Raw genomic sequence first — 288358 nt, forward strand, 5'->3', positions numbered from 1 at the left:
AGTTCATTTGAGATTCCCTCTTTGCAAGCATATGCCGAGCATAGAGTCCATCATCTTATAGTCCAGTCAAGTCCAACTACTTAGCTGTTGTTACTGTCTTAAAGCAGTGACAGTAGATTGGGGAAGAAGAGACGTGGCACAAAAGGAGGAGAGAGAATACATAATAGAGGCATCTTTCATTTATGAGTGCACTCCCCAGATGCTTATAAAAGCCGGAGCTGGGCCTATCCAAAGTTATGAGCCAGTATTGATATGAAGGCATCTCAAGTGAGTGGCGGCAACCTGCGCACTGGGGGCATCACCTGCTGCTTCCCAGGTGTGGTAGCTGGAAGCTGGATTTGAAGTTGAGGCAGAATTTGATCCTAGCTGAGCTACATCACCCTCCTTGAGACAGCTCACACTTTGTTTATAAGGTATCAATTGTGACAGTACATACACAAATATAGAAACTGAACTGCACTAACCCTATTTTTATAACATCAGTTAATGTGAAGTGTGGGGAGACATGCATTTGGGTCGGATGGCATGAGTTTGTGATAAGCACCACTCCTCGGTTAGCAAGGCTACGAGGAGTTTCTGGCTGCATGGCAAGGCCTGGCAGAATGTCTCTGGTCACCTCATTGCTGCCTCACCCCATTGTATGGACACTCAATCACCTCTCTGATGTTTCATAGAATTCTCCTGAGAGTGTTATTGTTTTTCTGCAAATGTGAAGTGATTCCTGTAACTGGTATAACACCTCAAACTGATCAATCATGTTATGATAAAAACATCTTTAGCAACGTAAGGCAATGAATGACACAAAGCTAAAAGCATACAATAGTATAATTGAGCCCACAATGTCTCCAGATATCCTGTTGCATGCCCACCTTTGTCCTGCAGTTTGCCCTAATATAAGTTATGTTTTCCTTAAGAAATGGCTTGATAATATCTTGGAACAGATGGCAATCATGGAGTTACAAAGAGTTTGTTTACCATGTGCCTCAAACTGTTACAACACATGATTTGACACATTTTGGTTTCTCACCACTGAAAGCAGAAAGTATGTGGGGCATCTTCTAAAGGAAAACAAATGTGAACTCCCCAAAAATGGCTTAAAATCTCAACCTTATACTGGCACTTATATTTAGGGGAAGAAAAGTTTATAAAACCTTCTACCTTATGTTGGCACTCATATTTAGGGAAAGAAAATAGTTTATAAAGATAAAAGGAAGTTTCTTATAAAGGCCCTGTCTGTAGATTGGCTGAGTTGCCTTGATCCCTTTCACTGCCCTTTAACAAAAGAACAAAAAACAATTAAATCAACACTAAGAGCAAAAAACAACTGAATCAGCACTAGGTGAAGGTGACGATAATTAATGCATGATTTGATTATAAGATTTAGCAAAGAATCTGTTATATGCTTTTATAAATTCTTTTCATTTATGATCTTTTCTTTTAACTTTGTACTCTTAATATTTTAAGCAATATTAGTTTGTGTTTAGTAAAAATTGATTTTGAATATAAGTAAACCACTTGTCACTATGTAACCGCATGTGCTACCAACCATGGAGTTCCTGGCTTCTGCCAGGTCATTGCAGGTTTGAATGAGTAATAGCTTGCTGAAAATATTTTCTCTAAAGTAAAATAATAATAATGTTTTTTAGGATTGATTCTGTAATCATTCTTTTGTAATGAAGTAAAAATGAAACAATTGGATGTTGTGCAAAAGCTTGTGATGATTTGTGTATAAATAAAAAAGGCAACTTTTCTGAGTTGTCCATTATGAGCATCATGCCATAATGGTCCATGCCTCCTCTGCCTCTCCTCCTTATCATCTCTTCTTATCGTCTCGCCAATCCACGCATCCTTTGCAAGCTCTCGAGTCAGCCGGAGCTGGCCTCTGGCAGTGAAAGGACTCCCTATAGTTTATTTCAGGGGATTTTCATATATATTAGAAAGATAAATGTTGAAATCATTGGAGTATTTAATAAATACAGGATTTATTTTTTAATAATCCCCATTTTTCAATCTGGCTGAATCTGAAATACTTATATGAACAAATTCTTAGCAATTTCCCTGTAATTATGTTAAATTTTCCATTGCCCTTCAAATTACACAACATTATCATCTGTAGATAAGTCTGCCACAGTTTATTCAATTTGTGTTTCATGACTTGTATAACCCAATGTAATCCAGTGTTTCTCACACAGATCTTTTAAAAGATTTGCAAGCTTATATTCAGTTTTCTTGTGACTTACTTTTATTTAAATATGTTAACATAAAAGTAATTATATCACTCCATATGTTTATAGCTCTTATATAAATACAAAACAAAAAAATAGAGATCAAATGAAAATACAACAGACAATATATTCAAATTTACAATCCTAATTTAATATAACAGAAGATGTTAATTGTGGAAATTAAATCCTATCTCAGATTTGTTTATAAATGTTTGCATGTCAGTAATGATCCTACCATGCATGACTTTTATGATTTCCATGCATGCTCCATGGTGATTCCATTCTTTCCCCAACATTCGTCTCTCATTTAACTGTTCAAAACCTTTGCTCTAGGTATCTGGGAGGAAACAAATCATTTTCAGGTTAAATTACAAGATTCATTCTCATTAGCATAAAATAATAAAAGTAGTATACTTGGCACCAATGAGATCATTAACATAAATGTAGAGTGAATATGCAGACTGGTACCACACACTTGCAAATTATTAAGTTATATGGTTATAAAGATGATTTTAAAATATACTTATTTACAGGTTATTGCAGTAGTGAAAAGGAAATTTCCATTCCCAGTAATATGCTCAGTAATGACTCAGAATATTCACAGTTTTGAATACCATTGGTAGATGCATTCAAAAGTTTGTTATTCCAGGGTGACATAAAAATAAAAGCTTGGTTTAGTAAGGTTGAATTGTTGGACTATAGATGTCAGTATAATTTGTGCAGTACTCAATTGACTGATGGAAAGTTATTCAGGTAAGAACAATAAAAACATCTGGAGATTCTTATGGCAGACACTAGAAAGTCAAGACATGTAAAAATTGTAACGTATGGCTTAAAATAGCAGAAGGGAAACTCACAGAAGTTTTATCTCATTCTGGAAAAATCAGGCTGAGTGAGTATGAATATGAATTCAGGTCCCAGGAAGCTAGCTGCTAGACTAGCAGTGGAGCCAAGACCTAGTGTCTCTATACAAAAGGAACAAAGTTGTGCTGACATTTGTGTGAGGCAGGAGCACATCAAAAACAATGCTAAGTTGTCGAGCAGAAACCTGGTATAGATTCGGGTTGAGGAAAGCAAGACAGGAAGCAGCGAACAGAGTAAATGAGTGGAAATGCAAAGGATAGGACACCATGCAGCTGAACATGGGACAAAACTGACGAGAGGTGGTGGGAAAACTTACTTTTTTTATACTAATGGTGCTTTGTATAGAGTTTTAATTATATTTTTAGCTACGGAGAAGTAAATTGAGCACAAGTAATTATAATTATAACAAAAATATTTAAAATACTTTTTAAGAAATACTGAGTCTGTTGTAATAAGTGGATGCATATTTAGCATTCACTCCCTGTGCACGCACTGATGAGACCTACAACCAGTAATGCAGAATTGAATCTAGTTCTCCCGTGTGTCAGAAAGCCAATTACTTAAGCCACCATTGCTGCCTCCTAAATCTACATAAGCAGGCAGTTGGAGTCAAGATATTGAATGCAAATACTCCAAGTTAAGACCCAAGAGTCCCAACAATTTAACAGCTATCAACTAATGTCTAAATTACTAAAAAATGTCTTTTTTAAAATTAGATTGATGTGATTTGACAGAAATGATTTTTGTCAAAATGGTTACCAAGGGTCTTGAGCATTCAAAACTGTTCTAACTGGAAAAAAATAGACCATGGCTATTCCAAAAGCTAATGACACAATAGGATATTTAAAGCTGCTGTTGATTTATGTGCTTAATTTCTTTATAGCACAACAAAATAGACTGGAGCAACAAGATGGAAATACACAATATTTTGTCACTGATGACTTATTTGAACTTATTGCCACAGAAAGGTGTGCTGCTTGTCCTAGATAATAAGACAAGTATTCATTTCTGACTTCTCCAGATCTAGCAGAATTCACTCAAGGGTCCTTCCCAGATTTTGATAAGAATTCCATTCCAGCCAGTGATTGTTAGTTGTAGTTACAAAGCAGATATCACATAATAGTTGTCACTGTATTTTGGACACTAAGATTGATGTGAATAAAGTGTCTATTAGTATCTTATTTTATTAGTAACAGGGTAAAGAGTATTATGCATGTGATTAGAGATTAAACTTAGATACACAGAATAACTGAACAGTCTCAGAAAGACATGCCTTTCTTTATGGATTAGAGAATCTTGCTGTTCACAGTTCATTTTGAAATAAGCTTGTGTGCAGAAAATGGTGAATATTCCTTTTTTCCCCCAAACTTTTTCATTTCTTTAGCTGTATTATTCATGGAACAGATTATTGGTGTGTTTGTTACCATTCAAATCGATTCAGATGTGACAGTCAAAAACTCTAGTATCATATCATCAAAAATGCAAATGGTGAAGGTAGATTATTCTGCAAGTCGTTCTTTGGATATAACTAAGGAAATATTACATATGTATTTCTATATATGTGTATATGTGGATATATATGTAGTTATATACAAAGATATTTCATTAAGTTCATGGAATAGAGAACTTAAATATAAACCTCTTTTCTGTTTTGTGAACATCTTGGCATATTTTTGTGTATTTATAAATGCATGCATATATTTATATAAACTTTGCCACTAGAGATATAGTGTGACATTTCACTTTTTGATACTGTTTTTGGGACAATTCATGTGACTTCTATTTACTGAACTATAAATTGAACCTCACACATGAAACATAAAATCAAATATTTAATCAGAAGTATTTTGAGCAGAATATACTTCAAAAAACCTAACTCAGACTATGATGATCTATACACTCACCAACAAATTTACAATCTCTCTGTTTCCTGTGTGGGTTTTTTTTTTCAATTTCCTTAGAAAATGGAAAAACCTTACTTGGTGTGGGTTAGTAATAGTGGAGATGTTATCTCCGATCTTATAACTGCCAATTTCCTGAGCTTCAAAGGACATTGTAGATATGTATAAGGTTTCCCAGCATGATCTCAGAAAATGCTTGCACATTCATAATGTAAATAAAATACTTCTGTAAACAACAGAAGCTAAAAATCAGCTGGATTTGCAAACAACATTTAATAGAGGTCAATTGAATATTTTCTTTTCCTAAATAAGATTATGTTCACATTGCAGTCTAACAAACCATTGGGTGATCTCTTCTACAGAGTATACAAGTTCTGTTAAATTCTGTTTCTCACAAGACGTCCAGACTCCCCCAAGTGGATATCTGAGAAATTCAGCCAAGTGCTTTAAAATAGCTCTTACAGTTCCTAATGAGTTTTGCTCAGTCTGTACCAAGTTTTCCCCCCTTTGGTTGAGTTTCAGCATGAAACGTGGGAAAATTGTCTGTAGAAGAAATTTAGCACTCTGGTCTACCCTCCAAAATTTACAATGTATTCAAACAACTATTTTCTGTCTCACGAAGATGGTCTCTTTTTTCCCTTCTTTTTACAAAACAAAATGAAATGGACAGATTTATTGAAGGGCTGCATTATGGTTTGTAGGGTCACTGCTACACAAAGTCCTACATATGTGGGTTGAATATAAAGGATCCCACAGCACTGGCGATCCTCCCAAAGACACAAGGTAAACATTTCATATCCCAGAGCAGTGTGCTCAGACACTGGGGCATCAAGATGTTTGGGATCGGTTTAAGCCAACTAAGCCTTTCCAAGCAGAAGGAAAATAAAGCCTTCAGTGAATTCATTGTAGACATCATCTCCAGCCTCACTGCCTGTTATCGATCTTTTTAAGTGCCAGCTAATGAGTCGTAGAGTAGTAGCAAGATCTATGGTGTGTTTCTACCTGATGGGATGCTCTAACTCCACCATCTCAGAGGAGCTAAACTTACACAAAGAGAAGCAGCTGGGCAAGAGGGCACAACCCACTGATGCTTGCCTTGACCCCTCCAAAACCAAGGCTAGCAGTCGTCTCCAGGGAACGCGTTAGACCCCGTTGCTGGTATGCCATGATCGATTTAGCAGTTCCTCCACAGGAGACTTTTCCATGCAGGTCGCTTCTAGGGCGAACGCTTTTGTTAGCTCCCACTCTCGGGAGCAGCAGAAGAAACCAAAGAGAAATGCAAGGCAAGCTCCAGGCAGCGGCTTTGTGCTGCAAAGCATGCCTTTCCACTCAGCTTTAGACAATTTAGGAAGAATTAATGCTCTCCAGGGAGGTGGGTGAGGGGAGCGCAGACAGGACAGGACAGGAACGCAGACGCTGGGAACCTCTGGTTTTGCCTTCTCCCCACTTCCACCTGCGCCAGTAAAGCCCTCTCCACCTGCACAATCATCCACAGGAGGCGATTTACGGTGCTTATAATGGGAGCCCTGGAGGGGTGCGGGGGTGACATTGTTCTCTCCTCGCCTTTCTCTTAAGATTCTGAGCCGGATGCCAGCCTCCGTATACCCCAAAACACATGAAAACAACAACAACAAAAAACAAATAAAACCCACTGGGCTCAGCCCAAAGAGCAGCAGCACTCGAGAAGGAAGATGCTGTAGATTCGCTGCAGTTGGAAGTGGTTGGCTCTCTGGGTACTGAATTATTAATTTACCCCACCCGACTGCCCCGGCCAGAAATCGGCCAGAAATTGCGGGTTCTTTCGTTCCCTTCCACCACTCCACCTTGGAGGAGTCTCCCACATCCCGGCGGCGGCCGCCCGCCGCCCGCCATCGGTGGCCGTCCACGCGCCCCTGGCCCTCTGCGGTCGCGGTGGCCGCACGGCGCGGGGCGCTCGGGCTCGTCGCCCGGCTGGCGCGGTCCGCGGGTCCCGGTGGCGGCGCGGGAGGGCGCAGGGTGGGGGGAGGCAGCGGGTGACAGATGTACTCTTCTGACAGCTCTCGGTATCAGCCCAGTGGCTCCCTGCCATTGGCTCAGTGCAATGGACCGGCAACGCCGCTCACTATAATAACACTCATGCCTGCCAGCAGCCGCAACTCCGAGAGCGGGCGCCGAGAGCGGGGGATGCTGCTGCTGCTGCTGCTGCCGCCACCACCACCGCCGCTGCCGCTGCTGTCGCTGCTGCCGCTGCTGCCGCCGCGCAGGCGGCTCCCACAGCCCGGCTCGGCTCCGCTCCCGCGCCGACCCAGACTGGCGCTCGGCTCGGTCTGTCTGGCCGGCCCCCTCCTGGCCGGGCTGTTCCCGCGGGGCTTCTAGTCCCAACGCGAATTGGAAGAGAAGCGCACGCACTCTAGAGAGGAAGAGCGACTGGGCATGCGGAGGCGCGGGCGCCTGGGCGCGCTCGGCCGCCGGGCGTAGCGAGGCTGCCTCCCCGGGACGAACGGAGGGCCCTCCCGGCGGGTCCCCGCGCACCCTGGCCGGCCCCTGCGCGCTGCGGCTGCGGGCGCGGGGTGCATGGACGCGGCGGCTGCGCTGGAGGAGGCGGCGGCTGCCCCATGGAGTGTTACTACATTGTCATCAGCTCCGCGCACCTCAGCAACGGACACTTTCGCAACATCAAGGGAGTTTTCCGGGGCCCTCTCAGCAAGAACGGGAACAAAACTCTGGTAATCATTCATTCATATTCTCTCTCTCTCTCTCTCGACAAGGGTTACTGTGAGGTTTGGACTGCTGTGATTCAAATTGGGTTTCTAGTGTACTGGATTCTGGCTTTGCAGGCGTGTGTGGAGAATTAGGTGAGGAAAAAGGAAGGTGCCTTAGGCACGCTGTGATCCGTGGCTTTGCTTCACACTTCCTCAGCCCTCCGGTCGCCCTCCCCCTCGCTCCCTAATGCCCGATATCAACCGCAGCTTCTTGTCTGAGGTAAATGGTGCCAGCAGGACCTCCTCAGAAGGGAAGGGAAGGACCCGAACCCCCAGGTGTCTGGGCTTAGGGACCCGAGATGAATGAGGAGCAGGTGGGCGTCTCCGAGGAAGGCTGGGAGCCCCGTGGCCCGCGGGTCTGGGGAAGTGGCGGGATGGAGCGAGTTTGTGCGACTGTCTCGGCTCTTCCTGAAGGAAGGTCTGGCAACAAACTTCGTCCGTGAGAAGTTGTCAGCCCGGAGCAGTACAGAGCCCCGCGCTGTCCATTTAGCGTTCGTCAGCCTACCGGGGTTGAGGGGAAGTGTGAAGGGCAACCACCACGTCCTGGTGAGGGCCTTTAGTAAGCCTCGGAGGCATCCGGGACGCGGGCAGTTGCTGGAAGGTTCTTGATGGACCACAGGGCAGGATCCTTCAGTGTTCTCCCAGGGAAAGCACTCCTGCTGGGCAGGGGCGGATGTACAGAGCCTTGAGATAGCGCCTGGTGAGAGCGGCCACTTTTCTTTCCCTTCTCCTCTTAGCTTCACCTCTCTGCAGTACTGACCTGTGCTGGTGTCCCTGGATAAACACCTCTTTACTGGGGAGAGGAAGTAGAACGAAGTCTTATGGCGCTAAGTACTGCCAAAAGTGGAGCCCAAGCAAGGTGTTTTGTTCCAGCACAAATGTGTGATTCAGAAAACCTGGTCCATTAGCAAGCAGGCTCACTTCCCATTCTTACAGGCATGGCTTACTCAGACTAAACCTGTGAAGTGGAAGTTTAAGGGCAGACTTGGAAAGTACAAGCCTAAATAGATATTCTTAATCTAAAGTCCTTGATACACGTTGAAGTGTATTTCTATGTAAATAAATATAATGTGATTGGAAAATAAGTATTTTCCAATCGTGAAAAGCTCTCGTCTGCAGTCTTAAGTGAACGTTGGAATTGAAGTGTGGTACATTTAATTGTTCTTTCAGTCTATTGGCCGCCTACTTTTGGCTCTTAATTTAAGATTCTAAAAAGCAGGGCTATGGGCCAGGCGGCGTGGCCTAGCGGCTAAAAAGCAGGGCTAGCTTATTGCTCTTCTTATTCTAAGTATGGTTGGTTGTTGTTGTAGAATTAAAGAAAAAAATTGTTTGCAGTCTTCTTTAGTGACCTACTGAATTGAGTAATAAGCAGTTAATAAGTAATCAGTAATATCTAATAAAGGAATTATTGAAGTTATAACTTACAAAACTCAACTCGACGCAAAGGTAAACTGGGGGAGGGAAATAATAGACAAATTAAAAGAGCTATACTTTATTTCCACGATTACTATTTGAAAAAAATAGTTGCTTAATTTCAACTTGTTAGACTCTGAAGTGAACTTTACTTTTTTAATAATTGAGTTTTTTCATGCTGATTTGTTTGTTGTGTTTGAAGTCGATTATTCTTAATTAAAAAATGTTAAACTTTTGATTTATCTATGTAAACTTATGATTAAAACATGATAGAAAGCAGCTACAAAAAGAGGTGAATACATCTAGACAAGTGTCAGAAGCTACAAATAAGGACCGGCCTTTGAGATCATTCCTGTTGTGTTTACTGTAATCATCACAAAAGTGAGTTAGAGGGCCCTTCACGGTTGTCCTGGTAGGTCGGAAACTAATCATGGTTGCATTGTTACTGGCAGAAATGCTGTGAAGTTTTATTTGTCATCCAAGCTATGCTGTATATGAATGTTCTAGATTTTTTTTTTTTGGATGGGTTTTGCTATTGCCAAGAGTGAGGTTGGAAGAGATTCTGGACAGATCCGTATGTGTCTGATATTAATTTTAAAAGGCTGTCTTATTTATCAAAGTGTTTTCTTCAAAGTACATAGATACTCTGAGGAATTCCTATGAAGTACAACTTAGTATCAACCAAAAATAGAGATATCAAACTTCTGTGAATTAACAATGTAAATAAGAAACACAAATGTTGTCTTAAAAATATATATATATAATATGCCACATTTTGAAAGATTTTAAGTAAGAATTTGGATATTTCATTACTATTTTCCATTTCGTTTTTCAAATTATTTCTAAATAATCTACTTTGGTGGAGAAAAATTGTAGATCTTTCCTACTTTGTTTTTCAATTTGATTTTGATATATTTGACTTTTGCCCTCTAAAACAATACATTTTAGTATTTTGAAATATGCACTAATCTTAAATAATTTTTAAAACACTTAAGTGTTCTTTCCTCTTATTTCAGAAAAGAATAATAACTTATAAAACCATTCTGGGAAAGGTACTTTCATTTTTTTTTAAAGCAGTTCGAGTATTTCAATCACTAGATAATAGGTGTTTGGGAATTCTTTTAAAATTCTCATTAAAAAAAGAATTGTAGAATCTTAAAAAAAAAATCAGCACACCCAGAAAGCCTACAACAATCAGTACAGTATCCAATCATGAATTAGAAGTTGCCTTTGAATAAGCAGTGTAACTCAGGTTCTTGTGACACTACTTAAATGCTTTAGTCGTCAATACAGGAAGTAATCCTGACACTCACATTCATTTCATTAACCTATACAGTCCTTTCAGTGGCCTTATTTTGTCACTCAAACATAAAATTCTGAAAAAAAAAAAAAAAACCTTAAAGATCAAAGTTGCTGTTAGTTGTGACACTATTTATGAGCTTTTTAATCTATTTCACCTGACAACTCTAACTGGAAACGTACAGAACTGCACTTTGTAATGTCATTCAGAAACAACCCAGGACAGTGTATTTGTCCTCATTTCTGTTACACATGGCATCACATCTGTAATACAGATTTAGTCACATGGAACAAGAAATACATTGGAATTTTAGTATTTATCCTAATGATGCAGGATATGCTATAGAATTTAATTGCAATAAATAGAATTTTTTTTATATTGCTGTTTCTCTTTGCAGTTACTTAAGGTACAATTTTATAAGGAATTGCTTATTGGATAGACATTAAATTGTGCTAAATTATGCTCTTTTTTTACCATTGATTTATAATTGACCCCAAAATGCATTTGCCCTAATTATCTGCTTTACAATCTTTAGTACAAAATACGTATATGTGATGTGTATGAGTCTCTGTGTCTCTATGTGTGTGCAGATTTTAATATGGAATTTAATTCTACCCTTTGACCTTTGGGATTATTGCTAATTTGTTTATTAAATACTGCTTGTTGGTCAACTTCTGATTATCTCATGGTAGTCTTATGTCTATTTCGCAGAAAATGGAATTGAACTAAAAGTGACTTTTAGGCTGTGTGATGAATCAATATTGTGATGCTGATCTCCTTACTATAAGTGACATCCTTCCATACATTTTACATATTCTGTTATGGTGTAATAGGAATCAATGTAACAAGATTAAGCATCTAGATCACGTCTTTGGTTTGGTTGAAGGTACTTTACTTTTCCATTTTTCTCCAGATATAGAAAACTTATGTTAAATTCACAGAGTAACTTGAATTTTAAATTATTTTCTTTCTATATTTTCATTTAGCCCAAAATCATCACTGGTTTTTGTACAGCCTAGATCCTGTTTCTATAAGCTGTTTTCCTATTTCAAGACATGAAGTTCCTGGTTTCATAGAAAAAAAAAAAAAGAAGAAGAACTAATTAATGGGCTCTGGGCATATTTATTATTGAATTCATTGAATTTATTGAGAAGACTTTATTGCAACACACAATTCTAGATACCCCAGGCTTTGTGTGTATTATGTTCTAAATATCACAGGCTGAGAAGTTTTCAGGAGTGTTCCTGTTCATTCCAAATCTGTTGAAAATTCATCCATGTCTTTTTTTTTTTTGCATGTTTGTAAGTTTCTTGTCTCTCAAGATAGGCTCATGTACCTTATCTTCAAAAAATATGGAAAATTTATTTTCAAAGCCTTTCTGTATCCATGGCCTCACTAAAATTGGATAGGTCAATGAACTATGCTATATCATCTTTTGTTTTCATTGTTATTATAGAATATAATTTATTCATAGCATGTCTTTACACATCTTCATTTTCTCCAAAAGGAATAAAACTGAAAAATATCTACTCACTAAAACTTATTTGATAGTACTTTAAGGCTATGCATAATACTAATCAGAACAGTTTCTTAAACTGATACTGTTGAAAGAACAACCATGTTAGATGAATAACCTCAAAAGAGCTTAAGGGTGAGGAATGATTAAAACAATATAATAAGGGTTTGTGCTGTGGCTCAACTGGCTAATCCTCGACCTTCAAGCTCTGACCTCCCATATGGGCACTAGTTTGTGCTCTAGCTGCTAGACTTCTAATTCAGCTCTCTACTAATGGCCTAGGAAAGCAGATGAAGATGGCCCAAGTCCTTAGGCCCCTACAAGAAGCCCCTGGCTTATGGTTTTGGCTGTGGCCATTGCCGCAATTTGGGGAGTGAACCAGCAAATGGAAGATCCTTCCCTCTTTGTTTTTCCTTCTTTGTAAATCTGCCTTTCCAATAAAAAGAAAGAAACCATTAAAATAAGAGAACAATATCTCATACTTTTTCTACTTTATTAAAAAGTAGTCTGTTTATTCTTTCAGCTTTGTTTTAAACTTGCATATATTCAGTATTAAAGTCTGTTTCTTATTTTTTCTGAAATTAAAGTGTCATCTGTTAAGTTCTGTGTTTTTGTAATCTACTAAAACTTTCCAGTGTATGCATTTCCATAGTACATTACTCAAGGAAGATAATTGATAACTGAATTATTGTTATGATTCAACATTATATGCAATGTTGTTCTAAAGTTGAATATAACAATCATAATTCCTGCATACTTTGTGAGCTGATTAAGCATAGCAGAAATGTAGATAGTGATAGTGATGGAATAACTTATGCCTCAGTGTTTTCCAACGTATCATTACATTTTTAGGTCAGGGATAAATTCAAGATGCAGACATATTTTGTTAGTGTGTACACTATTTTTGGAATATTTGAATGTAACTGGCATTCCAAGAAGAATGGGCTTCACAGCTTGACAGTCTATTCTATTTTTCCTACTGTGTAGGCTTTTTAAAATTTACATTGCCTTTCTCACCCTTAAGGCACTTGCATTTTTCACTTTTTTTTTTTTTTACCAAAAATTTATCTATGGAGAAATAGAAATGCTTTTATTATTCAACATGTGTGCTTTGTCTTATAAACTATTAGATAACTATTTTTAAGAACTTTTGAACAGTTTGCTATTTTTTTTGTCATATCTATATACTATATGTCTGTTAACAGTGCTCTCCAGATCAAACATCTAGAGATATTATCACAAAAATCAGCATAGGGATTTGAGGGTAATGTATTAAAAAAAAAGATTTATGTATTTGAAAGGCAGATTTACAGATAAAGAGAGGGAGACATGGAACTATCCCATCTGCTAATTCACTCCACAGGTTGAGGTGACTGGGCAGAGCTGAGTCAGGCCTAAGCCAGGGTCCAGGCACTTCCTGTTCTCTCAGGTTGGGCCATCTTCTACTGGATTTCTAGGCTGTTAACATGAAGCTGAATTGGAAATGGAGCAGCAGGAATGTAAACTAGTGCCCCTGTAGTATGCAGGGGCCACAGTTGATGGCTCTACCCCCTCAGGGAACAGCATAGCCCCATCAGGGAAATTTATTTTTGCGTTTTAAAACTTCCAACTTTACTCAGGCCCCAGACTAATGGTTAATGTCTTTTCTGAGCTTTGTAATTGTGTATATAATATTATTCTTTAATCTATAAATAAACATGTTTAACTCCCACTGCAATTTGAAAATGGTTTACAAAAACAGTTATGGTTAGAAGAAATCATATTTTTTAGCAATTGAACTAATAAGGTAATGTGGAAATAATTTCCTCCAGTGATCCTGTTTAAATGAGAGGGTACTGTTGCAGGGGAATGCTGAATGCTAGGAGTTTGAATAATCCTTTGACAAAAAAATGTAAACATTATTATCTGTTTTTACCACAACCACAACTTCTGAAGAAATTGCCTGTTTGTATTCATCACGTTATATTGCTTGCCAGAAAAAAATGCAAGCATAATTTTGTTAGTTACTGTTAACCTTGAATCACTTAATTGGTTTAATTCCATTCTAAATTATCTGTTGCAGTAGAGAAGGCCTTACATTTGCACTATTTTATGATGTGTTCAGCTAGGAAGACTTTATAAAGTTTTATAAATGTATTACGGTCCTTTTTCTAGCTCGGTGTAAGATAAAATGAGGGCAGGTAACAATTAGAACTCAGTCCTACTGTCAAAATAAACACAGTCCTTTCTGTGATCTGTTACCCTAGACTTTTCCCAAATGCCTTGACACTGTTAGAAGAAAGTTACATGATTTTATGTGTGAAAGTACATTTAATATTTTTAATGTTTATGATAACATTGCTATGTTCAATTTAAGGGATTTTTTTTTTCTCTACAAAAACTTTGAAAGATTAAGCGATGTTGATTTTGGCCCTTAGTTTTATGTGTTAACTAGAATAGCTTCTAGTTACTTAAGAAATGCTAATCTAGGTATTGTTGGGAAGGCATTCTCTAAGCTTAGTTACTATAGACAATCTGGTTTGGCTTCATGCAATCAGTTCAAATTTCTTAATAGTAAAAACTGAGATTTCCTGGATTACAAGGGATTCTACTTAAAGAATGACACATCAGCCCGTTCTTGATCTTTTAGCCTGCCTGTCTGCCCTTCACATTTTATATTTATCAGTTCTTAGAAACAATGAATTCAATTCCTCAAAATAAAGTTTGAATATACATGTATCCATTTTTTGTATATTTAAAAACATTGATGAAACAGGGAAGATAATATAAACAAGCTTATAATAACTAAATTGAAATGTTTGTCTGGATTATAGGTTATTTTTGCAAACAACCTCTGGCCAACAAAGGAAATATGCCTTATGCTACTTATAAATATGTGAGACGTAGTTATTCTTATCCGTTACACTCCCCATAGCTAGTCACACATATGTACATTATACTTGAAGTTGAAGTCAACCTATCTCTAAATGGGAGAAAATATTTGTAAACTTGATTTTAAAAGTGTAAGCTTTGTAGCTCTTTGTATATTCTGGAGATTAGCCCTCTATCACCTATGTCGTGTGCGAAGATCTTCTCCCATTCTGTGGGTTGCCTTTTTACTTTGTTGATTGTTTCCTTTGCTGTACAGAAGCTTCTTAGTTTGATGAGGTCCCAATTGTTTATTTTGGTCTCGGTTTCTACTGCTTTTGGAGTCTTTTTTAGGAAGTGAGGGCCTACCCCTAAGCGTTGCAGTGTGTTTCCAACATTTTCTTCCAAAAGTTTAAAGGTTTCTGGATGTAGGTTTAGATCTGTTATCCATTTAGATCTGATCTTAGTGTATGGTGAGAGATGTGGATCTATCTTTTTGTTTCTGCAGGCCAAACTGGAAACCATAATGCTAAGGGAAGTGAGCCAATCCCAAAAAGTTAAATACCACATGTTTGCCTTAATTTAAGATGATATGATGTTATGTATAACATGTTATGTTATGAATGTTATATGTTGTGTATAAACTAAAATTGAAATGTAAGTGAGGTGGTCACAGAAGGTGGCTAGGAACTTGCATTTACTTTTAACATATTGGTTACTCATTACTATGTCAATTAATTCCATAATGATGTAAATTTTTGCTGATGGTATGTTGGAGCTTTCAATTGACTGGGATGATACTCTGCTGGCTCTGTCTTCAGACCAGAGAGGGTATACCTAAGAAGCTGTTGAACTTGACTGAACAATAAGATGCTGGACTCTATGTTTGGTATACGCTTGCAATGTGGGAATCTCAACTGAACTTGAGCTGTGGTTATGCAACAAGGTGGAGGAATCCACCATGGTGGGAGGGTTTGGGGAGGGGTGGGGAGAATCCCAAGTACCTATGAAACTGTGTCACATAATACAATGTAATTAATGAATTAAAAATAATAAATAAAAAAGTGCAAGCTTTAAGTGGAACTAAGTAAAATGAAGAATTTTAATTTTACAAACAAGAATGTCTTCATATTTAAAAAGCTTAAAGAATATACAGAATTATTTTCAGTGTCCACCAGACAAAATCAGCAGAAACTCTAATTGAACCAAGTTGGACATATTAATATTTGTTGGAACAAGATGAAGTACAGGCCTTGGGGAAGCATGCGGGTATGAAGTGTAGTTTTACAGGATTTGGGGGTTATAGGGATAATTTGGAGGATAATTGATTAAACCACTGAGAAATAGTGTCTGCTGAAGCTGTAATTGGTAATGAGACTTTTCCCCCCTCAACTGGCTAGCATATCATGTTAGATAACAAAACCAATGCTTTTGATTTTGTCAATGTTCAACTATGATTATGGAGTGGTCTTGTTTTTACATTACGGTCACAGATTGACCTTGTCTGATGTTAGTGAACTGGTAAAATATTCTGTGCTTCATTCAAGGAACCACACCTCCCTCTGAGATCCAGCAAAGCTCCTAGACCATGATTTTCAGCTTTTTTTTTTTTTTTTTCTCAGAAATGACTGTGGGAATGCATGGTTGGCTAACGGGAGGAAGGCAGGACAACCTGTTCAATGATGAGGATTGCAGGGAAATGAGATATAAAGCTGAGAACTTTTAGAAATGAGGAAGGGCTAAGGAGCATTAAGGGTGAATGAACAGACATGTGGCTTTCTTTCTAGAGTAGTGTGAGAACATTCCCATCTTGAGACAGAGACAGGGGAACAATGTTTTCAGGGCAAATAGACTTCACTTGGACCAAAAGCTGAAGTTTAACTTCTGAAAAAAATTAAAGCTACAGACAATTATTAATAACAAATATTTGTGAGCTTAAGACAGTTCCAGAGGTTTTAGGACATGTGAAAACTGCATTAAGAAAACACATACAACATTGCATATAGAGATTTAGGTTTCAAAATTGAGGTTGAATTTGGAATCCTGGACCAGCAGTGATCAGTGTCACTGAAGATACAATGCAAGACAACCTTGGCTCTAATAAACTTCATGTAGGCAGTGGTGGCAATAACTGCAGATGACAAAGGGAGGAGTCCTGAGGGGAGGACTCAGAATCCTTGGGCTCACCTTGGACACTTCCTGTGAGATTGAATTATGCGTAGTTCTACTCTCTTTTGACCTGTGCTCATGTGTTATGTCAGAAGGGCAGGTTATTCTTAGTGCAAAAATTTTTCCCAAGGTTAGTTCCTAAGGAGTCAGATTACTAACAACAATGCAAAATGCAATTCAATCATTGCTTGAGTCAGATTGAAATGTTATAATAAATGACTAGAGCCTGGGTGGCTTAACACCAAATGCTTATTTTTCATATTTCTGTAGTCTGTAAAACCCAACATCAAAGGTGCCAGCAGGTGACTGCCTGCTTTCTGGTGGCCAGATGGCTGTCTTATTTTACCCATATTGGTGGAATAAATTCATCTCACTCATGAGGGTTCCAGCCCCATGACCTAATATCCTCAGAGAGGCCTAGCTTTCTGATATCCACCCACTGTGGGTTGGGATCTCAGCATTTGCACTAAAGAGATATGAGCATTCAGTCCATACCATCCATCCTGTTTGCCTTACTTGTGTCTCTCAGAGAGGAGACGCTGTCAGAATGCAGTATAGACTGAACAAGTTTGTATGGATTTTACAAAAATTCTGGTACTCTTGGAGTCGCCAGTGAGTTTGGGTAAGTTAGAGAAAGCAGGAGATTTTTGGAGAAGTTTCTGGGAAAGAATTGAAGTCAGTTGCAGAAAAGGAAATAGTTTAGTAGTGAGAGGTATGTAATTAAGATTTTTTTTCTTAACAGACTGAGAGGTGAAAGGTGGGATTAAATGTCGATTTAATCTTTGTTTCGTGGACTTTTTTGCAGTAGCATAATCCAGTTACTGCAAGGAAGTGTCAGTGGAAAACTGATTTTTCACTTGGGGTATCTTTCAAACTTGATTTTTAGCAAACCACCAACCCTTGTTGAAGACAATTTCTGGACAAAAAAACCCCTCATAATTTGGAAGAGAAAGACTGTGCTTACATTAGAAAATTGTGTTCTTTCATACAAATGTGTATCCATCATATTTTTTTTCATACAAATATGTATCCATCATATTATTTAAAGTACAGTGTACAAAAGTAGATATATCAATCTGTTTCTGTAAGTAGTGAATATAAGTATTTATAAGCCAAACCCTAAACATAAACTGTATAGCAAAGCAGTGCTTCATATAAATTTTCATTTTTTAGGGACCAACACAATGGTGTTGTAGGCTAATCCTGCACCTGCAGCACCCATATCCCATATGGGCACTATAATCCTAGCTGATCGACTTCCTATCCAGCTCCCTGCTAGTGGCCTGGGAAAGTAGTGGAGGATGGTCCAAGGCCTTGGAACCCTGAATCTATGTGGGAGACACAGAGGAGGCTCCTATTTCCCAACTTTGGACTAGCCTGTCTGGCCATTGCAGCCATTTGAGGAATGAACCAGATGGTGGAATATCTCTCTGTTTCTCTCACATCTCCCCTTTTCAGCTTTTTCAAGTATAAAAAAAAAGCTTTACAAAATTTCATTTTCATGTTGGAAGAATCTATAAATAGGGAAAATGCACAATTTTCCACCACTCCTCAAAATGGCTGCAGCATGCCAGATTTGGGCCAGACAATAGCCGGAAGTTCACTGGTTTTCTCATGTGGGTGGCAAAGGTGCAAGTATTTGTTTATCATCTCTCTGTTGCTTCCCAAGATGCATCATTGGGATTCTAGTGGCTGCAGCTCAGACCAACATTGAGATAAGTGATTTGAGTGTCCCAAAAGGCCGCTTACCCACTATACCATAAATCCTGTCCACCATAAATCCTGATGTCTATGTTCTAAGCTTGGCAAAGTGCAGGAGGTTCTTTCTTCCACAGAACTTCCCAGAACTGTGCTGCAGAATCATTCTAAATTTCATAGAAGGATGAAAACATAAAAGAATTAAACTGGCACATTACTAATCTCATTTAAATTCACCAGACAAGGGAAGTGTGCCACAGCTTGTCATTAATTTCAAGACATTTGGTGAAGTTCAACTCTCTCATTGTTAGTTGTATTGACTTTAAAAGGAGACAAGAGTATCTGACTAGAAGCTGATTTTCAGATTACATGAGATAAGTAATGTATTCCAACTTCTGCACAAAGTTTGACACATCATCCTTCAATCAGTGATGACAGCTGTTGACAGAACCATATTGCTGGAGCATCTGCATCTCTATTAAAAATCGTATGCGTTGGATACATATGGAATTACCTAATTTGGACACATTTTCTTTTCTAACTCATACAAATTTGTTCCATTTTTGTCTCAGTGATCTTGTCTGTTTGGACTACTACAACATTATACTACTGACTGGTTGGTTACATACAATATAGAAATTTATTTCTGATGGCTCTAGAGGAAGAGAAGCCTAGCAGCAAGGAGCCAGCAGATTTAGTGCTTGGTGAGAGCTATTTCCTGCTAGATGAACAGCCATTCTAGCCTTAACATGGTGAAAAGGGACAAGACTCTCTTTTGTAGCAGGACAGCCATTTATCCATGAGGATAAGAGTCTCATGAGCAAATCATATCCCAAGGCCCATCTTACAATAGTGTTAGATTTAGATTTCAGTATTTCCATTTTGAATTCACACAGACATTCAGGCCATATTTTGTACTTTATGAATGGCACCTATTACTTAGACTGACACCAAACAATGTAAAATTTCTTGCCTTTATTATTTATATGATGCCACATCCTTTAGGAATTAAAGAAATGAAAAATCTTAAGGGAACCTTGGAATAGCAGTCATTCTTTTGCCTCAAAAAGGTGGTGAAACCATAGAACCATTGCTTAGGAAAGCTTAGAATTTCCTTTCTCTTTTTTTCGAAAGTAATTTCCATAACTGTGATCCCCATTGCAGTATCTTCTTGTATCATTCCATTTTGATGTCACAACTTTAGTATTTACACTAGGGGGCGCCATAACATTTTATCTTGCTATTATATGGACAAGCATAGTAAACAACCACAGATAAAAAATTTGGCAAATATGGTAACCAGAATTAAGTTAAAAATCACTCGAAAATGTAGTTATTCTGGAAGTCACTATGCAAATTAATCACACATGCATGATATGTTTGCTGTTGATTATATTTGTGTAATTTGTTAGGTAATAATTTTTTAGTATCCTATAACTCATTCCCATTTAATGTTATGTAGCAAGATGAGGTTGACATGAAACTGATGACTATACCAACCATACTTTCATAGACTATTATTGTTGCTTGTAAAAATATCAATTTTCTGGCCCGGCATGGTAACCTAGTGGCTAAAGTCCTTGCCTTGCATGTGCTGGGACCTTAAATGGGTACTATTGTGTATCCCAGCTGCTCCAGTCAACATCCAGCTCCATACTTGTGGCCTTGGAAAGCAGCAGAGAACAGCTCAAAGCCTTGGGACCCTGCACCCACATGGGAGACCCAGAAAAACCTTCTGGCTTTGGATCAGCTCAGCTCTGGCCATTGTGACGACTTGTGGAGTGAACCAGTGGATGAAAGATTTTTTTCTTTGTATCTCCTTCTTTTTGTATATCTTACTTTCCAATAATAAGTAAATATTTTGTAAAATATCCATTTTACTATTGCAGCTTGTGTTTCTAGATTCTTCATATTACTTCCAATCTAAAGTTACATGATTCTTTGTTTCTGCTTGCTTATGTCACAATTAATTTGTAATACAAATTCGTTAACATTTTCAGCAATCATTATTTAGCAAAATAATAGTAATTTTGATGGCCATGATTTATTGCATGAATAGGTAAAATAGGAAATAAAAATATGTGGAAATTTTGAAATTGATCCATTATTTTTTTGATTGCTACACATGTTGTTATGCTAAAATGGTTAAAAACATCAGGGGTTAAAATTTCCAAGTCTTATAAAATTCTATTTGGAATTTCCTTCATGAAAATTAAGGTTACATTTCTTAGGAAACTGTGTAGATTTTTAGAAATTTATTATTTATTTTTATTGGAAAAGCAAATTTACAGAGAGAAGGGAAAGATCTTCCATCTGCTGGTTCACTCCCCAAGTGGCTACAATGACCAGAGCTGAGCTGATCTGAAGCCTGGAGCCAGGAGCTTCTTGCTGGTCTTCTATGTTCTATCAGGGTTCAAGGCTTTGAGCCATCCTCCACTGCTTTCCCAGGCCACAAGCAGGAAGCTGGATGTGAAATGGAGCAGCCGGGACTGGAACTGGCGCTCACATGGGATCCTGGTGTTTCCAAGATGCAGATTTAGCCACTGAGCATTGCACTGGACCCAAGCGTATGGATTTTATAAAACAGCACTGGTTGTTCTAGTTGTGTCATGAATCACTGTGAAATTATTGATTCACTAAGAAGGATGCAAATTTTATGGATCAAAACTTAAAAGAATTGATATTATGCTGCTATAAAAAACAAATGAGGTTATTTTTCATGTTGATCAATATTAATAGAATTCCACATGTAGCATTTTATATATGGCTGTGCCAGAGAGATATAGTAAAGACCCTCAATTGCGATATTGTTAAGTCTGTGTAAGTTTAGTGAAGTAAAGAATAATAATTGATCGGGCCTGGCAGTGTGGCCTAGCGGCTAAAGTCCTCACCCGGAATGCACCGGGATCCCATATGGGTGCTGGTTCTAATCCAGGCAGCTCCACTTCCCATCCAGCTCCCTGCTTGTGGCTTTGGAAAGCAGTTGAGGACAGCCCAAAGCTTTGGGACCCTGCACCCACGTGGGAGACCTGGAAGAGGTTCCAGGTTCCCGGCATCGGATCGGCGCAGCACCGGCCATTGTGCTCATGGAACAGAAGATCTTGCTCTTTGTCTCTCCTCTCTGTATATCTGACTTTGTAATAAAAATAAAAATAAATAAATAAATCTTTAAAAAATAATAATTGATCCTCTTGTAAGGTAGTTAATACAATAGAATCATAATTTGCTGGTATAAGAAGAATTAGGATCTTGTTTACTTATGTTGCTTTAATTAAAACACCACAATAATAACTCAATTCACAAATAACAGTTGTTTGACTTTCAAGCAATAAATATGCAACAATTGTGATGGCTTCATAAATTGATGGAAGTTATTTTTGATAATAATTATTTATTTAATAAATGGAAAGAGAGAAACAGATCAAGATCTCCCATTCACTGGTTCAGTCCCCCATCACCTGCAAGAGTAAGTGCTTGAAGAAACTTGGAACTCAAACTGGATTTCCCGGGTGGGATGCAGGGACCCAAGTACTTGAACAATCTGTATTGCATTTCAAGATGTACAATAGCAGAAAGCAGGAATCTGGAGAGAAGCTTGGTGTGGATGCAGCCATCCCAAATGACTCCTTCAGAGAGACCCCACATGCCTTGCGTGATGACAGAGATTCTTCTGTTTCAGTGATCTTTCTAAAACAAAGGCAATATCCATTCACAGACTCAAGGCACATTAGGAGAAGTAAAGTCACTCCCTCTCCATCACACACACACACCTCTGGCGACTTTCTTTTCTTATTGAATGCCTCACGTTAATAGGAGATATTGAGATTAAAATTTCACTTTGAGTGTTTGTTTCTCTTGGAGTACAAAGATTTCTACTCCCAACTTTGACCAAGACCAAAGGCTATATCAATTGTTCTTTTGAAGAACAATTATGGATTTTTTCCCCATAGCTGGTAAGATTTGGGGGAATCTGAAGTATCTTAATGGCAGCACAACTAAAAATTAAAACAAGGAGAGAAGAGGGATGGAGAAGGAGAGAAAGAGTGCTAAAGGGGTTATCAATTAATGAGAATGTAATTTAATATAATTTAAGTAATTGGGGTATACGTGCACCCAGATTTGTGTGGGACAGACCCAGTTTAAGCTGTTATCTGGCATAGTTAATAATGGCACTGCCTTTAATGTAAACAGTTATTCTAATATGAAAGTTAGCTTATGTGGTCACCCTGCTACATAGAGAAATATTGACTGTGAACCTGTCTGTTGTTGCACGTAGTTTCACCTGCCTTGCATTCTGCATCTGTCAGGATTGATTCTTGATTCTTTAAATAGATGTGCACAAGAATGCTATTTACTGATGACTTTAGTGGAATTCCAGTGTCTGCAAACTGTATCATAAACAGTGAAACAAGGAATGTGGTCATCCTTTCTCCCACAGTTAGCAGGTGCAGCTTGGTCATACAATGAAGAGCTGGATACTATCCAAGACGGGGACCAAGTGCAGATTGTTAGAGGTCATCACCGCATTTAGGAGAAGCAAGTAGCCACAGTGTCCAACAGTCACATGCTAGCCCCAGATTTGGGGATGAACAGTTAACTCTCTTTTTCTAAGTTGAGTGTTTCAGTGGCAGAATTTTCCCCATGCATTGGTTCTTCAGCAAGCCTCTTTACACAGTGTCATCTTTGCACCTGTTGACCACCTAAAACCTTTCCAATAAATATATTTTATGCTTCACTTAATTGAACTCATGTTCATTATTTTTAGCTGAGAAACTTGCCTAGAAGGAAGATAACTGCAGAATTTTTTCAGTATTTTCAGAGTTTCATTGCTCACTTTGGCAGCACATATATTAAAATGTTTATTTATTTTCTGCTCTTTTACTTTCAATTTTCCTTTAATAAAAGATAACGTGACTAGGAACTAGACAGGCTTATGTCTGATTTCAAGACATTTAAAGTTATCTAACTTTTTATGTATAGCCTATGAGTAGATTCTATGCAGGAAAACTGAAGTTCTGTGGAGCACGGATTCCCAAACTGTTGACCTACTTATCACTTGCAAACGAAGAGTCACAGCATCTTGAACTTACTCTAGAAGCAGCAGTGTTTACATATCTGTAGTTCGTACCCAGGCTTTCCTGAGATCTTGAAGTCATTGTTTACATGAACAGAGTTGTCTTTCATTATTTTTAGTTTTTCCTCATATTGTGAATGCTGTTTCATATTAATTGTACATGAATGTGTGGTGGACTTAGTTATGTAACACAGTTCTTTATATGCTATAAATGCTTTTGATTCATTTTTTCAAACTCCATGATAACTCAGTAGTTTAGGTAGTTTTGATACTTATTCTGTGTCAGGGCAGTTAGAAATGTTCCCTAATTTTCATGTAAAAACTTGAATATTTAATTAAAATTGGCATTATTTTTTTCATTTTTTTATCCAATTAATGTTCCATGAAGACATTTTCATGTTTCTCTTTTCCTAAGACTATAAAGGAGAATATTGTCAACTGGATTAAATAAGTTCCTAAGGGATATGTTTCATGGACATTATATACATTACCAAGATAGAAAAGGAGATATTATTTAGTAAAATACAGCATGATTTTTACTAAAATTAAGGTCTTAGATGTTTCATAATGCTGTAATATTTTATAGTACTTTACATGTTTTATAGTAGTTGCATTTCACTTTTCAATTTTTCCCGAACAGTTTTTTTCCTAGTGTTTGCAATCTTGTTTTTAATAACTGTAAATAGTAACAAAAGTTCTCTCACTAGAGGAGATAATTATTCACAATCCCTTTGTACCTGAAAATGCACCATCATTTTAGAGGATATATCCTTGAGTTTTCCTTTTATAGGAACACGATTAAAGAAACCTCCCATTTTCTCATCACTGGGCTTTGCAGCACTTATTAGTAGATGATTGGCTTCCAGGTTTAGTTAGTCCTTAAGGTGCAAATTAAGGTCCATCCCTCTCAGATTATTTCAGCAAAGGCAAGAAAATAAAAAGGTCCAAAGCCTTTTAATGTATATCTTAGTAAGATACTGGTGTTTCTAAATTCATTTTCTTCTAATTTTATGCAGTGGAGAGGATCAAGGATCGGGAGTGGCAAAGAGAAAAGTATTTTTCCATGTGTGAATAAACATATAAGACAAACAAGATCAGGAGGGCACCTTTCAGTGACTTTTAAAACATCACAAGTAAAGAGTTTTTATTATTCTCTCTCTCCTCATCAATTTAGGGTAGGACTAAATAGCTGTAAATCAATTATTGAATCAAAATAAAGTTTTAAATATTGACAGAAAATCTTTTTTGTTTGTTTGGTTTAAGTAAAACTTCCATGGTGCACCGGTTAAGCTGCAAAATTGTGGTGATAGCATTCCACATTGAGTTGCAGTTCCAGTTGTGGCTACTCTGTTCCCAATCCAGCTTCCAGAGAATGTGAGTGGGAGACAAAGACAAAATTTAAGCACTAAGAACCTTTCCAACCATGTGGGAGACCTGAGTGGAGTTCTTGATTCCAGCACTCATCCTAGTCAGGCTGTTGAGAGTATTTGGGGGAGTGAAACAATGGGCAGGAATATTCTGTCTGCCTCAATCTCAGCCTCTCTCACTATTACTCATACTTTCAAAAAAATAATTTTTAAAACAATATATATTTGTGATTTTATTTAAGATATTGTATAATCTAGAATACCTCCAGCTATTCTGGATGAATAGGATCATTTGCAAAATTAAATATGATTTGTACTTAAAGGTATTGTGGTAATTTTTGAAATGTAAAATAGAGAGCATCAATGCAGTTCATTGCAAAAGAGTAGTTAGAATCAGTTACTAGTTATTTTAAGTAAAACAGATGATAAATATGCTGCCAGTAGAAGTTCACTAGGTAATATGTTACTTTTGCCTCTTACTTCTTGTAGGTTCATATTCATATATAAATATGTGTTCATAATACCAAAAAAACATGATTTTTACTCTGGCTATTACCATTATTACCTTCATTTTACTGATGAACAGAAGAGAATCTAAGTGTTTGTTAGTGACTCAGTCCAATTTGGACTTAGGTGCATTGAAATCATAACTGTAATAAGTGGCTAGCCACTTCTAACAGCACTTAGAATTCACATCTTTTCATTTGTTTATTATATAAAGCCACTACTGTATTCACGTTGAACTATGACATTTTTTACTTTTTACTTGGTGAATTCTTTGTTAAGTGGTGCATTAGGCCTCTGAATGTAATGTAAATTAGAAATATTACCCCAAAAAGCAAAAGGAAAAATACGATAAAAAAGTTGTAAGTTCTTTCATTTTGCAAAGATAATCATACAACACAAATGTCATATATTATAGCAAAGATATTATATATTCTAGATATAAGAAAAACTTATAATTGAACTACACATAACAATAAAAATATGTCAAATGATAATGAAGCATACGTTTCCCCCAGTAAGTGTACAGGTATAGCTAGGTGAGAATGATTGTTCTACTGAATTAAAAATACAAATTATTTTTGTATGAGCCAGTGCCATAGCTCAACATACTAATTCTCTACCTTCCACCACGAGCATCCCATGGATGCCAGTTCATTTCCTGGTTGCTTCACTTCTGATCCAGCTACCTGCCTATTGCCTTAAAAAGCAGTGGAGGGGGCCCAGCGGCGTGGCCCAGCAGCTAAAGTCCTCACCCTGAACGCACCAGGATCCCATATGGGCGCCGGTTCTAATCCCAGCAGCTCCACTTCCCATCCAGCTCCCTGCTTGTGGCCTGGGAAAGCAGTCGAGGACGGCCCAAAGCATTGGGTCACTGTACCTGCGTGGGAGACCTGGAAGAGGTTCCTGGCTCCTGGCTTCAGATCGGCACAGCACCGGCCATTGCGGTCACTGGGGGAGTGAATCCTCGGACAGAAGATCTTCCTCTCTGTCTCTCTTCCTCTATGTATATTTGACTTTCCAATAAAAATAAATAAATCTTAAAAAAAAAAAACAGTGGAGGATGGCTCAAGTCCTCAAGCATTGAAGATCCGGAAGAAGTTCCTGGCTTTGAATAGCCTCAGCTCTGGCCATTGTGGCCATCAAGGCAGTGAACCACCAATGGAAGATCTTTTGTCTTTGTTACTCCTCTCTGCAAATCTTTCTTTCAAATAAAAATAAATAAACATATCTTTAAAAATATAAAAACTGTTGATAGTTTATATGGAAAGCTAAAAATTAGAACAATATGACTCTTAATGATTACTTGTCAAGTTTGCCTTTGAGTCATGCTAGTCCTTATCCAAAATTTGTGTTATAATCTACCACTTTCATTAATTAAAATGAACAAATGATAGGGTGCTTTAAACAAAATAATCACTTAATTTTCAACAAAATTTACATGTTCTGAAAATTGTTTCACAAAGTGGGGAAGTTTATGTTTTGTGGTTTTATGCCACGAAAATTGTTTCTGTGAAGATGAGTTTACATTTTTAGTAGCAAAGAGAAAGTTGATAAGTGATTTCATTTTTACTTTAACACTCATCTCCCAATAAAATTTGGCAAAAGACTCATTTATTTACTCATCAGCATGAGGTAAATAGGCCAATAACGTGATCATGTGATCCTATCTCCCCTGATCATTGCCTAGTCATCAGGGTGTGGAATAATGGATTTATTGTTTGTATGATTTTCTCAAAATTTATTTCAGTATGATATTGCAATTTGTGGGGAGAAATATGAAGAATGAATTTCAGGGACTGGTCTAGTCATAACAGGCTAATGCCCTGCCTGCTAGGACTGGGATCCCATGTTTGGAAGTCCAGGCTGCTCCACTTCTGGTCAGATTCTCTACTGATAGTCTGGGAAAGCAGCAGAGGATGGCTGAAGTTCTTGGTCCCTTGCACCCATGTGGGAGATCCAGAAGACACTCCCAGCTCCATCTTTGGATCAGCTTAGCTCTGGGCATTGGAGCTATGTGGGGAGTGAACCAGCAAACGAAAGATTTTCTGTCTCTCCTCTCTCCATAAATTTTTTTAAAGAAAAATAAATAAATCTTTAAAAAAGGAATAAACTTCAAATGAAGCAAACATGTAATAACAATTCTGTAGAAAGGTGTTCTGATTATTAATACAATTAAAAATATGTTACAGTATTTACTTGATCAATTCCATCAGTTGTGAACATGAACGTCTTACTATTATTTTCCGTTTTCATTATCTAAAGGATAATTCAACTTTTTCATTTCATATGAGAGGCAGAGAAACTAAGAGTAAGAAATAGATAAAAGAAGGAATTAGAGGAGGGGAAAAAATCTTCCATATTCTCTTTCACTCCCGAAATGCCTGAAATCACTAGGAACTCAAATCAAGGACTCCTGTGCAAATGATAGGATGCACGCGTTCTTGAGTCATTGCCTGTTGCTCCCATAGGTGCACATGAGCAAAAACCTGGGATTGAGAGCAGATGGGATTGAAGCCAGATTCTACAATGGGACACACAGCTGTCTTGAGTGGCATGCTGACCAGATGAACACCCCTGATATCTTTAACAGCACTAAATATTGTGTTAGAAGACAGATACCATGTACTAACAATTAGCTGTTTGGATTTTTAGTGTATTTTAGGTTTCTGTGTGATTAATTTTAGTATCAAGAATAATTAATAGATGACAAGTGTATAAATGGATCACATCGGGTAGGCAAAACTAAGAAATGTAAGCATATGTACACTTCTGTTAGATGACAGGTACTAATAGAATTAACAGGAATTAGCAAAGTATGCTTCTGTGAATTCTGTGTAGTTTCAGGAACTTAGAGAAAAAATATACTATACTCAGAATTTTAGAAAGTTCCTGCAAACATTTTTTTCATGTCTATTTTTATATTGATAATGATTAGGAAAGAAACTTTCTTGTTAAAAAATACTTTTTCTTTCTAGTGTTAACAACCTTGACATTTCATTTAAAAATATGTATTTATGTGTTTAGGATGAGCAATTTTATGAAAAAATTCCTAATAAAATACATTATAAATTTGTTTATTCATATCAGTAAGACGCTAATATTAGCATTTATATTAATAGTTACATGTGCTCATATATTTGGATGTACTTGAATATCTTTCATCTGGTTTTCTGCATGGGCAAGTTTCATGATTTGAGTATAAACAATCTCTCTATGTTAATAATAAATTGTATGAGCTAGGGAAATTATATTTTTGCTTTGCAGTGCCTATATATTTTTTATTTCTATATTGTAAAAATACTTATTTACTAATCACCTCTATGTACCAAAGATTGCAGTAGGTGCTGTAAATGCCATGTGAAACAGTAAGGCTTGATTGCTTCTTTAAATGGTGAATATCTAGTACAGGGATCTCCTAAGTGGGATGTGTGCACCTACAAAGTGTGTGATACTGATATAAATGACTAAGCCAAGGTAGAAATAAAAGAATTAGTGTGTTTATGATTATTTCACTTTATTTTTTATTATTTCATAATATATGAAATGTGCCTATTAGCTTTAAAATCTTTGTTAATAGGATTATTGTCTAATAAATTGACATTGCATTAGCATGAGAATTAAATGGATGCAATGAAAAATGTTATGGATAAAGACAGGAATTTCTAAGTGTGGACTGAATTTTGAACCATTGCAATTAGCATTGATTTGCAGATTGTATGTTGTAGACAAATCCCCAGTCATTTTCTCTGCAGCAGAGAATTTTATTCTAGCAAACCTTATCTGGAAGATACTCTAATTATATCTTATTTATATGTGTCATGCTCATCCAAGTAATCTATCTCTTGGGCAGAGCTCATAAACAGTGTGTACTTGGCCCTTCATATGTCACCTCTTTTGGAAGGGTGTAGTGATAAGGGAGTAAGTAGTAATAGTTTTAATCTGCTTTTCATTATCTGCGTATTTATGTTATGTTATGAAATAGGATGTTTTTCCATTCTTTGAAATGCTATTTCCAGATAGTATTTAAGTGGTTTGGATTGCGTTTTCACAATATGCTATTTAAATTGTCATCACATATTGAATCAAATTTGATCCTTACAATTTCCGGAGCTCTATGCTGAAACCTGAGAAAATAGGATCTATTGCTGTAAGTTCTCTGCCGCAAGTGGAACCTCAACATTGTTCTGGATATTATGTGTTAAATTACATATACAATGATGAATAAAAAACTTGCCTGACCCTTTAATAAGACTTAATTTAATTGAAACCAGTTCACATTACATAATTTTATGATGTGTCAAGTTATTATTTCAGTTTTTTATTAATTTAAATAATACACAAGTTTTGTCACTTAATTTTTAATTTGATTTCAGAAAGCAGTATGACAGATAGTATAGAAAAACCACAAAATGCCACAAATGAGAAGATATGACTGAGTGTGTGCTTATGACACTCATATGTTAAATTGAGAATCACATTATTTTTAAGATAGTATTTAAATAAATAAGCATAAAATCAAACTAAGGGAGGGAAATAATTTGAATCACAAAATAGATTTTTAATAAAATCTTCTTTGCTATTTGATTGCTGACTATAAAGGAAATTGCAGAAAACTGTTTGATTATTGCCTATAAAGTAAACTAAAGAAAATGGTGTTTGGAGAACAAGTGCTAGCATGATAAAAATGTGATATTGCACTGAGAATTCAGGACTTAGAACAATCTGTCCTCCATATCAACAGCCATACTACACAACAGAGAACCCATATGCTGTGAGGCAGAGAGGAACATCATTCTGTCTTCTAGAAAAGTGAGCAGTTGATATTTCAGCAACAATAATTTTGCAGTACATTTTCTTTAGCTGTATTCATGGAAAAACTACCAAAACATCTCAGTATTATCAGCTGTTTTCTAATTGAAATCAATAACAATAATACATAAGGTTTCATCCTCAACTCTCCAAAGATGAAGTTATTATATATATGATCTTACAAAATGAAACATGTATATATATATAATATCAGAAGAAAAATTTTTCTAAAAAAATCAATACTTGGTATGAAATCACAGATGATCATTTTAAAACAGTTTCATAGCATTTAAAAAATTGATTAAATAGTAAACAGAAACACCCTGTAAAGATTATTTTTTGGGGGGGAGGACCCTTATTTTAAAACATTTAATAGCATTGAGAATAAATCCAGAAATTATTGAGTAATTTTCAAGTATATTATGCCACTGTATTAAATTAATGTAAATTCCAAACAAGAGGTCACATTTTTATATTTTCTTATTAATAATACCAAGAAATGTTCTATTGACTTTTGTACACTGCTGTGTATCAGATTAATGATCATTAAATCCATGCCAAGTTCTCATAGGTGACACTCTGAATATCACCAAAATACACATTTATTGAAAATGACATCTTTGTCTGAGCCTGAGATAATACCAGTAGATGGTCACTATAATTAAAATATGTTTTTCGTTACACTGTCCACAGTTTTATACCAAAATAACATTCCAATCATATGCATAAACATAGACTTCAATTAGATTGTGTCAAATGTTAACAGTATGATTATGGATAAAGTTTGTAATTCATGTTAAATACAATATATGTTACATACATCTTACTTAGACTACTCTACATCTAGGACCCAATGTTTGGTCAGATTATGTGATTTTAAGGGGAAGGCAGACCCAATTATTCTTAGGAAATAATATCAAGGAACTGGATGCTTAATTTGAACAAGAAGTCAAATGGACTGAGAATTCTTTGATACCTTTGATTCTTCCTAGAGTCTTACCAGCATGTCACGACCCCTTGCAGCTGACTGACAAAGTTGGCTAAAATATTGCTGATTCATTGATCCATTTAGAACTACTAATAATTTGAAGTGACATTGGTCCCTTTGTTATTCAGGTGGGCTTTCATTTAGTTTTGAATTAAAATGCTATAGAAATGGTTGGGTAACAAAAGTACTTAGTTTCAACTGAATTTTCTCCTAAAATGGTTATGATGATAAATTTAATGTTATGTATGTTTTATCACAATGATGAGTACCTACAAAAAGTACACCTGAAATAAATGCAATGCTTTTAGTCTTTTAAAATCATCAACCTCACTTTGATACAAAGATAATTTTAAATACCTCGGTATCATTGTTTCCATGAGAATGCACACAGAGCTTTAGGCGAGGGATACAGAGGGTTTCACTTATAGATCGGAAGATTAAACCTGTGATGGTGAGATGAGAGACTATGCTATTTAATAACTTGGGGACAAATAACTTGGGAAAGAGAGTTTGGAAATAGTAGTCATATCTATCTATCTATCATCTATTTATCTATCTGTATCAGGGAAGAAATCTTCATGTTTTTCAAAAAATAATGAGTCCTAGATGATAATTTTTAATGTACAAGCAATGATTATATGGACTTCGTGTGCCAACTGGGATTACTTATAATATATGGAAAGGACACTTATTTTCATAAGTTGTGAATTATTCATAATGCAGGTTCCAGGTTGTAACTAAAACCTGGGGTTCCATCTGTACTATTCTGACTTCTACAATACTAAAGAAAATCTACCTTCAATAAGGGATGGTGATACATTTTATTTCATACACTTTTAATCAGTTATTTCAATTTTGTTTTAATTTGCAGCATTTTTCATGTAAAGCTGATTGTCAGTCCAGACTGATATCTGCAGTTTTGATATGCATGGCCAGGAAGCATAATAACTGATTAAATTAATAAATAATTCTGCATTGCCGAATGTATTTTGGTGAATTGAGGTTGGATGAGTGTCATATAAACTGCTTCTGCATATTGAATTTCAATAAGTGATTGTCCATGATGGGCATGTTCTCTTCTTCCAGCCATTCAAATAAGCAGGATGTTTTTGTTATATTGAAAAGGCACTTCTGACATTACACAAATATTTCACACTTGCAGAATCATATCTGAAATTTTAAATGAAAATTGCAGTAATTAGGAGTACAGAAATATTCATAAGTAAATATGGTATTTTCTCTAATAGAAATCAATTTCAAAAGTGTAGTATATGATATCATGTTAAAATTTAAAACTGAAATTTATAAATCATTAACCATTAGGTTATAAAAATTGCTAAGCACTTTAATATCCCTCACCTATGTTTTTTCTTCAAACTCATATATGTTAAATTTATTGGATTATTAAAGTCAAACTGAATCTTTCAAATAGTTGTATAGGGGTACAGCCAGTGCAACCCCTTGGGTTGCTCACATCTCAGAGTAGCTGGATTCATGTCCCAGCTTGATTCTTGGTTTAACATTCTGCTACTGGGTACCCTGAGTGGGACGAAGTAATAACTCAAGTAGTTGTTCCCTGGCATTTGTGTGGGACACTAGACTTTGCTCTAGATCCCTGTCTTCAGCCTCATCCATCCCCCATTGTTGTAAGCATTTTTAGAGTTGATCTGCACAAGTCATATCTCTCACTGTCTATCTCTCTGTGTCTTTCAAAATAAATCAGTAAATATAAGTTTCAAGGAATAATTACACAATATTTTGCATCAGGATTGACAAAGCACAGGCACGGTTGGGATCTGTGTTATTAAAATAATCTAGTGAAATCAGTATTTTTTGTTCTTTATTCAGAAATGAATACTCCTAGAGTATGAATTTGTTGTTTTTAAAATTTCACACAGCTAAATAGCCCCAGATACTTACAAATGACTGGTGATTTATTGATATATAATTCTTGAATTGCAAGCTTTATTTCAAGTTGTTATATTCTCCTGGCATCAGTTCTTATGATTGTGTATGTTGAGTGAAATCTAAATGATCTATTTTTTTTTTAAAGATTTATTCATCTTATTACAGCCGGATATTCACAGAGGAGGAGAGACAGAGAGGAAGATCTTCTGTCCAATGATTCACTCCCCAAGTGAGCTGCAACGGGCCGGTGCATGCCAATCTGAAGCCGGGAACCTGGAACCTCTTCCAGGTCTCCCACGCGGGTGCAGGGTCCCAAAGCGTTGGGCCGTCCTCGACTGCTTTCCCAGGCCACAAGCAGGGAGCTGGTTGGGAAGTGGAGCTTCTGGGATTAGAACCGGCGCCCATATGGGATCCCGGGGCTTTCAAGGCGAGGACTTTAGCCGCTAGACCACGCCGCCGGGCCCCTAATTGATCTATTTTCAGCATTAGGAATTCAGTTAATATATCTGTGCAATAAATTTAAAAATTTTACACTTCTGTTCAAAACTCTATTATATAATATATTACATAAAATTATTGAAGTAATTTATCCCTCTGGAATACTTAAAGTCATTTTTGAATAAAACTTTATTCTCAAGTTTAATAAACTTAAAAAATCATAATTTCTTAACCATATAAGCATATGCATTTTACTATCTACGCTTGGGGAGTGAAACATTGGATGGAAGATCTTCCTCTCTGTCTCTCCTCCTCTCTGTATATCCGGCTTTCCAATAACAATAAAATCTTTAAAAAAAATAAACAGCGTAGAAATACTATGATTTTATGAGATGTGGCTGACAAATAATAAGTTTGCTTATTTGCTTTCCACTCAGTAGTTTCCAGGTGATTACAAATCCAGAAATGATATATATGTATGACTGGAAAGGAGAAATTAACTCCTTGTTTCTGTTCACATTTACTGGAATGCTGTGTTTTGGTTCTTCTGTTTGTGTGTGTGTGTGTGTGTGTGTGTGTATGTGTGTGTGTGTGTGTGTGTGTGCATGTGTGTGTGTTATTTATTTCTTTGGAAGAAAACGTAACACATAGACACACACACATGCACACAGAATCTTCCATCTACTTGCTCATTGCTCAAAAGTCATCAACAACTAAGGCCAATCCAAATGAAATCCAAGAGTCAGAGTTGCCATCTGCATCTTCCACATGGTTGGTAAGTATCCAAGAACTTGAGACATCATTTAAAGATTTCCAAACACATTTTCAGGAAGCTGGATGGGAGGCAGAGTGTGAATCCATCACAGACACTCAGATGTAGGATGCTGGCACCCCAAGTGAGAGTCCCACAGTACCTGTCCAAAATGTGTTTTAAAGGACAAAACTGAATAATTATGCAGAGCACCATTATGGAGAATAGTATTAATCCTAATAATTTATTTTCCTTTCTGTTTGTCAGCATGAGAACTTAAAAATGTGACATTTGAGAGGTCTTAAATCTGCTTGCTGATACACACTTGTCTCAAAAGCATTTGTTGAAAAGACCAAACTTTTCCCTGGGTTGTTTTCAGTTCTCTTGTCAAAGATTAGTTGGCTGTACATTTGTGGAGTCACTTCTGAGGTTTTTATTCTGTTTCATTGATCTCTGTTTCTCTGCCAGTACCAGCCTATTCTGATGACCTCTTTCCTGTAATATGTCTTGATGTCAGGAATTGTGATTCCTTCAGCTTCATTTTTATATCTTCAGGATAGCTTTGGCTATCCGGGGTCTCTTGTGTTTCCAGATGAATTTTTTCTACCATCTTTCCTAATTCTGAGAATGTTATAGAGATTTTGATTGGGATTGCACTGAAACTGAATACTACTTTTGGTAATATAGACATTTTGATGATGTTGATCCTGCCTATCCAGAAACATGAGAAGTTTCTTCATCTTTTAATGTCTTCTTCTAATTCTTTTTTTTTTTTTTTTTAACATTCTGTAAGTTTCCTAATAGAGATCTTTCACACCTTCATCCACGACTCCCATGTGAAAGACTGGCCCAAATGTTTGGGCCATCTTGTACTTGCTTAATCAAGACCAATAGCAGGGAATTGGATTGGAAGTGAAATAACTCCAATGCAAACTGTTACCCATACGGGATGATGGTGCTGTTGGTGATGGCTTTGAATTGCTACACCACAATGCCAGTGCCAGCACCTTGAATTTTTATGGAAAACTTTCATACCTAGGTTCTATTTTTCCCTCATTGAATTATATCGTTTTTTAAAGATCTTTCCTTAAAGTCAATTGCATCTACAATATGCCCACAGTGAACCCATCTAATAAAACGTATTGGCAACATTGCTGGATATTCAGAGGTTTATGAGCACATATATTATCAATTTAAATGTATATCACATATGTATAATGTAAGAGGAAACTGTGTTCTGTAAGTAATTTATCTATAAGTAATATAGGCATTATAATGACACAGATATTTCAATGACATTTCATTCCAGTCCATGAGCAAGGAATGTCTCCATTTTTATGTCTTTGATAATTTCTTTCATAATTTTTCATGATTTTAATAACTTTGTTAATAAATTTAAGATGTTTTATTTCTCTGGTTAAATTTATTACTAAGCATTTGTGTTTATTGTGACTTTTATGAATTTTTTGTGACTATTATGAATGAATAAGATTTATTTCTTAATTTTCCTGCATTTTTCAGTTTGTCATTAACATGTAGAAAAGCTGATGTGTTTTAAATTTATTGTTGTAAGTATATGTTTATTCATTTATTTCAAAGACAGAGTTACAGAGAGGAAGCGGGGGATAGGGAGGCTTTTAATCTGCTGGTTTATTTCCCACATTTCCACAATGGCTAAATTTGCCTGTGCCAGGAGCTTTTTCAGAGTCACCCAGGTGGGTTCAGAGGCTCAAGCACTAGGGCCGTCTGCTGCTTTCTCATTTATGTTAGTAGGGAATTCACTAGGGAAGGGAGCAGCTGGGACTCATACCAGAGCTCACCTGGTAAAGAATTTAGTTTTTTTCCATATATAATTAAACATCCTCTTTCACAATTTTTATACCCTTCATTTCTTTCTCTTGCCTAATTGCTTTTACTAATTCCTACAGTGCTATATTGAAAAAGAGTGGTGAAAATGAACATCTTTAAGATCTGAGGAAAATACTTTAGCTTTAGCTATCCATCATTGCCTGTTGGTGTGTCATAGATAGCTTTTATAATCATGAAGTATGTTCATTCTGTACCTTTCTTGTGAAGAATTTTTATCCTAAAGAGTTATGGAATCTTATAAAATGCTTTGTCTATTGAGATGACCATGTGGTTTTTGTTCATTCTGTTGATGTGATTTATAACCTTATTGGTTGGTGAATGTTGAACCACTCTTAGACTGTGATATATCCCACCTGATCATGATGTATGATCTCTTGATTTGGTTTTGGATTCAGTTTACTAATACTTTGTTGAGAATCATTACATCTTATGTCATTAAGGATACTGGTATGTTCTTTTCTTTTGTTTTGTATTAGTTTAGATATGTTATGAAAGCGACGTCATCCAGTAAAGAGTTTAGTAGAGTTCCTTCCTGTTCACTACTTTGGGGTAGTTTGAAAGTATTTGAATTTCATCTTTTTAAAATGTTCTGTAAGGCCTGATGTGGTAGCCTAGTTGTTAAAGTCCTCACCTTGCACACGCAAGGATCTCATATGGGTGCAGTTCTGTGCTGGCGGTCTGCTTCCCATCTGGCTCCCTGCTTGAGGCCTGGGAAAGTAGTTGAGGACGGTCCAAAGCATTGGGACCCTGCACTCACAGGGGAGACCCGGAAGAGGCTCTGGGCTCCTGGCTTCGAAATGGCACAGCTCCGGTCATTGCAGCAGCTCGGGGAGTGAATTAATGGACGGAGGATCTTCCTCTCTGTCTCTCCTCTTCTGTGTATATCTGACTTTACAATAAAGAAATGTTTTGAGGAGTTCATTAGTGAAGACTATCTTAAAAAAATAATTTGTCTTTATGCGTTGTGGTTTCAACATTCTACCGAATTATTAATTATGATTTATATTGTATAAATGGCAAGGCAAAATTAGAACTGGATTTGTCATATAAAGAGCTTCAAGTTAATGTTTCAGCTACTTTCAGTACTGCTGAGAACTATCATTCTTGAGAACTATCAGTGTTAGGACTCTCAGTTCCCTAAACCAGTGAGGTAATGAACTGATCTTCAGCTTCTCAGGAGAGTTTACAGGGATTAAGGTAGAGAAAGGAGCATGAGTCTAGTTAACATTTATGAAGTATGCAGCTCTTCGTGTAGCACTATATCAGGCTATGGAGACAAAATAAAGAACACCAAGAGCCCATGTGCCGACCTGTTGAGCTTGCGTTTGCTGAATTAGACAGTCATGCATGGAAACAATTATAGAAACAAATCTAGCATTGCTCCTGTTAGACGAGCTGAAGAAGAGATGAGATTTGTGCAATTAAAGTTTGTAATAGGATTTACTACAGAAATAATCAATTTATGTTGTAGATGCATTTTAGGTAATAGCAGAGGATAAGTAGGAGTTAATTTAAGGTGAAGCGGAGCACACATAGACTAAGAGCTGGATGGGATGGGGCATCACTGAAAAATCTCACATCGAAGTAGTAATGAGAATAATTTGGATTCTAAAAGTACTGTTTGATTTTGAGAAAAGACTGAACTCAGCATAATCGTGGGAGTCATTATGACTTGGGGATTCAAATTGGGAAAAGTGTCAAGGATGATTTTTAGCAGTAGAAAATTGGGGTAACCAAATTGTAAGTTTTTAATTTTTGTGCAGTAGTAGTTTTTATTTTATCATAGCATTTGAAAGTAGCAAAAACAATTAATTGTATAGAAAGATCACAAAAAGTTTTTTACAAATACTTGATATTAATTCATGTTTTCATACAAATCTCTCTAGTAGATTTCAAGGAAAAATTTTTCTTTTTTTAACATTTATTTTATTTATTTTTATTGTAAAGTCAAATATACAGAGAGGAGGAGAGACAAAGAGGAAGATCTTACATCTGCTGATTCACTCCCCAAGCGGCCACAAAGGCCAGAGCTGAAAATGAGCTGATCTGAAATCAGTAGCCAGGAGCCTCTTCTGGGTCTCCCACACGGGTGCAGGGTCCCAGTGCTATGGGCTGTCCTTGACTGCTTTCCCAGGCTACAGGCAGGGAGCTAGATGAGAAATGGAGTCACCAGGATTAGAACTGGCCCCATGTTGGATTCTGGCTACTAGTCTACCTCTCAGGGCCCTCAATGAAGAATTTTAACTCTTAGTTGTAAATGGGGGCACATGGTAAAAATAGTGGATTGAAGAACTAGAATATAAAAGCAAATCTAAAAAATAGTAAATAGAATAAGAATAATTATAAACTTATAGACAAAGGCAAGTGAATTTTAAATTTAGTTGAAGTGAATCAAGCTTAATTATTGCATAGCACTAAAAACAAAATGTGGAAAATAAATCATATTGCATCTGTAATCCTGTTAACTATAAAATTATTTTCAAATGCTTTCCCATTACGAGTGTTAATTTTAACTATAATCATTTAATTTTTTTAATTCATGTTTTATTGGAAAGACAAATTTGTAGAGAGAAGAAGAGACAGAGAAAGATCTTCCTTCTGCTGATTCACTCCCCAAATGGCTTCAGTGGCCAGAGCTCAGCCAATCAGAAGTTTCTTTTAGGTCTCCTGTGTGAGTGCAGGGTCCCAAGGCTTTGGGCCATCCTCCACTGCTTTCCCAGGCCACAGAAAGCTAGATGGAAAGTAGGGCATCCAGTACAAGAAGCAGCACCTATATGGGATGCTGGTGATTGCAGGCAGACGATTAGCCAATTGAATCACTTTGTTGTTGGTACCAATCATTGTTACAGCACACATCAAGTAATGTAAAGGAAAATATTGTAAATGAAGAAAAAACATATTCTGCAAAACTTAAAAAGTAACAGCAATCTCTCTGTATTGACAGAAAATGCATTGAATACTCTGAGTTGTCTTTTATACTAATGACTGTGCATGTTCTTGTGAGCACAGAAAAAATAATATAAGATACATAGCATAATTAAAATTATTTCCTTTGGTTTGCTCACTACTTATGATATTGACTTCAAGTTTTTGCCTCAAATAAGCTTCCCCTTTTTAATTTAATTTTTCATATCATTTTAAGTTACAATTATAATAATTAGTTCTGAGGGGTTTACATTTTGAAAGAAGAATCACAAATAGGCCCTGAATTATGTTTTTGATCTGAAACCAAAATATTAAAATAGATTTTGAAGCCATCTCTGGTTAGAACAATGACTTAAAAGCAGTGTTTATATTCTAGAGTCTATTAAATCATTTTCTCTGGAGAGGTCACTACTTTGCTACACTGTAGCAGTTTGCAATGAGCATCTTATAAAAATGGATTGACTAATAATGATTGATATATTAAACCCCAATGGAATTTTTCTACTTTTCCTAGATTGAACGCCTTTATAGGCACAAGAGATATTAGAAATAACTTACTCAGCCCTGCTTCCCAGCTAGCTTCTTACTTGTGGCCTGGGAAAGCAGTCGACGATGGCTCAAAACCTTGGGACTCTGCAACCATGTGGGAGACCCAGAAGAGGCTCTGGGCTCCTGGTTTAGGATCGGTGCAGCTCCCATCATTGCGGTCACTTGGGGAGTGAATCAATGGATGGAAGGTTTTCTCTGTCTTCCTCTGTATGTATCTGACTTTATAATAAATCTTTGAAAAATATGAATATTGGGATCCGGGGAGAGGTTACTGCTGTCCAAGCCTAATAACTTATAGTCTGGGAGACTTCTCACTCCAGTCTGTTTTAACTAAATATTTACTTTGGCTTCTTACAAAAATCTATTAAAGCCCAACTCTTTTCTCCAATGTCATACTTTCTCACAGGAATATTTTATAGAAATACAAAAAGGTATAATGGAATGGTTTGCACAGTTGAACATTTTAAAAAATACATGCTCCAAAATTATTTCATTTATAAAATAATTGGTTTTTAATATCATGCAACACAGAAGGAACATTGAAGAAAGTTTCAAAGACATAAAAACTCGGTTTGGTCTACTCATCTGTCACTTACAATAGAAGCAATGCGTCATTTTGAAATTCTGTATCTAATGTATTAGGTTGATAAATACCTGGTGATCCTCAAGATTAGAGAGAAGATATTGTATAAAAAAATATACTACTTTAATGTTTTGAATGACAAATTATAATCTTTAAATGTGGTAAGAACCATTGAGGAACTTGGTAGTTTAGTTTAAAATATCCAATCCATTTTTTTTCAAAATAATTTTAAGCTGTTTAGTTATTAAAATTGATCAAATTTTGAAAGATATGGTATTTTCCAGAGATTAAACTAAATATGTGATTTAAATTTGAGAATATATATTTTTCTTATCTGAAGACAGTCTAAAAACTGCATTACCTGTACCAAAATGTATTAAAATTTGGTATGCTTTTGGATACTTTTTGAAGTATCTTAATATGTTATTTAAATATTTTATGAACACCTATCATATTCAAGCATCCCAAAGCCAGCTTGAAACACATGTGTATTTGCAGACTTCTTTGGATTTATTGTGTCTCCACCCTGTGAAAAAGTCTCTCAATATTTACCTAAGAAAATTATGGGTAGGAAATCTGGGCCTCCTTCAACTCCACTACAACCCACCAAAGACAAAAACAGATTTAATAACAAGCATCAAGAACCAATTCAAAAGCTTAAAAATTTGGGCTTTGCAAATCTCATTGTTGTGCTAAATTGCCATGCTTATAAGTGTCTTAAAAATCAGAATGTTACACCTACCTACATATACTTAGTGAATACAATAAGGCTTATGACAGCACTTTTAACTAAAAGTGACTTTGCATGTTTAATTAGGTAATTTAATTACAAAGTTGTTATATTTTAAAATATATTGAACAAAAGCCATCGATAACACTGGAACTCACAAAATGAAATGGCTGCAGACAGATTAGAGATGCTTTCATGTAGTAGATATGTTGATATTAGGACTGAATCGGTAGAAAGAAACTACTTGGTAGCTTTACTTTATGATTCTTCTTTCCTGAAATGTTTGTCCTATTCTACGCACTTCTGCTGATGTTATCAGGAGTCTTTTACAAAACATCTTGGTTCTGGTAGCCTTTTGTCCTTTTCCAGTAGGGTGTAAGGAAGATGGACCATGGGTCACTTCCTTGATGTTTACTAACAGGAAGCTTAACTGGCATTGTCCATCCTGATAGTGAGCTCGCCCCCTCCCCATACCCTTAATTCTAGCTTCAAGAGTCAGAGGCAGATAATGTATCTACTGCTTAATCAGAACACACCTTTGGAAGCATAATAAGCTGGACAATGAGAAAGAGGACTATCTGACAATAAATGTATTTAATGCAAATAGTAGCCTTGAATGGAGGAAATTGACTCAAATGTGGTTCAGTACTTTGACTATGACATTCTTATATTACTAGTCTTGAGAAAAAAGAAAATGGCCCACTTAACACACCCATGGAAATCTTTCAGGGCAAGGTAATAAATATTATTAAATAGAAACTCAACTTAACTTATACATTTGGGCATTTTATATTAACAAATGGAGTCAAATAAAGTGAAATGTTTATATGACCACATATTTTTGGAAAAGTCTGCAAAAGTAAGCTTGTTTAGCTGCAATTGATTAAACCTTCTTTTCTTTTCCAATTTCTTCAAAATATACTCTTTTAGTAGTATATTCCAAGTTATTTTGCTTATACAATTTGATGGTTCCAGACAAAGCAGCACGGTTATGATGGTTAGTCAAAAAAAAAGCTTTATAAAACAGGAAAAGCAAAGAGATTGTATGGTTCTTTCCATAGAAGAGTGGTTACATTTTATAGCAATTTTGAGAGAGTTTTATATATTTGTCTTCATTTATTTAAATTGGCAGAAAATTTCAATTCTCCTATCGGATCTTTGAGCCTGGAACTCATACTCCCATGTGTGTAGCAGGGATTTAAGTACTTGAGTCAACACATGTCATTTCCCAGGTGCACATAAACAGAAAGTGAAACAGTTGATAGATAATGATGTATTAAGAAGTATTATAATATTAAGAAGTATCTTTGTTATATCTGATCAGAAATTGAAGAAAAAAGACTTTCTTAAATGTCACTGCATTTAAAATCATTACAATTATTATATCTGTATTTTAAACCATTTTTATTTACACTGAAAATTTTAAGAGACAATAATATTTATATATAATTTATCATATCATATCATGAATTTGATTAGTTATGTTCTCTTTTCCTAATAAGCTATTCCAATTTATGTACAACTGATGTTGGCATTATCAAAGCAATAATTATTCAGAACATTTGTATGCAATCATCTTTTATTTTGAGGGAAGATGGAGAGAAGTGAGGAGAAAAGTTTTTCCATGAGCGGACAGGTGTAATAGAAGAAGATGTTTAGGATTTCAGGGAACACCCTGTGCCACCCTGGCCTTCAGATTGCCTGCCACCTAGAAGCCAAAGCACACCTATTCTGACCAGATCCTGGTTTCTGATACTGTTTCCTCATGACATAATGGATGCCCCAGAGAGCTGGATCAGGAGAGGTATAAGATGATTCTGAAATACCCACATTTTATTGTGAAAGAAAACACCAAAGTGTTTTTTGATGATGGAGGTACAAGACAAGAATTCAGGGGTCAGTTTTCAGTTTGAAGGGCATCATACTGACCAAACTTGTGATAAATTGAATCTTAGTACAAAGGCAAGTATTGACAAAAATGAATTTCAAATCATTTTTTTAAGAGTGATGTCACTGAATTTCATGGTTTTCAAAATTCACCTCACATTAGAATTACCTGGAAATCTGTGGAAAAGCAAGGATGTTTGGCTCAATGCCACAGACATTGTGTCACTTTGTGTTTAGCAGACTTTATCTTAGAGCAGTTTTCATTTCACAGCAAAATTTACTGGAAAGTGCACTGGGCTGCCTAATATGCCCTGCCCTTACACATTCCCCATTAGCAAAGTCTCCCGCCAGAATGGTGCATTTGTTACAACTGATAAACCTACATTGACACGTCAATATCACCCAGAGTTCGTAATTCCCTTTAGGGTTCACTCTTGGTGTACATTTTTGGGGTTTGCATAAATATATAATGACGTGGATCTATAATTATTCTATGATCCAGGGCTTTTCACTGTCCTCAAAGTCCTCTGTGTTCTACCCTTCTATCTCAGCGACTTCTCCCTGCCCCTGGCAAGAACTGATCTTTTTTAATATCTACACACTTTTTACTTTTTCCAGAATGTTATAGATGAAATCTTGTAGCATGTAGAGGTCCAAAATTAACTCTTTTATTTAATCATGCATTTAAATTTTCTCCATGTCTTTTCTTGATCATTCTACTTTCATTGATGAAGTGAATGTTCTAGGCATCAGAATTACATTGTTTAATTTTTTTCCATCAAATTATAAGTAATTTGAAAAGGCATAATTATTTTTTCTGATGTGAATGTTATTTTTCTTTTCATTTTAAGTATTATTGGTTCTTTTAATAAAGGAGATGTGGCCTTTTCTCCTAGGTTTCCATTAAAAAAGGAAGTTGATTCAGGCAACGCTTGCTTGATGCGAGCAATGGAAAACATTTGGGGATAATAGGAATGATTTCCTAATTTTGAACTGTGGCGTTTTCCACTCACCAAGGACTCACCCAGGTTTTGCAAGCAGGCATAGTTTACCTTGTTTAAGATGATATGTTTTTTTTTTTTTTTTTTTTTTTTTTTTTTTTTTTTTTTTAATTATTTATTATTTAACTTCAGTAATTACATTGTATTATGTGACACAGTTACATAGATACTTGGGTTCTCCCCACCCCTCCCCAAACCCTCCCACCATGGTGGATTCCTCCACCTTATTGCATAACCACAGCTCAAGTTCAGTTGAGATTTCCCCATTGCAAGCGTATACCAAACATAGAGTCCAGCATCTTAAGATGATATGTTTTAAAGTGCCAGCAGTTTACAGTATGTCAGCTACACACATCAGGACAACACTGGACATTAAATAGTGATTTTCTTTTGCAATTCTTTATTTGTCCTCATTTGTCCTACTCTTCCAGCTCACAAGAGACTTGAACTTTTAGTGTGTTTTTGAAACAATCCATTTCAGTGGCATTAGTTTGGCACTTAAAGGTCAATTGTATCAAGATGATTCAATTTTTGTTCTGTTTTTACTTATCTTATTTTTTAAGATTGCTAGTTTGCTGTCATTCTGATTTGAAATTATATCACTTCAATTTTAGTTCTTAATTGCAAAGTGCAATTGTCATATGACTAAGAAAGTATCAGAAAGCTAGAAAAGTTTTGAGGTATAAATAGGATAACTTTTTTCAACCTTTTAACTACGTTCTTGGGCTAGAGCATGGTTTTAAGATAAACTCTGGGTCGTTTGTGTCTTGTCAATTGTGTGTGTGTGTGTGTGTGTGTGTGTGCGCACGTGCCTGTTTTAACATGGTGATAACTATTCCCAATAAATCTTTCATTTTCCCTACATTTTTCTGTTGGTTTCTCTCTTTTCCTATTTTCAACTTACCTTAGGTTTCTAATTATGACTGCAATTGACAAACGTATATTGATGCATAATCACAACCCAGAGTCCATAATTTGAGTTTACACTATTGTATTGTCCTGCATTGTATGATGATGGCACATATGCTGAGAAATGTGTCATTAGGTGATTGTCTCACGTGAGCATCTTGGAATGCATTTCCTCTAACCTAGTTACTATAGGTCAGTCACTCACTGTAACTTCTTGATAAATGAAACAGATGTGCCAAACATGAGTTGTATATATTGCTGCTGCCAAAAATAGTTATCTTCTTTTACAGTAAATGTTTGTTTAAAAATGAAAGGAGCACACTTTCTAAGATAATGATGAAAATTAGTGTAGCAATATAGCAAGTAAGTATATAAAGCAATATATTCTTTCATCCTTATCAGGTATTATGTGTGCTTTGCAAAACCCTATGTCTTACATTTTAATGAGATTCACCATAAACAAATGCGTAATGCATTGTGCTGTGACATTGTGAAAGTTACGACCTCACTAGGTGATAGACATTTCTCAATTCCAATATGATTGTACAAGCTCAGTTTCATATGTGAAGTCTGTCATGACTAAAATGTCATTGTCCAGTACATGCATATGGAATGACACATATCCTCCCTTGTATTTTTATGCAGAGTTTTTCCCTGTCCTTAAAAAAATGTCTGTGTGCCACGTATTTGCTCTAGGTTTTCTGTTTTAATAAATTATGAGCTGTCAGATCAGAAACTTTGTCTCTTTCATTTATGGTATGGCTTCTTGGATTCAGTGGTATTTTAAATGATGTGCAGGATACTTTAACTCTGCTTACATTATTTGTGATTTCAACATGTTCTGAGGTATCAATTTATAGCTAACATATTACTCAAACATGTCTTATTTTATTCTTACTTACAGTGGAGTTTAAAATTAAGATCTTTTAGGACCGGGGTAGTTTTCATTTAAGAGATCAGTTAGGTAGTTCTTTCAGAACTGATAATCATATAGTAAATGAGTAGTGAATAAGGTGTGTATTATTTTTGTGACGTTTTTATTTTCTAACCATGGTGGATTTTTTTACACAGAAACACAACACTATACTGAAAAATGTATAATGTTTGCATTGACAACACCATATCTCTGGGGAAAGACTTGGGAGAACATTTCAAGTAAAATCTGAATGATTAAACCTAAGACTTTCCACATTTTTTTTTGTTTTTACTAATGCTTTCTAAATTTAAAAATATCAAGTAGTATATCATTTAGGATGCATTATGGTCAGATTCACAATGTGAGTATCTCTGATTTAAAAAGAAATTGGAATAATGTAGTAACTTTGAGCAGATTTATGTTGTGTACATTGATATTCATAACTAATACATAATAAATTCTCTTGTGACAATCCATCTATTGGCTTACTCTTAGAAAGCAGCATTTTATGCCTTAATTAAAGCACTCAGTTTGAGGTATTTGAAGTTTTACAAGTTGTACACAGTGTTTCTTTGGGTCACAGTCTATTGAGAGTGCAAAAAAATTCATAAATACAGTGGAAAAATTCCCTAGTCAAGTTTCACATGAAAAATTTTAATACACTAAGCTGCATGCTGCTTGATTCCTAGGAAACTTAAAAATCATGTCCTGCTTCTCTATCGCTTTCAACAACTGCTGTGTTCATTCCCAGCCAGTTAATCTTGTGACCGTTGAATCTTCCCTTTGTCTAGCATTCACTGTAGGTGTAGATATTCTATTATCATGTTCAAGTTTCTATTCACATTGGTGTGTGTTAATTATCATCCTCCCTGCTGTGAGATATTCTCTGATCCATCTTTCTCTGCAACAATATAAAAACTGAGATACGAAGACTGTTTTTATGAATATAAAGAGAAAAAATTTCATGTGTTTCATTTAACTTTAAGCCCACTGTCTTCCTCCCCTTCCTTTCTTTGTAATTTTTGCAGTAAAAGGTTACAACTTATCCATTTTATCTTTTACTACATTTTGTTTAGCTGAAATATAGATTTGTTGGTTAAGAAAGAGTTCAAATAAAGATTTGTAACTTCAAAAATCACTGCTCTTTGATGACATGTGATTCTAAATTTGGATCAACTGTACATCAAGACTCATTGATCTACCCATGACTAGCATCACAGATATAGAAGCACAGAATCCAGTGCTTCCTTGGTACCCAAACTAAACAAACCAATATAAGAAAACTACAACAATCTCTCTGAAACATAAATAATCCATTATTTACAAATTACAATCAATTGAATATTTACAAGCAATGACCAAGTCTTGACTAAGCAGAGTTATGCCAAGAAGAGGAATAGTGAAAGGAAGATAGCACATACATATATGTTTCCTATGCTGTTTTATTCCCCCCCCTCTTTGTGGGCAAATAGCAAGCAGTTTACTCACTAATCCAAGTTGCGGTACTGGTTCTGGCAATATCTTTAACTCTTCCTCCTACTTCATCATCATATGCCAACATTTGAGGCATGGAAATTAAAGTTTTTTGTGTCAAGTGTGGAGTGGGTCTGAGGAACATACACCTGAGTCCATGCTTTCAATGCCTCAGTGTCAAACACTGAAAACAACAGTTAAACCAAGAGCTCTGAAAAGGAGAACTGTACAATTTGCTTGATAGTTGCAGGATGAAGAAGGGAGTATGCATTATCTGATATAAAATTTTCAAAAAAATGTAACAAACAAACAAACAAAAATTCTAGAATAGATAGAGAACAACAAAGAAAGGTTAGAATCAGACAGGAAACGGTCAGCGTGGATTCACTTATACCTTACTAGGTGGGACACAAAGATTAGTTACTCCTCATTAAGGTATTGCAGATTTCTCTGCACAGCCCTCCTAAAACTGTTCTGCACCTAAATTGTTGACACATGTCTTGTTAGAGTTATAAGCCAGTTTAGACTACCCGAAAAACTGCCAGGTTCAGCAAATCATGCTTCAACGCTATAAACTGCTAAATACTAAAATGAAAATAGACAAAGTTTCTGATCTGACTTATAACATAATGAAATCTACAGCTATATGTTTGGCAACTTAAAAGAATTTTCAAGATAACCTTTATTTGGGTTTCATGTCCTGTAATGAAGTTCTTTGTATTATTTAATATTTTCATTTGAGGTTTTTTCTTTTTTATTGTTTCTATGTAAATGAAAGCTAAAGCATTGTTATATGAAAGACTTTCTGTGTTGTAAAAACAATACACAAGTTGCAGATACTATTTTAGCTTTAAAACTTGATTTCCTAACTCCCTTTTCATTTCTTAAGTTACACAGTGGAACCAGATTGTGGAAAGGAGGTGAGGCAGATAATTTTCTTTTACTATTCAAGGCTATGATATTTGATGTTGTACCACACTGAGGCAACAGTAAGCAGTATTAGTTTTCTAAAGTAAAGGCCTATCATAAGCACACAGTCTTTGGCTTTTATTAAGTTTAACAGTAAGTTTACATTTCATTTCCCCATACTTCTGACCTCCGAATTATCACTTATTTTTGTTTAACTGTGAGAAACTAGTGAATAAAAATTTTTAGATAAAAAAGCAGATTTCTGATCAGCTTCTAAAACTGTGTAAATGATAAAAGCATATTAGTATGAAATATCTTTAGTAATGAAATATAACACATTGACTTTTATAGCACCATTTGTACTACTTTCTGCATTTGCATTTCTGTGAAACAATTTATTACTTTTTATGGTATATGAAGTTGCAAGTTTACCTTTACAGTTCCTGGGGAGGAGATGCGACCTGAAGAAATGGGGGGACAGTGCTCTTTTGGCAACTGACAAAGGTTATTTTCAGGGTCTCAGTTTTTATACATTTCATGAAACAGTGATTCAGATATAACTCAGAATTAGATCATGTCTAAGAACACAGAGACAACAAAGAAGCTAACAAGGCAACTTAGAATTATTCAAACAGGGAATAGATAATACTGTCTATCCTCGATTGACTAGACAGAGCACAGATGTCCGCCTATCTTCAAGAAGAGCACGAAAGCACATCCAAGGACTCACTGGGGGCAAGAGCACACTGTGGGGGAGAGGCCTTCCGCCTTCTCTTTCCTGGAGCCTCTTCTCAACAGGGTCCCACAGGCCTCCCAGCTTTCCTATGGGCTGTATTCCGACAGAAGTATTCTTCCTTTTTAAAATAAAATAGTAACTCTATGTGCCATGAATTATTTGTAAGCAAAATAAAAATAAAATCCCTAAAGGCGCAATTATAGTGCCACAATTTTATTAACCATGTGTTTTTTTTCTTGCCTCCTGTATGTTGGAGATTTATTTATAACCAAATGTCACCCATATGTGTAGAAAGTCCTTCAAAGATACTTTTCCTTTACACTAATGATACTTATTAACATACTTTTTTATTTTGCACTGAAAACATTGAGTATGTATATAGTGCAGGTATTGAAAATGTGAAAGGTTCTGTCTTGGTATATTCTAAAAGACATGGTAACCAAACAAGGCCATTTTATTAGCAAATAGTTAAATTGTTTGATTTTTTTCCTGTGGAGAGAATAATGATTGTTTTAAATAATAATTTCTTAGCTTTATCTTTTTGTAATTTTTTTAAAAGTAACACTCTTGGGAAGAGATGTGAAAAAAATATTTGGAATTTTAAATAATGTTTGCTACATTAAGGTAATGTAACGGCTAGAAATACAGTCTATGATTGAAAGTCACTAACATCATATAATAAACTGTTACAAAATTGTTAATGTTTAATTCCTTATGACTTGATAACATGGACCTTTGGGGACTGATCTGTGATTATTTTATAAACTGGTTAAAAGATAAAGATTATGAAAAGAGACTGTTGTGTTCTTTTCCAAGTACTTCCCCTCCTGCCATTGTTTAGTGCTGTGTCTGCCTTTTGATCTCATTTTACAGCCTGTCTCTTTTGTTCTTTTATGCTTCCTCATTATGAATTTGTGAATCAATGTATTAGGGTTTAGAATTATTTTGCTTTGTTGGAGAATCATACAAGAGTCATGCATTCTTGTTTAATTGTCTCTAAATAATGTGAACATTGAATTTCTTGAACACCTGAATGTGTGTATTTTTTTTTTCAGGGACATTTTATTTTCCTGTTTTATTTTTTTAAATTTTTCACAATACAGACTTAGAAACTTAGGAGAGCCTCTTTCTCCTTCATTCTCCTCCCACACTAAATCCTCCACTTATTACTTATCTCCAAATTATTACAACAACATAGTCATTCATTTCACTGTTGCTAGTTTAATTTTCTGATGTCTAAGTGTATCGTGGCATGGCAAGTAAAGGAAAAGAAAGAAAATAAAGTTAACACAATGGGGAAATTAAAAGTAAAACCAGAAAACGTACTATTACTTGGCAGTAAAGACATGTGCTAAATACATCCTTTTTTCTCAGTGTGCTAATCTTCTGTGGAGTTTATATGTTTATTCTTTGTGTATTACTTATCAAATATCAGAATATTTGTCATTTTTGTCTCTTGGGAACTGGATTTTTTCACCAATCATAAAGGTTTCCAGCTGAGTCCATTTTGTTTCAAATGATAAGAGTTTACTTTGTTTATGGCTGAGTAGTATTTTACTTGCATAATGCAACATCGTTATGGATATTCTCAAAGATAAATAAAATGTCAACAAAGACCATTGTTTATGCACTGCTATTAAGTCACTGCCTATCATTTGTGTTTGATAAAGGTGTAAAGTCAGGCAAAGAAACTTTAGAGTGGGAAATTTTGTAGTATTAAGAAGGCAAAGGCTTGAAGATTTCTGATTAAAGGTTGGGAACAGATGAACTAGAAGTAGCACATACTGCATTATTTGTTTTGGAAGCATATGTGTGTTTTTTTTTTTTCTAATTGGTCTTGGGTTGAAAACAATAGATAGCTATTTTCCTGAAAATTGTGACTTGCTCGCTGCAGAGTTTATGATCAGATTTGTATTGTTATGGATGGCCCAGCTACTGCATGTTTGTGTATGCAGTATCTTAGTGCCCTCTTTTAACCATTTTCTCAGTCAATTCTGGGAATTCTAGAAGTTCAGCTCTCTGTCGCCACAAATGCCTCATGATTATTTGTTTTAAATTAGTAAAACCATATCACAAAATGATGGGTAGACTGCAATGGAACAGCACTGTAAGTGCCAGGACAAGAGGAGTAAAACTGATCATCTGTGTAAGCTACTTTTTTTTTTTACCTGGGACTCAGATTTCCCAACCTATGCCAAAAGAATAAAATAGGAATATCAATTTCAGAGTGCCAAGTAAAGTTATCTTAAAGGTGATATACTTTGCAGGTTTCATGTTTTCCACATACTCATACACCAAGATGTGTTAGCAGTGGTGTAGATGCCACTATGATTAGCACCAGCAACCAGGGACTATGTGGTTTTGTATTTCTATACATTACAGCTAGTTCGTGTGATCACTGGCGGCCTCATTTTGGTGCCCATTTCTGTGTCTCAGGTGTTAACCTTGTCAATTTATAGAATTATTGGTTCTGTGTGTAACAAAGACACATTTGATATTTTAGTAATTATACACAACTAGATGATGTATAAATTAAAAACAAAACTTCGACAGCTTTACATTTCAATGTTTTCCTAAAAGGAGTGATCTGTATATGGGTGGTCTTTAAAAAGAGCTGCCAATGCCAACTTATCCATAATTTTCATTTTCATCTTCCCCATTTTCCTCTTTCTTCTCTCCTGCTCTTAAGCCTAGCTGACTCCTCTCTCCCTTTCTCTCTTTCTTTCTCTCTTTCTCTCTCTCTTTCTCTCTTTCTCTCTCTCTCCCTTTCTCTCTTTCTCTCTCTCTCTCTTTCTCTCTTTCTCTCTTTCTTTCTTTCTTTCTTTCTTTCTTTCCACAAGATGCTTTCGTTAGTTCAGCATTCAGCGGTACTGTTTTCATATTTTTCCTTGAGGCTAGAATACTTTTCAAAACTACTTGTTTTCTGCAGCAGTTTTACCTGTCTTTTTCCTAGTTCTTTACAACATCACCAGTGGATCAAATAAGCCTTTTTTAGCCTTTTGCTGTTCTATTCTGAGTAACATCGTCAAATTGAAAGACGATATCCTGCCCTATCTACTAATCTAGATTTAAATGTTTAACTCATCTACTATAAGGATTTGGTTTCATGTTCATGTTGAGAACAATACCTTTTTCTAGAACTTTGTGTTCCCCTCTGGTACTTATTGTATTGAAATCTAATTTTGTTTCAGACTAATAACTCACATTTTAGAAATAATGTTCTGAGAATTTGTTACACACAGAACCAATCTCTCGTTAATCAACAAATTTGTCTCTTTGTCTCATTCCCCAGAAATGTAATTTTTTTCAAGTGTTTTTTATTTATTTATTTGAAAGGAATAATGATGGGAAGAGCGCCTTCTTTTACTTCTTTCCCAGGAACATTATTAGGGAGCAAGATCAGAGGGGGCAGTTGGGACTAGAACTGGTACTCCATTATAGATCCTGGTATTCATGCAAGTAATGGTTTGACCTACTATTCCACAAATACCAGCTCCCATGAATCCTTTCACAGAGCAACTATTTTAAATATTTGAATAAATGTCCCATTCATCCTGACATTCACTATCCTCCCTGATGAACTCCTGAAGTCCAGACACTTAGGTAACTAGAGAAAGGACTAGGACCCAAGCATATGTCTGCTTCTTAAAAGATCCACTTATGAGTCTCTTGTAGCATGACAGATATGCTTTTATTACTACAATGAAGTTGTGTTTGTGTTCTCAAAACATGAAGCATCTTGTGAACAAACACAAAGAAAAATAAAAAGGAATTAATGCCCTCAAGTGACCTGTAGTCCTGTCAAAAAATGCTTGAGTAGATTCAGCAAGTATGACGCATTGCACTAAGCAAGCTCTCAATAGATATTGATTTTAAAACTGTAGTCTCACCTGACATGAATTCCAAAACAATCTCTTTGATCATTTTCAGTAATATTTACTATGTTAATGTCCTTGCCACAAATAGTTTGAATAGTGCCTTTCTTTAGCATGTATCTCAAAGAAAGGTCATCATGTAGATAACCAGGAGTAAACACACTAAGATATTTAACATTTCTGTATTATTAGTCTATTACATATTTACACATCTTTGCTCAGTGGTCCCTAGTCATGTTTTGAATGTTTTTTTTTCTGTGTTATTTGCCTTTTCAAGTCTTAGTCATACTTACATATGTGCACACTGAGTCTAGGAAATGATCTCGTCTTCATTAGGTTGCGCCTACTAAATGTTCATTTGTTTCCCTGTATTCACTTTTTTCTTTTTAGGATTTATTTTAACTTTATTGGAAAGTCTTTTCCTGAGTTTCTATAGGATACTTTTCCCTATCCTTTCCCTGTGTGAAAGAGCTTACTATGCCCTGGGAGTGGTCTCTGGCCTAGGCTACTTTTTTTCACCCATAACCACTTCAGTAGAATCTGTTGGGAAAAAAACAATGTAATCCCATTAGGTCTGTGTCTTCTAAAACCCTAGGGAATTTGCCCTGCTGTTTGCATAAGCAACCAATCATGTTTTATGTTTATTTGTTGCTACTAATGTTTTGCTCTCTCCAGAGAGTGTGCTGACTCACGAACTATCGGTTCCTCCTGCATGTAAAGTTCATGTCTCTCTCAACTGGACTTCAGAGTGGTTTCCCTGGAGTTAGTGAACATTATGCTTTAGTTCTTTCAGCATTCTGTGGCATGACTGTGTCAGAGACATTATTGTTTCAAAAGAATTATACTGTTTCTATTGCTTCCATCATCCTAATGATTCATTAAAGTAAGTGAATCTGGGGTAGGGTTTTAGGTGTGCGCAGTTTTGATCAAACTGTAATGTTTATGAATGGGGGATTACTTCGCAATGTTTGAGGGGAGATGAAAATGTGCAGCTTTCCTGCTTATACCATAAAAAACGTTTCTAAAGCATTTATTTGAAGAATTATAACAGCGGATTAAACATGACTTTATAAATATGATCCTGACCAAAAAATACTATTAAATAATGATTACTAAGAGGTGAAAGTAGTTTAGAAAAAATGAAAGTACACCAATCAAGAGCAAAGGTCATGATAATAGTTGTTTTGTTTTTTTAAGATTTTTTTGAGGGGGGGAAGGGTTGCTTTTGGCTTCAATGATATAATTTAATTCCCAAGACACTCAATTCTTTAGTGATGGACCAAATGGCTAATATCACTTCTGCAAGTGTCTTAAATTTGATGGTTTCAGATTGAGAAGTTATTAACTTTTTAATTTTTATTTTCTATTTATATTTTTGAAGTTCTGTTTTTTTGTTTTAATCAATAGCATATCTTCTCAGATACTTTTTTCCATAAAAACATGAAAGTTCTAATTTAGTTTTTAACACACACTCTACAGCATGTTTTCTGGTAGATATAAATTCACTCTTAGGCTTTTGTTACTGTCTATATACTTCTTAGGGGGAGAATGATAAAGGACTGTCTCCTCAAATTCAGTGTGTATTCTTTGTGTATTCCTGTTTGATGTTGCCAAAAAATTTCTAAAGCCCTAAGTTTTCTATGAATCCTTACCAGATAGTACTGGGTGAGGGGAGAGAGTGTGTATTAACTTACCCTTATTCTGCCACATTCACATCCACAGAAAAGTTCTTTAGTAAAGGAAAGTAGGATTTGCATGCAGTCTTAACAAATAACCTTTGGTTGATTGAATGCATGTAGTTCTTGGTGCAGGGTGGCAAGCCATACACATTGCCTACCATTGTTCTGTGGAAGTAGACATACCAATTATAACATTAAACTGAAAAAAAAAAAGGTTTTCCTGGGAGGCTAGTATGAATCTCAGTGTTTTTCAGGGCACACAGCTTGTTTCAACAATTTTTAAAATGAAGGGAGAATAGTTATGAAATGAAAAAGAAAAAAGAGAAAATAACTTCTCTAGAGGAAGTAAAAATTACTATGTTAAGTCATGAAGTTCTTATTTGAGTGATGAACTTCAGCTTGAGGAAATGTAGCTGTCTCTACTGGATTCATAAAACATTTAAATATCTATGAGTGGAGGATGTTTCCTTTATCCTTTATTTCTGTTGCCTACCTAGTTTGTGAAACTATCCATTTATGTTTCTGTGAATGATAATGAAACAAAAGATATTATTTGCATCTGTATCAGTGTTTAATCTTTAGAATTATTTCATAAAGTAAAAATAAATGAGTGGAAATAATACTTAACTAGACTTATTCAAATTAAAACCACTGAACCACCTGGAGAGTGCATAATCTGGGAGTGGGAGTGGCCTGGAAGGGAAATGGTGGGCTCCTCCTTCATGGGTTACCACCCCCCACGGGAGGGCAGGAAAACTAGGACAGGGGCTGGGGTAGCTAGACAGAGAGACACCCAACAACATCCGTGAAGGCTGGATAGTTGAGCTGGTTAGCTGGAACAAGGTTTTAATACCCATTGACATGTATGAGAGCAGAAGGGGATGTGGAACAGACTGGACTAGTCTGCCACACATACTGGCAAACCAGGGTAGGGGGTGGACCTGCTGGGGGTTATTGTGCGTTGCTCTGACTAGGTTGCAGCTCTCACTGGATTATGCGAGGGCCGAGTTTGTGCTGGGCAGAACCAGACTGGACTGCAACACCCATTGGTTCCAGTGGAAGACAGGAATGGAAACAGAACCAACCCAGCAATTGCAACCACCAGCTCATTGGGGCGATGGACTGTGCTGGGCCCTGTGCTTGCTAGTACATATAAGAATCTGGTCTGGGAACACCTCAGACAAAGTTTCTTTGGGGATCCCCCCAATCGAGGCTTGGACTCAGAACGCTGACCATCAAAAGACAGAGGACAGAACAAGTCAGTCAACCACCTCAGCTATATGTTGGCAATGAAAATACTGGGCAAACAAAAACTATGGTGGACTATGTCAATCAGTGGAATCTCCAACAACTTCATCGTGCTTGGAGTGGTGAGAGTGGCAGCAATTCAGAACTGTTGAACTATCAAAACCACTTGAGCAAGACCCTCGGAGCATGCCCCACATCTGGGACCTGGGATGGGTGGGAAACTGGTTGGGGCTTCTCCCTTAAAATGTCCTTTGACATCAGATATATTAAGGAAACAATACGGAACTAATTGTCATGCCCACCTTCCTGTAGTGCTTGAACCTTTTTATCCTAATTATGTCAAGATTGTAAAAAAAGTAATAATTTTTAAAAAGATAAAATAATCAGGGCCTGACGCAATAGCATAGTAGTTAAAGTGCTCGCCTTGCATGCACCAGGATCCCATATGGCCACCGGTTCTAATCCTGGCTGCCTTGCTTCCCATCCAACTCTCTGCTTGTGGCCTGGGAAAGCAGTGGAGGACAGCCCAAGGCGTTGAGAACCTGCACCCGCACGGGAGACATGAAGGAGGTTCCTGGCTCCCGGCTTTGGGTCAGCACAGCACCGGCCGTTGCGGTCATTTGGGGAGTGAAACATTGGACGGAAGATCTTCCTCTCTGTCTCTCCTCCTCTCTGTGTATCTGACTTTGGAATAAAAATAAATACATCTTTAAAAAAATCAAATAATCAATTTATAAATATAAATAATGAATATTTCCTTATAATAATTCTGGTGCTATATTATTAGGCAGATTAATAAGTTATTACCAACTTTTTAGTTATACATCTCATTCCTTATTAACTTCATTTATCTTTTTTTTTTTAAAGATTTATTTATTTTTTATTGCAAAGTCAGATACATAGAATGAAGGAGAGACTGAGAGGACGATCTCCCATGCAATGATTTACTCCCCAAGTGACCACAATAGCCGGAGATGCGCCAATCCAAAGGCAGGAGCCAGGAACTTCCTCCAGGTCTCCCACATAGGTGCAGGGTCCCAAGGCGTTAGGCTGTCCTCAACTGCTTTCCGAGGCTACAAGCAGGGAGTTGGATGGGAAGTGGAGCTGCCGGGATTAGAACAGGCGCCCATATGGGATACCGATGTGCACAAGGCAGACTTTAGCGCTAGGCCCCATTAACCCCATTTCTTGACTGGTATCTTTGAAGATAATATTTTTACAATTATTGAGGACAGGATCTTTATACTTTATAGGCAGCTGTTATTTTTTTATTTGGTAATTCATTATGTAAATGCTTTTAAATCTTAACTTTTTTGAATTTAAAATGTGTTTTATCAGAACGTTCAAATATATCTATACCAATAGCATAATAAATTTTTAAAATTATTTTTTAAATATTTATTTTTTGAAAGGTAGTCACAGAGAGAGCGATAGAATCTTCCATCTGCTGCTTCACTCTACAAATGACCACAAGGGGGCTGAAGTTGAGTCTGTCTGAAGCCAGGAGCCTGGAGTTTCTGTCAGGTTTCTTACACAAGGATAAATGCCCAGCACTTGGGCTATCCTCGGCTGCTTTCCTAGATTCATTAGCAGGGAGTTAGTTGAGAAGTGGACCAACTGGGATTTAAATTGGCACGATATTCCTGCTAACACCATAGTGCCAAATATATACATAGGGTCATCGTTGCTTATGAAGTTGGCATCCCAGCTGCCCATTATTACTAAATTGTGGAGGAAAAATTCTGCCTGGTTTAATTCCATTTCAAAGAAAATCCACTTATAAAATAATCTAACTATTTAGTTTAATACATTTCTATTACTCAGTAATGAACTTGTGTAGCTTCACTTTACTATATATGGAAACATCATTTAATACATATGTATATTTCTCTATAGATTTCAATATTGCACATCACAATTTATGTTCTGAGAATTAACTAATTAGCATCAAAATATGTTTTTTCCCAAAACATAAGCATAAAAGCTAAGAAACATGTTAAACTTATAAGTTCAGTGGTGAACCAGATTCAAAATCTTTATGTACTCTCAATTTTTAGCTAAACATATGTACTAGAAACATCAATGAAAAATAACCAGCTAATCAATAACTAAGATGAAAAATTGAAAAAATGCTACTTTCCATTTTAATTATTCACTGCAATACTACTAAACATTATGTTAAATGATTTTGTATTGTATCAGTTATATGAATGTTTTCTCATAATCAGCAGATATTCTAAATTTGTAAATTTTGTGTTATCATCCTAGAGATATTAACATAAAATTGAATTTCTGTTAATTAGAGGAAAGCAAGGCATATTAACATGACACATTAATTTTGCAATTACAGTTGTCTCACTATAATGTTCCTGCGCATGGGGAATTTGTTACTCGATTGGCATTAGTATCAGAATTTACTTCTTGAGATCTCTTAATTGCAGAAAGTATTTATTTCTAAAATTAGTTGCTATAAAAATGGAATTGTAGAAAACTGACCATCAAGAAAATAGTTCCAGAACATAATTTCACAGAACCCATTTTTTGTTATCTGTGTATGTACTCTTGTTTCTAATAATGAAGATGCATTTAGCATTAAAAGAGCAGCAGTTCAAAAAGTTCATGGAATGGTGGAGTTCACAGACAAGCCTATGTTTTGCCTTCTAATTTCAAATGACAAAATATGTTATTTGATCCCTCCCTGTTATGAAGGATAGGATGTGGGGAAACTCATTAGTAATATGAAAAATGAAGTGGTGAAGCCATCCAAAGGCAGAAGTTGCATTATGTGAGGCTTTTTCTAAAATCCCTCTTAGTCTTAAACATCTGGTTGGGGTGATCTGAGAAGCAAATATAAAATTTTCTTTCCTTGTTCTGGGGTCTCAGGAACTACCAGCGAGAGAGTAAAACTTTGTGAGCAATATAACATAGTGCAACTACTGAGGACTTGCTGTGTGAGTCTGTTGTATTAAATCACTGACCAACTGTGAGTGATGGGCCTATACTGCAACTGCTAAGGCGCTGCTGTCAAAACACCTGTATCCTGCATTACAATACCTGGTTTCAGTTCTAGGAACTGTGCAGCCAACTTCTTGATAAGTTGTATCATGGCAGGCAGCAGGTGACCATCCAAATATTTCAGCCTCTGTCACCCACATGGGAAACGCAGAGGAATTCTAGGCTCCAAGCTTCCACTTGGCCTTCCAAATAGTGTGAACATTTGGAGAGTGAGCCAGCAAATGGAATATTGTTTTCCATTTGTCTGATTCATTCCTGTCCCAACCTGCAGGACATGACGCTCAAACCCTGAGGGTGGACTGGAAATGCTGGTCTGCTAGCCCCCAGGCTGCTGGCCCAAGAAACACACGGACACATATACTTGGTCAAAAAGAGTGCCCATGCCCTTTATTTTACTATTTATATGTATATATGCATATATATATGCATATATATATATATATATATATATATATATATATATATATCTTCTCTAAGGGAAGAGGGAAAGGGGAGGGGTTTCCTTGAACTAATTATCTTCATTGAAACGGGAGGAACTAATCATCTATATTGAAACAGGGGAGGAGCTAAGTATTTGAGCAGGAACAAGGGTGGAAGTTCTGTTCGACTTGCTTTGCACAGGATGTTCTAGCCATAATATCCTGCTTGCTGTGGTCCTGTTTGCCCAAGGCAGGCTTTGCAATGCAGCAGGCTGTCAGGTAGGCCAACAAGTCTAAGTCTGTAGCTTTGAACATATTCCATCACACTGACATTCAAATAAGGAGAAAATAAGTATTTTTTGTTCCAACCTGCAGGACATGACACTCAAACCCTGAGGGTGGACTGGGTATGCCAGGCTGCTAGCCCCTGGGCTGCTGGCCCAAGAAACACACGGACATACATACTTGGTGGAAAAGGGTGCCTCTTGCTCTTTTACTCCTTGTACATATATACCTTCTTCTCTAGGGGAGGAGGGAGAGGTGAGGGGTTTCCTAGAACTACTTATCTTCATTGAAGCAGGGAAGGAACTAATCATCTATATTGAAACGGGAGGAACTAATCATCTCAACAGGAACAAGGGTGGAGGTTCTGGCCTAACATCCTGCTTGCTGTGGCCCTGCTTGCCCAAGGCAGGCTTTGCAGTGCAACAGGTTGTCAGGCATGCCAAGTCTAAGGCACATAAGTCTGTGGCTCCTAACAATTTTAAAAAAGGAAAATGGTGTTTGTGTTGGAGAAAAAAGATTTAAATCATGATATATTTTTTCATAATATAGTTTCCATAAACTTTCTGAAGTTGCCTTAATTTAAAAGGCACTGTCCTAGGTACAATATGAATAACATAAAGGATTGCATAGGAACATTGTTTCATAAGAACATTACATAAGAGCCTTCAACCATTAAATATGGGGAAAAACAGGAAAAGCAGCTTAAGAGATAATGTCTGATTTATTTGAGTTGTTACTTTAGCTTTTAGCTACAATTTGCTGCAATTTGAAATTCATGTAGTTCTCATTTTATTTTTTAGTCTAATGAAAACATTTTAGTTTTCGCATCACCTTATTCTTGAAAAGTTGAAAATGAAGTGTCTGGTGTGTAAATTCCCCATTATCCAAGAATTGCGCCAATAATTCATTACCTCTGCTTCAATGATACACAATTCATCTTTTACACTAGTGCCTAAACTTACTGTTCTAAAAAAAAAAATAGCTGGTGCTAACTGTGGTCATTGTCCACTTTAAAGAGATAATATTTGTTGGCCTTCAGTTCACAACTGAAAAGATTGTTCTGGGACCTTGGGGCTCATGTCCATGTCCACTGAATTTCCACCGTGTGTGGGAAATAGAGGTAAGATAAACACTGCTACAAAGAGCAGCTGCACAAGATGGAATCACACCAGGGTTCATCTAACTTTCGTAAAGAATTTTATAAGACAATCCTGTTAGTAAGTGACAGCTTGTGAATTCATACACCCACAAACATGCATGCATTATGAAAAAACTTTTACTTTCAGTGTTTTAGTACAAACATCAACTCTGGTGACATTAGCTATATTAAAATTCTATGACAAATATTAATATTCGGAAGTCCACCTTTTTAATTGCCTTTTCTAACTAATAGCGTATGCTGTTAGTTGTTTTGCTGATGGCCTGTGACTCCCATACTTCCTACTGTTTATTTGTTTGAGAATTCACTTATTTTCTCCTAATGATAGTTTGGCAGAATTTAACATTTAGTTTTGTGTGATATCTTGAAGATTCTATAATGTAATCTTGATAATATTTGTATGGCCTGAGCAGTCTATTGTCAATCTAATTGCTGTTGTTTTCTTGATGAATGTGTTCTGTTGATCTGATAGCTTTATTCCCTTTTTCTTTTGAATGTTGCCTATAATCAGCTAAACACATTTGGTTGGTGATTTGTTGCATTTTACACTCTCAGTACATAGCATGAATCTTTAATCAGTGTAATCCAATTTCCATATTTCTAGAAAATTCTCAGCGTTTTTCCTCATAAGAAGGGATTTGTGTAACCCCCTTTATTTTCTTTTTATGAGACTTAATTATGTATGTTAGCTGTACCTAACATTGTGTCTCACATGATTTTATTCCTTTTTTTCTTTAGATCATTCTGTGATAGCATGTTTAATTTCCCAATTATAGTGCCTATTGAGTTATTTATACAAATATGGATTTTTTTGCTAAATTTAAAAATTGCCGTGTTTGTAAGTACAATTCCACCCTCTCTTATTAGTATGGAGTCTATACTCTTTGCGCATTTTGATTTACTTATTTGAAATCATTATGCATCATATTGCAAAATATTCTAGAATAATTGCGTTTCTTCTACTTATTTGATGATTGTATTCCTTAAGTTTTAATTATTCCTACTCTATTTTAGAATGTTTTAGATTCACATTAAGCACATGTACTTGTTTTTGCACACACCAATATGTGTGTGTCTGCTTCCCCACTTGTTCTCACAATTCTTCTGTCCTGTCTGGTGATTCTACATTTGCCTTCTTTTGACATCAACCAAGATTTACAGTAAATCAGATTGTACTGTTTACTTCAGCTTCTGTCTTGTGGTAATATTAGAAATATTATGCTATTTCTTCAGTTTCTTTAGATATTATGAACTTAGGACTAGTTCTCCTGCTTCCCTAAAATGTCACCCCAAGTGAGCAGTCTGGGCTTCCTTGGTGATTTCAGTATGGATGGTAGGAGTCACCTAGGAATTTGTTTCAAGTTAGCAAGCTCAGTGGTCCATTCTTACTCAGTGTCTATGCAGATACTTTTCTAGCCTCCTTTCTTCCATTCATAGCCATGATTCTTCTCTTTCTCAAGGAAACTAGGTTTTTAGAGCTTATCAGTGATCTTTATGCTTTGACCTCTGACTAGGTTCAGTCATGGAAAACTCCAGCAAAGGATCGGAGAGTATAGGAAGACCATGGCATTTTCATTACTCTATATTCTTGAGTTTTTAGAAGATATTGAAGTGATCCTGCAGAGAAATAAGATCTATGTCTCAGCTAAAGTGTCTCAGTGTGTCATGATCCTATTCCTCAGGTTCTCATTGCCTTTTTGTCCTTCCTTCCAAGTAGTATATGGTGACCAACAGCCTATTTGGGAGTGCAATAAAAACTGAAGTACATCCTCTTTCCTGGTATACTTTGAAATCCAGCCTCATTATTAAACCTTCCTGAATAAATGTGATATCAGTAATTGAAATCAATTTCTATCAATTGAGGAGCCATCTCTGTAGAACTTCAATGATCTCCCTTGCTGCATACTGAATCCATTTTCTACATATTGTTTTCTTTAGATCCATTCATGTCTTCACTCTGATTTTCCATATTGATCCAATGAAATGTTTAATTCAGCTTAGCAGATTTACTGAGTTGTGCTATTGTTCTTTTTCTAATTTGTCTATCATTGCTATATGCTTTGAGCAGGGGTAAAGTATGTTACCGTCTCTTAGGACATACTTTTAAAGTTATATCGATTCATGTCTTAGCTTCCGTATATGCTTATTAAAATTTCTGAAGCAGTGAAATCTTGAGATACTGTTATGTGTATAAGAAAAATTATGCTCAACTAATCCAAGAATCTATTAATAAGGAAGAAAGCTAAACTAGTATCCCCCAAAGTGGTCTCATTAATGATAATCCTGTGATGTCACTGGAAGTGCTTAGTTACAATAATAAATGTAAATGACTTTTTCAAAATCCTTTCTTTATGCCTGTATTTTATGTCCTATAGACAACCTACATATAGAATACAAAGGATAAATGTATGATAAATTGGAGATGAACTTAATCATTTTCCATAATAGACCAAAAGAAGCTGAAAAAGCTAAAAGGTCCTGCAAAGGGTTCACCAAACAGCAACTGATAGTATATATATATAAATAAATATATATCTATATATAATGCTATAAATTTATGATAAAAATTTATATATTGCTGTGGTTATGTTGTTCCCAAAGATCTTTACATTTGATTACTTACAATATGGATAAGCTACGCCAAGATATATAAACACCCTTAAAATATCAATAACCTTTACTTAACTGAGGAAATTATAAATGTGTTAGTATTCATAAAAACCTCTGATTTTTGGTTGGCTGGATATTTTAACTTTAAACTTAAATTTATTGCTTAATTTCAATATAGTAGTAGTAATATTAGAAAACAGCTTATTAAAATAGTGACACTAAAGTCAGTTATTGCAACTGGGTGGATGGACAAAGAAAAAAAGTTTATGTGGGTGTTTACAAATACTATCACAGGAATAAAATACCAAAAAATAATGAGTAAGGAAAAGGAATGAAAATATGGGAAAGCAAGAAAGGAATGAGGGGAGAGAGAAGGAGAGGGTGAAAAATGATAGCTGTGTTGATTCTTATGTTTTTAAATGTCCCCAGAAATAAAAACATTTCTGGTTTTAATATTCAAATGCACTTGTGTGTATGCCCTGTACAATCCCTTTTTCTAATATTTTGAACTTCCATGACATTAATAAAACTTTGGTTCAGACACATTTGTCACAAATCAACATACACATTTACCATAGATGGATTATTTAATTGCCAAATGTTTTAGTCAGATTCAGCAGTAGTAAAACCTGAATGGGATAAATCCTATGTGTAAGAGCCAGTAGATTTCTGAAGCCTATGACTTGTGACAGTATCCTGTTTATTGAAGCATTTCAGGAAAGATATTACAGTAAATATTGATTTCTTTTGTGCATAGAACTCATTTTGGTAAAGCCTGTGAGCTGTTTTCTGAACGAACAATCCATTAGGTATTACTTCATGTGTTGTTTTCATCAATATCATTCTGTTAGTGCTTTGCACTTTGCTACTTTTGAAACAGACAATCCTGAATTGTTGCCATTACCTCTAAGAATGGACTTGAAATAAAACAACATAAATAAATGTGTTGAAATATCTCAGGAAAATAGATAATGATTGAAGAATGTAATTCTAAAATTAGTGGTTTTGCTTTGGCATTTATGTTAGAACTAACAAATGTCTTACCTACTGGGTATAATGCTATGTTTTTTTTTTTCATTTCTCCATGTTGAGTATAAAAATAGCACATGGAAATGCATGTAAAAATGCAAAAAAAAAGAGGAGACATCTTAAGAGGATACTGACACTATTCTCAAGTGTCAAGTGATTTCTGTTATAAAGTTGAGCATTAGGATAATTATGACTATGTTGTGTCTATCAGTTAAATTCTCTATATTAGCTCAGCTCTGACTGCCAGCTCAACAATGTAGCAAAGCATTATGTTGAAAAATCTGAGATATCTGTGTATTATCACCCCTTTATTAGCTGGCTAAAGTTTCAACTTGACGTTTAGTGATATAAGCACAATAATCTTGAGGCTTAATAGAAACAAGTGTTCACCTCAAACTTACTTTTAACAACCAAAAGAAAATATAACAATGTGTACAAATGCTTGAGAAATGAAGTAACTTAAACATAAAAGCATAAATAACAAGGGAATTTTAATCTTTTATGATGAAAAAATGATGACATAAGAAGCAAAGAGGCTGAAGTGAAAAATCTGCATTGAAAGCAATAGAATTGAGATCACGTAGAATTAGTTTTAGAGTATCAATGAGTGAAGAGAAGATAATGCTATAAATTTATGATAAAAAGATAAACGGGAAGCAGGAAGACAATATGGACTGTAGGATGTGAAAATACTATGTGAAGGAAAAAGAAAATTGATTCAGTTTTAGAATTGCATGATTTCCTGAGTTAGATAGCAGAAAATAGGAATGTGTGCAACTTAAAACATAGCTATAGAAACCAAATGTAAGGAAGCTAAGTATTTTAAAAATTCAGCTTTTAAGAGACCAACACTGGCCTCTTAAAGACTAAGCCTACCCTACTACTGCACCAGCATCCCGTGTGAGCTCCTGGTTTTACACTTGCAACCCAGCTCCCTACCCTGGTCTCTGAGGGAAGCAGGGGATGGCTCAGGTTCTTGGGCTTCTTCACTCATGTGCCAGACCTGGAGGAAGCACCTGGCTTTGGATAAGCCCGGCTCAGGATGATGTGGACATCTTGGGAGTGAACCAGCAGATGGGAGGTCTCTTTCCATCTCTCATTTGCTCTGTGACTCCGCCTTTTAATTAAAAACAGCTGGCTAACTAACTACCTAACTAAATAAATAAATCTTTAAGAATTTTAAATTTTAAATTTTGTGATTAAGTATATACATTTTTGACTACCTGGTTTATTATGTCAATCATGAGCATCATAAAATAACTCTATAGTTTATACCTACCCACTGTCTAGTCACACACTAACCTGTAAGATATTCTATATCTTTAAAATATTTATATTCTTTCGTGTACACACTTCACTTACATAAAATCTGTACTGAGGTACACATTATGAAAATCACATATAAATAGAGTATTCATTTAAGATGTATTTTTCTACATTATAAATGATTATTTTAATTAAATGTAATAAAGTATGATTTGCCTAGGTCAGCCACACAACTCTAATTTTGTTATTCCAAAACATATTTGTAGTTTTTTTATGTATATGAATTACAGAAAGGTACAGGAGGGAGTGTACCTATGCACTCACTGGTTTATTTCCCAACACCTTCAGTAACTGGTACCAGGCCAGATAAAATTTGGGAACCTGAAATTCAGTCCCAGTCTTACCGTGGGGTGGCAGGCATACACCTGCTGATTTCCAGCATCCACATTCACAGAAAACTGGAGTCCGGAGCAGATTCAGGACACAGTGCAAGGCACCCAGCTATGGAATGTGGGCAGTGCGCACTTGGCAACTGTGCTAGAAATATTAAACAGAAAACATTTAAGTTGTATGAAAACTTGTAAGTAAATATGAAATTAACTCCCCCCAAAAAAGTTTAGAAATAATGGGTTTAGGTTACTTGATTGACTATGAAATCTCAATAGCCAAATTAAAATCTTGGTGATTACTCTGAGCTGTGTGGCAACTGACCATGCAATGTGCCTCAGGTTTTATTGCTTCAATTTTTCTCATCTCTAGATTAGGAATTATTATTATGCTTTGCTAATATAATTGTTGAGAGAAAAATATGCAAAGTTTTGATATTAAAAACTGAATATGTTATACAATGGTTAATGTTGCTATTATTAAATTGTACCACTCTTTAAACTCTGTTTATTAGTATCATTGCCATTGCCCTGCCTCCTCAAGATATGACAATCAATTTGATTTATTTTGTATAGACAAACAGAAAGGCATACACATTGTGAAGTCACGTGCATCAAATTCTAGCATTGTTAATGCAGTTTCTTCTATTTTTTTTGTTTTGATAATCTGTTTTTGATTTATAGAGCAAACCTTAGGTACCTACTACGTTTATGTTACTTATAAATCTGAGTTTGAAAGTTAAATGTTGCCAGACACATACAAGGATTATTTTTAGCTTAACAATAACCCTATTATATAAGTATTTCTAAAATTTTCATTTTAATAGTGTGCACTTGGTCACTCACACAACAAAAATATGAAAATTTTAGGTCTTAAGGCAACACTTTGTTTTTAGCATCTGTATTCTACTTTATTATTCCTATCAATTCATTTTTTAAGAAATAAGATTATTACCTCACTAAAAAATGGGAAAAGTAAGATACAATTATGAACTGTTGAAGCAATTTTCTAAGTATTTTAATATATATGCTAAACATAGTTTATTGATGTTGTAACCATCAATAAATTAAGTGCATTTTGAAATAAAAGCAGGTATTAAATCTTTTAGTAGAACAAACTCTAGAATGACTGATACGTTGTGCATATGAGCTATGCTCATATTACCTCTACAGTTATCTTCCTATTTACATGAGAATAACCATAGCTTGTTAGCTGTAACCATTATAAATATTTCTTATAAATAATTTAGTTGGTTAGATTAAATTTTATAATATACTATCCCTTGAGATTGTTTGGAATTTCCACTTTAATGAAAATATGCTGAGAAAAATATGCTAAATAAATTTCACAGTTACTTTAACAATTCCATGATGATTATTGCATAATTTTTTTAGAAACAAAGGATATCCTGCCTCATTTTCTTCCAAATTTTGTCATTCATTAGAAGTGTTTTTTGCAAAAAGTGAAAAAACATTAATCATACACACACAATCTAGATTCTCAGAAAAAGAATCTTAAATAAACAATTGAGCATGTTGTCTAGTTATAAAAATCTCCACTTTATCATGTTAGAATTTAAAGTTAATATGTGAATAAATTAAGCGATTAAAACAATGAAACAGGCTAACAATTTTAAAAAATTGTTTTTTATTGGAAATAACTATAGAAAGAGAGGGGGGAAAAGGTAGAAAGATGCACTGACTGGAGCCAGGCAAGTCCAAAGCAAGAGCAGGAGATTTTTCTGGGCTTCCCACGTGAGTACAGGGGCCTAAGATTTTGGGCCATCTTCCATTGCTTTCCGAAGCACCTTAGTGTGGAACTGGATTGGAAGTAGAGCAGCTGAGACATGAACCAGCAGCCATATGGGATTCCTGCACCACAGATGGTAGGCTCACCTAAAACACTACAGTGCCAGTTCCCCAAATTTTAAAATATGCAGTATTAGATACAACATACAATGACTATTTTTGTGTCATTCTAAGTGGCAGTGTAAATATGTTTGTTTTGAAAGTAGTTAGTGACTTTTTAAATTTTATGTAAATGAATTGATTCTGTCATCTTTAAGGTAGAAAATGCTATGTATTATAAAATAACCATATGTTATTTATAAACCTACAATAAAAAATTTCTAGAAGACTGTGTAAAATCTTTACTGGAATGCAGTTGGAAAAATGTTTTGGGTTTGTAGAATTCTGAAGTTAATATGGGATCAACTCTAAATATTGTAAATCTTACATAAAAGTACTACTAATTATGGTCTATTTCTACTAAAAATATGTTTTAGTAGCATCAACAATATAGTAATTTCACTGGTAAACATGTAGTTTTTCTCAGCAGCTATTTTGATAATGTTACTCAGCAATTAATAAATCTATAAAAATTTCTGTTAAATAGCATTTTACTTCTCATGGTTTATAGCAATCTTGCATTGTTATAATTATGCTAACTAATTTTGCCCAAATATTATAAACAGGAATAAAAATGACAAATGAAGCAGAAAAGACAACACTCAACAAATCTAATTCTCATTTTTTTCAGGTATATTTTCTTGTGATTTGGGTGACAAATAATTGAGATATACAATTAATATGGCTAAAGCTGTACAGTGTTTTATCATATGACAGAAAGCTCAGAGTTTAGAAGGGCTTTACAGATTGATTCTAGAGATCAAATCTACATTGTAAGTTGTCTAGTTTGTCATTGTTATTACCTATGGAGAACATACTACTGAGTATACTCAAAGCTAGGTGAAAAGGATATAAAACACTAACTGATTTTATTGAAAGTAAATTGTTATAAGGCATCACAAAAAAATTTAAAAATAAGACACTACAATTTTTATATGCAACAAAATCATATATGTTTTTAACAATTCATTTTGTAACTAAGTCAAAGATTCACTACCATTATTCAGTTCTATTACTAAAATGGTGTTCAAAAATGAGTTAAAAGAAAAGACTATGCTAAGGAGAAGGAATTTCGCAAATATAAGGATCTCTAAATTCTTTTTTTTAAACATTTATTTTTATTGCAAAGTCAGATATATATATATATATAGAGAGAGAGAGAGACAGAGACAGAGAGAGGAGAGACAGAGAGGAAAACCTTCCATCTGACGATTCACTCCCCAAGTGACCGCAAGGGCCTTTGTTGCACCAATCTGAAGCCAGGAGCCAGGAGCCAAGAGCTCTTCCAGCTCTCCCAGTCCGGTGCAGGGTCCCCAGGCTTTGGGCCGTCCTCAACTGCTTTCCCAGGTCACAAACAGGGAGCTGGATGGGAAACGGAGCTGCCAGGATTGAAACCAGTGCCCATATGGGATCCCAGCACTTGCAAAGCGAGGACTTTAGCCGCTAGGCTGCTGAGCCGGGCCCTAAATTCTTTACATATTACTATTATGCTGGTAAACTCCACTTTAAGATTTTGCGATTCTCTGTCCTCAAGTTAGAATACTGTCACTTTCATTAGTTCACATGCTAGTGACTGATCCATATTGTAAAACAGACTGTTTTTCTGTGTGTAGCCCCTAATCATTTTGACCAAGTATGTTTTCAATTGATACCTTATAAGTTGTACATACAGAGTTTTAAAAAATCAGATACACATTAATAAGTAAATAAAAATTTGCCCCTTTTTCTGGTTATATATATATATATATATATATATATATATATATATATATATATATATATAACCATCTCCATGAATTGTGTACATATATTTCATACATTCCTAGACAATAATTTTCTGAAGAATGTAAGTAATTTAAATTATGTACCACACTACTTAAAAGCATGCTTTTATGTGGTTTAATATAATTTTAAGATAAATTTGGAGTGATTTTGACTTGCCAGCATTCTGAAAACCATAATATGTGCTGTGCTGGCATTTCTAGAATTGGTATTCAAAGCTTAACAAAGTTCAGCATAAAAGTGGTTTGCTTTAAATAGCACACTTTCGTATCACAAATCCTTTTTCAACTATCTATTTTTCTGATTGACATTTTTTTTCTACTGAAAAGTCACTATAGCAACTTCAAAATCTTTGTAGCTAAGTATTTGAAAGATAGAAGACAACAGAGAACACTTGCATGGCCTCTTAAAGGTAAAAATTCTGGTTTGGAAACAGAATAAAATGAATAAGCAAAAAAGATGCATGCATGGTGCTGGAGAAAAATAAGCATCATTTTTCGAGATCAAAACCTGCAATTACCAAATAATGATCTTCCACTAAAGGATAAGCTAACCTCACAAAGTCAGGGGGAAAATGTGTTGTCAGTATAAAAACAAGCACAACCTTAGTAATATGAGTTTAATCGGTGGGTAAATGCTGCAGACAGACCAATATAAATTTATAATACTAGATATTGAAGATGAGTGAGTTGAGAACCATTTAGGAAGATCTTAGTCATAAACCCAGCAGGATCCTAATGTGTTATTTTAAATCCAAAAATCAATGTGCAGACATATGATAGACACACAGTAACTGAACATAATACATGTAATTAGAAACATATATTGAGGCTTTTTCCTAAAAATTCTGACTGTGTTAATTGAAAATTATCATAATCAAAGATACATGTCTAGCAATAATAAGAAGCAGTAGAAATTTTTACTCCCAGTTGGTGGTCTGTTACCATTGTGGAATTTTCTGTGGGTTAAGATGTTGATTTTATTAAATTTTAAAATTTTACATGTCAAAGTAAATATTAAAATTATTTTTTAAAATTTAATAAAATATGTTTATTTGAAGGAGTCTGGTATAGATCACCTAATGGGAATACACTGTTATACATCACCTAGCGGGAATAGTCATATAGCACTTAGTATGATCTACTAATTGTGCCATTAGTCAGTTATTATTATTGGTGCTATATTGTGTAGGGATTTGCACAAACATATTGCATAACTTGGCTCTGTGTATATACTGTTGCTCTCTCAGGGTTTTTGCCTCATTGCTTTAAGTTTCTCCACCTGATTCTTGCCATGTTTGCTCTGGTGAGCCCTGTTCCCCAGGATCAGTTTCTGTAGATTCCCCAAACTCTCCAACTGCCCCTTGTCAGCAGCACTCTCCCCCTCTCCTCCTCCCATGCTGCCTTACTCCATCTCCCTTCCACTCTGCCTCTCACCTCTCTCCCATTCTCTCTCCCACTCTCCCTCTATACCTCCCTGTTCTCTCCCTCATCACTCTCTCCTTTTCTCCTTCTCTACCTCGAACCATCTCTCTTATCCCTCCCACCCTTTTTCCCAATCCCTTCCACTCTCTCTCAATCCCCTCCCTCTCTCCCTCCTCTCCCTTAGAGCTACTGTCCCTCCCTACGTGCCTGCTATCCCACGTCCCTTCCCTCCTTTGCTTTCTCCCTTTTCTCTCCCTCCCCTACCTCCTCTCCCTCTCTCCTCCTCTCTCTCACTCCCACTACTTCCCTCCACCACCTTTCCCTCCCTCCTTCTCTCCCACCTTCCCTCCCTTGCTCCCCTATCCACTCCTTTTCTCCCCTTTCCCTTCCTCCATGCTTCCCACCTTCCTCTCTCCCTATTTCCCATTCTCCCTGTCTCCCACTCCCCAACTCAGCCCCACCTCTCTCCCACTCTTCCTCTCTCTCTCCATCTTTCCCTCCCACTCTGCTTCCCTCTGTCTCTCTTCCTCTCTTCCTCTGTCCCACCCTTCCTCCCTTTTTCCCTGCCTCTCTCTCCCTTTCTCTCTCCCTCCTTCACTCCGTTCCTTTCCCTTCCTCCCCCTCACTCCCTCTCAAGGAGTGCATATTTTTTACATAGAGTAAGTGCTTCATTTTGGGAAAATTTGAAATGCATTAGTTTCTTTACTTCAGTATTCAAACACATGAGTTGTGTTTTATGCCGTCATATGATGATACTAACAGTATTATTACAAGATTGCAGGAGTTTTTAACCTCCAGTAGAAACCTTGCTATTTTATGTACATGTAATTAGGTAAAGCATCATTATGCTACAGATGTTAGAAGACAAAAGAAACTCATAATCAAGTTATGTGGGTCTTAAGGGACTTGAATTATTTACTGTTTTCCACACAGAAAATACATTTTTTAAAAAAACCTTTGGGGAATATATTAATTTTATACTTCATTGTGGAAATTAGATATCTCAGATCAGAAGGAATTTGAACTGAATCCTGCACAATAAGAAAGAGCCTTTATCAAAGTGTCATTTTTTTTTTTTACAGTTATTCATTTGGTTAATAGGGAGAGTGAAGGAAGAAGAGGGATATAAAACTTCCATCCAGCCGTTCATTCTCCATGATTTTAACATTCAAGAATGTGCCGGGCTGAGATAAGGAGTCAGGGCCAAGTATTTGTGCAATTTTCTGCTGTCTTCCTGTGTACATTAATAGGAAACTACATTAGAAATGGAGCAGCTGTGATTCAAGTTACGCTTCAAAATGGTATGTGGGTGTCACAATCAGTGGTTTAACTCACAATACCACTATGCCATACCACAAATGCCATTACTCTTGTCCAGCATCTGTGTCCTACAGGTATATCTGGAAATGGACAGCCTTCAACACAGAAGTCAAATAGGCATGATTTACATAGGACTTTGAAATAATGAAATCACTAAAATATAACCACATATTAATACTACCATTTAACAGAAGTTCTGAGTAGAATTAATCGTGAATTACTTTATTTCAAACATCTTTATTGGTTTTAGTTTTAATCAGTAGTTGTGGTGATTGAGTATTGCTAGTATTTGTTTAAGCTTTAAGGTCATACATCAATTGTTTATCTTTCAAGAAAAATTATGTATGAGTGCAATTTGAAGAACCCTTCATAAATAGTACTTGTTTTACTTTGAACTCTAATGTATGTAACTTGCTGTCAACTTCCAGTTTCTCTTGCATATAATGTAGTACATGTATTTCATGTATTCTACTTGCAGTAGAATATAATGAAAAGAGCAATTTCTGTACATTGTCATTAATATTATTTGTATTACTTTGTAATTACTACTGGAAATAATTATTAATGTGGGGAGATTAAAGTGAGTGTTCTTAGTATACCACCTAATTGATTGTTGCTCTGTGCAGTTCGCAGCTAAAATCATTCACTAAGACTTTCATTCAGTATTTCAATACATTTTTATACATATATCATGTACAATTCATGTTGGAGGTCAAATGAATGACAATGCAAAGTGCATGTTTATTTCACTAACTGGGAATACCTTTTCACAATGTGCTGTACTTATTATTTCTTTGAATCACTACCATAAAGGAATTTTTACTTTTAATAGTGAATTGCAGTGTTTGCTCTCTCAGCTTTAGTAATGATTTCTAAACCAGAGTTGCTAATTGGAAAAGTGCACATGAAATGGAGCAGTGTAGAAATACATTTTAGTCAGAAGGCTGAGAAGCAATTGCAATACAGAAATAAAACACAACTTTTAAATTTGTAAAATGGTAGAATCAAGAGCATATGTATATTAGCATATGAGATAAAAATATTTTAGTAATCATTTTAGGAAAAATACCAGGATTTTTATCCTTACTCTCGAACTTATAAATATTAATAATAATAAAAATATATAAATCTGTCAAGAAGCAACTACAAACAGGTAGCTGTGTCTATAGAGGGATTGTTTTATGATTAAAGAACTGATTTCCTCTGGGATTGAGTTTCTGAAGTCATTGTAGCCCAACACATCGTAAAATGGGTTTTGAGCTTGGTCAGAATACTCTGTAGCTCTATGAAGATGTTAGTTAGGACAGAGTCTTAGTTTCAGTACTTAGAACATTAATACTTCAGTACTTAGAACAGTTAGAAACACAGTCTTAGTTTCAATGCAAACATTGTGCTTACTGGCAGTGGGGCTTCTTAGATGAATGTTTATGCACAGAAAAGTGAGTTTAAGGGAAGAAATATGTGTTTGTTAATAACTATTTAATCAGCACAGCTATGAAAAATGAGGTTATAAAGCTAAATATGTTGCAGAGTTGATGGAGCTCTCTGCTCCTGTTGTGGAACCTCACTCTTTGCATATAGATTCTCTAGTATTTTGTGTACATGAAATCTAATTTTTGGAGAACATATTTTGTATTTACATGCAAAGGAATGTTAGGTATTATATTGTTTTAAGTTGTGATTGGTTAATATTTCTTACTTTTTAGTCTGCATTTGTGTTCATTTTAAAAGATTTGTTGAATGTCATCCTGACAAGTAAGATAATATGAATCCTGAAATGTCAGTACGTTGTGAATTTTGAAAAATGTAGAATGATTGATAAACATGTGTAATAGTTACAACAGAAGAATTAATATCTGCTGTTTAAAAGTAAATTTGTAAAAAATTAGTTGGTTAGATTATCAATAGTTGAAAAAGCAAAGAAGTGGGAAATTATTGCTTTATGGTAAACAGCATTTACATTTATGGTTTGGTTTCATGAAAATATTTTAGAACTAGATACTATTTACGCTTGGGAAAGATTTTAAATGTATTTAATGCTACTGAATGTTGCATTTAAAATTATTTTAATGATATATTTTGGTTTGCATATTTTACAACATTAAATTAGCAAAAATATTGGAATGTGAGGATAATTTTGTCAGCACATAATAAATAAATACTTTTGATGCACATCATAAATCATAAACACAGATACATATTCTGTGTAATGGTGGAATAAATTTTGTACCTATCCCTGTTGTTCCCTGCTGAGGTCACTAGACAGCATTTGTGTTCAAAATTCATGTGCCAGTGAAAAAATATTGCCCTTCTACCTTCTCCTCATTCCATTCCCAAATTATAATATGTGTTGACATGTGAGATACATGATTTCCTTGTATTTTAAAGAACAAACTAAAAAAAATTCTATCAAGAATGTTTTAAGGTACTAAATCCTATTCTTTCTTCAGATATTCTCCTAAGCCAAAATGGGTCTTGAAGCTAAAAGGCAGGCATTCCTTGTAATACCTATTTTAGTATTTTAAATGTTTCTCTCAGTTTTATGCTTTAAAATTTCCTCAATGTATGGTGCTTAAAAGTAATGTCTAAGACTTGCTTGCCTAAAGGAATAACATTATTTTTACTCTCTGAAGAAACTCCTTTTTAAAACATTGTGAATAATTAAAAAGCTATGTATCTTCTGCTAAAGGAATCCATTTTAGATGTTAAAAAGTAAAACACAGTTAATTATATTTAAGCCAATTTTAAAAATATCTATTTAAAATATCCCAGGAAAAGTATAAAGATAAATGAATTGTACATTGTAGTGTGTTTCTGCTACCATTAAAATACTTTAATTTGTGTGGAAATAAGGTTGGGTTTTTGTCTCTAATTACCAACACATTTATTGAAATGTACACAGATCCAGAATATTAGTCTCCATTGCATAGAGTGTAAGTCATTTAATGGCAGTTACTATCCTTTTCACACATTTTGAAAGATAAAGACTAAGACATCCATCACATTCTTTGTTAACTGAGGAGTTGCTTCATTCTGTTATTTATTCTGAGAGTTAAAATGCCGGTCTTTGGTTCATCTCTGTTTCACCTCTCCAAATATAGATAAGTAATCTCAAAATATTTATATATTGAACATTCTTGCATATATGAGACTTATGAAACAATTGTGCACCACATTGCTCACTTTCAGGGGACATTACCTAAAATTTCCCTCTACAAAAAAGAAATAAACTTGCCATTAGCAGTCTGGTGTTCAACTTTTAGACTTACTGTGTAATAACAATGTGACCACTGGAAATACATTGTCTATTCTGTAGAAAGTTCAGCTGCTATATGTGTATGCCACTGGTCATAAATCTGGCATCCCATATTGGAATGCCAGTTAGAGTTCTCAGAAGGGTTCCGTCTATCCATTTCCAAACTAGCTCTTTTTTTTTTTTTTAAAGATTTTATTATTACTGAAAAGCCGGATATACAGAGAGGAGGAGAGACAGAGAGGAAGATCTTCCATCCGATGTTTCACTCCCCAAGTGAGCCGCAACGGGCCGGTACTCGCCAAACCAATGCCGGGGACCTGGAACCTCCTCCAGGTCTCCCACGCGGGTGCAGGGTACCAAAGCTTTGGGCCGTCCTCGACTGCTTTCCCAGGCCACAAGCAGGGAGCTGGATGGGAAGCTGAGCTGCCGGGATTAGAACCGGCGCCCATATGTGATCCCGGCGCGTTCAGGGTGAGGACTTTAGCCGCTAGGCCACGCCGCCGGGCCCCAAACTAGCTCTTTGCTAATCCACCTAGAAAGACAATGTAAGATGGCACAAGTACTTGAGCCCCGAGACGTCCATAAAACCTAATTTTATGTACTACAGAGTTCCCTGCTCTTGGCTTGGACCTTCCTAGGCACACCTTCTATTGCCATTTAGAGAGCAAACCAATAGATGAAAGATATTCATTCCCATTTAATTTCTCAACCCAATTCCCTGTTCCCCCAATATCACTCTGTTTTTTTTAAGTCTTTAGAAAAAAAAATACACCAATAATATGGCTTGATTTTCCTAAACAATTTAGTAAATATATGTGGCAGGTATTAGTGAACAATGTATTTCAGGGAGATACAAAGCAATTTAATTTCTCAACATAACTTTAGGGCCATCTTCTAAGACATCAGGATAGCTTTGAGTTTTCTGGATAGTTGGTAGATTCTTCTGTGTCTGAGGATTTTATATAACAGATAGATTTAAGAAGTCTTTATAAATATAAAATCTTCAGCTTTTTGAAGATCATGCTGAGAATTAAAATTCTACCCTCGATTGTGAACATTTTAACAGAAACTGGGTATTTGGAAAATTTCCATAGGATTTGATTTGTTTCTCTCATATCCCATATAGCTTTGGAATGTACTCTGGTGTAAAAGTCGTAACTGAAGATAAATTGACATGTAATGAATAAGTGTAAGTGCTAAAAGCAGTTAGATATTGTATTTTATTTTCTTGTACAAATGCCCAATATCTGTATTAATAGAATGATTTCAATAAAAATTTAGCTCAAAGAAAACGACCTTTAAGATACTAACAACTGGAGAATGTGTACATTTTTTCATTAACAGTATAAATTCTGAGATGTTCAAAATTTCCTATGCCACAAGGTTGTATAAGGAAACTGGAATAAATATTTGTTTACCTATACTGTAATAAGCAATCTTGAGTTTATGACAGCCTCAGTGGAAATATATGTTAAAATAAAAATACTAAAACTCTGTAAAACTGTGAGGTGCAAATGGATATAACATTTTCCATTAATTTTTCAAGTCCCTCATATACCCTAAATGAAGATATTTATTATACTTAGATAACATTTATTTTGCATTTCATTTATCATATAATTTCTGTACAAGTATAAATCTATACAAAAAACAGAATTGTAGATGGACTTAAATAGAAACAGATAATATTTTTATAAAATATTTAACACTCAAAACCAATTCAGAAACACTTATTAAAACATAATCACAACATAAATGCTCATTTTAATCTGGTTATATTGTTTTCAAGTAGTATTTATCCTTTTCCAATATGGGAATGCTTAATTGTTAAGAAACTATTTCCCTATTTCTACTATGAAGTATTTTATTTTATATTGTAATTATTTACACTTTGAGTATTTTTTTAGTTACGTATTTTCATTGTATTTATCTGTATATCCTTAAAAAAACTATCACTGGAGCAGAGTGACCACTGTACTCACTAATAGCCAATGAGGATAGAACAGAACACAGAGAATGATTCACATTTTCCTTTCCCTTTTCACATTTTAATTTATACTCATGTATTTAAACTCAGAGACAGAAAAAGGGATAGTGAGGTGGAAAATAGGAAGAAAAAGGGATAGAGAGAGAGAGACGCTCAGAAAGAGCTCATGTCTTCCTTCCTCTGGTTCAGTCCTCAAACTCCTACATTGGCAGAGATTGGGCCAGCTTAAGTCCGGAACCTGAACTTTAAGTTAAGTCTCGCTTTAAGGTGACAGTCACTCTAGTGATGGGCCACTACCTTTATCTGCTGCTTTGCAGGGTGTGCACTAGCAGGAAAGTGCAGTTTAAAGTAGACACAGGATGCAATCCCAGTCACTCTGATATGGGATGCTAGCATCCCAGGCAGAATCTTGGCTGCTGTGTCAAACACCTACCATAATCATGGTTTCTGGGAAAAAAATAATAACAACAAACACTTCACAATGTTTTCCCTGGAGAACTTGGAGATAAACCACTTTGTCAAGGAAAGAGTTGGCAAATGTAAACATTAGCTTTAATTTGACATGTAACTCCCCAAAAAGAGAGTTGAATTAAATAGTCTTATAAAGTTTTGATATTACATTAAATATAGCTTTGTTTAGGAAAACATTGGATGCAGCATTGTATTTTAAAGGACAAAGGATCAGTAATAGTTATTATACTGTGTGTGTGTTTAAAGATTTATTTGTTTTTATTGTAAAGGCAGATCAGACTTAGGAAGAGAGGAGAGACAAAAAGATCTTCCATCTTCTGCTTCATTCCCCAAATGGCCACAGAGGCCATAGCTGAGCCAGGAGCTGCGTTTAGGTCTCCCAGGTGAGTGTAGGGTCCCAATGCTTTGGGCCATCACCTGCAGCTTTCCCACACTACAAACTGGAAGCTAAATGAGAAATAGAGGGATACCAGCAGCATACATTTGGGATTCTGATGCTTTCAAGATGAGATTAAGCCGTTGAGCCATTCTGCCATCCCAGTATGTGTATTTTTTAACCTTAACCAGAGTGTGTGTGTGTGTTCAAACCCAGGCTGTAGCACCAATAACAAACACTTCACACACCGATTCAGCACCTAATTTTTATTACCAAAAACTGACTGATGTTACGGTGTGAATATGTCTTCCCCCAGGAGTAGCACCATGTGTTGAATTCATTAGTCTTCCATTAGATCGCAGGAGAATTTATTCATCAATGAAGATTTAATGCAGACTGCCCGTAACTATCTGTATGGCCTTCATCATGAGCACAAAGGCAAGAAATTGTTAGTTTGAAGTAATTCATAGCAGTGTATTAAAAATAAGAAGTGCTAGCCCTAGTCAGTGGTGCTGGAGGTTAATAGTTTCTGACACATGACCCTGGTTTTGTGGTAGCCCCCAGGATTTGTGTCCTTTCAGTGTCTCAGAATACACCCTGAATTTCACAGCTTCAAAGACAGTGGAATGATGCTGGCACCAGAAATCTGTCCATTTTATCGATTTTCTTATAAGTGTATTTAATTATTCATTGAAAGATCCATTTAACAATTCCATCTATTTTTAACCAATTAAGTTCACATTAAAGATTTACCAATACTGTTCTAATAATAAGTGATGTTTTGTGGACTTCAGCCAGTAAGCATTCAATACCAGGATTTTTAAAATTATTTTAAATATAAAGATCCAATGTACTTACACCCTCACAGAAAAAAAATGAAAATTACATAGTTACCACCTGCTACAGGAAGAAAGGCTTGATTATTGAAAAATGCACAACATTCTCCATTAAAAATATTTTAGCGAATATTTTTCTCTAGAAGTAGAATCCTTCAGATGTGATACCACAGGCTTTGGAATAGTTAGGATTATGTAAGACTAAAGAATGAAATGCAGTAATTCATTAGGGATTTAGAATTAGTTGTTTATGTTAATCATTGAAGATGCTCATTAAAATGCAAGGTTTTCTTTTTCATAATATACTTTGTATTACTAAAGAAAATTTTAAAATTAAAATAAAATATTCTTAGCTATCAATCCTCAAAGGTCAGAATTTATGACTTGGAGGGCCTTGTAAAAACATATTATATATAAATGAATCACTGTTTGTAAGAGTTATCCAAGGTCATGCAGTGTTAATAATGAGCCCTGTCAGTCCAGGATTATTACTACTTATGTCATACCTTTTTCCTTTTCTTCCGTGTATTTTAATTCGATTGTCTTTTAATTCCTCTGAGGTCCATTTTCAAAAAAAAATTCATATATGGAACATCAGTCAGAATTACTGTACGTTATTTGTCTTCTCAATTGAAAAATTCAATGTTAATTGCTTAATATTGCATTTCAGTACATTTATCCCTTAGCTCTGACATATGCTTAAATTTGAATTTAGTTAAATAGTAATTTGCATCTATACATGCCTGCAACTAACTTTTCTCTGTTGCTGTTGTTTGTTGGGGGGGGTCTCTCAATTCTGACATATAGTGTTAACTTGGAGTCAGTAAATATCAGTGTGATATAACAAAAGAAAAAACTCTCATTAGTATTAGCGAATTTTATTGGCAAAATCAGAGATAAAACTAACTTCATTGGAAATGCTCAGATAATGTATTTGTTTAAAACTGAAAATGATGAGTATAAAATGGAGATTACCTCCATGAATTCTCTCACAAATCCTACACCTTTGTTTCTGTATTTTTAACAACTTCATGTTAAACATTCCAGAACTAATGTTTTATATAATGCAGGTGTGCCTTTATCTTCCTTTTATCATTTGGTATTAGAATATACCAACACATTTAAAAAATAAATGTAGCAGTTTGCATTCAGTTGCATAGTTTGAAACTTGTTTTTAATGACTTAATATTGTATAATGGCATTATGTGAAACTGAGTTTTCTGGAAGTTCAGCAGTAGGCAAGAATTCAAGTGTTTGTAATCCTTTGAAGAACTGCTATCAGGAATAAGTATAGCAGATTTAACAGTAATATATTACTAGTGAAATTTGAACTTCAGATAAAGTGTGAATAATTACTTGAAATGTTTTACTCATAGTTATGCTATAATAATATGCATACTTTTTCTGAAATTTGAATTAATCTTAATGCCTTTTATTTTATCTTACAAATCTTACTCAAGGAAATTGAAAGGTGGGCAGGAGAAGGAATCAGGAAAGGGCAGATAGCCAGGTGTAATCTAACTTCACCATGATCCAGTTGGGAGTTCTGTTTCTATGGAAAATGATAAGTGTACAGTTGGTGAGCAGTGATCACATAAAACCCAGACATGTTTATGTGTTCATGCATGCAAACCTGCAAAGCCATTTAATCATAATTCCCATGAAAATATTGTGGCTTCCTATCTAAATGAACAGAGAAATACAGAATGACTGTTTATGGCAGGCAGATAGGACATCCTGTAATCAAAGTATTTTAGTTATTAGTGTTTTTCATGGTGCTGCCTTTTCCTTTTTTAGGATATTTATATTATTATTTAGAATTGGGAAAGTTATTTTCTAAATTTGTTATTATAAAAATAAATTCTATTGTTTGAGGAACCAATTGAGGTTCCTATTTTCTATTTGCAGTTTTTATATCTTCTCTAAAACAGTTGCAAAATTACATGTATGACAGGAGATCCAACTAAACTAGTCAACTACAATATGATACCAATTGAGTAGTTATATTACTGTTAATGAAGAAGTCTGATTTCTTCTCTTCTAAGAGAATAATAATTTCATAGATACCCTGCTTAAACCTACATGGTTTCCCAATGCAAGATGATACCTTCCTGTTCAAATAGTAAAATAATTATCTTCTAAGGACCTAAAAAGCAGGTTAAAAAAATATAGTCCAGTAAAGACAAGCGTGGGTTAATAAAACCAAAAGAAGAAAACCTGTTGAAATATATACCAAGAAAAATTATGAATTTAAAATATGCAGAAATCCAGGTAACATAACCAAAGGCATATTAGTATCACAGCATCAGATAAGTAAAATTAGTGTTTGTCTTAGTGAAACAAAGAACAATCACTCATGAACCTTGAAATAAATGGAAATGTATCAGCTGATTGTTGGACAATTCAGAAGTGTTTAGGACTTCTCTATACTGGATGTGGAGTTTTTAAGATTAATCTAAAGGATCAGAAGTCCTGTGAATATACCCGGATATAAATAGATACAAAATGTTGTATATTTCAATACCTATCAATGTATTTCTCATCGAAATGACATACTATTCAAAAAATGAATTAACATTTTAAAATTTTGTTGTAAATTAATTATGCTTTTACATAGAAATGTGGAAATATAAAATGTTATGTACAAGGAGATGTAAAGAAATCTGTTGGTAAAAATATATCGGTAAGATTTATCCTTAATGATTCTACAATATTTTTCAAGCTCTTTGCATTCCCTTTTCCTATCTTCTTGCTGTGCACAAAGTTTTTATGTAATTATAATCATGTAGCTTATGTGAAAGTAGTTATGCTGATTAAACCATTCTTTTTTATTATAAATAATTACCTGAAAGAAAATTTTAAAAATGTACAAACATTGTAAAGTTTGCTCAGAGCTCAACAACCTAGAAATAACTATTGAAATTTTAATATTTTAAGTTGTTTATTCCTATCAGATATTTTAAAATGAATCTAGTAATTTCACATAAAACCATTGTGCTAAATTTATAATAAAAATAAATACCATGTATAAAAGAGAATCTGCAAGTTACCTCACAGGTCCTGAGGAGGAAAGCGATCAAAAAGAGGTGGGGGTGGCAGTGCTCTCATGGGCTACTGACCAAGTTTATTTTCAGGGTTCCAGGTTTTACACAGTCAGCAAAGCTATAGTTCAAACACAACTCAGTCTTAGATCATGTCTGTAAACAGGGAGTTCAAAGAATGCTAACAAGGCACCTTCTTCAAAGCACTATTGAAATGGGGACTAGATAAGGAGCACTGTCTGTCCTTGGCTAGCTGACTAGACAGAGCACAAATGTTTGCTCTTTATGAAGGAAACTATGAAAACACCTCCAAGATGCACTGGTGGTAGCATGCACACTGGATGAGGGGCCCTTCATCTCTTCCTGGAGCCTCTTCTCAACAGGTTCCCAGTCTTGCATCTGTCATTCAGCTTATCTCTCTTTTTAAATTAATTACATTGCATTATGTAACACAGTTTTATAGGTACTGGGATTCTTCCCACCCCTCCCCAAACCCTCCCCCCAATGGTGGATTCCTCCACCTTGTTGCATTACCACAGTTCAAGATCAGTTGAGATTCTTTCATTGCAAGCATCTACCAAGCATAAAGTCCGGCATCTTATTGTCTAGATAAGTTCAACGGTTTCTTGGGGAGACCATCTCTGGTCTGAAGGTAGAGCTGGCAGAGTATTATCCCTATGAATTAAAAGCCCTGACATAACATCAGCAACAATTTATAACGTCATGGAATTAATTGACATAGTACTGAGTAAACAGCATGTTAAAAAAAAATGCAAGTTCTTTACCACATCCTGTGACTCCTTCGTTGACATTTCAATTTTAGTTTATACACGATGGGTTCTATACACCTTAAAATGACTATAGGGTACTATTCAGCTGTCTCGTTTCTATTTTCATTATATTATTTAGCATTATATAGTGTTAAAGCATAATTTTGCTGAAGTTGGCTTTTTTTTCCCTCTCTTTTTTTTTTCGGGTAGTCTAGACTGGCTTATAACTCTAACAAGACATATGTCGACAATTGAGGTGCAGAACAGTTTTAGGAGGGGTGTGCAGAGAAATCTGCAATACCTTTGTGAGGAGTAACCAATCTTTGTGTCCCACCTAGTAAGGTATAAGTGAATCCACGCTGACTGTTCCCTGTCTGATTCCAAGTTTTCCTTGTTGTTCTCTATCTATTCTAAAGTTTGTTTGTCTTGAGGGGTTTCTGGAGTGATCCTGATGGTCATTGCCAGAGAGGGTGGGGACCCAAAATTGGAACCAAGTGAGGACCAGAGAAAGCTCCCCTCCCTAGTCCCGAAGGAAGTTTACTGTTCTGTTTCTGCGGACGGCTCAGGGCTTCTGGCTGTTGTTCTGATGCCCTTGGATCCTGCGAGGAAGGATTTGGATTTCTTTCATCCCGTGTGGTGGATCCAAGCGAGAGTGGATGACCTCAGAGTTCTTGGCCTCTGAGGGCACTCCAATTCCCCGTGGTCTCCTTGGCAGTTGGGATGTAGTCCTTGGTGCTCATACTCATGGTCCTTGGTGAGAATCCATGAGTCTTCAGGGTTGGGATACAAGCCTCCTCCTGTCCCCTGCTCCACTCTGGGGTCCTCCCCTGCTCTGTGCATATGACCTCCTGTTATATGGCTGTCAGGTCTGCGCTTAATTCCCCTTATTTGTCTTTGTAGTTTAAGTATTGTCTAATGCTAATTCAAATCTGTTGTCTATGAGTTACCAATTATGATCCTGGTAGGTTATATTTTGCGTCTTCCTCACACATTCTAAGGAGATGGAAGATTTCTCTGCTCTCCCTCCCCAATATGGGATAACACAGGGTATTAAAAGTATATTAGCTTTTACAGTTCTTTGATATAGATCATAAGCAGTCTGACTTACATTGATTGTTGGTTCACTGATTACTTCATAATATCTTATTGCATGTGAGATACGCTGTTTGAGGTTGAGATAATATTACATTTTACATATACTGTTTTTCATATTGACATCATATCATCTTAAATTAAGGCAAACATTTGGTATCTAACCTTTTGAGATTGGCTCATTTCCCTTAGCATTATGATTTCCAGTTGGGCCCATTTGGCCACAAAAGACTGCATTTTATTTTTTAATAGCTGGGTAGGGCCTGGCGGTGTGGCCTAGCGGCTAAAGTCCTCGCCTTGAACACCCCGGGATCCCATATGGGCGCCGGTTCTAATCCCGGCAGCTCCACTTCCCATCCAGCTCCCAGCTTGTGGCCTGGGAAAGCAGTCAAGGCCGGCCCGGAGCTTTGGGACCCTGCTCCTGCATGGGAGACCCAGAAGAGGTTCCTGGTTCCCGGCTTCAGATTGGCACAGCACCGGCCGTTGCAGCTCACTTGGGGAGTGAATCATCGGACAGAAGATCTTCCTCTCTGTCTCTCCTCCTCTCTGTATATCTGACTTTGTAATGAAAAATAAATAAATCTTTAAAAATAAAATAGCTGGGTAGTATTCCATGGAGTAAATGAACCATAGCTTTCTTATCCAGTCTTTCGCTGATGGGCATTTCTGTTGCTTGCATGTTTTTACAATTACTGATTGTGCTGCTATGAACATAGATATGGATGTTGGTTTCTCATGAAACAGGTATTTTGGATATATTCCTAGGATTGCTATTGCTGGATCATATGGTATACAGATTTTGAGTTGTTTGAGTGTTCTCCATACTGATTTCCAAAGAGGCCGTACCAACCTGCAGCCCCACCAGCAGTGGAGTAGGGTTCCCTTTTCCCCGCAACCTCACCAGCAAGTGTTGTTGGTGTTTTTTTGTATGTGGGCCAATCTTATTGGCATTAGGTGGTATCTCATTGATGTTTTAATTTGGATTTCGCTTATTGCTAAAGAACTTGAGCATTTTTTTATGTGCTTGTTTGCCATTTGGGTTTGTTCCTTTGTGAAATGTCTGCCCATTTCCCGTGCCCATTTCTTGAGTGGCTTGTTTGTTTTGGTGTTTTGGCTGTTTTGTAGTTCTTTGTATATTCTGGAGATTAGCCCTCTATTACCTACATAGTGTGCAAAGATCTTCTCCCAGTCTTTGGGTTGCTTTTTTACTTTGTTGATTGTTTCCCTTGCTGTGCAGAAGCTTTTTAGTTTGATGAAGTCCCATTTGTTTATTTTGGTCTTGATTGCTAGTGCTTTTGGAGTCCTTTTTAGAAAGTCAGGGCCAACACCTAAGTCTTGCAGTGTGTTTCCAACATTTTCTTCCAAAAGTTTGTAGGTTTCTGGATGTAGGTTTAGGCCTTTCATCCATTTAGATTTGATCTTAGTATATGGTGAGAGATGTGGGTCTATCTTTTTGATTCTGCAGGCTATCAACCAGTTGTCCCAGCAGCATTTTTTGAAAAGACATTCCCATTTGCCTACATTGTCGTATGTCTTTTTGTCAAAGATTATTTGGTTGTATCTGTGTGGGTTCCCTTCTGTTGTTTCTATTCTGCTCCATTGATCTTCCTCTCTATCTTTGTGCCAGTACCAGACTGTTTTGAATACCACTGCCCTATAGTATGTCCAGAGGTCCAGAACTGTGATTCCCCCATCAACTTCCTATTCTTTAGGATGGTTCTAGCTATTCGTGTTTTTTTTGTGTTTCCAGATGAACCTTTGTATCATTGTTTCCAGTTCCATGAAGAATGTTTTGGGCAATTTGATTGGGATTGCGTTGAATGTATATATTGCTTTTGGCAGTATAGACAGTTTAATGATATTGATTTTACCTATCCAGGAGCATGGGATGTTATTCCATCTTTTGAGGTCTTGTTCAATTTCTTTTTTAAGTAGTTTGTAGTTTTCTTCAAAAAGGTCTCCTACATTTTTGGTTAGATTTATTCCTAGATACTTCATACTTTTCTCTGTTATTTTGAATGGCACTTTGCTGGTTAGATCTTTTTCCATCTTGGGGCTGTTTGCATACACTATGGCTGTTGATTTTTGCTCATTTATTTTGTACCCTGCCACTCTATCAAACTCTCATATAAGTTAGAGGTGGTTCCAGTAAAGTTCTGATAGTGGCAGCAACAAAAGGAAGACCAGAACCAAACTTTTCTAAAATGGTAGAAAGCTATTCTTCCTAATAAAACACCATCATGTTGCATGTGTTGTTCCTTTTGGTGCATGAAGAACACAAGCCTTTTAAAGATTCATTCATTTTTATTGGAAAGTCAAATTTACAGAGAAAAGGAGAAACAGAGAAAGAACTTCCATTCTCTCGTTCACTCCCCAAGTGGCCACAACAGCTGGAGCTGAGCTGATCCTAACCCAGGAGCCAGGTGCCTCTTCTGTGTGCTTCACATGGTTTCAGGGTCCCAAGATTTTGGACCATCCTCAACTGCTTTTCCAGGCCATAAGCAGGGAGCTGGATGAGAAATGTAGTAAGAGGGAAATGAACTGGCACCCATATGGGATTCCAGCATGTGCAAGGTGATGCTTTAGCCACTGAGCCATCATGCTGGTTCCCAAGAACATGAACTTTTAACAGATTGGAAAAGATGAACATTCATAAAGGTGTATAATTTTAATACCCAAAATTCTTTTATGTAGATCATGGAAATTATAAATTTCGGTAATTGCTCCTAATACAATAAGAAATTTTTCATCATATTATTAACAAATGTAAATATATTACTGCTATCACTTAACTTGTATAATCTTTCATAACCTAAAATAAAGCTTCTGTATGGCTCTGTTAATTTATTCCCCTTGAATCTAAATCTGTTTAATGAGAGAAGGCCTACTCTATCTTTAATATCCTTCTCATCTTATTATACTTGGGATTCACTTTAAATGACAAGGAACATTCATTTAAATTTACTTACTACTTGCTTACTTACTACTTGGTGTCAATTATGTATGACCAAAATTACTTTCATTTCCTGGTCTGCCAATTTTGTGGTTGAAAATATTCTTGGCTGATAATAAGGTCTCTGAAGAAGTTGTAGATGTCATATCCAGAATCAATTATATCCATAGGTAGCGGAGGATATATACGTTCTTATGACTTTCTTTTGGAAGCCCAAAATAGTTACACAGTTAAATTGGCTGACCTGCTGCCATGTGTGGGTTGAGGCAGGCTCAGATGTGTTTAGTTACACCAAACAATGACAATCAATATTAATTAGTTAGAAAAACCATCCCAACCCTTGGCACTCATTTTTGGCTCACAATAACATGAAGCATTTAGTTATAATAATAAAATGACAGGACAGACATATGTCTATAGCACTAATCTAAGTGTTTTCAGCAGATTCAATATTAATATTATATTGATTAGAGAGAAAATTACATGCTGAACCTAAACACATGAATGACCGCAGGATATTTGGTGCAGAAGATGATCAGCATTGTCACCAAAATGCATGCCTTGATGTCAGAGCAACCAAAAGTGTAGTGCTAAAATCAAGTGAATGTTGTGATTATCATACCAAATGATTTTACCAAAAGGATTAATGAGAGTGGCTAAAATATAAAATAAACAGTTATAAATGGTGGTAGATGACATCTACTGAAACCTTACAGAATGTGTTCAAAGGAGCAGAGGAGGTGCTGGATCCCAGGATGCTGGTATAAGTTGTTGGACTGCCTGCAATTACTTAGGACTTGTCTTGCTGGATCCAAAACTTCCATTGACAATAGATCGCTGAAACCACCTATGAGACCCAATTTGCTAACACCTAAACAGTATCTGATGGCCCTTTGCCCTGGACCTGTGGTATGCTTAACTAGTTCTTCTCTAACTTGTGACAGATAATGATCTCTTCTGCCACAGCTGAAGAGTGTGTGAAAGAGAGTGAGAGAAAGAGGGAAAGAGAACCAAGATCTGAAATAATAAAGGAGACAATAATTAGTGAAGGAATGAAGGAGGGAAAGAAGAAGTGAGTGGAGAAACCAATTCTATCAGGGGAACTGTGAGTTTCATCCTCAATATTCTCTGGAAGGCAACATTGAATTACACAGGCAGTCTGAAAACAGCACTTTGTAGGAAACAAAACCAAAAATAGACTGCTAGTAACTGCCTTCAATTGCATATTGTATGTAGGGGACCAGGGAAAGTCTCACTTGACATACAGGATTGTTATCTGAAACTAGTTAAAACTTGCATTAGTAAGAACCTGTAAAATTCTAAGCAATAGGTATGCCTTGTGTGTATAATTTGTTAAAGACCTTTGGTCACAGCTAAGTTAAAAGGGTGACAAAGAGAATGCTTTTTCAATATTTGCCTTTTTGTAATTGCGTATATGTTAGTGTAAAATAGTGATTAAACCTTTCCGAAATCACTACTTCTATAATTCATGGAATACCAAACATCAAAAAATAACTTTACAGCAAAACTAAGCCAAAGAAATGAAGCATTTATTGGATATAATTTTGGATGTACTTTTAGGGAACATTCTATCTCTATTTGGAAACACAGATGCAAATAAAGGCAATGGAGCTCTTTGTACTAGATTAAAATAACTTTCCCATTTCTTTATATCACAAAGCTATTTCACAGTAATTTGAATGTATGTATTTTTCTCTTCAAAATTATGTTTTAGTCACTTTGTACTGTTGCTCAAAATCACTGGTAAAAAGACAGATTAACATCTGGCTTGATTCAAATATGATTAATCCCTTTGCCTATTAGTCCTTTCAGTTATTTTATTGTACCTTAGAAACATTTCATTTGAAGGAAAAAATAGATTTTTTTATTGCCAGTAGACTTTTAAAAGAATCAAATGGACATTAACAGCTTGATTTTCTTAGAAATCAGGTTCTTTTCTTCCTCCTTCAACTTAATATAAAAATCTGAAGGCAAATGAAATGTTATAATTCATAGAATAGTCTCCCTGGGAAAATGCTATTAGTGCAGAATTGCTAACCACGAACAAATCACTGCAATTAGAGTTACCTGAGTGGCATCACAAGGCCACTTTTCTTCACTAAAGTTATGTATCTAGAATGTGTGTTGTTCACATTAATATTAAGACTGTGCAAAGAGAGATACTTAATGGTAAAGCACTTTGGTGCCATAAGGAGTTCTTCAGAGTTTAAATTCTTGCAAATATGGAATAATTATAGGTCTTCTTGACAATCCATAGATTATACCTTCGGAACTACAAAGAAAATCATTCCTTATAAGTCTGTTTCAAATAAAAGTAAAGTTTACTTGTATTAGGTTAACCTTGCAATCTTCACTATTGTTAATGAATTGAAAGGCCACATGTACTAATATACTTATGGATGTAACATTTAATTTTTCACAATCCCTTTTCATAGTATGTCAAATTTTGGTTTACTGGGATAATTGGAACAAAAGAACACAGAATTTCTTTTTTTTTGTGGCAAAACAGGAATTTACTTGTAAGAAACTAAAGTGGTGCACAAAAACAAGTGAAAAATACCACAGAACTCAAAGTACTTTCGACTCAAAGATAAAATGCATAATAATAATCAGGCATTTTTCTCTATTTACAAACTTATGTGCATACATTAAATATGAATCATGTATTGGGATGATGTTAGATACTAAAGATTTGGACTAATATTGTGGTATAGTGGGCAAAGTCATTACTTGGGGTGCCTCACCCCATGCTGGAGTGCTGCTTCCAGTTACTGCTTCTTGGCTTCTGATAAAGCTCCTGCTAATGCACATAAAATATAGTGGATGAAAAAAATATATATAGTGGATGGGGTTTCTGGCTCCTGGCTTCAAATAATATTTTGAAGAGTAAATCAAATAATTTTGAGAGTGAATCAGCAGAGGATAGAAAATACTGTCTCTCACGTTCTAACTCCCACTTTTAAAGTAAATAAAACCAATCAAGTCTAGAGACAAAACATAGAAACTAATGGGATTTGTGTGGGGTGAAGTGTGTGTGTGTGTGATGAACAGTTATGATGCCTTTTGAGAGCCACATATCCATATTTGTGGTGTCCAGCTTTGAATCCAAGCTCCACTTCTGCTTCAGGCTTTCTGCTAATGCACGTCATGGGAGGCAACAGTAGTGATGGCTCAAATGATTAGATTTCTACTATCTGTTTGGGAGATCCAGACTGAACTTCTGGCTCTTAGTTTTGGCCCAGCGGAGTCTCATATGCTGCAATCATTTGGTGGCTGAATCAGGTGATGGTAGATCTCTTTATCTTGTTGTATCTGCCTTTAAAATAAGTAAAAAGTATATTTCCAATATCATGTAAATTTAAGAAAAATCAATACATTTTGTACATTATGCTGTAATCAGTTTTAAGACTGATATGATGTTTTCATAAGCAAAAACAGAATACTGGCTATTTTTCCACTTTGAGGATATTATCAAACTGTATATGAAGTAATCTAATAATCATCCAGTGAATGGATTTAATAATTTTAACATATGGGCCCGGCGACGTAGCATAGTGGCTAAAGTCCTCGCCTTGAATGCCCCGGGATCCCATGTGGGCGCCGGTTCTAGTCCCGGCAGCTGCACTTCCCATCCAGCTCCCTGCTTGTGGCCTGGGAAAGCAGTTGAGGACGGCCCAAGGATTTGGGACCCTGTACCCGCGTGGGAGACCCGGGAGAGGTTCCTGGTTCCCTGCTTCGGATTGGCGTGCACCGGCCGTTGCAGCTCACTTGGGGAGTGAATCATCGGACAGAGGATCTTCCTCTCTGTCTCTCCTCCTCTCTGTATATCTGACTTTGTGATAGAAATAAGTAAATCTTTAAAAATATAATTTTAACATATGAAGCAGCTACATATATAAATAAGATAAAAATATTAACCCCGTAGTTGGCTTAACATCTATATGTAGAAACAGACATATATATGTTAAGATACATTAACATACATATAATAAAAATACAGTGTAATGCCCAAGGTTTAATAAGATGTGGATTTGAATTAAAGAAGGGGTGCCTACACTGCTTAGCAGGAAGTGCCACATGGGAGTGATGCTGCCTAAGCCATGTTTTAAAGGTAATTTACTGAAGTACATGGTAGAAAGTAAGAGTAACATTTGGGAAAGTAGAGGTTATTGATCATCACAGTTCCAATATGGAATACTATAAATGTTGGCCTTTATCTTGTGAATGATGAAATAAAACCACTGTGATATTCATGGTGCAGAATGTCAAACAAATATTTTGGAAAGATCACGTTGGAAACAGACTATGAAACACAGTTTAGAGAAGTACAGAGATTGTTAAGGAGATCACTAGTAAATCAGAATGGCAATGAGGCTTTTAGTTTTATTTCATCCAAATATTAGATTTCCAGGTTTTTGTGTTGTAATCAAACATTGATTCATGTCACTTGTATTTCAATGGCCTAATCTTAAAGACTTCAACCAGTGCTTGCAAAACATATAGTAAGTAGGTTCTTCCTAATTCTACTTATAGAAAATGAAGAGGCTGAGCAGTACCCTTTTGGGGTTCTATAGCTCATAAAAAAACTTTTAACTAATTTCAATATATTTGTGAGTATATGCAGTACCACACTGAGTTTCAGTTCAAACATAAAAAGACCTTTAACAGCTCTGTATTGTGTTTACAAACTTAGGGAATTTGTGTTTCTAGAAAATGTGAACTATCGTTCTGTTGTAACTTTACCACATAATAGTAATAAGAAAATGCAGCAAAACTTTCGAATGGGGTTTTATTTATCATCATTAGCAGTATTTTATGTGTGTGTGTTTTAATTTATTGCATATATGTACACATATAAATATATAGATATTTATGTACACAAAATCATCCATTGCCTTACATCTGTTTGATCCATGGTAGACTACATAAGCAATAATTGTCCTACAAAATTATATTACCTACTATCACCATACCTGCTTTAGATTAAGTATGTACATGTTATGAAGTTCTCACAACAAAATCGCAAGATATGATTGTCTATGTGTAAGCATATATAAAGAAGTTAACAAAACCTTAAATCTCTTGAAAAAATAGGATGTACAATGCTTTATTCTAGTTTTCAGCTCCAACTAAATATACATAGATCCTGCTGTGGTGGAAAAATACAACATACCAATATAAATCAAAATCTAAATAAAACTTGAGTATATGATAGTCAGAAGTCTATGCTCATTTCAAAATGACAAAACTTTCAATATAAGCTACCTTGTTTTCTATCAAAATGTGTAAAATGTGAAGCATAATTCCTCACATTAAGAATCTTCAGAAAAAAAGACGTAGGATTAACATATGCAAAATGTTAACACATTCAAGATATATTCATAGCTGTTAAGTGAATCAACATTGAGTATTGGGTTGGAGAAGGAGGGAAATACTTCCAAACTGAATTTCAGAAGGACTTGCAGAAAGACTAGATAGAAATTCCAGAAGAAGAAAAGTGAAGGTCACTGGGAAGGTAGATCAATAATACTGTGTAGAAAAGAAGTTGAAAATATCAACTTAGGCTAAATTCATGTGCAAGAGTAGTGGCAAACTGCGTGACATTACTTTGGAAAGCTCAAAGAAAATTAAGTTTATGTTGATACAGAAGCATTTGAAAACCTATCCCTGGGAGGGCTCTCAAAAAATTCATGAAAACATATCAGGAAAACTATGCATGAATTTTCAAGTTTGGAGCTTTCATTTTAAGTTTTATTAAAAGTCAGGAGTAGCAATAGAGATAGCACAGACAGAATTGTTACATAATAGTCCTCTCCCCCAAATTGTGTACAATGGCTAGTTCTGGGCCAGGCGAAAATTTGGAGCTGGAAAGGCATTGCAAGTCTCCCGTGTTTATATTAGGAATCTAATTATTTTACACATTACTCATCTCATACTGTGCACATTTGCAGGAAAGCAGATACTGGAACTAATTTCAGTATTGAGCTCATGTACTCCCGTATGGAATATTACCATTTTAGTAACCAATCAGTCACTTTCCCTACCTATTCTTATCATTAATTCTGGAGCTTCTGTAAAAAGTGACCGTCAGCTAAATGATGGCTATTTCTGTAATCAGTTGATTGCCTGGGTAAATTTTGTTCAGTGACAAGGATAGGTAGGGAAAATGAATGATTGGTTTTCATATAACAGATTGTTCTGTCTTCTTGATTCTTACAACCCTCTATATTGAAATCACCCTTTGATCACACAGCATGAAAATTTTTCCTGTTTTCATTTTTGTTGTTGTTTATTTTGTTTTGTTTTGTTTTTGTTTCCCTTCAGCAGAACGATGGTTGTATATACCTCTTCTCTAGATATTCATGTCCCCAGTTTTCAAACAGATTCATTTTTAAGGGCCTCAACAAGCAGCCAAACAATTTGATAAACTGGTTCATCATTACATTTTCAGGTGGTGTCTTCATATTGTGAATAATCATGTCACTATCAAACCTTTGTCTCCTGAACCTTTTTCAGTTGATCTTTGGAAACTGACTGTGGGGTTGCAGGTACACACAAGTTCCCAGAGGGAAGTTAGAATACAGGCAGTGAAATTTTTGGGTATTTATGCTATATTGGTTTGTGCAGTTTTCTTATTTGTTCCTGACCTCATCTTGCACAGTCCTTAGTATGGTACTTCCATTTAGTGAGGGGATGCTGCTGTTCCTGCCAACATGATGAATCAAATAACTAAGAATCTGGCATTAATATTATGCAGCTGATTGAAAGTTGTCTGGCCTGACAACTTAGGATAATTTCAGATGATCAGTTTTATGTTTTATAATGTCTTTCCTGCCACAGAAGTATATGCTTTTGGAGTAGAAATTTGATTAAAGACATTTTTTTGCACTCTGTGATCAAATATCCATTGGCAAACTGAATTCTACACTATTCAACTTTATGTGGAGCAATATATCATGTGTGTTAAGATTTGGAACTCTGATGGGAAGTGAATTTCATACTGTACATACTTACTATTTTCCTTTATGAAACACAGCTAGAAACATGTTTCTGTATGTGTATATATATTCTATATATACATTTATAAAACATATATATGTTTTATATATTAAAGAAACAGCTTGAAACATACGTGTGTGTATCTATGTATGTATGACTGTCTTTTTTGGCAACAAGCTAGGCAAAATCTATGTGATAGTTTTAGTAAACTGTTTATCAAGTCATTGTATGCTACCTCTTCTATTTAAATTTCCTGACTAGAAATACAAGATTAACTTCCTATGAATAAAGCAGATTAGGACTGTCTAGTGCTTTAAAACTTATAATGCCTCATTAGATTGATCTTGAAAATCCAAATTTAATTTGTAACATCATATTGGAAGAATTTAAATTTTTATGATGGATGATATCTTGTCTTTTCCCAAAATTATACATCTAGAAGTTCATATTATATATATAATACCAAATATATATGTGTGTGTGTGTGTGCGCACACACACACATAATTTGAAAGGTGGAAGTACACAGAGGGAGAAGGGAGAGAGAAAGAGTAAGAAGTGTGGAGAGAGAGTTTCTTTCTCTGGGTTCATTCCCCAAATGTCCGCAACATCCAAGACTAGGTGAGGCCTAAGTCAGGAACCAAGAACTTCATCTTGGTCTCTCATGTGTATGGAAGAGACCCAAGTACTTGGGCCGTCATCCACTGCCTTTTCAGGTTCATGAGTAAGCAGCTGAATCAGAAGTGGAACAGTCAGTTCCTGAATTGGCACTCCAACATTGTGTGTTGGCCTTCTAAGTACCAACTTTACATCCTGCAGAATTTTGTACACAGTATCACCTCAAACAATATTTTGCCTTATGACTTGTAAGTGATTGTACACCTGAATGAATACATAAACTAGATGTAATTAATCCCTAATCATTCAGTGAAAAGACTCTAGAGATGTTTAACATGCAACCACCTCAGGCTTTCACCTTTAAACAGCTCAAGGATGAAAATAGCATTTGAATTCTGTTTGAATCACTTACGTGTTTAATACTCCTATTGGTGTACCACTACATCTCATTTCACACTTAACTATGTCATAGGCTGAATGCTTTCACATAGCTGATCCCTTTTGTCATTCAGTTCTCTACTCATAGTAAGACATCTCCCAGAGGGAAATGTTAAGGCCATGGGTTCTAACCAGTTTCTATTACTCAACTCACTCTATTCTCCTAAGGATTGTAACACCTCCTGAACTTTTATCTTGTGAGTATGTTTGCTGTTTTGAAGAAGAATTTGAAGAGGCTTTTAACTTTTTGTTGATGTCAGCCACATTTTCCACTTTGTCTGGAATTTGGCCTGAGACTATTTATCACAACAAGAAGCAAATACTCTCAGGATCCCAGAAGAGGCTCCGGGCTCCTGGCTTCGCGTTGTCTAAGCTCCAGCTATTGCAGCTGCTTGAGGAGTGAATCATTAGATGGAAGATCTTCCTGTCTGTCTCTCCTCCTCGCTGTATATCTGACTTTCAATAAAACTTAAAAAAATATATAAATTTTCGTTTACCTTCATAGATAGGAACACATATTGGGAATGCATTTGCTATATTCTGAATATTAATGCTTTTTCAAATAAACACATTGTAAATATTTCTCATATCCATTCAACATTCTTTTAGCTATCTCTTTTTAAGTTTATTTTTACACAGTTGAGAGGGATGCATGCACACATGGGTCTCTGATTAGATGGAGATGGTCAAGGCATGAAAGTAGGTAAGGCGAACAGATGTTTCAATCATTTTAAATTCTGTGTACACAGGGAAAGAAGAGGAGGGAGTATTCTTTGCTGTCAAACTACAATTCTGTCCCTAACCCCATTTTCCACATGAACCAATGGGTGCTGCAGCCTAGCCCAACCCAGCCTGCCACAAAACTGGTTTGCACATACACCATTGGGTGCCATGGCCTAGTTGTGGTGGCCCTCCAAACCCTCTAATAGTCCTGCCCCCAGCTCTGGTGTTTGCGTATGCCAGGATGTGCTGCAGCCTGGACAGGTTGTCCTGTATCCCCTCTGGCTCTCATGCACATCCACCTGTGGGTGGTATAGCCTAGCTCAACCTGACCTCCACTTAATCCCAGTCCATATGCACATGATCGGGTGGTACTGACTTGACCAACATGGCCCTCCCCCAGCCCTGATTCTCACATTCACCAGCAGGAGCTACAAGCCAGCAGGAGAGTACCTATGGTTCCTCTACCAGGACTATTCATGGCTCTGGATCCTGCACCCACCATTGAGTACTGTGATCCAGCCTGACATGGATTGCAGGACATCCTGGCATTTCCAGTGGTTGCTATAAACTAATCTGGCTGCCCTGCACCCATTCTGGCTCTTGCCAGCTTGTGTGGCATCCTACCCCACCCTGGTCTGCCCCCAGATTGACCTACTCACAGTTGCAGTTCTAATACTCACTAGCCTGGTCCTCCCAGCCCTCAAGCCAACTGGCAGATATTGCAGTCCATTCAGTCTGACATGCATCCTATCCTGGATTTTGCTTACGCCAGTGTGTGCTACATATTAGCCCAGAGTAGCCTGCACCCAGACCCAGTTCACATATATGCCAGTGGATGATGTAGCTCAACCTGGTCTGGCCTGTCCCAGCCTCTGTTCTCATGCTTACTAGTGGGAGCTGCAGCCTAACAGGGGAGTTCTCTTTATTCTACTACCAGGTCTGCTCCCAGCCCTGAATTTTGAGGCAGGTGCTTTGGCCCAGACTGATTTATGGTTCCCAGTCCTAACACACATTTGCGGGGATTGCAGCCTAGTACGACTGGCCTGCACTCATTCTGCCTCTCAGGAATACCAGCGGATACTGAAGCCGAACCCATCCTGGCCACCCCTATTCTTTGCCCACAGATGCTGACATGTGCTGTAGATTTGCCCATCCCAGTTTTCCTACAGCCCCAACTCTCACATTCAGTAGTGGGTGCTGCAGCTTGGCATGCGAGTCTCCAAAGTTTCTCTACAGGGCTTGATCCCAGTCCTGAATCTTGCTTGTGCTAGTGGGTGCTTCAGCCCAGCCTGGCAAGGCCTATCTACAGTTTCAGCTCTTTCTGGCAGTGTTGCAGCTTAGTCCACCTGGGCACAGCACACATCTTGTCCTGGCTCTCATGCATGTCACTGGGTGCTGTGGTCTGGCCCAGCCTGGTCTGCTTACCAACTTGGGCCACACAACTACTGAGGATTCCTGCGTCCTTGCATGGCTTGGTCCACTTCAGACCCACCTATTGTGCTCTCCAGTGGGAGCTGCAGCCTATTAGAGGACTTTCCAAATGTCGCTTCCAGGCCCGCTTACAGCCCTATATCTCATGCATAACAGTGAGTGCCATGGTCCTACTTGGCATGGTCTGCTCTCTCTCCTGACCTTTGCATGTGCTGGCAGGTGCGACAGCCTGGCCAAGCCCTGTCACCTGGCTTTAGGGTTTCCTTTGGTGTACATGTGCTTCTGAGTTTCACAATCACTTTTGTCTAATTTTGTTTTTTTACAGTGCTGCATGATCTTAGCCAAAAAGTCATCAACTGAACAATCTTGAAGTGTTTCCCTTGTGTTTTCTTTTAGTGATTTCATATTTTCTCATATTTAGGTCTTTCATTCATCTTGAGTTGATTTTTGTATATGATGAGAGGTATGGATCCTATTTCATTCTCTCTATATATTCATTTTTACAGATTTATATATACAGTTTACCAGTACCATCACTTTTACCAGTACCATTTTTCAGAAAGACTATCGTTAATTCAGGCAACACCTTTGTTAAAAAATCAGACAGCTGTGTGCATGTGGTTTAATTTCTGTATGCTCTTATCTGTTTTATTCACTTATATACAGGGTTTATGTAAATGCCATGATTTAATTTCTATGTAGTTACTAGAGCTTGTGCTATGCTTTAAAAAAGCATATTATTATGTTTTCTTCAGCTTGATATATATATGTATACACACATGCATAAATAAATATATGTATATGTGCATACATAGAAAAAGAGGGAGAGGGAAAGAGCGTGCCTTGGATTTCTTTATCTATTAAGAGTCTTTCAAAATTTTATAAGAGTTTTAGGATTACATTTTGTAGTTCTGTAGAGAGTGGCATTGATATTTGACAGGGATTGCATTGAAACTGTATATTGCTTTAGATAGCACATACCAATGTTAATCCTTTCTGCCCATGAGCAAAGAGCATATTTCCATTTTCTGAATGTCCTTGATGTGTTCTTTCATCAAGAAATTCAGGATAAACTCAATTATTTTATTCAGTGTAGAAAGTCAAATAAATTTGAAGTTGCAGCATATTTGATTTTCCTGTAATGTTTTTTCAGTATTAAAAGTGTTATTTTGAGGACAGCCATAGAAAAGAAATAATATTTAAGGAGCCTGACATCTGCTTAATATAAAGAATACTTTTACCCATTTGAAATAGTTAAAAATAATAAAAATTCACTCTAATTAACATTTTAAAAAGGAAGCAGATTATCTTTCGTTGAATTTCAAAATAGGAAATATTTAAACATACGAGAAGTATAATAAATAATCCCTCTAAAGGCAGCTTCCAAAATGGAAAAAGTTTGTGCTGCTGAAATTCACTTGTAAAAATATATTCTTGTCTCTAAATAAACACTTTATTGAAAGTGGCTCTCTCTTTTTTAGGTTTTCCATAGTTTGCTCATATATTTTTACCAAGAACCTACCCAGTACTACCCAAATAACATCCTTAAAAAGTATGAATTATAATATTTTCTTCAATGATGTAATATTAATATGTAATGTACTTTATGTATATACATAATACTTATATTGCTTTTTGAGCTTTGTCATTAATAGTTTCAGTGAAATCCATTAGATGGAATAATGTATCTGTGCCTTTCTTATATTTTTAATTTCATCTTTTCCTGTGAAAGTATTTATTTGTTATGCAGAGAGAAATAGAGATACAGATAAAGAAATATGTGTATGCTGACATACAAGGAGATTTTCCATCCACAGGTTTCATTTTCCAAATTCCCATGAGGGTTACGTCTGGACTGAAGTAACAAGCCTGAAATTCTTTCCAGGCCTTTGTTATGGGTAGCAGGGCCCATATCTTCTGCTTTGCTGTCATCTGCTTCCTCCTAAGGGAAACATTATCAAGAACTGAATTGGAAGTGTAGTAACCACGACTCCAATACAGGCTCTGTGTTATGGGGTGCAGACTTCCCAAGCAGCATCTTCACTGCTGCACCAACTGTCCACCCATCCATCATTTTTTTTCTGAATAGAGTGGAATAATCCCCATGTGATGACATTCGAAGTGCTCTAATTTTTAAAGCCAGTTTTTGATTCAGATATAATTGCCATGCAGTAAACTATATATCTCTGATTTTTACAAATGTGTAAATTTTGAAAATCTGTACGTAAATGAAACCATCTCTGTGATCATGATAATGAACACGTACGAGACAAATTTAAGCTATTTTGTAGCTGCCACAATGAATGTTTCCCTACCATTCCTAACCCCAAATTCCTTTTTTAAAAATTATTTTTCATGATATGGTTCCATAAACAATTGTATTCCCCCTTCTTCCTCCCATTCTCCCTCTTAATATTTCCCATCTTATTATGATAGTATAATCCTTCAGCAACATTCTGCTATTTTAGTTTATCATGGCATTGTAGGTATAGACAATGGTAGATAACTCTAGTGTCCAATTGTCAACCTCAAATTTTTATAAAACCGTTGACTTACTTTAACACTGGATTTATTTGTCCATTTTTGTCTAATTTTTTTTCTTTTCTATCTTCATATTAATGAAAACAGTAGACATGAGTTCTACCCTCTTCCTAAATTGTAATTTGTGCCATACAATATTGTGAAGTATCCTTGCAGTTTAATAGAGCACCTATGTGCAACTCTTTCATTTTATGTAACTGAGGACTTACGCACGTTATATGACAACTCACCTTTTCCTCCTTTCTCCAGCCCTTGGAAAGCACCATTCTAATTTGTGTTTCTACAAATCTGACTTTCTTAAATTTCTCACTGTTGTGGAATAATGTTCTGTATATCTTCCTGTGACATGCTAATTTTGTTTAGCATAATCTCCTTTTTATTTACCATACTGTAGCTTATGGCAGGCAGGGTTTCTTTTTTTCTTTTTTTTTTATCTTAGTGATTTTTTTTAAAGTTTATTTTATTTTTTTATATTTATTTATTTTTTTAATTCATTAATTACATTGTATTATGGACACAGTTTCATAGGTACTTGGATTTTCCCCACCCCTCCCCGGCAGGGTTTCTTTTTTTGTTTAAGGTGGTTAGAATTCTATCACATGTACATACTAAATTTTCTTTACAAATTTATTTTGTTTCCATAGTTTGACCATTTTGAATAATTATGCAATAGAGAATACAGATATCTTTTCTTGAGATTTTTTTTCTTTAATTTTGTTTTTACATAACTGGAAGTGGGTTTGTCTGATCATATGGTAGTTTCATTTTCTACTTTTTGAGGTGCTTCCATATTTTATTGCACATGACAGTTAAATTCTATAACACTCAACACACAATTGCAAGTTCTTTATTTTATTGCAGTATTTGTTATTTTCTATTTATTTGGTATTTATCTTATGGGATTTTTGTTTGTTGTTGTTAATAACCATCCAAACACCAAGTGTGAGCTGATATTGTGGTTTTAGTTTATGTTTCAAAATGTCATTTCTAGCCTCTGATTTTGTATTGACCACTTGTAGGTCTTCTTTGGAGTATTATTTTTAACTTTTTTTTTTTGCCTATTTTTCAACTAGCTTACTTGGAGATTCCTTAATTGATATTACTGTTATATTGTAGGTATTCCTTCCTTATCTTGATACTATGCTATTTCAGGTATATGGCTTGCAAATATTTTATTCCATGTTATAGTTTGGCCTTTTGCTCAGCTGATTATTGTTTTGAAATGTTTCAGTTTCATATTGTTCAACTTGTATATGCTTCTGTCTACTGTGAGTTTTTTGTGTGTGTCACAGTTACAAAATCATAGCCTAGAATAAGGCCATGGATTTTTGCCATACTTTCCTTTTAGGAGTTTTATAGTTAAGTCTTGTATTTCAATTTTTAATTCACTTTGAGTGTAATTTTCATAAGTAATATGAAGGCTCAACAGTATTCTTTCATGTGTAGATCCAAAAACAGTGTAATTCTCCAACACTATTTTGTTGAAGGTACTGACCTTTCCACTTTTTATCTTCTTTTTAATTTATTCATCAGCCATGTAATTTTCAGCATACCAGTGTTTCACCTTTTTAACTTCACTTGTAAATAATCATTCCCATGATACTATGTTAAATGTAGTGTTTAATAATTTTGACATGTAGTTTTATGTCTTATGGTACCTTTGTCAGCCTTTGTTACTGTAGCATTACTGAGCTCATACAATTGATTTGAAATTTTGCCTTCTCATTTGGGAAGAGTTTAAGGATTGACATAAACACTTTTCTGATGTACCTATTTAATTTTTATTTAGAAATGGATTGCTTATTTTAAAAATTTTACTGATACAAAGAGAGTAGATTTTGCATGTACACTTATTTAAATGTTTGTTTAAATTTGACAATGAAACCATCTGTTCCCTAACTTTCTGTGTGCGAGGTCTGTGAATTATAAATTCAATTTTTTTTTCATTTCTAGTGTCTTTCAGTTGTGTGTAACTACAGATTTTGGTCTTATGGATTACAAATTCACAAAATTCACAAAATTATGATTTTTTTCTCTTGGGGGATGCATAGTTCATTATATTAGTTTGTGAGATATTTCACCTTCTAAAATATCAATTATAATATCGTTTATCATTTCTTATGTTTTCTGTTTTCCTTCTTATTTTCTTCTCCAGTGAAACCAAGCATTTCTTTCACTACCTTTTGTATACTTTTCTATTCTCTGTAAGTATCTGCTCTAATATTCTTTCTTTCTTATAGCCTGCAAATATCACTGCCTTTTTCTGATTTCTTGAGATGCAAAATGTGATTCTTTTATTGCAGATATTTCCTTTTTTATAATACCTGTTTGCCAATATAGATTTTCTTCCTGGGAAGTGTTTGATCAAAAGGTTACTGAGACATTTGCGATGCTTGCATCCCAGTGCACTTGATTCTGGTTTAGTTCCTCTGCTGCGTATATGCACACTGGGACTAAACAAATGAGAGTTTAGTGTGTAGTTCCTTCCCACCTTCTATAGAAGACAGGAGTTGAGTTTGGGCTTCTGACTTTGGACACACCATCTCTGGCTCCTGTGGTCATTTCAAGAAAAAATCAGTGTGTGAAACAACTCTCATTCTTTGTCTCTTTTTCTGTTTCTCTTATAGTGCCTCTGGTTGCCATTCACATAAAGTGAAGATAAATAATCTTAAATTTTAAAATCCTAATTTCTTAATCCTACTGCTTTTTTGCCGAATACCCATAAATGTTAATATTTCATTAATTTATCTTTACTTTAGACATTACATTTTTGTTAAGTGTTTATTTTAACCGATGTGTTGTATATATTTTATGGCTTTTTGTTGCTGAGTAACACTCTTAACACTCTTTCACCTCAAGTTGAAGAATTCCCCATATGGCTTCATATTTACATATACGTATAAGCATATAGAAATTATTTAGAGGTGATTAATTATTATAGCTTTTCTTTATCATAAACTGTCTTTGCCTTTCACCTTTGAATGACAACTTTTCTAGAAAGAAAATTTCTTGTTTGCAACTTTTGTTTTATTTAGCCTATGGAATATTTCATATTATCATTTCCTTGTTCACAAGATTTACTGAGAAATCTTGTATTCTTGTAAAATTCCTCCAATATATGATGTCTTATGCATCTCTTGAGGTTTTCGAAATGTCCTACTTAGCATTGGTATTGATAATGTGATTGCATGTCTTAGTCTCAATTTCTTTAGGATTATCTTGTTCACAGAGCTTCAGATTTCTTGAGTCTGAATGTCCATTTCACTCTCAGGACTTGGAAATCTTCTGACTACTATTCTGTTATAATAAGTTATGTAGTGATTTTATTTTTTCTTTTTCTTGTATTGTTGTTCCAAGATTGGTGGCTTGATGGTACTTCATAATTCCCCGAGGCTTCATTTATTATTATTCATTCTCTCTTTTTTTTCTCTTTGCTCATCTGAAGGAAAATTTTATATTGCCTCTCTTTAGATTCTTTTGCTTTTCCTACTGCTTGAGGAACTCTACTACTGTAGTGCATTCATAAAATTTTCTGTTTAGTTGTGTTTCTCAGCTTCAGAATGTGTGTGTGTGTGTGGTTTTTCTTGACAATCTGAATACTTTGTGTGTTCCTTAATATTTCTCCTTATTTCTTCTAATTTTACTTTTCTGTCCTGTCATAATTTAGGACTTCTCTAAGACATTTATCTTGATTTCTTTGCTTGGCAGTGCATATATTTCCCAGTCTTTAGGTTTGCTACTAGACTTTATTTTGTTCTGATTCAATCAAATGTCTACATAACCTTATTCTTTGTGTACCTTTACAGGTTTTCATTGATATCTATGTAATTGGAGAAAGCATCATTTTTTTATGGTCCTTAAAGATGGAATTCAACAGAGAAAATCCTTCAGAAATTACCAGAGCAAGTGATTACAAGATTCTTGCATCTTGTCATTCACTATTTTCCTTGGGCTTGTTCATGAACTTGCTACATATGATTTCCTAGATTATTTTTTTCAGGAGTCTGTAAATATATTACTCTCTTTGTTATTTAGCTGCTCTATGACAGAATGTGCTGTTGGAGTGCATGCACCACTGCTTTCATGTGGAAAAGCCTCAGATAGAATACCTTCTACCATAGTTGCCGAGCTGTCCTTGCTGTACTTGCTAAACTGTTGCGATTCCATTCGCTGTTTGGTTAAGGAGATGATCAACCAGTATTTCGAAAAGAGTGCTGAAACAACAGAGGATGTTGGAGGCACACTCAGCTTTTCTCCCTCCTTTCTCATGAACAAACCTCATGCTTTGTACATTTTCTAAATCTTGCATAACCACGCTTTCTGGAAAAAGATTCCTGCTCCTTCCCGTTGATTCTTAACTGCCTCTAGGAGTTTGGTATATCCCTGTTTCATCAGTGTTCTACGAGAAGAGATAGAAACAAACCTAAGAAACAAGTCAGTCCTCTGTTCTCTCCATTGATTTTAAATGCTCTTAGCTCACTCTATTTCACATTTGTGTAATATGGGCTAGATTGAATTGATTTCTGCAGTTGAGAATGTTTTACAAAATAACAAACCCACCACCAATATAACATTTTTAGTCTTATTAGACCTAAAGAGACTAACTTTCTTCTATGAATTACAGTAGATTATGTGTGGCACCCTACAGATCTTCCTTCATGTATTTTTTTTTAATATCATAAGCTCCTCAAAGCAATAGCTCTAGGCTGTATAAAATTTTATACCTTACAGTAGTTAATGCTCATATTGATAATGTTTTGAGAAGAAATATAAATCTAGGTTATATTACAAAACTTATTGCTAAAAACCCTAGACAATGTAAATATTAAAGATGCATTCATTCATCTTTGATATTTCATTATGAGCACATTATATCTAAGAATAAACCATTAAAATGCTTTTAATAGTGTTATTTTTCATGTCCCATTTATATAAAATGCATATTCTTTACAAGGAAATGAAAAGTGCTTTTAATGCAAAAGAGGAAATAATGTGTTTTTTCAAATGGAAATTAAATTTCTATTTGGGTTATTGCATATTCAAGCTAAAACACATGAGGAATTAAATAAGGTCATTTGGAGAGACTTAGAGCAATACATAGACACTTACTTAAGAATTGGCTAAATAGTACATTTTGTTTAGAACTAGGAGAGCAGACATTAAATGGATTAAATCTTAAAAATTTATAAAAATCACTCCACTGTGTTTTAATGTCTTAACCTCAAACACCTCTGATTAGTAAAACTCACTTGTATTCTAAGATGTTTAGTTACTAAATCATGTTGGGATATGAAGTAATCTGCTTTGAATGGTTGCCTAGTCTGAATTAAGATGTAAAAACATCTGGAAAAATTTGTATTTGTTCCTCCTGTGTGAACTACATTACTGTTCGTCATATTCCTTGTAACAATCTAAATCAGGGATCACATGCAAACAGTGTTCCCTTGAAGTTGCTAAGTATCTCTATTTATTTTAATGTTATTAAATTATTAAATATGCTCACCATTTGTACATCTAAAATTCACAATTCTGAAGTTATTACCATATTTTGGTTTTTTAATGTTAAAACATTTAAATTTATTCATTGCTAATTTTCAAAGATAGCTTCTACAATCAATTTACTATTCCAAATTACTGAAAAGTCAATTCATTAAACCCACATGTCTCCCTAAAATGTAATAAAAATGTCATTCATAGGAAAGTGGTTGTGAAGAGTAAATTGAGGGCTGTAGTGTTGAAGATCTGAACTAAAAGAAGTAGGGTACATCCTATCTTAACTCTTATGAATATATGCTAGGTGAGTGAACTAAGTTTGGATTAACTTTACAAATGACAAAGAGATATGAGATTGTCCATTATTTATTTATACTTTTCTTCTCACATAAATGAAGAGGAAGGTTCAGTTTTTGAAGGCATCAGTTATTAAATGTTTCTCTCTGGCCTTAGATTACTTCCTTGTAAGTCACATAAACACAAAAGAACATATTTGGCCCAGCGTTATAGCCTAGTAGTTAAAGCCCTGGCCTCTTACACACCAGGATCCCATATGGCCACCTGTTCTAATCCCGGTAGCCCCGTTTCCCATCCAACTCCCTGCTTGAGGTCTTGGAAAGCAGTTGAGGGTGACCCAAAGCCTTGGGACCCTGAACCCATGTGGGAGACCCAGAAGAAGTGCCTGGCTCCTGGCTTCAGATTGGCTCAGTTTTGGCAATTGCAGCCACTTGGGGAGTGAATCATTGAAAAGAAGAGGTTCCTCTCTGTCTCTCCTCCTCTTTGTATATCTGATTTTCCAATAAAAATTCTAAAAAATCCAGTGTCTGAAATGGTTAGAAAAAGGAAAACATTGGAGAATTTCAGCAAATTACAAGTCTGCCAAAAAACCTTTTTTTAGTCCTTCAAAATTCAAAATAACTTCAGACCTTTGTGAATGCTCTTCAAGAATTCCTGTTTGTACCAAACAATGAGTGTAACCTATAGTGTGTTTTATTTTTTTGGTAATAGAAGCAAGTGACAGAGATATAAGTTGATGGATACATATGATGCTTTACTGAAGTATAGTTAAGAGTTCACCTCTAAAAATATGCCTAAATATTTGCCTCTGATTTTGTAATAGGAGTAAATTATGTGTAAGTATAGCACTTTAAAGAAGGTAACTATTGGGCCCGGTGGCGTAGCCTAGCGGCTAAGTCCTCATCTTGAATGCCCCGGGATCCCATATGGGCACCGGTTCTATTCCCAGCAGCTCCACTTCCCATCCAGCTCCCTGCTTGTGGCCTGGGAAAGCAGTTGAGGACAACCCAATGCATTGGGACCCTGCACCCGCGTGGGAGACCCGGAAGAGGTTCCAGGTTCCCGGCTTCGGATCAGCACGCACCGGCCCGTTGCGGCTTACTTGGGGAGTGAATCATCGGATAGAAAATCTTCCTCTCTGTCTCTCCTCCTCTGTGTATATCTGGCTGTAATAAAATGAATAAATGTTTGAAAAAAAAAAAAGAAGGTAACTATTGTATCATGTCCTGAAATAATGCTATCAACTTAAATTTTGCAAGTGTTTTGATGGATTTCAATGTATTAAAATGTTTATTGAATTTGAACCAATCTGTCACAAGATTTTATAAAATCTGCTGAAAAAAACCATCACAATGGATCCCTGAATCGGCTTTGCCTCTCCAGGCCCCTACATATAGCAGGCTTTGAAAAAACACATGTTTACAGAGTAACTAGATACAAGCACATTTTCAAATATTGCTTCACTCCAACAGAACTAATGCCTTTAAAATTTCTGTGAAAAAAACATTCAGAAATTCCATGATTTCGGGGTTAATATGATGGTGTAATAGGCTAATCGCGTGCCTGTGGTGTTGTTATCCTGTATCGACTCCAGTTGAATCCCATCTGTTCTACTTCCAGTACAACTCGCTGCTGTTGGCCTAGGAAAGCAGCAGAGGATGGCCGAAGGCCTTAGACTTCTGCGCTTATGCGGGAAACCTGCAGAGTTCCTGTCTCTCAGCTTAGTTCTAGTCATGAAGACCATTGCTTTTGGGATTGAACCAGCAAATGGAACATCTCTCTCTGGCTGTCTGACTCTCCTCTCTATAACTCTGACTTCTAGTAAAATAAATCAGTCTTTAAAAAGAAAAGAGCAATCCTCTGATCTCATCAGTTTTTAGCTTGAAAATGTTATGTTGTATTTAATTTAGTCACATTATTTGGCAAAAATATTGGCAAATATTATTTACCTCTTAATATCAGTACATGGAATAACCTTGTAAAAGTGTTTAGCAAACCAATGAATTATTATTACCCTTAAACAACTTCACATTAACTGAATAAATAACTGTAATCATGTAGGAGTACTTCATTATTGCTCATGAGTATTCAAATATGGTAGTAATTCTTTCATGTGTTTCTCCAAGACAGTACTTTTTGTTTTTGTGATGGTAATGAAAATATTATTTTACATTCTCTTTCGCCCAACTAATAATTTAATATGAGTTATAATCACCACATATTCTGATAAAACTCTATTTCAGTAATTGATGTACTTCATAATTCTTTTTATTTTTGTACCACCAAAACCATTAGAAATTGCACTCAGCAAAAAGACCATATAATGGGAAAATTATTCAGTGTTGTAAGAGTTTAAGAAGTTGTCTTTTTGTAATTTATGATGGTTGTACTTGTTTTCAACATTGAGGATTGAATAAGTAGGCAGAACAGAATAAATATTTCAATGTATAGTAACACTTTCATATAATTTAAAAACAGAAAAGATAGAACACTTAAATGACATGAAGACTAAGTTTCAATTATTGGTATTTTATACTTCAAAAACTAAATGTTCATCCAGTAGAAGCAGATTTAAGAAAAAATGTGGAGCACCTCTGTGTATTTGTGTAAGTGTGCATGTATGTGCTTGCATATAGCTGTAAAACTGTTTAGTTATGTGAATCATATGTGCTACACCATAGTTTGTATTAGTAGATTTTATAAAATTCTGCCTGGACTTATGATGACTTAACATTTATTTTTTGTTGTTTTCTTTATAATGATGTGAAAGTGATAATGGATTCACTAGAACTACACTTGAAATTGTGCTCTTTTCATGTGCTAACAAGATTTAGAATGCTACTTTTATAATATTAGGTAGAAATATGGGTGGGTTAGTCACAACTGTGAGACAGTCTGCAGAACACTGACTTGTTAATTAAAAGCATTTTCAACCTATACTCCTTAGAATGAAATATAACCACTGCCTAGTGGTTAATAGTACAAAGTAAATAAATCCACAGAGATGTATAAAATTCTTCCTGAACATTTAAAATGACTAAAAAATAAATGAAGCATATAGAATTTTTCCACCGAAAATATTTAATTATTTTGCATTCATTTTAAATGTTCACAAAATGTGAATACATAATCATAACTACTGTGAATATTTGCAAAAATATTTTGATAAGGAAGTATCATATAAATAACTAAACACAGTAAACCTAGCAGGTGAATTATGACTATAACAGTATTATATAACATTACTCTCAGATTGCTTAAGACAATGAGAATATTTGTGCTGAATACTGAGCTGTAAGATAGTTAAATACATACCTTGAAAGAAAAAAAATGACATTGCAGAATATCCATCAATGACAATGATCCATTTTCCTTTGTATATCTGTAACTTTTAGGATAAAAATAGCCCTACATAGAATTAATGTAAAGTTCTCCTTTTTCTTTCTTTCCTAGACAGAATAAGAATTGTTTTGTTTTTGTTTTTGTTTTTTTTTTTTTTATTCTCACAGTGAAGTTTATTAGTGTGAACTGACATTCCTGGAACTTGCATTTTCAGAATAAGAATTTTTAAGTGAAGTTTATCAAGAGTTTCCCTACAAGGAAAATTGTTTCATCAGGGTGTGAAAATCTAGAATTCAAAGAGCTAGAAGAATATTTAATTTTATCAAAGAATGATTTTTAAGCTTACAAAAGATTGTGAGGTTGACAAGGAGATTCCAGATATTTCTCATCCCATTATTTCCTATTAATACCTAATATTAGTATTTTTATTACAATTAATGAGCCATGTTCAGCTTCTCTGATTTTGTTTTATCCAAACTCCTTTTATCACTTCTACCCTTTGTAATTATGAACATTCTTTTCTGACGATTGAGTTTGTTTGCTTGTTTAATTTTATTCCTCACATATAAGGAAAAATATACAGTATTTGTTGTTTTATAATTACCTTATTCGACTCAACTTTTCTCCTGGGCCCATCTGTTTTGGTGCAAATGATGATTTCATTCTTTACTATATAAAGAATATATATATATATATATATGCATATATATGTGCACATATATATAAATGAAAACACATTTTCTTTATTCATCTAATGGGCACTTTAGTTGATTCCATGTTGTTTCTGTTGTGAGCAGTGCTTCTATAAACATGATGGAGCAGGCATTTGCTTTATACAATGAAACCACGTCTTTTTGTACATAACCAATAGTGAGGTCGTGACTCGTGGGATTTCCAGTTTTAGCAAGTGTACAGATCTCAAATGAGGAAATACATTCAATACATAAGTGCAAAACTACTCAGTATCACCAATATCAGGTCAATGCAAATAATAAACACTTTACCCTTGCTTGCATAGTTATTATGTGAAAGGCAGAAAACAAATGCTGGAGAAGATGTGGGAAAGGGGGACCTCTCATTTACTGTGTGCCAATGTGAATTAGTGGAGCCTCGGGGGAAAACAAAATGGAGATTTCTTAAAACCCTGTTCTAATCTGGATTTTTCTTTTGTTTGATTTATGTTGTTGCTGAGTTTTTAAAGTTGCTGGTACCTTCTTGGTATTAAACCTTTATAAGATTACTAGAACACACACATTTTGTCCCATTATATAGGGTGCCTCTTCAATGTATTATTGTTTCCTTTGCTTTGTAGAAGCATGTGAATTTGTTATATTCTGATTTGTCTAGTTTTGCTTTGGATTCCTGTACTCTTGGGGTTCTTTAGAACTATTTCATATTAGTAATGTTTACTCTACAGAGAAGCTTAGACTTAATGTGATGTGTGCAGCCATTCAGAACAAGGTTATTTTGCCTAGGCTATTAAAATAATTATCCAATTGAAGAACATATAACTGTGAAGATGCCATCTGGCACATTACAGAACTTGAAGGCAGAATTCATTTGGCCATGTATTAGTACAAAAAGCATACAATAACAGATAATCCCTTATGTACCCTTATAATATTTAGACTTATCAGAAGGCCTGACTTGATGGCTCAAAGGCTAAATCCTCATCTTGGCAATGCCAGCCCACCATACAGGCACCAGTTCATGTCCCAGCTGATTTGTTGCCTGTCTAGCTCTCTGCTTATGGCCTGGAAAAGCATAGAGGACAGCGGAAAGCTTTAGGACCCTGCCTCCACATGGAGGATCTGGAGGAAATTCCTGGTTCCGGGCTTTGGATCAGCTCAGCTTTGGCCTTTAAGGCCATTTGGGGAATGAACCAATGGATGGAGCTTTCTCTCCTTCTCTTTGTAAATCTGACTTTTCAATAAAAACAACTAACTAAATAAAAAAGACTTATCAGGGATCTCAGAGGAAAAGTGGATCTATAAGCATATTACAAAATCTTTTTGTTATTTAATATAAATTTTTTGTAATAGAAGCAATGGAACATTAAGATGTCAAAAGTTTACATTTTAAGATATTCAAAATACTGAATTGACAGACATGTAACACATACTTAACATCATAGTTGATGGGAATTTTGAACATGAAATAATTACTGATGCTGTTACTATCTTGTTCCAGTACCAGTCTGATTATTTTATAAACATACTTTTTAAAAATAATGTGTTAGTGTTTCAATTCTAAATGGCAAAAACATACATCATCTTTAAGGAAAATATTTTTAAGTAATTTATTTACTTCAAATACTTCTTGTTTAATATTTTCTATCCATATTTGGAACTAGCAAATGCCCATTTTAGCCCCTATGAAAACAGCAAATGCTTGTCATACAGTTAATAACAATATTATATAAACAATCACAAAACTACAATGGTTAATCATGACATTTACATGTTTTCAGTAATATTTCTTTTCGTAAGTTGTCATGAAATAATCGAAGCATTTGGGTGTTCCTCTATTCAATCCATTGGTATTTTGTCTTTGTTCAGAAACTTGTAGATGGCAGATAATTTTTCTAACAAAATCTTATTTTTCGAAAAAATTTTTTTGACTTACTGATTTGAAAGTCAATATAGAGGCAAGTTTTCGTTGATTTATTTATTTACATTGGAAAGGCAGATGTGCAGAGAGAAGGAGGGATAGAGAAGGATCTTCTGTTCACAGGTTTATTCCCCAAATAGCTGCAATGGCCAGACCCAATCCAAAGCCAAGAGCCAGGAGCCAGGAGCCAGGAACTGCCTCCGGGTCTCCCACATAGGTGCAGAATTCCAAGGCCATGGCCCATTCTCCCCTCCTTTCCAGGTCACCAGCAGGGAGCTGGGTGGGAAGAGGAGCAGCTGGGACACAAACCTGCACCAGTGTGGGATCCCTGGCATGCAAGGTGAGGATTTAGCCACTGGGATACTGTGCCAGACCCAAGGCTGATTTTTTTTTTTTTTATCTGACAGAGAGTCATTGCCTTTGGTGCCAACATCCCATAAGAATGCTGGTTCCTTTTCCTGGTTGATCATTTATCATCCAACTGTAATGCATCTTTTAGAGCAGCAGAGTATCTCGATGCTTGCTCCCTTAAATCATATTGGAGACCCTTGAAAATGTCTTTGCCTCCTAGGTTTGGCCTTGATCCAGCTCCAGCTATTGTGGTCATTTGGGGAATGAACCAGCAGGTGGAAGACCTCTCTGTCTCTGGCTCTCAGTAACTCTACCTTTCAAATAAATAAATTTCTCAGCCAAAAAATGAACATAAAAATACTATGCAGAATTTGACATAAAGATCCTTGAATAATATGGAACTTGTAAGATTCAACATAATTTTAGCAGTTATATCACCATCATGTTTTATTTCCTTTTACTTTGACTTCTTTTCCACAAAATCTGAACCCTTGTGTATGTATTTTTGGCAAGCTGTGTATTGGAAGAGAACAGTACGTTCTAGATTCAGGAAATTTATAGCATAACAAGTATGTTAATAGAGCCTGAAGAGATGGGTTAAATTGGTTTTCAGTTACATTAATATCACATGTAACAAATAATAAATAAACATATGTGTTTAATGCTATATATACATTTAATATGTCATATGTGAAGAGGAAATTATGTTTGCTACAATTTAAAATATGGCTTTAAACCCATATATAACATAGAACTTGGGACCTTATGAATGTAATATGATTATAAAACAGTGAAGTCAGATAAATAATCAGAGTCAGGAATACAAGGAATCATTAAAAAGATTAGGAGGAGGTATAATATATGAAATTACCTGGGAAAAACCCAACTCAGAAAAGATACTACTATTTATGACAACAGATAAAAGAGTTTTAATAATCCATTTGTTATTCTGAATACTCTTGGTAAAAATATGCTTTATACTAATTTCACATTCTGCAAATATGAACACAAAGTTATTACAGCAGTAAGAGTTTATACTCTAAACACAGGAAAAACATAAATAAATGAATTATTGTGTAAAAATTAAGTAATATTGGTAGTATGTATCTCATACAGCTGCAGAAGAATACATGGAAGGAAGTATAGAAGGTCACCAGATAAGTAAGAGTACTTGTGCGCATGGTAGTAAAAAAATATTTGAAAAGATTTAAGGAAGTGTAATAATGTAGGAATAGGGCACACGACTAATTGTGAGGTAAGAATAATAGAAACCATTCCACTTCTCTTTTACGTGTAATAGTTCACATTTTATTGAAAATATAGTTATCCCCAAGGACTTGGGGAAAGTTTTAAGAAGTGAAACACTAATCTGGCCTTGTGGCATGTCAAGTAAAAGCTACCATATGAAGTGCCTACATCCCAGGTTCGTGTCCTGGATGCTCCACTTCCATCTTCCTACTAAATGATCTGAGAAAAGCAGTTGAAAGTGGTCCAGGTCCTTGGTCCCCTGCTACTGAGTGGGAGACCTGGAGGATACAAAAGCCTTTATCATCAAATGTAAGAGTAGCACATAAAAATTAGCTAATTGGACTTTGGAGTCATTGTATATTTTGACTTTAACTTGCCTGTTTAAAAACAGAATGACATTTGGCCATAACTTAGATTGCCTAAATTCATTTTTACCTTTTGTTTTGTGACAAGAGCAATATGCACATTTAAGTATATTTAGAGAAGGCTGACTATTGACATATTGATGCTAATGTTTAAATGTTATTGTGAAAAGTATATTGAAATAATTTTGTATCTGGAAGCATCAGTATTAAAAAATTTAAATATACTGATACATTACATACACCGATTCATTTTCCAAATGTCCACCATAGCTGTAGTTGAGCCAGGCTAAAGCAAAGAGCAAGGGTTGCATTTGGGTCTTCTTTGTGAGTGGAAGAAAATCAAGTATTATGGCCATCACCTACTGCCTACCAGGCCCATTGGCATGAAATGGAATGAGATAGAGAAATAAGACTTGATCCTAGGCACTCCAGCATGGGATACTCGGTTCCTAAGTTGCATCTCAACAATTATTCTTAGTGCTTTCTGCAGTCATCATCATAATATATTATTTGAGTAAGTACAGAGTGATACCTCATTGTGACCTTAATACACTTTTTATCATAAGATAGAAGTTATTCTGCAAGGTATTGAGAGTTAAATAAATAGGAAGAAAAATATTTCATGTTAGATGAGATTGAAGCAAAAATGTTGGAGTATAGTTAAAAAACATTCTGAATTCATCAGTGTAATTCAAACATAACAGTAATTGACATTTTTAAATGTTGAACTAAGGAATAACCTCCTGTGTATTTAACCACGTCTTACCCATTTTACTGCACCCGAAAAAGTTATACTGCTTATCTAAATAGAACACTTAAAAGGTGTGTGTTAAAAATCCACAGTTCTATCCAGTGGGTGAATGTCTTACGTCTTCAGAAAGTTTACACTTGGTAACTAAATTCAGAAGAATCATGTATTCATGTTCTGTAAGCTTAAAACAAGGTCTATCTATAAAAATATTAAAAGAAAAATTTTGCATAAAATGCATAACATAAATAACAGTAAAATTGTAGAAGCTGAGTTCTCTAGCATTACCAAAATTGAGGAATTATGTGAAACTGAAAAATAGTTCCCTTGGTAATTTAACCAAAGTAAATCTAACCACAGCTGAAATAACATGAAAAACATAACATTTCTTTTGCATTTTCTGAAAAGGAACTTTATTTTTTTTTCAGAACATATGTTAGCATTTCATGTAGGGTCTTATTAAAAATGCCCTGGCATTTCTGTTTGCCTGAAAAGAATTTCACTACCTCACACATCTTGAGCATTATAAAATACCACATTAACCTTTCTAACAGAGCTTGAAATGACACAGAAAATATATTTTTCCAGGAAATGTATTATTCATTAAGTAAATAGTAAAAGCGATATGAAAGAATTGTCTGAGCACTAAAATTTTATCAAGCCAATTAAAGTCAAAAGTGTTAATATATTGCTAGACATATTGGAGTCATTAAATACTGTTGAACTCTTCCTTCAGGAATGAAATAGACTTCTACTTCAAGTACTCCTGTGAATCTCTATTATGTCTCATCATTTTTCTACTAACTCATTGTGTCTAATTTATTCTCGATGTATATAAGATATATATAAGATGCTTTCAGGTTTTATGGTTTTTATATTTATACTTTATGTCACAACAATTTTTATTTTGGTCTTTACAATAACAATGTCTCCAAGGAAAGGTATTTTAAATGTATAAATCACATGGTATGCTACGATAGCAATAATTTTCAACATGAGGGTTTCATTGAAGTTTTTTTTTTTATTTTAAGGGTGTTTAAATGCCAAATACTGTTTATATAAATAGTATTTATAAAGTCATACTAAAGTGTTTTTTTTAATAGTTAAATAGAGTGACAGGAGTTACCCTTTTTGGACATGTAAAATTTGTTCAATGCTATCTTAAATACATTATGCTTAGAATCTCATTTAGTATTTTTGTTATTGGCATTTGCAAATGAGATTTGAAAATAACTTGCTCAAGAAGATTTCAACTAGTAAATGGCAAACATGATGCTATAGCATGTACACAAAACTCAAAATTGATTCTCCATTTTGAGCTATGACATATTTTGATACTTTTAATTACAGTGAGTGGGATAACTCAAAATTTTAAATGCTAGAGCTCAACCATGCATATTATTCCTTGTTTCACAGAGAAGTTTCTAACAGAAAATAACTGTGTTGTTTTAAGCATGTAGTTGGTGCCATCAAAGTGGGAAATAAGGAAGATGCTAATATTTTGCACCTGGAATTTTTTTCTCATCTCACAATTGTGTCTCCAAAAATAGTGTTCAGTTCCATAATATATAAAAATCTGATGCATAATTATTATGATTTTCTTAATGTGACACTAAGGGAAATGCTTCTATTCTGCTGTAGAGATCTGAAAAATAACTACACAATTTCCAAAAAGAGATCTTGATGTAATTTTTCTATGAAAAAAGGAAAATAATTGTACTATGCTAATCTCATTTGCTTCTCTTTAAAAGCAAAATGATCAAAGTGACTTTTTAGCCTAATCATGAACACACTTACTCCTAAAACATATTTACTTTTACAAACTGGTAATTTATCAACTTTAGTTGATAAATTGGGTATATTTATAGCCTAGACACATGATGATATTTATTAAGGTGTGTATGTTCCACCTTGCACTACCTGGGATGGATTCCCAGCTCTGGGTACTAATTCCAGCTTCTAACCAATCAATGCATATCCTGGGAGGCAGCAGAGGCAGATCAAATAATTGTATTTTTGTTACCCGTGTGAGAGACCCATCCCATTCCTGACCATTGCAGGCATCTGGGAAGTTAAACTCAGATGTGAGTTCTCTCTCCCTTCAAGTCAAATAAAGATAATTTCTTTCTATACAACAAAACAATATGCAGTTCTTAAAAGGAAGAAAATTATTTCATTGGTAGCAACATGAGTGAACCCGGAGGATATTATGTTAAGTGAAAGTGTAGATAAAAATACAAATAATTCATTATCTCAGTTACTCCTGGGATCTAAAAATGTTCGACTTTTTTAAAAAGTCAGATATATAGAGAGAAGAGGAGAGACAGAGAGGAAAATCCTTTGTCCGGTGACTCACTCCCCAAGCGGCTGCAATGACTGGATTGAGCCAATCTGAAGCCAGGAGCCAGGAGGTTCTCAAGGCTTTGAATCATCCCTGACTCTTCCCAGTCCACAAGCAGAGAGCTGAATTGGAAGCAGGGCTGCTGGGATTAGAATCAGCGCCAGTATGGGATCCCAGTGAGTGCAAGGTGAGGATTTTAGTCGAAAGGCTACTGCACCAGGCTCTAAAAATGTTCAACTTTTGTAAAGAGAGAATACAGTAATGATCAAGAGGACCCTGCTAGACAGAAAAATTAGGACAATACTGGTTAAAATGACATTCACTGAGACAGGAGAAATAAATTCAAGGAAGTCTACTTGTCAGTCATGGTGACTACAATTCACACCAATTTATTGCATATATTAAAATTGCTAAGAGTAATGTTTTCATCTTTCACCAAAAAATTAATTATGAAAGCTAATGTGTATTTCAAACAGCTTGATGCAGCCATTTCAGAGTGGAAACATATAAAAAATGTTACATTTTGTGGGCCAGTGTTGTTATGCTATGGGTTAATCTGCCGCCTGCAAAGCCAGCATTTGATATGAGCACAATTTCATACATGGCTGCTCTGCTTTGGATCCAGCTCCCTGCTAATGCACCTGGGAAAGCACAGAATGGCCCAGATACTCAGACCTGTACTCCACTAGGAGGGAGACACAAATGAATCTACTGATTTCTGCCTGAGCTAGGACCAGCAGTTGCAGTAATTGAGGGAATGAGCCAACTGATGGAAGATCTCTTTCTCTGTCTATTCTGGTCTCTCTGTTACTCATTCAAATAAATAATTAGGTCTTTCAAATAAAATATTATATCTCTTCTCTAAATATACACAAGTTTTCAATTAAATATATAAACTATACATTTTAAAAGTAAACTATTATTTCATTGAATTAGAAAATCTTCTCAGAAGGGAATAGCTTATGCTCTCCCATAAAATATATGAATATATTCCAGAAGTGAAATAATTAAAAATAGTCCACTTGAAATGTATTCCATTATTTCAAATCACTCAGTGTATTCAATTTCATTTTTATATTTAAAAATTAAACATTTAATATGTTCAATGTTATGTCTTGCTAGCCAATTTTCTAATCCTAATTAATCTAAAAATTATGTTGCCATAAAAATCATTAAACATAAAATATTTATTCTGCTGATGGAAATGATATGCTTAATCAAATGTTGGAATATAGATTGTAGAAATCATTTTGTTACTAACACATTTTTCCTCAGCTCTCTATATTTATGTGGCACTTATTACTATAGTGTCGAGATATCTTTAAAAATGTGTCATGCCAACATAAAGCAGTATAATCTCTGGCCAAGCCTATAGAAAACCATATGGTAAACTGAGCTATTCAAAAGCAAACACAAAAAATAAATCACTTCACTTGATTAGATATGATTTGATTTTATCTCTGCCTGACAGTTCTGTATGCCCAAGTGTTTACTCTGTTATGGAAATTGGTAGCATTGGCCCTGACTCTTTATAAGAAATCAATACATAATAGCTATTATTAACATAAACTCTAATATGATTATCATTACCTATTAAATTATTAAAGAGTTTAGTTTAATAAAAAGGTTCAGCTAAATTTAGGCAATTAGTTCATGATTTGTCTCATTACTGCCTATAGATGCATTTTTCTTTAACGCATTTATAATATTTTAGCACTCTTCCTAGTTTTGTAGATTCGTAGCAACATTAAACAAAGGCATATTTTCTCTATATTCCCATCCATATACATGGGTAGTTTTTTCAGTATTAGCAACCCACTCCAGAGTGGTGCATTTGTGACAATTAATGACCAAAAACATACATCATTGTCACTTGGAACCCTTCTTTTGTAGGGATCACTTTTGGTGTCATGTATTATGTAGGTTTGGATGCATTTATAATGGCAGATTTTCACCATTGGAGTATCATATGGAGTTGTTACATTGCCCTAAAACTCTTCTATACTGTACCCATTCTTCACATCCTCTGAACTCCTTTATAATCACTATCTTTATTTTTTTTTAATTTGAGAGACAGATTTTACATAGAGATAAGGAGAAATAGAGAGGTCTTCCATCTGCTGGTTCACTCCCTAAATGGCACAATGGCTGGAGCTGAGCTGATCTGAAGTTGGGAGCCAGGAGCTTCTTTCAGGTCTCCCACACTGGTGCAGGGTCCCAAGGTTTTGGGTTGTCCTCGACTATTTTCCCAGGTCAAAAGAGGGAGCTGGATGTGAAGTGGAGCAGATAGGACATTAGCTGTCAACCATTTTGGATGCTGGCATCATAAGGTAGAGAATTAGCCTGAAGTACCACTGAAGCAACCCCATAATCACTAATCTTTTTTTACCACCTATAGAGGATAGACTCTTTAGAATGCCTTATGGTTGGAATCATGTAGTGTTTAGCCTTTTCAGATTGGCTTCTGTCACATGTCCGTTTTTACCTTGGCATCATTTTGCTAACACCTAATATTATTTTCTACATGTGTGGCAATTTGTCGGTTCACTTTCTGAAAGAGATATTATTATTTCCACTTCTGAACAAATATTAATAAAGATGATATTAGTATGGTGTTCAGATATTTGTGTGGACATAATTTTTTATTATTTTTAGGTAACTGCCAAGGATTGGATCAGAGGTAGACAATGTTTAATAAGAAACTACTAAAATATCTTACGAAGTGTTAGCACAATTTTGCACTCCGATCAGAAATTAATGAGAATTTCCATTTTTATGTGCTCCTGTCAGAACTTAGTGTTGTCAGTATTCTGGATTTCAGCCCATTCTAGTAGTAGTATAGCGATTATAAAGAGAGACATAGAATAGTGTATTTAGAATCTGTTTTCTTGACAACTTGTCATTTGGAGCATCCTTTTTAAGTCTAATGTCATGCTATTTGTTTTTCTCCTTAATTAGCTGCCTCTTAAGGTTTGTCCCATTTTAGGGGGTTGTGTTATTGGTTTTCACATTGCTCAGTTAAAGGAAATATGTGTCATTGCTTGTTTTACTGTCCTTTGTCAATCATGTTATTTTGAAGCAATTTATCCCCACTATACATTATGTTTCAAATGGTCTGTCAATTTGTTTTATAGATCAGAAATATTTACTTTTGGAGAAGTTCAGATTATTAGTTCTTTCCTGCATGGACTGTGCTTATGGTGCTTTATCTAAAATATAGTGCCAAATCCAATGTCATTTAAATTTCCCCCTATGTTTCTTTTGTTAGTTCTGTAACTTTGTGGTGTATGTGTAGATTTTTGATACGTTTTGTTGTTTTCCTAAAAGCATGTAAGTTCTGTATCCATGTTCATTTTTTGGCATGTGCCTTCAGTTATATCAACATCATTTGCTGAAAAGGCTCTGCTTTTTGTTCTTTGTCAGAGATTGGGTTACTGAAGGTATGTCTTCTGCTTTCAGAATATTTCCTTTATCTATTTACATATTCTTTCAGTAATACCACACTATCATTGTTGTAGCTTTCCAAAAAGTTGCATTTTCGGTTGTGTATTTTCCCGATTTTGTTCTCTCTTATTATGTTGACAGTTGGATTCATGCCTCTCCTTATAAACTTCAGGGTATTGTTATGCTAAAGACAGTTTATAAGATATTCACTGGGATTTTTATTAGGCATATGGATCATATTCAAAAGAGATGACATCTTCATAATACTGAGTTCCAGTATATAGGTATGGAATATCTCATGTATTAATTCTATGATTTCTTTCATCAGTATCATGTAGTTTTCATAATATAAATCTTCAGCATATTTTTGCAGATTTATTCATCAGTGTATTCTTCTGGAAGTAATATTATAAACTTTTTAAATGTCAGTATCTATTTTTTATTGCTAATATGAAGCAAATGAAGTGAATTTATTAAATTGACCTTGTTTACTGCAAACTTATTATAACTGCTTATTTGTTCTAAGAGGTTTCTTAGTGTTAGTATCCATTAACTATTTTATGTTTTCCAAGTAGATGACCAAATCAATTTGCAAGAAATAATTTTATTTCTGTTTTCAAAAATAATTTCCTTTTACATTAGCTAGGACTTCAAGTACCAACTAATGGAGTAGGGATGATAAGGTGACATCTTTGACTTCTTCCTAATGTTAGGAAAAAGCTTTCAATTTCAAATTGTTAAGTATAATGATAGTCATAGGTTTATTGTGAACATATTTTATCTAATTGAGGAAGTTTTCCCCCTATTCCTAAATTTTTGAGATGGTTTTACAGGAAGAGGGGTCAAATTTTATTAAGTGTTTTCATGTGATTCTATTGTTATTTTCATGTAATCTTCCTTCTTTAATCTGATGATGTAATGAATTATATTAGCTGGCTTTCAAGTAGATCAACCTTGCATACATGGTGCAAATGACAATTAGATGTGCTATACATTTATTTTTATTTGGTTCATTTGGTATTAATTTTGCTGAGTTTTTTGCATCCATGCTCATACAAGTTAACAGTTTGAAGCTTTATCTTATTTTTTTTGGAATTTATTTATAAGGCTGTGTTATAAAAAGAGAGAGAGAGAGATGTCATCTGTACATTGGTTAATTTCCCAAATGGCCACAATGTCTGGGTGTGAGACACAGAAACAAGGGCTTGTATCTCCAGCCAGATCTCACACATGGGGGGCAGGGACCCTGGCACTTGGGCCATTTTCTGTTTTCCCAAGCACATTAGCCAAAACCTGGATCTGAAGTAGAGCACCTGAGTCTCAAAGTGGTGCTCATATAGGATGCTGCCATTTCAGGTGGCGATTTAAGCTCTACACCAAACACCAGTTACACTCTGAAGTTTTATTGAGTTGTAATATCTTCAGATTTGGTCTCTTAGAATTAGGTAGTTAATACCCGCCCCTTCTTCTGTTGTCTATAAAGGATTGTAGAGAATAAATCATTTTTTCCCCTTAAGTGTTGTTGGGTAAAATTGAAAAGAAGCAAACATGGGCCTGGTTCTTTTTTTCTGGAGAAGTTATGGAGCATTGTTTAATTTCCTTGAGAAATACAGTCCCATTTATATTAATCTTGTGTGAAATTTAATAGATTTTATTAGCCAAAAAGTTTGATTGTTTTTTTACAAAATCTGTAAGCCTATGGTGTTCATAGCATTTCTTTATTATCCTTTTACTATATTAGATTCATAATGGTGTATCTTTGCTGATTTATTTTTTCTTTATTATTAATTATTATGTTCTTATTGCAGTTTTTAGGTATAAGGATTCCTTACCACCCCCATTTCCTCTCCTGCCATTTCCCCTAATGTTATCACAGTAATGTAGTCCTTTACTGACACTGAAAAATTTGACATTCTGATATTTAAGTGTACCATGGCATTGTAGGTACAGGCAAAACTTAAAAATCTATTATCATTCTGTCAAGGTATATTTAACCATTTGTTTGGAACCCATCCTTTTATTTTGGAGAAGAGATACATGTTACAACATATCTTTACTTTCTAGTGTACTAGTCTCCATTATGCAATTCATTTGTGGGAGTATATGTATAGATTTAGTTACCTATATATCCATTTGTTTCATATTTTGTATGTAGGTTGTGTTATATACTCTAATTAGGTCTATTTCATTCTTTATTTTCTCTTTCATTTGTGAAATTTATATATTCAGTCTCTTTTTCCATTGTTAACTGGTAGGAAGCTTATCAATTTTACTGACATCTCAGGCAGTCAGATTTTTTTCTATTTAATTCTCTCTAATTTCCTGCTTCTATTTCATTTGTTTCAGCTCTAAATTTGTTTCATTTCTTCTCTTTATTTGAAGTCAATTTATTCTTCTTTCAGTGTTTTTCTAAGGTAGAAACTGAGATGGCTTATCTTATTTATTTATTTATTTATTTTTATAAGGTTTATTTATTTTATTACAAAGTCAGATATACAGAGAGGAGGAGAGACAGAGAGGAAGATCTTCCAAATGATGATTCACTCCCCAAGTGAGCGCAATGGCCGCTGCTGTGCCGATCCAAAGCCGGGAACCAGGAACCTCTTCCGGGTCTCCCACGCAGGTGCAGGGTCCCAAAGCTTTGGGTCATCCTGGACTGCTTTCCCAGGCCACAAGCAGGGAGCTGGATGGGAAGCTGAGCTGCCGGGATTAGAACCGGCGCCCACATGGGATCCCGGGGCATTCAAGGCAAGGACTTTAGCCGCTAGGCCACGTGCTGGGCTCGAGATGGCTTATTTTAGTTTTATTTGTAATATTGTGAGTTTAATATAATAAATTTTAAATAACACTTCTTTCATTGTAACCAACAAATTGTATGTTATTATTTTTTAATTTTAAATAAAAATGTGTTTGATGTTTGCCCTGACTTGTTTAGTTGATGTGATATTTAGAACTTTGTTTTTTAATCTGTATGTATTGTTGTGTTTTCCAGTTAACTTGTGTTACCCAGCTAATCTAAAAGTAGACATTTTAAGGTTCCTCTTCTGATAATCTTGGTAAGGGTGTGTTTTGTTGCCCATACTACCTCATGTGCGATGGGGAAGAATGTGTGTTCTTTGATTTTTATACAAAGTAGTTTATAGATACTTATTGTGTTCATTTGAAAAATGATTCTGTTGAATTCAGTAATGTCCTGATAATTTCATACTTGCCAGATGTGTCTTTCTCACAGGATGATCTTGAATTCTCTAACTACTATCGTATATTCACCCATTTGTTCTTAAACTTCTGTAAGTTACTGTGTTATGTAGTTTAATTCTTTAATATCAGGTGCATTCAAAGATTGTTAAGTCATTTGCAAAAATTAATTCCTTTATCATCTGCAATGTTGTCTTTATCCCAGATGAATTTCCTTTCTCTGCAGTTTGCTCAATCTGAGGAAAAAATAGATAGATAAATAAATAAATGAATATGTATGTATATACACACATAAAATAAATATTCTTTTAAATTAACTTAGTAGTCACATTAATTAGAATAAGAAAATATCTTCTTAGATATCTCTTGTTATTTTTTGATCATTATGCAGTAATCTATATTTTTGATGATTTTGAAATGAATTCTATTACTCATTCAATAATTATTAGAACTCAGTATTTTGAGGGACATAAACTCAAACTGTGGCACATGTGTCTCGGATAAATCATAAGTGAAATTTCATTTTATATATTTTTTTCTTAAAATTGTAACTAATACATAAATGCTGTTCAGATGTTTATAAAGGATCATTACATGTGCATTGAGAAGTGTTCAGTTGGAATTGGGATAAGAATACCCATCTATTGTGTCATCTATCATTTCTTTGTGGTAAAAATATTCAAGTATTTTCTAATACTTTTAATTTTTCTCCAAGTTTTTTTTTTTATCGAAAAGACAGGGAAAGACATAAAAACCTTCCATCTGTTGGTTCACTCACCAAGTGGACAAAAGGGCTGGAGCTGAGCTGATCTGAAATCAGGAGCCTGTTCCACATCTCCCACGCAGGTGCAGGGTCCCAAGGCATTGGGCTGTCCTCCACTGCCTTTCCAGGCCACAAGCAGGGAGGTGGAAAGGAATAAGAACAGATGGGACATATATCGGGGCCCATATGGGATTCCAGTGCATGCAAGGAGAGGAATTTAGCCACTAATTTCCACGCTGGCCCATCTAATAACTTTTATTTTTATTCACTGAACATTGTTATACTAGCAGTTAACAGCCGATTTCATAATATAAAATTGACCTAGAAAATTTTGTATATGATGGAGTCCAAGGAAAAGTAACATACAAATGGATATTCCAGTTGCTCTTTCTCTATAGAGTTGTGGTCATGACTGAATTTCAAATGTTTGATAATTGAATTAAGTATTGCCCATCAGGGTAGTTCACCTGAGGATTGATTATATACTCCCTTTTTCGGCCCCCATCTGAGGACTGATTATATACTTCCTTTATTCAGGCCCCATCCTATGAACATGATACATTATTCACACAACAAACCTCATTCTCTGATCCTTCAGATGCTGGAGCTGGTTGTGTGATCCAAACCTCTGACCAAAAAAAACATTACTAGATTGTATAACATATCTCCCAATTGAAAAAAGATATTCCTACGAGGTATGAAATCTCAAAGCTTAAAAAGTTATTTCAGGTACTGAGGACAAAAACAAGATGCCTCTTGGGGCAAAAATAATTCTTTACACTACTGAAGTATTAAATGCAGATATAAATATTTCTAAATGGAAATTAAAAGCCACATGAAAAAATAGGCAATAATTGATGCTGCCTTCTGTGTTAAATTGTTAATAGTGTAAAGTCTATGACTGGTTCTACATTGTGGTAAACAAACCATTTTCTAAAAACAGTATGTTTATGAATGCATTAATAGTTTCTGTTTTGCTATTCACCTAATCAGAATTCAGTTGCCCTCTGGATAGCAAGCAACATTTTAAGAACTGTAGAGAAGCAGTATAGCTGGCATTTTGTAATTGTTTCTGATAAACGTTTTTAGATTTGTGATTTTCATGTTCACTTTAATCTCTATTGTTTATGCCATTTATGTTAAGACTTGGGTATTGATTTTTATCAGTAATTTATAAAGTGTGCTTTTTTAAAAAAGTACAACTGTTTGCACAAATGCAAAGTATTAATTTACATATCATTTAGAAATAAGTAACCTTTATTTTTAATCATTTAGTCTCAGATATCATGTGTAACTATACAGACAAGTATTTTTGCACATTCATTTCAATCATTATGATAATAAGCTTAAAGAGATAAAAGCTGTTCTGTTTCTTATTCTGCATTGTTAAACCTGTGCAAGTGTTTCAATTACCATAATTTTGAAAAAATTTTATGGCTTAAAATTCTAAGGTAATGCATTCCTTTTTTTGTGTTCAATTTCATTTTTTGTTGTATTCAGACTAGAGTACCTGACAGCTGCCTTTGAATATGTTTAGTAGGCATTTGAAAAGAGTAAAATATAGGGTAGAGATGAAAAAAACACTAGAACAAAGTTGATGCTGACAGCCTATCATGTGATAAGAAAGAATGAGATATTCTGTGTGTTTCAGGTAAAAATAGCATGAACCTGTGGGAGCTACTTTATTTTTCATGTTTTTTTTAAATATTGCATTTAATTTAACTGTTTCTCTGCTTGCTTGGTAGATGTGTGGCTAATAAATATTTAAAAACAATTATGGACTACTCACTAGTTCTTCGGATTCTAGTTGGAAAAGGCTTATACTTATCAGGTTCTGATGTTAAGTGTTTAGAAGGAGCAGATCTCAGATAGTAAGTATATTGAAAGTGAACCACACTATAAACACAAAATAGTTCCTATCATTCCTAAATTTTGATTAATGAGGTGTTACTCTGCTAATATGTCAATGATTGATTTTGAAGACTTTCTGTTTCAGTCCTTGGAATTTTTCAGTATGTATCTGCCAGCTTCTGTGTCACTATGAACTGTGGTTGACATTATATGTTTTAGTCTCATTCATTATCACCCAGGCTTGTTATGCCATATACAGAACATTCTCGCTGTGCCTCTTTCCTCTATTCAAATAAGTAAATGTAAATCTTTTCAGTCCTCCCTTATTCTGTTCACAGCATTTTAACCTACCCAGTTGTTCATGGCTACAGTCTCTTAATTATCCGTGATTCTGCTCATTAAATGTGCCCAATGATTCAGCAAGTTATATCCATTGTAATATCAGGAGATATCTGTCCCAAAAAGAAACATTGTTTTTAACTCACTTCATCATATTTAGTTATAACCCATGCTTCATTGAACCTTGATTACTTTAACATTTGTTTGATGTAAATTTGCACCACTTTGAGGGGTTTCCAATGACAGGTCTAACTATGCCTAACTGGAATTAGTTTGATTTTGTAGAAATATAATATTTTAAAGAAAGTAAAATTGAAGGTTATTAAGATGAACTCAAGTAAAGAAACTTTAACTTTTGCAGAATATCATCAGAATACATTGCATGACCTCATCGCAAAGAGTTTCCATAAATATTTTTCAAGAAAATGTTTTACAATTTTTAATTTACCTACATAAATGTAAAATATCCAAATGGAAGGGAAAATATGGGAGAATTAGAGACTTCCAAACCTCACACCCTTTAATGATTGCATTCTATGTTGTCTGTCTTCACTTACTCTTGCCATTTCTTCTGCTTATAAAATGGAAATATTGCAAACTGAAAAGAAGGTTTTGAGAAGAAATGTGACTGATTAGGCAGGGATTACAAAGGAATAACATGAAGAGAGAAGTTCAGTAATAAAAGTAGTATGTATCTACTTGGGTCTTCCTATAAATAGTGTCTGTCAATTATATACATATGCAAACACTAGTTCTGGAATAATATGATAATATTTACTATAAATAAGTATTAACATAAAACCATTAGTGCTGTAGGCATAAATACTAAAGAAAACATTTTTTTTAAATTCTAACTCATCTCCCTAGGCAGGTAAACCTGGACAAGTGGCTGTACCTTTCTGGTCTTCACATTTTTCATCTGCTGTTGGAGATTCACAGATTGTTGAAAGTACCATGGCAGTTACATCACTGTGTACTAAGTAGAGTACCATTACAAATTTAAATATTTAAAAACAATAATGAATGTTTGTGGCTCATTCTAATTCAGATGTTGCAATTCTCACTAGCAGGTAATGATTTTAGAAGGTGAGGCCTGTGCACTAATGGCTGAAAGACCTTATATCCCCTCATGAGTAGATTTAATGACCTTGTAAGAGGCAGTCTGTTCGCGTGGGACCCTGAGTAAGCAGCAAGGATGGATCTAGCAATTGAGTTTCAACAGCGATGGATCAAGAATAGAGTGGATGCAACTCGTACGGAAAACCTGCATTGAGTTTCCCACTGTCCTTGTAGGAACTGAGGGAGCTCAAGTTTTCAAATTCACAAATTGGTTAATTGAAAACATTTAAAAATACTGAATTTTCATGTAACACTCTGTATTACATATTACTATACTTGATGCATGAAAGCATCCCTAGGGTATTTTGGTTAGTTTTATATCAATATAAAACAAAATGGCATATTTAATGCCTAGCGTTTGCTCAGTATAATAGGTATGTTATACTAATGTTGATTGTACAACTATTAAATCTAATACTATAATCCTGATCTAAATCTTATGACTGGAATCATCACATGGATATATTCTCAAAAAAATTAATTTTGCTGCACTATTTGCTATGCTTATCAGCTAATGTATGCAGTATTGGAGAACCAATTACAAGATTCGTAACTATTCCAGAAACAATTACTTGTTTTAACATTTCTTTTTAAGTCAATATTCTACTGACATGTTTTTTCAAGAATTTAATTATCACTGTACCTTGGGAATCACTGAAGTTATTTTTGTGAGTTATTAAAAACAAAAGCCTAAAGTCTTATTTATATGAAAAAAGGCGTTAACCAAAGTATAAATATGACATACATTCAGACGTATTTAATTTTTCCTCTTCTTTAGGCATTACCAAATATCTAATTTTAGAATATTTAATTTACTTGGCACAGATGTGCAGCTAATGTCAGAAACAAAAATAATTACTTGGATTATAATATTTCCTGGGCAGGAATCATGTCTTACCCATATTTACTAGACTTATGCTTTGGGCAGAGTAGATAATGGAAGGTTTTATTCGATGAATATATTATACCAAGGCATGTAACACAATTATAGCATATAAAATATCAATGATATACGAATCATTCAAAACATATATTTTGTCATCTTTGTCATAAATATAAGAACCCGGACGTTATCAAATGAAAGTTTTGTTTCACTTATTTTCCTAATCAGGATTTGTTCTATTCCACAGTACAGGCTTATGAATCCCAAAGTATGTATTTTTGGTGAATTAAGCAGAAGTTTTCAGTTCATTTCAATCACAACAATGATAACTTGTGTTGCTGAAAGCTTGTCTATACAGATTCAAATCCTTCTTCTCGAATTGTGCAGAAATATGTTTTCTGAAAGCTTCAAGTTGTTTTTAAGTAACTTTCTTTAATAGGTAGTGTTTTTGAACCAGTTCGGCAATAGTATTTGTAAAGCGTTCATTTAGACTTTCAAGGAGTAGGAAAGTTCCACTGCTCAATCTTTTCTACTTGAATCTCTGAAGCATTAAATACATAGCAAACAAAGTAAAAAGGCAATTTAGGAAATAACTGATACATTTAAAATGTGTGAATATTCTCCCAATAGAAAAAAGAGCTTTCTAACACTTTTGAAACATATTTAAAATTTTTATATTTAACTTTCTGATATGAAATAACTGGATCACACTTTTATGTTGATAACCTAATATTTCTTTATCAAAAGTAAGCAGAAAAGGGAATATAAATAAATTCAAATTTAATATTTTTTCACTGTAATATTAAGCAAAACACATTTTTGCAGATAGTGTGAAGCAGTACAGATTCTGCATTTGTGTCTTGCAGTCCTGTAAGAATTCCTCAGCACAACTTGTTCTGTGACCCAAGAATGCTTCCTTAATTCACATAATCAAACTTGGGTTCCCCTTCTTTTCTACACACTGGCAAAAGCTCAGCTTTGGTAGAATCCATAGTTTCATTATAATGTTCCGACAGCACTTTTATGCTAGTCCATAAACTTAATTCACTAGAAAAATTTGTGGGTTTCATAAAAATTTATGGAATGTTTATGATTAAATAATGTGTATGATTTATGTTTCTTAAACTTTTACCTATTTATTTAGTCAAAAACCAGGGTCGTAAAGAGAGAAGAAGAAATAGATACTGACCACCCACTGGTTCACTCCCCAATGGTTGCAAAGGTCAAGGTGGATCCAGGAACTCACATGCTTTGGCAACTCTTTGCTGCTTTCCTAGGTTGATTAGCAGGGAAAAGGATTGAAAATGGAGCAGCTGAAATCTGAACCTGAGTCCATGTGGATTCAGAGGCTAAACTTGCAGCAGCACAACTTTGACTCCTGTATAATTCTGAACTAACTTATGTAACTTTTAATCATTTTTTTATCTTATATCTGACCCATGGCCATTGTTTCCATTCACATTTGTGTTAACTGTGGTTATTTATTCATAATTTCTAGGCATTCCCTGTTTCAGATATGCATTTGTAATTTTAAAATTATTTTAATGAAAGATAAAAATATTTATTCAATACCTGAAGATCAATATTTTGGGTTGAAAACCATGAGGTAAATTTTTTTTTTGCCCCTGAATTCACTTTGAAACGTATCTTATTATTCCATTTTGTATGCAATGCTGTCTTTATTTTTATATTTTACTGAGAGAATGTAGCTTCTTAATTTGAGATGTTTATCTATTTCTATTTGCTTAATTTCATCCTTCTTTCTTATGATAGAAATACATCCATAAAAAAATCCTGATACCAGCAAAAGAGAATATAATAATCTCAATGTTAAAGTAAACTGCCAATTTAATAAAGATTTAGAAAAGTTTTGAAAGATAAGGCAGTCTTAGTCTGGGAGGTTGTCTTCAAATACAAACACACACACACACACAAATTCCACGGGCCTGTGTGTTTACTTTTCTTATTCACTACACATTTAAGTTCTTCAGTTTCATATATACATATAAATCCAAGTTTGCTCTCACCATTCCCTGCTTAAATTATTACAGATACCTCAATACCAATCTTTCTGGATCCTTGAAAGATCTGTTCCTCTCAAATCAATATTCTATTCAATCAGCATTTTTTTTAACATTTATTTATTTTTACTGCAAAGTTGGATATACAGAGAGGAGGAGAGACAGAGAGGAAGATCTTCCGTCCGATGATTCACTCCCCAAGTGACCACAATGGCTGGTGCTACGTCAATCCAAGCCAGGAGCCTGGAATTTCCCCCAGGTCACCCACACGGATGCAGGGTCCCAAGGCTTTGGGCCGTCCTCAACTGCTTTCCCAGGCCACAAGCAGGGAGCTGGATGGGAAGTGGAGCTGCCGGGATTAGAACCAGCAACCATATGGGATCCCGGCAAGACAAGGAGTTTAGCAACTAGGCCACGCCCCCGGCCCAACCAGTATTTTGTAGTTGTTGTTACTGTGGTAATCTATTAAGTTAACACACATTGTTTATTTTAGCTTTTTTGTGCTGTTTTTTTCTTTTTAAAATTTTATACATAATTGGAAGATATTTTGGAAAATGACGATACTGTGTAATTAAATATTTTTTATTAAATTTATTCATTAATTACATTGTGTTGTAATTTCATAGGAACTGGGATTCTCCCCACACCCTCCCCACACCCTCCCCCCATGGTGGGTTCCACCACCCTGTTGCGTAACCATAGTTCAAGTTCAGTTGAGATTCCCCCATTGCAAGCATATGCCAAGCATAGAGTCCAGCATCTTATAGTCCAGTCAAGTCCAACTACTTATTGGGGAGACCCTCTCTGGTCTGAGGGCAGAGCCAGCAGAGTATCATCCCGGTCAAATAAAAGCACTAACATATTATTAGCAACAATTAACATTGGTATGGAATTAATTGACATAGTATTGAGCAGCCAACATGTTAAAAATAAATGCGATTTCTTAACCACATTCTGTGACCACCCCATTCACATTTCCATTTTAGTTTATATATGACATATGACATAACATCCATAACATAACATGTTATGCATAACATCATATCTTCTTAAATTAAGGCAAACATGTGGTATCTAACCCTTTGGATTGGCTCGTTTCCCTTAGCATTATGGTTTCCAGTTTGGCCCATTTGGCCACAAAGAACTGCATTTTGTTTTTTTTAATAGTTGAGTAGTATTCCATGGAGTAGATGAACCACAGCTTTCTTATCCAATCCTCTATTGATGGGCATTTTGGTTGTTTCCATGTTTTTGCAATTACTGATTGTGTGGCTATGAACATAGGAGTGCATGTTGGTTTCTCGTAAAACAGGTGTTTTGGATATATTCCTAAAAATCGACATACCGTATGATCCAGCAATTAAATATTTTTTTTAAAAAAAGATTTATTTATTTTCACTGGAAAGGCAGATTTACAGAGAGAAGGTGAGACAGAAAAAGATCTTCCATCTGCTGGTTTGCTCTCCAAATGGCCATAATGCCCAGAGCTGAGCCATTGTTAACCAGGATCCAGGAGCGCTTCTGTGTCTCCCATGTGGGTGCAGGGTCCCATGGCACTAAGGCATGTTCTGTTGTATTTCTGTCCCACAAGCAGGCAGTTGGATGGAAAGTGGAGCAACTGGGACACAAACCGGTGCCCCTATTGTATCCCAACAATTGAAAGGAAGGATTAGCCAACTGAACCATCCTGTTGGGCCCACAATCAAATGATTTTTTAAAATATTTATTTATTTTTATTGCAAAGTCAGCTAGGCTATCGCGCCGGTCCCACAATCAATTAATTTTTAAGTTGCTACTTAATGACGTTTGTTATGATTTGAAGAGTAGAATATTAAACTGCAAAACCAACTTGCTCTCAAAATAGTTTTTTTTTTAAGATTTATTCATTTTATTACAGCCAGATATACACAGAGGAGGAGAGACAGAGAGGAAGATCTTCCATCCGATGATTCACTCCCCAAGTGAACCTCAACGGCTGGTGTGCGCCGATCCGAAGCCAGGAACCTGGAACCTCTTCCGGGTCTCCCACATGGGTGCAGTGTCCCAATGCATTGGGCCGTCCTCGATTGCCTTCCCAGGCCACAAGCAGGGAGCTGGATGGGAAGTGGAACCGCCGGGATTAGAACCGGCACCCATATGGGATCCCGGGGCTTTCAAGGCAAGGACTTTAGCCGCTAGGCCACGCTGCTGGGCCCTCTCAAAATGGTTTTAAATTGGGCCCAGCAGCGTGGCCTAACGGCTTAAGACTTCACCTTGAACGCGCCAGGATCCCATATGGTCGCCGGTTCTAATCCTGGCCGACCCGCTTCCCATCCAGCACCCTGCTTGTGGCCTGGGAAAGCAGTTGAGGACGCCCCAGAGTACTGGGATCCTGCACCCACGTGGGAGACCTGGAAGAAGTTCCAGGCTCCTTGCTCCGGATCGACATAGCACTGGCCGTTGCGTCTCACTTGGGGAGTGAATCATCGGATGGAAGATCTTCCTCTCTGTCTCTCCTCCTCTCTGTATATCTGACTTTGTAATGAAAATAAAATAAATCTTTAAAATAGTCTTAAATTGTGTAAGAAAATGATCTTTGCATGCATGCTTGTATTTGTCATGAGTTTCACAGTGATTATGTGTAGGAGTGGAAAAAAGAACCAGATAAATCTAACAAATCTGCCACAAGGAGAATGAATTTGAAAATCCCTATACAGTATGAGTTTTATGTAAGCCTTTTTCTCTTGAGGTTTTCCTCACATTCTTAAATAAAAATACAAGAACTTGGGAAACTTTTGGAATATTCTTCCTGAGTATCTTTTTCTTATTGCTTGGCTCTATTTCAAACATTATAAAACCTGGAAGCTTAATTAACAAATTTCAAAAATCACCATGGGGCCCAGCGCAGCAGCCTAGCAGCTCAAGTCCTTGCCTTGAATGCACCGGGATTCTAATTGGCCATCAGTTCTAATCCCGGCTGCCCCACTTCGATCCAGCTTGCTGCTTGTGGCCAGGGAAAACAGTCAAGGACAGCCCAAGGCCTTGTGACCCTGCACCTACATGAGAGACCCAGACGAGGGTCCAAGCTCCTGGCTTCAGGTTGGCCCAGCTCTGGCTGTTTTGGCCGCTTGGGGAGTGAACCATCAGGCGAAAGATCATCCTCTCTGTCTCTCCTACTCTCTGTATGTCTGACTCTCCAATAAAAATAAATAAATCTTTAAAAATCACCATGATTCACTTTAGTAAGACTATGGGAAATTTTGATATATATATTTTTCATATTACCACATATTTCTGAGAATTCTTAAAGAAGCAATTACATCAGTCAAGCATTTCACTTTCATTTATGATTGGTTTTATGATATGAGGGATGAAATTAACATGAATTGAATAAACAATTACAATAATGTTTAAACATTTTGAGTACTGGAAAAATATCATTGTTTACAAAAACCATTTAAAAGTATTTTAAAGTAAATTTGGCATATATAAATCATCACCAATAGTACTTATTATGCATACATTACTGTTAAGTCTTCTAATACAAATATACTGTTTAATTATTCCAACATTCATATAAAATAGATACTACTACTAATGAAATATTTCAAAGGAAATAATGCATAAAAATCTGATATAAATTCCCAAAGTTTCTCAATTTGTAAATGTAATACTTGATTTTCAAACATGTTATACCCCTATAAATTTAATCTTACAAATTATGGTTATTTATGAAATATTAAACATGATCATATTATTCACATAAACTGAATTTTGAAAAATTTTACATTCAACTATATATCTGTGTTAATAAATATATATGGGTTATTCAATGTGTTTTATATATATAATATATAACTTAAATATTATCTACCCATTGTGTTTATGAGCCAAAAGTCAGAGTGATTATATTCATAAATTAAAAAATACAATTATGTAATATCCAGATTTATAAACATCAGAAAATAAAAATTGTTTACTTTTCTGCATCTCTTCTTTGTATTTTCATTGAATTTCTAACATATGCAATCTTCTCAAACTTATTTACATTTTTTAATATTTTTGTTGTTAAATGATACAGTTCTATAGGTTGTGGAATTTCGCTTCTTCCCCTCCCCAAGTCTCCCACCCCCCCATCCCCTATGCTATTACAATAGTATAGTTCTTCATCAACCGTCACAGGTCCATCGTTGTGGGCATGGAAATTGGCGGAGTCCAGCATCCTCTTGTCAATATATATTGAACAGTTTCATCGGGTTCTGTCTTTGATCTGGATGTAGAGATGTATACTGTATTGTGTGTTGACATCTGGATATGATAGTCTCCATTACACAGTTACTATGTCTCCTCTGCAATGTAAAGCCACAAAAATAAAATCAGCAACAGGAATAAAAATAGAAATTTACAACTCCGTGAAGTTAAATAACATACTATTGAATGACTAATATGTCACTGAAGAAACAAAGAATAGAATCAAGAACATTTTTAAAGAAAATGATTCTACTAAGATCTAAGAGTCAGTGACAAATTTAATATGAGAAAAAATAGTTTAGAAGAATTGAAAATAGAAGCAAATAGATCAAAATCCATGAGATATAGTTTCCATTGATCTTTGTGGTTGAGATCTGTCTTCTGTAGGCAGCAGATAAATGTTTTTTAATCCAGTCTACTAATCCAAGATGTTTGGTTGATGGGTTTAAGTCATTTACATTCAGGGTTAGTATGAATAGATGGTTATTTGGTCCTGTCATTTTAGCAATGATTTATTCATTGATTTAGTCTTCTGTTATTATTTTCCTGGGATGTTATTCACATGTGCCTTTGGTTTTGTTTGGTGCTATTCTTGTCTCCTTCAAAAGAACATCTTTAAGTATCACTTGCGGGGCAGGTCTCAGTTTTTCTTTATTGTGGAAGAGTTGTATTTCCTTTTCAAAGACAAAGGAGTGCTTTGCTGGGTACATTATTCTGGACCGAAACGTTTTTCTTCTCAGAATCTGGAATATGCCACTCAATTCTCTTCTGGCCTGTAGAGTTTCCTTTGAGAGGTCAGCTGTGAGTCTAATTGCCATTCTTCTATATGTCAATTGATTTTTTTCACATGCACATTTAAGGATATTTTCCTTGTGTTCAATTGAAGAGAGCTTGATTATCACGTGTCGTGGTGAAGATCACTTTTGGTCAACCCTGTTGGGAGTTCTGTGCCCCTCCTGGATGTTGTTTCCCAATTTTTTCTCCAGATTGGGGGAATTTTCCTTAATTATTTTATTAAATACATTTTTAAACCCAGCTTTATTTCTGCACCATCTGCAATTCCCATAACTCTTATTTTGCCTTTTAATAGTGTCCCTTAATTCTTGGATACATTTCTTAGCTTGACTCAGTTCCTGTTGTAGCTTCTTGATTGTTTCAGCATTATGGCAAGAAATATCTTCCAATTATAAGATTCTTTCTTCTGTCTTATTTATTCTGTTATGGAGACTTTCCATTATATTTTTAATGTGCTGCATTGTGTCCTTCATTTCTAATAATTCTGCTTGATTTTGTTTCAGTATTGCTATTTCCTATGTAAGATATTCTTTGAACTCCTGCATGTGCTTCTTATTGTTGATAAGAAACTTTAAAACAAATGTTTTGAATTCTTTATTACCTACCTATTTTCTTGATGTCTTCCTCACTTAACTCTGAGGTTGGCAAAGTTTTTTGCTCCTTTGTAATGCAGTCTTCAATAATATTCACTGTGCCTCTGTTTCCTCTTTTGCTCTTGGTCATTGTACTTTTGGTTAGCTGATTGTTCTCCTTAGGGCAGGTTTCTAAGCTATGTCACCAATTCGATTTTACTTGTTACAGTTGGTACACAGTTCTTGTTTGCAGTCACTTGTGCCACTCTCTCCAGTGAGTTTCAGGTCTGGACTCTTATGTTGGTCTTCCACCATGGTCTCCTGGGTCATCGCTCTACCTCCTGTGAACCTGTGCTGTGACTGCACCATTGTTTGAACAGCCTTTCTCCCACTCCTGTTTTGAGCCATTTCCAGGATTAGGGAGATGCTAGGTGTCCTAAATAACTATGTTGTTGATGGCACTGATCTTGCTGGAACCTGCTGGTTGTTATGTCTGAGGGTCACCTGAACTTATTTTGACCTGTAGAATCCCAAAATTGGTATTATTTACAACGTGGGACCAGTGCAATGCACTGAGTTCAGCGAGATCACTCCCCACTCATTACATACACAGCTCACTGTTGTCTCTCCAGTTTCCAAAGCCTTGCCACATCATACAAAATGGTGCCTGTTATGCCACTTTTGGAATTCTGGTTCTGGCTATCCTTTAGGCCTAGGGCATACCCAGACCTGATTTAGGTGGAAGGGAACCTATAGGATGCCACATCGGTGCAGTGCACTGAGCTAGAAATGAGTTTGCTCCAAGCTCAGTACATGTGCAGTCTTATCTCACAGCTGTTGCCTCCCTACACAAAGTGGTGCCTGATTTGGCTCTGATAGGTGCCTGGGCTGTGAAATCCACCCTGTTCCTCCACTGCCTGTTTGGGGCATACTGCCTTGTCTCTGAACCTAGTGGAATCAAATAAATCAGTATGATGAGCAATTCTCTGCTCAGCTCTCAGTGAACTCTGCTTTCCACCTGGCTGCTGATAGAGCTCCAACCACTGGTGAAGCTTGGTTTAATGATTGCTGATTGCCACTGGGGTATCTGGTCACTGCAACACCACACCACTGCCTTCCTGTGTCTACCAGCCTCCAGGTATCCCTCTGCCTTTGGTCTGTCCTCTTCTATCTCCTGGAATGTGCCCTCTCTGTTTTACCCTGGCCAATGATTCTCCATCTGTTTAAAAGTGTCCATTTTGATTCTCCCTCAAACTTATTTTAAATTGTATATACTCAAACACACCTACCCATATTATTGTGTATTTACATTACTCTGTATAATATGTATATTCTTCTCTCTTTGCTATATATTATTATCTAACATATAATATTTATATTGTGACTGATATGCAAGAAATATCTAAGCTATGTGTCTTTCATATAACATTTCTGCATATTAAATTTAAAGTATACATAACACAACATATAATTGTCATAATGATCTCTATGTATTGTTAGGTGTGATAACTTTAATTAATATAAAAATATGGGCCCAATGTGTAAACCTGATACTATACATGTATTTATAAAACAGATTAGAAACAAAGCACATTAAATATACTGCATCTTGGATTTAATTCTTCCACAAAAAAATAGGATATTAATGGAACTTGAAGAAGTTCAAAGAAAGTCTGTAATTTATTTAATAGTCACACTAATTTGTTAGGTTTCTCAATGGTATCATGATTTATGAATGTAATGTTAGGGAATATTTGTGATGGATAGGTTGGTATCTTGCATACTTTCTTTGAATCTATTCAGTATGTATCAAATTAGTCAAAAATCGCTTTTAGCAGAAAATTATATCAATCTGATTGTATTCAGGGAAAATAGAAGATATCCATTATTAAGTTTTTTTTAAACATTCTTTTTGATTGTGACAGTGTTCTTCAAAAATATTCATAAAAATATGTGTATTTTATTTCCACCAAAATAAGTTTATCTCTTTTTTTTCTTTTTTTTCTTTTTTTTAAAGATTTATTTATTTTAATTACAAAGTCAGATATACAGAGAGGAGGAGACACAGAGAGGAAGATCTTCCATCCGATGATTCACTCCCCAAGTGAGCCGCAACGGCCAGTGCTGCGCTGATCCGAAGCCGGGAACCTGGAACCTCTTCCGGGTCTCCCACATGGGTGCAGGGTCCCAATGCATTGGGCCGTCCTTGACTGCTTTCCCAGGCCACAAGCAGAGAGCTGGTTGGGAAGTGGAGCTGCCGGGATTAGAACCGGCACCCATATGGGATCCCGGGGCATTCAAGATGAGGACTCAGCCACTAGGCTATGCTGCCGGGCCCTAAAATAAGTTTATCTCTTAAAAAATCAATGGGAGTTGTATTTCTGCATATTAACAAAATGAGATACATGAATGTAACATATAAATGTGTATGTACATATTTAGATAACAAAACTAAATTAAATTTCACATGATTTTACTGAAAAACAATCTACTAGGGTGAACTTTGTGTCATAGCTGCTTGAAAGTCCATATTCCAGACTGGAGATCTGGCCAGAGTCCCAGCTGCTCTACTTCTGGTCCAGCATCCATGTAAAGCACCCAAAGATGGCACATGATTAAACTAGTATTCCTGGCTTTCACTTTTACCTTCCCAAGCCTTGGTGGTTGTGTACATTTGAGGAATAAACCAGTTGATAGAAATTCTCTCTCTTCATTGTCTTTCCAACTCTGTCTGTTGCTCTGCATTTTAAAAAGATAAAGAAATAAATAGTATTTGAAAAAGAGTTAATTTTTGAACTGTGCCTCTATTGGCAAGAGATTTAGAAAGACTTAATGCATGGTTAAGGCAGAAATGAAAGAGCATAATATGTGAACTCTGAGGTAGTACGTCTTATTCTTGCCCAATATATGATAACAATTTTAAGAGCAAATTTGCCAAAGATATCTCAAAGCCATAATTATCTCTGTTGCTCTAACGAAGAGTCACTCTTTTGAGCATTGCCTGTGTTTGGCTGCAGGCTGGGAAGAAAGATGCCTAGTATTACAATCTATTTGCGTGAACGCTAGAGCCACTGAGAGCGGGGGTGGGAAATAGGGAATTAGGAGTATGTAGGAACGATCGAGCATTGCGTTCATCTTCCAAATGGTGATAACAGGGCTGGACCACATCAAATCCAGGAACCAGGAACTCCTTCCAGGTCCTGCTATATAGATGCGGGGAGATCAAGCACTTGAACTAGCATTTTCTGTTTTTTTAAGCACACTATCAAGAAGTTGAATTGAGAGAGGAATAGTCTGAGACTTGTAGAACTAGCCCTCTGATGGTGTGATGCAGCATCCCAAACTTTACTTTTCTTTCTGTCACAAATATAGAATCAGATTTTTATTTGCATTAATATCAAATCAGTTGTTGGAGGCCCAAATATGGTTGTTGCTTTTTTTTATTTTTCCAGATTTATTTCATTTATTTGAAAGGTAGTTATAGAAAAAGGCGGAAGAGACAGAGAAAGAAGTCTTCATTTGGTGGCTCATTTCCCACATGGCTGCCAACAGCCAGGATTTGGCAACCCAAAGCCAGAAGCCTAGAACTCTTTCTGTGTCTCCGACATAGGTGAAAAGGGCCAAAGCACGACATTAATTTTTCACTATGTTTCCAGGCACACTACCAGGGAACTTGTTTTGAAACAAAGTACTTAAGACTTGTAACAGTACTACAATACGGAATTCCAGTGTTGTAGAGTCTGGCTTAAGCTACTGTATCACATTGCTGGCCCAAGTATTTTGTTTTCTGAGTTCTAAGTAGAAATACTTTTCATGTAACTTAAGTTTATTGACTCAGAATGTAGTTCTCAAAGTATGTTTGAAAGGCAAGAGATCATACTGGCTTGTGATTTCTATAGAAATTTTGACAGACATAAATGTAATTTAAGTCATTGTGTATACAGTCAATAGCATTGGGGATAGGTCCATTCTGTCGAGTTTATTTTTTATTTTTTTTTTTAATTGCTTTAGTCCTTGTTTTGTGATCTCTTCCTTGGAACTTCAGGATATGTTTGTAAATCAAGTTGTGTTCAACTACATAGTGTTCAACTCAGATGATTAAAGCTTTAAGGGCTATTTTTAGCCCTGAGCATAGTCTAGTTTGAAATACAAAAAAAAAAAAAAATGTTTTGAATACCATTGCAAGTTTTCAAGGTAATACTGGGAATACAATTTACTATTAGTGACAATATATTGTAGCATATATTTGTAAATAAACTGGAAAAATCAATTCAGCAATTATTTTTTGAGTCGCATGAGGGCTAGTTACTATGCAAGGGATTTGAAAAGCCAGTAATAAATCACAAAACAGAGTTAAACAGCTTAGAGATAAGTTTTCAGCTCTCCAGATTATCCCTGTAGATATGCAAATAAGTTTGACATAATTATTTTCTGGGCCAGAGGAACTTATTTTTTCTGCGCCACAGAATTTTTTTTTCTTCGGCACAAACTATGCACTATAATAGTGGCTAAAACTGCTAGGGAGTGTTAAAGGTCATGTCTGTGAACTTGAACAGACGTAGACTTGAGTGATTAATGGGTCTGAAATTATTCCTTGCCACCAGTCCTTTCAGGCTGAATATATCCTTATCAAATAATTCATGCTACCAATAAAGGTAAAGAAGGAGCAGAGTTGGATTTCTTTTCTAGGTAATAATATATTTCACCATATAACGTTTCCTCCCAACAAGTTCTAAAACATTGGTTTGACAGAAATTAACATGTTGAATCATTTATTTGTTTCGTGTATTTGGAATGAAACTGTATTTAACTTACAGACATTTACTACTTACAAAAAAAGAGTGAAACTCATTTTCAGTGTTGAGTACTGCAATTCCTTTTTATGAACTCTTGAAGAATCACATAGAAATGCCCAAGAATATTAACAGTTCATGTAGATAGCATTTATTAATGAAACAGCCGTACTTTCAAAAGTATATGCATGTTAGTCAAGACAGGTTATTATAATATGAATAATTAGAGAGGAGAATATCTTAGAAATCACTGGAAATGGGTCCCTTAGTAAACTGTCGTTGGTGATTACTAATAAGTGAAGGAAGCCAAAAGGAATGTACAGTCATATCAAAGATCAAGCAATCTCTTGTGAAAAATTCTAAACTCAGCTTAAGGATTGTTTTTAAGTTTTGCTGATCAATCTGTAGAATCTAAAGCCAATCAAGCCTCAGTGTGAATATTGCTCTCAAAATTCAAATTAAACATTGGTTTTATCAAAGATCTATAAAACTTAAACTTGGGTGCTAAGTGGTAAGGAAATCAAATGTGAATGTTATCAAGTAATTTTAGATAAACATTTGAAAAATAAATTAATAACAATATAAAACAAGAGAGGGAATTAATTATATCTCAGATGGGAAAAAAGCCTTCAAAAATGGCATTTGAATTTAAATGATAGAATTGTCGGAAATATTGTTGGCAGAAAGAAATAGAGCTTGAGACTCATGATATTCCATCATAAAAAGTCCTCGCCTTGCACACGCCAGGATCCCATATGGGCACTGGTTCTAATTCCGGCAGTCTCGCTTTCCATCCAGCTCCTTGCTTGTGGCCTGAGAGCAATTGAGGCCGGCCCAAAGCCTTGGGTCCCTGTACCCACATGGGTGACCCAAAAGAGGATTCTGGCTTCTGGCTTTGGATTGGCTTAGCTCCGGCCATCGTGATCACTTGGAGAGTGCATAATTAGATGGAAGTTCTTGCTGTCTGTCTCTCCTCTCTGTATATATGACTTTCCAATAAAAACAGATAAGTCATTAAAAAAAACTCAACAAATGGATAATTTTTCAAACTGAGCAGATAATGAGAGCCTTGAAAAATACTATGGGGAGTAATTAAAGGATCTGCACATGTTATGCAGAAGAGAATTGAAAAGGTGTTAAAAAATATTTGAAAGGTTTATGTACACAGGTAGAAAGGCTGTCTTTTTTGATAGAATTAAGAAGTCAAATGATGTTGAAATTAACTGATTAAACCTCAAGCATTAAGCATTTCAGCTGTACCTATCAGGGTTCTTATTTATCAGCAGTACAAAGTGACTAAAGCAAAAGAGAAATCAGTAGGAATTCTGTAGTTAGCATCTAGAATGGAATAAAGATCAGGCTTGTGAGGCTGGGAAGAGAGAAGGAAACAGAATAGCATAAAAAGAGTTAGATGCCCTCACATCTGGTTATAAGGCTGCCTGTGGCAAAGCTTCTGCTAGGCTTTTAGACAGTTTGCTGGTGGAAGCAGTACAAGGCTTCTACTGGGATCATTACATTATCACTGCCACTGTGGAAAAAAAGCTGAGTATTTGCTTTAATGGACCTCCTGCTTAAGTGTAGGTCCAGTGAAAGTTGATGGTCTTCCAAAAACAGTAATGTACTATTTAAGATTTTAAAACTGTTACCGCTTATATTTATATTCAGGAGTCTCCATACCTAAGCATAAGCCAGTATGCTCATATTTATTAAATATAATGGTATTAAATATGATGGTATGTATGACTAATGAGATTAATAAAAGGTTTCTAAAGATTTCCATTCTTCATAGTATATACAATTTTGATATATATACTGTAATCATATTAAATACTCAGTGATCCAAAAATAAATTTATTTTCTATTTTTGCTATGCATCAGTTATGACCTTTCAAAACTTTTTGCTCAATTTCAATAATGCAGCTATTTCTAGTCAAGAAGGAAATGAACTTGCAAACAAATATTCACAAGTGAATATTGCAACACACGATTCAAGCTCTCATGATTGCAAGGGGAAAAGTTCCAAGAATATTTCTTATGTTGTGATGAAATAAATGCTGATATTTTAACTCTTTTTATAGCAGATATATTATTTCTACCCAGTTTTTATTTAGAATATATTAAAATTGTTTAATGCCACTTTAACAAATTTATGTATGGAATGGCTTCTGTCTAGATATTTCTCAAATATTTTTATTTATCACAATTCTTTTGGCCCCCTTGCTTGAGCAAATCTCTTAAAGAATTGTGTCCCCCTCAAAAAACTGTATGCTGAAATTCTAAGGCCAAATACCTCTAGAGTTAGTCTTGTTAAATGAGGTCATCAGAGAGATCTAGATCAATATGCCAGTCTCCTTCCAGAAAAAAAGAAAAGGAAAATTTGGGCATAGACATACAGAAGGAAGAATTTTCCAGCTAGCATATGGTGACAGAAATAATGATTGGATTTATGCAGTCGCATGTTAAGAAACACTAATTTCTTATTGATTGCTGCCAGAAAGCTCGGAAGAGATATGCAAGAACCCTCCCCAGAGTTTTCGTCTCCGCAGGGTTTCCGTAGAGGCATAGCTCTGTAGCATCTTTTTAAAAGAAAGGGAGAGACAGAGAAATGAATCTTGCATCCTCTGATTTACTCCCCCAGTGGCTTCAACAGCTGATGCTGGGTCAGAATGAAGCCCGGTTCCAGAAATTCCACCAGGCTCTCCCACATAGGTGCCTGCCTTCACTAGTGCATTAACAAGTAACTGTGTTGGAAGCACAGCATCCAGGACTCAAACCTCAATTCAGGTATACAATGCTCGCATCTCAGGCAGTGGTCTAGCTCTCTGTACTAAAGTGATAGTTGCCTATGCTGTAGGAGTACAGGGTTTATGTCCTGACTGCTCCACTTCTGATCCAACTCCCAGATAGGCTACCTCAGGAGACAGCAGAGCATGGTTCAGGTGCTTGGGGCACTGCCACTCTCAAGTGCAAGAGTAGGAAGAAGGTCCTGGCTCCTGGCATCATGTTGGCATAGTCCAGGCTCTTGAAACCATTCGGGAAGCGAAGCAGCAGCTTTCTCTTTCTGTTCTCACCCTATCTCTCTTTAACTGTGTCTTTCAAATGAATAAATAATTTGTAAAATAAAAGTAAATAAATAACTTATCAGGCCATCATTATTTCCCACTTGAATTAATTCGATATTCACTGGAAAACTGTCATTGTAAAGGTTGTGCCAATGTATGATAACACAGGCCCATTCACAAAGATTGCTGTAGGAGTGATTTCCTAAGTAATATACTTTACATAATTCACTTCACATGCGCTCTTTCCAGAAGTAGGCTACTTTCCAACATACATTTATGCTTCTTTGCAGTTATTAAATACAGTTGCAACTTGTGTATCTTTCTTACTCCTAGATCTTAGCAAAATGAAGATACACATTTGTCTTAAGAGATATATTATGTTAGTGCCACAATTATCTGTTTAGTAGATAAATGGAAATAACATGTTAAATTTCCTCCATGTATCAAATGTTTATTCTAAGTAAATGTGTAACATTTCTGCTATAAATATAAAACTTTGCATGTTGTGACGTGTCATGATCATGACCAAACATAATAATGCAATGGCCATCAGAAAATTAATACACCTGAAAATTAGGGAATTCTCACAAAAGCTACTTTAATATCTATGTTGAAGGATTTCTTTTCTTTTTTAAGGATTTGTTTATTTTTATTGGAAAATCAGATATACAGAGAGGAGGAGAGACAGAGAGGAAGATGTTCCATCCACTGATTCACTCCCCAGGTGGACGCAATAGCCAGAACTGAGCTGATCTGAAGCCAGGGGCCAGGAGCTTCTTCTGGGTCTCCTACGTGGGTACAAGGTCCCAAGGCTTTGGGCCGTCCTCAGCTGCTTTCCGAGGACACAAGCAGGGAGCTGGATGGGAAGCTAGGCTGTGCCACTAGGAAATGGAACAGGTGCCCATAGGGCATCCCAGCAACATGTTCAAGGAAAGGACTTAATCACTAGGCTACCGTGCAGGGCCCAGGATTTCTTTTCCTTTTTTTTTTTTAAAGGATCTTCATATAATTTATTACAAACATCACAAATGTACTTTAGACAGTATTTTTTAAACTATGTAGATTATGACCCTGTGAGTGGATCATAATAAAATCAACTAATTTGATCATCAATATTTCATTATATTTTATTGTATCACTAGTTTAATCAGAAATATATTTGTGTGTCTAAATATATATGTATGCATACACAAGTGTGTGTGGATATGTGCTTACTGATTTACACATACACATTCTATATAGTAGTATTATGTATATACATGCACACACATGCATACAATTTTATGTGTCAGGGTTCGGAGGTAAAATGTATTATTTTGAACTGTTAGTACCGCTACAAAATTTTTAAATGCAAAAAAATGTATCCTTTTGGTGTGCAGTTTTTTAAAATATAAAATGAACCCCTCACAATTTCAGGAAAGTGTTATTTTGTAAACTGCACTTACGTAGTTCGCTTAAGGAATTTGTGTATTTATTTTCTTTTTTTTATTATTAATTTCATTGCATTATGTGACACATTTTTTTTTATGCACTGGAATTCCCCCACCCCTCCCAAACCACCCCCCCACAGTGGATTGCTCCACCTTGTTGCATTTGCATAGTTCAAATTCAGTTGAGATTCTTTCATTGGAGGTTTTGACCAATCATAAAGTCCAGCATCTTATTGTCCTGGTAAGTTCAATGGCTTCTTGGTGAGACCATCTCTGGTCTGAAGGTAGAACCAGCAGAGTATCATCCCAATCAAGTAAAAAACCCAACATAATATTTACAACCATTTACAACATTATGGCATTAATTGACATGGTATTGATTAACCAATATGTTACTAGGGAAATGCATGTTCCCAACCACAACCTGTGACTTCCTCATAGACATTTCAATTTTGGTTTATATTCAACCATGTTCTATATACCTTAAAATGGCTATAGATTGCTATTCAGCTGTCTCTTGTCTATTTCAATGTTAGTATTTAGCATTTTATAGCATTGAAGCATGATTTTGCTGAACCTGGTTGTTTTTTGGGTAGTTGGAAGCAGGCAAGGACCAGAGAAAGCTCCTCTCCCTAGTTCCGAAGGAAGTTTACTGTTCTTCTGTTTCTGCGGACTGCTCAGGGATCCTGGTTGTCGTTCCGATGACCCTGGATCCTGCAAAGCAGGAATTGGGCTTCTTCCATCCCACATTGTAGGTCCAAATGGGGATGGGTGACCTCAGAGTTCTTGGCCTCTGAACGCACTCCTTTTCCCCCATGGTCTCCTTGGCAGTAGGGATGTAGAACTCGGTGGTCGTACTGATAGTCCTTGGTGAGGCTTTGGGAGTCTTCAGGGTTGGGATACAAGCCTCCTCCTGTCCTCCTGCTCCACTCTGGGGTCCCCCCTGCTCTATGCGTATGACATCCTGTTAAGAGGTTGTTAGGATTGCTCCTGATTCCCCCCACATGTCTTTGTAGTTTTGCTATTGTCTAATGCTGACTCGAGTCTGCTGTCTATGAGTTACCAGTTATGATCCTGATGGGTTATACTTCCCCCGTCTTCCTCACACCTACTGGGGTGATGTAAGATTCCTCTGCTCTCCCTCCCCATTTCCAAGTATCATAGGGCCTTACAAGTTTATTAGGTTTTACAATTCTTGATGTAGATAATAAACCATCTGACTCATATCGATCGTTGGTTCATTGGTTACTTCACAATGTCTTATTGCATGAGATACAGGCTGTTTGGGGTTGAAATAATATTACTGTTTCCTGGATTGACATCAGTTCATAACAGCCACAACAACAACAACAACAACAACAACAACATCAACAACAGAGTATAACACCCTGATAAAATAATGCGCCTCTGAGTAACCAACACATGCTTAATTAAAAGGAAACACAGAAGTCTTTTGGGAAAAATGAAGCCATCGTCTGCTTCATGAGCACTTGATGAATTCTACTAGTGGAAAGAGATTATTTGGGAGCAATCAGGCTGACATAAAAACATTACTGCAGTCTTGTTCAGTCTGTCCTGCCTCTCATTAAACTCTGGAAATTATTCATGCATTTTGAAGCCCAACTCAACCCGACCAGCCCTCTACCCAGCCCAGATAAATACTGGCATATGTGTTTCTGTTTAGCAATCCCACCGCTATCTTGGTATCGTGTTCATCAGAGGGGTAGTTACCTAGGAGGAAGATACCCACTATTTCCCTACTAGGCCACTCGAGCTTCTGGGTCTTGGTTTGGTTGGTAACTCAATCTGGTTTTAATAGTTCTTATGGGTACTCTCATTCAAACCTTCATGTCTCAGTCCCACTCTTGCCCTAGTGTTTATGTTTACTATTGCTAGGAATCACCAGAAATTCATCTCTGACCTACACAAAGGCTGGCCTTATTCAAGAGTGTCCCTGGGCAGCTTTTTCTGATCGTAAAAACTCTGTAGCTCGCCACTGGGCGGCCAGCAGGCAGAGCCTGGCACCATTTGGTGCACTGGCCTCCCAAAGCCAGGGACCCCCTCACTGCCTTGCGGCGGTGGTCTTGGAATGCTGAGTCCTCGTTCTCGAGTCCAGCCTGACTGGGCCGCTGCCCCAGGGCCGCCCCAAGCCCTGGGGGGCAGCCAGCCACCTCTAGGCCAGCCAAGGTTCCAGTCTTTCCTTTCTTTTTTTAAAGCAGGATTTTGATTATATTGTTGCTTTTAAAAAAAAAAAAAAGACCTACGCATTTTTATTGGAAATCCAGATTTACAGAGAGAAGGAGAGAAAGAAAGATCTTCCTTCCTCTGATTCACTCCCCAAGTGGCCACAACGGCCAGAACTGAGCCGATCTGAAACCTGGAGCCAGGAGCTTCTTCCCATTCTTCCATGCAGGTGTAGGGTCCCAAAGTCTTTGGGCCATCCTTCACTGCTTTCCCAGGTCACAGGAATGGAACTGGATGGGAAGTGGAGCAGTCGGGACATGAACCAGCACCCACTTGGGACCCAGACACATGCAACGTGAGGATTTAACCCCAGAGCCATCATGCCAGACCCCTAAAGGATTTCCTTTGATACCAACTATTTTATTTTGACCATTTAAGCAATATATTAAGGAAAGCAGGAGTAAATTAATATGAAATGATGTGGGGCAGAGAAGTTTGCACAATGTTTGCGATGAAGTTTGAGATGCTCACTTTCCATATTCAGATACCTAGGTTCAAATCCCAGCATTGTTCTCAAATACTGTTTCCTGTTCATACGAAACCTGCAGGTAGCAGTGATGGCTCAGGTACTAGAATCACTGCCATCCATGTGGGAAACTCTGTCAGGGATCCTGGGTTTGGTTATTCTGTCTCAGGTGGTTGTGGTATTTAAGAGTAAGCCAGCAGATACCAGCAGATACTCTCTGCTCTCACTCTGTCTTACCTTCTTGCAGAATCATATACATTTATTGAGTTGTCCAAAGTAGGCAAAGACATGTTAAAAATTGTTTCTTAATCTATGCTTTCAAAAGATCCATGTTCACATAAGATGATCAATACACAGGAAAATATTTTCATAGGCTTATAAAACTTACTGGTAATCAAAGTAAAATTTCTTGAGTATACCTGGTTAACATGTTCATTGCTCATAAATTAGAATCATTATGAAGCTGATAATGTAATATAATTGCAAAGAACATGTCAAAAGTAAAACTGTTAAATTCAATTTATAGTTGCAGTCATTTCTTTTTCAAATTTGTAAAATAAGTATGCATGCTACTCTCAAAATTAGTATGATACTAAATAATTTAAGTAAACTTTAAATATAAGCATATTGTTTCCAACTAAAGTTAAAGACATATAGAAATGGTAAACTGTAGTTAAAACAGTAAAGTAAAATAATAGTCAAGAAAACGTTTTAAGGTCGTTCTTTATTCATCCTTACTTTTTTTACTTAGTTTCCCAAAGATTATGATTCCTTTTATATTTCTATATCTTTACCAATGCTATGCTATTAACAGGGGAAAATGAAATGTATCAAGTTTATCATTTCAATACATTAAAGCCTCTAAATACGTTCCATTGTTTTTCTAACATTTTATCTAAATCACATTCTTCAATCTACTTTTTGCTATAATAATGTATGTGTAAATCATACCCTCCTCCTAGCCTCTACTCATGTGACAACACATGATTCTGGTTGGATTGTCTACTTTTACATTCTTGAGGTAATACTTGGTTATCTTTTAAAAGTTTTTCCCATGAATGGACTTTTCATCTATCATTTTTAAAGCCTGACTTTTAAAGCAAATCCTTAAACTGGTGGTTAATATCAACTAACTTATTTGTTTTTACCCTTGTACCATACTCACTGGCCTTCCCAAAACTGCTATCCCCATAATCAAGCCTCATACTTTTCTTCCATTCAAACCTGGGCATATCTTCCACTTTTTGAGTTTTCTAATGAAGACTTCATGGAGAGATACTTAGATGGGCATATCTTTTCTGATGCCGCCTAGGATAATTCTGTTTAACCATGCCTTTCATGTCATTTGTTTGAGGCACGTAGGTAATAATTTGCATTATTTCTTTCTGGATTTAATAGACTTACTGGCGCTAAGTTTAAGAAATATTCTCTATCTAATTCCTGTATTTTTTGAATAAAAATAATACACATCAAAATGAAGCAAATCACCATCTATAGTTTTGCTATCAGAGTGAATTTCAATTATTATTCACCTTTTTTTGATCATCAGGTGCATTCTGTCATTGGTGACAGCCTTGCCATGAAAATTAATCAGGCATTTTCTGTCCTGAGCATCCTCAGTAATTAATTTATATGTTCTAAATGCCACTTCATATTTCTGAGGACCAACAAAACTCATTTGAAACACATGACCCTTGAGGTAATCACATTCAATTTTGATTCATTGAATCCTTGTGACTAGTGATTTTCTTCTGTCTATCACATTATACCCAAAATGCACACATTGCTGGGACTATACTAGTTCAGATTCAGGAGCGCTAGAACTCCTTTATTACCTCCCAGATAGGTAACAGTGACACTGGTACTTAAAGCATCACCTGCTGATTCTCAAAGTGAACATTAATAGGAAACAGGCTTAGAAGTGGAGTTATGAGTTGCTTCTACTCATTCAGATAAGGAATTCAGGCAATTCCAATTAACAGTCTAATTCACAGCATCCACTCCAAGCCAGTTTTATCTCTGGCTTCAGAAGCGTATTAGAAACATTTGGTCTAAGCAGGCATGGAGGAGTAATTAAACCATGGCATTGAGGATGACCACTATGGTTAAAGACTAAAGCTGAAAAAGGATAAATTCATCTACTTCTATTACTTTCTCATGACTTTGAAGAAAATCTAAAATATTTCTCACAAAGCATAGGTATTACAAGTCATATTATATATCCATCCTGATTTCTAATGAAAATGTTTATAAAATGTCAACAAAGCACTTTCCTCTATATTCTTTAGCTAGAGTAGGGAAACAATTTTTTTGTGTGTAGAAACCAGAACGTTTCTGATATGTCATTCAGAGAAAAATAGCTAGTGTAATACTTTCACATACATGAAAGTTTTTTTAAAAACTAATCTGCTATAAAATTGCCTGTAAACTTGTTGCTAAGTTTGTACTACCAGAAATCGTATTAAATGAATACACCAAACTTATGAAAAATCATTTTGTGACTAAATATTAATGTTAAAATTGATGATAAGCTGCTTCTCAAATATTTCAAAATTGTGATGGTTAGAGTCTGAAAAGAGAAACTTTTTTCTTGATAACGTTTATAAAGAATCATTATATGCTAATATGACAATACCTTGTCATTGAGCCAAATACACATAAATAGTAACAACTATACTCAAAGATGACCTAAATCTGTTTTCTGAGAGAAACAGAATATTTATTGGAAATATAAATACGGGCAAACAAGCTAATTGAGATATTTATTTTAGGGTGAATATATAATCTTGTCTTAGCACTTGAAACTAATGAGATTACCCAACAAAATGTATAATTTATCATCAAAAAATACTTCAACAACCTCCTCTTAATTGTTATGGAAATGTAAATTTATTCAGTGAAAACACTTCATTTTGATTCCAACCATGCAGATTTTTTTTTTTTTACTAATGATTGGAGCACTTTGGAATAAGTGGTAAGAAAAAACACACAATCTAAAATAAAGCATGTCAGCTATTTAGAAAATAAAGGATTTATAACATGAAGCTGTGCCTCTGGAAAAACAATGTCTGTGCCCAAGAACACGAGTAACAGTTGTGCTTGGGCAAACTGTCCTGAACAAAAACTGAAAATGGGTTTGACAGTAACTGCCAACTGATAAGCCTGGTTACCTTTTTGTTTCCTACCTGAAATAACACAGACAATTGTTCTTCTGTCTTAGCCAATCCACGCACGCACACACACACACACACACATGCATGCAGACACACAGGGATATACACACAAAATAAAAACTGAGTAATATGGTAACTGAGAATAAGAAAAAATAAAGAAACTCACAGTTCACTAATGTTACTGTTCCTTTTTCTTCATTTATAATAGAAACTACTTTTCTTAGCTATTTAAGTGAGAAGACATTTGCCTTTTGTTCCTTGCTATGGTTCAATTCAGCTCTTTTTTTTTTTCCCAATTAATGTTACTAGATTACATGTTGCATTTTGCAGAAAAATGATTGTAATATGCATCAAGCATTTTATAATAAGATGAAATAGTATTAGATACATGTTTGGAACTACGTTTAATCAAACCATCAATTTAAATGCAATAGAGACTTTTTTAAAGATTTATGCATTTGTTTATTTAAAGAGTAACAAAGTGTGGGGGGAGACATAAAGAGAGGGAGAAAGAGAGAGCGTGCAGCAGAGAGAGAGCTTCCATCTGTTGGTTCTTTCCTCAAGGGACTGCAACAGCCAGGACTGGAGCTCAATCTAAGAATTTTGTTTCAGCCTCCCATTATGAGTCACAGGGAACCTATCAGTTGGGGGTTGGGTTATCTCTCACTGCCTTCCCAGGGATATTAACAAGGCCTGGATCTGAAACACAATAGCACTGTGAGTTGGGATGCCAGCCCTGACTAATGTTTAAACATAGATCTTGAAATGCACATTGTTTAGTCATTTAATCATTTATTTTGAAATTCATGATTAATACTTAATTTATTAAAGAGTTATTTATTTTCACTGGAAAGTCAGATTTACAGAGAGAAGGAGATTCGGAAAGAGAAATCCTGCACCTGCTGCTTCACTCCAGAAATGACTGCAATGGCCAAAGCTGAGCTGAGCCCAAACCAGGAGCTTGCAGCCAGGAGCTTTTTCTGGGTTCTGCAACACAGGTGCACAATCCCAAGACGTTAGAGCATCCTCTGCTGCTTTCCCAGGCCATAAACAGGGAGCTAGATGGGAAGTAGATCAGCCAGGACATGATCTGGTGCCCAAAAGGAATGCCTGTGCTTAGAGCTGAAGGATTAGCTAGTTGAACCAACATGCTAGCTCCATTTAATCATTAATTTAAAAATATAATCTACGGGCTTGGCAGCATGGCCTAGTGGCTAAGGTCCTCGCCTTGATCCCATATGGCCGCTGGTTCTAATCCCGGCAGCTCCACTTCCTCTCTATCTCTCCTCCTCTCAGTATCTCTGACTTTGTAATAAAAATAAAATAAATCTTTAAAAAAAAAGGTAATCTACACATCCATAATTATTACTGAGCTTAATTATAATTCCAGATTTCTGAAATATTTGATTTTTTATTTAAATAGAGAAACAAAATTTGGGGTAATTTTTGTAACTTTATGGTTCTACTCCCATCTCAGTGAAGAAGCAGGAGGAAAAATCCCAGGAAAAAGGAAAACTACTTGGTAATCAAACCAAAAGAAACAAATATCAATAATATGGATGAAAAGGAGATTGGAAGTTGAAGTTTGCTAAAGACATTGTCTTAGATATGTGCCAGTATCACCGCACCATTTGAACTGCATAAATTAATCAGTTTAAACTTAAAATAATCATCTTTCTAGGTACTTTACCAAGGCACAGTAGACTAAGCTTCCACCTTTAATACCTGCATCCAATACGGGGGCTGGTTCAAGTCCCAGTTGCACGACTTCTGATACAGCTCTCTGTTTATGGCGTGGAAAAGCAGTGGAGGATGGCTCAAGTCCTTAGGAACCTGTACTTGCATGGGAGACCCAGAAGAAGCTGCTGGCTGCTGGCTTTAGATAGGTGTAGATCTGGCCATTGCGGTAAATAGGGTTGTTAACTAGTGGATGGAAGACCTGTCTTCTCTCAGTAATTCTGCCTTTTTAATAAAAAATAAAATGAATCTTTAAAACAATTATCTTTATTCACTGTAGTGAATCAAATTTTCTCCCTTAATACTGAATACAGTTATGTAGGTATGTAGCTAAATTATGTATGTAGCTAAACTCTCACTTCTATTAACTTGTCACTTATATTTACTACTCACTTCTATTTAAATCAAAACTGTAATAAACTAACCACCTCACACCTGTTCAAATGGCTACTATCAAAATGACAGTAAGCAACCAGTGTTAATGTTGATGTGCAAATTGGAACCCTTTTGCTGCATTTCTAGAAATGCAAAATGGTGAGATAGTTATGGAAAACTGTGTAAAGTTTCCTCAAAAAATGAACAAAAATACCACATTATCCATCAGTTTCACTCCAGGGGAAATGTGCAAAACAATGGAGAGCAATGACAAAAAGATATTTATATACATATATCCATGGTAGCATTTTTGCAATCCCCAAAGAGTGAAAGCAGCATGCAGCAGGCAGAAACTAAATGTTTTGAGAATGATTTCTGCTAGGTTGTTCTGTTTGCAAGGCAACAGTGAGCAAAAAGCTGAGGCCCTCAGATGCAGTTGGTATTCTTAAGATGAGGGGCTCAAATGCCTGAAGTCGTTAGGGCGACACATTAGCAGGCAAAGATAGAGAGACAGACCAATGCCACATAACAGTAATACTTCATTGACAAATGAAATAAGCTGGTAAATAAACACAAATGCTGTATTATTCCATTTATAGGAGTTCCTAAAGCAGTCCTTCCTCCTGTTCTCCTTTTCCCTGTTCTTCTCTTTTAACTTTTGAGATAACATATTTTAGGTTTACACTATAATAGAAGATCTAATACTTCACCAGATAAGCAAATTAACTAATAAAAAGCAAAAAAACCCTCAACTTATTAGGAACAGAGACAATAGCAATAATTGAATAGAAACTGACCATTTCATCCATATACAGTGAAGCATAAAGTCATCACATCGTTAAAACTGTAGTGGCTTAACTCCTTAACCACTGGTAATGTACAGTTTTTATATGTACATGATATATAAATATATATATATATACATACACATATATGTACATTTTCATAAGTATTTCCTATTACTTTTGAACTTTAAAATAAATGAATTAAGTCTTAGATGTTTAAAAATGCCCTAAATAAAATGTGAGATATTAGGTTGAGCTATTTCTGCCAGAAGTAAACCTTGAAGAAAAATCAAAGTGAAAAACCAGCATGTTAATTTTGGTAATCCACAATCACTGTAAACAAAGGCGCTTGTCTGTTCCACGTCTGTTCACTACTGAAGAATTCCTCTTTAAGTACTTTTCTAATGTTTTATAAACTTTTGTATGCCAAAAAATGATGTTTTTGAAAAAGTTGCTACTAGTTATCATAGCCATATAAATAATAAACTAAATCTAGAACTATCACTAAGTAATCAGTTACCAAACACGATTTTTTTTTATTCTTTATTTTATGACACAGTTTAATAAGCATATACAACATGGTGTTGAACTCGTAGCAGGGGTATCAATGTGAAACTAGTGTGATACAGAGGAGTGTCCAATATATTCCTGCAGAAATTAATGCTAACATATAACCTGTGTGATTCAAATGGGAGTACATTACAGACTAGATCATCGTTACCCATGTGTAGTAATAATGACAGTGATAAGAGGGATATTAACAATCTCAGGTGATCACATGTAATCAATCTCTCATGAATTATTAAGGGATAGGTTACATCACAAGATCTTATTGGATGTGGTCCAGATAGCTAGGAAGTACAATAAGATACAATTTACAGGTACGATTTTTAGATTTGACATTGCATTATATTGAGGCAAATCGTAGTTATAATAACATCTTAGCGCAATTAATGAAGTATTAAAGTACATCTTTTGAATACCTGTAGTTGAGAGGTTTGGGCCTAAATAAAGGATAGCGTTTCTTAAAGCATAGCATACATTAGAATCATTGCGGATCTAATTAAAGAACATAAAACTGGACCAATCCTCTTCAGTGTTTGTTTTACTAAATTTTCTTTGGAATCTGAAAAAGTGTGTTTCCAATACATTTTCAACTGATGTCAGTGCAAGTACTCTAGGTATCATGTTTTGAGAACCACTGTCATAGAAAATAGAAAGGAACCTTATGGGCTGAATTTTTAGTCATGAAAATTAAAGCATGCTTTATAGAACTATGGAACTTATGGGATTTACTTATAGGAGTTGAAGTACTACTAATTCTAGAATCTCAAATCAGTTAGTATCTTTAACTGAATCATAGCTTTCTATTTTGACCTAAAAAAGTTATAGAAGAAGGAATCTCAACTGAACTTGAACTGTGGCAATGCAGCAAGGTGGAGGAATCCACCATGGGGGAGGGCACGGGGAAGGATGGGGGAAATCCCAGTGCCTATAAAACTGTGTCACATAATGCAATGTAATAAAAAAATTGAGAAAAAAAATTATAGAAGAGTGCTAACAAGTATCTAAAGTTTAAATTATCTGAAAAGAAAAGCTTTACAGCAGCAAAATAGTGTGCCCTTTTGGTAAGGGTGAAATTTCTTGTGGAACACTTTGAAAGGATCAGGAATTGTGAATGTATGAGTATTTTCTCTTACATAAGTGAAATATACTGGATGTATAAAATGTATGTGTGCACATTTATGTATTTAATCAAAGATATGAATTTGAATAGGAACATTCATAATGGAAGATGGAAATGACTTTCATATAAATTGACAAAATCAATATATTATAGTCTATTCACACAATTGCATGCCACATGATAATGAAACTAATGCTGCTAATGCTATATGTGCAAGAAAGTCTCTCACAGTCATAATATCTGGCACTGGATACCAGAAACTGAATTACTTAACTCCAATTATATAAATTTAAAATGGCCCATACCATTAAAACTGGTTATAAATTAAGATATTGGTTGCCTTTATCAGTGGGTTGTATGGCTTAGGTAAAGAAAAATTCAAAAATCTACTGCTGCATAACAAATCACTATTAGCTCAGTCACTTTAAAATAAGATGTATTTAGAGGTTAGTTACAGAGAGCAGAGCAGAGACAAAGACCTTCCATTTTGTTCACTTCCCAAATTACTGAATTGAGTGGGTCTGGACCAGACCACAGTTAGATGTCTTGAATTCCTTCTGGATTTTCCACATGGGTGGCAAAAGCCTAAGCACTCAGGCCATTGTCCACTTCTTACCGTTAGAACAGATGTAGATTATAAGTATAGCAGCCCACAGCTCTGTCTGTGCTGCCATTTGGAGAGTGAACCATTGGATGGCAGATCTTCCACTCTGTCTCTCCTCCCTGTAATTCTGTCTTTCCAATAAAAATAAATAAATCTTTTTTTTTTAAAGGATAGCATCCCAGAACTGGGGCTCATATGAGATGTTTCTCATGTTGTGGTTTAATTTGCTGCACCGTAATATTAACCATAAGAAAAATGTATTTGATGTCATTGTTTCTGGTTGATCAGGATTCCAAAAAGGTTTAGCTGACAATTCTGCCTCAAGAGCACATCAGTCTGTAATTAGTGTTGCAATCAAAATGTCAGCTGACTGACATGTGGGATGGACTAAGGAGGAGTGTACTCCCAAGATCACTCTAGTGAGAATTCAGTACATTATTGTGGTGGAACTGAAGACCTTCGCTCCTGTAGGCTTACCTTCATGGTTCTTACACCTGGGCTTCTCACAGATGGTTGAAAAGACACATGCTTGCTTCTTCGAAGTCAATAAAATGTGGAGGAAGGAAAGGAGAGAGGAGGGAAGGAAAGAAATGAAAGGAAAAGAAAAAAGAAGGAAGAAAGAAGGAAAAATGAAAAGAGAAAAGGAAGGAAGGAAAAGGAGAGGGAGGGAAGGGGACAGGGAAGTAGGAGGAGGGAGGAAAGGAAGGGAGAAGAAAGGGAATGAGGAGGGAAGGGTGCAGAATTCCAAGGAATTGTGCCATTCTCTGCTGCTTTCCAAGGCCATTAGCAGGAAACTGGATTGGAAAATTGAGCAGCCAGAAATAAATCAGCTCCCATATAGGATGCTGGTTTAAGATTAGGCGGCTACATCACACACCGGTCCCATGGTTTCTATTTGTTTCTTTTTGTTTTCTTTTCTTTTATAAAAAAATTAATTATTTTTATTGCAAAGTCAGAAATATAGAGAGGAGAAGAGACAGAGGGAAAGATCTTTGTCTGATGACTCACTCCTTAAGTGACCACTACAGCTGGAGCTGAGTCGATCCGAAACCAAGCTGATCTGAAGCCAGGAGCCTGGAGCTCTTTTGGGTCTCCCATGTGGGTGCAGGGTCTTAAGGCTTTGGGCTGTCTTCAGTTGCTTTCCCAGGCCACAAGAAGGGAGTTGGATGGGAAGTGGGAAGGCCAGGATTAGAACCGGCACTCATATGGGATTCCAGCGGCATGTGCAAGGCGAGGACTTCAACTGCTAGGCTACCAGGCCACTGCGCTAGGCCCTCTTTTCTTTTTTAATACCAGCTTATTTGCATGCAGCTCACACACTCTTCAGAATTGTGCAACCATCATCACAGTTAATTTTAGCACATTTTAATCATCACTAACCCAAAATAACCAATACTCACTAGTAGTCACGCATTTATTTTCCTCTCCCAACATTGCCTTAGGCAACCCTGATTTTTTTTTCTGATGCCAAGATATAACTATTCTGAAATTTTGATGCAAATGAAATTATATAGTGTGTTGTATTTTGTGATGTCAAGTTTAATAATATTTTTAGGGCTCCCCCATGCTTATAGCTTGTACCAGTACTGCAGTCCTTTTTATGAATGGTAATGCTGTTTGATATGAATGTATATTTGTTTATCCATTCATCAGTTTGGTGTATTTCTACTTTTTAACTATTACGAATTTAACTATTATGCTATAAACACTTGTGTACATATTTTTGTGTGAAAATGTTTTCTTTAGGATTTATTATAACCAGGATAGAAATTTCAGGATGATATAGTTACTGCTAAACTTTGGCAGAGCTGTGACACCACTTGGAGCAAATGTTATTAGATTTCCCAACAACATTGCAAGTGTCATTATCTGTCTTTTATGTTACAGTCATCCCAGTGAGTGTCTGCCGATTTTAATTTGCATAGTGTGCTAATTATTTTTTTTAAATGTGTGCACTTCTAGTTGGCTGAAAATATATTGTTATACCCCTTTCACTCCGCTACTTTTTTGTGTGTTATAAACTCATCTGCTTATTTTGAAAACAACATGACTGATACTGCCCTGTTTTGTGAAAGGAAATAACATAATCCTATTCTTTATATACCTTTATTCTGCATATAGATACAGAAAAGGTTGTATTGGTTCTTTCTGCTCTTAGAAACTGTTGTAATTAATTCCTAACAGTATCTTCATCTCCTCTCTTCTATGTGAGTATACTAATACAAATAGGTGGTTTGTCAAGTCATACCCTTGAGTCTGTATCCCAACTGTTAAGAGAGGGAAGTGTCACGTTTAACAATCTGTAAGCAGAACTAAGAAGCTGAAAGTAAGTAAAAGTAAGTAATCTACGTAGACTAAAATCTATAAAAATCCACTAAAGAATGAGAAGAATGTGGAGCTAAACAGAAACTATTATTTTGAGATTCTGTAGTAATATGAAGTCAGCAGAAATGTGGCAGAATTAGGGGCACTACTGATCATTCATGTTGTATATGCACATCTGTCTCAAGCTAAACATTAGACTAGAAAATACAATGGTAACCACAGTCAGGAATCACATACATAACATGTTGATCCTGTTCCTGTCAACATAAAAACATGGTGTTACAAAATAAGGGTATTCAGTACATGCGTAAGTCAGAGTGGGAGTGAATTGGTTGGGCTTTGCCACAGCATTAGCTGGCAGAAGCTGGCACGGGGTCAAATTTTGTGAAGCTAAACTTCAGAATCACCTAGAAAGTGCAAAATCCGAGTGGGAGTGGGCTCAGTGGGGAAACAGTGGGCACCTCCCTCTTGGGTTGTGACTCTGACTGGTGAGCATGAGAAACAGGACAGGGGCAGGCATGGCTAGACAGAGTGGCACCTGCCGGCAGGTGTGTGGGCTGGATAGTGGGGCTAGTTGGGTTGAACTAGACTTCAAGGCCCATTTGCACGTATGAGAGCAGAATGTGATTAGGACGGACTGGTCCATATTAGTGTTGTACATATTGGCAAGCATGGAAACCAGGGAAGGGGCAGGTGTGGTGGAGGTTTTTGGGAGTTGCCCCAACTAGGCTGCAGTTCCCACTGGTTTATGTGGCCAAGTGTATGGTGGGTAGGACTGGACTGGGCTGCAACACCCATTAGTTTGCGAGGAGGACAGGGCTGGAGACAGAAGGGACCCATCAACCACAATCATCAGTGTGCATGTAAGCTGATTGGGGCAACAGACTGAGCCGGTCCATGTACTGGTAAACACTCAAAAGACTCAGGTCTGGGATTGCCTCAGATGAAGTTTCTTTGAGAATCCCCCGATTGAACCAGTGCACTCAGAACTTCAACCATGGATAAAATCGCAGGGTCCATGGTCTGACCATGGAATGCTCATGTCAGAGCTGGGCCTATTTGGTGGCTTAGATGAAACAGTGGACATCATAGCCAATTGCACATGGCGGATATGATGGTACGTTAGAGGATACCTGGTACCAGAACAGGACAAAGGACAGAATCAATCGATCAACTACCCCAGCCAAGGGTTGGCAGTGAAAATCCAGGCAAATGGAAACTTCAAGATGGACAATGTCATCCAGCGGATTCTGGAGAGATTTGATCGTGCCTGGGGTGGCAAGATCAGCAGCAACTCAGAACTGTTGAACTATAAACCATTTGAGTGGAGCCCTCAGGGCAGGCCCTACATGGGAACCTGGGATGGGTGGGAGGTTGGATGTGGCTTTTCCCCTTATCTCTCCCTTTTCCTCAGATACAGGAAAGGAAAAAAAAAGAATGTGGTAACAATGGTTTTACTCACTTTCTTCTAGCCCTTGAACATTTGTACCCTAATCAACTATGTAAAGATTATCCACAAAATTGAAAAAAATAAAATAAAATAAGGGTATAGGATTGGTTTGAAAATATTCTTTATTTTTGCAACATATTTTAGTGAGGTATTGGGGGAAAATGGACCATCTAAAGCTTTTGTGTGTTTTATTGGTTTGGCTGTAAGCTATGTAAGCGGCACTTCCCTGCTTAATTTATGCTTTGATGCCACTCTTTATCCTGTTCTCTGTGTTAGCTTTCAGTGTTAGTTCCATTTTTGCAGTTCAGGAAAATGGTTTATTTTTGCATATTAGGCAGAAAAAGCAGCACATACACTTTCATCATCATTAGTTATTTGGAAAATAAAAAGAATCACTTAGCTTTTATCTTTTCCTCAAAATATTGATTCTGTGTAAGACGTATTTTTGCCAATCTTGTGAGGATGTTAATGATAAAAGAAATGAAGAAATGGTGTGAGAGAAATGAAAATGTAGGGAAGCTAAGGTATAGCCATGCATGCTTATAGATGTAAATCATGGTGTGACCCAAAAAGAAGTAACTATACATTATGAGGGAAGAGAATAGTTACTCCCTCAATTTTTCTCCTTCATGGCACATTTTATTTGCTTACATTTTACATGAAATTGAAAAAGCACAATGAATGTCTTCATTTTATGTCAAGATTTTGGTGAAAGATTGGATTTTGAGGTAGTGATTACCAGCATTTACTAATATTTCTAATAACTTATAAATGATCAAATATATTTACAGTCATGAACAGTTTGATATATTTCCCTCAATTAGTCTTTAAAATTGGTTTGAACTCATCTGAACTGTCAGTATATGTTAGGCAAAGTTATTAAAATTTATCTTGAGATCGATAAATAGCTGAATGAGAATCTATAGGATATTTTAGAAATTGGATTTTTTATGATTAACTTCAGATAAACAGATTATTTACCCAGTTTTTAGTGTAATAATATTAAACAACAAAATTGAGAAGGCAGAGATTCCAAGTTTTCAGGAAAAAGAAGCCATGCTTATTGAGATGAGAGTACTTGTTATTCTCAACTTGGGTGCTGTGAATCTGTGGAGCGGAATCTGACATTTCTGGTTCCTATTCCCCTAATTCAGAGAAAAAAAAATGCTATCCTGTATGAAGGTTATATTATCATGAACTCGTGAGTTGGTTTTGTTGAATTCTTACACAAGCTTCTTTTCTTCTTGGTAATTAGGGGAATTGATTTTTAAAGACTGATTTTTTTTTCATATTATCAGCCAACTTTCTTCCCTCAAGCTCTTTGCTGTAATTTAATTCTCCACAGAAGCCTGAATATTTGGTGTCTCTAATTCCATGGTAAAGAATTTGTACTGCTAAAACATTCTCCATCCATGAAGCAAGATAAAAATGGCACTAGTTCTCATTACCAGAAATGAAGATGACTAAATGGAGTGAAGAAATAGATATCTGACTATGAGGGTAAATCTTGGCTTAGCTAGATATTAGCATTTCATGCATGAGCCACCAACTGCAAGGTTTTTAAATACTTATGACTTCCCAGAAGAATCTTTCTTAAAAATTTCATCATGACTATGTAGCATTTACAAAGGTAATAGAACTCAGTTAATTTATATTCCTGCAGGTTTTGGTAAGAGCAAAGAATCATTCCATAGATCGCTCAAAATGCAAAGAGTTGGATAGCATTGATACTTTAAAATATTGTATTTATTTTGGATGGGGTTTGCTAAACAATAGATTTAATAACATGAATGAGTAAATCAATGAGGAAACTGAGTCAGTCTTTGTGGTGTAACTATTGCTGTGATACCCACATCTCATATCACAGTTTTGGTTTTAATCGTGGCTATTTAGATACAGTTTTTGATGGTGCATCTTGGGAGGCAGCAATGATGGCTCAAGAACTTGAGCTACTGTTATTTCGGAGGGAGAGTCAATGGAGCCCTAGGCTCTGGTGTTCGCCTGGCTGGTCTCTGATTGTGCTGGACATTGGGGAGTGAACCAAAGGAAGGAAAACATATCTCTATATCTCTTTCTCTCTTTCACTCTCTCTTCTCTCTCCGCCCTTCTCTCTGCTTGTCAATGATTCCAGCAGATGAAAAATAAAAGCTTTTATAGTAAATATACAATGAAATATATAAGCAAAACACACTTTTGTTTAGTAAATGGCAACTGGATATATAAAATCTCTAGAATATTTTATTTGGGGAAGAAACCATACATGTGTCATTGACACAGATATTGGAATGACCGGAACAAATGTAAATTAAAATCATATAAGTTTGAGCAAGGACAGTGACAGTAGAGAGAAAACAACATAGCATTTTGTTAATTTTCTTTTATAAAACTTCTTGCAAAAAATCTTCTTGTGATTGGTGAGTGAATACTTTCAAGATTCAAGTTTTATTTGTGATTTTATAATAAATAATCTTTTTGATATGTCCTCATGCTTATTCTTACTACCTACCAAAAGGTCCTCACTGTTCTTTGAATGCTAATGCTATAATAATTTCATCAAATTTCTCCATTAATTCTCCACTCATGTATTTAAATGGATCCAGAGGTGAACCAGTCTTGGAATTCCTGCCTGTGTATCCTCATGTCTGTAAATAAATGCTCATGCTTCAGTTCTCATTGATACTGCAGCCCCGGCTCCAAGCCTCAGTAATAATTTCAAACTAAAATTTTTTTTACAGTTATTGAATTGCTATTTGTCCTTTCTGCTATTTTCTGTCTCTGTGTGGTTTGAATCATCTAACACAGGATATCTCAGCACAACAGTGATTCCCTTGCACTTCTGTCTTTACCCCATACCCTATACATACAGCTTAACTCTGAAAAACTTCTGTGTTCATATTCTTTGCTGCTACCTAGAAGAGACTAACTCCTACTTGACAAGATGAACAAACTCATGAAACCATTCAGATTCTAAATAATCTGCACATATTTATTGATGTGTTTCATAGAAACATATAGTTTTAGCTTCCATTTTTCCTTTATTTTTTGAATAATTTTATAAAAAAGCATTTAATAGATGCATTATTTTCCCTATGGGATTTTTTTTTCTAGATGCACTCCTGTGGTCTGATGAACCACGGTTTTGACCACTTCCCTAGGAATAATTTTAATGATTTTATTAAAATATTAGCTAAATTCAGTGAGTCTATTAAAATGTGATAGAATGAAAAGCCCATTTGTAGAATAAGAAATTAATAATTCATTTGCAAAACTATAATTGTAATGTTCCTTAAAGGATTATGTTAGCTTTTCGGCTGAAAAGTTTCCCCTGTGGTTTAGAGAAATCTACATTTGAATAAAAATATGTACCCTTGGCCACAACCTGATTTTGACAGTTTGCTGTGAAGCAGCTGTATCAAAGCCCTCCTGACTTCTATTGTCTGGCTTTGCCATTGATTAAGAAGTTTTGACATGTGCAAATCAATGATGCTTTCCTTATAATGACTTTATTCTGTCACATTGCATCATTGCTTCATTCTGTAAATATTTTTTGACCATATAGCTCTCAGGAGGCACTGTTCTGGATAGCAGGATATTGGTAATAAAATATTCTACATTTTATTGCAATGGAGTAAAGCGTGTATGTTAAATGGGTGAGAAAATAAAGCTGAATGGAGAGAAAGCAGGGAAAAGGTTAAATCACTGTCAACTGGGTTTACTTCTTGGTGGAATTAGTTGATAATAGATTACATGATGCATTCTTTAGTATTGATATCTAAGCAGAAAGAGACTTGGAAGGTGAAGAGGTTATGTAAGAAATTGCAGGAATGATTCACAGGGGTGCTTCCCAGTGTGAGTTTGTCTGTTTCCCTCTGCACATGTGCTTATTACCTTAAGAGCAAATTTAAAATTTAATCATAGGCATAAATGGAATCAAAGGAAAAGTGAAAAATGACTTGAAATTCAGAGGTTAAACCTTAGGGGAGTTGAAGCAAATTCAGGGGCAGGTTTCTGACACCAGAGCTTCTTTTTCTTCAATGCACTTCTTTATGGACTGAAGTAGCTTGAAGAAAGTCTTTTTATCCTGGAAAATTATGCTTTCCTTGTTCATTCTGAAGCCAGGAATGCTTGCACATAAAAGACCTGGCTATGATTTAAAAATTCCCTTCAACAGTGAATTAAGAGGTAAGGAAATGCAGTGGGGAGTGAAATGAAAAGCTAGAATCTTGTATTTCAATCACAGCTCTCTCCTTCACCATGAACTATCAATTAATATTTTTGCTGTGTTTTGCATGTCTGATCTTCTGAAATTTTGAAATCCCAGTCATCTTTATGTTCTTTTCAGATAATAGTAGCAATTCAGAAACAAATTCCATGGTCTTTGTCTCTGAATGTGTTTTTTTAATCTCCTGTCCTCCATATAAAAATCTTGGAAATGTGTAATTTCTCATCGTTGAAGCTGAGCAGGAACCCTACCCCCTGATAATTTAATTTCTTTAGGACTAATTCTGGGGATGCTGCAGAAAAAGAGAAATCATTGCTGGAAATAAACCCACACATATTATTATGCATAAATTTGTCTTAATAATTTGACTGACATCTTACAGTCTGGCTTTGCAATGGACAAAATGTTATCTTGCTTATTTTTTCCTAGATGCTATGCCATATGTCTTGTTGGGGCAATTAGGTAAAACTAGCTACACTTTCTCTCAGTAACAAAAATTGATAAATGCTGTTTAATATATATTTACTACAGTTCTGTGTTCTGAATCATAACCTTCCACAAAAAAACGACTGTTAACATTTTATTGAATTTCAACTCTTAGTGATTTCCTGGTAGTGTCACAAGGATGAATGTACTTCAAGAAGAATGATTTAACTGTTCTTTTATAGAAAACTGAATTTCTAATTCCTGTGGGCACCACACTGCATCTGGGCAAATTGGAATCAAAAATGCTATGTGCACATTTTCTCTTCCTGTTGCACTTGCCTATCAAATGAAGCTCCTCTGTGGCTGAATCTTGATAAGTAAGCAAAGACTTCAACTCCCTGCAAATTCTTTTTGCATTATTTATGTACAAGTGAAAATATCTATCTGAAAACTTGCCTTTGCATAATCAAAAGAGAGAGCCAAAAACATGATAGAGCTTGTGTTAATTTTCAGTGACTAGCAAGGTAAACACCACAGGTTAGATGGATTAAACAAAAGAAATACATTTAGTTATAATTCCAGGGCAAACCCCAGGTCAAAGTGGTGGCAGGGTCACTTCTCAAGCCCCTCTCCTGACATGTGGAGGGTCACCTTCCCGCACCTTCACTCCGTCATCCCTCTGTTCCTTTGTTCTAACCTTCTCTCTTTCCAAGGGTACTAGTAGTTGGATAAGGACCAATCCCAATGACATCATTTCATCTTAATACATCTTCAACGGCTCCATCTCTAAATATGTCTTGAGGTGTTAGGGATTTGGATTTCAGCATGGTAATTTGGAAGACAAACAATTTAGCTCACAGAAGTATTGAATAATAAGCTTTAACATTTTTCAAATGATTTTTTTCCCCTGAGATCTTTTTCTCGAGATCTTTGGTTTCAGAATTTCAGAGTAAGAGTAAGATATTTCTGTTCATTTTACTAGAACATGGCATACTCTTCATTAAAGTTTTGTTCATCTTCCCAAGAGTGTTATTGTCTTTCCCCTTTTGAGTTCATTTTCAAATTTGCATTCAAAAACTTTAGAAAATATGTGATTTTTTTCAATGTTTTCCAAAGTCTGAGTTCCATAAAAAGTTTGTTACCACTGCATATTTTGTGATGAATAAGTTACACTTTAAGTACTACATCACAGCTACATATGCAGCAGAAAATTACTGTTGTCCAAAAAGCTAATGTGACCTCTAAAAAATAGAATGAGAATCATGATTATCAAATTTCCAAATTTTTAATTCAGGGGGGAAGTTTTCCTTATTCTGTTAAAACAGAATAATCATAGGAATTAAATTTAATAATTGCTGGGAATATTTGGAAAAGAGCAAAAAATGCTGAGTAACAATGTAGTCTTATAAAATTAATCATATGTTTGATGATGGGCCCTTTTCTGCCTTTCTGATGAGAAGATAGTCCTGCAGAGCTTTGGGCTCGTGGTTTTAAAGGCTGTGCTAAAATGGGGAAATCATTTTTTTTTCTGTTGCTATCACTTTTTCTTTTTCATTTGTAATTTTATGTTTTGTTTCTGAATAGCAATGCTCACGAGAAAACCTGTAAGCAACAAGCCTAAATTATGAGCATGAATGCCAACAGACCTTCCTCCTACAGATGTCCTCTGTATACCTTGCATTTGCAAGCTGTGAGAGTCTAAATGTTCTTCTGTTTGAGTCAGTGACTTGTCAGAATCTAAAGATGAAGGCTTGCTCAGTAGTACTGTATTATCCTGAGCAGTCATTTTAAAGGGGCAGGCATGGTTTAAACAGTTAAACCACTGTTTGCGACATGCAAATCCCTTGTTTGAGTGCCTGGATTTAAGTTATGCATGTATCTCACATGTATTTTTTTTGCAATATACTCTCTAAAAGGCAACAAATGATGGCTGAAGTGCATGGGTCCCTGATACTCACATCAGAGAACTGCATGGAGCTCCTGCTGTATGCTTCAGACACTTGGTGCTGACTGCTGTGAGCATTTGGGGGAGTGAACCAACCAATGAATAGAAAATCGCTTTCTTTGTCTTCCTCTCCCTTTAAAATAAATAAATTACTTTAAGACACTTAGTACATTAGGCTAAGTAAAACGTTAAAGGTTTGACACCACTGCCAGAATTAGCATATACATTTCCTAGTTTATTTTTACGAATTAATTTCTCATGATCAAACAATTAAATCAAACTTAATAGGCTGATAGAAAATGGGGGTAAGTTTTGGGATCCCATATGGGCTCCGGTCAATGTCCTGGCTGTCCAATTTCCATCCAGCTCCCTGCTTGTGGCCTGGGAAAACAGGGGAGGATGGACGAAAACCTTGGGACCCTGTACCCTCATGGGAGATCCAAGATAAGCTCCTGAATCCTGGCTTCAGATGGACTCAGCTCTGGCCATTGTGCTCATTTGTGCAGTGAATCTATGATGGAAGTTCTTTGTCTCTCATTCTCTCTGTAAATCTTTGTTTCCAATAAAAATACAAAATCTTTTTAAAAATGTGGTGTATGTAAATGATGAAAAATAATGAAATCCTGACAAAATGGATTCCACTGAAAATCACCCTAGTAAATCAGAACATTTTGATAAGAATATCTATGCTATCTTCCAAACTTTGAAGTCAATCAAGCTGAATGTTTTATGATACAAAATCCAGAAAGTGTTGAATTTCAAGTTTTAGCAATAGGACATTTCTACCACATGATAATTTATATACATATGCTTTTATCAGTCTCACATTTGTAATGATGCTATTATATAATAAAGTATTTAATTACATTAATAGCACATAGTAGTACTTTTTATTGTTAAAATATACCTGTGTGTTTGGAACAACTGCTGTTGCATTTCTGTTTGGAATGATTCATTTTCTTTTACTTAGCTCTCCTGTCTCTCAAAAAGAATGTTTTGTTTTTATTAATTAAGGCTGTGTAAAACAAAACTCTATTTAAGCAACTGAAATTGATACTTGGAAAAGTACCAATTTTCCTAAGGTAGTAGCAAGCAGGCCGCTCCTCTACGATTTCAGTTTAAGAAAACTATACAATACGAGAAAGTTTCTCAGTACTCCAATTTGTCCTTTTTATGTGACCTACACTTTTGCTATAAATTTTGTCTCCCTGAGGTAAATGTTTTCATTAATTTTTCTGTCAAACAACCAAATTTATTATTAGTTTGTTAATTTGCCACATGCAATAAGTATCTACTTAGATATAACTTATGGCAAAGGTATTTACTGTACTATAAAAACATAGTGCCATAATCATTTTAAAAAATGTAGATGGTGGGTAAACAGATTTGCAGGCATAATAGGAATTTTCTCAGAGCCTCTGAAACCAGGTCACAGAGAGGCTGGTTTCATTACATAGTCATCACCCTTAACATTTTGCTGCCATCTTTGTTATATATGCTACATAGGTTAACATGCATTTTCATTTACTTTGTTATTTTCAGTTTTAATTAGTTAAATACCTCAATATTGTTCATAGATACAATTATAAGAATGTAATGATATTCCCTCCCCTTCTCTCTCTTTCACCCTCCTTCTCTTTCTCTTTCATTTTATTTTTTGAGATAACATCTTTTAAATTTACATTGCAATAAAATGGGTTAATGTTTGAACAAATAAGTTCTGTTGCTCGTAAAAATTCTTGGAACATGTAGCCAATATCCCTACGAAGTTACTATCATAAAATTTCTGTCACAGTGAAATCTAAGATCATTCCTTTCCCAGTAATGGGCCATAAACTATTTGACATGTAAATCTCTATAAGTTAAAACCTATTTATTTTTAAATAGTAAAGGAAACTTAAAATTCTAAGTACTCTGATTTTTAAGTGTTCTTAATTACAGTTAATGTAATGAAGTACTGATGAAATTCAGCCACAAATTTGAGTTGGGTAAGTGTCCTAAATAATTATAATTTTTGATGTGTTTAAACTACTTTTTGTCATGGTGCAGTGAGGTAAACCACTGTATATGATGTATGCCACTTATCTGAGTGCCTGGCTTCAAGCTCCATATCCACTTAACATCCAGCTTCCTGATAATTTGCCTAGGAGACACAATAATGGCTCAAGTACTTGAGATCCTGCCAATCTTACACAATGGAGTTCTTGATGCCTGGTTTATGTCTATTCCATCCCCAGCTTCTGTGGTCATTAAGGTAGCAAATGAACAGATTGGAGATTTCTATCTCATCTTTCTCTGTTTTGAAATTAATTAATTAATTAATTAGTTAACTAATAAGTTAAATTTTGTATTGCTTAAACCATTTGTCCTTAAGACATTATGGAGGAACAAAAGTTACTATAACTGTAACATTTTTAAAATGAAGGGAATATTTTACTTTACTTTATATTTACCTTTTTCTGTTCATAATTTCCTCTTGATTATTTTAACTTAATGTTATTTTATATTTTTAGAATAGCACACCTTTAACTTTATGTTATAGTCAAATGATTAATGTTGCTTTTACATGAAGAATTTAACAAATAAAAGTTAAGAAGACCTTTAGTCCAGTGGGAAAATAAGCAAAGACTATACATAATAAAATTAAACAAAAAGATGTCCAACAACACCCTTATGAAGTAAATTTCAAAATGGTCACAAATCATTAAGCTGTACTAATGTAGATTTATGTCAACTGTTTGACAAAGATTTGGAACAGGATTTGTCAAAGCATTGTCTTTGCACAGTGGCTAGGCTCTGTATAAAACATTCATCCTTAGCAATGAAAGTCTAATTCAAATTCAGTTGAAAAAGATATACATAAATATAAGGGTAAACATGTCTGTATGTGTACATACATAACTACAAACAAGTATGTATCTAGTATACACTTATGTGTGAAGCATAAATTAGCATTTATGTATGTATATGAATGAATACATATCTATTTACATTTATATATAGGAAGATACCTTGAGCTGGGATTTGAAATACACAGATTTTAATAAAACAAGCCAGCATCAACTCAATTTTCTCATGAAGATGAGTGTCTTCCTGCTAGATATACATTGTACCGTTATTTTACCATTTGGAGGAGATCAGCAGTATTTCAGATTCTAAATGCATGAAATTGAGCTAAAATGTCGTACTGAAAATTCAGAAAAGCTATGTTGTTTCACAAAAACATGTTGTTGTTCCAAAGAAAATTCTACCTCTAAGAATATTAAAAGAATTACCTTGCTAGAAAGTTTACTGAAGGAATATTTGAGCATTATGTGTTTTTACTTCCTACACATCCCTTCTAGTTAGTAAGTACCAGGAGAATGAGCTTGCTTTCTTTGGAATGTTCAAGACAACCAATATATTCTGTGGTCCAGGTTCTGGTCACTCACGGAATTACCTAATGTTATTTTAACTGTGTAAGATAAAATAAATGAAATAATTTCAAATATAGGATTAAACATTTTCAGCACTAATGTGACTTAATCACCCTAAGAAACCTCAGGGGAAAGGATTTACCACCTCCTTTGCCTGGATATTAGAGCTGAATTTTGAAAATTCATTTAATTTGAGTCACAGCTTGCAAATGAAAGCTGAGTGTGGAATGCAGATTGAGAGTAGTTCAAATTCATTGCTGTTTCTTTTTGATCCATTTTGATTCTGAAAATTTGACTAATTTCCCAGAATATAATAAATCAGCAAGCATGTCCTAAAAAGCAATTGTTTCCTTTTTTATTTTTCTTTCCAGAAATAAACATTCCTTACTCTCTCATATGACTTTTATTAGCTTTTCATAGTGATTTGCTGGTTCATTTTCCAGATACTTACACTCATCAGGGATTGACCAAGTTGAAGTCTAGAGTTAGAAATTCCATCGAGATTTCTCAGATAGGAGGCAGGGGTCCAAGTGCTTGGGCCACTTTCTGTGTTCTTCCAGGCGCAGTAGCAAGAAGCTGAAAGGGAAGTAGAGAAGCAAGGACTCCGTGTGGATGTTGGCTGTCCCTGTTCTATTTCTTTGATTTTTGAAACACTAACAGGAAAGTTGCGAAAAGCATACAAAAAGTTTTCATAAGACTCCCAGCCAATTCTTCTTATTATTAAACATAAATAAAATTAACAAATAACAATTATAAAAATTGAACACAACTAAAGTACTGCTACTCACTAAAATCCACCCTTCCTCTAATTTATCATATTCACGTGTGATATTTTCCTAGGCTACCCAAGTTTATGACTGTTAGGTACATTCTCCATGTTTACTCTTTTCTTACAATTTTAAGGAATTCTAATCAAACACCTTACTTCCTCAAGTTTGATTTGTGTGTATGTGTGTGTATTAGGTTTAGATTGAGAGTAATAATTTAGAAGGGAATGTTATAGAGATAATTTGAATCACATCAGCATAAAAATGTGTACAATTAGAGTGTACATTTTTGTTCATAGCTCATCATGCCACATCACATATAACAGTATCTGTTCGAGTCTCAGCTTACCTCTGCTTGAAATCCAGCGTCCTGCCAATGTGTCTGGGAGGCAGCACATTGTTGACCCTGGTGCTTGCACTCCTCTCATCCGCATGTGAGACCCACATGGAGTTCTTAGCTTTTGACTTGGCTTTGTCCTGACAAAATCTTGTCTATTGAGGCATTTGAAGGGTTAAGTTTCTAATGGACTAGAGATTTCTCTGTCTTGGCTTCTTCTGCCTATGTCATTCTGCCTTTTAGTTAAATAACATCTAAATCATGTTTAAAAGCTGTTTACTATCATTATGACGTATCTTTTGAATTTGATCTTCATCAAGAGGCTAAGATAATATTTATTAATAAGCTGAGTTTGTCAGATTTCTCCACTTTGAGGTTGTTTTCCACTCTCCAGGTCTCCATTCACTATTATCATCTTTTGAAATAGTAAATATGCATAGCTCCAACTTAAACAATAAGGATGAATATCTGTGTGAAACATTTGTCACTATTCTCTAAGGAAGGAATTTTACTTAGTACAGTGTATGTGTAAAGTACCCTCTTTTCCTTTGAGCTTCAAGGCTCCATTTCAAGGCAATTTTTCCACTCCTTTCAGTGAGATTATTGAACACATTTCTATTTCAATAAGGTTGTACTGTTTTTGCATTTTGTAGCTATATTATGATTTTCCCACCTTCCAATCAATTTTTTATTATTGTGCATTAAGATTCACTCTTTATACAATATATTTCAGTGAATGTGTATGTATTTAGGCAAATATCTATTGCTGCATATTCTCAATTACACAATTAATGAAAAATAATTTCACTGTTTTAAAAGTCCTTTTGTGGTTCATTTCTTCAACCTTTTTGACATGTTTGCTAAAACGTTGGCAACCGTTGTTTCTACTCATGGTATTTTCATTTTAAAATGTTTATTTTTTTATTTTAAAGGCTGAGTTATAGAGAAGGAACAAGATAGGGATAGACGAATGGATGGCTCAATGGGTGACTGAGTGGATAGATGGATGGATGGATGGATAGATAGATAGATAGATAGATAGATAGATAGATAGATAGTAGATCAATTGATCTTTCATCTGCTAGGTTACTTTCTGATGGCTGCAAATGTTAGAGCTGGTCCTTGCTGAAGTCAGGAGCCAGGAACTTCATCATGTTCTCCCATATGAGTGGCAGATTTAACTACCTGAATTACCATGTGCTGCTAGCTAGCCAGCCAAATATGTTAACAGAAAGCCGGATCAGAAATGGACTAGCTTGGGTACAGGAATTATGTTGTAATGGAATGGTAGCATTCCCATACAGGCAATGGATCTTTTTCAGGCTGCTCCATTGCAATCCAGCTTTCTGCTAATGTGCCTAGAATGCTGTGAAAGATAGCCCAGATCCTTGGGCCTGTGTACTCACTTGGGAGACACACATGAAGCTCCTGACACCTGGTTCCTGCCTGGTCCAGCCTCAGCTTTATGACCATTTGGGATGTGAACCAATAAATGAAAGATATCGCTGTCCTTTTCTCTCTATACCCCTTTCTCTAATTCAGCTTTCAAATAAAGAAAAGTAATCTTGCCATAAAAAAATAAAGATAAATGGAATAGCATGGGTTCAAACTGGCACTTCTTTAGGGGAATGCCAGGATCCAAAGTGGTGGACTTTAGCAGCCCCTATACTTAAAATCTTACCATTTCCAAAATGTCTTCTTATTGAAATAAAATGCAATAGTCTTTTCAAGACTTACCATTTTTTACATGACAGTCTGTATGTTGTAAGCTTCCTCCATGTCTTTGTCTTGATACCTACTTTTTTTTAAAATGCTATTTGTTTGTGTGTATGCAACAGTGTTTATCCTTTCACCTATTGAAAGACATCTTAGTTGCATCAGGTTAGAGCTATTTCAAATAAAGCTGCTATAAACATTCACATGCAGATATTTTTGTGGACATAAGTTCTCAAATCTGTTGAGTAAATATGTAGGAGTGTGATTTCTATATTATACCTAAAAAATATATACAGGCACAAAATAAATTTTCAAAGTGAATTATTAAGTGTCTGTACCATTTACATTTCTATTAGCAGCTGGTAGCAGTTCTTTTTAGAACTAGTAGTCTGTGAATTGGATTTTAACCCTTCTAATTATGATAAAGTGATTTGTCTACTGTTTTAAGACATTAGTAAAAATACTGTTAACAAATGATTTTTCATGTGTCTATTTTCTATTTACATATGTTCTTTAATGGGAAATCTATGTAGATCTTGTCTTAATTTTTTAAATGAGTTGTACTTAAAATGAGACGTATTTTACATCTTTTATAAGATGTGTTTCATAAATGTTTTTCTCAGTTGGTGGCTTGCCCTTTTGGTCTCTAACAAGGTGTTTTTCCAAAACAGAACTTGTTATTTTAAAATATACATACATACATATATGCAAGATGTAGATATACTTTCACATAAATATATGTATATGCATGCATACATATATACATGTTTATTTGAAAAAAAGAGTTACAAAAAGAGGAAGAAAATGAAGAGAGAAAGAAAGAAAGAGAGAAAGAGAGAAAGAAAGCTTCCAACTTCTGATTCAATCCCCAAGTGTTTACAGTGCCCAAGTCTGGGCAACCTGAAGCCAGAAACCCAGAGACTCTGTTTGAGTTTCCCTCATGGATTCAGGGGTCCGAAGACATGAGCCATCTTGTGATACTCCTTTGTTCTTTTTAATAAAAGTGAATTTATCATCTTATGGATTGTGCTTTTCACATTTTTATGTGCTCTAAAAGTTCATTGCTACAACCAAAATTACCTAAAATTTTATTTTTTGTTAACTTCTATTTTTTCTTCAATTTTCACAAGGTTTACATTTTACAAAATAAATTTTAAGCTACTTTGAGCCAATTTTGTGACAAGTTTAAATTTTGTGTTTGAGCTAATATGATTACATGTATTTGTTAAAATGTTTAAGCATCATTAGTTGAAAAGTTCATCTTTCCTCCTTTGAGTAGCCTATGTTCCATCCGTAAAGAGCAGATTCATTATTTGCACTTACCTGTAGGGATTCTGTTAGAGAGTATAGGGATGCTTATGATTTTGACAGACCTAGGCTGTTGTGATGATTATAGGTAGTAATAGAATAAGTGTTAAAGTCAGTGTCTTACCCCACTGTGCTACAGTATTCACCATACCTGAGATTTATTGAACTATTGTTTTCCTTTCTTCTTTTAAGATTCTAATTACTCATTATTTCACTCATTATTTCACTCACCAGACAGCCTCAATTGGCAGGACAGGACTGGTGAGTGCCAGGAGCCGGGAGCCTCACAGGTCTCCCACTTGGTAGCAGCGGCTCAAGTATTTGGCCTGTCTTCTTCAGCTGGTTTTCCCAGGCCTTAGCAGAGAGTTGCCTTAGAAGTGCAGCAGCTGGGATGTGAATTGGCAACTATATGTGATGCTGGCATTCCAGCTGGTGGCTTCACCTGCACCGACCCCTAAGTTTTCTTATTTTGTCATTGTCTGATTTGGTATTAGAATAACTATGGTCTAAAAAATGGTTTACTGAGTGATTCCTGTTGTCTGTGTTTGGGAAACATGTTAGTGAATTATCAGTTGCATTTGAGTCAAGTGAATTTACTGATGAAAGCTATGTGGTCCCAGGGCTTTATTTCCCAGTCATTAATTAATGATCCGGGATATACAGGCCTATATATACGTTTCATCTTTTGTGAGTTTTGGAAGTTTATGCCTTTCATGATATTGCCCTATTTTATCCAAATTATCAAATTTAAACATAGAGGTGTTCAATAGTATTTACCTACCATGATTTTAATATCCATTTGATTAGTAGTAAGCACTTTCAATTCTAACATAGGTAATTCCTATCTTTTCTTTTTCCTTTGTTTAACTTTGTCGAAGACTTATCAAGTTTGTTATTCATTCCCCCCAAATCTAGCTTTTGGTGTCATTCATTTTCTTTACTGTTTTCTTATTGCTGCTTTATTTTTATGACTAAAAATTGCATTTTATGTCTTAAGCCAAGCTACTAATATATACATTTGTTACATGTGTTTACTCAATATAATGCTTTGTTCAAATTCCAAATGTTACTGTACTTTCTTTTCCATTTATTTAAAAATTTATTTTGAGGCTAGCTTTGAATACGGATTATTTAAAAGAACATTGGTTGATTTTCCTGGTATCTTTTTTCTGATTGATTTTCAGTTTACATCTCCTGGTTTGGGAGAATATATTATTATATAGCATCATTTCATGATTTGCAACAATGCTTTTATTAGCCTTAATCTGTCATCCAGTAGCAGTGTACACCTCTTTACTTATCATTTTGATTCCTTATAAAAGACCATGACATTGTTGACTGTTACTTCGCTTATTAAGTTTGCAATCATATCTTCTTTGATGCCTTTCATTTAAAAACTGTAGATCTGAATTCTATCCTGTATGATTTTCATTTTCTTTCTTCTTGAACAGATGTAAAAAGAATATTTCTTGCAAAATGAATCAACTTGTGATCATTTTACTCAGCTCGTGTAGTATTCAAAGGACATTTAATTTTTTAAATCAAAACTTTACTAAATATCTTATCTCACTTCTAAAGCACTGCTTTTGTTTAGGATTTGAATATAATTGTTGTTCTTGGTCTTGTATATGCATGTGTTTCATCTTCTGACTTTTAAAACTGTTCCATGACTTTAGTTTGGAAACAGTATGACTAGGTACAGAACATTCAGCAATTATGAACATGATGCTCTTGCAGTTTCTGGATCTGAAATTTAGTATCTGTCAAAAAATTTGGAAAATTCCAGCAGTTATTATTTGAAGATATCTTTGGGTTTTTTTCTCTTTCTTGTCCTTGAAGGTCCAATTATGCATAAGTTAGCTACTTCTGGAAAGGTCCCACAATTCTTAGATGTTCTGTTCTATTTTTGTCATTCTTCCTCTTAGCATGTCATCATTTCTTTTTCAGAATATCTATTAACATATCTTCAAGCACACTGATTCTTTCTTTGGATATGTACACTTCACCAAGCACTTCACTAAAGAAATTTTTCATTTCTGTGACATGCTTGTGACTTTTAGCATTTCCTTCTTAGTGTTTCTACATCACTGCTTATATTACCTGAGTGTTTTTCTGGGTTGTCTGTTTTCTTTTCATTAAATTCAGTAACAAACAGTTTTTTTTTAATTTCTTGTTTGATAGTATTGTGATTTCTATCTCCTAATAGTCTATTTCTGTTTTGTTTTTCTTTGTCTTTTTAGAGTATGGGTTTGCATGCATACTTGTATAACTCATAACTTCTTTTTGAAATATGGATATGACATTAAAGTGATAGGAGCATGAAAATGGAACTTTAATATGAGGTTTTATGTTAACTTCGCTAGGTGTTGGGCTTACTTTAATTACTGTGGTAATAAGAAGTAGAAGAAGGGCTATCTTCTCTAATAGTATGATGGAATCTTAGTGTCTCTTGCCTTTGTCTTTTTTTTCTGTGGTTTTCCAGTGTTTTTGCTTCTCCTTTACCTCCCTCCACTGGAGTGTGAAAGCCATAGGCAGTTTTACTTGAGGAAATGCTCTTTGACCAGGGTGAATTAGTCTCTGCTTTAGCTTTTCCAGGGGACAGTAGAATTACCCTCAGTTCTTTTAAATGCCTGAAGAGCCTTTCTAGGTTCTTCAGAGTCTGGAAGAATTCTTTCAGTAAACTGCCTTCCACCTTCTCCCAACCCTGCCACCCATCCCTCCAAAGGGTGCAGAATGCCTTACAATTGTAGCTTTCACAGAGTTCTTCAAATCCTTCTGCTTTTTCACATTTAGCCTCTAGCAATTCATCAAAATTACCATCACTTTATGCTTTTTTTTTTAAGATTTATTTTATTTTCATTACAAAGTCAGATATACTGAGAGGAGGAGAGATAGAGAGGAAGTGGAGCTGCCGGGACCAGAACCAGCGGCCATATGGGATCAAGGCGAGGACCGTAGCCACTAGGCCACGCTGCTGAGCCCATATCACTTTATGCTTTGTGGGGGCAGGTGCTCTAAGTGAGCAGAGCTTGACTATGGCAATGGTTTAATGTCTTTCTAACTGCTGAAGTGGGTATTTCACAGGTCTAGGCAGGAGATCCACTCTTGGAATAAACTTGTTAAACACATGTTTCTGAATGCAGTCTTCAATCATCTACCATAGTTCAGTTGGGAGTAACAAGATAGTCAAGCCATAACAGATATTTTCAAAATAATTTAGAACCTGTCACAAGTCAGTTACTGAAAGAAAAGAAAGGGGATTTAATAGAAAAAAAATTTAAGTATTTTGGATAAAAAAAATGTAATGGCTTTAAAAGAAGGTTTTCAAAAATGCTGTAATCTTTGTTTCAAAATAGCTAAAATTTAAACACAATTATTATCAATTTAACAAAAAAGAGGTCTAAAAATATTTGAAAAATTTGAAACTTTGGCACATCTATAAACAAAAAGAGTGAGTTGGTGAGTTTTCAAGGAATTAATCCTTTTTGCAATTCTCAGGAAGTAAATATGGTAGTATAAAAATGTTTCATTCTTACCAGGAGGATGAGGTTTATTATAACAATGACTAGGATTTTAGCATTTTTACATACCGTCTATAATTCTGCAGAGGATCGAGAGGCTGAATTAAGACTTTGAAAATATTTTAATTATCTCTCAAATACAAAAAGCAAGTTCACTTCAAAGGAAATCAGAAAATATACATTTTAGTTCCCTGAAATATTCATACTCAGACTCATAATTATGTTTGTATCCAGCATTTAGACACCATTTAATAACGGCTTAACCTTCCAATACATAACGACTTCAGCAAACAGTAGACTGAAAAAACACATTTCATGAGAGTGCAGACAAGGACTGTAAACAAGAAGCATATCTAAAAATGCCAATTTCACTCAGATATTTTTGGTGTTCTGTGTATTAATTAACACAAATCAGGGACAGCATATAATATTTGTCTTTCAGGGAATGGCTTATTTCACTAGGCATAAGGGTTTTCATAATGGTTGCATCTATTTTGCTGCCAACGACAAGATTTAGTTTTTTAAACCTTTCATTTTTTAATAATGAGGAAACTGTACTGTGATTGTCTCATTACAAATATGTCCTATACTCTTTTCATATACTTGCCATCCAATTTAACAGTTATTTTACGTAGAATGCTTTGGAAAAAAGTCATTATGTCTATCTGTATATATGCACATATATATATGGTCTAAATCAGAAGCAAAGCAAACATTCTAGCACTCACACTAATCTTATTACTATTCTTGTAGTGTAACAATAGAAAGCAAGAAAATAAAATTATAGGACACGGGCTCAGGTGTCAACTTGTCAACATGTTACATTTAAAGTAGTTATTAAAATCATTATGCTATCAACTTGAGAAGTTTGGATGCACCAAATATAGCAACCTGGTTTAATTGCTTGCCATTTTATTTTGATTGAAAGAAAAGAGTGGATGAAACCACTTGTTTGAAAAATACTTGTAAAGGCTTTCAATAGAATGCAATGAAAAAATGTTTTTCAATGTAAGTAGTGGCTAACTGAAGATTTATTTGTGAAACTTAGATTTCTTATTTTCTTCAAAAATAAGGGGACTGGCATTTGTCAAATTTTAGGTTCTATAAAGTTCAAAAAATGCTGTAGAAAGCTCAAGAAGACAAATTTGACACAGTGTAATATTTCTACTCTTTGAAAGTAAGTGGGAAATGTCCCATGAGTCTTATTTATAATCTCTTTGAATCATGAAATGATGAGAAGGATTGTCATTAGAGAATGTAACTCGTATTGTTTATAATTAAGTTTCCAATGAAGCATGTAACCTTTGATAACACTTACCAACTAATTCAGTATGCTAGGCATTGTTTACTTGTGCAAAGATCAACATTATGATTTAATCAGAAGCAATAAGATATGTGCTTGAACTTAATATTAGATTTATATCACAGGTATGCATTCAAGAGTATTATTGATACTGAAGTGTATGCTATGCTTTTTGTTTCAATGTATGTATATTTAAAAAATATATTCCTTTAAACTACAAAAAGGTGATATTTCTTAAAAGGAGAGACTAATCCAGTTAATCCTTAATGATAATAAACAATTGGAAAATTCAGTATAGATGTCTATGTTCTTCATTTATATAACTACATGGAATGAATATGAGTAATATGAGTGAATATATATAATAGCATATATATATCATAGCAGTCTTCAGAATGTTCTCAGAAAATATGTATAATAAAGAATCTGTGAAATGAAAAAATTGCAACAGTATTTTGCATGTAATTTCATCCCCCATAAGCTTTTCAGAGCACTCTTGTACGATCTTATAATTTACTATCATTGCTACCACATTTCATCTTATATAGAGATTTAATGTTGTTTTCTATATTGAATATTATAAGCATGCTTTCCTTTTGGTCATTCTAAGATCCTACTATTCTTTTTAAAATATGAGCTGTTTTTCCAGTTTTCATGGTTTAGGAGATTAGACTGACTTGCACAAAAGTTTTTAGCATAAAGAATATCAAAACATGAAATTTTAAGGGCAAAATTATTTTGCTAAATGTGAGTCCTACATTTCTATAAAAGTAGAGACTTGAAATTAAGTCTCAATTTAAAATGCCGTATGAAATTACACATATTTTAGTGCTTAAACATATTTACGTAAGTTGATCATTTTTAAAAATAATGTTAATAGTGGATAAAATGGTCTTTCATCTGTGGTGCCACTAAGTTCTTGACATTGGAAGAGCTAGAAAATAGTTGAGTAGAAATGCAAAGCTCACAGATTTAGTAAAGGTAGCTTTTAAGAGTTATTTGTTTATTTATTTAGGCAGCTTTACAAGGAAGGAGAACAGAGAAACAGAGAAAGATTTCATCCTCCCTTCCCAAATGGTCTCAGCAGCTGGAGCTGAGCCAATTCAAAGCTGGGAGCCAGAAGCTTCCTCCAGGTCTCTCATGTGGACTTGAACTCTGCTGCTTTCCAGGTCATAAGAAGGAAGCTGGATCAGCAGTAGTGCAGCCAGGACATGAACTATATGGGATAGCAGCACCACAGGCAGAGTATTAGCATCTTATGCCAGCATGCTTGTTCCTGAAAAAACAAAACAAAACAAAAAAAAAACCACTCTTAGAAATCAGTAGTAATATGTATTTGCTTAGTGGTTATGATACTGATTAAGATGTTTTCATCCCATGGTAGTGTGCCTTAATTTGGCACGGGCTGTGATTCTGATTCCAGCTTCCTGCTAATGCACACTCCGCAAGGCAACAAATGATTGGTTTCCTGCCACTTGCATGAGAAATGCGGATTGAATTGCTCACTGTGGACCCTAGGCCCTGGGGACTGTTGTGGAAAGTGAATCAATGGTGAAAGAGAGCTCTCTCACTCTTACTCTGTGTGTGTGTGTGTGTGTGTGTGTGTGTGTGTGTTTTGTCTCTAAAATAAACTTTTGAAAGTTGTATTCATAGCATTGAACTTTTTACTTCTTAATATATTTGAAAGGAAAGGTGGCAGAGAGAGAGGCAGAGGGAGGTAGAGAGATGGCGAGAGTGCTTTTATCTGTTGGTTCATTCTCCAAATTAGAGAAACAAACACAGCTAGACCTGTCAAAGCCAACAGCCAGAAGACTCATTCAGGTCTCCAGTGTGGACACTCAAAGCCTAAAGACTTGGACCACTGTCTGTTTCGTTCAGGGTGCATTGACAGGTAGCTAGATCAGAAGAGAAGAGAGTATTTAAGCAGTTTTATAAAGGGTGCTGGTGTTGTAAGCTGCACATTAGTCTGTTGTGCCATGGTGGCCAACCTTGTAATATTTTTATTTTCAACCTTTGGACATAGATATTCATTAGCATGTTTTTGTATTTGTCTATCAGACATATGTCATTTTCTGAAAAAGAAACAAAGCACAAAGCAAAATATTACTATTCCTATATTTTGATCTTTTATGATATTATAAAATATTAACTTAGCCTTATTAGATGATGAATGCTTAAAAACAATGACCAGTGTTGTCAACCAACTAATTTGATAAATAAAGCTTTAACGAAACACAGCATAACCATTTGTCAATGTGCTGCTATTGACTGCTTTTCTCCAAATATAGAAGGCTTGACCTGCAACAAATACCAGATAAACAGTAAAGTTTTAATGCTATAGCATTTGCTCACCCCTGCCAAATCCCAGGTTATCATAGCCAGTTGTAATAATACATGGTAACAGCTATTAATGAGCACATTCACATACACTGGATCAGAATCCACTGGAATATATACTAATCTCTACATAAACAAACATCGTATTCCATGTTTTTAGATTTCATACTCATAGAAGGTCTTAACTGATTCTTTTGTGATTATAATTATTATTCTTTAATATATTTAAAAAGATTTATTTATTTATTTTTAATGGAAAGGTAGATTTATAGAGAGAAGGAGAAACAGAGAGAAAGATCTTCCATCCACTGGTACAAACCCAAGCAGCCACACAGGCCAGAGCTGAACTGATCCGAAGCCAGGAGCCAAGAGTTTCTTCCAGGTATCCCAAACAGGTGCAGGGTTCCAAGGCTTTGGGCCATCCTCTACTGCCATAAGCAGGGAGCTGGATGGGAATCAGAGCAGCCAGTATACCAACCAGCGACCATATAAGATCTTGGCACATACAAGGCTAGGACTTTAGCCACTAGGCTACTGTGCCAGGCCCAGAAATATGTCAGAAAATACTGAAAACTGTAGTATTATCTGAATTTACATCCTAGAAAGAAATACAGAAATAGTGATTCTATGAAAAAAATATTGCTGTAAGTCAATTTTATTAACTATGAATATATTACCAGTACTTTATAATTCTTTTCCTTACTCAGTATTAATTTTTACACATTCTTTTATAAATGTAGTCATAACATAATTCATCTACAGCTGAATTTCTTCATAATGAACATTGAGGTGTTACAAATTTGCAGTAAAAAATCTGCTTGCACATTTGTCAGATGGTCCACTTTCGGCATGGCGGACTATGGAAGAAACAAATTATGTTTACAATGACACGCCAGGATTCCTTCAAGCCCCTCAGGTATATAACATCAAGATCATTGACAAGGAAATGACACCTAAGTACCAATGTACTGCATACCAATGACATGCTGTCTGTTTTTTATAATGTCCTTAGCTTCGCGTGCTAATTTAGTTTCTAAGTTTGTGACAGATAAAATTAGCTGATTAATTCAATCTGTTAGTTGAATAAAGAACAAGAGATAATCGTCAATTTTATGTTTATTCCTAAGCTATCAAACATATGTATCTAGAAGTTTTAATAATATGGCTTTCTAAATAAGGAATGTACAACCAAATTCCTTATTTTTTATTACATTTTATAAAGCATAATAAGTGAACTATATTGGCATTCTGTGTTAGAAATTAAATATTTTATTCTATGTTCCAGCTAATTAATATGTTAGCAATTCAAAATCACTGAAATTTAAAGCACTTACTTCTTGGCTTTGCAGATTAATTTAACAATGTATTAGAGTGACATAAATGGTTTGTTATTCTTTTAGAAGAAATGAAATACTACCATCTATCATTATTGGGCAAGGTTATCGATCACTTTGTGTGTTTTGATTCATTCTTGTCTAAAGCCAATATTTAAATGAAATGTAAGTGGGGACTCCTACATTCCAATAATGGAAGACTGTAATCCATCTTTTAAATGTATTCTTGTTCTATGTTCACTTCTGTGGTTTTCGAGGATCAGCTACCTGACCTCACAAGCTTTTTTTCTGAAAATGGCTATTGTACCGGTAGAATGGAAAATGTCACTGTTTGTGAACCGTAATTATATTCTCATCCTGTTGACTTAGTTACCCAGCTGCAAAATTTGGATTTTCTGTGAAATCTGGTCAGAATTCCACAGGGAGGAAAGTAAAGGGAAACTTTTAGGTCATGAGGAGATGTCAGGGAGAACAGAAACTAGTTTTATATTTTCTTTCCCTTTGTGTCTTAATAATTTCATTCACAATAAAGGTTTTTAAAAAGCATGAAGTCAAAATATTATTTTCATTCTCTTTTCTGACAGTTCCCTGTTCTCAGTTGACCTTGGATGATTACAGAAGAAAAGTGAGAAAGAGGAATGATATTCCTTAGAAAATAGAGAGTGGTCTGCAAGATCTTTCCATTCAGGAACAAGTTTTGACTTAGTTTTTTTTTTTTTTTTTTTTTTTTTTTTAAGTTGTAAGGTTATTTGACACCTACAAGTCTATCTCCCAGATCCTCATGATAACCTTTATGATAACCTTTTATGATATCCTTTATGATAACCACATGAAATGTCTTATGACTACTCATATACATTTATTCTTCTTCCTTGGTGCAGAACTCTTTAAGGTATTTTCTTTTTATATAGGCTCTTGTCTCCACCATGATGCTTGTTTTCGACCATTTCTCTCCTCAAATACCTTCACTGAAAAATATTTTTACAACATACTTGAAGCACTTAGCATAGACTTTAAATATGGCATGTTTTCACAGTTCTGAAATTATTGAATAAGCTCAATGTGAAACAGAATTTCTTTTGTCTTGTCAATGCTCTATCTCCAACATTAAGGAGAGTGCTGGATGCATAGAAATTTCACTCTTGAAGATTGATTTACTTTTATTTCCAAGGTATATATACAGAAAGAAAGACTGAGAGATATGTTTTCCATCAGCACAAAAAGCTGTAAAGGTCAGAGCTGAGCTGAATCCAGGATCCAAGGGTCTTTCTCCAGTTCTCCCATGTGGGTACAAAGGCACAAGAGCTTGCGCAATCCCTGTTGCTTTCCCAGACCACAAGCAGAGAGCTGGATCAGAACAGCTGGGATTCAAACCAGTTCCTATATGGGATGCTGATACCACGAATCACATAACTGATGACAGGGAATTTTTTAAAAGATGTATTTATTTTTATTTAAAAGGCAGATTTTCAACAGTTTTCCCCCGAAGTATCAAAACCAGTCAAATAAAACCCTGGGAACATTGTTTCCCCATCTCAGGGTCTCTCTAAACTGGTATCAGAGAACCACCTCTGGGTGCTGATGCAGTTTGGCACCGAAGAATGGCCTCTCCCCTGCTCCTACATGCAGATACAGGAGACAAAACGAAACAATAAACCATTTGTCCCCTTCACCTTCCCCTTAGTTAGAGACCCATGTAGGCATGCATCCCTCATTCCTCTGTAAACAATATTAAAAATAAAATTTAAAAGTTTAAAAGTGAGGAAAAAGAATGATTTTGGAAAATCAGAATACCAACTTTAATCATTTAAAATTTCAGAAATTCATGTAGTGATAGAAGATTGCTAGCTAAGAATTCAATCATGAGTTCCAGTGCTGTTCCAAAATTTTTGTGTTAAACTTGTAAAGGTAGTGAATTATTTAGACACTCCTTTTCTTACTTGTTAAATGAAGGACATTCTACAACACTTTACTTGTTAGTAGGTATTTTACATGTTCACCAGTGCCTTCCTCAGGAAAACCTTTGCATCAGAGATTGCTGCTTTGCTCCACAAACACATAATTTAACACCTAATTGTCTTCACATTACAGGAAATGAGAAAGTTGTCATGGAAAGGTCATTGAGGAGAATTTATTCAGTACAGCAAGGCAGTTTCTGGCTTTTAAGAGCTGCCAGGGATATAATCACTTGTCTGGTAACTGAGAGGCCTTTCTCAACTTGAGTACATTTTCCTAAACTGCTTAAAACACACTTAAATTTCTGGCATCATTTTGGAACATGGGGACTTAGTTTGATGTATGTAAATGAGATCTTGTCACCTGGGTAGTTGCTGTTGTGTATCTACTAGGTTAACAGATGTGATATTGAACCTTTCCTTTGATTAGGTGACATTTCAAATGTATAGGAAATGCTGTGTTATGAAGTCCCTGACATATGTGAGGTCTCCTATCTACAAAACATTGTAGCATCCTAGACATCACTATTATTAAACACATACTACTTTTGAGATTATGGGAATATCTTCTCTTAAGGCACTTAAACTAAGGCTTGAGAAAGAAATTACCTAAGTTAAACACTTGTGTGTGTTTTAGGATGAACATCAGCACTGAGATAAGTGAGTATCAATGCTTACAATCAAAAATCAGTAAATGTCTCAAAGCAATTATTGTCAAAATTCAGACGTCTGCATTGTTTATGGATTAAGTAATCATCTACACGATCCATTATTAAATGTACATGGATGCTATTGAAAAAATATCAACTTCATAAAAAATTTAGCAACTAATATTTTTTGCTATATAATCTCCACTAAAAACAGACTCTAATGCAAGGAATATCATTATTTTTAAGAATGTATTCACGTTTGTTTTATATGAAAGCCAGAGAAAGACAGAAAGGACAGGAGGAGATCTCGCATCTGTCGATTGACCACTCCAGATGTCAGCAGCACTGGGGCTGGGTCCAGTTGAATTTAAGAGTCTGACAGTCCAGGAAATGCCACGGGTGGCAATGAACCCAACCCATTGAGCCATTTCCTGCTGTCTCCCAGGGTGTGCTTTAGAAGGAGGAAGTTAGAATCAGAAACAGAGCAAGAATATTAACCCAGGCATTCCCAAATAGGATATGTGCATCTCAAACAATGTTTAAATGATGTGACAGATGCTATAGTTAATGCTCAGCTCATAGTTATGCAACATTATTATTGAATTTGAACAAGGTAGGCATTTGGCTCACTGGTTAAGAAGCAGTTGAAATTCCAGGATTCAATATTGTAGGGACTGAGTTTGAGGTAGATTCCAGTTTCTTCCCAATAGGCATCCTTGGAAGCAACAGTTGATGACTCAGATATTCGATCCCTGCCACCTTCATTTGGGAGATCTAGTGACTTCTCAACTCCTGACTTAAATCTGGTACAATCTCTGCTATTGAAGGCATTTGAGTAATGAAAGATTTTTGTCTCTTTAGTAGAATATCTTTGTTTCTGTTTATCTCTTGTCCTTAGAAATAAAATTAAGACTAATATATTAAAAAATTTAAAGCTCTCGGGCACAGCAGGATAGCCTAGTGGCTAAAGTCCTCGCCTTGCATTCGCCACAAGGATCCCATCCCATTTGGACACTGGTTCATATCCCGGCTGCTCCACTTCCCTTCTAGCTCCCTGCCTGAGGCCTGAGAAAGCAATGGAAGAAGGCCCAAAGCTTTGGGACCCTGCACCCATGTGGGAGACCTGGAGGAGGCACTGGGTTTCTGGCTTTCGATCAGCTCAACTGTGGCCATTACAGCCACTTAAGGAGTGAACCAGCAGATGGAAGATCTTTATCTCTGTCTCTTCTCTCTGTAAACCTGACTTTCCAACTTAAATCAATGAATAAAATTTAAAGCTTGTGAGTTTATATTATGACATAACTTTTACATCATCATGGATAAGAATAACAGATCCTTACATTTACTTTTATGATTTACAATTTTAAAATGTTTCTAAACCAAAGATAAGTTGTAAAATCAGTGTGTATGGTAGTTTTATTTTTTAAAACTGCGGATTGGTTACCTAATCATATTTTTAAAATTTGCTAATGTATAGATTTGGAGGGCAAAATGATTTTTATAGGTAAAATCCATAATGGGAGTTTATTATATAAAATTAACACATTCATCTGTAAAATATTCATGGTATATAATATAAAAATATCTTAGTGAATAAAGTGTTACCACAGTATCTTCACTAAGTGAGGGTGAGTATCTGAATGAATGGGAACAGGGCACAAACTATGTTTTCTTTTTGTTTTAATGTCACTGTAGCAGTTTAGTGTATGGTTTCTTTTTTTGTTTGTTTTTTAAGATTTATTTATTTTTGTTGGAAAGTCAGATTTTTACAGAGAGAAGGAGAGACAGAAAGGAAGATCTTCCATCCACTAGTTCACTCCCCACGTGGCTGCAAGGGCCAGAGCTGAGTGAATCCAAAACCAGGAGTCAGGAGCTTCAGCTTCAGCTTCTTTCTGGTCTCCCACGCGGGTGCAGGGTCCCAAGACTTCGGGCTGTCCTCGACTGCTTTCCAGGCCACAAGCAGGGAGCTGGATGGGAGATGGAGCAGCCAGGATATGAACTGGTGCTCATATGGGATCCTGGCACATGGAAGGTGAGGACTTTAGCCACTAGGTTGCTGCATTTGGGCCTGTTTGTCATTCTTTTCTATTTAATAAATGTAGGTATTAAATGCCTTAAATCTCTAAAAGGTCACATTAAATAACCAAAATACAGTACATAAGTTATCATTTGACAAGTGCATTGTGAATTCACAGCAAGGAGCACAACATCTCACTATCCCATTTGCCTCACTGCTGATTCTAAGTCCCTCAGATAATGAAAGACACTAGAGATTCCTTAATGGAATACAGCTTTAGGTCATGAGTTTATTAGGTTAAACAAAGAACACAGAAGTTATTCCCGAGTGGATCCAGCAAGTCTCTAGGAAGCAATGTTACCTAATTCCCTGTGTGACTGTTTGATATCTCTTTTAATATCAAATGCCCTTCCATGCTATGAGAACCAGGCCTTCCCATCTACCTAATACTTAAATTTAAAATATAATTTTATGCTTAGAGGAATAGTGAGATTTGGCATTTTCTCCACGGAGAATTTAAAGACTTTAAAAGAGAAAGTGGGCTCTCTTTGTTCCTAAGTGTTAGTGAGATTGTGAAAGATTGTTCTCTCCTTAGCAGTGCAAGGATTTCATCTTTCCTGAATTTATATTTCGTACATCAGTGTTCCTTTTTACATTTTTTATGGCTTTTTATAATTGAACTAATTTGTGCCTAATTTAAACATACTTAAACTTGTTTCACTTACCAATCAGCCAATGAGACCCTCTTTAGATTCCTATAACGTTAACCCTTTATTTGCTAGGTACTATTAGATTTTTTTTTGATGGTTATACATTTTTTTATTTGTGACAGGAGTTCCTAGGCTCACATAGAACTGATTTCATAAATATTTTTAAATTTCTTCTTGCATTTCTAATTGATTAAACCATGTTAGTCAGACTCTTAAGTTGATCAAAATTGGAACTAAAAATATAGTATGCATTTTTTCCAGACATACGTAGAAAACTTCATAATCAGAACACTAGAAGAAAAGCTTCGTAATCAGAACACTAGAAGATAGTAAAACAGCTTAATTGTTTGATTAGAAATGGATCTTCCCTCCGCAAGTTATACAAATCCTTATATAATCATCAAAAACTTTTACTCAAAATTAATACCTGCTTAGAGGGAAACATCTTGTTATAAAAATATTGTGTGGGTACGTTGTTTAAAACAGAAAAATGGATGTTATTCCCAAACACACATTATTTGGATAATTCTAGAAGAGAATCATTAATTTGTTCAAGGACAAAAATGATTAGAACAAGAGTGATAATATTATTCAAATGATACTCCTTCTCACTGGAGTGTGTCTTTGTACGTCTTTCTTGACATTATGGCCATGCAATATCTTTTTCACTCACAGTGTTAGCCATGGGCTGTACTAGAGATAGAAGGTTAGAGACCAGAAGGATGGATTGGCTTAAACCACCACAAAAAGATGAGAAAAAGCCTACCCAAGTCCTTTTCTGCTCTGCCAATTACAAAAGTGATTAACAAACAGGAAAAAACATCATTTCTAGTTTCTTTGAATCATTTCCTTGCTTCTTTATTCAGGTAAAAGCTCCTGAGATAATTTTATAAAATTTACTTGTTTTATTTTGTTTTAATCAATTATTTGAAAAAAAAAGAGAGAGAGAGAGTTGAAGGGGTTGGAGCAGAAGAGAAACAGGGAGAGAAATCTTCCATCCATTAATTGTCTCACTTTCCTTAATGCCTGCAACAAGTAAGACTGGGCCAGGCCAATGCCGAAGTCAAGTTGAACAGAGATTCCTGCCTCCTAATTTTACAAGAGAGAAGCTGGATTACAAGCCAAGATTGAATCCCATCTCAGACACTTTGAAATGGGATATGAATATTCCAAACAGTGACTTAAATTGTTTCATCACAGTGTCTGTCCCTAAGCAACTACTTCTGAAGATGAAATAGAATTTTGGAAGAAGGAATTGCTAAATTCGGCATAGAATTATAATATATATGTAAATATATATGAATATAGATGTGTATAAAGTTATGTGTGAATGGGTGTATGTATTTTTATTATAGTTTGTTTTCCTCATCACCTCAAAAATTTGTCATTTTTTTGGTGACAGAAACATTTAGAATTTTTTCTTCCTACTGTTTGAAAATGTGTAAATTTTTTAAACAATAAATCTGCTATTTTATAGCATTTGATTCCTTTTATCTCTTACTGTACTGTACTAACACTACATATATTTCTATCTCTTCTTCTCAGAAATTTCATTCCTTTACATATGCATACCTAGTTCTTCCAAAACTGTTTCCTGAAAAATGTATCTTTTCTCCAATGTATATTTTGAGAAATTTGTCAAAGATCAATTGAGTTTTATATATTTGGGTGCATTTTTGGATTCTTTATTCTAATCCATTATTTTTCATGTCAGTTTTAATGACAATATCATGCTACTCTGATTTATACTGAAAAAAAAATCAGCTAAGGAACAGTGGAGTTAAACTACAGCACAGGTGGACATACCAGACATTCACAAATATCTCATGCAGCAGTGCTTAATATACTTCCCATTCATTAGCACATGAAGCATCTCTAGGATTGACTGTATGGTAGACCACAAAATAAGTCTCACCATATTCAAACATAAAACCTGACTACAATGAAATTTTAGGAATAGTGTGTGTGTGTATTGTCCATGGAAAATATGGAAAATAAATAATAAGTAAATTAGGAGCAGCAAGCAGGTTAATCCCCTGCCTGTAGGGCTGCCAACCCATATGGGGGCCGGTTCAAGTCCTAGATGTTCCACTTCCAGATACAGTTTGTTTATGTCCTGGGAAAACAGTGGACAATGGCTCAAGTGCCTGGGACACTACAACCATATAGAAAACCTGGAAGTAGGTCCTGGATCCTGGATGTGGATCAGCTCAGCTCTGGCCATTGTGCCCATTTGGGGAGTGAACCAAGGGATGAAAGATATCTCTCTCTGTCTCTCCTTCTCCCAGATTCTGACTTTCAAATTAAATAAATCTTTTTTTCTGATTAAAGATTTATTTATTTATTTTAGAAAATCAGATTTTACACAGAGATGAGAGACAGAAAGATCTTCAGTCTGCTGGTTCACTCTCAAAGTGGCTGCAACAGTTGGAGCTGAGCAGATCCAAAGCCCAGAGTCAGGAGCTTCTTGCTGGTCTGCCATGCAGAAGCAGGGTTCCAAGGCTTTGGGCCATCCTCGACTGCTTTCTCAGTCCACAAGCAGGGAGCTAGATGGAAAGTGAAGCAGCCAGGATATGAACCAGTGCCCATTCGGGATCCCAAAGCATGCATGGTAAAGACTTTAGCCACTAAGTTACCATACCAACCAAATCCCTAAATAAATAAACCTTAAAAAACATTAAATTTTTAAATTTATAAAATTTAAATTTATAGATTTATAAAATTTAAAATAATAAATGTATCAATATAATCTTAAGTAACCAATGACAGCAAAAATAAAAAAATTAAGAAATAAAAATCAGAATACAGAATGTCCCAAAATGTATGACATGCAGCAAGCTTAGTATTTAGATCAGTTTACAGAAATAAACAGCTTTTGAAAGAGAGGGAGGAAGAATGCTATATTTTCCTTGTAGAGCATACTCTTCATGGATCTTCTGAATTTTATCTATTTCTGAATTCACCATTGATGGCAGACTTGAAAGGAAATGGTGCCTCTATAACCATTCTTCTTTAAGATTGCACATGTTTGATACAGACTTGGAAATATTTCTTATGTCCTTGTCTATTGTTTAAGTACGAAAATACAAAGATATGCAGGCAAATAATTGATAAATATGCACATAAGTTGAAATATGTAGCACTAAAATTGTTAATATTAAAGTTATGCTGTGGCATATGTGGCATGAGCATTCCATATGGGTGCAGGATCATAACCTGGTGACTTACTTCTAGCTGAGTTCCACGCTAATGCATCCAAGACAGCAGCAGACCATGGCCCAAGTGCTTGGGTCACCAACCCCTTGTTTGAGACTCAGAAGAAGGCCCTGCGTCTGACTTCGGAGGGTCCCAAGTCCAGCTGTTGTGGACATTTGAGAAGTGTGCAGGGGATGGAAGGTCTCTATTTCTCCCTTTGTGTGTTTCTGACTCTCAAATAAATACAATGAGTCCTTAAAGTAAAATATCACATTAACAAATAAGCAAGTTTTTGTATCAAGTAATTATAGTTAATATAATATACCTAGAAAAAGCAATTTACGTATTTTAAATAGATTTCCACTGTTTTATTAAATCTCTATTTTAAGGCTAAAAAATGGGGAATTATGTGCAGAAATCTATTTTTATATCATTGCTTTTTATTAAAAAATTTAAATATCTCATAAATGAAGATATCAGACATACTAATCAGAATGTTTTAAGACATAAATGTGTCTAAACTGATTAATACTTTGATAGCAATCACTTTTATTATATTTTAATATTTATTTATGTATTTACTTACTTATTTTTATCATTATTTTCCATGATACAATTCTGTAGCTATGGGTGTTCACAATCAAAATAATTTAAAGTGAAAACAGAACATTGCAACTCTGAAATCAGTTGTTTTTTAGGCCTCTTACTGCTAAGAATAATTTATTTAAATTTCCTTTCAAATATCACATTCAGGGCCCAGTGTTGTGTGTTGCACGTTAAGCTGCCTCGTATACCACCAGAATCTTGTAAAACTGCAGGTTCAAGTCATAACTGCTGCACATTCAATCCAGCTGCCTGCAGGGAATGCTGCAAAAGATGGCCCAAGTACTTGGAGTTACACCCAGATGGAGTAACCAGCTCTTGGTTTTGGCTTGACTCATTCCCAGCTGTTGCTGTCATTTGAGAAGTTAATCAGCAGATACATAATTTCACGCTCTCTCCCTCTCCCTGTTTTTGCCTCTTTGAAAGCACTGGCACAAGTGTAATCTAGGGCTGGGACTAGGCTCGGATGAGGAACTGTGAGAGTACACCCTTGCTGGGCTGGGGTACCCACGGAAAGTGGGGGGGCCAGAGTGGGGGCTGCGTTCTGGTCTGGATATGGCTGCAATCTCCCTTGGTACAAGTGTGAACTGAGACTGGGCGCACCTAACCAGGCTAGACGCCAGCACCATCTAGTGCTCTGGAAAACCTGGGTAGATAGATGTAGGTTGGACTAGGCTGGGTCTCTGTCCCTACTGAGCTATGTGTGAGCAGTGTCTGGATATGGACAAGCCTTGGTTTGTGCTGAAACATCCAACAGTAAGAACTGGAATGGGTTGAAGGCCAGCAAGGAGGGCCAGTATTTGGGAGATCTGGCATAAGGAGAGGTTCTAACAGAGGAGCTTGGGAAACTCCTCTGTCGGGAACAATCCCCACAGGTGAGCGCAAGAACCACAATAGGGAGCAACCCAGACCAGGCCAGAGGAAGATAGCCACTGGCATACGTACGACATGAGTAGGGGGCAGACCAGGCTGAACCCGTTCATATCACCCACTGGTGAATCCAAGCACCAGAATGGAGTGTGGGTCAGGCCAGGTTCGGTCGTGACACAAACCAGTGCACATTACGGAATGCCAAGGGGGGTGAGCAGTACCAGATGTGACTGCAGCGCCCAACCAGCACACGTGAGAACCAGTGTGGAAATAGTGGGCACCTCTCTATTGGGTTACCACTTCCACTGGAGAGCACCAAAATCAGGACAGGGGCAGGGGTCGCTAGACAGAAAGGTGCCTGCCAGTATGTGTGTGAGCTGGATAGTAGGGTTGGTTGGGTTGAACTAGGCTTCAATGTCCATTGACATGTTTGAGAGCTAAATGGGATGTGGGACAGACTGAACAAGTCTGTAGTACATACTGGCATGCATGGGAACCAGGGTAGGGGCAGGCCTGGTAGGGGTTTTGGGGAGTTACCCCAGCTAGACTGCAGCTCCCACTTGTTTTCGTGAGGGCTGAGTATGAAGTGGGTAGGACTGCAACACCCATCGGTTTGCATGGAAGACAAGGCTGGAAACAGAACTAACCCATCAGTTGCAACGACAAACATGTGCATAAGCTGATTGGGGCGATGGAAGGTGCCGGACCCTGTACTGGTAAGCACTCGCAAGAATCCGGTTTCGTTGGAGATCCTTCCAACTGAACTGCTGAGCTCAAAACCCCAACCATGAAGAGACTGTCAGCCAGTGGATTCTGAATAGATTTCTTTGCGATTGGAACAGCGAGAGTGGCAGCAATTCAGAACTGTTAAACTATCCAAACTGCATGAGCAGGACCCTCAGAGTATGCCTCACATCGGGGACCTGGGATGGGTGGGAGGCTGGGTGGGGCTTCTCCCTTTATTCCTCCCCTGACCCCAGATACAGGGGGAAAAACGCTGATTAATAGTGTGAAAAAAAAAAAGAAAGAAAAATACAGCATGATTGATTAACTGAAAAAAAAGAGAAAGTGCCGCTTAGTAAACAAATATGTTTTTCAAAGTATAACATTTTAAATATTAAGCAGCAAAACAATTTACATGTAAAATATTGTAAGTAGCTTTACTTATGAGAAGACTCTTTTGTGCATTCATTTAAATATTTATTTATTTTAAATGTTTCTTCTATTTACTTTCTTTGTGCTTTTCTTTTTTATTTAAAGGTGTATTTGTTTATTTGAAATAGAGATAGGGAGAGAGATCTTTCATTCACAAGTTCATTTGCCAAAAGGCCACAGCAACCTGGACAACACCAGATAGAACTAGGAACGTAGAAATTAACTTGAGTTTGTCACACAGTTCCATGGGCTCAAGCACTTGGGACATCTTCCATTGTTTTTCCAGTTGCATCAGCAGGGATCTGCATTGGAAGTGGATGGCTTAAACTGGGACTTGTGCCCATTTGGAAGACCAGCAATACAGGCAGCCGCTTAATCCACTGCACTATAAGACTATTTTCTTCATTTTGTTTTCAACTATTGACAAAGATTAACTTGCATTCCTGGAATCTTTTTTCATGTGAAAGCAGAATTTCTCCTACTTAGTAGCTGTCCTCCTTTTTCAAAAATCTATAACTCAGAAAACGTTACAATCACTGCTATTTTACAAATGAATTTTTTAAAATTCCCGTAAGATAGAAATAAATTAACATTTTTGTACATGTGAATGCCTTAGTGACAAGAGATATTTTCATACTGCAGTTGAATTCACATTTACTTTACAGCATGGATATTTTGAGCATTTGAAGGTTGTTTTTGGATGGTTAATAAAGCAAACAAAGTACAGTCAACCTGAATTTAAAGGTATAGCTTTTTCATAAAGTTTATTGCATCTTTATATATGAGAAATTTGTTAATGTATAAATATTCCTAGTAAAATGATCAGAATAGAGATTTTGTTATGCATGGCATATAATGCCTGTTCTTATGGAATATGATTAGTCTAATCATTCTATATGCTTTAGCTTTATTGGTCCATAGCATAATTTTGTGAGTGGAACCAGAGTCCCTTAGAAGAGAGGCTCCTGAGAGCCTCTCTTTGCCCCTTGTACGTCTGTGAGAAGCAACCAAACGCCTATGAACCATAATCTGTATCCTCACTAGACACCAAACTGCTGGAACCTTGATTTTGGCACTTCTAGATCTCTAAGAAAATGTATTTTAATATTTAGCTAGTTTGTGGTAGCTTATTTCAGCAGTCCAAATTAAAATGAGACAGCTTGTTTCAATTTTCATTTTATACAATAAAATTTCTATCATCAGAATCAAATTGATATGTTAAAATTATATTGTCATTTTACTAGCCACCTTGAGACAGAAATCAGATAAAACATAACTCATGCATTTACAGGCTTCAACTGAATGGTTTTTAGTATATTCACAGAGACGTACAGCCATTGCCATAATTTAGTTTTAGAACATTGTGCTTGCCACCAAACAAGGAATCATATTTGTAGTTATTCCCTATCACCACCTCTCCAGCCTCAGGTGACCATGATTCAATTTCCCTTAAAAAATGCTCTTCTGGGTTTTCAGATATAATTGCGTTATATATTGCTTTTGTAATTACTTTATCATAATATTTAAGGTTTCTGTAGTATGTGTAGTTTCTTCATACTTGTGGTTCACTATTACTCTACTGATAGAACATATCTCATTTTTAACAAATAAGTCCCTTGGTTGGCATTATGTGGCTTTTTTTTTTTTTTTTGAAGAGTTGGAGAGAGAGAGACAAATAAATCCAAAGATCTCATCTGCTGGTTCCCTACTGAACTGCTTGAGAATTCCGGTCACACAGCTGGGAGGCAGGGGCCCAGGATCTTGAGAATTCTAGTCACACAGCTGGGAGGCAGGGGCCCAGGATCTTGAGAATTCCAGTCACACAGTTGGGAGGCAGGGGCCCAGGATCTTGAGCCTATTTTTCCCCAGGATATACATTGGCAAGAAACAGGAGTTGAAAACAGTGCCAAGGTCAAATTCAGGCAGTCAGAATACAGGTGCCTAATGTTCATTTTAATACTAGAGCAAATGCTCACTACCACATTTTATTTGTATTTATTCGTTCATCAATGGATAAATATTTGTTTCTGGTTTTTGCTGTTCTGAATAGTTTTGCTATGAATATCTGCATATGATTTTGTGGAATAGATGTTTCATTTGTTTTTGATAAAACTGCTAGAACCTGTAGTAAGTCTAATAAGTGAAGAACTGCCTCATTCTTTTACAAAGTGGCTGCATTCTTTCACATTCCTATCAGCACGATGCATGCTCTCATTTCCCCACATCCTTTTTTTTATTATCTTATTTTTATTGGAAAGTCAGATAAACAGAGAGGAGGACAGGCAGAGAGGAAGATCTTCCCTCCAATGATTCACTTCCCAAGTGGCCACAACAGCCAGAGCTGAGCCATTCCAGTTCGAAGCCAGGAGCCCAGAGCCTCTTCCGGGTCGCCCACGTGGGTGCATGGTCCCAAGGCTACAGCTGGCAACCAGGATCTCAGGGTGAGGATTTAGGGACTAAGTAATTGTGTTGCAGGGCTCTTATAACACAATTTATTGAAGTTTTTCCTAAAAAAAATAATTGTAATGTAAACATTTTAAATTGATATATAACAATTATACATTTTAGTGCACATATTTAGGCAATTGCATATGACGCTTCCACAAATGTTCATCAAGAATGGCCCTTGTAGTTTTAAATGAGATTTTATTGAGTGTCTATATCAAATTGGGTACTTACTGTGTTTATAATAACAAAGTTCATTCTACCAACAAAATATCTGTTTCATTCATTTGTCCTTTCTAGCATAATCTGATAAAGTCTGTATTTTTCCCCACTAAACAATTTGCTAAGCAAATTCTGAAACATTATTTCTACTGTAAAAAATACCTTCATTATATTTTTAAGCTTGCTTTGTTCATGTTGCAAATATGCGTTTTTGAAATTTAAATGACATCTCTTTTAAATTCAACTTTCTTATGAATACTACATTTGACTATCTAATATTCTGGTTTTTAATATCTTATTCTTACCTTATTGTAAATTATCATCTAATAAAGTCCAGCTCTCTGCTTGTGGCTGCCAGGATTAGAACCAGCACCCACATGGGATCCTAGATCATGAAAGGCAAGGACTTCAGCTGCTAAACTACCATGCTGGTTCCAACAAAACATTTTTATGAATCAAAAATAAAACTGAAATCTTTATTCATCCCCTATTTGCTTGGAGCAATAAAGCCAAAAACTTATTTCTCTTTTTCAAGACACACACAGAGCTCCTTACTAAAGAAAAGATGGACTTCATTTCTATGAAATATATTCTAATCAATAAGTTCTTAAGGTTGCATCTAGTCTTCTAAGTTAGTATTCTTAACTTTCTCTCCTATAGTAGCCTTCTCCGAATTCTGTTCTCTATGTATTCAAAAGTAATCGTAGGTTACATTCACTTACTCTTTTGTGTTGTTCCATAAAATCATCAATCTTAGCAATGTTATGTTTGGGAAGATACTGAAAGGCATTGGATGTTAATGCTGTAAATAAACAATCAAAACTCCAATTTGAATTTTTCTGTTTTAGGAAGTTCATTCTCTTAATTTTGTCATAATTGTCTTATGGCAACTTTTGCTTTGTTTATTAGGTTATTTCTATTTATTCCACTTTGCTTTTTTTAGGCAAGGCAAAGAAATATGAAATATGTCAAATTTTCAGATAAATGAGCTCATTCCTGACTTTTTCTCATTCTTACTTATTCCAGAAGGCCAGCATGGTAGAAAATACTTCAACTTTCACCAAAGGGAAGACATCAAAATAGCTTCTGTATAAATACTGTTAGCGTAATTAATTATAATGCTATATTTTAAAATGCCTGCCACATTTTCATTAAAATTTAGTAATAGCCAAATCTTACAAATGTTTTAAGCCTTCATAGGGTTTGGATGATCTGATCTCATGATTTCTGACAACACAACATTAATGAATCTGTTTTTAACTCTGGATAAATTATTAGCTACAACTACATCATGGATTTTTTCATTATTGTGGGTTTTTTTTAGCATTATCTAAAGGAAGACGTTTAAACTATCTTTGTAAATATGCTGGCTACCTAGTAATAACATTTAAATTAAAGAGACAAAATTAAATATGTTGCCTGGACATATGTTCAAATCTTAATTAGGATTATATTCTAACAAAGAATACCTTACTAACTATTCAAACTTTTTATACTATATATCTTAGCTATATATTTTTGCTGTACAATTTTTTTTTCAGAACACTAATAAATCCTGTTTAACCTAAACAATGTCAGGTTTAGAAAGAGGGTTAGTGGCTAGCTCAAATGAGCCAACTAAAACTCAGACTTATCATTGTATGGTGTAAAATCTGGGCAAATTATCCTTCCTTTTCTCATATTCATTTATCAGGCGTACAATTCACCTAAGTGCCCATAGTGTCAGGACAGAAATAATTTGAGTATAATGCTCATTTGCAACAAACAAAAAATGTTAATATACTTCCTTTCCTCATTGTGTCTTCACCCAAATTTAGTTGTAAGCTTTTCAAGTTAAAATGTTCTCTTTTCAAAATATCCCTTTTTGTTTCGATATCTGAAACATATGATTATTTCCAAATGGGTTTTCCCTGCTGCGCTAACAATGTATCAAATTTACAGACTATCACTCCCATTTGGAGTTCAAGACAAAGCAGAATTATCCACAGGGACACAGCCTGCTGGTAGTAATGGGAGGGACAGCAGGTCTCCATATATTGTTTCTCTTATTATGGAAGCAATGGTTGGATGATGATCTTTACCAGGCATCTGAGGAACCCCTGTGATGTGACACCTACAGTGTCATACATGATTTTTGAGGAAATATTTTCTAAAAATGCATAAAGCTAAAACTTTTGAAGACTACTATTTTACCTTATTTTTGTTCTCAGCAAGACAGTTTCATTTTGCAGCAAGAAATGAAGGCAAATCAGAAATTTTTGATTCTAAGAAGTAGTAAAACTATTCTGAAATTAATCATGTTTTTACTAAAATCCACATTCATTTTATGTATAACTTTTTTTGTTAGGTTGTGTGTTGCTCTTTTCGTGTAGCAAGATTTGAGTATTATATCTCTTGAAAGCTTTGTTGATTCCCCAACCCTTACCCCTCCAAATTCAATCTTAGAATATGTAAAATTTTGTTACACAATTCAAGAGAATCCAGAATGCTATCTTGACCTCCAAGTTGACTTTACTGTATTGAATTATGGATCATTCCAATCAAGTTACTAGAGAATCAGCTAGCAACTCTTTGAGAGGGAAAACTCCCTGGCTAAATGGTTATGTCAAGCTTCAGGGTACTTCAATTAAAAAAAATTAACATGTACTGTCAATTTTATTTTCATAGAATAAAACAATATTTCTGAACTTTTAAATATTTATTAGTACATACATAAATATCTACCAATAAAAAGTGTGAAATTACTTTAAGAAACCATTTTAATGCAAGAACTAGATCTGAGTAAGAGAAATTATTAACTCAGGCTTAAGCTTTCAGGAATTCGAGTCTGCTTCTTCTTTTTAAGATTTATTCATTTATTTGAAAGTCAGAGTTATTAATAGGGAGAACCACTGAAAGAGAATCTCCATGTGGCTGCGATATCCTGGCCTGGACAGGTGAAGCCAGGATCACCAAGAACCTACCTGGCTCAGGTACTTCTAGTCCTACCACCCATGTGGGAGATGTCGATGTAGTTTTTGTTTCCTGAATTCAACTTTACCTAGGACTGATGTTAAGGGTATATAGAGAGTAAACCAGCAGATTAAAGATCTCATCCTTTTTCTCATCTTTCTGCCTTTCAAATAAATAACATATCGTTTAAAAATCATCTGTGACAGGGAAAAGGGTGGGAGATGGATTAACATAGGAAGCAGGAGCCATCTTGAGTTGATAATTGTTGATGCTAAGTTGTGAAATCTTGGAGAATCCTTATCTTTTCTTTTCCTTTAAGATTTATTTATTTTTATTGGAAAAGCAAATTTACAGAGAGCCAGAGAAAGATCTTCCATCCATAGGTTCACTCTCCAAGTGACATCAACGGCCAGAGCTGAGCTAATCTGAAACTAAGAACCAGGAGATTCTTCTGAGTCTACTACATGGGAGCAGGGTCCCAAGGCTTTGGGTTATCCTTTAATGCTTTCCCAGGGCACTAGCAGGAATGGAGATGGGAAGTGGAGCAGCAGCAACATGAACTGGTGCCCATTGTCATCTAGTGCGTGCAAGGTGAGGATTTTTAGCCACTGTGCTGTTGTGACAGTCCCAATCTTGCAGAATCTTATACTCTAATCTTTCTCATGTGTTTAGAACTTCAAAAGTATATCAGTGCTATAGAATAGACTTTTTAAAGTCAAGTATTGTCCTTTACCGATTATATACTGGAGCTAATTACTTATCATGTGTGAGCTTTCATGTTCTCTCCTGTAATTTTAATTTAATAAAATTCTAATTATATTTTGTAATTAGAATAGATATGTCTATAATTTTAGTCAAGAAGACTAAAGACTAGGCCTGGCGCGATGGCTTAGTGGTTAAGGTCCTCGCCTTGCACAAGCCGGGATCCCATATGGGCTCCGGTTCTAACCCCGGCAGCTCCACTTCCCATCCAGCTCCCTGCTTGTGGCCTGGGAAAATAGTCGAGGATGGCCAAAGGCTTTGGGACCTTGCACCTGCGTGGGAGACCTGGAAGAGGCTCCTGGCTTCGGATTGGCTCAGCTCCAGCCATTGCGGCTGCTTGGGGAGTGAATCATCGGATGGAAGATCTTCCTCTCTGTCTCTGCTCTCTGTATTTCCGCCTTTCCAATAAAAATAAATAAATCATTAAAAAAAAAAAGAAGACTAAAGACTGACTTGACCTTCAAATCATAATCATTGCTTGACCCTAAATAAGCACCAGGTAAATGTTAGTTTACCATTTTTATCGTCAAATGTATACTGAAGGTAATATTTTTGGAGGATGTCATTTTCCTAAAAATCTGTTTCACTCAAATTATTTCCATTCGTAGATAGAATAATGATGAAAAAGTTATTGCTTCCTGGGAACGGTATCAATTATAAGTACAAAATAAAGCATTATCAATTATAAATATAAAATTAAAATAATTTTTAGAGAGAAACTGGTTTAAGTAATATAACTAATGGAGAAAAAGACAAATTTTTGCAGAAATATCTGTTATTTAAGACCATCCTAAGAGTGAATTTAGCTTTGATTTAAACATTATTGCCTGTATCACTACTGTATTGGTTGGAAAGTTATGTCTGACTCATATGCTTTAGCTGTGAAAGGATATTACATTTCAGTGATTGTTATGTTTCAATTGACTAATGTACATTAGTTTGAAAATTATAGTAAGTTCAGTAATAAGTTCAGAGCTGTATAATTCATTTTTATTGCTTTAACTTAGGATTTTTAACACGTAAGAAGCAATTGAATGAAATAAATTGCAAACGTTCATAAATCTAAAATCATAAATTATTGACATTAATAGAATGTTTTCACAAATGATTCAGAGTGACTTTGGAAATTATCACCCCTTGCTTTTTAGTAAATAAAACTTACAAGGCTTAATCATAGGTCATCATCTTTAAAATTAAAAAAATGGATTGTGTATTCATAAATTATAACAAATGGTTGGTTATTACAAGGTATGCATCCAGTTTTAACTAAACTTATTGTGTTTTATGTGTGCATAAAGATATATTGCAATAAAGCAAGGGAAATGTTAGTCATTCAATTACTAATATATTATTTCAGATTTTGAAGAAATAATTTATCATTTGAGATATGAATGCATATTTAAGTCATTTAAATATAATTGCATATTTAACAAGGACAATTGTCATTACTATAAAGTCTACACCATTTCATATCTAAATACCAGTGCCTAAGATACTGAGTGCTTTACCATATATACAAGGCTTGAATATGTGGTGATTGTAAATTTTCAAGCAGTTCAGAATAAGGAAATTTGTGAGTTGGAAACATATTATATTCTCTTGTGTAAATTGCAGTTTAAATCTTCCCATCAGTAATTCAGTGAACAAATTGGTCAGTGTTTCTACATGCAAAATTTTTCATATCTGGAAACATTTACGTTTAAGGAGGCATGAAATAGCAAGTAAATTTAGGCTTAAGAAAAGCAGAGTGACAAACAGTTTGCTATTCATGCTTTGTAAACAAAACCTAATGATGACTGACTATATTATTCCTCTTGTCAGAGGTTTGGTTGTATATCCTTGCTGCGAGCTTGATGAAAGCAGTCACATACAGTTTAATCCTTTTCAGTTTAGATAAACAACTTAAATAACTTGTGGAAAAATATTGTACATTCCATAGAACAGAGGATACTTCATCTTCTACTTCATCTTCAGATTTATCTGGCTCATAATAAAATATTAACCAAATGAAATTCAGTTGAAATGAATAAAAAGTTGCTAAATAGTCAGTGAAAGAAAGAAATAAAGAATTAATATTTGTGCACCAATGTAAACCTTCAAACGGGCTGTATTTTCACATATTCAAAATAGACAAGTTTATTCTTATGAAGTCATTGCAGAAAGTCATTTTCACCCTTTAAATTAATAGCACACCATAGGAATTTATCGGCCCCAGGCTGCAGTTTCTTTTTATATTTTACTTTCCTTGTGCTTATTTCTTCCATTCTTCCCATTAGTTATCTTGACTTCCTTATTAATCTTTTATTTTTATCTAACTCAGTTTCATCTCATTTTTTCCCTGGTGTTTCCTGTATTTTACTTTTTCTTGTATTCTGTTTCTAAATCCATTTTTGAACAAAAGTTGAAAGCTATCAGAATAAATCACATTCATAGGAGAGCTAATTGCATCCTTCCTTTTGTTTATCAGGACTATGCTGAGAAGGAGAATACAATAGCGAAAGCTTTGGAAGATCTGAAGGCCAATTTTTACTGCGAACTCTGTGACAAGCAGTACTATAAGCATCAGGAGTTTGACAATCACATTAATTCATATGACCATGCTCACAAGCAGGTAAGAAAGAGATGTGCTGGAACCTGACTGGCAATGATCAACTTCTGGAGTTTGTTGAATTACATAAAATACAGGACCATATATTAACTGAAAAAGAAATTGCGATTTTTACCAATGACTTTCAGATTTCTAAGAATATTCTTGCTTGAAACTTAATCTGTGACCCCACATTGACTCCTGAGAGTTTACTTGCAAACAATAAGAATTCTCTTCAGAAATAACAAATCCAGTAGAGTGTCAGTGAGATATTCTTGATTTCTCTTCAGAAACTCCATTATAAATCCATGTTACTAGCACTCAACTTTCTTCCAGGTAAAGCTATATAAATTAGAATACTTCTTGAATGGATTTAGAGAAAATCAGAGGCCACACATCTAATGCATTCATTCCCTGCAGAGATTTGATTACTAGGGTCAAAGGGTAAAGAAGCAAGTGAAGATGTTTTACTATGGTAATGAGTTTTACCTCTGTCACTTACCTGCTCTGTGTCCTTGGGCTAAAGAATCAAAGGCTCATTGAACTCAACTCTTTATTCTTAGGGAGATTAAACTATAGAGTATGCAAGAATATACTTTGCAGATAGCTTAGATAACAGTAGAAGTTCCAAATTTTAGCTTATAGTTATCACATTATAATGTTATTTTCTCCCAGAATATTTTGGATGTTGAAAATTGCTTTAGAGACTATGCTTTATTTAGGCTTGTCATGGAGGATCAATTTTGTTTCATATATGCTAATGCAGTTTAAAATACATCCAAGCAATCTTGACCCTAGAGCTATTTTACTTACCTCCTATATCTTTGCAAATCTATCATAGCAAAATATATATTATTTTGAGTGTAAAATTCAAAAGAAGATTTTTTTTTGAAAAGCTTTCCTCAAGCACTTAGCACTGTGGCTTGCAAACAGAAAGTTAAAAACGGCAAGAAATATCAGATATATGGCATTTATCACCATAATTCATAATTTAAGGTATATTTTTATTTATGCTTTTGAGAACTTTGTCAATTACAAGCTTTTTCCCTGTACAGCAATGATTGTGGGTATGTCTGCGTAACATTAAAGCAATGTCTTATATAATTCAAACATCCAATCAATACTTCTTGCTTAAATACATGTGGAATGGTCAGAGTCAGAATTCACTCTGAGGAGCTAACGTTGTGGGAGAGCAGGTGAAGAAGGTGAAGCTGCGATCTATGCTGCCAGTGTCCAGTAGGGTCACCGGTTGCTGTCCTGGGTGTTTCACTTCTGATTTAGCTGCCTGGTAATGGCCAGGGCTGCTGCCAGACATGTGGAAGATACGAAGAACTCCTGTCTCCTGGCTTCAGCCGGGCTCTGTGATGTCCATTGTGGCCATTTGGGAGTGAACCAGAAGATGAAAAATGAACCAAAGGTGGAAGATTCTTTCTCTCTTCCATTCTTTCTTTTTTTCCCTTTCCTTTCTCCCTGCCTCTTCCTTTCTCCCTCTCTGTAACTGTGACTTTCAAATAAATAAGTCTTCTTAAAAAATAATTTTGGGGATTTATAATAAGCCCAATTTTTAAAAAGATTTATTTATTTTTATTGGAAAGATGGATATACAGAGAAGAGGAGAGACAGAGAGAAAAAGCTTCCAATGGTTCACTCCCCAAGCGGCCACAATGGCTGGAGATGAGCTGAACTGAAGCCAGGAGCCAGGAGCTCTTCTGGGACTCCCATGTGGGTGTAGGGTCCCAAGGCTTTGGGCGGTCCTCAACAGCTTTCCCAGGCCATAAGCAGGGAGCTGGATGGGAAACGGGGCCACCAGGATTAGAACCTGTGCCCATGTGGGATCCCGGCGCGTTCAAGGCAAGGACTTTAACCACTACACTATCGCACTGGGCCCAATAAGTCCAATTTTTAATGCAGGATAAGAATTTTAAAAGGAGGACTCCCAGTGAAACAGTTAAATATGCCATGACAATAATACTGGTTTTTCTTTGTCTATACCTAAAATTAAGTAGCAGAATGTTAAACTTGTAACTGTTACTTCTGTAATGATATGTGGAAATGGTGGGAGAGGAAAATGGGGAAGGTCGGGGTGGCTCTTTATACCTATAAAAATATATCATGGAAATTAATAAAAATAACTTTAAAAAAACCAAAAAAGTTTTAAAAGATAATTTATTCATGGTTTGCACATAGGTAAAACTATGTGGAAGAACACTGTAAAGGAAGGTGATAATAATTTTAAGATGAAGTTGTTTGAACTCTTTCCGTGTTCATGCATCTTGACCCTTCATAATAGTAAGGCTAGTGATGAATATAATAGCAGCAATTTATTATATGACAAATAATATGTACATGCTTCAAAGTTCTAAATATATATTTAAGCAATTTAAGCTTAATGTATTTGGGAGTTGTATTATAAATTATCATTTTTGATAGGGGAATATGATTAAAACCATGTAACACTTCCAGAAATACCAAGTACATTTTAATAAGGGCAACACAAAAGATACTTCAAAAGGTGCTCAACGGAAACAAATGGGCATTCCTCACTACAGATTTGTGATTAAATTGCTGAATTTCTAGAACGTATGATGTCTGCAAAGAGTTACTTCACCAATATAAGAAGCTAAAGACTGAATCACTACTGGCTAAAACCTGGACCTGTGGAAACAATCACTTTGAAAGTCCATGGTGTATAACTGAGTACAATGGAAATGCCATTATGAGCTGTGCAGTCTGGAAAAGAATGTTTGATGCACAATTTTTTTATGTATGTGTATTCGAGTTTAATTTATTTATTTTTATTGCAAAGTCAGATATACAGAGAGGAGTAGAAACAGAGAGGAAAATTTTCCGTCCAATGATTCACTCCCCAAGTGGCCACAATGGCCAGAGCTGTGCCACAACCTCTGAAGCTAGGCGCCTGGAGCCTCTTCCGGGTCTCCCATGCGGGCACAGGGTCCCAAGGCTTTGGGTTAACATAAACGTTCCCCTAAATCCTGATCACAACGTACAAATGATTACCAGGAAAAGAAGTATTATCTGAATTTAAATATCCTACTAAGTGTTATTAACAAAAGAGCAGTTCACAAAGAAATAAACACACATGCACACACAGAGGGAAAAACAAGGAAGAAAGTCAATAGAAAAAAGTCACTTTTTGGAAGTTATTAAACATATTTATGTAAATAGATATGTTTTATGATGTATTTAAGTAAATGAAAGGGTTAACAACAGTAGCAGCAAAGAATTATACTGTTTAGAAAGTTGCTCCAAGGGAGAAAGATGGAGACACAGAGAGAAGTAGAAACAGAAAGAATTCTGATCTACTGGCTCACTTCTTAAATGCCCACAGCATGCAGGACTGTGCAGGTGAAAGCTGATCCATGGATGCAATTCAAGAGCGCAATGGGAGTGGCAGAAATTCAATCACTTGAGTGATTTTTTGCTGCTTCCCTTGATCCAAGTTAGTAGATTTGAGCCAGCAATGGAACTGCGTATGAACCTGGGCCCTCTGGTAGAGAATATGACCTTGTTAAATGGTGTCTTAGCCATGAGACCAAATATCCTCTCCAAAGGTCAAATTTTAAGGGCAATCTTTCAGAAAATAAATCTGTGAATTCAAGGTTTACAGTTAAATAAGAGATTGAAAGTATTAATGTTACATATATTGATGCTTCATTGTAAGCATTTTTGATAAAATAAAAAATAAGAAATTAGAAAAGATGTCTTAAAAAACACATATATTTATTTTTATTGGAAAGGCAGATTTACAGAGAATGTGAGACAGAGAGAAAATCTTCTTTGTCTGGGTTCACTCCCCAAGTGATCCCAGTGGCTGGAACTGAGCCAGACTTTGCAAAGCTGGGCGCCAGAAGCTTCTTCCTGGTCTGCAACATGGGTGCAGGGTTTCAAGGCTTTGGGCCATTTTGTGTTGCTTTCACAGGTCAGAAGAAGGGAGCTGGATGGCAAGTGGAGCAGCTGGGACATGAATCTTGCCCATATAGTATCCTGGCACTAACAAGGCGAGGATTTAGCTGCTGAGTCATTGCAATGGGCCAGAAAAGCATGTCTAAAAGCTAAATAACCAAGAAATATTTCTCATTATATATTGCTATGTGTAAGAAGATACAAAAAGCTCTTCCTCAAAATTGAGAAGTTTACAAAAGAAAAAAATACTAAAGGCTCTTTAATATATTAATAATTTATAAAACTTATCAACAGTTTTATACTTTCTAAACTGAAAAAATGAGTAATAGCAAATTGTATTCATGATTTCAATAGAAAAATTGTATAGCTGTTGTATGAACGTTTGAGCTGACTTAAGAGCTTCAGAAAACATATGGCTCTATATATATGTATATGTTAATTTATCAAACAAAAGAAATCCCCAATACTGATCTTAATAGCTGTGAACAACACAATTTATAGATACATTTTGATCTTAACAAAATGTAAAATTGTTCAGTGAAAATGAATAAAGGTAAATATCACATGTATCTTAGAAATGTAATGAATAAGCAAAAAATTGTGAGAATATATATTCATATTCTTTAAAATAAAGCAATATATATATAAGTAATATAAAGTTGAAGGTTATGAAATGATATGACTGTAACTTTTTGGAAAATTACAAATATAAATTCAGGATTATGGCTACTTCAAGATACAGCAAATAGTTTCAGAGTAACAGAAGATAAATGGATATCAGAGGGATGTTTTAATTTTTAAAGTGGGTAGTGGAATCAGAGTTACTAAACTTGATATAATGCTTCATATGATGGCACATGTAAGTGATTACATAGTTGTTAAACTGGGAAATACAGTGACAAATACATATTATGTTAAGTTTTCTGACACTTCTATCATAATTACATACACTGTATTAAATTGGTGAAGTTCTTAATAGTAAATGGGGAATTATGAATGAAGCTATTAACGTCCCTGTGCCATTCAAATATTAACCTCTTTTTTAAAAAAAGTCTGGATTATGGATTTCTGTGCCAATTATTAATTATGAGACAATCTTGTTTAGAATTTCGTTTCAAAAACTTTTCAAAACAAAGTGTAATTTTCTGTGGAAAAAATACAAAAGACAATGGTACATTTTTATCGATCTTCCTCTTTCAGTATCGTCTTAGCACACCAACTTCTTAAATATAAAACAAATGTACTGTTTCTACTCCTTCCATTTTTATAACAGTATGATTATAAAAAATGCAGAGAAGTACAGAATTTCTTTGTGCAAGCAAAATTTAATTTTACACAGGTCACCAGTACCCTAAAATAAATCATTATTCAGGTGCATTCATGTAACAGTCCATGTGTTGTTTTCCAACATAGGAAACTGTGTTATATAGCAAATCATGTACTTAAGAGATAACTACACATCCCAGTGTCTTCCGATGCTCTATTTTCATCTGTTGTCCTGATGTGTTAAGTGACCTGATTTGTGTAATAAATAACATGGCCACAATATATTTGCTTATTGAAAAGTAGCAGCAACCTTGATCACTTTGAAGAAGAGGAATGTCTAGAGAAAATGGCTTAGCAAGAGTGACTTCATGCTAGTTACATAGTTTCTCAAACTCTGGAATGTCAAAGGATTTTGAAACGTCTAAAGTATTCCTGTATCTAACATATTTTTATGCAATTCTATGTTTTCTGAAAAGTACACGTATATTCATATGTATTTCGAATGTGTTTGAAAACTAAAGACTTGGGCACTTCATTTTGACTCTAACACGCATTCCTGGTGGAGACTTAATTGTTTTCTTGGTCCTCCAGGTTTTCTATTCTGTGAACTTAGATTTAGAGTTTGACTACATTTCTTTTATTAGCCTTTCTGGACCTAACTTTGAAGATTTCAAAATCATTAAATAGAACAGATAGTTAAGGCATGTTTGTCAGTCATAAATACTCACAGTTGACCTAATTCCCAGCTCTGCATTTTTAAAGTAATATACTATGCAAAAAATGATTACAATAATTTCCAGTGAAGTCATATCATTTTGAATGTTATTCACTGAGTTAAAAAAATAAAAATGGGAGACTCAACATCAGAAAAAAAAAAAAAAAGGAAGATTTTCCTCTAAACCATTTTACCTGTTCATCAGCTCTTAAAGTAAAGCCACGCTGTGTCTATCCTCTGACCTGACAGCCTGTGGGCAATTCAGAATTATTTTCGCCATAAGACATCGTCACACTGATGCTATGAAGAGATAGAAAAGGGAATGATTGCCTGATTGCTGCTGCCCCTCAAACATCTTGATTTTTGTTTTAGTGGCAGCAATGAGACTGACACACCTCCCAAAAGGCACTGGAGTGACCTTCACCTCAGCAAGTCCAGACTGAACGCCTTGGAGCACGCTGTGTTGCTCTGCCCCAGGGTCAGGCCAGCTAGTTGGAATGCGCTGTTCCTGCAGGGATTTCTATTGCTATAGAAATGGAATGGCTTTACTCCAAAGCTTGAACATTTCCTAATAATTTACACTGCTCAGTGATCTGACACATAAGAAAGAAAATACTCCTGCTATTTGGGTGAAAATATGTATCTTTATATTTAGTACTTGAAAGTTAATTTTTAAAGTTTTGGATAGGACAATGCATGATATAATCACTTCAAAAGGCTTCTTATGTGTGTGGGTGTGTGTGTGTTATAAATGCCAACCAAATGATATGCTTTTCATGGTTTTTCTTCTTAACTCTTTCTAAAATTCTTCTTTCAGAGCAAGAGAACATACATTCACTCTACATAATCCTGAGCCCCCAGAATGTTTACCTCAAATGGCACATGCAGTCATGAACATGTTCTGTTTGACTTGTCTTATTTAAAGTTGTGGTTCATATAGAACTAAATTGTGAGATTTTTTTTTTCAGTAGGTGCCAGGCCCTGGATAAAGGAATTAATTCAAGGGCTGGGTATGAAGGCTCAATGGCTAAATCCTCACCTTGCAGATAACAGGATCCCATACAGGTGCCCGTTTGTGTTCTGGCTCCTGCAGTTCCCGTCCATTTCCCTGATTATGGCCTGGGAAAGTAGTGAATGATGAGCCAAAGCCATGGGGCCCTGTACCTGCATGGGAGACTGAGAAGAAGCTCCTGTCTCCTGGCTTCAGATCGACTGGTTCCACCCATTGTGGCTCTTTGGGGAGTGAAACAGCAGATGGAGGATTTTTCTCTCTGCCTCTCCTCTTCGTAGATCTGAACCACCTTTCCAATAAAAACAAATATTTTTTTTCCTTAAAGAATCAATTCTAATTCTGAACTGATTCCACTTTTGTAAGGAAGTCTGCTTCCTTGCTTTCCTTCCTCCAACATTTGTCAGGTTAGGGAATGCCACAATATTGCAGGTCAGGCAAAAATTAGAACTAAAAATAATGTATCCTCTCTCTGTTACCTAAATATAATTGTCACCCCAACGGTCTTTTTAACATAGCAAAAGAGAAATACACCTAATTCTAGAGGTTTTTTTTTTCATGAATGACAATTAAGCTTGACCTGTTTGTGTTATTATTATGAAAATAATTATTTGTTTAAAGTAACACTTGAAACTGTAATCAGTGAGGTATACGTATTTTATTTTTATTGCCATTTGTTAACTTTTAAAGTTTACTCTAATACTTTAATGATAACTTGTTTGATGGCATTTATTTTCATTATATGTTGTCAATAATAATACTTTAACATTTTCTGAGAATAATTAGACTCTGAGCAATAGCTTGTAGATATATATGGGGAGATTAATTTGTACTTTGTTTTAATGTAAAGAAATTGAGACACTCTGAGAATTATTCATAACAGAATGAAGTTTTTAAGAAGAAAATTGACTCAAAAACAGCAATGTATAATATCCAAGATTAATATAGTGTGAGAATTTGGGAATAGTACTTCCTAAAAGTCAATTTTTTTAATCTCTTAATAATCCGGTCAATCCTCTAACAGTTTCTGCTGAAAGGATTATTGCACAGCGATTCCCCTAGCATCTCTTGAAACTAAGATATCAGAAGTCTTCCTCTGTGATAGGAGGTGGACATGGAGTCCACAAAGAAAAGTTTTGGAAGTAGTAAATAACAGGTCAAATATAGGTCTATGGCAAATATCCCATGTTAGATTCTTTTCGGATTATTATAATAGGAGCCCAAAATTGAAAAAGAAGAGTGGATACGGAGTCATGATACTGCAGTTTGAACTCCCAACTAACAAAATGTTTTTATATCTCTTTGATGTTGAGTATACTGAAGAACAATTGTACATTTCTTCTGCCAGAACAATAGAGTTGAACATTCCATAAAGGCAATGGAGAAGCTAAGACTAAAGGAAACAGTTAAATAAGTGTGTTTTGATTTGCTGTCTCCAGGCAATGATCTAGAAAAGGGTGTGTTACATTACAAAGACATAGAGAAAGTAAGCATTCTAGACACAGAACACCCTGTAGACAAATTAATCTATAACTGTTTTTAACTCAACTAACATATTACTCTACATTTACTGGCAAAATGTGTTTAAGTGAAAAGCTTTGCTAGTTCACCTACCCCTGGAGTGGTAACAGCTAATTATGTCATCAGTGTTGCTAAGAAATTCCTCCTTTCTCTCTTGAGAATATAAAATCAATAGCCCTTTCAATATTGTTTTGGCTGCATCTCAAGGGTTTTGATATTTTTGTTTGCATTTATTCAAAAAATTTTCCTTATTTCTTTAAAAATTTTTTTCTTCACTGACTAAAAGGTCATATAGTAGTGTGATTTGCTTCAAGAAGGTTTTTGATTTTCTTTTTCATTTCTTCAACAACATGTTGATCATTCAGTAGCATATTTAACTCCATGTTGTTGTAAATTTCCTATTTTTCCTCTTATTGTTATTTTTGTTTCATGGCTTTCCATTTAACAAGATGTACAGTAAATGTATAAAAGGGACTATTATATCCAGATGTGAAAATACAATGCATCTATACTTCCAAATCAAAAATGGACTCCCAATGAAACTGTTAAATATATCTTGACAACAGGATACTGGACTCTGCCATTGTCCATACCTACACTATCAGGATGATGAACTATACTACTGCAATTAAATGGGGAGACATCATTGGAAGGAGGGGAGTTGAGGAAAGAAGGAGGGAAATCCCAGAGCCTATGAAATTGTATTATAAAATAATAAATAAAAAATCAAATCAAATAAGAAGTTATTTAAATAAGAATCAGAGTACTCACTTTATACTACCCAAAGATGGATATCCCAGAGAGAAGGAAAGGTAATTTAAGCAAAAAAAAAAAAAGCAACAAATTATCTTTCTACATTGGTAATAGAACCTTTAGAAAATTTTCGCTCAGCTATATGGTTATTTTTAGTGAAACTACTTCTTTCTTATTTTTCAAGCTATGCATATGACCAAACCCTTTCCAAAATAGCAGGGTGTTTTAATTGTGTCAAAATTGGTCATAACTAAATAAAACAGTTAAGAAGTATTTCGCTTAATATATTGGTTATTTTACTATTATCTTTATTTAAGCATAAGATCCTATCACCATTGCAAATTACCAATTAGTACCTTAAACATCACTTAATTTCAATAATCATTGTAACTTGAGTACAGATTATACATATATGTCTATGAATAGAAAATACCTCATGGAGTTCTTAGATGAAGATAAATATCTGTGTACATACTTTCCATTTCATATACATTCTTTTTATCCAGGAATACAGATAGTTTCCATGTTTGTAAGTTGTAGCTCCAAAATGCTTCCAATAATTTGTGTCTGTAACTTTTTTTAAGTTTACTTTTATTTGAAAGGCAGGCTTTACAGAGAAGAGAGACTGAGAGAAAGATCTTCCACCTACTGGCTCAGTCCACAAATGACTGCAATGGGTGAAGCCGAGCTGGCCCAAGGCCAAGATCCAGGAGCATCTTTCAGGTTTCCCAAAGGTGCAGGGTCCCAAGAACCTGGGGTACAAGACCATAAGCAGGGCACTAGATGGAAAATGGAACAGCCAGAGCAAGAACTGGCACCCCGTATGGGATGTCAGCACGTGCATGTGAAGAATTGACCCATTGAGTCACCATGCTGGCCCACTGTGAGCAGCTTCTATAAAGTAGAATTCTGGAAATCTTTAACTCACTGAAATTATATATAAAATTGACATTATTATTTTCTCTGATAGCAAAAAAAAATGTGATGTTTGCAACTCTATTTCAAATAAGTATTTCCTTTCTTGAAATAATAGTTTTTCTTTTTACTGAATGTGAAGCATCTTTGTGCATTTTCCAGTTTGCCTTAAGAATGTATGTCACATTTTGTCTTTAAATATGGACTCGGGTAATCAAATTTCAAGTTGTTGTATAACTTGATGCCATTTAACCTGATGCCATCAATTTTTCATTTGCTGAAATGTCTTTGCATCATAGTAATCATGATTCCATGGACACTTTTTGAGATGCCATGAATCTTAGTCTTTCTTTGCTACTGTAACAGAATGCCTGAATTTGGGTTAGTTGTAGTGGATATAAAGATACAGCCTTGCAATTGTGGAGGTTGAGAGGTACAAGTGTCTGACAAGGGTGATCATTTTGTGTTGTCTCAAATCTGAAGGATAAGGACAGGGGCTGGCATGGTCACTCAATGGGCTAATCCTCTGCCTCCAAGGGCAAGCATCCTGTTTCAGCAATGGTTCATGTCCTAGCTATTCCACTCCCCAGTCAGCTCTCTGCTTATGGCCTGGGAAAGAAGTGGAGGATGGCCTGAAGTTTTGTGACCCTGTACCCATGTGGGAGATCTGGAAGAGGCTTCTGGCTCCTCGCTTTGGCTTCGTTCAGCTCCAGTGGTGGCCATCTGGGGAGGAAGCAGCAAATGGAAGATCTTTCTCTCTGTCTCTCCTTTTTGTAAATATGTTTTCCAATAAAAATAATACATACATTTAAAAAAAGGGGGCCCAGCATGGTAGATTAGTGGCTAAACTCCTCGCCTTACATGCAACAGGATCCCATACAGGTACCAGTTCTAATCCTGAGATTTGTATACCGACTGCACCACTTCCTTTCTAGCTGCCTGCTTGTGGTCTGGGAAGGCAGTCAAGAACCACACAAAGCCTTGGGACCCTGTTCCCGTGTGGGAAACCCAGAAAAAGCTCCTGACTTCAGATCAGCTTAGCTTTAGTCATTGTGGCCGCTTGGGGAATGAATCATCAGATGGAAGATCTTCCTCTTTGTCTCTCTTTCTCTCTGTAAATATGACTTTCCAATTAAAAAATATATATTTTTTAAAAATCAAGGACAGAAATATGGGGCTGATCATGCCCTTTTGTAGCAGGCTGAATTGCACCCATAAGGGTTGAGCCCTCATGACCTAATCACCAGTGAGAAGTCCCACATAGTTACATTTCAAAATGAGTTTCAGTGGTAATGCATATTCAGACCATAGGGCTGTGTATAATTTTTATCATGTTGTTATTTAGACCTCAAGGTGATGCTAATAGAGTTGTATTCTAAGGAAATGAGTAAGCTAACCTAAATTAGATAATTCACATAGTTGTTGTGTCATATAATTCTAGCAACTTCCAACTGACCACATCTTGCAAATGGTAGTCACTCTTTTTGAATTTCATGAAGTAAAGCTTTGTTAATTTTACTCATCTATCTATGAGTTAGTGAAGAATTTAATAAGAGAAAATAATTATTTTGAAGAAATGAAAATAAAACCAAAAATACCAAAACCCATGAATTGCAGCAAAAACAGCTTTGAAAGGGTTAGTGATCTTACAATTTTCATAAGGGTTGGCTTATATCAGAGAGAACATACAGCATTTTTCCTTTTGGGATTGACTTATTTCACTGAGCATAATGGATTCCTGTTGGGACCATTTGTTTACAAATGGTAGAACCTCATTCCTTTTAATGGCAAGGTAGTATTCCATGGAGTGGATGTATCACAGTTTCTTTAACTACTCCTCTTTGTGTGGGCATCTGGCTTGTTTCCATGTCTTTGCTGTTGTAGATTGTGCTGCTGTGAATATAGGGCCACAGATCCCTTTCTCATATGTAGATTTCATTTCCTTTGGATATATTCCTAGGAGTGGGATAGCTGGATCATATGGCAGGTTTATTTTTAGTTTTCTAAGCACTCTCCATATTGACTTCCATAGTGGTTGTACTAGCCTACACTCCCACCAGCAGTGAAGAAGGGAACCTTTCTCCCCACATCCACGCTAATCTCACTGGAGTTAGGTGGAACCTCAGTATGGTTTTCGCACAGTGGCATCATTTTCTGCAAGAAGGTTTTTGCTTTCTTTTTCATTTCTTCAGTGACACATTGGTCACTTAGTAGCATATTGTTTAACTTTACATTGTAAATTTTCAATTTTTTCTTCCTGTTGTTGATTTTGTTTTATGGCTTTTCATTTAAGGGAACGTATAGTAACTCTTTAACAGAGACTATCATATCAGATGTTAAGATACAATGCATGGGCCCAGCAGCATGGCCTAGCGGCTAAAGTCCTCGCCTTGAACGCCCCGGGATCCCATATGGGCACCGGTTCTAATCCCGGCAGCTCCACTTCCCATCCAGCTCCCTGCTTGTGGCCTGGGAAGGCAGTCGAGGACAGCCCAATGCATTGGGACCCTGCACCCGTGTGGGAGACCCGGAAGAGGTTCCAGGTTCCCGGCTTCGGATCGGCGCAGCACTGGCCGTTGCGGCTCACTTAGGGAGTGAAACATCAGATGGAAGATCTTCCTCTCTGTCTCTCCTCCTCTCTGTATATCTGACTTTGTAATAAACTGAATAAATCTTTTAAAAAAAAAGATACAATGCAGTATGCATCTCCACTTCCAAATCAAAGATGTACTATTAATGAAAATTTTGGATATATCTTGACAATAGGATTCTGGACTGTCTACCATTGTCCGTACTCACAATGTCACAATACACTTAAATAGCAGAATGATGGACTTATGACTGATTATGAAGGACTATACTATTGTAATAAATTTTGGGAAATCAGTTGCTGGGAGGGAATTTGGGAAGGGAAGGGGGTAATGGAAATCCCACAGCCAATGGAATTGTATCATAAAATTAAAAATAAAATAGAAGGAAATAAAAGAAACATTAAAAAATTTTACTCATCTTTCGTAAACATTTAATAGCCAGCAGAGCCAATGATGATATTTAACAAGTATTAATTGCAGAGATGTATTATTGAATAAGTGAAATAATTCTTCTTTTTAAAATAAAATAAATAGTTAATGACAGACGTAGGAGAGATAATTGGAAACTGAAGAGTAGCTTTGATCACTGTGGTGACCCTGGAGATGGAGCTGTGTGACTAACTGACAAATTACTTTTGGAATGAGAGCCATAGCACTTTGAATGGGTTTGGTATTGGAAGCAAGGGGAGAAAACTAACCAACTAATGCCCAGGTTTCTGGCAGGAATACCTAAATAGATGGTAATGCCACATACATAACTAGTTGTCAGAGCAAAGAAAGGGACCAAGAAAGCTAGACAAGCAACGCTTTTGTTTGTTTTAGGGCTCTCCATGTGTGTTTTAGAACAATATTATACTTCCATTGCACAGAGATACTTAGAAGCTCTATTTTAATTTTTATGGTATTCTCCAGTGATTCTCTGAATCATTTTCATTTCTTCTCAGCTCTCAAGACATATAATTTTTATGGATGGCATGTAAAAGCATACATAAATTTCCTTTTAATTGTTATTGACTTTTAAGCAGTAGTTCTCAAATTATGGTCTTAAAATAGTTGATATTTGCAATACCGCTAAAATTGTCAAAATGCAAATTTCAGGGCCCACTATACATTTCATGAATCAACAATGATCTGATTTTCTGGAGATCAGCAATCTGTGTTTTAACATGCTCTTCAGGTAATTGTCTTGCAAGTTATAGATTGGGAATCACTGTTTCCAAACATTTTGTCATGGGCAGCATTTTACCACAGGGAGTTAAACCACAACTTGCAACACCAGCTATTTCACATCTGATCCTGCTTCCTGTTTGCAACTTGAAAGGTAGCAAATGACGAATCAAATAAGGGACCTTGCCACCCACGTGCAAGACCAGGATCGAGTTTCTTGTTCTTGCTTTTCACCTGGTCCAGCCCTGACTCTCAAAGACATTTGGGGAATGAAAAACTTCATAGGAGTCTCTCTTTCTCTCTCTCTCTCTGTCTCTCTCTCTCTCATACACACAAGCATAGAGAAAGCACGTGTGTGCAAGAGAGAGAGAGGGAGTGAGAGAGACTATGTTGCTCTACCTTTAGATAAATGTTTAAAAATATTTTATCTGGAGAGATGCTTGTTTCTTCAGTTAAGACATCACATCTAAGAACACCTGTTTCAAGTCCTGATAAGTCCGTTTTTGACCTAGCTTTCTAATTGTGAGGCAGAAGTAGATGATGGCTGTGGTATTTGGGTATCTGTCACCCATGTGGATTGGGGACCTGGCTCCTACCTTCGTCCTGGCCTGGTTTGGGCTGTTCTGTGCATTTGGGGAGTAAACCAGGGAATGAAAAAATTCTTTCATCTTTCTGTGTCTCTCTCTGCCTTTCAGTAAAATTAAAATTAAATTATTATATTTTTCTTATTACTTAAAGATTAAATTCGTGTATTATTTTTATTCCATTGTGGCTCTCAGGCATATAGCTGCAATTAAAACTGTCATTAGAAACTAATGAGATTCGTAATATCCTTTTTACTTTGAAGATTTGGAATACATCTCGAGAAAGCAAGGCAGAGCCGTTGAGATGTGTAGGATAGAACAGGAGGCTTGAAAACACGAAAGTAAGAACAAGAATAGTAACTTTACATAAAAAGTAAATGTTTAAGGTAAGTTAGATACTATTTAAAGTAATATGATGTATATTGGAGAATAGGAGAAATGAGAACCCTCGATGATTGCTATGTGTTTTAGAAGAGACATGCACAAACTTCTTTCACTAAGGAAGAAAAATGTTTGCAATTTTGTTATAGAAATTTCCTTCAGAATAACATGTACCTTGGAGGACACAGAAATGCAATTATATTTCACTTTAAATTATGTCGATTAGTATGGAGAAGGAATGATGAAAGTTTGTCATGAGGAGCCAAGTAGGATTTCAAATGAAGTGATCCAGAGATTGTCTCCTCTCCTCCTCCCCCATCCCACTGCTCATTTTGCGCCTCTTCTTGGTCACTGAAAATTAGACCACTAGAAACTTAACACTTGGGTGCCCAGGGAGAGCACACACAAACAGCTTTTTTTGATGATATGATCTGCTGTGGTGTCTCCTCAGTGGTGTCTCACTCAGATCCCTTGCTCACCTCATGCTCTCAGTTCACTGTTGCTTAGTGTGTGTTCTGAGCCTCATTCCCAGGCGAGGTCCACAAACAAAAGGGACTGTCCCTAATCTGTGCTGCCCTAGTGAGAATGCAAACTTCACTGTCAGGATCACAGGGAACCACAATTTCTTCCAAGTTCTAAGAACTTCCTGGAAAAATAATGCAATGTTTCAGACCCAGGAAAGTCAGGGATTTTGTTGTTGTTGTTGTTTATTTCTTAGTCTATTGGAGGAATGTGAAAAGCTGAGAAAACTGAGGAAAAGATGGAAAATGAGTAGGGAAGAGAATAAGTCCTTCGCTTCTTGATAAATCACATTGCCTTCATCAACTACTTTTTGTTCCAACATTAATTGAGATTTTATTATTTGCTATTTCTTTTTAATGTAGGAAGTGTATATGTATGAAAATATATGTATACAATTTTGAAATCTGATCACATATTCCTATTTCTTGTTAAATTTTTACACTATTGTTTATTTACTTGAAGGACAGAGTGAGAATGAGGAACGGGATGTTTTTACCTGCTGTTTGTTCCCTAAATGTATGTGACCATTAGGGCTGGGCTAGGCTGCCAGAGCCAAACTAAAATCAGGATCCTTTCTGGTACGTGGCTGTGTCCTAAGCATGTCAGCCACCGTTTAAACCTTGATGGCACATTAGCCTGAAGCTGGCACAGAAACAGAGGCACTGAAACTCCAGATGACCTTCTGTTGTGGGATACTGATATCCAAAGCAAGGCTTTATCCACTGCACCACAATACCCAACCCACTCATGTTTCTTTTTCCCTCAAATATCAAATCCATTTCCCCTGCAATAGCCTTAACTGTGGTTATTTTCAGAAAGAAACATTTTTTGCATATCACATTTTTTAAAGCCAACATTCCCAGAAAATTCCTTTAAATATTTATTTAGAAGAGTTACATAGAGAGAGGAGCAGAGTTTGTCCATCCACTGATTCACTCTTTGGTTGCCTGCAACAAACAGGGCTGAGCAGGCTTAAGCCAACAACTAGGAGCTTCATTCACATGGGTCTCCCACATGGGTGGCAGGGAACCTAATATTTGGCCGTTTTCCACTCGTTTTCCCAAACCATTAGTCAGTAGCTATATTGGAATTGGAACAGCTAGATACAAAGTAGCACCAATGTGGGATGCAGGCATTGCAGTCAGCAAATTTGCTTGTTATGCCATAGCTCCAGCCTAATAATAATTTAATAGAATCAAAATATCACATCAATGACTATTTTTTAAATTATTAATTTTAAATGTAGAATGACAGAATAAAATATGTTTTGCCTACTAGTTCATATGTCAGAGGCCCCTCAAACCGGGGTACACCAGACCGAAATTAGAATATAGGAACGCCATCTGGATCTGCCACATGGATAACTGCGATAGAAGTGCTTGAATCATTCCCTGAGTCCTTCCAGGGGGCACAGCCACAGGCAGCTCTGTACAAGGCATAGACAGTGGAAAGAAATCAGGCACTGTAACAGAGGAGGAGGTTGCTCTAGCTGACATCTTAACGGCTCCGCACAATGCCCACTCCTTTTATTTTCTTGTTAGGAAATTAGCACATGAATCTAATACATGTACTTTGGTGGTATGAATTTCCTGAAATTATAGAGGGAATTGACAGTAAAAACCAAAACCTCTACAATGATTTAATCAGAGAATGGTTCAACTATGAATGCAATCAAGAAAGATGGACATGAGCAGAATAGTTATTGTGATGCATACTTTCTGTCACACAGTCTTCATCTGAGAAATATATCCTCTGAAATCACTACATTTTGTGATGATGAAAAAAGAACTATAGACTCTAAGTACTGTCGTCTTCTGGATTTAGAACTTAGAGTGACGGATCAGTGTGGTGACCTAGTGGCTAAAGTCTTCTTTTTAAATGAGCCAGTACCCCATATGGGCACTCCTTTGCATCCCGGCCTCTCCATTTCCCATCCAGCTCCTTGCTTGTGACCTGGGAGTGAGTCAGTGGATGCAAGAGCTTTCCTCTGTGTCTCTTCTTTTTTCTGTAAATCTGACTTTCAAAAAAAACAAAAATCAAAGAAAGTTTAGCAAGGGAGAAGACTCTTCTTAGCACTTAAGTGAATGGAACTACAGAAAACTAAAAGGATTTAGAATCGGGTATTTGCTATAGACTCATTTAACTGCTTACCATGCACTTAAATAGAATGAGTATGCAGTTATGTAGACTTTAAAGCTATATAGCTGAGGAGTAGCTAGAAAAAAAAGTGAAAAAGGAGATGAATCCTTAGTATGTTCACACATTACCAGAGGCTCGGCACAGGGAAAGCAAATTAATGGATACTAAATTGTAGTTCAATGAGAGTAAGAAGTTCTGGAATTCTTTTACATGGTATAATATCAGTACAGATTGTTAAAGGACTGTAAAGTCAGTATTTTAAACTTACACAATATAGGACTTTGAAACTTTTAACAGTAAAGAAGTAGTGACTATTTGAGGAGATACACACATTTGCCCTAACTGGACACAATATATGTATCTATATCTATCTATCTATATATATCTCTATATATCTCTATATATCTATTCTTCATAAAGACTGATTTTGTTCATTTGAAAGAAAAACTGGCAGAGAGAGTCAAGGAACCAAGTATGTATGTCATTCACTTGTTCGCTCCCCAGATGGCCTTACACACCTAGGATAGGGCCAGACTGAAGGCAAGATCTCAAGCTCTCTTCAGCTCTCCTAAGTGGGTGGCAGACTCAGCTACTTAGGCATGCCCCATTGCTTCTTTGGGTTCATTGCCAGGGAGCTGGATAACAAATAGAAGCCAGGATTTCAGTCAATAGTCCGATTAGATGTTGGTGTCACAAGATGCAACTTTACATGCTGTTCACAACATTGACTACATATATGTAACGTCTTTTAATCTCAAAAGTGAAGAAAGTCTAAGTATTGAATTTGAGCAGGCCTGGTAATAAGGAAGAAGGGAAACAGGACAATTTTTAGGGAGTAGGTGAGTGAAATTGGATTCAAGATAAAGATGATTTCTGTATTTAGAAATATGAAGGAAGTGACAAAAGAGGCTTTAAAGGAGTGAAACAAATACCTGACTCTCAAGCTCAAGCAGAAATGCAGAAGTGAAGTGGCATTCCTGCTACTATGAAGCACATAGGATGAGTGGCCCCAAAGGGAACACATTTCATAGACTTCATGTATACAATTTTTTTAAAAAAAGTTTATTTATTTTTATTGGAAAGTCAGATATGCAAAGGAGAGACAGAAAGTCTGATTTTCTGTCAGATGTTTCACTCCCCAGGTGGCCACGAAGTCTGAAGCCAGGAGCCAGGAGCTTCTTCTGGGTCTCCCACGTGGGTGCAGGGTCCCAAGTCTTTGGGCTATCCTCTACTGCTTTTCCAGGCCACAAGCAGGGAGCTGGATGGGAAGCGGGGCCACCTGGATTAGAACTGGCACCCATATGTGATCCCAGTGTGTGTAAGGCAAGGACCTCAGCTGCTAGGCTACCGTGCTGGGCCCTCATGTATATTATTTTAAGGGCATAATAATATTTACCACCATTCTCTCTCTCACCTTCCCTCCTTCTCCTATTCTCATTTTTCTTTTAATTTTTAGAATGACATACTTTGATTTTTTTTATAATTGCAAGCATAACCCACCAGGAAGTACAAAATTAGGAAATAATACATAGGAAAATCCATGCATTTAAAGAGTATAGGCAAGGGCAATAGACAGTAATCAAATCTCAATATGTCAATATCGTACATATATATTACATTTATTGTACCATGTATATTAGTTACCACAAGCTCGTAAAAACATGACATTTTTTTCTTTTGGGGACTGACATATTTTATTAAGTGAATTGTTTCAGATTACATCCATTGTGTTGGATTTTAAGGATTTGGGGATTTTATTCTTTTTTATGGCTGAGTAGTATTCCTCATGTGTACATATCAGTTTCTCTACTCAGTCATCAGTTGATGGACATCTGGGTTGATTCCATATCTTAGCTACATTGAGTTGAGCTGCTGTAAAGGGTGGTAGAGATAACTGTTTCATTTGCAGATTTCATTGCATTTAGGTAAATTCTCAGGACTGGAATGGCTGGGTCACATAGTAGATCTATTTTTCAAAATCCCAAGAATTTCTATAATGTTACCCATAATCATTGCACTAGTATACATTCCTGAAATAGGTGATTAGCTCATCCTCAGCAACATTTGTTGCCGAGATAACAGAATTCTTGGAAAGAGCCGCCATGTAAAGGTCACTCTTAGGAGTGAGCTGTCATGATTAGCCTCCTTGAAGGGGGGAATTTACATACATTCTGTGGAACTTATCTGTATGAGACACTTGATCTCTTTGTAGCAATACTACTGTGTTCAATCATCTATTTGGATAAGTAATGACTTTTATTTTATATCTTGGGTTGCAATCTCGTATGATCACATTTCCTTGCCTAAATCATAGTGGCTTGGGATTTCACGAACTCTCAATTTTTCTTTTGTGTCTGTTTTGAAATAAACATATGTTCATCATTATGTTTAGTTGATTTCTTTACTTTTTATTTCTTCCCTCTTGTATGACCATAAAAAAGGATTCCTTCCCTATCAAGTATCAGGCATTTCTCTTAGAATTCTGATTCCTTTTTCCTAAGATGCACACCCTAGGTCTCCTCTTCAACACTTGCAGTTGAGAGAGGAAGGGAATGTGTGTATGATAATTCATGTGTATGTACATAGGTGTGGATATGTTCATATTAATGTAAATATATGCTCAAATATATGCTTAAATATGTTTAACTTAAACTGATGACTTATAGTTATACTGGCAAAGGCATTTATATAGTCTCACTCCATCATCTGCAATTCCAGTTTACATGTATAGTGTCAGAACTGTTCACTCATATACGATGGGAAGTTTTATTCACCAGGATATAGCACTTATATGATTATTGTTCCTTTTATGTTTATAAACTCCATTAATTTCCTAATTTCAGTGATTCAGGACTGTCGTGGTTCATTTCATCTGTTACAACAACATACAAATTTTGTGGGAACATAAATATTCAGACCTTTGTGAACACTTCCTCCTTTTTTATGATTCGGTGATATAGTTTCATACATGTTTAACACATTAGATATTTTTTCTATAATTCACATTCTTTTCCAAAATACCCCAACTTACTAAATATCCTTTTTTGGAAAAAAAATGCTTATTTCAAAATTCACCCTTTTTGTTGTAAAGTTATGTGCATTTGAGGAAATTTATAATATCACGTATTCACCATAATGATAACACTCATAATATTTCTACTGCACTACAATGGTGCTTTGCCTATTCATCCCTCCTCTCCATCCCTCAAATGCATGGTGGTATTTATATACACACTGTCTCTACATATGTATTCTTTATGTATTGTCTCATAATTGGAAACATACAGATGATAGCCTCTCAGACTGGCTTCATATATATTCTTCCATATGTTTTAGAGGCTTCATGACACTTTTCTTTTAATTGTGGAAATTACATTCTATTGCATGGATGCATTATAACTTTTCCTCATTCATCTAGGAAAGACATTTTGGTTGCTTCATGATTTTCCTCATTCTGAAATACTTCACAATATATGTGTGCAGATTTTACTTATGAATTTATTCATATCTATATCTATGTAGCTATTTGATAAATTTTAGTAATGTCATTGCTGATTATATGTTAAGACCATAGTTCTATGAAAAGTAAAATTATATTGCAGAATGACTGTAGCACTTTGCGTTCATTGCGAGCATAAAGAGGAGCTTCTCCATCTCCACATCCTCACTGATATTTTGTATCATCAGGTTTTCGGGGGATTTTAATCATTATGACAGTATGTAGTGGTAACTCGCTGTTGTTTTATCGTGCAACTGTGGTGACAGATTATATTAAACATAGTTTCATAATTTTAATACACTCTTTGCAATTTGTATTATCTCCTTTGATGAGATGTCTTTTCAATTCTTTTAAAAATGATTTATTTATTTTACTTGAAAGTAATAATTAAGAGGAGAGAGAACTTGATCTGCTGGTTTTCCAAATGGTCTCAATGGCCAAAGCCGGAGTGATGGGAAGCTTCTGTGTCTTCTACATTAGTGCAGGGACCCGAGGCCTTGGCCATGTCACACTGCTAAGACCACAAGCAGGGAGCTGGATCAGAAATGGAGCAGTGTGCTCAAGTTGTGCCAGCATGGGATCCCCTTGAAGCAGGTGGAGGATTCACTGGCTATGCCACCACCTCGGCCCCTCAGCTCTTTTTGAAATTTTAATTTAGGTGTTTTCTTAGTGTAGAGTTTTAAAGTTAATTGTACTTATGAATATAAATCATGAAGTCATAAACTGTCTAAACATTTATTACTCAAACATCTGTGAACATCTGTGTTCATACTTGAAAACACACTTTTTTCAACTTTGCAATACACTATTATCCATGATGATGAGTAATGCACAGATAATAAGTAAGTGTAGGATATTTAGAAATCATTGTGCTCTTGCATCAGTATTTGAATGTAGTTAGGTATTCTCACATTTTGTAAAATTTTTCAGGAAGAATATGAAACCAATCTAGCAGTAAATAAAACACCGATGAACTTTTTTTTCAGTTCCATAGTTCCTTACTCTTAGGTCTGTATTGAAACATTCTCAATCACCTTCTCATTGTATACAGAATACCAATTCCACAGGAACGAATTTTCCGATTTAAATGTATGGTTTTTCCAGTTCATACATAAACTGAGCCTAAAAAGATAATAAGAGATTTTTATAAAAGTAGAAATGTGTCACAAAGTACAAAATACCTTCACAAATAGTGCAAAGATGTCATACAGGGGCAGAAGCAGAATGCAAAGAAAGTGCTCAATATCTTTATTTTTGCTTTCCTGAAGACTGAATTTAGATGACTTATAAGGATGAAATTTTTAAATATCTGAAGTAAGCTTCTAATGTGTAGGAAAATGTTATTTTCTCGCCACCTATCTCTTCTTATTCCTCACAAAGGAATAAATACTTATGAAAGGAAACAATTTAATAAATGCAAAATTTTTATTGTTTCAAAACTAAACATTTCCATTGGAAAGAGGTGATACATTTCTGAATGTATAAGTGTTTTTCAATGTCTGTTAATAGGGATAATTATAATAAACACAATAAGTTAAAGTCCTTGTTATAAATCTGGTTAAAGATTGTAATTTTGAACTAAATATAATTTTAATTTTATTTTGAGTAAAATCATTATTGATAGTGGCTATGTAAGAATAAGGCCCAACACATGTTTTATGAAGTATGTATTCAAGCAATAGCACATGAATTTCTCTCTTCTTGGTGATTTGATCATAGCTGTTAAACTATCACCTATGGGTTTGCTCTTCTAATTTTGTTAGAAGTTCCATAACCTCTGAATGCGTGAAATAGAGGTTCTAACTGCTCCCCAGGTTCAGGTTGGCAGGGTCATTATGCCCAGCTCTGAACTTAGTGTCTGGGAGACACAGTTTACTATCCAGCCATATTTGCATTTTTACATGGTTGTCCAACAAAAGGTCTACTTTCAATGATGCAAGTGAACATCTCCTAACTTCCTTCCTTCTTGGTTGTTCTGGGGCTTCATTGACAATCCGATTTCTAAAAAGATGAGATCACATGAGGAGATGAAGGAACTTTATGATTTAGAAGCCCTATCTCTCACAGGAACTACTATCTCTCCTAAAAGGCTGCATGCATAACTGCTATGGTCCAGGCCAGGGGCAAAACTGGCCTTCTGTTATTGAAATTCCAGTGAAAGCTTCCTACCAAATATTAATCTTTTACTTTATCCCATTCAATGAAATTTGAGATCATTCACATTAATTAAGCAAAGTGACTAATAACAGTGATATCCTGCCATTCATTGAAGTTTAAGCCATAGAATTCTAAACTCACACCCAATTTAAATTCATTTGAACAAGCAGGGAAAGAAAACCTTTCATGTCCTTTGTTCACATTTTCATTATGATATACTAAATGGTACACTTTTATTATGACGTACTAATTTATGACTTGACATACGCAAATGTTTTTGAAATGAAAGGATTAAAGTGAAATTATATTCCTATATAGCCTAATATTTTGTTTTGTACATACTATGAGGATGAGTAGGACTCTAATTTTCCTTTATACTTTCACCCATCAGGTGATAAAGATGCTTGTTTATATAGATTTCGTTCTCTTAGAATCACTTACAGGTGCCAGATTGATTTTATATATTTTATTGAAGATATTACCCTCCTGTGAATGTTCAAGTACTAGGGGAAAGTTCTACTAATTTGTAACAAATACCTATAACAATGCAGGTGTTACATAGGTTTTTAAATAACTAGATTATTACCTACTGTAATGTTATATATGTCATAGGTAATATGATAGAAGGGTCCACAAAAGGTAATTTTTGTTTCAGATTTAAAATATTTTTCACCTCATATTTTAATTTTAAATTTAAGAAACTCTTATCCAGGTAAAACATTCTAGTAAGAACAAATTTAAAAATAGCAAAGTGGAAAAAATGTTATATTTCCCTCTCCTTGTTTCTCAGTAACTCTGACTTTAAAATGAATGAATGTATCTATTTAAAAAATTTGCATTGTTGGGCCAGCCTTTGTCCTATCAATTGTATCCCTGCTGAAATTCCTGTTTTCCCTATTGGAGTGCCTGGGTTAAGTCCTGACCACATTTGCGTTTTCAGGATCCTGCTGATGCATACCTTGGAAAAGAAGCAAATGGCAACTAATACAGTAGAGTTCCTGCAGCCCACATGAGACACTTGGATTGAGTTTGCTCTTTGGTTCCGTTTTTTTTTTTCCTATCCCAGATATTAAGGTCTTATGGGAACCGAACCATCAGATGGAATATCTTTCTCAACGATAATATCTCTCATTCATAGATGATAATATGTTGCACATATAGGTATTTGTTTCAATAGTATTGCAATACAAGGCTATTTTAACCTTTTACAACTCTTAATGTTTGTCTCAATATATAACTTAGTAACATTGAACTATAATTCTTAGTATTCTTCAATTTCTGCCCATTCAAGTTGTCTGTGTATTTTTCAAATAATAGTGTCAGTGTCTCTTACAATCAAGATTCCATTGCTCTCACTGTACGACTAAAGATCGTATCTGGATTTTTGTTAGCAAATTTTCTAAGCCTCCTATTTTCTGGGAAAGTTAACCATTACCATCCAGATCCAATTTAATTTGACAAGCATTCATGAGCACTTACAATGCATGAGACACTTCTGATCCAGTACTTAAGAAAATGAACTGAATGGTTGGAAAATCAGTTTTAGACATAACGCATACTGATTGCAAAGACATTTATGTGAGAACTAGAATGAGTTTTTGTCCACAAAGAGAAACTTGAGTTAATGGAATCTAAAAGATGAGAGGCCTTGGGGAAAGATAGTGTTCAGATCTGATATGCCATTAAGAGATTAGATGCTTTTAAAGCTGCCATGAGAAAAGTACAAATGATACCCATTCATGCTAGTAATGGGGAAAGAAATTTGAAAAGCAGTGTTCCACAAAATCACTCAGCATAATGCCATTGATTAAATAATGACTAGAAGGAAATTATACATTACACATTGATACATCCACTCTACTATCTTAACCTTCTCTGAAGAAATATATTTGCTAACATTCTGATAGAACCTAGTGTATTTCAAGAAGGCTAAATTGATTCAGGAAATAGAGACAGTGATGGAGCTGTAATTCTCTGAGAACGTTACTTCTTTACAGGGTAAAAAACATACTTGGATTTTTCAAAATCCATTGATAATACTTCTTTACAAAAACAACTTTTTGAAATTCAGAAGAAGTTATAGGCCTGTGAAAATAGTAACAATGGATAAAAATCTAATTATTATGAGTAGTAACAATTACTGGAAGACGATAGTATTAGGTTTGCTTGCAGTAGTACAAATAATAATATAATTATTGCTTTAAATATATATTATTTTAAGTGCCAACAGATACCCTCTTAAATAGTAGCATTAGAAATAAATATAAAATGTAAAAACTGGGAAGACTCTGATATATCAGATGCTGGTCCCAAAGTTGACTTTTGTATCCACATTTCCAGGGAGCCAGCCATTCTGCTGATACTTGAAGCTTTTGTTAGGGATAGGACCATGTTGGTTTTTTGTTTGTTGTTTTTTGCTGTAATGTCTTCACATGCCATCTATGGACTCTGCATAGTAATCTCAAACTAGTAATCTCAACATGGAAAAATGGCTACTGGGCCCGGCAGCGTGGCCTAGTGGCTAAAGTCCTCGCCTTGAAAGCCCCAGGATCCCATGTGGGCGCCGGTTCTAGTCCCTGCAGCTCCACTTCCCATCCAGCTCCCTGCTTGTGGCCTGGGAAAGCAGTTGAGGACGGTCCAGGGCTTTGGGACCCTGCACCCTCATGGGAGACCCAGGGGAGGTTCCTGGTTCCTGGCTTCGGATAGGCGCAGCACTGGCCGTTGCGGTTATTTGGGGAGTGAATCATCGGACGGAAGATCTTCCTCTCTGTCTCTCCTCCTCTCTGTATATCTGATTTTGTAAGAAAAATAAATAAATCTTTAAAAAAAAGAAAAATAGCTACTGCCCATTTAAGATTTGCAGTTACATATGGGTAGTAAGAAATTATCAGGCTATGAAGCAAAAGAAAAGTTTACTTTAATGTGAAATGTCCAATTCGACAGTATCTTCTTGTAATTCAGTTAGTGAGGATTGTGTGTTGCAGCAAATTTTATTTTCAAAGCAGGCTGGTATTTTTGTTATTTTATTTGAGTACCTTTCTGCCATCAAAAATGTAAAACTCTCTTGATTAAATAGAAGTATGTAAATGATATTGTGAAAGCAATTTACAATATTTATCATGCATATTTATCATACGTCACTTCTGGTAAAAGTTATATTAATACACCCAGTAAGAAATGTGTGTGTGATGTAGAGAGAGACTAAGAGAGGAGAGAGAGTAAGGAAGATTTACCTACAGAATTACAAGTGTTGAGAATTCTAAAAACTATAGAGCTAGAATATGAAATCTTGCCTAAAGGCAGAATTCCTTCCTTTGAGACATGTCTTTTTTCTTAAGATCTTCAATTAATTGAATGAGATTCATTCATATTATGGAAAATATAAAATACTTTCGAAATGAATGCAAATTCGTATTCAACCAAGTATATGAGCACAATGTCTTAGATAAGTTGAAACATACATTTAACTCTTTTAAGTTCTTGTTCACTTGCCAGCAATATCCATCTCCTTAAACCATATCTAACATACAGACAATGTAGTAACGGGGCCACATTCCAGCCAACATGACACAGCTATATTGCATACATCCCAAAACATGATAACCTTGCCCCCCAATAAATAAAGCAGACATTGTGTAACTCTGCTTAATATCCTGTTACTTAAATATATTGATCCTAGCTGCAGTTCAGGAATTGACATGTAATCTAGATCTGGCTATTTCTGCTTCTGTGAAAAGTGAGCAACCAACTTTACTAGTTGGTGTTTTACCACTGGGGAGATTTGAGGTCATCATTCTTATGCAGGGATTTCCAAAAAAGGGACTGTAATGCTATCCGTGTCTGCATCTTGTGTAGGACCACTGAAAACTAGGCACAATTTTCCTTTAATTGTCAGCTGTCACTTGCGAAGTGTGATGGTTAAACTAACTCTTCTTTTTCCCATATTTCATAAACTTTCTTTTTTTAAGAAGCCATACACACACACACACACACACACACACATTCTATACATAGAGAGAGAGAGAGAGAGAGCGGAGGGAAGACAGAGAGGAAGATCTTCTGTCTGATGATTCACTTCACAAGTGACTGCAACAGCCTGAGCCAAGAGCCAGGAGCTCATCCATGTTTCAGGATGCCAAGACTTTTAACCATCCTCAACCGCCTTCCCAGGTCACAAGCAGGGAGCTGGATGGGAAGCCGGGCTGTGGGGATTAGAACCGGCGCTGACATGAGATCCTGGTGCTTTCAAGGCAAGGACTCTAGCCGCTAGGTCACCGTGCTGGGCCCCTTTAACTTTCAGTTGAAGAATATCAACATTACCATTACATATGACTAGGGAGCCAAAAAGTAGTTTGATGTTAATAATTACTGTCACTCTGGCTGCTCTACCTGGATGTTGGTTCATATGCTACAGGTCTCTGCTCAAGTCATAACCCCACATGACCAACATATGCGATGTTGATCCCCAGAGTGTCATAACTAACTTTGTACATTCAAGATGCAAAGTCCGTCCCTTACGTTTACGCTGACTGTGGATTCGTTTTCTAACTTTATATATTTAAAGGTATATGCAAAGCTACCTTTGCAACTTAACCTATGTCTCTTTCTGCTTAACATTGCTTCTTCAACAGCATTCTTCACTCTCAGTTGTGCTATACTGCGACTCTGTCAGCCTTGATGAAAAAAGTGCAAAGGTTCACCCCACCCTTGTCACAGATATATCTATCAGCTGTGCATAGAATAACACCTGGAAAATAGGAGGCATTCAATGAAAGACAAATGCCTATATGCAAAAAGCTAGTTTGAAAAATATCTAGTGAAGAAATATCATCAGCAATCATTCCAGTCCTAATTCTGACTGTGGACGGGTCTCTAGAATCTTCTTACCTTCAGTTTTACCATATCTACATTTGGATAGCAATGCAGTCTATGTATACATGTATTTATTTTCAGATTCAAACAGATATATAATATTGCTTCACACATTTTAAAGAGAAACAACAATTGAAAATGGAGAAATACTAGGGGTTAACATACATGTAAAATATTCCAGTCAATAATGTGCTAAATATTCATATAAATTGGAAGAGAGAATCTGGTTATCTTCATACCCAAAACAAAAATAAAGAAATTGGAAAGCTAGCTGCCTGGTCTGATAGATTTGCACTGAGTATATGCTTAAATAGTACACTATACCAGGTTAAAATGTGTAAATATTAAATGTTAATTTATAGCATTTTGAAAATTAAAAAAATCATCCATCTTAGTAGGTGAATTATAAGCAAGATGTTAATGATACATCGCTTATTAACTATCAATTAAAATTTAGAATGACTATTTAACATTGGATATAGTAAATAATCTTCTGTGGTGCTGGAAGTAATGCAAAAATGTGTTGTTATTACTATCTGTTTGGAAAACATGAAAAACCTCAAAAAGAACATATATGTATCTTTTTGTTCTTTCTTGAAGAAATCTCTTTTAGATATAGTTGGACTAAGTACATGGATGAGAATTTTGTTAGTGCTTGATTTCCAATGTAATTGGGCTATATTTTTAAGCACAAATATATATGTAAGCTGCAATACAATTGGTTTTTATTTTCGTTTTAGTGCCAATTCTATATTCATTCACTCCGTCTTTTCTTCCTGCTCTCTTCTCATGCCTTAAATTATTACTATCAGCTTGTGATCAACATTGATAGCTACTTGCAACTCCATGTGATTCCTGACAACCTGTCTGAAGACTGGTAGATTAATGCTGATTTGGTCTATTTTATCCTTGTTAATTTTTGGTTCTGCAGATAATCAACAGATATTAATTAGTGAGAATGTAGAGTAGGCCCTCTGAGAGATATCATAATCAAAGAATATTGATTCTCCTTTGCTATCTGCTCTTTGTATATTTTCAAAGCATATTATTGAATTATGTGAGATTGTACATTATAATTCATTTTGAATAGAGTGATTATATCACATATTCTATTCATTCCTCTGAACAGTTTTTTAATGTTCTAATCTTTCTGCATTTCCTATCTTGACACTGAACAGTAAGCATTCCTTTTGAGTAATTCTTAATTGTGGAAGCTTTTGAAATATCATTGTGTATTGTTTGTGTAAAACTTTTTTTGACATTCTCTTTTTGATTTGGTTGCTATTATTCATCTTAAAACATTGCTCTGCTCGATATAAGATGGTAATTTTATTTTTGCTACAGAAAAATTCAAGAAATGGCATTAAAACAGAAGAAGGGGGGCAATCTAGCCATAAGGCTCTGCGACGTGTTTGGCTAGGACTATTAATTGTGCCGTTCATTATCATTTAATTAGAAATTAATTCAAAAAATCACAGAAAATAGAAAAAAGTTTGTTTTGAGGTTAAAAAAAAAACACCTGAAACCCATACTTAGTGTTTCCATGAAACTCATATCCCATGAACTTTTGAAGACTCCTTATACAAAGTAAGTGTGATTACCTTGACAATAGGAAGTATATCACTGAGATAAGGGAAGAGTGTGCCCAAATATGATTCAGATTAATAGGAATACTTGAATGTAGTTTGGTGTTTTTGCACAGCCTACACAAAATTGAGATACTTGAATATTAAATATGTACATTTCTCTAAATCAACATTGGAAAAATTTTATAGCCACTTCTACAGTTTATAGGAATGTAAATTTGTGTAGCCACTATGGAGAACACATACAGATTCCTTAAAAAAAAAAACAAGTAAAATCCTGAAAATATAAGCGCTTTATCATCCAGTAATCCTACAACCTTATATTCAGAAGAAATCATGCCATTATATCAAAGCTACCTGCATGGATGTGCTTAACAGTAAAGTTGTCATTAGCCAAGATACAAAATCTAACTAGGTATTATATAATTGAATAAACAATCTGCTATATGTACTTTATTCAGTCAAAATACATTACAAAATTATGTCATCTGTAAAATATAATATGGGACTTGGGACATGCAAGGATAAATAGCTCATTTTCTCACTCATTTGTGGGGAAGATAACATTTGAACACATAGAATTAGGGAATAAATATTTTATTTATCTGAATAACAGAGAGAAGCTACAGAGACAGATACATATATAGAGAGAGGAATCTTTGATTCATTATACATTTCACCCAAATACCCGCAACAACCAGTAGTGGTCGAGGTATAAGTCAGGAGCTTGAAACTACATTGGGATATGAAAGACATATGAATGGCATAGACTCAAGTGTTTAAGCTGTCACCAGCGTACATTTGCAGGAAACAGAATGCTAATTTGACAAGAAGTTTATAGCCAGGCACTCAGATATTGGATATAGCTAGAGTACTTCCAAGCAGTGTTTTAGACATTGTGTAAAATGCTCATACCTAGGCCTATTAAGATTAAAATATTAGGGCCCAGCAGCGTGGCCTAGCAGCTAAAGTCCTCGCTTTGAACGCACCAGGATCCCATATGGGCGCCGATTCTAATCCCGGCAGCTCCACTTCCCATCCAGCTCCCTGCTTGTGGCCTGGGAAGGCAGTCGAGGACGGCCCAAAGCTTTGGGACCCTGCACCCGTGTGGGAGACCCGGAAAAGTTCCTGGATCCTGGCTTCGGATTGGCACAGCATTGGCTGTTGCGGCCACTTGGGGAGTGAATCCTTGGACAGAAAATCTTCCTCTCTGTCTTGCCTCCTCTCTGTATATCTGACTTTGTAATAAAAAACAAATAAATCTTTAAAAAAAGATTAAAATATTAATATTTGTTATACATTTGTCTTTTATTGGTCATATCAGATTAACCACGGAAATGTTGATATGTCATATTTCTTCAGTGTATATATTTTTGACATCATCTATTTTGTATGCATTCTACTTTGAGACACTACTATGGAATATGTCAGTGCAAGTAAGCATTCAAAATATCTTTGTATAATTTTTTGAAATTTCTTTTTTTTTTTTAAAGATTTATTATTATTGGAAAGCCGGATATACAGAGAGGAGGAGAGACAGAGAGGAAGATCTTCCATCCGATGTTTCACTCCCCAAGTGAGCCGCAATGGGCTGATGCGCGCCAATCCGAAGTCGGGAACCAGGAACCTCTTCCGGATCTCCCATGTGGGTGCAGGGTGCCAAAACTTTGGGCCGTCCTTGACTGCTTTCCCAGGCCACAAGCAGGGAGCTGGATGGGAAGCTGAGCTGCCGGGATTAGAACCGGCACCCATATGGGATCCCGGGGCGTTCAAGGCGAGGACTTTACACTAGGCCACGCCACCGGAGCCAATTTTTTGAAATTTCAACAATTAGGCATAGGCTGAGAAATAAAGTGGTAAATGACATAGATATTTGGAACACACAATGTTTTAGAGGTTATTTGAACGTCTAAGCTATTTATGTTTTATATATAATTTAGCTACATGATATTAAAAGTCATAAAGACATAAAATCTAGAAATATGAAGAATTCAATATTATTTAGTCCTAACATGGAACTCTTTTTTTAAGGTAGATTGAAAACTCTAACTTTTAAAGTCTAAGTGATTAAAACAATGTTTTTTAGGTATTTAATGATCAGATATTTATGTATCAGGCAGAGTTATAATCCCCTGGGGTTTATCAATGTATCTCTAGGGAACTTTTACTAAAATTTTATTAAGTTGTATATAATTAAAATTAATTTTAATTTAAAAATCAAAGTAATCTTAGGCAAGCTATTAAGGATACCATTTATTCACTGTCACATAAAATTTAAAGTGATGTGATTTAACATTGTATGTACTAAATACTTTCATATAATGTCAAGTGAGGTATTGCACATGATGGATAACTATTGGAAAAATACTTAAAAAATTGGAAAGCATCAAAAGGCTCAAAAGAACATACATACCTATCTTTCACTCTAGTAATTTTGCTTAAGGAACTTATTTTTTGAATATGATTGGACATGTGTACAAAAGATAGATACAAGAATACTTATTTTAGTTTTATTTACAATTATAAAATAATGTAGTTGACTAAAATGCGTAAGGACAAAAAAGCAAACACACTGATACAGAGTTGGGTTTTACATTTCCTCTTGTGACTGATCCAAATCCGTATTATTTCTCTTTTGATCATCTCGGTCCCTCTTTCTTAAAAATTGTATTCTAAGAATCTGATTTATAACAAGTGTGATCAGAAAAAAAAATGCATGTTAATCTGTTGTAGCAAGTATTCATGACTGTCTTGATGAAAGGCCAGAGTGAAAATATTTGGGGCGTGAGATCTTTGATGTCTCTTAAGTAGCGCCACTTTGGCTATGTTTCAGTGATGTACAAGTGTGCAAGCTGTTGTTCCAGCTTTCCACTCAGGAAACTGATTTCCTTAATATAAATGAAAATTAATGTCCAGCATAAGAACTTCCAGAGAAACAATTTTAATGTTGCTTAAAGGCATTGAAATATTTGAGAAATGTACCTGATATTTTAATGAAGGTGCTGACATTAGATCAGCACGGATTATTTGCTTTATAGATTAACATTAGATAATTACGTTTAGAAAATATGAGAAGGACCAAGTAACTTTCTAGTAGAGAACACATGGAAATATAAGAGGCTTTGTTACGCAGACACTTGAAACATTTATATCTGAAATGCACAAATGAATTGAGTTTTTTCTAAGTTATGGTTTTGTAAGACTGTAGCACTTCCTGTGAATCAAACAGGCAGAGCAATGTAGTAGACACAGACAGTAATAAATAACAAGAGAACTAAGTTTTCAGTTCCAATTTAACTAAGGCATAGTTGTATCTGTAATGTAATGTATGCTTGGCATTTTTATGAGCTAAAGTGGAAGAAAATACTTTTGTTAGAATAAATTGTCATGAGTATTGTGCTTTCTTTTGATGAAGTCGAGGATACTGTGTTGGGAAATTCCAAAAACAACAAAAAGGGAACGTTAAAATTGCCATGGAGTCAAATACTATTAATCATCTCCATGTTTCTTGACAGAGGCTTAAAGAACTGAAACAAAGGGAATTTGCTCGAAATGTAGCATCTAAATCCAGAAAAGATGAAAGAAAACAGGAAAAGGCACTACAACGCCTACACAAGCTAGCAGAGCTAAGAAAAGAATCTGTGTGGTGAGTGTGTTTTGAAATGTAAAGCTTCTTCAAATCTAACAAAACAGGGAGATGTTAGAAATAAGGGAAAATAACTATTTATTTCTGTCTCTAGCAAATGGAACACATGCTTTTATGGCCTGTTGTAGGTTGTAAACAGACTTTGAATATGAATTTTGTGCAGACACCTGTTTAATCCACATTTCAATAAAAAGCCAAAATTACTATAATTTTAGCTTGTAAGAATATAAGTTTCACATTTTTGGTTACAATTTCAGCTATCTTAATTTAAATCTATTCCTTTCATTCGTAAAATTTGAAATATTTTAAGAGAAAAAAACTGGTGTTATTTCATTATCTTTTTTTGCAAAAAAAAATTTAAGTTGACTTTTTTATACTAAAGATTTTTTGTATTATTTTGTAAGCAAGAAATGAGAGGTAGTAATAGAATAAATTCCCATATACCTGTCACCTAATTTCCCCTAATTAACATCTCACATTACCATTAATGTCATAATTAATGGGCACTCTCATCTCAGATTCGTATTTCAATAACTTTCATTTGGCATAAGCTTAAATGATTCTTATAAAAATGCCAGGAATGTGTATGCATTTTAGAATACAACCAACATTAATTTCAATATGAGAAAATGATAAACTGTATTATTAAAAGTTCATGATGTGAAGATTCACTAGCTAAAATATTCTCCCTTCAAAAGCTAGGATCCTATTTGGACACCAGTTTGTGTCCAAGCTGTTCCATTTACCATCCAGCTCCATTTAAAAATTAAATGGTCTATAACTACTCTAGTAAGAAGAGTCATGTTACCAAGCTATATACAAAAAGACAATGCTTCTTACCTTGCAGTATTTTTACTTTAGAGTACATATTTCATAACACAAAAAATTTTTGCAATAATTTCATGCTTCTAATGATGTGTAAAAGGAATATAATATTGTTTCTTAGGTGAAGTTAAAACAATGAAACAGTATATTGTCTTAGTGATTAAATAAGGCAAATTTCCCACTAAGCAAGTTGTCATCATCTATAATTTGCAAGCTCTGAATTTTACTATGAAAACGTCTGCATGAGATAATTCTATCATGATAAGTATGAGATTCAGAGGGCTTATTAATCACTATTCATTATGGTTTTGAGTAATGCCATGGCAGAAGGAATTCACATCTTCAGTAAAGAGTCATTTATCTTGCATTTACTGTATATTATACTGTAATTTATATTTAGGGGTAGTGTAAATATGGAGACTAGCAAATCCAAAATACATAGAGTTCTCTTGCTAATTCTGTGTCTTGGCTGCCTTTGCAATGCAGCACACCACATGGGTTTTGGGAGACACAGAGTGAATGCTGATCAATATGAGTAGTGGAACTAAGCACCCACCCCTTCACAAGTCACTAGTGAAGCACTGTTTTCTTTTAAAATTTCCTTTATATTTTCTATAAATCATCAATGATTTGAATTATTTGTAAGTTAAAAGGAATTTGCCTCAAAATACTTTACAACAGTTCAAATTATCACTTAAGAGGCCATGGACAGAGAAAATCTTATTTAGGGAGTATAATTGAAAACACAGAAATCAAGACCTCTCCTAGTTTTTCCACAAACCAATAACTAAATCGTATTGTGTATCATTCAAGGCTTTTGCACAATATGAAACCTGATCCTTTATGAAAATTTAAATATTTGAAAAAGTGTTTATATATATTTATGTGTTTGGACAGGTTTCCTGATGAGTGTCCTATTCAACAAATATTTTTGTTTCTCTATGCAGTGCTCCTGGAAGTGGTCCCATGTTCAAATCAACAACTGTTACTGTGAGAGAAAATTGTAATGAAATTTCCCAAAAAGTTGTTGTAGATTCAATAAATAACCAAGATTTCAAATATACTTTGATTCATAGTGAAGAGAATATGAAAGATGGTGCCACTGTTGCTCCAGACGCAGAAAACACAAATAATTATATAGAAAAAAACAACCAAGTTGAAGACCAAGTCCAGGGAATTCACAGGAACAAAACTGGCTTTTCTTTTGCATTTCCAAAGAAAGCATCGCTGAAGCTAGAGTCCTCAGCTGCGGCCTTCTCTGAGTACAATGATGATGCCTCTATGGAAAAAGAATTTAGCAGAAAAAGTAGGTTTCTTCCTGGTGCTTGTCACCTTCAACCGTCTTCACCAGCAAATGTGCTTTTGAGCTCTGAGGGGAAGGCTGAAGCTTTAAATCCTCCAGATGCAATATGTGTTGACAAAGAAATTGCTCAAACTCCAGAGATGAAAGAGCTCCCTGCTGAAAAAGATCCACTGCTGTTACATTCATTGTGCCAGCTTCAACTCCCTCTATCTTCCAATGCAGATAATTGCCAAAAGTCAGTCCCATCAGCAGATCCAATACCACTGGAGGACATTTTTTTTATAAATGAAGATGTGCCTATGAATTATAAAAGTTCTGAGATTTTAGGACATAAATCTGCAATGCTTGATCTATCTAGTGATTGCATAACTGTACAGTCTGTCACAGAAGAAAATATTAAACATAATGTTGTATCTACAGTTGAAGTTGAAAATAAAAATGGCTCTGAGGCACTGACCACTTCAAATATTAAAGAGGGTAACCAAAACAGGCATAAGACAGCAGATTTCCATAAAAGACAATCTGAACCATTTGTACCTGTACTTAACAAACGTGGTTCAACAATTCTTCAGTGGCCAACAGAAATGCTGGTCTATACAACTACAGAACCATCAATTTCCTATAGTTGTAATCCTCTCTGTTTTGATTTCAAGTCCAGTAAATTAAATAATAATACAGAAAAAAATAAGGTGTCCTTAAGTCATCTGTATTCTCAACAGAAGGAAGAAGATGTTTGCAAGACATCGGCTTCAGATTACAAGGATCCATCTATTGTAGACGTCTCTAATTGTGACCCTGGAAGTAGCAGAAATGAGTACACGCAAATCACTCCTCTTTTGACTGATGATTCTCTCTCTAACAGTTGCAAATCTGAAAAAAGTGACAATATGGGACAGAGATATAAAAATAGATCCTGTAGAATCAGGAAAACTGAAAAATTTAATTTTAATAAAAACTCAATGAAGCAAGACAAACTGAATGAGAAATACAATAAAATAAAGTTGAAAGATAATCATCGACACTGGTTCCATAAAAGCAGAAGAAAGAAAAAGAGAAGAAAATTTTGTCAGCATCATCATGGGGAGAAAACCAAAGAATCAGAAACTCATTGCATAATGGAAACAGAGAATAGTTATAGTGATTCAGCTAGGAAAAATCTACTGGAACACACTTCAGAAAAGAAGAATTTAGCTGCAGAACAATTATTAGATTTGCATCTCTTGCCTGATGAAGAACCTGTCACATCACTCATATACTTAAGTGAAAATGAAGCAACATGTAAAACTGGGAATACTGAATGCAATGATAGTGAGTCTGTCAGTTCTAGGAAACACTCTGAAAAGAACACAGTAGTTCCAAATGGACAGTCAGATCCCACACTAATGCATTCTAGCGACCCCAATTTAACATACTCCAGAACTTACTGTTGTTGGAAAGCAAAAAGGACAAGGTACAGTCAGAATGACAGGTGCTTGGTTCTTCAAAACGACATGAAATGCATAAGTCAGAATCAGGCTGTGAAAAGAGGATACAATTCTCTCACAAATGAATCAGAACGATTCTACCGAAAACGTAGACAACATTCATATTCTTATTCTTCGGATGAAAGTTTAAACCAACAGAATTGCTTATCAGAAGAATCTCTGAGGCCACCAAGTACTTCCATTATTTCTTGCAAGCCTAAAAAGAAAAGAAGGAGAAAAAGAAGCAAATTTCGCCCTAGGTTTGAAACCTTGGAAATCAAAGGAAATACAAATTTTCCTGTGAAGGATGGATTAGTAAGTGGAGAGAAAAAGGAAGAAATAGTACCAGAAGAAGTTGCAAGTATTGAAAGGAACTTAGAACAAACAGATCAAGTAACTAACAAACTGGATTTGTACCCTTGTCATCCTCTTCATCCTGAAACCAGTGGTGTTGCTGAGCAATCAGTAATGGAGACCTCTTCAGGTGATTTGTCAGAGATTTCTAAGGAACCCACTACATCCACATATGTGACTTGTGCCCCAACAAAAGAAGCAATCAACAATACCTTGCTTGGCCACAAAGAAGAAAGTGAGATTACAAAAATTAATGAAAAGCGCATTCCTCTCAAGGTGCCTAATACTGAAAATAACTTTAGACAGTCACAGCCCAAGTCATACCTTTGCCACTATGAACTGGCTGAGGCCCTTCCACAAGGGAAGGTGAACGAGGCATCCCCCGAGTGGCTGCGTTATAATTCAACACTCCTCAACACACAACCACCATTACCATTCAAGGAAGCACATGTCAGTGGTCATAGCTTTGTAACAACTGAGCAGATTTTGACTCCAATAGCTTTACCAGAACAAGCAGTTTTGATCCCAATAGAAAACCATGACAAATTCAAAAGTTTACCATGTGAGGTTTACCAGCACATTCTCCAACCGAATGCGTTGACCAACAAGATCAAACTTACCTTTCCTCCAGCTGCCCGTCCACCCCCTGGTACACCTCTGCAGCCTTTGCCTTTGCAGCAACCCTTATGTTCTACCTCTGTAACCACAATCCATCACACTGTTTTGCAGCAGCACGCTGCTGCTGCAGCAGCGGCAGCAGCAGCTGCTGCTGCAGGAACCTTCAAAGTGCTTCAGCCACATCAACAGTTTCTCACCTTACCTCAGATCTCAGTAGGACCAGTAGGACACAGGCTTTGCCCTGGTAACCAGCCAACTTTTGTTGCTCCTCCTCAAATGCCAATCATTCCAGCTTCTGTTCTTCATCCTAGCCACCTGGCTTTCCCACCTCTACCCCATAGTCTCTTTCCTGCACTGCTTTCCCCACACCCTACTGTCATCCCTCTGCAGCCCCTCTTCTAGTCATCAACAGAAAATAGAAAGGAAACACTCATGTGAAAATTATGGCTATAGCATAAATGTCCATTTAAATGGATAATTTGCTGTTTAATCGGTGGGGGGAAAAACTGCCAATATATAGCTTCACTGATTTCAAATCATTTACTGTAAGTGTAATGATGCAAATAAATTCTTAAGCTTATGATATATACATAATATTATTAAAGCACTGAATAGTTTGGAAACTATCAATACAATATATGCTGTATATTAAATGATGTCTTAAGAATATGTATAATATACATACAATATATTTATAGTACTGTAACTTATGTTGTAAAGTATGCTCTTTGTCTTTTTTTTAATCTTTGTGTATTTGCACCAATTCAATGTTTAGACAAAGCTGATGCACTATGTTTTGTACTATGGTCCTTGAAACTGTAAATTCAGTGAAATATATCTCTTGCAATAAATTTTTGTTAACTATTTAAGTAAATCAAACTTCTGTTTCTAGGTGGTTTCCTCAGCTTTAGGAATGTGTAGTAACAGTAAGAATTTTATCTATATTGTTTTTCTATCTAGTGGCATTTTAGAACTTCCAAGGCACAACAAAAAATGTTTGTAGTGCTATCAATATGTAGATGATACCATCTTTCAGTATTACAAAGGCTCTACTCTTTGTTTATTCTAATAATGAGACAATCATCACTGGGTAATTAGGTCACTGTGAGAACATTATAGAATGCAATTGCATGAATCTAGATGGCACATCTCAATAGCAGCTTGTATTCTCAAGGAGCTATCAAGGGATGGGATAAACCCATGATGTCTATGAGACTATGCTTTTGTAAAATGACATATAATATAAAGCTTAATTCAAGCAGAAGGAGTACAACTTAATGATAAGAATAATTGGATAGTAAATAATATACTAGTAGAATAGTAATTTGTCACCATTATCCAATTTACTGTGCCTAATTGTATGGGTCATACTCAAAATGACTGGCAAACAGCAGGTATACTCTAGAAACACATTAGTAATGTGTTGCACAATGGCATTAGGGTGGACATAACATCTTTAAATCATAGAAATTGTTTAGTTTTATTTATATATTTATTTGAAAGGAAGAAAGACACAAAAAGACATTTCCCATCAGATAGTTTACTTCCGAAATGTCCACCAGAGCTGGGACTGAAACTTAAACATGGATATCGAAACTCAATTTGGGTTTCTATTACCAGTGTCAAGTACCCAATTATTCAAAGCATGACCTGTTACCTCAGAGTGCACATCAGCTGGAAGCTGGAATTGGGAGCTGAGTCAGACTTGAGTTTTGAGTATTTCAATATGGGATGTGGGTGTCCCTTGTGGGACCTCCACCACATTGCCAAATGCCCACTCGTTCCATTATACTATTATGGGACCACAGTCTGATGTATGAACCGTGTTAACCAAAACATTGTTATGCAGCACATGATTATCAAATGAGAGTCTGGAAACAGAATGGAGAATAAAAAGTTACCTTTCCCTTTGCAAAGCTTTCTAGTGACCATGCTTGTAGTGTGTTTCCTATCATCCAGGAGCAATAAGTCCCTTTCCATCATTCTGTAAGATTCTGCTTTTATTATAATAGGCTTTGCTATTTGGTTTAGCAACTCTCTCTCTCTCTCTTGTGTGTGTATATATATCTGTGTGTGTATGTATGTGTGTATACACATACATACACACACAGATATATAGGTTTCTATATGTAAATATATAAATGTAATTACTCAACATGAATCTAGGGAACAGCATGTGTCCCAGTTCATGCCATTTGTAAGACAAGCTATTCTTTTATGCCTACTAGAGTGGCTTCACCTTACTATGTACAACTGATAGAAGACAATGGAAGTGTGAAAACAGATCTAGGTATCAGAGAGCCCAAATGACTCCCTTTAGCAATGCTGTTGTAGTGAAGAAATGTTATTTCCTTTGTTTTCAAGAGGACATGGATTAAATAATATGGAGCATGAAGTATGCGCCTATGTCAGAATAATCAATGCTGAATTCCCAATTAAGAAACAGAATAAGGGATAATATCTAGGACGTTGCTTTCATGATTATTTGCCATAATAATCATCAATTTAATTTTGTACTTGAAAAATGCTTGTGCAACAGTAAATATATCATTTTATGATTTACAAATAAGTAGACAATAGTATGAAAACAATTCTTTGTTAGATGCTCTGTTTGTTCCAAAATGGGAGCTAAAATTGAAACAGATAATTTTCCTCATGTAAAATGTTTGAAACTATATTTGAAGATAAAGTATATGGTCATATCAATTGGAAAATGCTAACCTAGTTTGTTTATAATCTGTCAAAGCAGAATTGTTGCTCCTACTGTTAAAAAATCCGATGTTTTTCTTGAAAATGTAGAATTTCTCGATTCTCTTTTTGAATAAGCTCATCTTTCTTATGCACAATTTACCTTTGCTTTTTTTGTATACAGTGGTTAATTTTGAGCTTTGCTTTTCTTTTATTTCATTGCAGGCATTATTTATGTTTACATTGTCTCCTCTTTTTATTTTTCTGCCACTTTTGTTTTTATTTTTCTGTGGCCCTCTATGTTTTACATATGGAATATAAATAACATAATAGAATATATACATGTAAATTAGAAGTATATATATGTATATATACATATAAAATAGAAATTCCTGCAAAGCTTTGTAAGTTCTAAAAGAATTGAAACTGAGCCTGACAGATAAATTAAGTCTCAAGGATAGCAGTGGCTGAGCGCGAATCTTATCCTTTAGTTAAGCAGTATAAAACCATTCCAATTATAAGCAGTTCACCTAATTGATGATGAAGATGTTCATGATAAATTAGGGATTAAAATTAAGGTGTAGCAAGCTATTTGTTCATATGTCTGATATTACCAAGAGCAGAATCCAAAGCAATCAGGCCAATTGGCTGAAGATGAGCAATGGGTTAAGTGAACTGAAAGATGAACCACAGAGGAATTATCAGGATTACACATCAAATTCATATTAATGCTGGAAAGAATTGAATGAGGCAGGTCATATTCCAGGAATAGTTTTGAACACTGGCTTATGGCTTTTCTCTTAATTGTATCCTAAAGTTTAAATCCATTTTCTTTTTCAGGAATGAATAGTTGTGCTTCTTATATTCTATAAAATTTGAATTATTTTAACATGGTTGCTCATCCTCACTATTTTGCCAATTTATGACTATCAGGACGAAAGCATTTGAATCTGCTTATAATCTGAATATGGGAAGGAAACTCATTCAGTATTTCAAATGCCATGCATTTTCTACCTATTTAAATTTGTTTTTATTGGAAAGTCATATTTACAGAGAGGAGAGACAGAGAGAAGGATCTACCGTCCACTGGTTCACTCCCCAAGTGCTGTACTGCTTGAGCTAAGCTGATTTGAAGCCAGGAGCCAGGAGCTTCTTCCAGATTTCGTGCACGGGTTCAGGATCCCAAGGCCTTGGGCGGACCTCTACTGCTTTCCCAGACCACAAGCAGGGAGCTGGAAGAAAAGTGCCCATATAGGATCCCAGTGTATGCGAGGCTAGGACGTAAGCCACTCGGCTACTGTGCTGGGCCTGAGCCATGCATTTTTAATTTGATGTTTTCTCTGAGCTGTTTTATGTGTTGTAGATATATATATCATATATATATATATATATGTGTTGTAGATATATATATATATATATATATATATATATATATATATATATCACAGTGTGTAAAACTTGTTCATCCTCAAGTAATTGAAACTCAAACTCAGAATCATCTTCTGATTCCATATGCACAACTGAAACCTATTTTTTTGTCCCATGTCCCCAAGCTCTGTGAACGCCATTATGATCTGCTACTGAGCTTGGAAACTATGCTATACCTGTAGCAAAGCAATGAATGAAACAGTATCTTAGATAGTTTTTCAAATATTTTAACTTTTCCAGCATATTTTTTCTATACAATTGTAGCTCAAGCAGTTCATAAACTGAATCACTATTTTAATTAATGTCTTCATCCTCCCAAATTCCCATTTTTACACTCATCCTGCCCAATGCTTTTAGAGCTAAACTTTAAAAACACAATGATCATTACAGACCTTTACATGAAAACCTACAAAGGGTCCTCAGTTTTTCTCATAACAAACGCAAACATCTATGACATTTCATGGAAAATCTGTGGCGGAGTAGATACTGCCTTGCCTGTTCAGGATGAGAGATGCCAGATTTCCTCTTGGACAGTTGTTTTAATGGTTCACATCTCCTTTGAGATTTTATGATCATATCCTATTTTTCCTCTATACATTCTTCATGTGTGTAAAATTGAGCCAAAATTCAACTGGACTGTTCAGTTTCTTTCAGGTCTTCATTTCCAGCTTTCCTCTTTCCAGGTAAGAAAGCTTTCAATCATACATCCTCACATCATGTGCTGCACATACATTTTGTTTTAAAGCAATATCTGCCATGAATAGATTGCCTTGTTTGTCAGATTCCCTGGGTTAAGAGCTCCTTGAGTCAATGTAGTTGTGATCAGTAGGAAACACTCAGTAATCGTTGAACAAAGGAACACAATTGGTTCAGAAAAGACATATTAAAATACGTACTGAGAGGATTAAACAGTTTTAGAATTGTCATTTATTTTCTACACCAAATTTGTTTTCAACCAGTGTAAGCTAGGAGATAATTTTCAATAATTTGATCTTCAAAGTTGTCAAGCATGATTATGTTCTTCTTTAATGAAATTGTGCTTCTTTTTAAGCAGAGCTCCAAAAACACAATCAATGCATGACTTCAATTCTTTACCCAGCTCTACGAGAGCTGTAAACTGTAAACTGTATTTTCACTCAATAGCTATATCTATATCTTTATGTGTCTAACATCTATCACCCATCATCTACATCTGTCACCCATTTATGTATCATGTATCTATTAGCCACCGAATATCATCTATCACCTTTCTACCTTTCAGCTCATACTGCAGTCATCATAAACATTAAAAAAACATGTATCAGACATTAAGGAACCATATATCAGACATTAAAATAATTTGTAGAACTAGGTAAATATAGAACACAATTGCTTTTATATATCCACAAATAGTAGGGGAAACAAATATGTAAAATCTCATATTTAGTCATCTGAAATTTGCTAATTCATTTTTTAAAGGTTTAGTTTATTTTTATTACAAAGCTAGATATACAGAGAGGATGATTTTAAGTCCATTGATTCACTCCCCTAAGCGGCTGCAACAGGTAGAGCTGAGCAGATCTGAAGCCAGGAACCCAGAGCCTCTTCCGGGTCTCCCATGTGGGTGCAAGGTCCCAAGGATTTGGGCTATACTTGACTGCTTTCCCAGGCCATAAGCAGGGAGCTGATGGGAAACTGGGCAACCAGGATTAGAACTGATGCCTGTATGGGATCCCAGTGTGTACAAGGCAAAGACTTTAGCCGCTAGGCTACCACTCCAGGCCTGCTGTTCATTTTTGACAATCATGTAAGGAATATATATTAGTTTATGCCTTTTCCACTCACTGTTTTGTGTTCTCCATTCCTCTACATTTTTTCTACTTTAAGTTCCCCCAACTTATTTGCCTAGCTAAGTCACTGTTACTTATACCCTTGGGAGATAATGCTGCCCAATAGGAAATATTAAAATAAACTTTTTTCCTTGACTTCAAGATAGAACTTAAAACATGAATTAATATCCCAGGTTTGAGGACCAGTATTGTGATAATAGAAGCAAATTTGGGCTTGTGACACCAGCATCCCATATTGGAATGCCAATTAAAGTTCTAGGGTGTTTTGTTGTTGTTGTTTTTTCTTTTCAATCCTGCATTGTGCTACTACTGTGCCTGGGAAGTTGGGTAGCAGAAGATGGGGCAAATAACACAGCTTCTGCCGTACAATTGATAGGACATGATAGAGTTACGGGCGCCTGCATTTAACCGAGCCTCCACTGGCAGAGGGAATCAGCAAAGGGAAAATCCATCAGTCAATGTCTCTGTGTGTGCTTGCATGTGTATATGCGTCTCTCTCTCTCTCTGAGACAAATAAATAAATGCATACAAACACAAATAAATGAATGATAGCCAAGGTTCAACTGCAGAGGCAGTAGTGAAAGGCTGAGCCTTTTGTTTTGATGTGTGGAAGACAGCCAAAACCTAACTAACCATCTGCCGTTCTTGTGAATGTGTCCCTCTTCACACTTAGGATTCAGTGCAGGAATACAGAGGGAGGAATGGCTTGTTTCTTCTCAAATGGGCAGCCTTATTTGTCAGGTTAACTATGCAATGCAAGATCCTTCTATCTATTCGTATTTCCCTTTTATAAACCATCACATGCCCTGAGCTTTCTAGCCTTGAAAACAGGAGCAATCCAACCTATGTAAGTCAGAAAATTCCTGATAGAAAACTAAGCAGGTAATCAGTTTTTATTGGTTTCTCAGTTTTTGTTTTATTATTTTAAACAGCCTACACATTTTTACTTATTGTGTCTTCATGAAAATAATATAAAACGTGTATTTTTCTACTTAACTAATAGTTTCCATTTTCAGAATTCTATTTTTAATTGCCACATTTTATTTTTTCATAATGACTTCCTATTATTTTTCTTGCATCCTTTAATACCTTAATCATATTTGGAATAGCATAGCAAAGATTTTTAATGAAATGAATGGATTCTATTCCATTTTTATCTAGCTAAGCCTAATTTATTTACAGTTGTTACCTTCCTGTCTAGTATGTGTTGATTAGCTTTAAGACTATCAAAATTACATAACTGAATATCATTTCCTTTTCATTTTTCAGTGTTTATCAGTGCTGCTTGTAGAACATGTAAGTTCTGAGTAAGTGCTCAAATATTAGGGAAAGTAGTGTTGTCAGCAGGATTGACATAAATCCTCAGGCTTCTCCAAATAAGTCTTCCTATTTTCTTCAATATTAATTCATATAACCAACAAGCAGACTTATGATTTTGTCTTGTAATAAGTTTAGCATGACATTGCCTACCGAAAGATGCAGATAAGACTTTAGTTTCTTTCCTGACTTACTTCCCGTTTCTATACTACATTTCAGTAAATAAACCATTTTCTTTCTCTTATTCATTTGATTTTGAGCTCCGTGTCATTCATTTAGTGCTAGCACCCAGGAAGGGTCCTGGCAGCTGCTCTCTGCTGGTCATTATTACTCCCATTTCCACAAGAATCAGCAGCTACAGACATTGAATTCCAAATCTGCAGGAGGCCAGGTTGAGATGAGTTTGGTTTTTACAGACATATTGCACCCCCGGAGGACTTTCTGGTGCTTGCAGCATGGATTTCCTGAATTCTGTCCTCTTAACAGCATGCTGCTCTCCGTCTCTCACAGTACATTGGTGGAGTCAACTGTACTCACAGGTACATTAGCATTATATATAAACGTCCTTTTAAAAGGAAAGTCTATGGAGAACTGTGACACATCTTTTTTTCTCCATGTTACTAATAAGTCTCATTTTCTAGGGTCTTACAGAATATACAAAGCTATTTATTCAAGGAAATATAATGACTATTGCAAGATCACCTGTTCTCAGTTTAATTAGTGATAATGGGAGGTAGATAAATGAGTTATGTCTAAGAATACTTCTACGGGCTGTAACGAAGCTACACTCTGAGAAACCATTTCAGTTTAACACTTTTTAGGCAATTTTTTCCTAGAATTATTTGTGTTTTATGTTACTAGGTGGTCATTTAGGGGAGTCAGCAAAGAGTCAAAATGAAGGAGGAAAACTCAACAGAGTTTATCATCTACATCAGTAAATTGAAAATTAGACTTATTAATAAGACATGTCAAGTCATAATAAATGCACCAGATATGACAGTGGCTATGATACATTAAAATAATAGAGGAAATTTTGATAGATGAGGCTGAAAGATAAGTAAGAATGGAGAGCTCCTTGAATATTTTGTATTTAAATCAACAGTGAATAGTTACTGAAATGAATAACCTTACTCCATGTTGAAAATTGAATTTATCATTGAGAACATATAAATAATAGTAAGTTGGTTCTCATTTCCTAAGTTATGTCATTGCTGATAATTTTACTATAGTAGTTTTACCAGAATGGTATGCTAAAAAGACATATTGAATTTGATTTATAAAAGAGTATGGGCAAGAAAGCATATGCAGATAATTTTGGACTACCCATTAATGGCTAGAACTAAATGGAATTATGGTTTTAAAGATGAAAAATGCTTTTTAGTCTTAATTTTATCTTTTAGTTTTGAACTTCGGTATTTCCAAGACTACTTTAAATATGTAAGCATTTGTATAGTTATACAATCAAGTATACCAATTAGTATATGTAGTATATATACAACTTAAGTCCAGATATACTACTTGAGGGAAAATATCAATTAAGACACATAATAGACTTAATCTTTCAAAATGTCATTACTCATTTTTAAGGTTATAATGACATACATGTATATATATATGGAATCATCATTGCATATGGAAATCTGAATCATAATAATATTATACAGTATGAAAAAATGACTCTTGGCATTCATGTGTTCAAAAATTCTAAATTGAATGAGTTTGGAAAAAGGTAAAAAAGCAAATTTGATATTTTTTAAAAGAAGACGATTTTAAGTTTATTTGAATATAAATGTATTATATATTTTTACTTCATATCATACAAGAGTCAAATATTTCATATTCCTTAGTTCACATTTAAGATAAATAATAAAATCAATCACAATTTGATTAATGATTTATAAAACTGATTTGTTTTCCAATTTCAACTTCATGTTGTGAGACTGACTATATTCATAATATAATTTTTCTGTTTACTATTTTATTGATCAAAGTAATAGAACATGATTATTTGTGTGCATTATTTCTTAAAAAACAAAGAGGCATAGGCAGGCCTTTGTCACAGAATTTGAGATGCTGCTTCTAATATTCACATACCTTATCAGAGTGTCTGAGTTGGAACTCAGAATCTGCTCCAACTTTCTGCTCAATTAGGCCATGGGATGCTCAGTGATGGCTTAAGTAAGTGGGTCCTGGCCACTCACATGGGAACACTGCATTGAGGTCACAGTTCTTGGCTTCGGTCCAACCCAGTCCCTGCTGTTGCATGCATGTAGGTTATGAATCTGGAAACAGAAGATCGTCCCTCTCTCTCCTTCTCATTCCCCACCAACTTTCTAAAAAACAAAGAAACAGTAATAATTTAAAAATAAAACAGAGTCTCTGTACCACCCCAAATCTGTATATTCTGAAGCACTTACTATATAACTTACAGTTATATAGTATTGTTTTTATTTTAAAATTAATTTTAAGCAAATTGGATGAGATGTGACATGTAATCAAGAATTTTAAACTTTCTGAAATGATTGCATTGGAACTAGAAATTTTCTAGTTCTTTCCATAATCACATTGCTACTGGAATTTGAAAATAAAAGAAGTTATAGTCAGGAGTGTATAAACTCATTCATTTAGAAATACATCAAGTCATTTCTGATGACCTAAAAATATTGTACCAAAAACTGCGATTCTGTGTCAATCGGTAGTATAGTGAATCATGAACCAGGTATCTATCGTGTCTCCCATCCCGTGGAAGAAATCACCCGATACTGGAGAGCGTTTCAGAGGTACTTTTATTCCAACCTTCAGTTCCTTCTTTTTGGGCAGAAGCCCCTGGCTTATATATCCCTCCTATCCGTTAAATCCGTTACCCAGAAGCCTTCAGTTAAGTCAGTTAATTCCGTTATTTCCGTTACACAGAGAACCTCCTCACCCCTCCCCCAAGGCCCCTGGCTATCTCTCAATCCTCCAATCAGCTTACATGCCTGAGGCAAGCAGTAGGGCCAATCACAGGGCACTTCCTGAAACCTGTCTCCAAGAGGAAGTAGGGTCCAGGCGCCATCTTAGGGCAGGGCATTGTCAGTGCTCCCAATAACTCCCCCTTCTTGTTTTATTAAGCAAGGAACTGTGCCTGTCTTAGGTGTTCTGAGTTCGGGCTCCCCTTACCCATCATGGGCTAACCACATGGCTAGGAATGTGGTGCCTGTCTTAGGTTGGTGAAGCTGTATCGGATACTTACCAGTCTCTAGCTACCGGTCCAACATGCCTAGCCAGACTTCTGGGGATTCTCTGTTGTGAAGGGCAAGCACAGCTTGCACTAGCAGCTGCTGAATGAAGCATCCGCTGACCCCAAAGAAATAATTAATAAGATGAGGCCCAGGCCTACTATACCGGCCCATTGGCGTGCAAAGGAAAGACCCTTTAGTATCCAATTTGTCCATTGCTCTACCATGGCAATCTCTCCTTTGGTGCTATTTATAGTGGATAACTCTCTGGGCAAATTCAATGCTCGGGACCCATTGGTGACAATAGAAGGAGTAACACACAATCCAGGTAAATGGAGCTTGTACACATACATAAATAGCATTATAGATAACATCATGACTGCAATTAACTTTAACATCTTCCCATATTCTAGAACTATTACTACTATAATTACAATTTTTTATCACTACCTTATCAATAAATGCAAAAGCTGATATAGGTACCCCTACTGGTGCACAATACCCAAGCATTCCAGGGCAGGGCAGATACAGATTGAACAGGATTACCATATGTATAATTATATCAAACTGAACATCCCAAGTCCCATACAAATAAACCGTGTAAGTTATCAAACTAAACATCTCGAGTCCCATTCAAATAAATTGAAAGGCTTCTAAATAGATTAACTGCCAGTTGGAAACTGAGAGGACCTCAGATAACATGTCCACCTGTTCTTAAGTCAAGTCCACTCATCAGCTTATGATTAGCAAGCCAGTCCAAACATGTTGGTTAAACTGCTCCTGTGTCTGAAGAACCACAGAGATCTGCCACGACAGGGCGTACACAATCATAACCGCCGGTAGCTATTGCTGTTACAGTGGCAGCGGTAACCCCGAAGTCATACTCCGGCTGCAGGTGGACTGACAAGTCTTTTTCTTTAACTGTCATCGTTCTGGGAAAATAGGTGGGCACGCACATCACCACAGCCAGCAGGTATTCAGTTGTATTCCAACATTCTGAAAGAAAACAATCTATTCCAGAAGTTAAGTGAATCTCTGCCTAACTAGCATTGCTAACAAGAAACACAAACGGATAAAAGCAATTCTGCAACTGGCCTCCAAAAATCATGGACATTGCTGCTTCCACAGCAGAAACAGAGGCTTCACCTCAAAAGAATTCGTGGTTATACTCTGCATAGGATTTTAGTAGGAATTCTTATGTTCTCTAAATGTACTGTTTTTATCTGTGAGAAAATTTTTGGAAAAGGTGAAAGAATGGCCACTATTCCTGAGGTTTAATTAGTCAATACAATGCAGGATGATGGTACCGTAGAATTACTAATATTAACACTCACCTGAAAAAATAATAACTAGCTTGTCCTTTGGGGATCTATATTGATCCTTATTCCCCCTTTCTGTTTAAATAGCATAGTTTTAATCTTTTTTTTTTCTACGCTTCCATAGCTTTATTGCCTCTTGGCACCATTTTTTAGCCTGTTCATATGCTAACTGCTTTACCAAAGGCATTGCTGACTCCACCTCCCCCCAAATTCTAGAGGCAGTTTGAATAAGTCTAGCTAGAAAATCAACATAAGGCTCATTGGCTTCTTGAATAACTTTGGAGAGACATCCCTGTAGATCCCCACTGCCTGTTCTAAATTCCACTGGGGGTTTCCTGCAGCAGCATTACGCTGCGCAGTATCTGAACAAAACTCTTGGTATGCCACCTTCCAAGAAAAAGCATGGGCAGAAATTGAGCTATTTATAAAAAGAGCTCCAGATCCCCAACAGCTGGGGTCACACACCAGACAATCTGATAGTCTGGTTTAAGGAGAAACTGGCAGGAAATATCAGGACCTAAGTGCTTAATAAATACTAATATATAATATATAAAAGCCTAATATACTTGCTTGTCCCGTCGATCTTCCGATTCAAATGCCATCATCTTGGCCAGTACCCAAGCTTTCACAAGACTCAGCAGCAGGAGCTTGCCAGACAAGCCTCTCAGGAATCCACCTCGGACCATTTTCGTTTTTTGGGAAAATATAGACTGATCCTCACCCCCAAATGAGGACGGGATCTGGGCTTTGGGTCTGAGGTACCAGGTTGCTTACTCTTATAGGGTTAGTATAGAGTGAAAAATGTCAAATAATAGCTTTACTAAACATTTATCCCAAAGGCCTACTTCATGTTATAAATGAGACAGGAATACAGGTTAATAATAAATGTATCAATGATATAATGTATTTTAAAAACAATTATTAGTAATTTAAATTACATAAATTTAAGAAATCCATGTTAACTAGTAATCTTATTCAAAGTAAATGAATTTGTAGCAAAGATTTAAAATCATTTAGATATTTTTACAATCCTATCAGAAACCTCTGGGAGTGTCTGCAGAATTCAGAGCTCAAGGCAACCTGCTTTTGCTTTTGATATGCAAATTATGTGTCCTGGGTTTGTAGTTGAGGATCCAGATAGCTGATGAGACAGATGCATTAATTTACCTGCTTTTTAAAATGTTTCCTACAGGAAGTTTAAACTTAATTCACAAAAACTAGAATATATAGAAGACAAACATTAAGACACACATGTGCGTGCGCACACACACACACAGACACATACTTTTGGAGACTTAAAAAAAATTATTCTCAATCAAACTTAGTAATAGTAGTGTTCTCCAGAAACCAGTAGCTGTAAAATCATCAAGTAAATAGTCTTGAACAAAAACCTTGAGAAAGAAAAGTCATCGCTATGCAATCTTTTCATCATTGCAAGAATGCTAATTTTAGTCTTCCCAGTAATGTAGCTATCCTAAGAATACGTCATTAAAAGTGTGCAAACTAAAATTTAAACCTTCACAAGTCCATGGATGTATACAACAGTTTGACACGACAAAATTTTACTACATTTAGCAGTAATCTTAATCCAATCAACCTGATTAACTGTCTCCACAAAACGGGAGATAAATCCATTGGCATTCTTGAGGCCTCATAAGAATACCAAGGGAAACCCTAGAATTGGAAACTTTTGAATTCTTGGATGCCTCTTTAAGGATGGCTAAAAATATCTGGAAGACGGTTTTTGTTGTTGTTAGTATAACACATTATAGGTTAGATTTCGCTATTGACATGAAATCATCACTCAAATACCTTTAAAACAAATACAAAATCTTTACCAGTTTAAAGCAGTGAGAAGTTTGATAACCAGCCGAAAACACAAGAATTATTTTAAACTATAAGAATGCTTTATATACAATAAATACCACATTAATTTAACTTATACCTTGAAATAATTTAATAGTGAATTACAGTTAACTTCTATAACAAATTATTTGCGATAAAATTTTACATTTTTGAAAACATCGCAAATGAAACCTTAAGAATTACAAGAGATAAAATCAGTTTTTTTTTCTTGACCTTTTCTTTCTGATCATACTAAAAAGATATTTAAAAGGTAGAAAACAAGGCAACAGAAAACTTAGGGTCAAGTAATGGAGGTCTGCATGAATCAAAAAGCGGCCACCTGTAGCAATATAAGGCCTGACTAACAAAATCAGCATCCCAAGAACTGCTATCAGAGCAAAGCATTTAGCCAAGCTTTTAATGGGTGGAGGATCCTCAGAAGACTCACTTCCAGCGGCCTCTTCCTTATCCTCCGAGTCTGACTCTCCTGACTCACTTAACAATCTCTGCAGCAGGTGCTGCATGCGCACTGTGGAGGACAAATTCCCCATTGCTCTAACCTTTCTCTAGTCACTCAACCGTGAACCTTCTTGTCGCCAACCGCGAACCTTTTTATTTTGTTTTTGTTTTTCTTGTCACTAACCTGCGAACCTGACGTGCACGTCCCAGCCTATTGCGGCTTCCTGAGCAAAAGGTTCAGTTGTAAACTAATTCCCACTGTAAGCGGCTCCCTGAGCGATCTGCTCAGCTACTTACCTTCCTGGTATTCACCAGCTAACTTCTGTCCGAGTCACGGTACCAGCTATCTATCGTGTCTCCCATCCCGTGGAAGAAATCACCTGATACTGGAGAGCGTTTCAGAGGCACTTTTATTCCAACCTTCAGTTCCTTCTTTTTGGGCAGAAGCCCCTGGCTTATATATCCCTCCTATCCGTTAAATCCGTTACCCAGAAGCCTTCAGTTAAGTCAGTTAATTCCGTTATTTCCGTTACACAGAGAACCTCCTCACCCCTCCCCCAAGGCCCCTGGCTATCTCTCAATCCTCCAATCAGCTTACATGCCTGAGGCAAGCAGTAAAGGGCCAATCACAGGGCACTTCCTGAAACCTGTCTCCAAGAGGAAGTAGGGTCCAGGCGCCATCTTAGGGCAGGGCATTGTCAGTGCTCCCAACAGGTATCCATCTAGAAGGGTTAATTCTCAGGAAACTTTAATCTTCCTCTGGAATAGCATGCTTCCCAGAAAAGGCTGGGCTCATGTATGCTTGCTCGGACCTCGCTGCAGTAGTCTCTGCTTACTGGACCTAGATCCATTCAAGCAGATGTACGAGAGCTAGCAGTCATGCTAGAGGCTTTAAAATAGCGTGGGTTAGATAATTTAATGCTTTCTCAAGATTAGATCATGCACTCATCAAATATTTTATTTACTTAGGAATAATATGAAAATATTCAAAACAGCATTTTTTTTTAAACTCAGAAGTACAGTCTTAACCCAGGAGGTTAAACTGATCTTAAGCTCTGTGATGGGAATAAAAGATAAGTCTTCCTTATACCTTATAGTTGAGTTTTAGAAAAATTCTTTGGAAACAGATGAATGCTATCATTAGTATGGGGACCAAATGTGTGTGTCTCCCTAAAATATGCATTCAGAAGTCTTTGTAATGAAATTCACATCAGTAGAAAATGAAGATGACAAGGGAGGTGAAAAGGGCCTGGTCATGACACAGCAAGAACCCACAATACAACCTGACCATGTTGTTTCCTGAGTTTGTACTTTTGGCCTTTGAAGCTACGAATGGCATATTTTTTTCTAAAAGCCATCAAGTCAATGGCATTTGTTAGAGAAACTTTAACAGACTTAGAAAGTTACCTATTAGTTATAAGACTAAGGCAGCTAGTTAATGTCAATGAACCTCAGCTTCTCAAGAGTCACTGATAATAAGACCTGACTAATAAGACTGAAATAAAATCCCTATGTGCTGCTGGGTTTTTAGAAACACACGTAACAGTGAACTTTTTTTTTTTTAACTTTATTTCCTTACTTGGTTTTAGACTGTTAACTAGAAAAAAAAAAAACCCTCTGAGACAGGAAATTGATTTATTTAAGAGTGTTCCCAGAAGATACTAGAAAGAGAACAAAGAAAGCAGACAGGGGAATAGGGAAGGTGGAAAAGATTGTTATTTGTAAAAACATCTCAAGAAAGGCACATTTATTCTGATCCCACAGGTAAGTTTGGATGTGTAAGTGCCACTGGAGTGTTCGTCTTGATTAGAGGCATAGTGAGCTTTCAATGTAGGCACCGATCAATCATTTGCTAAGAGCAGCCAAGAGGAAACAAACTTTCAGTTTCCTTCAACCTGGGCAAGTACAGGCAAAGTGGCACCAATATACCAAGGGAAGTTCTCTAAAGGGAATTACTGGTATAAGAGAGCTTGAAAAAAAATTAGAGAGAACTCAGAGAAGGGCAAAGGCAAATAGTAAAATAAATCCAAGGGTCTGCTGCATTGCCTTTATTTTCTGTGTATTTTTTTCTGATTTACCTTTCAAACCTCATTAAAATCATACAATGGTTTTTTGCTTTGTTTTGTTTTTCAAGAGTTATTCTGTTTTCTACCCTCAGTCTTCAAAATTCATAAACAATAGGCTACCTGAAAATATGAACTTAAGAAAATATTTTCAGAAGGTAAGAGAGACAATTTAATAAGGAATTGAGGAGCAATTCTCCACGTGGTTCCTCTCATTTTTATGTTTCCTGTGCTACCGTGAATGCTTTGTGTTCCAAATTGTTATTTAGGGTTGTTAAAGCACTGGACGCCATCTGGAGTGAGTGATAGTTTCTCCCTCTGCTATTTAAAGACAGATGAGATCCACATCTGCCTTCCCTAAGCTTCTGACTGGCTATAATGTCACCTGAGCCTTGCAGGCTTAGAGCGCTGCCTTGGGTAACTGAGTTTCTCCCTTCATCGCTAACCCAAGGCTCATGTTTTTATCGAATACATGGAACTGGCATGCTAATCTGTTAAGGTCAGGTAGAGTAAATTCTCAGACTATACCTTTTGACCAGAAAGGATTTTGTATAAAATTGGTTACTTATTGTTGGCTTTTATTATTATTATTATTATTATTACTTTAGTCAGTTTCTATAATAGCCTTCAATCTCTAAAGGTAATGCACAGAAAATGCTAAAAAATTTGAACAAATATTTATCTTACTACATGGTATTTAATTACAATAGGAAAAATATGAAAATTTATTTTCTCTATTGAATAAGTAAATTTTTAAAAATATTTATTTTATTTGAAAGTCGGAGTTACAGAGAGAGACACAAAGGCACAGAGTCAGAGACTTGAGAGAACTGCTAACTGCTGGCTCACTCCTAGATGGCCACGACAGCCAGTTCTGGGCCAAAGCTGGGAGCCAAGAGCTTCTTCTGGGTCTCACTTATAAGAACAGAGGCCCAAGGCCTTGGGTCACCCTGCACTATTTTCTCAGGCCATTAGCAAGAAGCTGGATTGGAAATGGAGAAATGGAGAGATTAGAATTGACCTCCATGTGGGGTGCAGATGCCACAGGCAGAGGATTAGCCTGCTCCACCACTGTGCCAACCTCAGAATGGATAACTTTCTGGTTACATATATATTCATGGCATATGTTATAATTTCAAAGGAGTCAAGGAATGCTGAGGTTCCAGAAAGACATTGACCTTATTTAAACATGTGGGTCAATTCTCTTGGCTGTAGGAAAAAGTATAAAAATGAAACAGAATACATTATAATCCTCATCTGTGACCAATGCCTTTAAAATTTATCTGGAACTCTCTTTTCTGAGATTTCAGCAAGAATACTTAGAGAACATAAGAGAAAATAGCAAACAAAAATAGTAAAGTAAATAATAAATAAATAAATAAATAAATAAATAAATAAACAAGCCTTCATTTGAATGCCCCAACTAATGAATACACACTCCAGATATTTCAGAAGTTTCTTCACAAGGTAATGACCAGAAACTAATCCACTTTGTGCATTTATATTCACCATTATCAGAACATTGGACCATCCTCATGTAGAGAGAAATAACTAACCTGGGAGCAAATCATGTATGTAACTTTTACATTTTAACTTTTACAACAACTGGGAACTTGGGCTTAAAAAAGATAATTTCAGGGGATTTGGGGATTCCCCCAATCCAAGCAAAGTGGTGACAATAAATGCTTCCTAATTAAATAAATAGCCATTTTTTTTTGCAAGGAATTACATTACTTGATCTAAATTAGATCTCAAACCATTATGGTCTGTCTTCTAATTCTGGAATGCTTATTAGAAAGAGCACTTGATTTGAATGAAGACGTTGAAGAGTTTGTGAAGAGAATATTTGTGCAGAGACGTAATTGATGTACATTTCTTGATTGAAACTGTAGGAGCTCTGAGACGGTATATTTGCTGAACCCTTACATATGATATATTTTAAGTGATTCTCTGTTGGTGTTTATAGTTTACAAATGGGAAGTATAAAATTTAGCAAAGGTTCAGTTTATCTTAAATATGTTATTCCAACAATCCTAGTTTATTAGCTTTCACCTAAAACAATTTCTTACTCTGTGTATTAGTCTTGGCATAGAAATATGTTATAGATGAAGAATAACAGGATTGCTCATAATCATTTTGAAAAGGAAATGTCTATAGGAACAGCAATATTGTATTTAATCTTTTCTGGCTTCAGTCTCATGATGCTCTTAGAAAAGCATAATGGAGTTAATAATAGTCTTCCAATTTTGCTATTAGTCTTTCATACCCCTGCTTGAGATACTGCAAGAAATAATATGATTAAAATCAGGTACAACTGTGCAGCAACAAAAATATTATTCTTTCCTGAAGGCAGACATGAAGAGATTAAAACAAAGAGCTTTATAGATACTGTGAATCTACAAAGTTATCAAGGAAAGGGGAGGCCTGTATTTACTGCTAAATTAGTCTTGAAACAAATTATACATCAAAAATCATATTTCACATCATGCAAACCTGTTGGATTAAACCAAAGTTATTACATGGCACTTCCTGAAATTCTACACAACAGAAAGTTTTATTTCCTGGTGGCCACTGTTCTGTGAAATAAGAATCAGACTTGTTACTTACATCTTCTCAAATTTAGAGTGTTTTTATTTTGAAAATTTCGATTTATCGAAATCCTTTTTGAACAAAGTTGGGCATAAGCAACGGTATGGACATGCTGTATGTGGAAAGCTAACTGAAGGTCAATGGGTTTATGAAACATTAATAGAATTACAATTCTTTTAAGGTTAACATTCCATAGTAAATAATATGAGAAGAAATACTTAATCTCCAAATATATGTAGTAGGCTGATTATGAAATCAGGCAATTTGTCTATAATTAATGGAAAATTTTAAAATAAAATATAAGGTCAGAATAGCGGCTTAGGAAGCAAATAATCTGCCTGCAGCACCGGCATCCCATATAGTTGTTGATTTGAGTCCTGGCTGTTCTGCTTCCAATCTGGCTCTGTGCCTGTGGGCTGGGAAAGCAGAGGAGAGTGGTTCAACTCCTTGGTACCCTGCTACTACAAGGGAGACCCGAAAGAAGCTCTTGGCTTCTGGCTTTGGATCAGGCCAGCTCTGGCCATGGCTACCTTCTGGGGAACGAACCACTGCATGGAAGATCTATCTCTATCTCTTCTCTCTGTGCAAATTTGTCTTTCAAAAGAAGTAGAAATATACCTTTAAAAAAATGATTTAGCTAACATTTAATACTAAAAAAAATTAAAGTGTGTGTGTGTGTGTGTGTGTGTGTGTGTGTGTTGGCAGAAGACATCATTAATAGTGTATGTCTCATCATTTAAAATAATTGAGTGATTAAATCATAAAAATATACCAAAGAACCTAAACACACCATTGCTATGTGAAGAATCCAGTATGAAAAGGCTACCTTCTGTATGATTCCAATTTTGGAAAACTGGAAAAGGCAAACTAGAGAAGAAGTAAAAATCAGTGATTATTAGTGACTCAGGGGATGGCGGAAAAGAATTAGATGACTGGCGAAAACCTTTGGAGCAGTGGAGTTATTTTGCAGGTACTACAGTGGTGAATGATGGATGAATCAAATTGTGCACATTGTGCTTTTATCAAAATCCATGCAACTGTACCAGTCAAGGAATGAACTGTGGTGGAGCCACTTAGTTAATAATAATGTGTTAATGTTGGCTCATTAATTATATATACCACAGTAATGAAAGAAGTGATTTTTTTGAGAAATTATGTGCTAGAAATTATGTGCTAATATTATATATATATATGTATATATATATATACATATATATATATATATAATCTGAACTGTGCCCCTGAATTATTCTGGAGAAAGTGTTTGTGCAAATGATTGTCCAATTATTGAGTTGCCTTTTCTCTTTTGCCTGAGATCAGATGACTGCATTTGCTAGCATTTATTTCTGAACTCTATTCTGTCTGATCTATTCCACCATTGCCAAACTGTTTTCATCAGTATGACTCTCTGGTGATTCTTTTTAAAAGTGCGTTTTGATTTTATTAAAGGGGAGGCTTACAGAGAGAGAAGCAGAAGCAGAGAGAAATTATTTCCACCCACCAGTTCACTTCCCAAATGGCTATCATGGCTTCATTTTGGCTGGGCCAAAGTGAGGATTTTTTTTTTTTTTTAATCTTCTGAGCGCTTCTCACATGGATGCAGAGTTTCAGGGACTGGAGCCATTTTCCAGGCCATGAACAGGAAGCTGAATCAGAAGTAAAGTAGCCAGCACTTGAGGTGGAGGAGGCTTTACCTGCTCTGCAATGCTGTTGGCCTCTAGTGATTCTTACTGTCTGTGTCCAATCTTTTCTTCAATTTTTCAATATTGTGATAAACATACTTGTTCTTTCACATTCTATATAAGTTTCATAATTCATTTGTTAATACACACAATACAAATCACAAAGTTTTTGACTGAACTCAACACAACTGTGTCTTTTCATTTAGGAAAATTAATAGTTCCCCCATATATTTATATAATTTTTTTCTAACAATTTTTTATATATCTTCTCTATGTCAATTCTTTATGTATTTTATTATGCTTAGATACAAATGTTTTCTTTTTACGGCGCTGACACAAGTGATTACTATTGATTGAATCCCAAATTTATGGAGTAAATCCTCAACGCTCCACATGATGGTATTTAGAGATAGGAGTTTCAAATAGATAGTTACGTTTAAGTGAATCGATAAGGCTAGAGAGTTCGTCGTTAATCTATACAATGTGCTACAGCATGCTCCTAATAAAAAGAGACATCCCAATTGTGTTCACACAGAAGTCAGAGAAGGCTATGTGAGAATACAATGAGAAACTAGGCATTTCCAAGTCGAGAAAGGAAAGAATGAAAAACAAAACTTGCTTTCATTTGCATCTTGAGATTCAAATTGTAGCCTTGTTGTACACTGAGAAGTAAATCTTTTATTTAAGCCATCATGTCAGTGATTTTGGTATGACAACCTACACAGTGTGGCTGTTTTCAGTTTCAAAATCACATTGAAATTATATGTATACTGGTACATACAAATACAATTGAAATTTGTTTATTAACTTTGTACCCTGCCACTTTGTCATACTATTTATTAAGTACACAATTTTTGTTTGTTAGTATCGACTCCATGATATTTTCTACACGGACAGTCATGTTGGGTGCAACAGTTTCATTTCTTCTTTTCAAATCTTTGTAACTTCAATTCTCTTTTGGTAAGACCGGCACAATGGTAAGCAGGTTTGAATGTGGAGTGTTACACAATTAAGAAAGGGAAAGAAAGAAAGAAAGAAAGAAAGAAAGAAAGAAAGAAAGAAAGAAAGAAAGAAAGAAAGAAAGAAAGAAAGAAAGGAAGGAAGGAAGGAAGGAAGGAAGGAAGGAAGGAAGAAAGAAAGAAAGAAAGAAAGAAAGGAAGGAAGGAAGAAAGAAAGAAAGGAAAGACAGACAGACAGACTCAGACAAGATTAAATTTGTAGCAGGGAGGACAGGAAGGAGTTTGAAGAAAAGAGCTTCCCTCAGCTTTGCCCTGCAGTTTTTCTTCTCCAGCAAAGCAATGTCTATATCAACGCTGACATGTCTTCAGGGCCTCCAGATTACTGCGCTACATTGAACACAAGGGAGTAGAGAGACAGGATGTACCTCTGGGCACACAGACTCTGAGCTTGCTGTCTCAAGAGCACACACGTTCCTGCGGCCTGGCATTGTTAGTTGTGGACTTACATGGTATGGTCTTGTAGGTTTGGCTTTGCCAATGGCAGACTTTGCCATATGGCATCACGGCAAAAGTTTTTGTACTAAAACTCTGAGTTCACCTCCTTCTCTTCCCATCTTAAGTTGCATATTTTTTTTCTAATGGCCTTTGACATAACCAACCCCCTTTTTATTTTTCCAACCAGTTATAAAAACAGACTTGTTTCTACATGTAATAAGCCACTTGATTAGTTACTTTCATTTCTTGGCAGACAATGGTTAAAAGAAAAAAAAAAAACAATTAGCACTGGTATAAATACGGTATTCGTCATAAAACCATGTGGGGTAAACCAGTTACAGTGTTGTTAAATAAAAAGTCTCCTGTGATGGAACCCGAAGTATTGACAGCTGAGGATCTTGGTGAGCATTTTGAAGATAAAAAATTTAGTTTTTTAAATTAAATATATCAAGGGAAACATTGTGAATTGCCACACACCTTCCAGGTGAGTCTTGATGTGCTTCAAGGATGAGCTGAACCATTATGTGGAACACTAGTGACACAAACAACAGAAAATGCATAATGACAATGCAATTGTGTTTTCAAATGTAAGTTATGTATTTGATCTGCTAATCACATGAACATCTTTTAAAGCTTGTAATTCAATATCAAATTCTTATCAATTCATTGTTACCTCTTAATGCATTTGTAACATTATGTTGTAGATTATTTACAGATTCTGAAGTCTGGACAGCTTGAATTAGACAGAAGCAGGAGACACTGAGGCTGTGATGTCCATTAATGTGCCCAATCTTACTATAACCATGTCCAGAGGACGTTTATGCTGGGGTCAAAAATTTTCAACAAGTTCCTTCATCATTTGATATACTTTTCAGAATTCCCAAGCACTGGACAATGAATCGGCATCCAGACATATCCTGGAAAACTTGCACAGGCAATTTGCCTCAAAAGATGAGAACTATTAAAAGTGTATATTTGTTTTTGTGTAAGAGGAACATAGATAATTTCTGGCTCTGTCCCACGTAATTAGAAACATCTCTTTCTTACACAGGTATTTAGGTGACTCTTCAGCTTTACACAAGTGACAAGCTTTTTATTTTTTTGATGATTTATACAGATCCATTTGATAACTTTTGCTTGGTGTGGGTCCTGAAATACAACCCTGGTAGGGGCCTCCTCTCAAAGATTAGTTTGTGTGAGAAATGGTAGCATTTTAGCCACTGGGGTAACTTGAGCCTCTACCTTTTGTAGATCTGGAAGAGCTTGGAGAGCATTTTCAAGGGGATGTTTAGTTAGGATCTTCTCTCTAAATATCAAACACATGTGATAAATCTTATGCAGTCAATTTTAAATATGGCTGAAATCAGTATCTCCTAAAATTTTGCCAATCATATAATGTATTTGTCTCTTCTGATTTGACCCTTATGATCTGATAGTATACTATTTATTAGGATCCCTAAATATTTGAATGGAGGAGAATGTTGTAACCTTTCTTAGGCAAACTTAAATTCCAATCATTCAAGTAAACTAATGAGGTACTAGTAAGCAGGTCAACCTGTACAGCTGACAGATGCTGTCGAATACCCTTATACAGTGAATGATAGAAGCTTGAGGAAATTGTTGATGCACAGGGGCCAACACTTGAGCAACATGTTTATGACATAAACTCTGACTCTTTGCTATGCTTTTGAGAGAACACTTTCCATTGATATCTCTACAATGGTTTGTTATTATTGATAGACGGAACAGAAAATGCAAAGTGTATTTCTCTGGAAGAGCTAAAAGAAAAGTTAAAAAAAAGAGCGTAAGTTTTTAAGAATGATTATCTTTTAAGACCAGTTTAAAAGCATTTGTGTAGGAGGAGGTAGCCCAGGTTGTAAAGCTCCCATACATAATATGGTAGCATTTTACTGCCCTTGGATTATGTAAATTTTCTAGTAGCTTTCTGTGGGACGATAAATATCTGAGTATTTCAGGGGCTGTCAGACAGGAACTGGCTGTATGCTCTGTTTCAAATTGTTCTTTTATTCATTGTTCCATATGATTACTCTTCATGTAAGAAAAGAAGCCATAGACTTCATTTCCAATCAATAGGATCAGAACATGGATGAAGAAATAGATCAATGGCCCTGACTAAAAAATGCTGATATTCGAAGTCTTTTCTTCCCACGTTGGATTCTGACTGAATAGGATGTTTTATGCCTATATTCTGATAAGATTTCTCTGAGCCTTAACATTGTTTATACCCTATTTTGGTTAACATATCAAAGCCTTTCCACTCCCTACTTGAGCTGCCTCATATGTTTACATTTACAACCTACACCACATGGATTCAAAATATTCTGTGGTCCCATCAGGATCCTGTCATTGTAGGACACATGTGCTTTTAACAGTATTTTCCAGTGAGGATTCCATTTGCTTCAAAAAGTGGTCACTGCTGAAGCCATTTATTCTGTGCAATCATACTGACATCAGCTCCTGTATCAAGGAGACCTTCAAACAGTTGTTCCTGAATTTCAAGACAATAGTTGGCCCTCCACTAGTTATTTTGTGTGTGTGTGCTCAATTAACATCAGAGCTGTCAAAACTTCTATCGCCCTAATATTCCTTTTATGTTTTCCCCAACGACAATTTGTGCTATTCTATCTCCAGGAAGAATCTGTTATATCTGTTTTGCTTTGGCCATGATTCTAATTTTCCCATATAATCTGCATTTGACTACAGTTAACACAGGAAGGCCTTGCAATGTACAGTTGTTTCTTCCAGCAAGTGGAGCTACTGTCCCTGAAGGTAATGGGCTATACACTTCAGTAGCAATTCTCTGAATTTCATTCCTGGAGTTAGAGTTATTCCCATTTTATTACCCAAATCAAATCCAGAGCTTCCTGAGGTGGCTTGGAAGAGGGTATCCACTATGGGGTAGAGGCAAAATATGTCTGAACTGCTACCCACATCCTGTCAAGCGTGGATCACTTCCATTAAAGTGCCACTCCTTCTATGAGAAGCCATGACTCTGAAATCCCTGTTGGCATTTTCATAGGCCAGCTGTCTCAACAGACCTTTCCTGCATGGGAGCTACTTCATGGCTGCAAGTTTGTCTGGTTAGTATGTCCACCAATCTGCAAAAGACTTATTAGGGTCTTGAAGACATTTTGTAAAGCTTCCAGGCAAGTCTGCCTTTTCTGGAAAGGCCAACCAAGAAGCTGGGCACAATCTCTGATCTGATCAGATGCTGCAGAGGACTACATCTTTTGCCGAGGAATGGCAGCTTGCTGTGGTCTTCGTCTAACCAGCGTGTCAAATGTAATGTCAACTCGATTGCTTCTATTTTTTTCCAGCTTGTTTGTGGGCCTGTTCATGGTATTCTCCTTCCCATAGTAAATAATCTGCTCCATCAAAGCATGCATGAACCAATTGTATCCCATCAGGAGGTATCAGCCAGCCCTCTGAGATAGTTTCAATAAGGGTAGTGTGAAGGGTTATGATCCCTTAGAAGTTAGCATTTTGTCGGTCACATCTCAGTCACTGGGAAAGCTGCAGTGTCCCCTCCATCCATCTCCTTAGCAGCTTCCCTAAGCTCACTGAAATGAAGGTCTCAGAAAGCCCAGATGAAGGAACTGAGGGAACAGTGCTTCTGGAGAAACATGTAGCATTTATAGGCAGGAGTGGAGGTGGCCATTCTCCTCACCAGCTTGACCTCTTCTTTCCTCCAGTTGCAACGACTCTAAAATCTGTTGGAGGACATGAAGCCAAAGAGGGAACATGTGGGAAGGCACTAGCACACCTTCTTTATGCACCTGCTTAAGCCCTGTACCCACCTTAACCCAGTCTATCATACCTAAGATTCCATACTTAGGCAACCAGGGAGTAAACTCAAAAATGACAAACACAAATCCTAATAAACCTTCAGGAACAAAAACTCCCTTTCAACAATTCTTTAAACAGTTTACATTATCTTTTACTTCCTACAGTAAATTCTTGCCTTGCAACTCCTGCTATCAAAGCAAACCATTCACAAAACACACCGTCTACAACTCAAACACTTTGAGCTTGTATTTCTGCTTGTTTCCATTTTGTTTGCTCCTGGCAGTATTTGCTCTTGGCAATCCTTGCCTTTCAAGTCCCTGTTCGGGCACTAGTTGCCATGACCTGTGCAACAGTGAGAAGGGTTGAAGGAACGGCGGCACACAGCTTAAAATAAAAAAAAAAGGAACAACAAAAAGACTGAGATGTAAAGTCAGGGGCTTGAGGGAACTCTCCCAGCAATCTGAAGGAAAGAGCTTCCCTCAGCTTTGCCCTGTAGCTTTTCTTCTCCAGCAAAGCAAAGTCTACATCAACGCTGACATGTCTTCAGGGCCTCCAGGAGATTACTGCGCTACATTGAACACAAGGGAGTAGAGAGACAGGATGTACCTCTGGGCACACAGACTCTTTGAGCTTGCTGTCTCAAGAGCACACACGTTCCTGCGGCCTGGCATTGTTAGTTGTGGACTTACATGGTATGGTCTTGTGGGTTTGGCTTTGCCAATGGTAGACTTTGCCATACGGCATCACGGCAAAAGTTTTTGTACTAAAACTCTGAGTTCACCTCCTTCTCGTCCCGTCTAAAGCTGCATTGATCTTTTGCTGATGGCCTACAGCCCCCTTGTCATCTTGTTACATTAATTGGACATCCTGTGTAATACTGAATTGGAGAAAGATGAGGCTGAATTCTAGAGCAGTTGTATGACACATTGCTCAAAGTCAACAGTTATACCATATTATTAGGGTACCTGGTTCGAGCCCTAATGCTCTCCTTCAATCCGGCCTCCTGGCAACGTGCTGACTAGGAGGCTTCAGATGATTTTTCATGTGCCTGAGTCTCTGCTATCCATATGAGACAGCTGAACACAGCTCTGGACCCCTTGATCTGACCTGGTTTAGGCTTTGCTGTTGTGGAGATAAAAGGAGTGAACCAGTGAAGGGAAGATATCTCTGTTTTTCTTTTCTCTCTCTTTCAGTCTCCTCTATCTCTTCCACAATGCTTTTCAAACAAAAATTAAGCATTAGGGCCCGGCGCAATAGCATAGTGGTTAAGGTCCTCACCTTGAATGCATCGGGATCCCATATGGGTGCAGGTTCTAATCCCGGCGGCCCCACTTCCCATCCAGCTCCCTGCTTGTGGCCTGGAAAGGCAGTCGAGGACGGCCCAAGGGTTTGGGACCCAGCACCCTCGTGGGAGACCCGGAAGAGGCCCCTGGCTCCTGGCTTCAATTAGCTCAGCTCCAGCCATTGCGGCCATTTGGGGCTACCATTAGACGGAAGATCTTCCTCTGTCTCTCCTCCTTTCTGTATATCTGCCTTTCCAATAAAAATAAGTAAACCTTCTTTAAAAATTAAGCATTAAAAATATAAGAGGGGGAAATTTTGTCTTGTTCTTAGAGGAAAGCCTTTACTTTCTCACCCTAAACATGTTGTGAGTTAAATTGATTTGTCAATATGTAGATAAACCCTTTCATGCTGAAATTGTTCCTTCTTTTTCTAGTTTTTGAGATTTTTATTTTTGAATTAATGTTGGCCTTTTCTGCTCTGATGTATATAATTATACAATTTTTAATCATTACTCTTCTACTAATAGCGTTATTGTGATTGGCTTTTCAATGTTTTACCTGCATTTTGCAATTATTCAAGTCATTGTTATCTCAAAAACTTATTTTTTTCTTTGTAACCTTTTTAAACTCGAACATAACTGACTCACAATTCTTGTAGATTGTCCTGTTTTGGGGTATTTGCATGTCAGTTAGGAGTATTTCTGTTTACATATCTAAAATCTCACTAATCATTGCCAGGGCCATAAACAGCCTCCTAATATATCCACCCATATTATCTTACATGTCACTAGATGGATTTTAATTTTTAAAAGATTTATATTTATCTTTTATTGGAAAGATAGATTATATTTATGGAGAAAAGGAAGGACAGAGAGAAAGTTTTACCATCACTCCCCCAAAAGGCTGCAATGGCTGGAGCAGAACCAACCTGAAACAAGGAGCCAGGAGCTTCTTCTGGGTCTCCCACTTGGGTGAGGGTCCCAAGTGTTTGGGCCATCCTCTACTACTTTCCTAGGTCACAGCAGAGGAGGTGGATGAGAAGTAGAGCAGTCAGAACATGAACAAGTACCCACATAGCATCCTAGCAGTTGGAAGGGGAGGATTAGCCATTGAGCCATTGCACTGCCTCCCTCCCCCTTTAAAAATTATGCAGATTTTTAATTTGTAATCTTTTCATCCAAACTTTATTAGAGTTTCTGCCTCTCTGCCCTCATAACTTATCTAGTTGCAAATGTTGCTTGCCTTTTCCATTATTGCATTTAATGTATACATTGGAATTGTAATTTCACAACTTGATCGTTGTGAAATCTCTTGCGTGTCAGACTGATTCTGACGCTTGCTTGCGCTTCAGACCATTGTTTTCCAACATTTCTCATGCCTCGGATGCTGTGGCTTTGCTGAAACTAGACCTAATATTTTGGTTAATATAAACTTGGGTAATCTGGCATTTTATCTGAGGTTTTAGGTTAATGTGAATAGGAATTAAATGTGTTTTAGTTTTTGCTAAATATCAGAGACTTCAGTTTTTTATTTCATTTTTCTCCCCTCTCCTATATCTTTATTTTTTTGGGGGGAGGAACCTTGTTAAATGGAGCCTGCCTATTACAGTGGTGTCAATTTGGGTATTCCCTCTCTCCTTTTTTTGGTTAGTTGGGCCAATGATCTAGCAATTTTGGTTATTTCTCTCATTTTTCTGATCCTTTGTATCGTTATTTCAGTTTTATTTCCTCTGTAGTTTTTATTATTTATCTCCTTCTCCTGAATATGTGTTTAACTTGTCCTTGCTTTTTCCAGATCACCAAAATATATTGTTGAATCAAGTATTTGATGCCTTGCTAAGTTCTTGCTATAGGTGCTAATTACTTAACACTATTTTTATATGTTTTGTACAAACATATCTGTTTGTGGAAACATGGAAGCACATGTGGAAATGTGTTTCTAGCAATTTTTTGATGTTCTTATTGATTTCTCCTATACGCCTGTCTTCATTCAGGAGCATGGTGTGTATTCTCCACATGTTTGCATATTTTCTGTAATCTTTACATTGTTAATTTCCCATTTCACTCCATTATGATCAGAAAAGATACATCACATGACATCAATATTCTTGAATTTGTTGCTACTTACTTTATGGCCTAGCATATGGTCTATTCCAGAATGATTTCCATGCACTGATGAAAAGAACATCCATTCTGCCTCTGTAGAATAAAGTATATATAAATATGTATATATATATATGTATCACAGATGTATACATTTTAAATATAAGCATACATTGTGCATGTGTGTGTGTGTATATATATATATATATATATATAAAACAGAATTTTTAACATTTGAGCCACTTTAAATCCAAACTGTTTTGGTTTATATTTTCTGTTTGCTTATTCACCTAGTTCTTATTTTAGAACAATGCTATTCAATGTTATATATTTTTAATTGAAATGTTACCTCCAGTTTTTAGTTTTATTTTATATTTTTATGAGATTTTTCTTTACAACTCATCTATTTTGCATTTACTAAACTGTTTACCTGAGTGCATTATCTTTAAATTATGCATTAAATATTAAATTTGGACCCTTCTGACAGATAATCTGCCCAAGACTGTTTTGTACTCATTCCTAAACCATAGATAAAATGATGCTATAATGGTTCAGGGTATAAAAATACTACTCACAGCTCACCTTTTTTTTTTAGTAAATTTATTCATTAATTACATTGTGTTGTAATTACATAGAATCTGGGATTCTCCCCCCCCCACCCTCCCACCATGGTGGGTTCCTCCACCCCGCTGCATAACCATAGTTCAAGTTTAGTTGAAATTCCCTCCCTGCAAAAATTTGCCAAGCATAGAGTCCAACATCCCATAGTCCAGACAAGTCCAACTACTTATTGGGAAGACCCTCTGTGGTCTGAGGGCAGAGTCAGCAGAGTATCTTCCCGGTCAAATAAAAGCACTAATATACCATCTGCAACAATTAACATCGTTATGGAATTAATTGACATGATATTGAGCAGTCAACATGTTAAAAATAAATGAGATTTCTTAACCACTTTCTGTGACCCCCTATTCACAGTTCAATTTTAGTTTATATACTACAAATGACATAATATCCATAACATAACATGATATGCTTAACATCGTATCATATTAAATTAAGGCAAGCATGTGGTATCTAACCTTTTGGGATTGGTTCATTTCCCGTAGCATTATGGTTTCCAGTTTGGCCCATTTGGCCACAAAGAACTGCATTTTGTTTTTTTTAATAGCTGAGTAGTATTCCATGGAGTAAATGAACCATAGCTTTCTTATCCATTCCTCTGCTGATGGGCATTTTGGCTGCTTCCATGTTTTTGCAATTACTGATTGTGCTGCTATGAACATAGGAGTGCATGTTGGTTTCTCATAAACCAAGTGTTCTGGATATATTCCTAGGAGTGCTATAGCTGGGTCATACGGTATGTCGATTTTGAGTTGTTTGAATATTCTCCATACTGATTGCCATAGAGGCTGTACCAATCTGCAGCCCCACCAGCAGTGGAGTAGGGTTCCTTTTTCCCCTGCAACCTCACCAGCAAGTGTTGTTGGTGTTTTTCATGTGGGCCACCCTTACTGGCGTTAGGTGGCATCTCATTGATGTTTTAATTTGAATTTCCCTTATTGCCAGGGAGCTTGAGCATTTTTTCATATGTTTATTTGCCATTTGGGATTGTTCCTTTGTGAAATGTCTGCCCATTTCCCGTGCCCATTTCTTGAGTGGCTTGTTTATTTTGGTGTTTTGGCTGTTTTGTAATTCTTTGTATACTCTGGAGATTAGTCCTCTATCACCTATGTCGTGTGCGAAGATCTTCTCCCATTCTGTGGGTTGCTTTTTTACTTTGTTGATTGTTTCCTTTGCTGTGCAGAAGCTTCTTAGTTTGATGAGGTCCCATTTGTTTATTTTGGTCTCAATTTCTACTGCTTTTGGAGTCTTTTTTAGGAAGTGAGGGCCTACCCCTAAGTGTTGCAGTGTGTTTCCAACATTTTCTTCCAAAAGTTTGAAGGTTTCTGGATGTAGGTTTAGATCTTTTATCCATTTAGATTTGATCTTAGTATATGGTGAGAGATGTGGGTCTATCTTTTTGTTTCTACAGGCTATCAACCAGCTCACCTTTTACAGCTTTCTATTTTACCAATTTAAAATCTTAATGTAAATAAGACATGTGCGAGATGAAGTGGAATGTTTTATCAACATTTGATTGCGCAGGTGTAATACTGGCACATGTCAGGTTGTACACCTGAACAAGTAACATCACTGGGATTATGACTGAAAAATTAAGCTTTCCGTTTTCTGCTTCTGCTGTTGAAATACACTTCATTAGACCACAGCATAACTGTGGATCCCACTAGCCATTTTCTCCTTTTCCTATTCTTTTTTGTCTTTTTATGATGATGAAAGTGGTAATCATTAAGTGTAAGTCGTTCATCACCTTCCTTTATGTGTATGACTTCTTAAGCACCCCATTTCTTGTTAACCACTTAGTGTTGGAAGAAGGCAATTCTTGACACCATGTAACATCTCATTAGCGTGAACAGCTGGAGCCTGAAATGGAAGGCACCACAGGGACTAATTACCTGAAAAGATTTAAATAGAAAACACCTACCAGAATATTTTTCTCAGAAAGAAAAGCGCTGTTAAACCATGTATAAAGCCTCTTGTAGGGCTAAGACTAACATTTATTTGAAATTTAAAGGTTTTTAAGTCTCTGCATTGTAATGCTGCCTTGTGACGAGATGTATCCAGGACAGTTGTCCCACCGCCTCTCCTGGTCCTGTAGTAGTAGGAGCCTACACAGGCTCGTATAGTTGAAATGGCAGATCTTGAGGCTTTCTCAGCAGAGACCTCAGAGAACACACACGTTTTTAACATCACTGCTGTTGGGAGACTCAAGGAAGCCATCTGAATATATTTGACTGGGAAATAATTACAAACTTGTCAACTTGTTGGAATAGGAGTTATGATGCCAGAATTCCTGAGGTGTAGGCTCTCTGTGGAGTCCCTGAAATTACAGGCAACTGTCTTGTATAAGTGTATGTGTCTAATACGTATTGTTTGCAATTGTCTGGTTGACATGTGCATCTCAAAGTGTTAGGAAGCCTCACATGTGCTCACGTCAGCAGCACATATACTACAATCGGAAGAAGCCTCAGTATTTCTGTTGTATGCCCCCCAACTCCCCAATATTAAGGGTACTCAGTTGGTTTATATTCTCTGAACTTTTAAAAGAAATCTGAGATTTAAAAAAAAAATCTGTGTCCTGAGTCGAAGCAGGGGGTCCCCATAATGTTGAAGGAGGACCCAGGCTTTGTCAGCCTCCCTCAGCACGAGATGGCCTTGCCTACGCTTTATCAAAAGGTTCACTGACTTAAGGGGGTAATCCAGCTGCTCTTACAAGGATTCATGATACTCAAGGGGTCGTTTGCTTGTCCACTAGATAAGCATGTCCTTGGCCAGTGTTGTTTTGGTGTGATTTGAGCAGAGCAATTCCATGTCTGACCAGAATGTAGCTGCCGCCTTCACATAGCCCCCAGACTAAATGAAACCCACCTGGCCATCATAATTCCCTAAAGAGCACAACATCACTGACCAATCAAAAGAGGGTCATGAACTCCACTGACAAACCAGGAACCTGGACACGAGCTGATTAAGCACCTTTCAGCCCCTATTTCAATGTGTATGAGCCTTTACCCCAACCCCTAGGAAGCCTGGGAATTAAGCAATAGCTGCCCAGCACCTTACTTTGCTCTTAGTAATAAATACCTATTTCCTTCAAACATCACGATGTCAGTGATGGGCTTTCTACACACTGAGCAAATGGACCTAGTCTCGGGCTCTGCTGCTAAGCCGCCAATCCGTTTTCGGTGTTATTCAGCAAAAATAGAACTTGCTTGTCACTTTCATGTGTTTGCAAAACAACGTTATGCTCTCTGTAAAATGGAAAGAAAGCTTTTGTCATTTGATGATTGTAAAGATGAACCAATTATTTATGTCTTGTAATTCCCACTAAACAATAAAATACACAGATATGAGTTATTGTGCTTTTTACAAAATAAACCACATGGTTCATGTTTACTATATAACAAATTTCAGAAGAATATTGATTGTGATTATGTCATCACATGCAGTGTTTAGATATTATTCTGAATGTTGTTTTAAAAGTGTGCTTTTAAAAAATAAAACTAGAGTTTAGATAGATGGACTTTGAATAAACAGATAACTCATTGTAATGTGAGCGGAAACATACAATCAGTTGAATGTGTGGGAAACAAAAGAAACCAGACTTTCCTGGATCGAGAGGAAATCCTGCCAGAGGACCGTTTTCGGAGTGGTGAGAAACCTTCCTCACCGGTCTTCAGCCATCTGGTTTAGCTGCAGACTTGAAAATACTTCTCTGTAAAGAGCGGATCCAATTCTTCCAAATATCTCTTGACTCTCTCTCTCTCTCTCTCTCTTTTGGTCTCTCACTCCTCCCTGCTCTCTCTCCCCACCCCCAACACACCTGCACATGCATTGTGTTATTTTGTTTCTGTGCAAGACTTTGCAAAACATTGTGAACATATAAAGTCACCCTGGACCAGGAAAAGTTTAACATGGCAATTTGTATATTGTAACAAAACATACACAGTTGTTATTAAGAAATAATTTAAATTTGTGATGAAGTGTTGAATGAGGACACTGCTTGGCTCTTAGGAAGGAATCCTAAAAAGAACTCACTAAATTTGAGGACATGATGATTAAAAGAAATATAAAAAGATGTGAACCTTGAGATGAAAAGCCACTCATTTCATGCACTGTCAACAGGAGACCAAGTTGTGTGAAGTTAACATACGTGTGACTACTGAACTGCAAGGAAGATTAAAGTCCATGGTAATCTCCATCAGGCTTCGAAATAAGAGAGGAGCTGAGGAACATCTGAAATTTTACAAAATCTAAAACTAATACATCTGTTAATTATTAAAATGAAGCATAGCTATTGAGAAGGAAGAAACTTCCCTCAGTGTAACACAAATGCCACATTAAGCTAATGATGTCAGGAGGGCTGCTGAGAGGCCCAAAGCCATTCTCCGTGTCTGTGCAGTGACAGGCCAGGTACCAGCTCTCTGGGAATTCACAGCCTTTTCCAATGTCAGCCTTCCCCTCTGCCCTTTGCAATGATGCACTTGGTGGGTTCCGCTGGGTTCGAGGAAGCAGAAGGATTTCTTCACTGTTCTCTTCCTTTCTGGCCTCAGTCATGACATCCTATGGAGTTTTGTGAATCGGTGTAAATTCACTGTATTTCACTCTGGTGTCTGTGCTAATTAACTTGCCCTTTACCTGCTTATGAATATTTTTGATCACTTTTTCCTACATATTTCTAATTTGACTCTATCTTCTCCGTCACAAAAGACAAAGTACCAGTATCAACTTCATTCATGGACGGAGAGCTTTCCTTTCTCTGGATTCCAACCTATAATTTAGTTTGGTTTCCAAAAAAACTTACCAAGTTTTCTGGCTTATGTTTCTTTGTCAGTTTAGAGATGTTCTTCCTAGCTGGCTACTACTTAGGCAGAAATGAAGTCATCCACTTCTATTGTCTTCAAGTATATTCGCTATTCAACAAATACATTCCAGAAAACCAAAGTGCAGACACAGTTGATGTGTTAGCCACATAATTTTTTTCTGGAGTCACACATTTAGGAAAGAAAATTTGAACCATTCCTTTCTATAGTCCCTCCTAGTTCTATAGTGAGACAGGAAGCGTAAAAATTGGACTTCCAGCACTGGCTTAAAAAATCATTTTGGGGGCTGGTGTGGTAATGTAGCGGACCAATCCACCACCTGTGGTGCCAGCGTCACATTTTGCTGTTTTGCCTTCCATCTGCTCCTCTTTCAGAACCACCTGGTGCCTGCGACCTGAGAAAGCAGTGGAGGATGCTTCAATTTCTGCGATCACTGCACCCATGTGGGAGACCAAAAAGAAGCCCAGAGCCCCTGGTTTGAATCACCTCAGCTCTGCCCATTTTCCACATGGAAGTGAACCAGCAGAGGGAGATCTCTCTCTTTTTCAAATAATAATAATACAGAATTTTAATCAAAAATTCATTTTTTTATACCCACCAACACTTAACCTACATGAATTGACTAATTTTCTTTTACCACCAAATGAGTTTTCTTCTTCATGCCGCCATGAGTTGGATAGCTTTCGCACCCTTGTCTTTCCTTTCGAAAGAATTAATAGTTTCTACGTACTCTTTATCAACTTATCCAGTTCTCCTTAAAAAGTGTGCTTTCCAGCAACAATGTTCTGGGACATACAATTCTGTTCATAATTAGGGAATTTTTCCCTGCTTTTTTTCTCCTTAGCTAGACCGGAAATAACGTTATATCAGGTTTTGGTTGTTTGTACGGTGTCTGAATCCCCTTAAATATTCTTTCTCTAAATATTTAAGTTATAGTTTTCCCTAAGGCCAAAGATGCCTGAGGACCTTATGTAAATTATATTGTTAGTACAAGAAAATTATTTCTGACTGTTGCTCAAACTTGTATCGTATTCCTTTAATTTTAGAATCTAATTCCAGAATCTATCTTATTTATAATTCAGCTCCAATATTTGGTAATTTCCAAAGCATCAGAGTAATATTTAATCTCCAGAAACAATTATAAATTACTCCCACTCCTGGGGTAAAAGTGGATGGTTGAGGATAGTGGGCATATTGAATGATGTGGAAATTTTAAGCTGTGTATGTGGAAAAAAATGATGTTGGGTTTTTGTAGCTACAAGCACTTTTTCACTTTTCACTGACATGTGCACACTCACAAAATGCATATATAATATCTCTTAGATCTTTTAAGTACCCGATAACGTGCAGCACACATCAACAAACGTATTTTCTTTATCACGTGTTTTGAATTTTTTTCTTTTTTTATCTTTGGTTCATGTTTAATTTTTTTCTAATAGCCATAAATATTTGAATAATGAAAATTGAACTATAATTTTTATAATAGTAAATGTTGAGATGAATCCTCACTGCTCATTACTGTATTTCTGTGACCCTGGATGATTCTGCATTTTATTTCTCTCTTTCTGTTTCATTTCAGCCATTTTTAACATTAAAGATTTCAATAAAATAGCTGATACAGTAGAATTTAATTCCTGTCACCCAAAATGCTGATTGCATTGCAAAGTCCTTGGTTTGGCTATAGAATTTTTAACACAAAGCCTATGGATCAAATGAATAGGAGCATTCACTTAAATAAATACTCATGTGGCTGATGCTGTGGCATAGTGGAGGTAAGGCACTGTTTATGGAGCTAGTACTTCATAGGGGTGCAGTCCATGCTCTGGCTGCTACACTTCTTTTTTTTTTTTTTTGCATTTTTTGAATTAATTTATACATTAATTGCATTGTATTACGTGACAGTTTCATAGGTACTGGGATTTTCCCCACCCCTCCCCAAACCCTCTCCCCATGGTGGATTCCTCCACCCCGTTGCATAACCACAGCTCAAGTTCATTTGGGATTCCCTCTTTGCCAGCATATAACAAACATATAGTCCAGCGTCCCATTGTCCAGTCAAGTTCAACACCTTCTCAGCGAGACCCCCTCTGGTCTGAAGGCAGAGCCAGAAGAGTATCATCCCGCTCCGTCAAAAGCTCCAACATACCATCAGCAGCAATCCAGGTACAATGAGGCAGGTGCAGAGTCCACTGATTAACATAGTTCATCATAGAGTCTCCCCTTGCCCAGTGTTTCGCTGTCAACATACAGCTGAGGTGGTTGGTTGATCTACTCCATCTTCCATCTTTTCTTGGTTGATGTTCTGTTTCCTCCATTTTGATTGAAGGGATCCCCAAAGAGACTTTGAGGTGTTCCCAGATCAGGTTCCTATATGTATTAGCAAGCACGGTGCTCGACTCAGTCCGTCACCCCATCAGCTGGTGGTTGCAACCGCTGGGTTGGTTCTATTCTCAGCCCTGACCTCCACCGGAACCAATGAGTATTGCAGCTCTTTCCGGCTCTGCCCATCACACACTTGACCCTCACCTAAACCAGTGGGATGTGTGCTGGTTGGGTGCTGCATTCCTAACTGGCACAGGCAGCCTCGCCTTGGCATTTTGTGTTGTGTACTGTGTTTAGCACAACCGAACCTGGCCCGTCCCCCACCCAGCTCCAGCGCTCAGACTTACCAGTGGATGACGCGAACCGATTCAGCCAGGTCCGCCCTCAACCCGAGCCAGATGTATGCCAGTGGGACACTTTCCATAGCCTCTTCTGGGTTGTTTTCCTCCATGCTTCCTGCGCTTATTTGTAGGGTCAGTGTCCTGTCAGAGGAACTGTTTAGGTTCCTCCATCAGACCCCTCCTGGAGTCATGTTTCGCGCATACCAGCAGGTCCGTGGGCCAGCACCACTCATTCCATCTCTTGCCCCAGCACGAGCAGCGGCCTTTCTTAACTGGTCTTCAACCCCTTCTGGTTCCTGCGGTTGGAAGTTTCAGCCCAGCCATGGCTCGTCCATACCCATGTATAGCTCATATATGGCTCATTTGGGGTTGAAACCTGGCTGAATCCGTCCCTCATCCACCGTGGTCCTCTGGAGCGCCAAACTGTGCTGCGGTCTAACCCGGCACGGTGCGGCTTGTCCCAATCGGCACTTATGCCAAGGGAGATTACAACTGTGACCCGGCCAGAACTCTGGCTGCTACACTTCTAATCCAGTTCCATGTTAATATGTCTGGGGAAGCAGAAGGTGACCCCAGGCTTGAGCACCGCGTTCATGTGGCAGACCTGGCTGAAGCTCAAGCCTCCTGTCATAGGCACAGACTGCAGTCCTTGCTGCTCCACTTTAGATCTAGCTTCCTGCCTATGGCCTGGAAAAGCACAGGATGGCCTAACTCCTTGGGCCCTGTACCCATGTGGGAGACCCAAACGAGGCTCCTAGAGCTGAAAGATCTCTCTATTTCTCTCTCTCTCTCACTCTCTCTCTCTGTCTGTCCATCTTCTGTCTATCCTTCTCTATTTATAAAACCATCTCTCAGATAAGGAGATATATGTATATATTCTTTAAAACCAGAGGACAAATGTAGAACAGTAAAAAGTCAGCAAGATAGTGTTGATGCTTTCACTTGAGTAATTTAAATGTTAGCTCCAATTTTTAAGGAAATATAGGCAATGTGTACATTCATACGCAGCAGAAAACTAAAAGAGGAGAAAGATCTGAGCCTGAATCAAAATCTTGTGCCCCAGTTCCTGTACTTCCAATACAGATTTCTTCTAATGCAGGATGAGAGGAAGCAAATGATGTATCAAGCACACTGGCCCTTTCACACATGTGGAAGCTCCAGATGGAGCTGTAGGCTTTTGTCTTCCACAAGTCCCATCTTGCGGCACAAGGTCATCATATATATATATATATGATGTCTTTATAATAAATTAAAGATCTTCACCTGTATAAATGTTGGCCTAACTCTTGTGTTCAATCATACTAGTCCACACAGGACTTCCACACAATACTTATTGTTAAGTTGAAGAGACTTCTCCTTTGCCATCTACTTGGAATGAAAAATAGTAGCGGCAATTTATGAACAAAGGAGTAAGATGAAAGAAAAATGCTCCTTATAAATTTATTTGGCTACCTGCTGCTAGCTGTAATTATAACCTGTTATTTATCTTCAGAATAACTAAATTTGATTTGTAAATTGTCATCCAAAAACCAATCAAGCATCTATTTTTCAACTTTCATTATTATGTTTGTCAAATATGAAAATATTGATCAAATTTCTTCATAATGTTTGGGTAATTAATGTGTTAGTAATATGTATGTTTTTCATTTTATTTAAAATTGAAGGAAAATTATTCTTATAACATATTCTGAAAGTATGGGCCTAATCATAATTATATTCATTTACACAAATAGAATCATGATAATATCTCAGAATTCTTTCATGCTTGCAAGTGATTTAAAGTAGTGTGCAATTCAGGTTTAAGTTCAGTGGCTTGAGCTTCAATTTTGCTTCATTTCCCATTAGATAATTTTATTTATTTGCTGGTTTGAAATAGATATCTTGTTACAACAGCTATGTGAGAACAAGAAACTTTTGGTTTGTTCTTCTATCCGATGTTTCACTTCCCAAGCAGCTACAACAGCTGGAGCTGAGCCAATCCGAAACCAGGAACCAGGAGCTTCTTCTGGGTCTCCCAGACAGGTGCAGGATCCCAAGGTTTTGAGCCATCCTTGACTGCATTCCAAAGCCACAGGCAGGGAGCTGGATGGGAAGCAGGGCCACCGGGATTAGAACTGGCGCCCATATGGGATCCTGGCGCATTTAAAGCAAGGACTTTAACTGCTACGCCATCGCGCTGGGCTCTAAAAATAAATACACTTTAAACACCTCAAATGTTTGACTCAGTGATTTTTAGGGTTAATATATTTAAATTTTCAAAGACTTTTTATAACCAAAAATATTAAAATCATTAAAAGTACATATATTACTAACATGTGATACAAGACTTATTTTTATGTATATTTAAACTAAACTGATCATCTCCTTTAGCCTAGTATCCGTTGATATTTGCTTCAAAATAATTAAGAATGAGGCAGGCACTTTTACATAATAGGCTAAGTTGTCCGCAATGATAGCAACTCATATCAGAGTGCTGATTTAAATTTTAGCTCCCTGCTAATCTGACTGGAAAAGTAGCAGAAGATGGCCTACGTGCTTAGGTATCTGCTACACACATGGGAAACCTGGATGGAGTCCCAGGATGGTGGCATATTCCTGGCCATTGTCACCATTTGAGGAGTGAACAAGCAGATATAAGGTCTCTCTCTCCCTACCTCCCACCAGGCGCCATTCTTTGATGTTACTCAAAATTGTTTCAGTTAATTGTTCTGCACTATTTTTTCTACAGTGTTGAAATGTGATTCAAATGGCTCTATGAAGGTGTCTCTGAGAATCGCTGTGTCAGAAGACTCAGAATTTTTTTTAATGTTTTATTTTATTTCTATTTGGATGGGAGAGAGAGAGCTAGAATCCATCTGCCGATCCCCCCCCCCCCCCGCCTCCACAAATGGCGGCAATAGCCAGAATTGAGCTGATCTGAAACCATGAGCCAGGAGTTTCTTCCAGGTCTACCAAACAGGTGCAGGAGTCCAAGCGCTTGAGCCATATTCCACTACTTTTCCAAGCCATATGCAGTGAGCTGGATCAGAAGTGGAGCAGCTAGGACTTGAACCGGCACCCATATGGAATGGCAGTGCCACAGACCAAAGTTTAATCTATTATGCCATGGTGCCAGCCCCGTGGAGTCATATTTTTCACAGTATTTTCATGTGACTATGTCACGCACTGGATAATCTGAAACATTCCATTTTATGCTATACTATCTTCCGTGAAATTCATCACCTAGTAAGTATTTCACTTAGTTGACATCTAGAGAGGATTAAGATCCTATCTTATTCAAACTATGAGTTAACTCAAGTTAGAGATGATTGGGGCAACATTTGTAGCAGCATTTAAGGCAGCACTTGGAATGCCCGCATTCCATGTTGGAGTGCCTGGTGTAAGGTTTGGCTCTCCGTCTTCCTATTCCAGCTTCGTTTTGATACCCACTCTGCGAAGCAGCTGACTCACACTGAGCTTCCAGCTCCTTGCTTCCCTGCAGCCCTGTCCCAGCCACTGAAGTTACCTGAGCAGTAAACCTGCAGATGGGAAAGCTCTGTCTCACTACATTTCAAATAAAATGGAAATAAGATAAAATATTTAATGACATTTATTAGGGGATCAAAAAACTCAAAGTTTTGTGGCAAATTTGGTATATCATTGTTTATCTATCTTCTGTCCCATAATTTTTTCCTATCTGGATATGCTAAACAGAGTGTTCCACATTGGGTTAAAAAAATCTAGTGTTTCTTTTTGACATTTTGAAGTTTTAAATAAAAAAAAATTACATAGCAACAAATTGTAGGTTCATATGTTTATGAGGCACAAAACATTTCATGATTTTTGGATACCATGTGTAAACATTACATTAAGAAAAGTAACTTTCATATTTGCAGTTTTTGTGATGATAGCATTAAAAATTTATTTTCAACAATAATTAAGTTATATTATACTCAATTATTGGTCAGATTGCACCAAGCTGTGCACTTTATTTTTAAAACGGTCGAACTTGCTCCTCTTGCCTAATTGAGACTTTACATTCTCTATCATTTCTCCATTGCTGTTGTTCCCAGACATTCTTAGACACTAGCTAGTGTTATACATTTTGAAAAATAACAGCTAAAAAATATCTTGCTTAAAGTTCTGGTGCGTTCTATCCAGAATTTTTTTTCCTTTTAGATGATGTTATCATAAGCTTAAACCACTGAATATTGAATTTCTATGTACTGGATTATGATAAGATATATTAGTTAAGTATTTTGCAATAGTATTACATCACCAAATATATTATAATACTTAATTTTAAAGCATTTTAGTAATACTATGACATAAATATTGTCGACATTCATACGATGTATAACTGTAATAAACATAGTTGAGATTCCTATGATTAATGCAATTTACAATGATGTATAAAGCCCATCATTGGGTATTAGAACACCTATAATATCAAACACAGACAGAAGTGACTATCAATATTATAGACCCATACCTCATACTTTATAGATTATTAGAATTTATTATTTTCCAACACACATAATTCATTTATTGTTCCCTTAGATTTATTATTTGAATTTCAAATTATTTTCCCCCATTAAAAAATGAGAATAATATTAACAATTATAATTTTGGGGTTGGAGAGCGAAGCATTTGGTACTGATCATAACTTTTTTTTACTCCATATTTAATTGATAGCATTATTTCAAAATGTAATATTTCATAATGAAAATATATTGGTTACGAAGCAATTATTGAACGTAAATTTCATTCACACTTATCAAGTTTGAAAAAACAAAACAAACTGAGCCCAGTATGGTAGCATAGTGGCTAAAGTTTGCACCTTGCATGTGACAGAATCCCAGAATCCCATATGGGCACTAGTTCATGTCCCAGTGGCCCCAATTCCCCATCTAGCTCCCTGCTTGTGGTCTGGGAAAGAGGTCGAGGACCCTGTACCTTCATAGGAGTCCCGGAAGAGGTTCTGGGATGCTGTCTTCAGATCAGCTCAGTTCTGGCCATTGTGGCCACTTGGGGAGTGAATCAGCGGAGGGAGAATCTTTGTCTCTCTTTCTCTCTATATATATGACTTTCCAATAAAGATAAATAAATATTTAAAATAAACAAAAACAAATCAAATTATGTAAATGTAAACTGGCTAAAATTTAAGCAGTGAACCAGTAATAGGAAAAATGAGCAAGAAAATAACTTCATTATCTCAGTGAGGGAAATGAAAGTGAATGCAACCATATTGCAATAAGGACTGTGATTAGGTGCTTATGGTTATATCTGTAGTCATGTTGGATGGCCAATATCCCTTCTGACACCCTGTTATCCACATTATTATGAAAGAAGGAAAATATTGAATATTACATAGATTTAATTTTTAACTGATATGAACTGTATGTCATTAAATACATTAGCCAAAATAGCCTGTAAAGCCGCTGTAAAAATTATGCAGACATTGAACTTCGAAGGAATCACTACAAAAGTCAACTCATTAGTTAAAATAGTCAAAGAAGCTTAACATAATAATTGGACTATAGTAAAGCTACTGTCAATTCTCGATGATGTTAAAAGAAAACTCTATTGTATTCAAATATAATAACAATAGTTTTTCAGAGAAAAGAAAATTAGACATCACTATATGATGGTTAAAAAGATAATTTAACTTGACCAGCACAATGGTGCATCAAGCTCTTCCTATGCCTGTAGGCCATCATCACATATCGCCACCACTGTATGTCTCAGTTGGTTATCACCTGGAAACCCAGCAGATAATTCATATTCTTGGGCCTTTGCTTCTGCATGGAAGACCTGGAAGAAGCTCCTGGTCTTCCAACTGTCACAGCCATTTCGACACAGAATCAACAGATGGAAGACCTTTCTCTCTGTCTCTCCTTCTCTCTATAAATCTGACTTTCCAATAAAAAAAAATTTAAAGATTTTTTTTAATTGGAAATGCATGTTTACAAACAGAAGAAGAGACAGAGAAAGATCCTTGCATCTGCTGGTTCACTTCCCAAGTGGCCACAAATGTGTGAGCTGAGCTGATGTGAAACCAGGAGCAAGGAGCCAGGAGCTTCTTCTGAGTCTTCCACATGGGGGCAGTGTCCCAAAGCTTTGGGCCATTTTCTATTTTCCCAGGCCTTAAGCAGGGATCTTGGAGGGAAGTGGAATAGCCGAGATATGAACCAGTGCCCAAATGGGATCCTGGTGTGTGCGAGGCAAGAATTTAGCCACTAGGCTATGGTGCTGATCCCTAAATGTCTTTTTTTTTTTTTTAAAAGGATGATGTAACCTTATCATTGAATATATGATAGGTTAGATTAAGTTTGTTAGGATCACCAACAGAAGTGTTAAAACGCATGGAGAGAAATACAAGCATTTTTAATATTTTTCAAATAAATCAAAGTTGGGTCAATATCTCTTTCAGGAATGAAGTGATTATTAAACATCCCAGCTGCGATAGCTCTAACAGCATGTTTGCTTTACTGTTACACCCCTTAGAGTTTGCAATAGTTGATGGAAGCTCTATATGCATGGTCTGCCACCACTTAGCCTGATTTCTGTTTGGAACACAGTGCTGTATTCCTACACCCTTGGACTTGAAATCCACCAGATATCTTGGGAGCTAAAAGACTTACACATTATTCTTGTGCCCTCTGAATTTGTACCAGCAAGGTGACCTGGTAAATGCATTGCTCCAGCTGTGTCAATGTTTCTTTCACAGTGTGTGGGAGACTGAGCAATCGCTATTCCGGGGTACTGACTTTATGTGACTTTCAGTGTTATTCACAGATTCATTTAGAACTCTGGGCTGCTATTGGTCCATTATTTTCAATTTAAGGTATATCTACTAGGTGTCTAGCTGGCTTTTATTGAAACATGTTTCCACTGAAATTCAACCTCTGCTTTTAGCACCTGACTGTAGGTACCTTTCATAGTGTATGTGCCTTAACTTTTGTTATCCCCTCTATAGGCTGCAATTCTTGTGTCAAACTGTCTTTTCGTGTGACATCATTTCTCTTTTTGTAAGATCTCTCAACATCCTTTATTCACAAAGCTAAAAAACTTTAAATTACTATCCTCTCTTGAATATGATAGATATAGGATCATTATGTCCTGTCTTCCCAATTGGTATTTATGTCTTGTCAGAGTAGCTGTGAACATTACTTCTAGGATGAAACCGCTCATTTACTCTTCTCAAAGCGACTCACCCATCTTCCCTGTGTATGTGTGAAAGGCTATATAGTGTACTCATCTCTGAAGATATCACCTGCAAGTGAATTGGTTAGATCCTAACAATTCAAGGGAAAACATGATAGGAAGACATTATTCTATGTCAACTTTATAGACTTTAAATGTCAATACTTAAAACTTGCATGGCCATAAAAGGCTGTTCATTCCCATCTTGTTGAAAACTCCTTATGAGACCGTTTCTGTCCCACTGAAAAATCAGAGAAATAACTTTGAGATCACTTTTGGGAACCAGTATTTGTTGTTAATGATGCATTGTCTTGAGTGCTGATGTCATAAGCACCAGCACTAAATAGATGTTAAAAGGAACTGAAGAAGAAAGAAGATCTATATTATACTATCAATGTCAGCAGGTTCCCGATTCATGACACTGTGATATTGAACTGATTCTGTCTGTACACAGTGAGAGATACAAACTTTAAATAATGAAGAACAAGAAGCATGTTCCTGGATCCCAATAGCGAAAAATAATTCCAATATATAACTAGTAAATGTTCAGGTGTTTTAGCTGAACAGGAAACAGTTTCTTAAAGATCTCCACTCCTTCTGTATGCCCAAGAATCAAATCTTTTTATATTACATGGGTGCATGAATATTGTATTTCATTTTGTAAAAATTATCTATATGGACACAAGTCTAACTAAAATATTTTCTGTGAGTCTTAAGAAATAAAATGCCTCCCTCTTGCTCCCATAAATGCATTTATATTGAAACTAATTAAACATAGATTTACCTCACATAATATAAAAACTTATGTAGATGAAATATATATTTCATTTTTTGAAACTAAAAGTGAGTCTGGGGCTTGGCGGCGTGGCCTAGTGACTAAGGTCCTTGCCTTGATCCCATGTGGCCGCTGGTTCTAATCCCGGCAGCTCCACTTCCTCTCTATCTCTCCTCCTCTCAGTACATCTGACTTTGTAATAAAAATAAAATAAAAAAAAAGAAAAAAAGTGAGTCTGAAGCAGTAAAACTGTCTAAAGATAATATTAACATGGTACAGTTGGTTTTATAATTTTATATAGTATACTTAAAAGTATTTTCTGTTGTTTGTTTTGAAACGTAATGTGGGTCTTTGTCTCTTAAACATCCTTGAACATTTAGTTAGTTCCAACACTAATTACATAGGAATTCGTACTGTTTACCTGGGAATTGAATAATGATTATATAGGAATTAATAATGATTGCATAGGAATTGAATCAAGTCAATACCACTCAAATGTTGTTATTACGCTTTCTTGATGATGAGTACAAACGTATCACATCTTAATCATTCAAATAAATCAAGGGTTGACAAATAATGATACCAGATGTACAACACCATATTTAAAAGTAAATATGATAGAGCTTGGTTCCGAATCTATGTCCTCCAACTGCTTATTATGCTCTGTTTGGTTTGGGGTTTTTAAAGTCAACCTGCCTATCAATTGCCCTCACTTTTGTCTCTTTGGATAAAGGCCAAATCTTCTCTGAGGAGAATGTGCTGTCAGTGTGAGTATGAAGCAAAAGTTTCAGTAAATAAAGCCCTTCTCCATCAACCCAGTGACTGACAAAAACCAGTGTATGTGTCACGGATCTCCCAAGAGAGTGGTTTTAGTTTTCAGGGGTTACATTGTATTCACCTTGCAAATATTTTAACTTGGTTGATTGTATGTTATTTGCTGGATTTTCCAGTTCCTGTCTAAATTCTTCATTTCTGATTATTTCCTTGATTATTCAGGTTATTGTCTCAGGTTTTATTTTGGGGAAACGAAACATAACACAGATAAAATCTCATGTGAATTTATGAAGTAAAACTTTAAGATTGAGCTTTGGAATTTGTCAATTTTGAACCAATTCTTTTTTTCTAAAAAGGATCACCTTCATAGGGATAATAAGTTCTTGTATGGCGATTTGAAATAGTACTGGCTAATGAGTACCTATTATTGTTTCCATTCTTCTGTAAATGCGTGGTTCTTAGGAAAGCAGAGTGACATGGTAGTGGAAGAAATGGTGAAGAGAGACAACTTTTACTCTGCAGTTCATGTCTCAAACATCTGCCACAGCTAAGGGCTGACCAAGCTGAAGGCAAAAGCTTAGACCCCCATGTATTACAGGATGTGAACCTTTACACAAGTTCACCATTTAATTGCTCCAGTATGCACTGGCTTATTTAGAATCTCTATCATTGAAGGATTAGAGGATGAAAGGCAAAGTTTTATGGAAGAAGGAATTTTTATTTACTATTTTTTTCGGTTTAAAATTACTTCTTTTTGTTGGAAAATCAGACTTACAGAGAAAAGAAGAGACAGAGAGAAAGATCTTCCACTCTCTGAATCACTCCGCAAGTGACTGCAATGACCAAAATTGTGCCGATCTGAAGCCAGGAGCCAGGAGCGTCCTTCAGGTCTCCCATGAGGTACAGGGTTCCAAGGCTTTGGGCCGTCCTCGACTGCTTTCCCAGGCCACAAGCAGAGAGCTGAATGGGAAGTAGAGTAGCTGGGATATGAATTGTGTCCATATGAGATCCCAGTGCATGCAAGGCAAAGATTTAGCTACTAGGCTATAGTGCTGGGTCTAAAATGAAAACAAAAACAAAATCAAACACCACCCAACAAAAAAAGGTATTTACTTAGCCAAATAAAATCTCAGAGCATAGTGCACTAAATTTCTCTAATCCCCAGTTGCAGATCAGACAGGGTAGAAAACTGCTTAAAGTCTGGTTTTAAGAAAACAAACAAAAATATTACATGCCCAACATATCATTCATTTAAAAGAATTGGCACTGATAGGAAAAAACTAGTATCTAAAACACACAGTTTTTTATGGGTGTGGCATTTTCATGTGTGGCATTTTTCCTGTTGTTGTAAGATATCATATTTACTTTGATCATTAAAGTAACAATTGGGACAGATAACTCACTCTCCTCAAGATCTGATCGCATCTCCCTCCACTAGTACTTCTGGGTCAGTGGTCAGTGATTATGGCCAGTTCTATCATGAAATGGTAGGCTGTGGCAATTAGGATATCTGAATCCTCGGGAATGAATATCTGGGTTATGTCATAATTCAAGTCATGGTGGCTAGTAACTGGCCTTAGATGATGTGCATATAGAATAGGTGGCTAGAAGAGATGCTTAATTTCTGCTATATACCCAGTACCAAAGTTGCACAATTTTGTATTGGATATTCTACAATATCCTATAGATATTCTACCAAATATTCTAGTGTAAATATATTTCACAGAATGTTGTTGTCACTTGTCACTTCGATGAATCATGACAATTTAACTTA

The 288358-nt window shown here is 35.8% G+C and overlaps 1 protein-coding gene and 1 long non-coding RNA gene across 2 annotated transcripts; one reads left to right on the forward strand and one right to left on the reverse strand.

Moving 5' to 3' along the window:
• Positions 1 to 7584: 7584 nt before the first annotated feature.
• Positions 7585 to 241068, forward strand: ZNF804A (zinc finger protein 804A). Its single transcript, XM_004576992.2, has 4 exons — positions 7585 to 7695; positions 202737 to 202880; positions 235973 to 236103; positions 237876 to 241068. Exons 1-4 carry the CDS (start codon positions 7585 to 7587, stop codon positions 241066 to 241068), a joined length of 3579 nt encoding a protein of 1192 aa, XP_004577049.2.
• On the reverse strand, positions 65886 to 127460 carry LOC131480311 (uncharacterized). The gene is made up of 2 exons (XR_009245406.1): positions 127246 to 127460; positions 65886 to 66125 (listed from the first exon to the last, which is right to left on the reverse strand). It is a non-coding gene; the product is annotated as an uncharacterized LOC131480311 (long non-coding RNA).
• Positions 241069 to 288358: the final 47290 nt, after the last annotated feature.

This window comes from Ochotona princeps, chromosome 5, assembly GCF_030435755.1.
Source record: "Ochotona princeps isolate mOchPri1 chromosome 5, mOchPri1.hap1, whole genome shotgun sequence".
NCBI classification, from domain to species: domain Eukaryota; kingdom Metazoa; phylum Chordata; class Mammalia; order Lagomorpha; family Ochotonidae; genus Ochotona; species Ochotona princeps.

Bases quoted from the DNA above. Each gene is read 5' to 3' on its own strand.
- ZNF804A (XM_004576992.2), top strand. From the start codon at position 7,585: ATGGAGTGTTACTACATTGTCATCAGCTCCGCGCACCTCAGCAACGGA. The intron at 202,881-235,972 runs GTAAGAAAGAGA...GTTTCTTGACAG, and splicing joins ATGACCATGCTCACAAGCAG to AGGCTTAAAGAACTGAAACA. The intron at 236,104-237,875 runs GTGAGTGTGTTT...TTCTCTATGCAG, and splicing joins CTAAGAAAAGAATCTGTGTG to TGCTCCTGGAAGTGGTCCCA.